The sequence below is a fragment of the Natator depressus genome, chromosome 1 (assembly GCF_965152275.1).
Source record: "Natator depressus isolate rNatDep1 chromosome 1, rNatDep2.hap1, whole genome shotgun sequence".
NCBI lineage: Eukaryota > Metazoa > Chordata > Testudines > Cheloniidae > Natator > Natator depressus.
In genome coordinates this window covers 310311991-310600348 of record NC_134234.1, presented here as the reverse complement: position 1 = coordinate 310600348, position 288358 = coordinate 310311991, and the positions used below count along the sequence as shown (strand labels likewise).

Below are 288358 nucleotides of genomic sequence, written 5' to 3'. Positions count from 1 at the left end.
GCAGGAACATGCCTATGGACAGAACTCTTGAGGTTTTTCCATGCCATGTGATGGACAGCTTGTCTTTGGAACAAAGAAAGAAAGACCACATGGCAAGAGAATATAAAAAGCTGCTGCAGCTCCTCCATCCTCCTCCTCTTCCTCCTTCAATCCTGCTTCATACCTCTGGAGGAACTTTGCTACACTGAAGCTTTGAACCAAGGACTGAAAGACCCATCCCAAGTTGGATGTACTTCAGAGACTTGATTTGAACCTGCAGTTTATTCTATCACTGCTACAAGCCTGAACCAAGAACTTTGCCATCACTGTGTGTAATTGATTCCATTTAACCAATTCTAGCTCTCATCTATATCATTTTCCTTTTATGAAAAAATAAACCTTTAGATTTTCGATTTTAAAGGATTGGCAACACTGTGATTTGTGGGTAAGATCTGATTTGTATGTTGAGCTGGGTCTGGGGCTTGGTCATTTGGGATCAAGAGAATTTCCTCCCCCCCCCTTTTACCAAGGTATTGGTTTTCATAACCATCTGTCCCCAGAATGAGTGGCACTGGTGGTGATACTGGAAAACTGGAGTGTCTAAGGGAATTGCTTGTGTGACTTGTGGTTAGCCAGTTGGGTAAAACTAAAGTCTTCTCTGGCTGGTTTGGTTTGCCTTGGTGTTCACAGAAACCCCATCCTCGGGCTGTAACTGCCCTGCTTTCAGGAATTTGTCCTGAATTGGCACTCAGTTGGGTCCCATTAGAACCAGCATTGTTACATAAGTCAAAACATATCTTTGTAGTTAACAAATCTGTTTATTCTATCTGAAGCAGTGCATTTGGTTTGAAGCATGTCAGACTCCTCTTGGGATAACAAGCCTGGTACATATCAGTTTCTTTGTTAAATTGACAAACTCATGAGTTTGCAGCATCCAGCGGGCATAACTGGACACTGCAAGACGGAGGTTCCTAGGGTTGCGTCTGGGACTGGAGATATTGGCTAGTGTCATTCAGTTGCACAATCCAAGGAGCAGTTTACATGCCAGAGGCGGTGTGTGAACAGCCCAGCGGGGGCGGGGCAGTCTCACAGCAGAGCAAGGTAAGACTGGCTCCCAGAGTCAAGGACTGGAGTAAGGTTGCAGATCACTGTTTCAGAAAACACCAGAGGATAAAGTCACAGGCTGCTATGTCAGAGTGAAAAAAATCTCCTGTGGGTGAACAGGTTTGTCTTTTATCATCATTTTCCTGTGGTCTTATTCAAGAGCACAGTGATTGTCTGATTCGCCCACATTGTAGCTGCTGGTGCATTTAGTGCACTGGATGAGTTACACCACATATGATAGGCATGTGTAAGACCCATGGATGTGTTGTAGGAGGTGTTGATCATTGTAGCAGTGGGGAGATTGCTTCTGATGAGTTTGGAGAGGTTAGGGAGTTGTTTGAAGGCCAGAAGTAGTTCAGGAAAGATCTTTCAGGGTATGGGTTGTAGTTTGATGACACCCTATATGGGCTCCAGTGTGAGGTAGTAGGTGACAACTAGAGGTGTGCATTCAGAGGGGGGAGGGTTATTTCTGTATTGAAGCAGGTTCTCTTAGGGTATGGGGGGGCGGGGTGTTAATGTTGCAGAGCATTTGTGGAGGAAGTTGGTTGTTTCCTAGAGCAAGCTGGCCCTTTGAGAGGTGAGTGGTTTGAGGATGGTTTCTATGAATCCTGATTGGCCAAGGCACTCTTACTGAAGGACTGATAATGGGCCTGCATAGGTTCCCATTTCTGTGAATCTTGGGAAGCATGTAGAAGGTCCCTGGAGTCGATTCACTGGGAATGAGTTTGTAGTTTCTCTAGGAGTTGTTTCGGGAAGGATCTGATAACCTTAAATTCCTGCATAAGTTGGTGTGGCTTCTTTGATTTCTTTATAGTAGGGGGTGTTGGAGAGTTGTTGATTGGCCTCATTAACATAGTCCTCAATTGTTAGGATCAAAACCAGCAAACAAAGGGGGCACCACCATAATCATATCTGGTGGTTAGATTTCAGGGATTGTATAGCTGTCCTCAGCAGTGGAGAGAGAGTGGTGGATGTGATGTTTGTTAAGGATTTCAGTGTCTACTTTTTTCCCCTGCAGCAATCAATGTAACAATCAAGAGTGCATTTTCATTTACTCTATGCTGTCCAGTCAGATTATTCTTTTTTCTTATGATTGTTGATAGCGACAGTCATTTTAAATGGTGTCATCATGTTGTGAAAGAATTATTTGAGATGGAGTTGTCAAAAGAATTCTTCTAGTTCTCTACATGTTAGTATTGTATCAGGTTCTGTAGAGAAGCAGAAGTTCAATCCCTGAGAGTATGAGTACAGATTATTCATTTCCAGTTAGGGATAGTCTTCATAAATTGCAGATATTCAGGTGTTGTATAGTGTTCATGTGGTGGGTACTGGTGCCATGGTTTCTCCTGAAGGTGGTGTTCTGTGGGTTGTGGAGTAGTTGTAGTTGGTTCCACTTTTCCTTTTTGCATTGAATGGCTGTCATCGGGGGGGGGAGGGGCGTTAACTATAGTTTTAGATTTCTTGCATGTTTTACAGATACTTTTCCTGATTTTTTCCCCAGTGTGTGGGAGCATGTGGTGATTTATTGTTTGAGGTGGTCCGTTCTGGAGTATCTGAGGTGCAATAAGTGGTTCCTCAATTTTTTCTGAAGTCCATCTGCAGAGCTAGTTAGCATATTTGAGTTGTATGCAGTGGTACAACAAAGGCACACCAATCTGTCTGGATTCTTAGGGGCTACTACAATAGAATGATATTTCATAAACTTCCCATGGCAGGATTGTGGGTGAGCAAGCCCCTGATGTGAAGGGAGAACAGGAAGAGCAGGTGAGGGAATTTGAAGGCATGTCCTAGGTTTCAGAGTACTGTGGTTTACACTTAAAGAAAACACCAGCTCACAGGGATCAGGCTGTGGGGCCGTTTCATTGCTGTGTGTTGACTTCTAGAGCCCAGGCTCCAGCCTGCACCCAGGACCCTTTGGGATGAAAGGGTCCCAGAGCTCAGGCTCCAGCCTGAGCCCAGAAGTCTACACAAAAATAAAACAGGCCTGCAGTCTGAGCCCCACAAGCCCAAGTTGGCTGGTATGGGCCAGACGTGGGTCTTTGTTTGCTGTGTAGACATACCCATACCGATTAGCAGTTGAGCAGACACACATGTTCCACTCAGCATCACAGAAAGAGGCAAAGCCATAGGACAGTGGTTCCAAAACTTGTTCTGCCGCTTGTGCAGGGAAAGCCCTGGCAGTCAAGGCTGTTTACCTGCCGCGTCTGCAGGTTCAGCCAATCGCAGCTCCCACTGGCCGCGGTTCGCTGCTCCAGGCCAATCGGAGCTGCTGGAAGCAGCGCGGGCTGAGGGACGTACTGGCCGCTACTTCCAGGAGCTCCCATTGGCCTGGAGCAGTGAACCGTGGCCAGTGGGAGCCGCGATCGGCCGAACCTGCAGACGCGGCAGGTAAACAAACCGGCCCGGCCCGCCAGTGGCTTTCCCTGCACAAGCGGCGGAACAGGTTTGGGAACCACTGCCCATGACCTTGGTTTAGGGCACACCTTAATCAAACTGGCTCTAGGATAGTATGATTAAAAGGGAGTTCTGGCAGAATCCTTTTATGCACAAGGTAAGGAAGACATAGAATATGAAGCCACACAGGGCTAGCACAACAAAATTAGAGACTTCTAGCCTTTAATGGAAATAGAATGAAAATTTCTGACAAAGCAGACAAAGATAAACATAAGGGGATTTTTCCCCTTTTCCTGCAAATTTTTAATTACCTTGGCCACTGAGGATAATTATAGAACTACATAGGATTTAATAAACCTGACTTTTAAGATTAGGGCCATACTTATGCACAAATTGCTTGTTCACCTTAAAGTACTAATTTTCTTTGGTCTTCAGTTTATTACTAAGCACTTTCACAGAAAGGAACTGTAGATAGACATATTTCCATTATTCCATCATGTTTAAGGATCAATTCTTTGTATGTACATTTCATGAAAATAGATATTTTTCTAAATGTTTTGGACAATAGTTATATTTTTATTACAAAATTACCTTCTTAATAAGAACACAAGAGATTCCATCTATTCAGTACAAGAACATTCTATGAAGAACTGACCACTACATCTTAGGATCACAATGACAGTCCAAGAATTATTCTTAATAAGACACCAGAATGGTCTTAATATCAAAATGTATTGTCATGGACAATACACTGAAGAGCCATTGCTTTAATAGTCATTACACTTTACTGTTTCTCCAAGCACACTTGAGTTACGTAATGAATTGCCTGTATTTTTTTAAATATCACTTCAATAGAGGATGTGATCCATGGTAGAAATAAGATTCATAATATCGTAGGATGAATACATGATTAATAGTAGTCTTTTGATGTGCAAATTGTTAAGAATTTACAACTGTTGTCTATGTAGTGCAATTATTAAAATTACACTAACCTTGTTTAAGGTGAAAAGATTGCAAGAGAAATGTATTCAAAGACCAAATTAGGAATAGGCTGTACTGCACTGAAAAAAAAGTGCTATTTAGTATTTATACAGTGCAATTGATATGCATGATGCTTTACAGGGTGTTAAAAATGTACCTTTCATATATAAGGGTCTGATCCACTCCCCCTAAAAAAATCAATGGGAATCTTTCTGTTAAATTTGATACAAGTTTGATATATTATATAAAATTGGACATAGCACAGAAAAGGATAACGAAGTTTGGAAGTTTATTTAAATACGTGTGTCATTGCAATGCCAAAAAAAAAAACAGTTTTAATTTTAAAAAAATCCCCAGCTCTGATGCCTTAGCAAGTTCTTCTTCCTGGCTCCAGCCCCTCTTCCTAGTTCCCTCCCGCCTCCCCACATATCCTTATCTATGGAGCTACTAATGGTCCTGCCATAATAATTCAATTTAGCGTATGTGTCCCCATTAGAAGGCAGCAAATGACAGCAGGTGCAGAGAAGTAGAGATCACATTTCTAAAGGTTTTTTAGTATTGACAGTCCTAGTGACTGATTCTTAACAGAACCTGCACAGCCTGGTCAGTGGCTGTGCTTCCTTCTCTGCCAATGTGCTTCAGCCATGGCATAAGACTATCTAGTAAGAAGGGATTTTATTTTTCAGGCACACCAGGGTTGCCAAACAATTTAACACGATGGTTTTATGAGGTGGACTTTTTTGCTCCAGATAGGACTGAGAACAACAATTTGTTTCACATAATCCACTGAACAGCTCTTGGATAGCAATAGCTTCCAGTAATTACCAGCTAGAGCTAAATTTGAATTAATAATCCCAAAGTGAAAAACATCTATATCACACTAACAAAATAAATAGTGAGGCATCCAGTTCTCTGTATTAACATATATAAGATTTTCTCTTATGGGTAAGACAGACATCATTAACTCCCTCAACAGAAAATACCTTGGTTGGTAACTGTAGACTACAGCAGTTCCGTTCTATGTGGACTGAGTATTTACATATAGTGTTTTGATTCAATCAAAATAGGCTTTAGCATCAAATCAGTTAAGGATTTAAGTATGCTTGTTTGATTTATATACTAATAACTTACATATTAACATGTTCTGAGTTTCTTGTATGAAAGTAGGAGGTGGATTTTTAACTTAGCTATAGTAATTCACTGCTCTACATATGTTCATTTGTTTGTATGTTTACTTTTTCTTCAATTGGTTAAACATTAATTAGGATATGAAACTACAGAAATTGGTTACCTGGACCTTTAATCAGTTTTAAGATATGAATATTGGCTCTGTGGAGATGGCAGCCTCAGTGGAATTTCTGTAAATCACACACTGGTGAACAAAATCAGTTCATTAATCCTTCCTGACAGGTTAATTTCATTCTATTTCTAAGTTGTCATGTTAGAACATGGAGCAAATAATCAAAAACCTTTAAATCAAATACACCAAATCAAGACTAATTGAATAGGCTTCATGTATGTCAATAACTAGATCCATTTTTCAAAACTTAATAGGAAAACTTGTTAAACTATAAAAAATATGCCTTCATAGGTCTTTGAGGGCAAGAAAAAGGTTGACACTGCAATTTTACTTTGGTAAAACATATTCCTGAAAAGAGACAATGTTCATAATATAGACATGTACACAGTCTAATATACACATTCTTATTATATAAATGCAGCGATACAGCCATTTATATACATTATATGAAACAATGGGATTTTTGCACTGATATTGTCATTCCATAAATTAAGAGCTTCTGAATGTACACATTCTATTTAATTAACTTGTATCGTGAAATTGGGTGTGGGAGGGGAGACATACATCTAGGTGAAATTATGGTTAGGGGATTAATGTATGTTGATTGTCTAAGCAAATGTGGCCAAATATTAAGTTACACTGAAGATCAACGACTATTAGTAAATTGAATGGAGCATAAATTTACAAATTGTTAATCCTCACCCTTGGATCTGATGTAATAATTCTTCTGGTACTGAATCACTGGTGGCAAATGAAAGTAAAAATCATATTCTAAGAGGCTGGCTATACAGGGACATTCTAAAACATCCCCACCCTTGTGCTGCTGACTTTGTTTGACTCCAGTACAGCAAGCCCAATCTTTAAAAGTCAATGCTGAATTGGAATTTACCAAGTAATTGCTAATATTAGAGTGACTTATTTCAGCTCACAGCAACCCAATCAAAGTAGTCAGTTATATCTCTATTCCTCTAAAAAGTTTTAAATCAGAACAAGGCTTCCCAATACAAATGGGCTTTTTGTTTAAAGAAATATTTTTGCTCTCATAAATCTTAAGTCAAGCAACTTTGTTATTTCACATTCCTCCTTCACTTTGCACATTTGACTTTAAGGAATGGAGACCCTATTGGAACAGTTTACCAGCAACACCAATTTTAGCTGAATATAACTATATATTTTACACTGGTTTATGGTTTGTAATATAACCTTTGTGTTCTTTAATTGACAAATGGAGTGTTTGCAAAGTTCTGGATCTCACATTTCACTTTGTTGTGCACTTCACTCATATATCAAATTGCATTTACATTATGAAGTAATTTAAGGCAGTGTTGAAACTGAATGGACAAAAGATGCAATAATGTCAGTTTGTAATTTAGTGGCATTATTATTCATTATTATTATTATAAATAATAAGCACTTCTATACTGACTTTTGAGGATCGCAGTGGGTTTCACAAATATGAATGAATGAAGCCTGATAACAGCCCCTTTAGGTAGAAATTATCCCTGAAAACTGAGACAGAGTCATAATTCAATAAGAAGTCTGACACAGCCATGATTAGAACCTACATTGCTTTGGTCTCAGTGTAGTACCCTAACTACAGGAATGTCTTTCCTCACAAATTCAGCTCTACAAAACAATGAAAAAAATCCCATGTACAGTATGCAGGTTGATTTATTTAAAGCATATTCTACAGATGTAAATGTGTAAAACTTATTCTAAATTTCAGACAATGCAAACCATAGATATGGGGGAAATCTCCCCAGGCAAAAAAAAAAAAAAAAAATCTCCATAGGCTAAGTTCTCACTTTTTTCAAGTCTTACTTCAATAAAAGTCTCAAGGAATGTATGAAATTAAGCAACTGCACAGATGTACCCAGATCAGAGTCCCTGTAACAGTCAGACACAACACATCTGCCTGAAGCGATTCAAATTATTGCATGGAACAGCAACTTGAATAAAAGTTATTTCAATTTAAAATAAAAAGATACCGAGATCCTTTGAATAAGTATCTTTTACACCTATTACATCATAATCTCAGAAGCATTAAAATAATAATTCAGACAGGAACTTGGCCAGCCAGCCATCTACAAAAAACCCACCACCTTTCCTTTCAACATTTTGCCATATCAATGTCTACCATGTCCCATCACAGGAAAGCCTGCAGCTTCAACTTCTGTTTAATGGTCCTTCTGCATTCAGATAGAATCCACTGTCAAATAAATATAGCATCTCTTACTAGCTTTTAATTCTGATTGCCCCTTTAAATAAAAAAAAAATTATAATGATTGACCCTTCCTGTGTGGAAGGACTTAGAGGTCATAACTGAAAATTAGGTCCCTAATTGTATAGGCTCAGTTTTGTACCAGCAAATAATTGGCAATGCTGTTTGTAGCTCTTGTATATCTAACTAGCTAATTTTTGTGCACAGTTAGGAAGATCTGTGCTACATGTTTGTGGGGGTGAAAAAGTGTGCTGGCAAACGCAGGCCCCCCATTAACTTTAACAGTACTAACTCACATGCTTAACTTAATGTATGTGCAGAATCAGGGACCAAGAGGACTGGCTGAGGCTCAACTCAAAAAAAAAAAAATGAGGCTCATGTCAATTATACAGATACAGTGCAAGAGAGCCAGTAGTTAACGTCTTCTTTAAAAGAGAAGTTAGATTATGAGTAGAAACCTAGAAGTCTTGTCAATTATCCTTATCTAAAACCAGCAGAATCTGTTAAAATCATTTTGAATTTCCATCTTCCAGGAGTGCATTATATACTTGTATAGTGCTAGTAGATTTAGTTCCAAATAGATTACTCAATGGTTTTAAGATATTGAGCGATCCAATTGCACTGTAGGTATATCAAATATGGGCGTGTATTTTCAAGGACATGAGTAAACCATTCATCCCCATAGCCACAGTATATCAAGTTTCAGAGTAGCAGCCGTGTTAGTCTGTATTCGCAAAAAGAAAAGGAGTACTAGTGGCACCTTAGAGACTAACCAATTTATTTGAGCATAAGCTTTCGTGAGCTACAGCTCACTTCATCGGATGCATTCAGTGGAAAATACAGTGAGGAGATTTATATACACATAGAACATGAAAAAATGGGTGTTATCATACACACTGTAAGGAGAGTGATCACTTAAGATGAGCAATTACCAGCAGGAGAGCGGGGGGGAAAGGGGGAAAGAAAACCTTTTGTAGTGATAATCAAGGTGGGCCATTTCCAGCAGTTAACAGGAACATCTGAGGAACAGTGGGCGGGGGAGGGGGATGAACATGGGGAAATAGTTTACGTTGTGTAATGACCCATCCACTCCCAGTCTCTATTCAAGCCTAAGTTAATTGTATCCAGTTTGCAAATTAATTCCAATTCAGCAGTCTCTCATTGGAGTCTGTTTTTGAAGTCTTTTTGTTGTAATATTGCAACCTTTAGGTCTGTAATCGAGTGACCAGAGAGACTGAAGTGTTCTCCAACTGGTTTATGAATGTTATAATTCTTGACATCTGATTTGTGTCCATTTATTCTTTTACGTAGAGACTGTCCAGTTTGACCAATGTACATGGCAGGGGGGCATTGCTGGCACATGATGGCATATATCACATTGGTAGATGTGCAGGTGAACGAGCCTCTGATAGTGTGGCTGATGTGATTAGGCCCTATGATGGTGTCCCCTGAATAGATATGTGGACACAGTTGGCAACGGGCTTTGTTGCAAGGATAGGTTCCTGGGTTAGTGGTTCTGTTGTGTGGTGTGTGGTTGCTGGTGAGTATTTGTTTCAGGTTGGGGGGCTGTCTGTGTATCAAGTTTCAAGGCAGTCAGAATAATCACTGGACAAGCAAAGGGCCTGATCCAGACAAAAATTACCTACAGCCTCCTCAACAATTCACCCTATAGTGACACCAAGATAATCTTAACAAATTTCATTTACTGTAAGATTACAAACACTATTACATAATCATAATTGTAGGTTTATTGCATGGTGTTATGCTGGGTAGAGTTAAGGTTGTTTGGGTATCTTAAATATATTTCCAGATCTTAATGTGTTTGGATTTCTTTTAAGTTTCACCTTAACTCTGAATTTCCTGCATTTCTGATGCTTGTTTTGCAAGGTAATTACAACATCCAGGTAATGCTTCTAATCTTAAAGTACTGATATATACTCTCAATTTAAATCCAGTTTTAACACATTATCAGAGATTATTATATAGACACACCCCTGTGCATACACTCAAACACTGATATAGAGATGTATATGAGCATACATGTGTAATATCCAAAATTATGTTTTCTTCAGTTAGATAAAATTGTCTTTAAAACTGAACAGATTTGGGGTTAATGGCATTTCATTTTCATGGTTTCTCTCCAGAGTATCAGCTATATTATAGTACAGCCCTGAAATAGTGTTCTTTTCAACTTGTTGCAATTTACGCATCCTAGTACAGCTTTTGATTGGGCATCACATGAAAGCACTCAGGCAAACAATGTGCCAAGTCAAATACTAAAATAGCATATTGTCTCCCAAAAGGAACAAAGGCAGATTATCAGAGATCTGCTATACTTGCATCCCCAAACCGCATTGAGTGCACATTATTGTAAAATTAAACATACGTTTCCAGATTTAATTCAGTCCAAATCTACTCATATTAATGATAATCCTGACAAAATTCAAAGGCTAACAGAAACTCAAAAGCTTTTTAATTAGAAGTTAAGAGTAAAAAAATTTTGAATGAAGTAATATTTATCTGGAAGTTATATAAAAACATTTTTTCCCCTGAATAAAACTCCCATAATCTCTTAAGATCTTAAAGCTAAATGGAGGTCACATTGCATGTGTCACAATGGAAAGTTAAAACTATACAATAGAGTCTAATTAACTGATGTGTTCTCAGTACGATCAGGTTGCCTTTGTATTTCTCAAGTTCTTGTCGCTACTCTTACTGCTTCCTTGATCTGAAAAATGGTAGAGCAAACTGCATGTGCAAAAAACAAAAGCCATTTTAAATATTTGAAAACCTTTAGGTTAGTTGGTCTCCCTATGAAAAGGGGGATGGATGAACCCCAAAAATTCAGAGTTCAGATTTGGGTTCGAGTTCAAGTTTGGTCAGGATAAGCAGCCATAAATATAGATATGCACAATAGCACAGCAATATGTGGTTTAGAGTGAATCTGACATGCAGGAGGTAGGCAGAGTAAGCTTGCAATTGTTACTAAGTCTGACTAAGCTTCTGGCAACAGTTCTTTGGACCAGCTTTGCTAGTTGGGTTCAGAAGGGAAGAAGGTGGAAGTGTGGCAGGTAACCTATCATTTAAATCAGCTTCTGTACCAGATGACTAGAGTCCAGTCTACTGACACAGATTTCCTAATCTCCTAATACTAGCTATTACTAGGAACAGGAAATAAATGGGAGGAACAGATTTAACCCAAGCATGTGTCTAGTGGGAAGAAATAGAACCACAGCCCTAGAGCTGGCCAAGAATTGGACAGAATACAGTGGGAACATTTTGGTGCTTCTGAAATGAAAAATGTTCTCCAGGCTTCTGGGCTCCTGGTCATCAGCTGTCTGCCTGGCATGCTGCCAAGTATGTGTGGAGCTTGGGTGTTTAGGAACCTGGAAGCCCTTGTTCCCATGCTCCCTGCCAGACAGGCTGCTGAACAGCTGGGGAGCCCAGGGTGCTAGAGAGGAGATTGTGTGGGCAGGAAACCAGGCAGGTTTGTCAGAAACCTGCTGGCTTCCATTGGAAGTTCACTTAAATCAATATGTTCCCATGGAACACTTAGATTTTAACAAATGAGCATTTTCCAAAGAGGAACTCCCCCCCCCCCACCCCACACACACACACTCACTTGGAAAATTTGACCAGCTCTACTCTCCCTCCTAGAGCTGGTTGTGAATTTTCTGTCAGAATGAGTTTCCCATGGGAAACTCTCCACAAAATTAAAGTTTTCCATAGGAAAACTCAAATTTTCTGTTGTAGACTCATTCCCAGCTCTATGACTCTCCTGCATCTTAGAAGTCCACTAGGCAGTCTCCTGGCAGTTTTTCCCCTGAAACAGGGCAGCAAGTACAGGGGAAAGTCCTGCTCTCACCAGTTGTCTCCTAGGTCATGTAGGATTTTAAATTGCCAACTGTACTATTATTCAGAGTACTGAAGGCTGTCCAGGGCACAGTACTGTTTTATTCAGCATCTTTCCACAGTACCTCCAGAGCATATGCTATGTGAACAGTCAAAGGGTTAATAGTGTGTCCCCCCCCTCAGGAAACTAAACACTGAATATAAAAATAAGGACATTTAAAGATAAAATAGTAGGAAAAAACTTAGTATCTCTTGTACAAAAATCTCAGGGACAACCATCATCTATACCAACCAGGAAATGGCTATAATTTTAGATACTGTTTGACAGCTCTCATTTATTCCTAGAGAATTCTACTTCATTCTCGCCAATTAACATAACAGATCCATAAGTGACCCCAAGCATACCACATCTATTCACAAGGGATTATTCAAAAATCATTTATTCAACATAATGTATGCCTACAGTGGCTGTATTTTCCACAAGATTACTACCCCTCAACATTACACTAAAAGCTGGAAAACCCAGCTTTAATATTTGGTAACTATTTTCTCCAACTGTCAAAAGGAGATCATTTATTTAGCAAATGTGTCTTTCAGAGATTGAGTATATTTTATAGTAGCAGCCATGTTAGTCTGTACTTGCAAAAAGAAAAGGAGTACTTGTGGCACCTTAGAGACTAACAATTTTATTTGAGCATAAGCTTTCGTGAGCATCCGATGAAGTGAGCTGTAGCTCACGAAAGCTTATGCTCAAATAAATTTGTTAGTCTCTAAGGTGCCACAAGTACTCCTTTTCTTTTTGAGTATATTTTATGTAAACCAAGCAGAGTAGGATACATTTTAGGGGGTAAATACACACTTCACTCTACTGAAACACCAGTCTACAGCCTGGCAGCTCTATGAAACCGTGCACAGGGGTACGACAAACCATTTACAAGACTGAAAGTGGCAAAGGATATTGTAAAAACAATGAGGAGTCCTTGTGGCACCTTTAGAGACTAACATATTTTTTTGGGCATAAGCTTTTGTGGGCAGCCCACAAAAGCTTATGCCCAAACAAATTTGTTAGTCTCTAAAGGTTCCACAAGGACTCCTCATTGTTTTTGCTGATAAAGACTAACATGGCTACCCCTCTGAAAGGATACTGTATCCACTTAAAAGTTCCAGGGAAATTAGGTAAGAGGATTTTATTTAGCAAAGCTGGAATTTAGCTGGGACACTGGAGCTAATTCTTGTAAGAGTAAAATGCCATCACATACTCAGTGCCCACAGAATTTTACTTTTCTTATTTCCCAAAAGAAACACTTTCAATGGTCGAGTGCCTCCTGGCACCTCAGTACTGACTCACTGCACAGAGTGATCATCAGTATTACAGATCTAGAGGATGATGATGATCTCCTCTTGATCAGCATTACAGTCTGCTGTCCATGCTGGTTCTTATATATTTATTTAGTAGCCTTTGATACCATTATCCATAAAGGTTTTGTGGGGATCTCAAGGGTCTGTTCTTCACATATTATAGATATAGGAGAGTGAGTTGTCTGACGATCTAGTCAGACGGCTGGGTCATGATGCCATCAAGATACACATGACAGGCAACTTATGAGTCCCTTTTTGATTCAATTCAGACAATGTGGTGTTTTTTAGTGCCTGGCCAAGATAGAAACTGGATCATAGTCTGTGGGATGAAGCGGTATCCCAATCGGAGAGAAGTGTTGCTGGCAAATACAGAGAAGCACTTTGAAGCCTTATATATATATATATATACACTATATATATATATATATAGTGTCCTTATCTGATCCTGACCTTTTTAGTTTATAATAGAGAGATGACCATTATGCATGCAGAAATGGATTTTCAGGAGATCTGTAAAAAAAATAAAATAATAAAAAAAAAACCACACGCAACATGTTGCACATTTCCCCCCACCTCCAAGGGTGTTAAAATTTTGGTTCAGTTGCTATCAGCCAAATAAATTCAACACAACATCCTCAGATGTACAGTGTCTTGCCTTTAAAAAAAAGACTGGGATAGAATGGCCATCACTTGAAAAATACAGAGCATTTCTGTAGATCTCTCTGGTCTTGTAAAGTCTGTAAATTCAATCTGGGAAGACACTGTTTTGTCCTGGAAATTTCCAGCAGGAGCAAGCAGACCCTGACAGAATGGGGCTGCGCCTTTTAGTGCTAGCTACTGGAAGTACTGGATTTATTTTCAAAAGCAATTTCCTTAGCAGGACGTAATAGCTTAGGGGATTGTTAATGGAATATAAATCCTGCGTATGTCTAGGTCACTGACTCATCTCCAGCCCACATTTGATGCAAGTGACTGTAGAACAATACTATCTGACAGCTGTTAAGTGGCCTGTGTGAAATGAGTTCTCATTTCAGTTGTTAGTGGCAGGTGACTGTACCACTGTACCACTGTACTACTTGCTGTGAGGCCAATGATTAGTAGGGATGGAGACAGACCTACTATCTCACCTCAGTTGGTACCTTCTCCATTTCATGTTTCCAACACTTCCGGTTGATGGCATGGAAGAGCATGCATTGCAGTGCTCTTTACTCCCACTTGTGACTCCCTCACCCCCATCCCTGCAGTACCTCCCCTTTTATTCAGCTTATCACCCTTATTTGCCTTCAAATTCTCCTTAAATCTCACCTCTCCTAGTTTTCTTCTCTGATAGTTTTACCCAGATATAACCCACATGTCCCATGTAATTAGACTGTGAAAAACACATACATGTAAACAGAGAATTAACAGAAAACCAGGGGGGAAAGAGATCTGTGTCTTCACTAGCTACCCACCCCACTATCTGTAGATTATTGGCACGACTTCAGGCACGAACCTCCACCCCTGAAGTCAATGCAAATTTTGTCATTGATTTCAATGGGAGCATGTTTGGTGACTTAGGGACTGATTCTGGTACATGGTGCTGCCCACTCCCATTGCTATCAGTGAGCTAAAGCACTCAGTACCCTGCAAATTCAGGTGCTTAGATTCTAAACTCCTTTGAGCAGAAGCCAGGAGTGAAATCCAGGTCCCATGGAAGTTAATGACAGTTTCACCATTGACTTCAATGAGACCAGGAATTCACCCCAAGCTTTTGTTTGACTATAAAGCCAGATGTGCCATATAAAAAAAATGGCATGAAGGTAGATCATGACTAACAACTTCTTAATTTTAATTCTCGATACAGATCAATACTACTAGTGAAGGAAGAACTTGTTTTAGATGGACACCTTATTACAGAAAAATCACCAAACACCATATTGAACAGAACTGAGCACACTCATTTTAAAACATGAACTTTTATGATCAGTGCATTAATGTTTGGATGACAGATTAATATGATAAACTATTGGAGAGCTAGACAAGTTGTACTGTATTTACCAACATAACAAAGCACTTCAGGATCAAGCCAGCTGCCAGATGTTCCAGCAATATCTATCTGAAAAACCTCTAACTTGCCTTAGAACATCATTGACATTCAAGAACACTGGGATCACCTTAAATACCATTCACAGTGCATGTGCTGAAACTATAGCATATTCCACTCATCGGCACCGGGACTGGTTTGACAAAAAACTAGGAAATCCTAGCATTAATTCAACAGAAAAGAACTGCATTCTGTAACTGGCAAAATGATTCCTCTAACCAATGAAAACATGAAGCTTATCACCTGCTGAAAGCCGAAGTCCAAAGGAGGCTACAGAACATCAAAAATCAGTGGTGGCATGAGAAGACCTCTGAGATGCAGGGTTTCATAGATGAGGCTGACATAAGAAACTTCTTCCAAGCAACAAAAGCTATATATGGGCCACGCTCCAAAGGCCCAAACCCCTTTACGTTTCCAAGATGACTCCACCCTCCTCTAGGACAATGCAGCCATTAAAGAACACCGGAAGGAGCACTTTGAGAGCCTACGAAACTGTGAATCCATGGTCTCTGAATACACCATTGAGTCTATTCCACAGTGCTCAGCAATGGAACACCTTGCTGATCCCCCATCTGAGGAAGTCTTGCGTGCCATCACCCAGACAAAAAAAAAGGTCACAAGGCACCAGGCTCAGACAGCATCCCAGCTGAGGTTTTTAAAGCTTGTTGAACAATGCTCCAGCAAAAACTTTCTTCAAAGGTCCAGATTTTGTCAGAGTCGGCAAATTTCACCTGACTTTAAGAACGCCAACTTTGTTACAATATTCAAGAAAGGGGATAAATCTTTGTGTGGGAACTACAGAGGTATTGCCATTCTCTCCATTGCAGGGAAGATCCTTGCCCAGATCCTACTAAACCACTTTCTACCTCTTGCTGAGGAACTCCGCAAGAGGTAGAAAGCCTCCCCAAATCACAGTGTGGCTTCAGGTCATCCAAAGGCACAACTGATATGATTTTCATGGCATAACAGATTCAGGAGAAGTGCAGAGAGCAATACTAGGAACTGTTCATGGCATTCATTGATCTAACCAAGGCCTTTGACTATCAGTCAGGATGCCAGAGACCAAGCACAGACATGCAGATCCCTATCATTGAAGACTCTTGAGTAGTCTTCCAAAGGATGCTGACACAGCAGATCCTGTATTCAATTTGTGTCAGTGCTGGTTGTTTGGGAGAGGTGGCTGCCAAGGTATGGAAAATTATCCACATTTTCCAGCAGTTCTCTGCAGATGGTCGTTTGTGGAGTACGAAGAGCAGTTTGTGCAGGTGAGGGCAAGTACTCAGAGAAGAAGGGCTTGCGGAGGGCAGTGGAAGCACTTCAAAGACATACTGAAAGTAAACCTTAAAAAGGGAGGCATCAACCCAATGAACTGGGAGAACTCAGCGCAGAACAGAACACAGTGGCACCACGCCAGAGACCAAGCCACAGCTCACTTTGAAGAGCACAGACATGCTCATGAGACAGAAGTGACAAAGGAGGAAAGAAAGCTGGACTGTTGTGCCCTAACAACTATATCTCCAAGATTACACCTGTCACTTCTGTGGGAAAATCTGTAGGGCACAAATTGGGCTTCTCAGCCACTTAAAAAATCCACCAATGAACCCCCTTGGCAGACATCATCCTCGCATTGAGGGATAGCCAAAAAGAGCTGTTAAATGCTTTCTGAGGTAAAAAACCACGATCTATTTGTGGTAGTGCAAGTCATTTATAACCTAATGAACTGATTCAGGATAGATCTAAAAAACATTTTAATCTTCCTTTTGTTATAAGGTATGTTCTCAAAAGGATCCATGCTGAAGAGTATGCTTGTGTTCATTTAAAAGAAAATGTGATTTAGAAGGTACGTATGCATAAAGAAGCATGCTGTGGCTCACCACCCTAGGAACATTCTAGAAAAGGCCAAGGGGAGGGGGTGAGCTCAACAGGTGGAGTGGAGAAGTATAAGCATGTGATGAACAAGTCCATATATGGAAAGATTAAATATGATTGACTAGAGGTTTGTGTTATCTAACTGCCATGTGCTATAAAATATCAACAGGAGGGGCTCCTTGCTGATTTTTGTACCAGAGGCTCTTGCTTTGTGCACATTGAATAAAGTCTTGTTGAATTTAATTGAATAAAGTATCGAAGACCCTTGATTCTGCCCAGCATCTCACTCATTTGGTTATTATTGGGAACCACAAAATCCCAACAATGCATTTGACCTTTTAAACAATAAATATTGCCACATGTATGTCACTGTATTATGCAGGTGATTACTACTGTAATAATTACTGAGGGAAAAAATAACTGGCCATGATTTAATGTCACTTGTAATCTGTATTCTCTTAGTGAACCATGCATAAATTGGACTCCTAAACGTCATGCGTCTCTTGTCCATTTGCTCCATCCACCACCATAAAACAATTTTAAAAAATAAAGTATTGATCACAAAAGTTCAATTTTTTGTCCATGTTTTCTTATTACAGCTAGTATTCACTTGTACAATTCCTGTTACAGTCAATATGAGCTTGTTAATCCAGGCTTGGTCTATTTAAAAATGCCTCCAATAACTAGTATCAACTGTCTTTCTGCATGTGTTTCTATGGATCATCATTTTGTTCAGGTTTTACAGTACAGAGATAAAAGCATTAGGCATAATTCATTTCCTATACTGTCATCTACATATTAATACAGCTAAAAATTGCAGAGAAGTAACTTGACAAAAATTTATTACCATTAGTACAATTTCAATGTGATGTACTGTATATTACACAAAATTTGGGGCTCTTAACTAAGGGCTCCAACCAGAATATATAGAGTTGGCAACAGTATGCCCCTGTTACTCCTAAAAAAGGTCTAGGTAGATAGTGACATGTAATCGCAAAAGTGAAACTGACATAAAGATGAGCCCAGAGTCTGCATAAAATGGCAGCTAAAGAACCATGCACCCTAAGAAAGCATTGCCAATTCTGGATGCAATTTCTAAGGATGCAAAAAATGGAGAAGATTTAATAAATTTACCTCATTTTCATTAAAAGTAGATACATATCCTTTTATAGTTCACATCAAATTAATAAAATTATTCCTTTAATATGTACAGTGCATTTATGATAATGGAAACAATAAAAGCTTTGCAGTCTTACAAGTGTAATAGACAGCATGGGCCTCTGCATATTAAATGCAGAGAGATAAAACCATTTACTGACAATTATTTTCAAAACATGAGGCTAGAGCTGGTCAGAAGACAATTTTAAACCCACAGGAGACTGATATTTCCATGTTTGTTTTCATCCTGAATTGGGATGAAAAGTTGAAATATCAAATTGATAGAATGGAAAAAAGTTTGAAATTTGTGATCAAACTGAAATATTTCAAGCAGATATTTCATCTTTAAAATGACATTTTAAATTGAAATGTCAATTTGAAATGAAATGTTTGGGTTCAAAACACCAAATTATACCTCTTGGTATTCCTGTGAGGTAGATAAATTTCTCCATTTTACAGATAGGGAAAATCAAGGTAAAGAGGTTACAGGACAGATTCTGATACCCTTATTAATCTTGAGGAGACCCTTTTTTCTAAGGAGCACCATAGGAGTCAATCTGGCTCTTAAGAACGTGCCCAACACCACAAAGGCGAAGAACATAAAAACATAAAAAGCAACCATTTTGGGTCAGAAAAAAGAAAAGGAGTACTTGTGGCACCTTAGAGACTAACCAGTGAAATGAGCTGTAGCTCACGAAAGCTTATGCTCAAATAAATTGGTTAGTCTCTAAGGTGCCACAAATACTCCTTTTCTTTTTGCGAATACAGACTAACACGGCTGTTACTCTGAAATGGGTCAGAAAAATGGCCCATGTAACCCAGAATCCTGTCTTCTTACAGTGGCCAGTGTCAGCTGCTTTAGAGAAAATATCCATCCTGTTGTCCAGTCCTAGCTCCTGGCAGTCACAGGTTTAGGGACACCCAAAGCATGGAGTTGTGTCCCTGACTGTCTTGGCTAATAGCCATTGATGGACCTATCCTCCAGGAACTTATCTAATTCTTTTTTTTTTTAGCCCAGTTATACTTTTGGCCTTCATAACATCCCATGGCAATGAGTTCCACAGGTTGACTGTGTGGTGTATGAAGAAGTAATTCCTTATGTATATTTTAAACTTGCTGCCTATATATTTCATTGGGTAACGCCTGGTTCATGTGTTATGTGAAGAGGTAAATAACACTTCCTTATTCACATTCTCCACATCATTCATGATTTTATAGATCTGGATCATGCCCCCCGCCCCCGTCATCTCGTTTCTAAGCTGAACTGCTCCAGTCTTTTTAATCTTTCCTTATATGGAAGCTTTTACTTATTCCTAACCATTTTTGTTGCCCTTCTCTGTACCTTTTCCAATTCTACTATATCTTTTTTTTTAAATGGGGCAACCAGAACTGCACGTAATATTCAAGGTGTGGGTGTACCATGGATTTATATGTATAGTTGGAGTTATGTTTTCCAATGTGAATTACTTTGCATTTATCAACACTGAATTTCATCTGCCATTTTGTTGCCCAGTCACCCAATTTTGTGAAATTCCTTTGTAACTCATCGCAGTCAGTTTTGGACTTAACTATCTTGAGTAACTTTGTATCATCTACAAACTTTGCCCCCTCACTGTTTACCCCTTTTTCCAGATCATTTATGAATATGTTGGACAGTGCTCATCCCACTACAGATCCTTGGGGGACCCTGCTGTCTACCTCTCTCCACTGTGAAAACTGACCATTTATTCCTACCCTTTATTTCCTGTCTTTTAATCAGTTACTGATACATGTGAGGACTTCTCTCTTAACCCATGACTATCTACTTTGCTTAAGAGCCTTTGATGAGGGACCTTGTCAAAGGCTTTCTGAAAGTCCAAGTACCCTGGATCACCCTTGTTTACACCCTCAGAGAATTCTAATAGATTAGTGAGGCACAATTTCCCCTTACAAAAGCCTTGTTGACTCTTCCCCAACAAACCATTTTCATCTATGTGGCTGATAATTCTACTAAATTCTAAATTCTAATTCTAAAGTCACCTACTACAGGACAGGCCCAACAAATATAATAACAGAATGCCACTAGCCATCACCTTCAGCCCCCAACTAAAACCTCTCCAATGCATCATCAAGGATCTACAGCCTATCCTGAAGGACGACCTATCACTCTCACAAATCTTGGGAGACAGGCGAGTCCTTGCCTACAGACAGCCCCCCAACCTGAAGCAAATACTCACCAGCAACCACACACCACACAACAGAACCCTAACCCAGGAACCTATCCTTGCAACAAAGCCCGTTGCCAACTGTGTCCACATATCTATTCAGGGGACACCATCATAGGGCCTAATCACATCAGCTACACTATCAGAGGCTCGTTCACCTGCACATCTACCAATGTGATATATGCCATCATGTGCCAGCAATGCCCCTCTGCCATGTACATTGGTCAAACAGGACAGTCTCTACGTAAAAGAATAAATGGACGCAAATCAGATCTCAAGAATTATAACATTCATAAACCAGTCAGAGAACACTTCAATCTCTCTGGTCACTCGATTTCAGACCTAAAGGTCGCAATATTACAACAAAAAGACTTCAAAAACAGACTCCAATGAGAGTTGAATTGGAATTAATTTGCAAACTGGATACAGTTAACTTAGGCTTGAATAGAGCCTGGGAGTGGATGGGTCATTACACAAAGTAAAACTATTTCCCCATGTTTATTTCCCCCTTCCCCACCCCCCCACTGTTCCTCATAAGTTCCTGTTAACTGCTGGAAATGGGCCACCTTGATTATCACTACAAAAGGTTTTCTCTCCCCCCCGCCCCCGCTCTCCTGCTGGTAATAGCTCATCTTAAGTGATCACTCTCCTTACAGTGTGTATGATAACACCCATTTTTTCATGTTCTGTGTGTATATAAATCTCCTCAGTGTATTTTCCACTGAATGCATCCGATGAAGTGAGCTGTAGCTCACGAAAGCTTATACTCAAATAAATTGGTTAGTCTCTAAGGTGCCACTAGTACTCCTTTTCTTTTTGCGAATACAGACTAACACGGCTGCTACTCTGAAATCTGATAATTCTGTTCTTCACTACTGTTCCAACCAATTTGCCTGGTACTGACATTAGGCTTACCAGCTGTAATTGCCAGGAACACCTCTGGAGCTATTTTTGTTTAAAATCAGCATTACGTTAGCTATCTGCCAATCATCTGGTACAGAGATTGATTTAAGCAATACATTATATATCGCAGTTAGTAGTTCTGCAATTTCAAATTTGAGTTACTTCAGAACTCTTGGGTGACTACCATCTGGTCCTGTTCTGCTGTTAACACAGGAATTCCGGGCTCATAGACCTTTAATCTAAAACAACATTACTGTTCATCTCCCCACTTTGATGTGATTTCATGTAATGTCTACAGAAGGTATAACACTGAAGTCCTACAATATAATAACCTGATGGTTGGATCATCCATAGTGACTATGCGGCACTGGAATTAAATTCCAGGTTTGAGTAAATCTAGTGCTGTCTTGGAATCCAAGCAAAGCTGGACAATGCACTGTTCTGTTTATTTCCATATATAATAGCCCCATACAGTCTACTCATTTGTATGGAAGGATCATTTGAGTCCTCTTATCAAGTCTTCTGGATGCTTGTTCTGATGAATTCAAGCAGCATTGAGTTATTACATGAAAAACATCCTATTCCAACAGTACAAAGCATCAATCTTTTGCCAGCCTACCCTGCTGGTGCATTTACTTTCCCTGCACAAAGTTTTTCTGCAGATATTTTTCAACTTCATCAAATGATAGGGAAAAGAGTTTACTGCAAGTTTCAGCACATGCTTAGAGCTGACTGACAATTGGCATATATGTGTGTGTGTGTAATTTTTATACGCATAAGTGACAGCAGAAGCTCCAGCTATCATATTATAAACTTGAGTGCCCAATTAGTCAGTAATTTTGAGAAGTTTTGTTCCACTTTCTATATGTTGCTACTATCTTACCTTTCTGAAGGTGCCCGTGCTAAGCAAAAATGTCACAGCATTTGAAGAGTCTGGGCAAGTTGCCCCACGTGGCAATGTGAAGATCAACGTTGCGGTCACAGCAGCTCCCTGAGCCAGCTGGAGCTGGAAGAAATCTATACAATCCCAACACACAGCCCTTTCTTCTTTCTCCCATCACTCTTTTCCTTAGTGCTCTGTCTCCCAAACCTTCCTTCTTCCTTTGAAGTTGGGAAAGTCAAAGGTTACTAGTAAACACATCACACCACAGACTGAGCACCAGTGTTCTACAGCAGTGTTTCTCAACCTATTTATCATTGTGCGGCCCACAAAGTGTTACCCTATACATGTGAGGACCTTCCCTCTTATCCCAAGACTATCTACTTTGCTTAAGAGCCTTTGATGAAGGATCTTGTCAAAGGCTTTCTGAAAGTCCAAGTACCCTTGGTCACCCTTGTCCATGTGTTTGTTTGCACTCTCAAGGAATCTTAATAGATTAGTGAGGCACAATTTCCCCTTACAAAAGCCTTGTTGACTCTTCCCCAACAAACCATTTTCATCTGTGTGCCTGATAATTCTGTTCTTCACTACAGTTCCAACCAATTTGCCTGGTACTAACGTTAGGCTTACTAGCTGTAATTGCCAGGATCACCTCTGGAGCTATTTTTGTTTAAAATCAGCATTACATTAGCTATCTGCCAATCATCTGGTACCGAGACTGATTTAAGCAATACATTATATATCACAGTTAGTAGTTCTGCAATTTCAAATTTGAGTTACTTCAGAACTGTATACTGCCGCAGGTTGAGAACCACAGTGCCCTCCCCACCAATAACCCTCTCCACAAGCCCCTTTGCCCAGCGCCCTCCACCCAGAGACCCCTCCACAGCGTGGGGCCAGGAGCAGAGAGCTGGGCACGGGGTAGGGGGCAGGAACCCTGCAGTGCAGGGCCAGAAGGCAGCCAGGACCCTGACCCCGGACCCCACCGCAACTGTGGACCCTATGTCGCGGGGCCGAGCAGCAGCCAGAAACCCATAACCTGTTGTGTGGTGCCGGGCAGCAGCCGGCCACCAGGACCGTGGACCCTGCCGTGCGAAGCCGTGTGGCAGCTGGCAGCCCGGAGCCCAAGCCCACTGTGCAGGGCTGGGCAGCAGCCAGCAGCCTGAAGCCCACCACCCATTGGCAGCCCAGAGCCCGCTACCCACTGGCAGCCCGGAGCCCGCTGTGCGAAGCCCGCAGCAGCCAGCAGCCTGCAGCCCAGACCCCAGAGCTTGCCATGTCGCAGGGCAGCCAGGAGCCCGCGGCTTTTAGCACACAGCTGAGCTGGCCGACAGATGTGTGCTAATTGGGCGACATGCGGGCTGCGGTTTGATTAAGCAAGAGTTCTCCCTGAGTTTTCCAGGCACTTGCTATAAAACCCTATCTTGTTGACAACCATAAATGTCTTGTCAACTTCTCTCTACTGTTCTCTTTTTTACAAATATTGGCACTCAACTGGGACTCAGGAAACCTGTACTCTATTCCCAGCTCAGCCACTGGCTTGCTTGGTGATCTTGGGCCCATTTCACCTCCCTGAGTCTCAGTTTTTCCAACTGTACAATAGAGAAATGATGCTTACATTATTTTTAAAGCACTGAGATCTACTGATGAAAAGTGCTGTATTAAGAGCTAGGTATCCTAAATAGATAATACTATACATAATAGATATAAGTAAGTGCAGGATAGATACAATAGTTAGTACTGTCCTAAAAGAGGGACTTCTTGCAAAGTAAGTGTCATGTAGTGCTTTGCAGATTTCCTGTCTCTTCTAGACCTAGGTTTATTTGGCATTTATGCAATAAATATCAGAGGAACATGCTTCTGTACCTTGAGGCAGTGTCAATGGCAGAACATTCAGCCAGGAAAGCCTAAACAACTGTCTATTTTAAGAGTAGCAGCCGTGCTAGTGTGTATTCGCAAAAAGAAAAGGAGTACTTGTGGCACCTTAGAGACTAACATATTTATTTAAGCATATATGCTCTAAGGTGCCACAAGTATTCCTTTTCTTTTTGTCTATTTTAAGTTACTGCACCCATTGTTAAGAAACTGATCCTTCCCCCAAAAATAAACAAAAGCCTTCACAGACTGGTAAGAAATGATTAGGTAGACTAATATACTGAGTCAGAAAGGGGGTATTCTAAAGGAATCACAACCCCTTTTCTGCTTCCATAAAATGGAAGTTTAAAATAATTTAAAATATTTTATCTTAATATTTTCTTTGCTACACTGTATTATTTTTCAGTTCGCATGACTGATGCTGACTTGCCCTCAAAATGATTTCTATGCCAGTTGTTCGTGGAAACTGTCCAGTGAAAAGTGGAATTGTGTGAAGACATTCTTATTTTCTAAAATTTACATCCTAGCGTCTTTTGCTCCTTCTCCATATCTCCTTTCATATAGCTAAAATTAGGCATTAGCTTTATCTTCAGTAGCCTAGTAAATCTGCAATTTATTTTATAATTAGAATGGCTTTTTCAGTAACGCAATTGTTTTTATGGTGTAAACATCAAAATACCAATCAAAAAGTAAAATGACTTGTAACTGCAAACTTCTTTCAAACTGCATAGTTTGAAGAGTTCACTCACATTCAACAATGGGCATGGTTGTTGGTTTGAGTTCCTGTCCCAAAGCAGTGCTATGTGCTCTACAGATATGAAGACACTGGATTGCTTGCAGTCTAAGTTATAGGTAGAGACATTAGAGCCCAAATGGCATATGTTAATCCTTAGGTAACAGTTTGAGGTACTTCCCTTTACTATATTTTCACAGGTTGGCACAGAACCTAGCCACACAGATTACACTAAAGTCACTGATTTCAGAGTAGCAGCCGTGTTAGTCTGTATTTGCAAAAAGAAAAGGAGTACTTATGGCACCTTAGAGACTAACCAATTTATTTGAGCATAAGCTTTCGTGAGCTACAGCTTTCGTGAGCTACAGATTAAGTGAGCTGTAGCTCACGAAAGCTTATGCTCAAATAAATTGGTTAGTCTCTAAGGTGCCACAAGTACTCCTTTTCTTTTTACTAAAGTCACTGACTTGCTTTGAACATGAAAGGGTACCTAATATGTGCACACTCTAAAAGGTTGAGTTATATAAAATAATACATATTAAGCAACAAATTTTTCACACTAATGATTTGTCAAGAGAACCCTAATGGACTGAACACTAGGTCATGAGCCAGGCATTCCACAATACTAATCCTTCCTCTACCACTGATTCACTCTGTGGCTTTAGAAAAGTCACAGCGTCCCTAGACCAAGTTTCCCTACAATCTACACTGGTGCAGATACCTTAGCAGAGGGCCATTGATGGTTTAAATGCCACAGGAGAAGATTGCAGCAATGCAATGTCCACTTCGGTATGGGGGAGAGAGGCATGTGAATAGGAGGGAAAAAGGGAAAATCCACAGGCAGGCAACACATCTCCCACTTTGGGCAGCATAGGCCTGGAAAGGGGCAGGACCAGGGACTCCTCCCATTGTCTCTTCATGCACAGCTTTTATGAATTCCTGATGAAAGAAGGCTGTTGTCCCCTCACAGAGCAACCATGGGAGGGTGATGGTGAAAGTACTGCCTGCCCTTCTTTAAAGGGGTGACTATTCCAGGATGTAAAGGGCTAGACTCATGTAAGAAGTTGCAGGTTGTGCCTCCTTATGCCAGAGAGGATGAACTGGGCCCCCTGTCTTCTCAGTGTCCCCATCTGTGAAATGGGGATAATAGTAATGATTTATTTCATGGGGATGTTCTAAGGGTTAACTAACAGGCCTCAAACAGGAAATTGCTACAGATGTGCTAAGTGCTATCTTCATTATCATGAACACTGTCAAGTATCTTCTTAGTAGCCAGAGGATCATCCCGCCTCATGCTGCAATGGCTACTCCCACACTTTTTCTTTTTTTTTCTTTTTTTTTTCTTTTTTGAGGAGACAAAACAGAGAATCCACTGGTCTCAGTCTCGTCTTTCAGAGCCATGTGGAACAAATTCTTCTAAAGGCAACTCCCTTGCTTTCCCATCCTTTTCCTTTAGCAGTTTTCAGCATAATCAGCAATGACCCACACACTCATGTTCCACCCAAAGATGTGCTGAGTGTCTCTTAAGCAGGGCCCAGATCATTTGTCTATGTGAAAAAAAAATCCAGCAGGGAACAGGAAATTCCCTGACATTCTTCCTATGGGGTTTCCACCTGACTCCCCCATTGGTGGGTGGGGCCTGGCCCTCTACCAAATAAACAGGACGTCCAGCAGATACGCTGCAATCCCCAGGTTGTTGGAACTGAAGACTAAAGTTCTTCAGAGAACGTTTCCCCTGAAACCATCCCACCCACCTAAATGCACATTCCACAGCTCAAACTGCACTAACATTCTGGTCGATTCCCTCTTTGTTTCTCAGATGAGGTTAATGCACCCCGCACTCAACCCTCTCACTCACAGCCTAACCCATCCCCAGGTGGGGCTTTCCAGAATCTGGGCAGAGGGGGAAAGAGAAGTGAGATGCCACCATGACAGCTGAATCCCTTCAGTGACTTCTTGCTGGCTGCCCACTGGTTTGGGGGCCTTCTGCCAGCTGTCAGGGAGGGGATAGTTTGGCCACAGACTGCTCCAGTGCTTCACTCCGTTACTCTGTGGGGTGTCCTCCAAAGTTTGCACTCCTCCACATCAGCTTCATCTCCTATTCCAAGTGGTATCACTTGCAAGGCATCCAGTATAACAGCGGACAAGCAAAACAACTCCAACTTCAGATGCTGCCGTTCAACTCTGCTCCAAAAACAAGGAGCAAACTGTGATGGATCTCAAGCCAAAACGAAATATAAAATATACATGTTTCATGTTTAAAATGAAAAATATTTAATCAAGCAGCAAGAAAATGCTGGCAGCGCAGTGTCTCACATTCATTTAGTACAGAAGAAATTAAATAAAACCACACCAAGATCTCTCGGGGGGGGGCCGAGGGGACATTTTAATTTTGACTTGTACCAGCCTGCTATGCTGAGCAGAATGCATAGGTAAGGAAGAGTCATACTACTGGAGGTTTTGTTTTTTAGGGACTTTTTCCCCCCTCTCTTTTCGTTTTGGTGATAAAATTCAAAAGCTAATAAAATCAGACAGATTATAGCAGCATTGATGAATGGCCACGTCTGGATTTCCTGTCTGGAGACCAGAGCAGAGAAAGAGATGAGGCAGCCAGTCAGAGAAAGAAAAGGAACATCCAGCAGATGGATTATGTCTGGCTGCTCCCTTTATTAATACTGATCTGTATCAGAGCAGTGATGAATACAGGGAAGCACTCAGAAATACTAATGGTTTCACCCTTTAAGTACTAATTTCTAGCCTTCTATCCCATTTAAGATTAAAAGTGCTCTCTGATCTTGTCATTGATGGAAATAGCTATAATGAAGAGGCAGGGCTCTTGGGAAGAAAGAATATACTAGATTTAATGAAAAATATTAAAATCAGCTTTAGATACAGAAAAGTTGTGCACTAGAATCATAGAACATTGGCGCAAGCTATGTTACCCCAAAGCAATTTATATTATTTTTAGTGCAGTTTCAAAAATCCTTAAAATCTAACCATTTTTTAAAATCTTGACACTTAGGAACTTAACAAAATTGCTGTTTTGATTAAACACATGGATACATTTAAAACATAAAAGATGAGCTGTGTTAGGATTCAAATATACAGAAGCACAATTAATTAAACTAGCACATGTGCTTCACTGAAGCTAAGGTTATTTCAGCATTATCTTGGTAAATTTCTATCAAAATTTTACTTAGGAGTTAACATGCATTACAGTCTGGCATATCTGCAGATACTCAATAGGAGACACTTTGCAGAAAATCTCTGCTGGTTAAATATATTCTAAAACATAAATACATTGTCATGTTTTTAAACCAATAACATGTATTAGTTATAAAAATAGACAAGCATTTAAACCAAAAGCATTACCACAAATAGAACTAAAGTCCGTTCTGACTGGAGTATTTCCCAGTTGTTTGATTTGAAATTGCTCATTCAATTTTACTTTTTCACACACAAACGTTGTGGGTTTGTTTGTTTTTGGGGGGCGGGTTGCATGCACTATTTAGGCACACAGATGTTTACATTTAGATCTTCTGCATAAGTATTCAATCACCAGAGCTGGCTTTTGAGAGCTGCAAAACACACTGCAAAAGGAACGGAGGTCTGGTTTGATGGCGAGATGTGGGCCTGATTTGTTGTGCACTCCTGATTTTAATTTAGGATTGTGGAGTTAGCAGTTGTCAGAGATTGAACTGTCTTATCGGGAAGAGGGTATGAAAGAAGAAATAGCCCCCATGTCCTCATATAAAATTGGTGAAAAAACATTCTCGCTTAACTGACTAATCTAGTTTCTTTGACTACGTCAAAACAGCGAAAATGCAAGGTTCCTCCTCAATTACTCAGACAGACAGATCAACAACTAAACATCATCCAGAATTTTTCCCATCTGCACTTTTCTACTTTGATACCTTCCAAACTGAAAGGTGGCTGCAAACCCATGCTATTTTCCCCAGCTATCAGGACAACCTCATATCCTAGTCTGGACCTGGAAAGCCCAACTGGGTGGGTTTCAGGTCTGTCTTTACTGAGCCACAAAAAAAAGCAAGTGAGCATGTAAAAGTGAGAATATAATTCCTCTCTCTGTGGCTCAGTCTGAGTGTGCAGGCACTACAGGCCACATTCTTATGTGGTCTAAATCAGCATAGATCTACTGTCTGCTGTGTAGTGACACCAGTGCACCCCAGCTGAGAATCTGGCCCTGGGTTCCAAACTGCAGGACAACAAATAAAATACCCCACAGAAGAAAGCATACGGGACTCAAAGCTGATCCAGGAGACGGGGGCCTGAGGGAGAAGGAGAGTGGAAAGGTCTCTCCCTTTTGCTTCCATGAAGAGCATTTCCTTCAGAGAAGGAGGGAGGGCAATGACATAAGCACCTTGTAGCCAAAACCTGCATCTGCTGACCCCTGAACATAATAGAGCATTGTTCTAAGGGGGAGTTGCTGGGCTCTGAGAATGTCTGAAAATCTGGGCCTCAGCTAGTAGTGCCAGTGCTGTAAAGTCATGAAGGGAGAAAACAAGGATGACATTGTAAAGTTTGTGCGCTAACGTCTTTCCTCCTCCCAGCCAGTAGATAGCCAGGGCTCTGCTGGAGTGGGCTTTAATTCTCAATATTCAGGAACATCTGCAGCCTTGTAAGCCTCCATCCTGGATACAGAACCTGACTATTTGGTTCAAAGCATCTCTAAAGGGCAAATCTGCTCCCATTCCTATGTCTGCAAATAGTCCTGACTATTGGAGAACTGGTATAATGCAACTGTGGAGGGAAGAGAATGGGTAAATATTGCTGTTTGCAACCATGCATACTGTAGAATTCAGTTCTACGGGGTTTCTCTTTGCACAGGCCCATGGCAGGAGGATCCACTACTACAAATGTCTGAATGGCAGCGTGAGTGGAAGCTCAATAGCTCTGTGAACTTCTGAGGAGAATTCCTTCACTTCCTGTGCCAGCCATGACTATTGAAACTTAGCAGGAGAATTTGCCCCTTAGAATGTAAGTCACATGTTGGATTCACATAATTTTGGAAAGCTCACTCAAACTTACTGCGTAGTTTTTCTTCAGTATATTTAATTAACCAAGCTTAGTGCTGCATCGGCCAGCAGCACACTTAGCGCACCATACCTTCACTGGGTGAGTCACCTTATTACTCTATTCCAGCCTAAACATTAGGTTTACCTTCTGATCTTAACATTTAAATGGCATTTTCCACAGTAACTGTAATCTCTGTGCTGACTGACTGACTTCAAAGTCACAGCAGAAGAAATACGGTCTAGTAATTAAAAGCTCAGGTCTAGAATCCAAGACATCCCAGTTATCTTCTTGGCTCTGATGCAGGATTTCTGGTATGGTTTTGAGAAAATCACTTTCTCTCTCTCTAACTCAGTTTCTCCTTCTGCAAAATGGGGGATTAATAATAGAGCTAGTCAAAGATTTTCTGATGAAATCGTTTAATCAAAAAGTGCTGATTTGTCAAACCCCAAGTGTTTTGTGTAAACATCTCAGGTTTGATTAATCAAAAACAGGTTTCCATGAGAAACCTAACAGTTTACCAGGCTGCTAGGGAGCCCAGGTTTCCAAGATCCACAGCTCCAATGAAGCCCCACCGTGAGGGTTGCCCCAGGGCTGGAAAGCCGGGTCTCCCTGAATCCACACCTCTGGGGCAGGCAGCCATGCCAGGGGTTCCACAATATCTGCTGTGAACCCAGAAGCCTGAAACCAGAAATTAGCTCCTGAGCTTGCAACAAGTAACCTGGAATCCCTGAGAACTCCAACTTGAGCCAGAGTTCTCAAGGCCACTATACTCCCTGCCGCAGAGCCAGGAACCTGGAAGCCCTGGGACAGGCTCCCAGGGTCTGCGTCCCTGGCGTAGTCACACTACCTGAAATGCCCCAGCCAAAGAACCCAGAGATTCCACACATTGGGACTAGCTGCCTCCCAACATAATGGTGACAGAATCTGGCCAAATGAGGCCACTAGAGTAAGAACTATTTTTTTGTAACCCTTCCTTTACAATTTGTCACTGAACACCCTTAAAATTAACTTTGTTCATTTAAAGATGCACACCAGTAAATACCAAGATAATCAACCATAATACTTATTTTCCCTCTGTGCCTCACTCTTTTTAGAAATTCTCTGTCAACACAAAGTGCAAGATCAGCCTGAACATTGATATTTTCGGCTAATGTCACAATATCATTGTATACAAAGGAAGTTTTTACCTTTTTCAGTATTCTATTCTGATTTTAAAGAATATTTCATATGTCAATACATTTAAATCTATCACAGAAGAGAATGGGGGATGGGGTAGAGGTTTAAGTATGGAATTAAGTAAGCTTGATGCATAGAAACAATTGGGAAGGAAGAACATCTTTTTAAAACATTGCACAAACATTAGCTGACCTAAGTATTTTAAAAACAGGTCTACTGATGTGGACAGAATTTGTTAATAACCTTGAAAAGTCCATGATTTATTATCTCTGTCCAAGGATCTCATGCATTTTTACAGATCCTACTGGTATCAATATTTTTCTAATTCCATAATGCAATATGGAAACTAACTGTCTGGATTTCCCCCTTCTGGATTTCCATTTTCATTCCAACACTTTCATTTAGGAACACTAAGTTCCATATGACAGGTTTCAGAGCAGCAGCCATGTTAGTCTGTAGCCACAAAAAGAACAGGATTACTTGTGGCACCTTAGAGACTAACAGATTTATTTGAGCATAAGCTTTCATGGGCTACAGCCCACTTCATCGGATGCATGCAGTGGAAAATACAGTAGGACGATTTTATATACACAGAGAACATGAAACAATGGGTATTACCATACACACTGTAACGAGAGTGATCAGGTAAGCTGAGCTATTACCAGCAGGAGAGAAAAAAACCCTTTTGTAGTGATAATCAAGATGGGCCACTTCCAGCAGTTGACAAGAACATGTGAGGAACGGTGTCGGGGGGGGGGAATAAATATGGGGAAATAGTTTTACTTTGTGTAATGACACATCCACTCCTAGTCTTTATTCAAGCCTAATTTAATGGTGTCCAGTTTTCAAATTAATTCCAATTCATCAGTCTCTCGTTGGAGTCTGTTTTTGAAGTTTTTTTCTTGTAATATTGTGACTGTTAGGTCTGTAATCGAGTGACCAAAGAGATTGAAGTGTTCTTCGACTGGTTTTTGAATGTTATAATTCTTGACATCTGATTTGTGTCCATTTATTCTTTTATGTAGAGACTGTCCGAATAAATGGACACAAATCAGACGTCAAGAATTATAATATTAATGGCATACATACCTGGAATAACTGTTTAGGGAATAACTTTATTCTCAAGATCTTATGGTACCCCATATTAAAATAGAACACAGCTGGAGGAAATCCATACAAACACATCCTGTTTTGCTGCTGACTTTACAAGGGGAGACATATGGAACTTAAAAAGAACAGGAGGACTTGTGGAACCTTAGAGACTAACAAATTTATTTGAGCATAAGCTTTCATGGGCTACAGCCCACTTCATCGGATGCATGCAGTGGAAAATACAGTATAGCTATACTAAATATGCAATAAACTCAAAGGAATACTGCCTGGGATAAGTAATCCTCGGAAGGGGTTTTAAGTTAGGTGCTCAGTATCTAAAACTTATCCCAGCATGTGAACCTCTATAATCTGCAAAAATGGGCTGCAGATCTCAAAAGAACAAGAGTTCCTTGGGAGATTTCTTGCACTAGTAGTTCTGGTTGAAGCTGAAAACCAGGGGTGAAATTCTGCCCCCATTGAAATCAATGGCAGAATCCCCATTGACTTCTATGGAGCCAGGATTTTATCCCAAAAGCGTAAAAACCTCTTATTCAACATTTCAGAAAGGTCTGGTACTTTAACAAACAGCTGTAGGTTTGGGGAATTGATGTTTGAGCAAAACCGGTACACCCATTTCTAATTAACAGGAAAGAAACATGATCTAGCAAGGACATATGTGGAGGCGTTTTGCTGAACTCACAACCAACTTGTTCTTTGGTGGGTGGGAAGAGCCCAGTTATTTGTCCCTTGCTTTTTTATAATTCAGTTTCTGCAATTCTGAAAATTTCTTAAGGGTTGTATAATCATCTTTCCTTTTACTCCTTGATCCCATGGAAGGGCTGAGTGGTACTTTGTTTTTAATTGTTCCAGGAATATCCTGTCTCTCTGTTCTGTGTGGTTCACATTTCCTTGAGTTATAAGTCATCTTCCCAAAAGTCGTTTTTGTTATTGATCTTTAACTATTCATGGTAAATAGGCCCAATGGCCTGTGATGGGATGCTAGATGGGGTGGGATCTGAGTTACTACAGAGAATTCTTTCCTGGGTATCTGGCTGGTGAATCTTGCCCATATGCTCAGGGTTTAGCTGATCGCCATATTTGGGGTCGGGAAGGAATTTTCCTCCAGGGCAGATTGGAAGAGGCCCTGGAGGTTTTTCGCCTTCCTCTGTAGCATGGGGCACGGGTCACTTGCTGGAGGATTCTCTGCTCCTTGAAGTCTTTAAACCACGATTTGAGGACTTCAATAGCTCAGTCATAGGTGAGAGGTTTTTTGCAGGAGTGGGTGGGTGAGATTCTGTGGCCTGCCTTGTGCAGGAGGTCAGACTGGATGATCATAATGGTCCCTTCTGACCTTAATATCTATGAATCTATAAGACACTGCCGTTTGCCGCCTTTTTCTTGCTACCTAAATGATCTCTAAGACTGTATAGAATGATCGCAACACACTCCCCAATCAGCCATCCACACATCCGCAAAATATTGGAGGGAACAAGCCCACACTGAAGACAAGTGAATAAACCAAACCATTTTTTAAGAAAACAACACTCCACAAAAGGTTAGGAAACTTTACAAAAATGGTATACTGCTAATTTTTAGATCTCTCATCATACAGGAATGCTTTGTCCGTTTCTCTCAAACTTTCCTATTATATTCTCCTCTGGAAGAAGACTACCCAGAAGAAATTTCACAGAGAATGGTTTTCTTTTCTCAGAATTAGAGGAGGTAGGAGTCCAAAACAGGCTTATTCTGTTTAAAGTTTCAATTGCTTTCTACAGTGTCACTACAGTGGTTTCATAATAATGAGGCAGAATTCAGACACTGTTCAAGCTGCCTTCTACAAAGAATGCAATTAGTAAAGAAAGACCACCCCAGTAAGATGGCACTTGCCACACAACACTGACTAAACACAATAGTATTGGAGGACGACGCTGATGCTACCACCACAGAAGATGAAAAATCCAATTATATCCTTCTATGAAGATTTCTTTAGCACTTAGAAAAATGGGAACAATTGCGGTGTTTCAACACATTTTTACAGAGTTCAGAGTGCAGTGTATGCCTAGTTTATTGCTCTGGATAATTTGGCCCCTTTGTGGTTACAATAATGATGTGCATAGTTCTTTTTCCTTGTGACCCTCTTTGCTGTGGTTGGCATAAAAAAGCCCACTTCAATTTCTTTTTTCTTCTTTCCCACTAGAGACCTCTTCCTTCCTTGCAACTACACTGATCACCTGGTTTCTAAATGAGCCCAGCCTCATTCCCACCAATTTTTTTGTTATGTGTCTCAAAGTACAACACAAGCATTCCTTTGTAAATAACTACATTAATTGGGTTGAGAGCAATAATCGGAAAAACAACATAACAAAAATAAATCAAGCTAGTACAGTGAGTGGGGCGTTATTTACGAGTGACATCCAGCACCATTGTCTTCTTGGGTTTGGTCACTAACTCAGCCACACTGTCACTGACAAATCATTAGAACTCTGAATGTTCCAGACCTAAAAGGTGCAGTGGCCAGTTGCAGACACCACACTTCTTAAAGCTCCAAATGCTGTAACTTCCAGGGGTTATTTTATATGCAAATCCAGACCCTTTGTCACTGATATTTAGCAGTTTCTGGATTATATTAATGTAACATTTCAGGCTACCCTTTAAGTGACCAAAAGTCAGGATATACTAACTTTAGGTTGAACGTAATAGCTCATGAGGGAAGTCAAGAAAGGCAAGCAGACAGGTAACAAGGCAGTGTGGGTCCAATGTGCAGCTTTGGTCACTAAAAAAATAATCCTGCAAGAATGGAAAAGTTGTAGGAGCAGGATTTTATAATTGTACTATAAGAATAGAGGTACTAATGTATATCTTGATTTCATTTTACCAGCCATCCTTTTTGAATAGCAGAAAGGAATGACCCTCTGGGACATTGGTAGGAATGCATCTGACAAACTGCCAATGTCTGTACTGATGTTAAGGCAGGGACAGACCAGAACAATCCTTATGACTGATTATGGTCAACCTTTTGTTTTAGGATAAGTTATAATGTCTACTATGGTTTCCTATATGTATTACAAATTAGGTACTCTAGTTAAATATACATTTCTCTGTTATAAAGTTCAGTTAGTAAAATACAGGATTTTGTGTTGTGTCTATGATAAATAGATTACAGAAATGTTGAGGGCCTGAAGGCCCAATGTGAATTGTTTTAGTTATAAGATTTAGCAAGACTTAATTTACAATGTATTCTGTATACCTTTGAAGGTTTCTGTGAGAGACTGTTTGTGTGAATGAGGAATGCATGCATCAGAAAAAGATAAGGTGTGAAAGCCATCACAAATGTCCAGATGGTCAAAAAAAAGTGAGAGACTTGGAAACACCAGGAGACAATCAGAAAATATCCATTGTATCTGAGCTAAACATGTTAGCAGCATTGACGACCTCAGAGGTGAGGCAGGCACCCCCGAAGGCAAGACAACAAATAGGAGATAACGATGGGAAGCCCGACAATAACCATCAAATGATAACAGCGGAAAACCCCAAGATTACCACCACTTAAGGACTAATGATTACAGGATGACATTGCAAAATGCATGGACTCAAATGGGAATTTATAAGTATAAAGCTGGGGTGTTTTGCCATGAAACTCTGGGTTCAGTCCTGCAAAGCCTCAGAGCATCGGATCGCGACCGACAGAGCCCTGCTCCTCACTCGAGCTCAGTCTAACTTAGATTAGAGTGACTTGAGCTACAACAGACTGGTAACTATAAAGACCATCTGCAGGACTTGTGTGTGTGTGTGTGTGTGTGTGTGTGTGTGTGTGTGTGACTGAAAAGCATATGCTAACTATTGTATTTACAATAAACGTGGCATTTTACCTTATCCCTCTTATAAGATCCTATTGGTATTATTTTATTAGTGTAACAAAGTCAGTCCCCACCAAATAATGATGCCTGGCTTAGTGATATGGCTGACCTCCCAGCTAACGAATGACTGGTGTTCCACAGAAAGGAAATGCCCAAAAAATTCAAAGCAATGTGGGCTGACTTTTCAGAAGTCTATGAGTGATGTAGACCCTGAAGATAGATATGTCCTTCCCCCTCCCTTCCCTTTAACCTAACCTTCTCTAATTACTTTGTGTATTATAATGAATCTGGAATTTTGATATAGTTGTTGTATTTGGAAACGTTAATGAAAATAATAAATATAAGAATTAAAGAAAGGCAAGCAGAGAGCATAAAGAGGGAGAGGCCTGCAAAAAAAAAAAAAACCCTAGGATTTTTATTGCCTCAGGATAAAAATAATGAGCTGGGTCAAATGGCAAATTCCACATCCATAAAATTCTAGCATTCATGGAGCAATGAATGTGGTACAAGACAGTATGTCGATTTATTAAGGGTGCAATTCAATTAGCAGCAGGGGTACCAGCTACTGAAGCCCTCTGCCTCCCACCGCCCCATAGAGAAGACATAGTGGGGTTCAAGGCCTATAGCCTTCTACCTCCTGCCTCCCCGCCACCAGGGGGAAGAGCCACTCACCCAGCATTTCTTGGGGAATGACTTATAAATGTAGTGCACATCAATATGGGCCAGGGGCCAGCCTTGAGAGCCTCCCTCTCCACTCCCCACTCGAGCAGATAGGAACAATGAGGAGGATCTGAGTCTTAGCACTGTCTACCTCTGACTGCCCCCCTGGTCTCTTGAGGAGTAGCCTATGAAAGACTCCTGCTCTCCCTGGACAGCAGAGCAGAAATGGGGAAAGCAGCGGAGGTGAAGACCTTTACTATCTCTGGCACACTTAATTAACTTTAATTGTTTTGTTAAAGTGGACATAAGCGTTTGGGGAGAAGGGGGGGGCAGAAGCGGTGACTGTACCAGTTAAAGAATGGTCAGGGAGAACAATGGGAATGATTTTAAAGATTAGTAAATTGGAGATGGTTATAAATATGTACGAACGAAAAACCAGAACACAGGCAGTTTTGGAAATGGATCAGAGCTTAAAAAAAAAAAAGAAGAGTTTAAAGTTTTAAGTTACTGGATTTTGAAACAGGCAATGGGAAGGAAGGCGAAAAACAGCTGTAACTCCTTAAGGAAAGGATACATCATAAAAGCTAAACAAGTGTAATATTTTCCACACAGAGCCTTGCTTTTCCTTTTGAGCATTGTACACCTCAGAGAGTACATAGTACGCACACATACAGATGTGCGTACAGGTTGTTATTTTGCCTTTGTGCTGTCTCTGTTCACTTGCTTAGCACACAGAGTTAGACAGTTTCTTCTACTGGATTTCCACAGCCAATATAAATTTCAAGTCTTGCCTCTACTGTAAGTCCTGCCTTGAAAGCACACTCCACTTTAACAGGATTTTGTAGGAAGGAACAGCTGAGTCGATAAGGTGAACTCGAATTATTCTGGTCTTTGCACATTCATTTCTGGATAAATAACAAGAACATGGCAAAGCCTTTTTGTATGCCAACCCCTTTTATCTTCAAGCAGAACCACAAATGGATTATTTATAGATGTGAAGGCAGCCCTCTAAGTAAAGCATAAAGGGCAGAGATTACAGAAGATTGATTTCCACAGCTTGTTACATCCATAAACCTATAACCCAAGCAGGTGCACAGGGGAGAATTCCCTTCTTGAGGTCAGCTGTTTATTTCTGGCATGCGCTTACAAACCCCGAGAGAGCAATAGAAGTGCATCAATATGCTACAGTTAGAAAAAGCTGGTACAGAATCATTTTTATACCCCCCCACAACTCAGTGTTATGAATCATAATGGATAATTTAGAGGAAAGCTCTATTTCCCACCTACAGCTAAGACAAAGAATATATGTGAAAATATTTTAATGGAGTAGGTTATATGTTCTCAGTGTCCTCTATAAATAATTTGTGAATGTTACAAAAATCAGCAGAAAAACCAGTAAGAAGTGTTACAAACATCAGCACATGGATCTCAGGTTCTTACCTACTCCATTTGGAGGATGAAAGGTAGACTTTTAGAGCTTTTTCACCTGCTTCCATGAAGTCAAGTTGTGCATTTCCCCCTTTTTTCTTTACAGACTTATTAATAGAAATGACACACTGTCAAAACCCCACTAAAATAGATACAACTTTTATATGTGACGAATATCAGCTTTTTCAGTTTGAACAATATAGTCCTTTCAGTTGTCTGATTCAGAGATTTTAGGTACATAAAGGGTGAGGATGGAGAGAGGTACAGTAGGTAGGGCTGGGAGTTAGGAATCCTGGGTTCTATTCCAACATCTGCCACTGACTCACTTTAGGCATGGATAAACCATGTAACCTCCAAATCAAACTTACTGCTATCTGTGTTGCAACAGTTAACTTTGTAAAGCAAGTTTAAAATCCTTTATTAGTTTATCTATTCCACTAATATCGAGCTGAGGGTGCACAACATCGAACAAAGAGTTTTTTCAGCATTTCACAAGATATAGTTGTACAAGATCAAAATTAATACATGTAAGTTCTTAACCAGTTCTTTCTTATAGTAGGATTTTCAACAAAGTTCTTGGCAAAGTACTGTGTGTTCTTACCTTTCTTTTGATTGTCTCCAGTTGATTATTTTTGTTTATTGCACTCAAATTATTTGAAGGGTACTATACACTCGCTTTTACGGGCTGGCAAATCATTTCTTAACTGGCATAAAGTGTTTCCTCTTAGCACTCGATTGCACAGCAGTGGAGGTTCTGTTATGGAACACCTGGAACACTGCCCCAATCAGCAAAATGAGTAAATAAAATAATCTTAAATAGATTTTCCTTCATCCCTATTCTGTGCACACATCACAGCTGTTAATTTAACAGACTAGGTTCTGCAGACAAAGGATCCGTACAACAGCAGCTGCTTCGGTGCCCCAGACTTTGTAGTTCAAATTCCAATAGAGAGCTTCAAGTTAGTAGCAGCAGGACTACACTAAAAACGTCTGTGCAGCGCCAACGCTTACTGTTAATTATTGAGCATATGCAGAACTAAAGTAAAAGTTACAATGCACACTAAAAATAATGGCCTAGATTCATGTTAGTTAGGGCCCACATCTAGGGACTGGGAGGGGGGAAATCATGGTGAAGGTCCTACTGTATTATAATACTTCTGTTTTCCTCAATTAAAAAAGTATGTGAAGGGAAGATTCTGCAGGTGAGCATGTGGACTGTTTCTGACCACATATACGTGTCTTGAATTGCCTTTTTATCATAATTAGGCCACAAGTCAGTAGGTTCAGAAAGCCAGGGATTTAGGATTCCAGAAATCTTGTGCTGTCCTCTTGTTGATCATGCCAGCGGCAGGTGGAGTGTTCCCAGGGTTGGGAGAAGGGTCCCAGGTCCCAGCTATGCACCTCTGCACAAACACCAATCCTCCTTCCTAGGAGGTCAGAGTTAACACCTAAAACAAGCACCACACTTAATCATAGAACAACACTTTTATTTAGTGAGCTGTAGCTCACGAAAGCTTATCCTCAAATAAATTGGTTAGTCTCTAAGGTGCCACAAGTACTCCTTTTCTTTTTGCGAATACAGACTAACAAGGCTGCTATTCTGAAACTTTTATTTAACCAAGGCAAAGCCAGAAGTAGATCCAGGTCAGATCTCCAGCAGGGGTTACACAGACTCCTTTGCCCCTGGCAAAGCATACAGCAAAACAGCTTGCCCCCACACGCCTGACTAGATACATGCAGGCTCTCTGCTCTATGCCAATGCAATCCTCCCCACCACACACACACCTTTGGGTCAGTCTAACCTGTCCGTGCATTTGACACTGGCATAGAGTGTGAGCTCAGAATGGTGGGTCCTGTTGCATGGTCTCAACTGTTCTGTGACCTTCAGGCGAGGCCTTTATAACAGACCCCTTTTGCTAGCCACTGGGTCTCCTTCATGCAGCTCCCCCTCTGCCGCAGCTCAGGGCTCCTGCTTCCTATGCCTGGTTCTTCCTGTGTTTCCTATCCAAATTTTCCTGGGCTCACCCCTTATCTCACCTCTCAACTGCTCATTCACTCAAATCCTCCCAGCAGTTGGAGTAAATTTTGTGTTTTGGTTTTGGAGTGGCACTCCCCCCAGCCAATCAGGTTTGTGCAGAGCAGTGGGAGGGGACCAAGGGAGGTGTGGGGAGAAGAAAGGAAGGGGATGGAGGGAAGGAGCTTTCTGCCTAGCCCCACACTAGTATCTCAATTATTGACTGTCAACACAATTTAGACTAATTTGTAGTTTTGTGTACTGTGCTTTAAGAGCAAATTTTAATTTTTTAGTAACAAAAAAAAAATTTCCATGCAAACCTACTTTACTGTGATAGGATAGTGAAAAGCATATCATATCCCATGCAGAAAAGGTATTTAAAGTAAGTGCCTCTTTATAGTAGCAAAATGAGGCATTTCTTATTACATTGTTATAAACTCACTAAAGAGGGTGTCCACTGATGTCAGTGGAAGTCTTTCCACAACTTCAGTGGGTGCTGTATCAGACCATAGGCCTCAAACCTCCAAGCAGCTCCAGATGCCTAGAGGAGTCCGCCCATGTTGAGCTCACAACAGAACTGGGGCCTCAATAAGTAACACAGCACTATGAACATAAATGACCGAAGGGGATATGAATACAAGTACAAGAAAAATGAAAAAGGAACAGAACTCTGCCCCAAGCCCAAACTTAGTTCTATTTTGGGTCCTGAAATCAAACTTGTTTTCTCTCCAGGAAAATTCTTCATAAGGGACTACATACTGTGTGGCAAACATGCTCAGTGAGGACCAGATTGTGATGCCTTTATTCACTTTGAGTAGAACCTTACTCCTCAAATAGCACTGTTCAAATTAATGAGACTACTTGGAGTAAGGTACTAGTTCTCAATGTGAATAAAAGCCTCAGTCTAGTCCTGCATGGCCATGTCTACACTAGGAAAAAGGTGTACTTATCATACATTAGCTGGTCAAGGTAAATCTGAAACTCTCCCCAAAATTTACCTCAGGCAGTTACCACATTAAAATTAGATCTTGCCTTGTCTGCACTAAGATGTTAATATGTTAGTCAACCCACCCTTTTTTTTTTTTTCCGTTTAGGCCAATAAGCAAAAGAAATAAAAAAGACAAAACCCATACAAGGAATTCTCCAGTCTGCACTCATTGGAGTAGGCGGGTGGTTCTTTCCTACCTGATGGTCAATTCTGAAAATTTGAAAAGTTACAGTGGGATAGAGCCCTCAATTTCTAACAAAATTGGAAACATCTTACATGAAACATTCCCAGTGGGGCATTTTTTTTCAGGACTCCATCCAGTAATTTTCCAGTCTGACAACATTTAAATGATAGCATTTTTAAATAATGTTCATATTTTTAAGAATTCATTTAACGCTGAAGCTTGTCTGGAAGAAAATACTAGAATTCATTACTACTGCCGCACTTGGCACTTAAAGGCAAAACTATTTATTGTTAATTCTGAATGTTGACAACTGTCTAATGAAAACCCTTCCAAGATTACTGTATGCATAAAAATGTGGTAAGTCATATTACTCATGTAATTTCTCTGTGTTAGACTTCCTAAATAAACTCTTAGACAAAGATGTAATGAATTTTAATTGCATACAGAATATGACTGAGTTCTAAGTACAGGTATAACATACTGTGACAGCTCCTTTAGACCAGGTTTCTTATTCCTTACATTTCATTTTGATCACCCTGTTAAGTATAAGCTCATACGCACAAAGGGAATCATTTTTCTTTTAAATTATTAATTAAAAGATTAATGCACACCTTTAGGTCTCCCATAAGAGCAATGTTCCAATATCTGTGCTGCTTTTAATGAGGTGTGCAAGAGCGATCCAAAACTTATTATTTTCTACAGTAATATTTCCAGTGTTATTAAGAAAATCTTTAACATCCAATGAAGCACAAACCTCATACATGAGTTCCAAAGGGTACACGGACTCATGCTGAATTTGAAATGGAACAAATCAATAAAAGAAATGCAAAGAAATGCCCAAAAAGAAAAACCAACCCTGCTTGGGTGCCCACAGGTTTCCTTAAATAGCCTCCTTAATGACAGGTGTTCAGGAAGCAAGAGGTACTGCCTTACTGACACATTGCACTGGTAGTGTATTTCTGGAGGGAAAAGTTAGCAATTACACACCATTTTTAATATAGATCTGATATGCAAAATGTGCCTATTGGTGTGGAGGGGCTGTTCTTTCTCTGTAGCAAACATAAGCTACTTGTGTTCATGTTCCACGCCCTTTACAGTCAATCCCCACCCTACTTATCTCTCATTTGCTACTGAATTGTCAATGCTCACCTCCTGTTGACCCATGACGCCAACTTTCATTGCCCAATTTTTAAATTTTCAAACAAGCACCCTTCTGCTTTCTCCCATGCAGCCCCTCAGCCTTGGGAGGCATTCCCTAGAAACATCTGCAGAGCTGTCTCGTTATCCACCTTCAAATCCCTTCTCAAAAATCTTCTTTGCCCTGATGCCTACAAAAAACTTGAAAACAGTTGAGTTGTTGGTGTGCAGAGACCATAATTTTACATGCTGATCCATATTGTCTCGTTATTTGCTTGTACTCCCCCCCATCTGTCTGTATCCATCTGTTGTCTCGTCTTATCCTTAGACTGTAAGCTCTTGGGGCAAATTTTCACTCTGCTTTTGTACAGCCCCTTGTACCATAGAGTCCATGACTGGGGTTCCTAGGCTCTAAGGCAGGGGTTCCCAAACTTGGTTCGCGGCTTGTTCGGGGTAAGCCCCTGGTGCGCCGCGAGATGCTTTCTTTACCTGAGTGTCCTCAGGTACGGCCGCTCACAGCTCCCAGTGGCCACGGTTCGCCGTTCCTGGCCAATGGGAGCTGTGGGAAGCGGCGCGGGCCAGACCACCGCTTCCTGCAGCTCTCATTGGCCAGGAATGGCGAACTGCAGCCACTGGGAGTTGTGAGCGGCTGTACCTGCGGACGTTCAGGTAAAGAAAGCATCTCGCGGCCCACCAGGGGCTTACTCTGAACAAGCTGCGAACCAAGTTTGGGAACCGCTGCTGCAAGGTAATACTACTGCAGCTATAACCAATAACAGCAGCACGACATACTGCTCACCACTTTATATTCCTGAGGAGCACACTTTCCCACGCTCACTGTGCTAATTCGTAGGCCCTTGTTAAATTTGTGTGGATTTCGCATATTTACTGTCTTTATTATCTCTTGGGATAAATACTCATCTGTTTAGCTATCTAATGCCATTTACTGCCAAGTTACCTACTTAAACACACACACACCCATAGCACTTACCTGACTTGGTCTCAGGAAGGCTAGCCCTAAGGGATAGTGATGGACTGGGAGAAGTAACTAAGTGGATGTTAGCCAATAGGGATGAATGAATGACTCGTATAATAAATAATACTACATCAGTTAAAAATAGCAAAATATACTAGAACCTAAAATCCTCTGTTTCAGCAAATATTTCTGCTATCTAACTTATTCTTTGGAATACTAGCAGAAAGCAAAGAGAAGGGTTGCATGAACTGACACAGGGATCCACCACTGAAGTCTTGGTTGCGTCCCTGAAACAGTCCTGTTTCTATACATGTATTTTATAATATTAATTGAAAGACATTACATGCTCTTATACGGACTTTTGACCAGGCCCTAGTGCACCTTTGTCCATACTGGAAAACCACCAGTTTGCCAAGACTAAACGTTGCTGTTGAAAAATAAGTCATACTTGGAAAGCAGCTGAACCATGGAACTATATGATGAAAAACTGCTTTGCTGTAGCCAACACTTAGTCTTGGCTCTCATGACAAATTTCTTCACTCCTCCCTTCCAGCGACCCTACCAATTTTGTTTTCTCAAATAAAAATGTAAAACTGCAGTAAAAAGTCAGGGGCTATTAAACACTCACTTTTTCTTAAAAAGAACAGGAGTACTTGTGGCACCTTAGAGACTAACAAATTTAGGAGACCATAGGTTTCATGGGCTACAGCCCACTTCATCGGATGCATAGAATGGAACATATAGTAAGAAGATATATATATCCATACAAATAAGTTGGAAGTTGCCATACAAACTGTGAGAGGCTAATTCGTTAAGATCAGCTATTATCAGCAGGAGAAAAAAAAACTTTTGTAGTGATAATCAAGATGGCCCATTTAGACAGTTGACAGGAAGGTGTGAGGATACTTAACTTAGGGAAATAGATTCAATATGTGTAATGACCCATTTAGTCTGTATCCGTAAAAAGAAAAGGAGTACTTGTGGCACCTTAGAGACTAACAAAGCTTTAGAGCATAAGCTTTCATGAGCTACAGCCACTCCCAGTCTCTATTCAAACCTAAGTTAATGGTATCTATATTGCATATTAATTCAAGCTCAGCAGTTTCTCATTGGAGTCTGTTTTTGAAGCTTTTCTGTTGCAAAATTGCCACCCTTAAATCTTTTACTGAGAGGCCAGAGAGGTTGAAGTGTTCTCCTACTGGTTTTTGAATGTTATGATTCCTGATGTCAGATTTGTGTCCATTTATTCTTTTGCGTAGAGACTGCCCGGTTTGGCCAATGTACATGGCAGAGGGGCACTGCTGGCACATGGTGGCATATATCACATTGGTAGATGTTCAGGTGAACGAGCCCCTGATGGCATGGCTAATGTGATTAGGTCCTATGATGGTGTCACTTGAATAAATATGTGGACAGAGTTGGCATCGGGCTTTGTTGCAAAGATAGGTTCCTGAGTTAGCGTTTTTGTATTGTGGTGTGTGGTTGCTGGAGAGTATTTGCTCATTCACCTGCACATCTACCAATGTGATATGTGCCATCATGTGCCAGCAATGCCCCTCTGACATGTACATTGGCCAAACCGGACAGTCTCTACACAAAAGAATAAATGGACACAAATCTGATATCAGGAATCATAACATTCAAAAACCAGTAGGAGAACACTTCAACCTCTCTTCGCCACCTCCCTTGGGTGGCTCACTGGCCGGTCAGCCACTGCTTGGCTGCCTCCAGCTGCGTTTGCCCTCCCCCTAGGGGGCAGTCTTTCCATAGGTGGCCCAGCTCCTGACAAAGCCAACAGGCTCCCTGCCTCCATGTTGCCCAGGCCTCCTGCTTCTTCCTGTTGTCCCTCACTGGGCCAGCCCTTCCTGGGTTGCCCTGGGTGGTGTTCCTTGGGACAGGGCACTCTCGCCAAAGGTGCCTCCGCCACCCGCAGGCCCAACACGCCCACAGCCACCTGGGTTCCCTCACCCAGCACACTGCCTGAGGGACTTGCCACCATCCCTTTTTGGGGTGAGGCACCCTACCCCCAGGCACGTAGGGACAGTCCTATCTTATGTGCCCGCTCCTGGCACAGGCGTAACAAATCCTTGGTTCTGCGCTGGGCCTCCTGGCCCTAGCGCTGGGCTCCTTCCTCTGCGGTTCCTCTTGAACTGGAACCAGAGGAGCTTCTGCAAGGCCCGCTGTTCATCCACCAGCCGGGCCATATGTCCTTGGAGGACCCACTGCGCCTCCCATAATCCATCCTGGGTCTCCCGGTCCCTCTTCAGGCCGTCAGCCCCCTTCCACTGGGCCACTGACACCGGGCCCCAACCAGGACAACACCCGGGGACGCCCCGTAGAAGACCCCGGTGTACTGGGATCCATCATCCCTGCTTCTCCACCTTCAAGTTCTCCTTTCTGATTTGGGCAATCATCCCACAGTCCATACCCTTACCCTTTGTATTAGGGGCGGACTGCTCATGCCCGCGTTCTCCACTACTCTGTAACCAGGCTCAGACTCACCAGCAGCACCTCCTGCTGGTCGTCTCAGGGAATTAGCATTCCAGCCTCCAGAGCGCCCTCTGTTGGCCGGTGTCTCGCCTTGCTGCTGGCTCCCATATCCGTCCCAGGACCCCACTGCCTCTTTAACTGGGTGCTGCTCCCTGACAGTACCCCACAGTTCTGGGTCTCCCCCTCCCAGGGGAACCCCCACCCACTATCCCTACCACGCATCAGTTTTAGGCTCCTGCCAGTCACCAGCTAGCCCCCGCGCCCTGGGGCAGACTGCAGTATGAGCCACTCATCACAGGCAAGGTTGGGTTTGGATCTGCTGCCTCTGGCTACCCATGGGCTGCCCCCTGCAACCCCAGCATCTAATAGGCCTTACCAGGCCTGCAGCCTGGTACTTTCCTAGGCCGGTGCTCCCCGCCTCCCTTGGTCTGTCCCCAGCCCTGCGCCCCTCCAGATACTTAGTTAAGCCCCTGCAGGCAGACCCTTCTCTCTCTCAAGGCAGAGAGAGGGAGTTCCTCTGCTCCTGGCTTCCCTGGCTTTTATAAGGCCCACTGGGTCTGCTTGCAGCATGGCCCCCAGCTGTGGCTGCTCTGCCAATCAGCCCAGCTTTTTCCCTGCCCCAGCCCTCTCCCAGGGCTGTTTTAGGCCCTTCCAGGCAGGAGTGGGTGGCCACCCCGCTACAGCATCCGATGAAGTGGGCTGTAGCCCATGAAAGCTTATGCTCAAAGAAATTTGTTAGTCTCTAAGGTGCCACAAGTACTCATGTTCTTTTTGCGGATACAGACTAACACAGCTGCCATTCTGAAACCTCACTTTTTCTTATGCATTTCAGTTACAGGAAAAAATATTATTTGGCTTGGGGTCAATGTACCATGAAAATCCACCCAGTATTAAATAGCTTTACTTTTAATGTACAGCATTTTATAATTAGTAAGCAATGGACTAGAACAAGGAATCATTTTATTCATTCTAATGTGTTTTCCTTAGCTGTTTTACCGCTAGTTGTAGAATCTCTACAATTGACAGAGTATGTTAGAAATTACATAAAACAACATACAGTTTAATTCACCACTGGAAAGAAGGACAAGAAGAAAGAAACATGATAACAAGATGATTTAAAACAGCATGAGCTCTTGATTTTAATCTAAACATCTATCTTAAATTACTGCCTTCGTGCACAGAGGGAATGGAATTTTGTGCAAGACAATTTATTTTAGTGAGTTCTACTGACATTTAGCATGGATATACTAGGCCTTACTTGTGTGCTTCTTCCGATTTTTTCCCCCCTCCTCTTCTGTATAGAAATTGAGGGGTATTAATCAATTACTGAAAAATTATTAGTTGTTTGACAGTGGACATGGCCACTTGCAAAGGGCTGTAGTCATAAAATACAATGCGTCATGTCATTCTTTGACATTGTTTTTAAATTGACGTGAGATGCTGTTCTTATGTTTAATCCATAACAGAGGAGCAAAAAGCCATGTCAGCATGTGGGAAGCTAGGATTTTAGCTAAACATGGATTTTTGCCGAGTTTAAGCCAGACCCTCCCCTTTTTTATATTGTATCATATTCAGATTCTGTCATCAAAGCAGTCTACCATATTACAAACTATGGATATTAGCCTTAAGTGTCTCCTAAACTATATGTGTTCAGTCAGCACCCACTCTGCATTGACCTTAGAGCTGTGATACAAATGGAAGAAGCATTCAGACTGCCTCCCTGAAAAGAACCAAGCACTAGTATCACCAGGTGAGATAAAGGAAGAACTCATGTTCCATTGCTTGAGTGTTTGAGGGATTCCACTCCCAACCCCTACAATTCTTAATTTCCAGATACTTATTTTACTCACTTGAATACTATTTTGCATGAGATTGAAAAAGGGAAATTACTAACAATTTATAACATAGTACTGCATTCTGCTTCATGGCACCGTTCCTTCAAGAGCAGCAGTTGTGAATGATTTGTTTTGAACTAACTCCTTAGAGAACATTTTGTAAAACAACAGGTGTAAATTAAGCACAATTAAATTTTACATTGGGTCCTTCTGGTCTTTTATGGCCTGACACTATATCACAGCTTCTATTACAGCTCCCTGTGGAGCCTCTTTTTGTAATCAAAATGACAGTTTACATCACCAACAGCAAACATTACTTGAAATGTAATGTAATCTAATACTCCTTAAAAAAAAACCACAGCCCCTCTGAAATCTAGGGCCTGATCCAAAGTCTACAGAAATCAATGGATAGATGCATCAACTTCAGTGAGCTTTGAATCAGGGCAAGTGTCAGTTTAAGTGGGGGAAGGGGGGAAAGTTTAATGTAGAATTTTTACACCTACATGGAAGTCCCTCCACCATTTGCTCTGGATTTGCAATCACAGTTGCCTGTCTTTTAAAAGAGGGGAAGAAAAATAAAAAGATGTTCTTCTCTCACTTCGCCTGGTCAGAGACCCATATAAACAGGGGAACCCAACTGTATATGTGCTGTCAAGTGTACAAACTCAGCAACCTCAAAAGAATTTCTCTTATCTCTCAATTATGCTAAGCACAGTTAAAGGGTCTTAAAGAGTTATTTTCAGTTGCTTACTTTCTAGATATTTAACTTTTCAGGCTGAAATTTGGCCTGTTTGTTTTCAACCTGGAAGCAGTTTTTTTTAGTTACCATCCTCAAGCCTATGGCACTGGTGCGTTCTGATGGCATGCTTCGTAGACCAGCTAGCATCCACAAGTATAGTACTGTAATGAATCTTTGTTCTGAGACTATTCTTGGGTGCATCCTGATGCTGAGCACAGCTTCCCCTGTTTTGGCATTAAAGTCATAGGGCAAGTACCAAATAAAACTGCTAATTTTAAGGTTTCATCATGTCAATGCCTTGGAGTCAGGAGCCATTGTGCTACAAGGCACATGCTGTGAGGATAAGTCTTACCAAACCTATGCATCATGGTTCAGCTCTGTACTGATGCCACATCTTCCAGGGCTCCAAAGTATCAACATTTGTGTTTTAAGGGGTGACAACTTATATCCCTAAGCAGTTTGGCAATGAAAGCATTCAGTATGGGACTATGTGGCATCATCATTGAAGACTTTGGAGCATCCGTACACTTGCTTCATGGAGAACAACTGCACTAGTACCAGATGGTGTTAAAACACTACCTGGACATCCTTGAATCTTTAGAAAGCTACTTGCACCGCCTTGAGGTGCCCTTGTGTCAAAGCTTCTTACTCTAGTCTACAGTATTGTGACATTCTATACCTTGGGGGAGCGTACTGTAACCCTCATATTCCTCATTTTCATATAATTGTGATCTTACATATAAAGCATGCCTAGTAAGGTATCGGGGAAAGGTTATGATCTGCTGAAAGTCATTTCTCTATCCATATATGTGTATCATTAATGCATATGAAGTTATGAGGATTGTGTTGTATGGTGGTCACTAAAACATGCTGTAAGTTGGGGAATCAGCCAGATATTAGCTCCCCAGAGGCAACAGCAAGGAAAGTAACCGACGCCCGGGTGGGGTGTCAAACAACCCATCAACAGCCATTGTCCAGCAAGGGAGCTACAATGCAATGACTCACCTGCAGGAGACCACACCAAGGGAATTGCTCAACCGTGCTTGGAGACACTCAGCAATGCCCCCCAGACATGCCTGGACTTCCCAAGCACATGGACTGAAGGTACAAAACAGACAGAGTGGACACATACTGGGCCCTTCTCCTGCCCCCGCCTTTGCTGCAAGCAACTAAGACACTGAGAAGAAGACAAGATTCCAACAGAGGAGATTGGCCCAGGTTTAAGGAACAAACCTATATATTATGGACTGCAGTATCCACTGGGGTGAGAAAAACTGCTTAATCTAGATATTGCCCAGTCTAATAGGGTTGAGAGTTAAGATTGTGTGCTTATAGTTTCTTTTCATTTGGTAACCGCTCTGACTTTTTGCCTATCACTTAATATCACTTAAAATCTATCTTTGTAGTTAATAAATGTGTTTGTTTATTCTACCTGAAGCAGTGTGTTTGGTTTGAAGCATGTCAGAGACTCCCCTTGGGATAACAAGCCTGGTACATATCAATTTCTTTGTTAAATTGACAAACTCATATAAGCTTGCAGCGTCCAGCCGGCATAACTGGACACTGCAAGATGGAGGTTCCTAGCGTTGTGTCTGTGACCAGAGATATTGGCTAGTGTCATTCAGTTGCACAATCCAAGGAGCAGCTTACATGCCAGAGGCCAGGAGTGGGGGTTCTCACAGCAGAGCAGGGTAAGGCTGGCTCCCAGAGTCAAGGACTGAAGTGACCTAACAGATCACCGGTCCGGAGAACACCAGGGGAATGTCACAAGTATCAATTACTATGTTTTTCAGGATGGCTTTATAATGTTATGCAAACACACAGCAGACAGGCCCACCGACAGGGGGTGGGGGAGGCAAAGGGGGCAATTGCCCAGAGGCCCAGGTGCTTTAAAAGGGCCTGGGGGCCCCCAGCCACCGCCACTGCTGCAAGGGCCGGGAGCCCGGGGCCCTTTTAAATCGCCCAGACTGGCTGCAGGACTCCTAGGTGTACACAAGTGCTCCAGGCCCCAGACTTTGGGGGTGGAAGTGACAGATGCTTCACTTCCACCCTGGGCCCCGTCCCCCAAAGGAACGGCCCTGGGTCTTGGAATTTCTGTCTGCGGGCCTTACAGCAGGCTACTGTTACATCCTGACATAGCATGGCTGTGTATCATAGCCCTCTCTTCAAGGCTCTGAACCATCAAGGGGGCTGCTTTGGAAGACAGTTGTGCACAGATATCACATTGCAAAAGGTCAATGATGTTTAAGGTCAGGGAATAAAGGGTGCAATTCTCCTTTTGCTTATATTGGTTTTACATTACCATAACTCCCTTACTAGCTATTCTGGATTTATAAGAGTGTTACAGACAAGAATTAGGCCCACAGGAACTAGGTTTTAAATGGGCTTTTTAATTGATGCTAGGAATGAAACTACAGTATATCATCCAAGTATGCCAACAAAGAGTAATAAGTTTTGGCATCCCTTAATGTACCTTATTAGATGCTGAAAAGACCTTTTGGCATTACAAAGCCCAATAGCAATCTATTAATTAAGCTGTCTCAGGAGGATACATCAAAAGTGCTTTTGTGTCTGCCCCACTTTTATATATATTTTCTTGATCATACAGGCACTTGATCATGATCACCCCAATAGTACTGTATTTAATTTGGGTTTGAAATCTCTTTATGGCTGTGTACATTACTAAATATATAGGCAATGAAAGACCAAAACACTATTGCTTCCTCCCCAATTAATTGGAGGAAAACATAGCTTTTCTTAGTTCCATGGTTCTGTAATCAATAGAAGTGAGCATGTCCTTGTTTGTTTCTACTTTTAAATACCAGTGTTGGGGAGTTTATCCAGGGATTCTCTCAATTCCTGGAATTTAATGCTTGACCTCTGCTATTCAAGACCATCCATGTTCTTTACAAAGGAACTTCTATATAAAGATAGCAACTCACCCTTAAGGATGAGGATTTCATTTATTTGGAGTTGGAGAATATATCCTGCTTACATTCCTTTTTTAGAATTTATTATAGTGATACAAGTTACTAAAAAACCAGTATTACTATACAATGCATAAAAAACCCTAAGAGTTTTCTGACATTTTCTTTAAGGATTACAAATAATTTATACTAATCCTGTTGCTTACATCTCCACATTATCTGGAATTGTGAGCTGGACATATCAGAGGTCAGATGTGTAAGCAAGGGCAGAGTTTGGGAGGATGCAGGGAGGATGCATTGCTCCCCCCTCCCCCAAACAGAAGCGAGGTGTGTGGGGGTCATGTGCCACTCCTCAGCCCCCCCCCCCCCCCCGCCTTCTGCGAGTGCCGAGCTGCCCTGCAGAGCGTGCTTTGCTCAGCCTGCTGGGGCTGGGGGAAGGGGAGCTCTGTCCTGCCATGCTGCGCCTCCCCCCAGCACGTTTCGAGTTTCGGTTTGCGCAGGGGCAGGACAGAGCAACTATTCTCCGGATCTCTGCCTCGGCACCTAGATGCCGCCTCCTGGGTCCCAGTGCCCACCCCTTTCCTGTACAACAGGGAGTGCCTGTTGGGGGGCAGGGCAATGGGGGGCGGGAGGGAAGAGACAGCAGGGAAGGGGGTGGGATGGGGCAGGGAGAAGAGAAGGGGAGGGGGATGAGGCACAAGACAGAGTGGGGGGAGGAAGGGGAGAGGATGGGGAAGAGAAGGGGATATGGGAATGGGCCGGGGGGGAGCAGGAGGCCGTAGCGTCCCCTGGGCAGCAGCACCAGAGCGGGGACATCGCTGCAGCAACCAGTGCCAGAGTGGCCGCCAGGCACCAGCAGTAGCTAGGGCTTCCATGTTAAAGTGGCCCGTCTCCTGCAGCCCAGGTACCACTCCAGGCAGGGGGACAGAGCCCGTGAAACTGGCTTCAGTGTGTGTGCGTGTGCTTGGCCCCCTCGCTCCCAATTATAGCCGTCAAACTATGCCTATGCTTGAAAGTACTCAAACATGTAAAAGATTGGATGCCATTTGGGCTACACTGCTTTAAACTAGGTTTCAGAGTAGCAGCCATGTTACTCTGTATTCGCAAAAAGAAAAGGAGGACTTGTGGCACCTTAGAGACTAACAAATTTATTTGAGCATAAACTTTCGTAAGTGAGCTGTAGCTCACGAAAGCTCATGCTCAAATAAATTGGTTAGTCTCTAAGGTGCCACAAGTCCTCCTTTTCTTTTTGCGAATACAGACTAACACGGCTGTTACTCTGAAACCTGTCATTTCACATCACAGTACCTGAATGGCATCCAGTCTTTCTATCAGCTGATGCCCAGAAGGATGAGAATGAATATTCTCTCAGTGTTTGTCTTAGCTATTTTAAATGAAGTATTCTTATTTGTACAAGGGAGACAAGGTGGGTGAGGTAATATCTTTTATTGGACCAACTTCTTTTGGTGAAAGGGACCTGGCTCTCTAGAGACCTGAAGAAGAGCTCTGTATAAGCTCAAAAGCTTGTCTTGTTCACCCTACTTTGTCCTTAGATTGCAAGGGAGAGCATATTCAGACCCTGCTTAGGTGTGGTTTAAAAAAAAATCCCACAGTATCAAGTTACGAATATTCACCTTGCCTGAAATGCCAAAAGCCTTAGAGGGGCCCACACCTGCAACATATATAACAGAGTCATCATCTGTCATATTGATCTCCAAGGTGAGCATAAATGTATGATCTACTCCTGTATTCCTGCAAAGGATGTGGGATTTGTTTGCTGATTTGATTATTTTTGGTAGCATCTGCTGTAATACTCCATGATCAAGTACAGGAATGTCAAAAGGAGGCAGGGTAGCCCAGTGACACTTTGAGGAACCAAGCAGCAGGGTGATGGATGTCAGAGTTACAAACACAATTCTGGGAAAATTTAGAGGGCTCTTGCTTATGAAGAGCCATGGTTGTGAGCAAGGAGCATCCCATGATGAAATGGAAAAAAATAGTCTTCTCTGGCCTATATATTCAGAACTTGTTAGCGATTTTTCTGTCTCCATTTTTGGAACCCAAACTTGAGACAGCTTGAAGGAGCCAATTTTCAAAAAAAGTGCTGAGCCCTTGCCCTCTGAAAACCAAGCCGTTTTAAAAATGCCTCAAGCTGGACACCCAAAAAGGGGAACCTAAAATCACTAGTTGCTTTTTAAAAAGTTAAACCTACAATTCGTGTCCTGGAAAATGAACGGGTTTTCACATTCTGAGAAACATTTCACTTGACAGGTTTTACTTGGTGATAGTATTGAAGCAGCTCTCCTGCAACGAAACACCTAGCACTCTCACAAGTCCTATTTGTCCATTTGTGATCGTAATTTCAACAAAATCCCCATAAATAAGATTTTAAATTTTTTTTTTAAAAAGTCACCTCCTGCAATGAAATTCTTCCAGAAGAGTCTTTTTGTTCATTCTACAAACGACATTTACTGCAATTCTTTATAGATGATTGATAATTTGATTCTCTGCGTCTGGAATCACAAAGTATATGCACAACCTGTCAGCAGGTTATGCGTATCCTATCAATCTACATCGAATAGATTTTTCACTTTTCAGCTGTGTATTTCAAAACTGTGTGTAGTCTGCCAGATTTACTAAAAAGCTAGCTACAGAATCACACTTCCAAAACGTTCATCCCATCAAAGCCACAGCTCAAAATATCTGATTTATTACGAATCTTTGAGAAGTATGTGATAGTGTTGGCATTCATCCTGAAAACAATGAATATATCAACAGAGAGAGGTCGGGGGGGGGGGGGGGTGAGGAAAGAGGAATCCTAAATATAATTTGTTTAAATCTGAAGAAACTACAGTTCTCTATGCAAGTGTGATTCGATTTCTAATGAATTCCTCCAGGATTTCAGTATGTTAATATATAATTCCATACAAAACAGTGTTTTGTATAATCATACGCATTATTTCTCCAGTAATAGTATCATAGGTTTATTCAAAACTATTTGATTATTCACCCACTCCCATCCTCTTTAAATCTCTATTATTCTACTCCTGTTTCTCTTTCCAGGAGCAAGCCAGCATGGTGCACAATTCAGTGGAAACAAGATGTAAGGGCAGATCAATAAGTGACATCAACTCGTGTTACGAGAGCTAAGTGAATTTAGCATCTGTCCCATCAAGGCTTCAGCACACTGATATTTCCCAGTGTCAAATGACATCTAAGGAAAATTTATATCAACTTGATGAAGATGCAAATGGAAGCTCATTTGGCACTCTGTAAAGCATGTGGAATTGTATCTTCTAAAGAAGGATTTTCGAGTAGACAGTGTATGATACATACCAGTATATCACTATTCTGTATTGTATTTAAATAAAAATTTAAAAGGACAACGGGTATGTGCTGAAAGGTGCCCAGACACTTCATTCTCACATGGGGAGCAACATACCAGCCTTATCTATCCTGAAGCAGATTAGGTTAGTACAATACATAGCATGGAGTAGCTTCTCAGCAGCTACTCCATGGAGCTCTATCAGCTCATGTAAACATGTCCGTTGACTTATGGAAGTGACCTGAAAGGCCTATTCCCCATTTCAACCTCTCTGCAGGGAAGGTTAAGGAAAACTGAGGGGCCCAATTCCCTCTTCCCAACACAGTTTCTTTAAGGAACAATCTGCAAGTTTCACTCCAGTTGCCTACTAGTTCTGCCCAATGGGTCATCTGATCTTCTCTGGAGTCTTCAAGGGGTTTACTTCAGACATGCTTCCTCTCCAGTCCTCTTAGAGAGAAGCTTTTAGTGACAACTGGATGGCCTCCTCTGCTGCAGCATAAATATCAGACTGGAAATAAGGTGTACATTTTTAACAGTGAGGGTAATTAACCATCAGAACAGGGTTGTGATAGATTATCACTGGCCATTTTTAAATCAAGATTGGATTTTGTTTCCTAAAAGATACCCAAAATAATTCCTAAAGTGTAAGTTCTGTGGTCTGTGTTATATAGCAAGTCAGACTAGATGCTCACAATAGCCTTCTCACCTTGGAATCAATTAAGCTAGGGCAGTACTAGAGGCAGAATCCCTCCCATAGGATCCATACCCACAGCTTTTGCAAAACTGAACTACCTTTCTTCCAAGTGTAAATATAGAGCAAAAAGATGAAAAGCACCAGCTTTACAAGATTTACAGTTTAGTCTTCCCTTCTCTGTGGCACATACTCGAAAGAGCAGCCTCGTCAACCCAATCCACATCTTGCTTCCACATTTATACATTCAGTTGTGCTGTGATTTTACGTGGCAGCTATAATTCCTGAATTGATTGCAAAATATGAATTCCTACTTCTGAATGTATCGATTTCATTTTATAATACATGCCATGCTCTAGATTGTTTTCCTTGCAAATGGTACTGATGCCAAAACATTACATTAATTATAACTAAGAATCCAATGCTGGGAAGTGTTGAGCACCAAGTGGGTGGTATTGAATGCCATCAGCTTTTGTTGACTTCAATGAGAGTTCAGGGCATTCAGTAAATTGTAGAACTGGGCCCCAGTAGCAGGTAGGGTGACCAGATGTCCCGATTTTATAGGGACAGTCCTGATATTTGGGGCTTTTTCTGATATATGCTCTTATTACCCCCAACCCCATCCTGATTTTTCACACTTACTATGTGGTCACCTTAGTAGCAGGAATGGTAGAGACCACCACAGTCAAGGTTACACAACAGTTCTCATTCTAACCCTTCTTTCAATTGCCTATGACTTCATGCAACTTTCACATAAGGGGCTATAATTTTCCATGCCTTCCTTTTGTCTCAGACTCTTTTTTGGAAAGTTTGACCACAAACAGATACGCTGGTTTTGAGTAGGAAAGTGAAAAAAAAAAGCATACTTTACTCCATTATTTAAAAAAAATAAATTATCTTTCTCTGCACATTCCTAGAGCCAAACTGCTGAGGGTTGGAAGGTGAGAATTTTGACATGGAAACATCCCAAACTAAAGGAGTGATCTGGAGTGGAGTTACTTCCATTTACACCAGCTCAGGATCTGGCCCAAGTGAAGTAACTTGTTCCAAAGAAAGCTGGTTTTGGATTTCACGAACTTCTGAGCCCCTGAAAAAGAGCAGTAGATTCTGCCCTCCCGCCTTCCCAGTCCCAATACTTATGAAGTGCACAGCTAAGGATTCTCTGTGAAAGTACATGTGGCGGTCTCAGTTGCGCAGCTAACAGTGCCGTAGAATACAGTGCTGCAACTCAATACAGACGTCTCAGGCTGAGTAAAGGGATCCTCATTCACGTTGTAAGAAGATCTGCATGGATATAGAAGATGATTTGGCTCTTTGTATGAGAGTCTTAGAAGCTCTGCAAGTGGCAGACTCACTGTGGCAAACACTGGCAGTAGAGCAAACAGGACCTAGTCACAAATGTCAAGATTGGCCAGGTTGCCCTACAAAGCCAAGCCCCAAGGACAAGGTGGTGGTGCAGACTCAGGCTCAAGTGGAGGTGAGGGTGTAAGAGTGTCTGGGGTGGATCTGAAAAATGAATCAACTCACTTGGGCCCAGATGGGCTTGTGCTCAGATACGGCTTTAAAATTAGACCCAAGCAGACCTCTAATCAAAAGTGTTTGTTAATTAATATTGATCTGGATTCCATGCTGACAGTAAATTTGTCTTCAAATGTTACACTAATAATACCAATAGGACCTTATTAAAGGGATAAGGCAAAATGCTGTGTTTATTGTAAATACAACAGAAAATCAGCAAATGCAATCACTGTCACACCACTATTCACTCATACAAACATTCACACAAGTTCTGCAAAGTTGTTATAGTTACCAGCCTAAAGGTTGCTCGTGTCAAGTCGCTGGCCAGGTGGCCTGGACACGAGGGCGGAGCCGAGTTGTTCTCAGATGTGCATCCGACGCTCCTGGAGGGTGATCGCAGAACCAGACTCAAAGAACCCAGTCCCTTGGTTCTGTTTTTATAGGTCTTTGGCCCAATACAAGTCTATGGAGGTTGCTTCATCATGCTGATGTTGCATTCGAGATTACCATTAATCAGTACAATCAGCAGATGGTACATTCATGACGGCTCCATGACGGCTGGGTGTTATCTTCAGTTCTTCTAACCTTCCTTGATGTGCTCGGGTGGATTCCGGTTTGCCCTCCGGGGGTCATCCGGTTATCTCCACTCTGCATTCTCTTCGGCCCATCGATACTGGAGTTATAATTCTTAGGCTGGCAACAAACCAGGGTTGGCTCTAGGATTTTTGCTGCCCCAAACAAAAAAAATTTTGGCTGCCCCCGATTTTTTTTCGTGCCCCCCCCCTGGCTCCACCCCAACTCTGCCCCTTTCCAACCCCTTCCCCAAATCCCTGGCCCCGCCTCCTCCCCCAGGCATGCCAGATTTCCCCCCCCCCCCCAATTGCTTCCTGCGGCAGTATGTTCAGGGGAGCAGGCGGAGCGGAGGTGAGCGGGGGGGACCTCAGGGAGTAACGGGGGTCGGGGGTAGAGGAACTGCTCCCCGCCCCAGCTCACCTCCGCCCCACCACCACCACCACCTGCCCCGAGCGCGCCACCGCTCAGCTTCTCCTCTCTCCCTCCCAGGCTTGCCGCGCAAAACAGCTGTTCCGCACGCAGCAAACCTGGGACAGAGGGGGAGAAGCAGAGCGGTGGTGGCGCGCTCAGGGGAGCAGGCGAAGGCGGAGCGGAGGTGAGCTGGGGTGGCGGGGGCACATTTCTAGGGGTGGCGTGGCCGGCACCAGAATGCCACCCCTAGAAATCTACCGCCCCAAGCACCTGCTTGTTTTGCTGATGCCTAGAGCCGGCCCTGCCATCAACTAACCAATCAATTACCTGTTTCATACACTCATCATTCTTTCATTTCAAATGCAATTTCATGACTTTCAGGGTGTAACAAATTCAATCCAATTCCCTTACCCTCTCTTGTTATATAAAAATCTACATAAACATGATACAGCACCCAAAGGGTGAGAGCATCAGTGTGTTGCTTCAGAGAACAGCATTGTTTTCTCAAAGTTCTTATCACTCCTTGGTACAGACTCTGTCTTGTAACGGCCATTCTTATCACTTTCTAACACAAACTTTAACTCAGTCCCTGTAACAGCCTAAAATAATTAGCGCTTTGGCCTTACGATTCTTACAGGGGCAAGCTCAAAACGAGAATACAGTTTGTGCAGGGAGAGAAGAAGAAAGAAAGAAAGTTCTTATAATATATATTAAATTAAGTCCTACGACTACTTCTTATTTATAAATCCAACATAATTCCTTACCAAAAGCAAACACAAAAAGCGACGAGCAGTCACATTTACTTGATAATTTTAACACATTGGTGGAAAATAAGTTGCAGAATTTGCTCGGTTCTAATGGAAATCGCACTTCCAAATTTTTAAACTACATTTTAGGATGTGTTTTAAAAGCATCATTTAATTGCAGGTAGGAGACAGGAAAAAAGCATATGAAAATCATACCAGGAATCTCCAATAACCTCCATTTTAGCCACTGCAAAAAGGTTTTCCAAGAACTCGTCTGTAACTATAAATTTTTTCCAGTGGAGAGCATGTTTCCTAAATACATATTTACACTATCAACCACAACAGCTCTAAAGAGCCATTTACATTTCACAGAGTGATAGTGTCTAAGTGTGGGCACGTACTTATCTAAGAGAACAAAATGCCTACTTAAAAAGCCGTTCCAGCTGACTGGTTACGTATGCACATACTATGAAATTCCCTGACTACTCTAACATGTTTAGAATCTGTTCCAGTCTGCTGGGTAAACCACTATTAGGATCTGTTAGGTGCATAAATGCAGATCAATCAACTAAATATATATTTACCCAGTAAGACAGGAAAATTCCTCCCAAGTTGATTCAGTCTCTCAAGTCTAGGAATATAGAATGTGCTGTATTATATCAGACTTACGCTCCATCTAGTCCTGTATCCTAAGTTAGACAGTGACCAACCTCAGTTGCTTCAGTGGAAGTAACCCTACGGTAGACAGTTATGGGACAATGTGCCCCCTGGGGAAAATTTCCTCCTAACTGGAAACTAGGTACTAGGTTTTACATGAGGGTATAGATCCTTTCCAAAGCTCTTAATGCTACTGTTCAACTCTGCAGATTAGGAGTGATCTAAAGAGTTATTTACTCAGTTCCATGGAACACTCTGCATAGAACCTTAAAAAAAAAAAACCAAAAAAAAAAAAACACCACACCACTGAGTCCACTGATTGCACCAAGCCGTGAAGCCTTTTGGGAACATAATGTCATTATTATTCAATGGACCTCAAAGTCATTTTGAAAATTTTTGTATGTTTGGGGGGTTCATTTTACTTAGCTGAGAGAGTAATGGTGTTCAGAACAGATATCGTTTCCCCCCCTCTTCCAAATGATTGAAAATTGAGACAGGTCTTAGTCATATTCCAGTTCTATTCCCAGTTCACATGCATGAGCATCAACTGACTCTGGAAATCTATGTTCACTCTTTACCTTGTGCTCCTTAAACATACAGTATTTAATAGAGGGGAAAGAATGGTTACTAACCTGTCCTGTCACTGCTGTTCAATACATGTTGCACATGTCCATTCCACTTCAGGTCCGTGCATGCCCAGTGCACTGCTGTTGGAGATTTTTCCCTTAATGGTACCCACTGGGACGGTGCACATGCTCTGCTGCCTCATGCTGCTGTGTGATGGTATAAGGGTAGAGCCTATCCCAGCTCCCCTTAATTCCTTCTGATCAGACAAATTTTGACAGAGGGAAAAGAGCGTGGATCATGGAGTGTACATGTGCAACACATCTGGAAGAAGAACAATTACAGAACAGGTTAATAAACTGTTTTTTCTTCTTTTAGTGATAACACATGTGGTGCTGTTGTAGCTTTGTTGGTTCCAGGATTTTAGAGAGACAAGATGAGTGCAGTAATATCTTTGCTTGGACCAACTTCTGCTGGTGAGAGAGACAAGCTTTTGAGTTTACACAGAGCTCTTCTTCAGGTCTGGGAAAGGTACTCAGAGCATCGCAACTAAATACAAGCTGGAATAGATTGTTTAGTATAAGTAATTAACAACATATTTCAAGGGACCATTCAAGGTGAAATTGCATGTTAACACCTCTCCAGTCATAGTGGGGAATTTTCATCCTTTGAACAGACAACCTAAACTGCCTCAGATTTCCACCACAACTTCAACAATCACCACCGGATACTAGACATTTTTTGGCTGCTCTATTTTGTGTGAGGAATACAGCATTAAAAAGCGCTGCCCAGCCACCATTAGCTATAGCAGGGGAAGACTAAAATTTGGGCCTAATCAAACAAGCAGAATAGAGTGGTGATAGTGAATCATAATGTTAAGACCCACATAAGAGCACAGGTTTCAGAGTAGCAGCCGTGTTAGTCTGTATTCGCAAAAAGAAAAGGAGGACTAGTGGCACCTTAGACACTAACCAATTTATTTGAGCATAAGCTTTCGTGAGCTACAGCTCACTTCATCGGATGCATTTGCTTTACAGTTATAAGGATTTAATAGTTAATAAAGATGGTTTATTTATTGACCCAAGACAACAGTACTCCTCTTTAAAAGTCATCTGACAGTAGAAAGAGTGATAGTAATACAAAATTAACAGTTTGCATAATGTACCTCATCTGAATACTTTGCAATGCCCAGTATGTAACTAAGCTAAGGGGAGCCTACCAAAGAAAAGGAAAAGAAAGCTGAATTTTATATATAAATATAAATCACCACTACTGATTGTGTTATTTGTGTTCATATATTTATTTTTGTCAGCAGATTCCATTTTTAAAATTGCCATGAATCTGCCACAGAATTTTTAAATCTGCCACACCAGACTGCCAAAGAAACTAAAGGGCCATGCCGCAGAATTTGCATCCAGCTCACCAGAATGCACAGTTCTCGTATCTTGTCTTAAACTAGATAATGAGCAATTTAGGACAAGGTCTTTTCTCTTATTACTTCAGAATTGCCAACCCCCCCAAAAAAGCACAAAACTCATGAGTTCCACTCCTAAAAATCATGATTGAAAAGAAAAATGTTTGACCTGTCTGATTTCTCAACTCCTCCACCCGATTAGCATTGCCAATTTATAGTGAGAACAATGATTTTGGTGACTGCAACCCTACATCAATCACAAGTGGTGTATCTGCACTGCTACAAGAAGTACTTTATACCCAGCATCCTTCATTGACATAGGCCTGGAGAGAGGACAGCGCCAAGGGAGTTCGCCTCTCCCCATTCTCAGGGTGGATGGTATAGGGAAAGAAAAGAGGAGACGAGAAGGGGAAAAGAGAGAAGCCAATTTTTTTTTTTTGCAAGAGAGGAGGGAGGAAGAGGGTGCAGAGCTATCCTGATCTCCAAACCCCCCCCCCCATGACAATGGTATTAGCTGCTCCCTCTATCCCTTCTCTTAGCCAAAAACTTCTCTCTGCTCCCCAGGGGTTGGTAGAGCCCTGGCTGCCTCCTACAGCAGCAGCTCTTCCACAGGAGACAGGGAAGTAGGGAGAGCAACCAATCAGATGGGGTTTTCCCCTGGGCAGTCCAAAATCTCATGAAAAGCTGGAGTTTCTCAGGTCAACACAAGACTGGATCAAGTGAGCCAGAATTTGTTACTTTTAAAAAAGTGCTACCACAGTGGGTCTTAGATTTGGATTGGGGCCTCTGGGCCAATCATAATAGGTTACTACCTTGGTGTAGCGAGGCGAGACTCACCAGTGAAGCACCTCCTGCTGGCTGTCTTGGGAATTAGCTCTTCCAGCCCAGAGCACCCTCTGCAGGCCAGTGTCTTGCCTGCCTCTAGGCCCTGTGTCCCTCCCAGACACTGGTGCCCCTTTACCTTGGGGTGCTGCCCCCTGGCAGTGCCCCCACACTCTGGGTCTCCCCTCCCAGGAGAACCCCCAACCCTCTATCCCCTCCTTGTCTCAGTGGCTACTGCCAGTCACCATCTAGCCCCTGCTCACTGGGGCCAACTGCAGTCTGTAAACCACCCATCACAGATAACAGGGTTTGGACCAGCTGCCTCTGCCTAACCCCAGGCTATACCTTTTTAGCCCCAGTATCTCTGTAGGCCTTGCACAAGGCCTCCAGCCTGGGGAGTTACCAGGCTGGAGCTCCCCAGTTCCTCTTGCCTTTCCCCAGCACTACTCTACTCAGGTAACCTGCTCAGCTCCCAGACAGCCAAGTCCTTCTCTCTCTACAGCTAGAGAGAGACTGACTGAGCTTGTGGCTCACAGCCCTTTTATCGGCCCGGGTGTGGCCCCAGCTGTGGCTGCTGCCCCAATCAGCCTAGCCTTTTCTCTCAGCCGCAGCCCTCTCTAAGGGCTGGCTTTTAACCCCTTCTGAGCTGGAGCGGGGTGATTGCCCCGCTACACTTGGGCTCAAATATTTCACCAGTGAAAACTGCACAGATACATAAGTAAGTAACTGCACTTTCAATATAAACATGGCCTTTGCTACTTTATGCCCAGTTCAGACTAACATCGGCCATCAAAAGCTCCTTTTGGGAAATGTTTTCCAGCTACAAAATACTTAGTGATCATTCACAAACATTTACTGAACCTCGTAAGAGTACAGCCTTGAACCTTCAGAATGAGAAGCCCAGATTTTGGATGGTGATATATTCTGTAAGATGAGCATTCTCGCCATATCAGCACACTCACTGTTGTAAAGTGCTGAAGAGAATTGACTACAATTAATCTTTTCTAATATTCTGGGATCCCTGATGTGATGGAAGACAGACAGTGTTTCCTCAGCAAAGACACACATGGTATGAGGACTCATAGCTCTGAATCTTAGGCATCTGTCCTTGATGACCCCCCTCTGATGACAGCTAGGAAAATTGAACTCTGCCATCAACAGGCATTTTAATAGACAGAAGCATGTGCCCTTGGAAATAATTTTAAAAAAGGCCTACTGGCACCTATAGGTAAAGCACAAGTATCAATTTGTTTAGTTAGAAAAATGAAAATGAGCTCAAGTTGTCTATCTAAAATGCCTAGTCTCATGTTAAATAAAAATTGAACGTTTTTCGGGAAAGGGATAGGGGATGGATGAGCTAAATTTAGAAATACTTCTCTGCTACCTGCTACGTGATCTTAGATAAATCAAATACCATTATCCATAATTTTACAGTTTGCAAAATAATAAAGTGCATTCTAATTTAAATAAGAAACAATAAGGAGAGGAAAAAGTGAGTAGCATTTACAACATATCTCTGTAATTCATGGTTATATAAAAACATGCAAATCCATTTCAAAGAATGAATATTAAATCAATATTAGTGTTAGGCTCAGACTGCAAAAATGAATGCAGACTCTGAATACTCAGGCTTTGAAGAAGAGGAGGGTGTTTGAATCTACCAATCAAAAAGTTGAGGGCCAAGAGTTAGATTAGGATTGTGATTCCAAACCTCCCGCTCAGAACTGGAGTTTTGGTTCAGCCCCATTTCTACCTGTTACACATGCCATAACCAGCTAGGGATACCATAGATCCTAAAATCAGAGACCAGATCCCTCAAATCTTTTGGTTTTCCTTTTGAAGAGATTGTAATTCTCTCCCAGCTAGCAAAGTCTCGGATAAACGAGTGATATCAGCAGTAAGTTCAGCGTACTACCTATTTCCAATTTCTTACTGTAACCCTTATGCCAGTCCGAGTTGATAGCAGCAAGGGCCGGGTTCAGTACACAGGGGTTCCCTCTCAACAAAGTAAATGCAAAACTGACTTGAGCCCCCACCCAGTGACATGGGAAAATCTTACAAACACCCCTGGGCGCCTCAAAGAGGCAATACTTCCCCTCTCGCAAGCACAGAGTCTCGGTGTAGCAGAAAATCTTTAATAACATGAGGTAAACAACATCAGCATTAAACTGGGAAAACACCACAACTAGGGTTCATCAACCAAACCATGAGCAAAGACCCACCCCAGCAGATTGGGCCATGTCCTTTCCCTCTGGTTCTTGAGTCCAGCAACCCAACGATCACCCAAAGTCCAACAACCCAAAAGCCCAGCCCCAGAGTTCAAAAGTTCATCTGCAGAGTGTTACTCCCCAGTCTGGGTGAGAGAGAGAGTGTCTGTGTAAGAGGTAAGGGGCACCTTACATGATCCAAAGCGGACTGCCCCGCTGCTCCAGAGGGCTTCACTCTGAGCCACTCCACTCTGTCAGCCGTCCCACGAGCCGCTCTGCTCTGCCCCACTCCACCAGCCGTCCCGCGAGCCACTCCCGCCATCCCATGAACAGCTCCGCTCCACTCCACTCGCCGTCCCGCAAGCAGCTCCCACTGTCCCATGAACTGCTCTACCAGCCGGTCCATGGGCAGCTCCAGCCATCCCACAAACTGCTCCGCTCCGCACCCAGCAATATATCTTCAGGCTCCCCACTACTTAACACGGTGCTCAGTAATTTTAGCTCTTTAGTGATTTTAGCTTGTAGTCGTGGGAGCCTCAGTGCTGGTACACCATAAGCCCAAAGCGAATTCAGCTCAGCACCCGTAGCTAGACTCTTAAGGGACCCAAAATTAGCTCTGATATTCCACAGTGGAGAGAGAAGGTGGTGCAACTGATGTTTCAGGCCCACACCACCAGATATTAATACCTATCCCCAGCCTCTCTCTCAGTTTACTGAGTTTTGGAACCCATGTCCCTTGCCTCACAAGTGCTACTTAGTTGATGGCGAGTCCCTCCATCATAACAGAAGGCCAAGTACAGTTCCACTGTCCTTGATTCACATAATCAGGATAACAACAATTTATTCTTCCTGCCCCAACAACAGAGAAACTGGGGATCCCACAGCAGCCAAAGTGACCATTTGGGCAGCTATGGGCTCATGCTAGGCAGGGTGGGTGTGCCTATGCAAATGAGATCAGCCCCTGAAGTTCTTTTCCACAACTTGCCACAACTCACCACTAGATGTCAGGGTGGAGCTCATCCTGACTCTGCTTACATTACTATAGATCTCAGTGCAGGAGTTCTCAGTAAGAACCTCTTAGATTATTCAGGCCCTTCATGAGATTAGAGTCATGCAGTCCAAAGAAGGGATATCCTAGTATCATATTATTCTCCTTCCAACTTTTTAATATGACAACAAAGACCTACCAACTCAAACCAAGGCCCAACTGTAGCAAGTCTTTGGCCATCTAGGGTATGCGTATACTGCAATAAAAACCCATGGCTGGTCTGTGCCAGCTGACTCAGCCTCATGGGGCTTGGGCTAAGGAGCTGTTTAATTATAGTGTAGATGTTCAGGTTCGGACTAGAGCCCGGGCAGTTCTGATTCTACTGACTAAAGGGCAGAGGTAGACAAAACATTTTAGCCAGTTTGGTATAAGCTCTAGCCTGAAAAGTACCAGCTAGTCACCAGAATAGTTTCTTATCTAAGCTCCATTTATTCCAGTGACATTGTACCTGTTTACACCAGAAATGAATTTGTCCCGGTCTCCAAACTGCCAGGTCATCTCTTGCTGAAAAGATAGCTACTGAAAGAAACTATTGCAAACTGCTCAGATACCTCAGAGTACAGGACAGGTATTTTGGTTTTTTGTCTGCCCGAAAAGGACATCCTATACATTCTAATACATTAGCAAGTTTCATTTATTTTAAACATTCCTGTAGGTCCAATAAATGTGAACAAATATAATCCTGAATTCCTCTAGGACCAAAGGATTGACTTCATAAAATGTCATCAATTTAAAACATATGGAACAAAGTAGAACGCATACATCAGTTTTAGATTAGAGAAGGGAAAACTACACTTTCAAACCTTTCTGCTTTATCCACCAGCCATTGAGCCGCTAAGTGAATGGAGCTGCTGCTTTGAGGACTTTATTCCTATTTTAAGAATAGGACAGATTCATCATTATTATTGGCAAGATTGCAGATTGGCATAATGACAACGTTCAATGGATATAAATGTATGTTTCTGTAGAGGGTACCCACTAAAAACCCATGCAAGCAAAACAGTATAACCTAGCTGTAAGCAGATATAAAAGTTTTACAGTCAATTTTATTTCAACCTCTGGAATGTGTGTGTTGATCATGCCTTGGTTCAGTGGGTATCAAACCAAAGAGTTAAGCCTATGACATTTACCGAATTTTTATGTGCGTGCACACAAATCAACAGAGCATGGAAGCTTGGGAATGTAGCACCTTCAGATCTGTTTGTTTTTTTAATCCTTTTCAGAAGAAAGTTGGCAAAACTGAGTTGAATAAAGTCCAAACAATCCAAAGCTAATTTATGTATTTGAAGGATCAATGTATCAAATACAATCTTTTTAAATTATTGATATCTTGAATGTTTAAGACAATCCTGCTGTTGTATTACAAAAATAACCCCTACATAGAGTCTGCTTTACAACTACTGCTGCAGGCAAACTAGCACTTCAGGAAAGAAAACCAGTATCACCACCTACTGCTTACTCTGGGAATTGTTTAAAATTTGGGGTTTGAAAATACAGCCGAACTTCAATGGGAACCACAGGTGCTCTGCAACCCTAAAAATCAGCCCTCTTATATATAGTGATGTAAATATGGATTTTAGGACCCAAATTTAGGCAGACAGGCCTAGTGTTCTTAACGTCAGCCTTTATATTTATAGTTTTTTAAATTAATTTCATCCTTTAATTTCAATTCCAGTCAGAGACTGAGCCCCTTTTTGTTAAGTACCATAGATTCACACAAAATAGAAAGCATATGACAGACTACCTCAATTTGAAATAAGCATGGTTTTACTAGCAACAGAGACAAGGCAAGGCTAAAGGGGAGTATACAAGAGTTTGAAAACTAGTTATTTGAAAAGGAGTAAGAGGAGGGTTGGTGGAGCTAAAATAACAGAACAGAGCCTAAACACTCAGGTAAATAAACAGCTATCATTAAATAAGCACCTACAGAATTTCTGCTGAGAAAAAAAGATTTTCAACAATGGAATAAATATTTTAATTATTCTCAAAGAGATCTGCACATAAGGAGCAATTTCTATTTAAAGAAGCATCCTCTCTGCTGTGATGAGAGAAGCCACTGTATCCCTCTCTATTTATTAATACTTTTTGTAGCAAGTTTCTCAGATGACCAGTGATACTCAATTTACAGTAGGAAGTAGTGCTGCAGGAGCCTCTGTGTAATGTAATATTGTTGTGAAAAAGTAAAATTATGTACAGTAAGTTATACATAAAGAAGGCTATAGCAAGACTCTGCATTTAGAATCATCTTTTTACCCTGGCTTACTCCCTTGACATTTCAATTCAGAGGAAGATGTAGACATTTGTTCTGGCTTCTTGACTAATGAAACATTTTAAGGACAGGAAATTTGTGCTGAAAGTGAAGCTCTGTTCAGTAGATGTGTGTTGGTTAGATAATTCATAGCAAATCGAATAGATTCCATTAGAGGAGTCACTATGGACAGAATAGGTCATCTGTAAAACCCTCAATGGATGTCAAGGCAGGAGGGGAGCAGGCTGGGGGAAGGGTTGCAGGAAGAATTCTGATTTCCCCTAGCCAAGGCTTTTAATTTGGGGGATGAGGAGGCAGAGTGTACTATCAATAAGCTGAAAGTCTGCAGTTAGATGTCTTAAAGCATCATGAGAAATAATTTAGTTCTTTAGATGATCTTGGCATTAACAGGTGAATTAGTCTGTTTAAAAAACACAAATAATATTGTAAATGAATAACTACCCCAAAGTTTTTCTTATGTGGTGATGCCAGAGTGCTTCTCAACCAGCTGAATTCAGGCTTGCTGCAGAGGACAACATGCCTGCCATAAGCACAGTGCCTCCAGGAGTTCCCACTGAGATGGCAAGATACCAGACACTGCAGTCTGTGGTTTTAAGCCAGTATCTAACCCTAAACATTTTGACGAATATCACAGAGTAGACTGTGGACTTGCTGTACTCAAAACAAGTGGTGATAGGTTATTTACTGAGATACTGTGAAATTACTAAAACTCTATAGGGTAACATCTACTTGGATTCCAGTGCAAACAATGGGCATGCCTGTAATGACTAAAATATAAAAATAAGGTACTGCCAGGATAGTCACTACTGGTGGCAGAAACACTGACTAGGGCATACCCTTCAGAGTACAGCACAGATGACTCTGTGGAACAGGTGATGGAGTCTATCAACAGGCTACCATAACTTCACATCTCTGATGGGAGTTTCCAGGCAATCCAACACAACACTGAACAGATTGGGGTGCTACAGACAGAAAAACAATTCCAGGGTTAGCCAGATCGAAAAGAGCAAGTGCCGCAGGAGACTACCCCCCCACCCCCACCAGTAGGTGAGGGATGAGCTGTGGGCACACACAAATTGGGATTTTGTTTCAACAGGACAAAGCAATATTTGCAGCAGATTTAAGGGCTGACATCACGAGACAGATAGATGCTTCATATCTGGGGACAAAAGCAAGCCAGGGGTTGTATCTCTAGCCAGATATGAATGCCCAACTGAGAGCTTACACGGAACAGTGCAAGGTATACAAAGAGTATGGCGATCAACAACAGAAGGAATCTGTACTGCCTCATGAAATTCCAGTCCTACCCACTTTTAATGACAAGAACTACATGACCCAGTGGATTAGTGCTCCAGTTTCTGGGAGGTGAACTATCTGAGATACACTCAGGAAAGATCTGTGTTCAGGAAACTGAAGTCATATGTTGCATGTTATAGCATACACTATCATACTATACTCAGACAATGGGCTGCAGTACAGTGCAGCGAAATCCAAATGATTCTGCACCAAATGGGAATTTGAGCACAAGGTATCTTCCCATGGGTACCCATAAAACAATGGTAAAGCAGAGTTGGCAGTAAAGAAAGCCAAGAGACTGATGGCAAAAAGGCAAAACAGGAAGGGCTCCACTATCTATCAAAGTTGGACCACTGCAATACACCCTCCCTGGGACTAGTCCAGCACATCAGCAGGAGAACCAAGACTCTGCTTCAGCCCAGCAGAGTAGTCTGCTGCAGACCAGCAAGGGAACAACATATAGGACATAGAAGCAGTTATGAGAAAGCCAAGAGAAACAGGCAGCCCACTATAAACAGAGGAGACAAGTACCTGAGGCCACTATGCACAGATGAGAAAGTCTTGGTCTGACCATCAAATAGTCATTGCTAAGGATCCGATTCTGTCACTTCAATGGACCCCCATGACAACTTTGGCTTCAGCCCACCAGAGCAGCAGCCACCACCCCAGGAGCAGCGGCTGAGGCAGGGTCAGCCCCCAGGGCCAGAGCAGCAGCCACTGTGACTGGAACAGGAACATCGGTTGGGCCCACAGGAGAGGCCTGGGGCTGCAGCACGGGAGCAGCAGCTGCCAGGGCCGGGTGAGCCCCCACGGCCATGGCCACAGGGGCCAAAGCAGGGGCCACCCAGGCCAAAACAGGAGCAGCAGCTGCTAGGGCCAGCGGTCAGCTCCCACGACAGGAGCAGCAGCCAGGCTGGGTCAACGCCATAGGAGGAGCAGTGGGGCTGGAGCAGCAGCCAGTCAGCCAGCCTCTGGGGTTATTTCCCCCTCTTCCCCAGCGTATTTTTTGGAAACATTAAGGACAGGTCGCAGGCTTCCGTGAATTTTTGGATATTGCCCGTGACCTGTCCGTGACTTTTACTTAAAATACCCATGACAAAATCTTAACCTTAGTCACTGCCAATAGCAATGGCAAAAAGCAACAGGTTGCATGAGGTAGCTACACACTTAGGGCAGTGGTGGAGACAAGATCACCAAAGACAGCTGAGAAGTAGCAGCGGACAGGTGGCACACCCAGACATACAGGGTCAAAGTGAAGTGTAGAAGGACATAGAAAGAGCCTCAGCCATCAGCTAGTCTAATGTAGGAAAATCAAAGGAAACAACATGTATGAGCAACATAGAGGATCAAAAGGATGCCATCCAACTGAAAGAAGGCAGCAACGGGTGAAAAAAATCCCTCACCAACAGTGATAACACAAACAAAAAGTGAGAGACTGATTCGAAGACCAGCATATTTGAAGGACTATGAGGTGGTAAAGGGATGGCTACAGACTAGTAACCTCTAGCCTCATCAAGTCAGCAAACACTTACACAGAAGACCCAACAAAAATTGTTAAAAGGAAAGATGTAGCGATCTGCATGGAATTTATGGTGTTTAATTGCTGTGTAGACATATCCCTCGAGGAAGAAGCACAGGTTGCAGGAGGGAAGAGTTTGGAAGTGGCACCAGGAAGCCAGTCTGTGCACACAGGGTTGGAAAACTAGCTGCACCTCTGTAAATAGTTCTCTGAATAAAGAACCAATTTAATTTTAGAAACATGGACTTCTCATATTATCACCCAGAATGCAGTACATGAAACAATTTATGTACTGTACTAGACAAACTATGACTTTCACACAGTTTAAATTAATTTTAAAGAGGCAGAATTGTTAATTGGTTTGTTGCGATAGGAACTGGAAAGTTGTGTCACTCCCACAAGACTCTGTCCTCTCCTGGTCTCCCTAGTGATATTAATCCACATATCTTAGGTGATGCTATTAGGAAGAGGGATACACTTTGAAGAACTTGTCTCCTCTGTAACATCTTGCATAAAGGAAGGCAACTGCCATCTGATAATTTTGTCTTCAGCCTTAAGATCCTTTTGGACTCCTCTCTATCACTGGTTGCCAGATAGCCATGGCAGCCAAACAGGCCTATTTCCATCTATGAATGACCACAGTGGCACCCCCTGTCTGGCTCAAACCTGACCACAGTGACTAACTTTGAAGACTGCAGAGTCCAACACGCTGTTTTTCATTTAAGGACTAATACTCCCTAGGAACGGATCAAGGTTAGCATATCTTGAGTGGAAATCCTTGTGACCGGGTGCCTGGAATGGGTTACACTGAGAATGCCACACTCAGGGCAGACTGCAAGAATCAGAGCAGACAGTCCCCCAAAACTGGTGGTTTACTCTATAATTAGATTCACCAAAGAAGTAACAAAAGAGCTTCTGCAGTACCACACTGGTTACCCAGAAGCGAAACACTGTTTCCTTTAGGCATTCCTGCCCTTGGCTACCATCCAGGCAACCCAATCTAATATAGTGAGAGGTTATTGAAAAACCCATTTCACCATATGTGAGGATCTTCCTAATCCCAAAGGATCAGACATATATCCCCAGGTCAATTTGAATCTCAGATCTTACCCAAATATCACATTGTCAGGCAATCCTTAGTAAACTAGCTAAAGATTTAATAAGAAAAGAAAGAAAAGAAAAGAAGAGAGTTATAAATGGTTAATAGATCCTATGCATACAAATGATTGCAAAGTCCTTATAGCAGGTTTGTAGCAGTGAGGGAATATACTGTTGGCTTGTAAAGTCTCTGGTAACTTCCAAAAGATTGGAAGATCCTCAGTCCATAGTTCAAGATGCTACTTTTAGGTGTAAATCCTCAGTCCAGAGAATTTGAGCAGGAAAGAGGCAACATGAAGATGTCTCAGGTGTCTTTTTTATATTCTCTGCCATGTGCATGGAAAATTACTGTCCCAAACAAATCCCACTGCTTCTGTGTGTGGAAAGTTATTGTCCCAAGATGGAGTCCAGGGTCATATGAGTATATCACATGTCCTTGCATTGCTTGCTGAATCTCAGGGAGTGGCCATTGGCTCTTTGCTGTCTGAGACATCCTCAGAAAGAGCTATCTGGACAGGATGAGTTTCTTACAGCTGTCTAGCCCTAATGTAAGTTCTATCTGGGAGGTATCACCCAGGAATACAACACAGGTTTAAGATACAAATACATAACCAATATTCATAACTTCAGATACAAAGATGATACATGGATTTAACCAGGATAATCATAATTGATCGATTGTAACTTTTCCATTGACATCTTACATGATATACTTTGTACAGGAATATAAAAACATAAGAACGGCCATACTGGGTCAGACCAAAGATCCATCTAGCCCAGTATCCGGTCTTCTGACAGTGGCCAGTGCCAGGTGCCCCAGAGGGAATGAATAGATAGAACAGGTAATCATCAAGTGATCCATCCCCTGTCACCCATTCCCAGCTTTTGGCAAACAGAGGCTAGGGACACCATCCCTGCCCATCCTGGCTAATAACCATTGATGGACCTATCTACCATTAGTTTATCTGTCTTTTTTTAACCTTGTTTTAGTTTTGGCCTTCACAACATCCTCTGGCAAGGAGTTCCACAGGTTGACTTTGGATTTATAGTAATTGTATAGAAGTAGTAATATCAATAATATACATGGTCCTCTTTAATCATACAGCATCACAGTCCTACTGAATGCAGTAGTACATCTGTCTCCTCAAATGAGAGTACAAGCAGTTAAGTTTTTCACTTTAGCTTAGAATACCACATGCTTCTATGAATGTGATTCTGAAAAGAATGAAGCAACTGTGATAATCTGAAGTGAAAAGTTTGAATAAGTTAATTATAGCCTCTCTTTTGCTGAGAGATATTTGACAGTACTTGGGCTGATTTTTGAAATGCTTATGCTTTTCCAAATTTATGAGATTCATATTTGCTCATGCTGAGCATTAGAGCTCAGTTAGAAAAACAGACACAAGAAAATGTATATTGGAGTGAATTTACAATGTGGACATGTTGTTCCAAAACCTATAAATAGAACAAAGAATTTACTATGAGATGAAACTCACTACCCTAATCAGCAAGCCACTTCAAACTCAATTTCAGAATAAAATGCACTGTCAATCTTTTGATGTTCAGCTGATATAAAACACATTTTTTTAATCTTTTTATTTCCTGAATTTCTAATCCACAACTGAGTTTTAAATATTTAAACAATAGCTAAATGACACTGATATGAGCTGATGGGGGATGAATATTAGCTTTTGGGAATTGGCATCTTTGTTAATCAATGATGGCTTCCGCATTGAATCACCAGTCTTCCAAGACATAAAACTTTAATCAACTTCAAAGCAGTTTACTGCACACTAACATACATTCTAAGCAGCAGCAGCAAGCCACAGTCCCACTTCAGGAATATACAATTACTGAATTATCACTGCATGCAAACCATCTGTGGATAATCCAAATTACCATTGTTTAGTGACAGGGTGATCTGCTAAAGTCCACTTACATCTGTATCATGGCCATTTCTTTTCATCACATTCTCATTCCATCAGGCTGACTTTATGACATAAGAAACATAACATGATTATCTGGCATAGCCAGACAGCTCTCTCGGGTTCTCAAATAAAAGGCTGTGTCAGAGCACATTTGTCAGTACCGTTTGCTTACATATCAATGTTAAGCTCTTACTTTGTAAAGCACCTTGAGATTCCTTGAGTAAGATGTTCGTGCTATTGAAAACCAGAGTCTATCCTGCAAGAGGTCATAAGGGTAAAAATGAAAGTTTCTTCTCTTGAATACTGTTAGCTATTGCCACAGTGAACAAGGACAGTGCTTGATCTGAATTTGCTTGAAATCACACACTGAGAAATACATGGCTGCAAGTATGCAGTGTTGTTGTAGCCACATCGGTTCCAGGATATTAGAGAGACAAGGTGGGAGAGGTCATATCTTTTATTGGACCAACTTTGGTTGGTCAGAGAAGTTAGCCCAATAAAAGATATGACCTTTCCTACTTTGTCTCTTTAATAGCTGCAAGTAGCATTCATGGGCAAGAGTCTGTATAAGCATTTGTACTTTTATACCTTACTCCTGCATTCCCTCATTCTTTTAAAATATAATTACTTGTAATTCAAAGCAGTACACATCCCTGCCAATTTCATCGCATCTTTCAGCAGCAGCATCTTTGATAATGGAGGTGCTGTTGATGTGCTTATGGGTCCTGCTAAGCCTGGATGGGATCACTTTACAGTAGGTTGTTCACTCCTTTTGGGGAAAGTCCAGAAGGTTGTTATGGCCAGTTGCTTATTCTCCCAAAAGGCTCTCCTAAGTGGGGTCTTGCTCTATTCTAGTCACACCTTCTGTTCAATATGTATGTGAAGCCGCAAGAAACTCATTGTGAGACACTGGGGCTGCAGTCCATTAGCATGCGTGTTAAATTCAGCTCTACATTTTCTTCTTATTGAGCCAGGATTCTGCAGTCTACTTGCTTCCACGGTGTCTAGCTGAGATAGAATCTTAGATGAAAGACAGATGATTTATATTTAATCCAAAGAAAATTATGGTAGTGGACAGGGGAAGGAATCTTTTGAAACAGACAGATATGATGATCATTCCTGATACTGATGATGGGTGGGAGGTCGGAGATCTCAGCAATTCATAATATTGTCATTTTATAAGATAGATGATTTTCCTAAATTCCCACATACTCCAGTGGTCACAATGCCTATCTTTTGCTGGCTAAGTGATTGTGATTCTTCTCTGATGAGGGTATCATGGCAGTTGTCCACACTGGTTGTTACAAGACTAGATTACTGTTATGCACATTACATATGAAGATACCTGGAAGCGTTAGAGAAGAGGCAGGCAATGCATTCCGCAATAGCCTATCCTTTGTGGTTTACATGGGCTCAAAAATATATATCTGTTTAAGAGAGCAGTGAAAGTTGGCTAGATTGTCAGGCTCAACAGGTAGTGATCAATGGCTCCATGTCTAGTTGGCAGCCGGTATCAAGTGGAGTGCCCCAAGGGTCGGTCCTCGGGCCGGTTTTGTTCAATATCTTCATAAATGATCTGGAGGATGGTGTGGATTGCACCCTCAGCAAATTTGCAGATGACACAAAACTGGGAGGAGAGGTAGATACGCTGGAGGGTAGAGATAGGATACAGAGGAACCTAGACAAATTAGAGGAGTGGGCCAAAAGAAATCTGATGAGGTTCAACAAGGACAAGTGCAGAGTCCTGCACTTAGGTCAGAAGAATCCCATGCACCGCTACAGACTAGGGACCAAATGGCTCGGTAGCAGTTCTGCAGAAAAGGACCTAGGGGTGACAGTGGACGAGAAGCTGGGTATGAGTCAACAGTGTGCCCTTGTTGCCAAGAAGGCCAATGGCATTTTGGGATGTATATGTAGGGGCATTGCCAGCAGAACGAGGGACGTGATCGTTCCCCTCTATTCGACATTGGTGAGGCCTCATCTGGAGTACTGTGTCCAGTTTTGGGCCCCACACTACAAGAAGGATGTGGATAAATTGGAGAGAGTCCAGCGGAGGGCAACAAAAATTATTAGGGGACTGGAACACATGACTTATGAGGAGAGGCTGAGGGAACTGGGAGTGTTTAGTCTGCGGAAGGGAAGAAGGAGGGGGGATTTGATAGCTGCTTTCAATACCTGAAGGGGGCTTCCAAAGAGGATGGATCTAGACTGTTCTCAGTGGTAGCTGATGACAGAACAAGGAGTAATGGTCTCAAGTTGCAGTGGGGGAGGTTTAGGTTGGATATTAGGAAAAACTTTTTCACTAGGAGGGTGGTGAAACACTGGAATGCGTTACCTAGGGAGGTGGTGGAAACTCCTTCCTTAGATATTTTTAAGGTGAGGCTTGACAAAGCCCTGGCTGGGATGATTTAGTTGGGGATTGGTCCTGCTTTGAGCAGGGGGTTGGACTAGATGACCTCCTGAGGTCCCTTCCAACCCTGATATTCTATGATTCTATTAAAGGTGCTGGTTGACACAGCCTGGGTCCTGTCCATTTTGGAAATTAAACTTGTAGCTCTTTAAATGGCACTCTTAACATCGCCATCCAAATTCTGCTCTTGTGAATTACAGAATTAAGGGATACTGTCATTTTCTATACAACATAATTTACATGGGTTGTAAGTTGTGATCAAGTCTCATTGTGATAAGGTTCATTATTATTTATGCAATAAAATATATAATATAAGAATGTCAAATGTGAGAAAGGATTGGATGCTTACACACTTTTGGAAGAGACCACACAAAATTAGAGCTCTTTACAAGGATTCTTAATAAAATGCAGACTATGTATGTGGAGGATTCTTGGGCTCAATGGGATTAATATAAAATGGCAAATGCTATATCCCAAGGATGTCCCTATATATCCACTGAATAATGTACTTAAAAATAAGGGGCCAGATCATCAGCTGGGATAAACTGGTGTAATTCCATTGGCTTCAATGAAGCTGATTACATACAACAGATTACATAACAGGCACACTCCTTTATTTTCCCTGTAGCAATTTGACTTTTACTCCTAGCATTGTTTCCTTCTGGAGAGGAGGATTAAAGACGACTTTGAATAAAAGTCATTTTAAATACATGAAGTTATTAAACAGATTTTTTTTTATTTAGAGAACAAGGATTGTATGTCTTATCTGTTAAGCAAATAGCAACAATGTATTATTCTCGGATTCATTTTGGTAGTTTCAGTGGTGCCCCTATATATAGTGTTTACCTGAATGGATTTAAGGCTTGAAGGTACTCTTGGCATCTATTATGATTCTCGGTCAAGAGTAGATGCATCTTTAAGGAAATCATACAGGAAACAATTAAAGGCAGATACAGGGACTTCCAAACAAAGTGATGCTTGTATGGGGTATAAGCTCTTCCTCTTCCATCCACCATTATAAGTTGTAAGTTAACATTGCAAACTGTTATGCTTTGACAATATGTCTTGTTTGTTTGCATATACTCTTTTGTTTGTGTAGCTTGTAGGCAGCAGCTCTACCTAAACAGAAATTAAGAAAAGGTTTGCCTTCACTAGAAAGTTAGGTTCTGTTAGTTAAAAAACAACTCAAGGTTGTATTCTAACACAACGTTAAACACAACTTCAGTCAGCACAAGTGTCACAGGCACAAGTCATGTTTAATATGTCAGTAGCTGGTCAAAGCTTTGTTTCCAGTATAGTTCCAGACTGTAAAGTTCTGTTTATCATTGTGTTAGTTAACAGCTCCTCAAGCTTGTGTTCTAACACCACCAAATTGTACAGTGAAGACAAGCCCATAAATACCTCATGCAGAAAAAGATTCACACAGAGAACCAACTTTAAGCGAATCACAGCTGACAAGCAGTTCTCCAAGACTGAACTCCTATATGTTTAGAAAACAAAAGCAGCAAGAAGCATTGCAATTGATCTTTCTGGTATTGCCATTAATTGTAGATGGGGCTGGTAGCTCCACCTGTTAAAGTTGCCCAGCACTTCAAATTTTAAGACACTGTTTTCAGTTGTTTATAACTTTGCTAAATGTTAACCGGACAATGGGCTGGACTTTTCCATGAGGGGTGTCTGCCTTAGGCTGATTTTCAAAAAAAAAAAAAGTCGGTCAAAACAGTTCAACTTTTTCCAAGAACGAGGCTATGTGAAAATACATTGTTTTGCCCATGTTAAAACATCCTGGTGATTTTTTTAAAGCTCTAGAACTCCCTCCTCCACCTGTGGCCACTTTGGATCAGGGACTGGTAATTTGGCCAGGAGTGACCTTTTTGTCAAGGATGTGCTTGTGGTCCTCCCAGTGAAAATTTGCCCAAATTATAAGCCTATGAAATATTGCCAATCACACATGCTCAGTACAGACTTTTAATAGCTAAAGTCTCTGAAGATTTCATCCTGACTGAGCATGCTTCAGCCTCACAGCTCCTAGCACTGACCAATCTGTGCATTCAGCATCCCACAGAGCTATTGAGCATTTTCCAGCCCATGGCTATAGGGGTGCTCTATACTTATTTCTTTAAATAATTTCTGCTCCAAGTCAAAGTTGGGCTGGGCACGCACTGGAACTGAGATCAGGGAGCTGTTGTATCCTGTGCTCTCAGTCAGCCTCCATCTTCCACTGTTTGTGCCCAGGCAGTGTGGAAGAGGAAACCATCTAATTAGAACGTAGAGAGGACAAAAGCCTGACCAGGAGGGTGGGAAAGGAGTAGATTGGGACAAGGAGTCTGGTAAGACTGGGGTTGTGCGGAGAAACTGTGACTGGAAGCTAGTGGGGAGAGGAGGCTGACACTGGCTGGACAAGAAGGCTGCGACTCTGACCTAGGAGTAGGGAGACTGGTAGCCAGTGGGAGGAGGGACAGATTGGACAATAAGTTGAAGTGTGGCAGAGAAAACTGGAATTGGCTGTGCCTGTGCAACCTATATTCAACCCCCTTGTGTGTACGCATTATGACAGTCTTTAATTATATGATCATAGACAGTACTATTTTTTCCTCCTCATCATAATGCATATGCACAAATGGGCCGAATTTAAGTTGCACAGGCAACCCTAATTCAGGTATTTCCTAATCTTTCAATGCTCGACTTCACAATCTTAAAACACAGACAAATGACAAAACAACACAGACGACAAAACACAGACAAAAAAACAATATTACTTTAAGGGAAAGATTGCTGTTAGTTTTGCACCCCTTTTTTCTTCTATACAGAGCCTGTCACGGGATTCACTCACTGCTAGTGGCACCTCCTACTGGCCATCCTGGGAATTAGCTCTACTAGGCTTGTGCTGTCCCTCCTGTGATGTCTTCCCCGTCCTGTCTCACTCTGTGGCCTCACTTGCTCTTAAATCTGCAGCCTCCTCTTTGTGGCTTGGCCCTCCAGTCAGGTCACTAAGGTCCTCCCTTTCCAGGGAATTCAAAGTCCTTCCAGACCTACAGTCCGGCTGTCATCTCCAACACCCTGCACCACTTCCCAGTGGCTGGTAGGGGACTTAGGTCCACCCTCTACACTTGGTTCCAGACCACGGACCCAATAACAAACAGCCACAGTTCCTGTAAAGTCCAACTCCTTGCTGCTGCTTCCCTGGGCTGCTTCCTACACATCTGGCTTCCCCTCTCTGGGCTTGCTAGCCTCCCAACTCCCTCCACTCAGGGAGTAACTGCAGCCAACTTCCCTGCCTTCCCGCAGGCAGTTTGTTAGTTCCCTCCCTCCCACCTCCATCATCTGTAGCCAGCTTCCTAGCTTTACAGGCCCCACCTGTTCCTGCAAAGGTGGGCCTGTGCGCAATCAATTAGTTTCCTGCTCCATGGCTCCAGGTGCAGCCTGCCTGAGGAGTTAATTAGCCAACCTGGCCATCTTAACCCCTTCCAATCCCGTGTAGGGTGGACACAGGGCCAGATGTATTTTGCATCCTTTGCGCTCTTGAGTGCACTAGCTTCTCCAAAATCTATTTCTCCCTCTCCCGCTGCACTAGCCAGCAAACTAAGTTGAAAGGAGGTAGTCACTAGAATGAGTCATAATTGCATTAAGATGACAGAAGCTGGTCTAGCCTAGATCTGTGACTCCCACATTTTATTTCCTTGTCTCTATCACTGCAAAAAAAAAACCAAGCTAATGTCATTAGATTTAATATTACTTAACTCGAATATTATATAATCATTTGTGTGTGTGTATATATATACACACACACACACACACAACACACACACACTCTTTATAACTGCTATGAGAATAATAGAACCAGATTAATGTAACTAGGTTAAACCACCATGCCATTATTCATCTTTGGTATAACTTCATTAACATCATTGGAAAATACACCAGGGATAAATTTGGCCCCCTGACACACAACTTCCAGTAAATATGAATAAGTTTGTAACTAGAGATCTTTGATGTATGAATGGAAAAGCAGGGCAGAAACAACAAGGCAAATGCAATGCAAGAATAAAGAGTGGAGTCAGCTCTATCCGTCACTCAACTAAACAGAGAACAACCTGGGATCAAAATAACCTAATGTACATAAGGAATATGATTAATATGAGATGAAAGGACAAATATGTAGAAAATGGGATGACTAAAATGGAAAACAAAGTTTTCCCTGAAGTTCAGTAACATGGACAAGGCCTTGACTTCTCTAAAGAACCTAATTCATGAGTAGCCAGCTAGGTTTCTATTCTCAACGAACACCCTTCATGCAAATTATTATTATGTGCTACTATGATTTTTCTAGCACCTTAGGCATACATGATACTTTCAAGAGACAGGTTCCCAACCTGGGAAATTTATCACCTTGAAGGAGTGCCCTCCTTTATTCTTAGTGCAAGGGGTTGGCACACCCATCTCCAATTGACTTCAATGGGAGACAAGGGTGTCAGCCTGTCCTAGAAGGCACACACACCTTACAGAGCTGGGCCCTAAATTAGAAAAGAAGTGTGGTGGGAAGGGTGGGTGAGGTCAAAGCTTACAGTAAATTTTATTATATATAAATCCATCTTGATGGCACCCTTTTTCTAAAGTTTATAAAGGATTAGGGACTGGAATGCCTGAAAGCTCTCTAAGCACTAATATGTGACTTCTGCAAATTAAATTATTCAATATATATAAAAATAGTGGAGAATGTAGAGTAGCAGAGAATGGTAGTAAAATATTTAATACAGTTACCTTTTTTTTTTAAGTTAGAGATTTCAATAAAATACCCATAAGATCTTTAACAGTGTATTTTGGAAGTGAGAGAGGTAGACTTAGGTTCCTGACCCTTCCTTCTGTTCCCAAGAAATAGAAACCATAAAAGCAAAGGAACATACAAAAATAAATCCATATATTTATAAAGGAACACACAGAAATAAATCCAGTTATTTATAAAGCCTTCATCATCACGGTGACTATGTAAATTGTGGGCTAAAAAATTTATTTAAAAAATAGCTAACAAGGAATTTAGCTTTCCAGATTAACTTTCCTTAACATAAATTAGAGAAGTAACTAAATCCAGAAGAGATAAAAACAATCATAACAATATTGGATCCTTAACTGGAGATCTGACACTGAAAATTCTTACTTGTACGATTAGTCCAAATTCTTAACTTGTACAAATCAGCATAGCTCCGTTGACTTCACTGGAGTATTGGTTTCCAGAGCAGGGCCTTGCTATCCTATATTAAGAAAGTCTTTAAAAGTTTCAACTACTTCTGTAATCTACCAGGAGGGACATACTTGTGAACTGGTTCTTAGATCAGATATCCACGCCCAAGCAATCCATCCAAACCTTGCCAAATTCCAGTGGCCTTACTAGTTCAGAATAATGCCAACTAAAAAGCAAATTTTAAAAAGCAACTAAAAAGCAAAAGCCTACATCACTGGTAGTTATTATGCCACATGGCCAACTAGATATCCTATGTCACCTTCTGGAATTAATCTCACAACTACTAATGTTAATAATAAATAATGAATTTTTAATTTAAGTACTAATGGCTTAAAGATGTCTAGGCAGCAAATGAAAGACAATTATTACTGTCTGGTGTGGTGGTACTCTGTGAGTCGCCTCCTATAAGTCCATATGGTGCAAGTAGGGGGATTGCCTTGTAGGGCAAAGTATGGTGGTGAGCTCTGCTATCCAAGCTGCTATGCTATCCATGAAGGACTACAGGGTTTTACTCCAGAATACCCTGGCTAATGGGATTCTGGCCAGGCAGACTACATTCGTTATTCTGAGCAAATGGTCTAAGAGAAGGTCAATCCAAAAATAAACCTGCAGCCAGCAAGTCTTTCAGTTGTCTCAGTTTGCCTCTTGTTGTGCAAAAGAGAGAATGAGAGTTGCTGAGCAACTGCTCATCCACTTCAAACAAAATCCTCACACATTCTCACAGATTTGACAATCCAACAAGCCCCACAGCAATGGCAGAAACGGTGAAGGTAATAGGCAATGGACATTGCTGGGAATCATAGTCACGAACCTGCATGCGGGCAGGTCAAGACTTTGCTCACTCTGCATTGACCTGGGGAGACATCGCAGTCTGGCAGCATTTTGCTTGACTCAGTTGCTCTATTCAAGTACAGCACAAATGACCTCAATCTGAGAAAAGAGCTAGAAAAGGTGCCCTAAACATCCTGAACAGCCCGGACCATGGCTAGAGGGTGTCCCATCATGCAGTCAAAATTCAAACAAGCCTTGAAAATCTTACTTTTGTCTCAGTGTTGTGACATGAAATGTTCGTACACTCCTGGATCATCCAAAGGAAACTGATTGTCCTGAAAGGCGAAGTGCTCCAGTTGCTCCAGAGCTGGGAAGATATCATATTGACACTGTGGCAACGAGTGAGATTTGACTTGCTGAAGAGAGTCAACTGACTGGGGAAAGCGTTGGGTATCCTTTCTTCTGGAAGGGACACCCACAAACATGGGTGGTGGGTATAATAGGCCAGGGGAGACTAAGCCTCCCCAAACAGTCAGGCTTTGGCCCCGCCCATGCTCTGCCCCGAGGCTCCTCTTCCCGCCCTTGCTCTGCCTCTCCCTCAAAGCAAGTGAGGGTTTGGATGGGTCAGCCGGCGGCCTGGGACTCAGGCCAGCTGGGGTGGGCAGGCCAGGGCTTGAGACAGCCAGCAGGCCAGGGCTCGAGACAGCCAGCGGGCCTTGGCTCATGGTGGCTCTGGCCATCCAGGGCCCGGTGTGGGGCTTTGGCTGGCCAGTGGCCTGGGACTCAGGGCAGCTGCGGGTGGGTGGGCCGGGGCTCAGGCTGGCTGGTGGGCCAGGGTTCAGGGCTCAGGGTGGCTGGGGCGGGCGGGCAGGCTGGGGCAGCTGGGGCCAGCTTGCAGTCCAGGACTGCAGGCAGGTGGGATGGGTAGGCAGGCCAGGGCTTGGGTGCAAGGGGCGAGGCAGGGGGCTAGCCTCCCTAAATGGGAGGTTAACGTAACGCTCATGCCTACAAAACAAGCCAAGTGGCACAGGAGTCAGCTTTGCAATCAGAAAATTCTTTTCTCTTGTTTGAAGAGCCTATCCAGTGGTGTAGATCAGTGGTTCTCAAAGCTGGTCCGTCGCTTGTTCAGGGTAAGCCCCCTGGCGGGCCGGGCCGGTTTGTTTACCTGCCACGTCCACAGGTTAGGCCAATCGTGGCTCCCACTGGCTGAGGTTCACCGCTCCAGGCCAATGGGGGCTGCAGGAAGTGGCATAGGCCGAGGGATTTGCTGGCCGCCCTTCCCGCAGCCCACATTGGCCTGGAGCCGTGAACCGTGGCCAGTGGGAGCCGCGACTGGCCGAACCTGCGGATGTGGCAGGTAAACAAACCAGTGGTCCCGGCTTTGAGAAACACTAGTGTAAATGACACACTGATAAAGCTCTGACTGCCCCTTAGAGATGGACATTATGCTTCACTGATCAGTGCTTATGTACCAACAGTGACTAACCTGATGATGGTAAGGAGCAATTTTATTCTGAACTAAATGATCTGATTCTATTGTCTCCCTGTGAAGACAAGTTCATTATTTTAGATGACTAACACTCATGTTGGCCGTAACAATCCATATAAAATCATGAATGATGTGGAGAAAGTGAAGAAGGAAGTGTTATTTACCACTTCACATAACACAAGAACCAGGGGTCACCCAATGAAATTATTAGGCAGCAGGTTTAAAACAAACATAAGGAAGAACTTCACAAAATGCAGTCAGCCTGTGGAACTTGTTGCAAGGGGATGTTGTGAAGGCCAAAAATATAACTGGGTTCAAAACATAATTACATAAGTTCATGGAGGATAGATCCATCAATGGCTATAAGCCAAGATGGTTTGGGATGCAACCCCATGCTCTGGGTGTCCCTAAATCTCTTCCAGAAGCTGGGACTGGACAACAGCGGATGCATCATTTGACTATTGCCCTCTGAAGCATCTGGCCTGGGTCAATGTTGAAAGACAGGATACTGGGCTAGATGGTCCAGTTATCTGACTCAGTATGGACATTCTTATGTTCTTATTCTGTGTGGCATGGCATACTTGTCACACATGATGTCAGCCAGATGAACAGTAACAGCCTACTTCTGCTGAGCACCAGCCATTTATTACAAACACTGTCTTCCAACTCCCTCAATCACATCACTGGCATCTGATCGACTATGTGTTGGTCCGACAATGCAGTCTACAAGATATGCATACAACTCAGATATTACACACAGCTTATTGTTGGACTGACCACTGATCAAATTTTTCACTCTCTATTCAACCAAAAAATGCACGAAGACCAAGCAGGTAAGTGTGTAAATATTGCCCAGCTGAAAGATCTGTCAATTGCTGAACAATCTTCAATACAGCTAACTACTGTTTTAGAAACTCTTCCAACAATCAGTGGTAACTTATCTGCTGACTGTTACCCAGGGTTCTTTCAACCCAAAGCTCTTGGTAACTTTTACTCTGTGCGAGGTGGTGTCAGGAAATAAATCAGGGGAGACACGACTGTCCGACCGATAGATGGCTGGCAAAAACAGGACAACACAAGAGTGCTTTCACTTAAAGCTAAACTTTACTTAGTCTCAAGCACTTACACAAGTCCACAACAGGTTAGTAAAACACCCCCAACCCTTGATAATTACCAAAGCTGAGTGTGGCTCTCGAGTGACACAGCAGCAGGTTTCCAGTGGCCAAATCTTCCGTCTGCTGGTGGGGACTGCAAGATGTATCCAAAGGGAGAGTCCAAAAAGAGTCCAACTACCTCAAACTTTTTCCCCTTATTTATACATTAGTAATAGAATGACATGTCCCTTAAAGAAAACTTGTTAAGTAAGCAGTTTCAGTGGTCAAGCAAGAGGTTCCTTCTAATTATTGATTAACCACGTGTGGGTTTTTCCAGAGTTTGCAGCCTTGAGGCCCCCAATAGACATTCCTGGGGCACATCCTGCTGTTCTAAAATGCATGTATCAGCAACTTCAACACAGTTCTTATCAGGAAGGACGTGGGGTCAAGCTGCCCTTTGCCATCCACCAACAGTGGCATAAACACTGCTTAATCATTTATCTACTGTTTCTGATATGTTGCTGGATAATGTCCACAAATTGGTCACATCTAATGCACCTCCAGTCCACCCACATGAAGGTGTTGAAGGCTGCCCTAGTAATGAAAAATGACAAATCTCCTGGTCCTGATGCCATTGCAGCTGAAGTTTTCAAACATGGAGGAAATCTTATCCTTGAATGGCCTTTTGAATTTTTCTTACACGTCTTGCTTCAAGAAATCATACCACAAAAACTGCAAGATGACAACATCGTAACTATCTACAACTGTAAAGGCTCAAAGAGCAACCATGGTAATTACTGTTGTATCTCTTTGCTCTCCATGACCGGCAAGATTCGTGCATGGATCTTCCTGACCCAAATCATCTACAACATCCTATCTGAGTCACAATGCAGCTTTCATGCTCAGCGGAGCACTATTGACATGATTACAAGGAAAATTACAGCACCAACCTTCGTTCTTTGTGTTTCTTGATCTAACCAAGGCACTCAACACTGTCAATCGCACTGGTGTCTGGAAATTACTCACTAAATTTGGATGTCCAGAAAAATTCCATGAAGCAATTCCATGAAGGCATGGCTGGAAGAGTTAGCCTTGATGGTGATTTAACAGACCCATTTCCAATCATGAAAGGGGTGAAGCATGGATGTGTCCTCATTCCTAGCCTTTGTTATCTATTTGCTCTGACACTAGAGGAAGCCCTTCATGGCTCTTCAAATGGCATCTTTATATGCTTCCACATCGGTAAGCTCTTTAGTCATTCCTATCTAAGTGCAAACACCAAAGTGAGAAAAGCACTGACCCAGGAACTGCTCTACATGGATGATTGTGCCTTGATGCTGCACACTGAATCACCGCTTACAAGATCTTACAAACTGCTTTACTTTAGTGACTCATAACTTTGGCCTCACCATCAATTGAACAAAAACCAAAGTTAGGTACCAGCCAGCTCCTCAGCAACTTTACCATGACACTTCAATAAGGTTGGAAGGTATTATGCTCCAAGCTGTGAAACAGTTTACATATCTTGGCAGCATGTTGAACAAAAAGCTACAATCAACTACAAAGTGGATGCGAGAATTAAGAAAGCCAGTGCTGCATATTGTCTCCTCCAACATTGAACTTTGAAGTAATGTGGAATCTATCTGGAGACAAAAATCCAAGTGTATAACACTGTTATCCTCATGACATTACTCTGTGGATGTGAAACATGGTGTTTTTGATAATAGGACATTGAAAAGCTTGATGGTTTCCACTTGGCCCCACCTACGACGATTGCTGGGCATGAAATGGCAGGACCAGATTTCCAACACGGAAGTCCTGGTGAAAGCTGGTTTGGTCAGCATCAAGGCTCATTTGATCTGTGCCCAAATGAGACAGACTGGACATGTAATTCATATGCCTGAGACCCATTTTTCAAAATGGGTCTTATATTCTGAATTAAGATCCTCATAAGCATGGAGGTCAGATGAAACACTTCAAAGACATCCTAAAACAAACTGCAAAACAAATATTTCTGACTCAACTTTTGAGCAACTGCCACAGAAACAACATGCAGCTCAATCAACACAACTAGATAAATGATTCTGTGGCCAGTGCAATAAACTTTTTTCTTCCCAACTTGGTCTATGGAGTCACACAAAGACCCATTAGTATAAACTATGATTGTCAATGTTGTCCTTGAAATCGAGGTGACTAGCATCATCGTTACTCTGAGAGTCGCTGTGATGGCTCCTTGGAAGCCTCAAGAAGTTACATAGTCACTGTCTACATTTTACCATGATGGTTTGGCAAAAAACATATTACATCTGTGCTCCACGCACCATACTGCCTGCCAGGCAGGTTTCTGGTCAAATTCAAGATGCTATTTATATACAGAGCCCTTCAGTGGTCTGGCCCAGCTTCTACAGAGACTGCCTTCCCCTCTGACCCGCCACATGAAGTGTATTCACTCAAAATGCTTAGGATAATTCTCCTAAGAGGGGGGGACACAGGTGGAAGAGGCAAGCAGGTTGCTTTTGCCTTGACAGTTAGCTCCTACTGGAAATTCAGCTAAGCTACTGCATGGTCATATTCAGGAAAGTTTGTAAGAGGACCCTCTTTTCTCCATGCTTTCCACTAACCATCAGCTCTAGAAACCCTAACATCCAGCCTACCAGTAGGTTGGTTCTTATTTGTGTTCTTTAAAGTTGCAGTATCAGAGGGCAATCATGGACCATTTGCTCACTATACCTGGGAAATGTTTACTAGGGAACAAGTAAGGGGCTCAAAGCTATTAACATCAATTCTCCTGTTTATCCTATTCAGGGAAAGTTAATATAGGGACTTTGACACTTATAGTCCTAACTTATTTCAATGCATTGCAATATAAGACTGAAATTCTAGTTGCTGTTGAACTGCTTAGAGTTAAATTTCATGACTCCAAATACAGCCCTTATATTGTAGAATTGATCATGTACTACTGTAATATACCTATTTATATTTGTACTTTGGTTTTCTGTATTGCAATGAGCTATCCATCTGTGATGTCTCTTTGTACTTTGTAAAGAATTTAAGAAACTGCACTAAAAGGTCCAAGTTTAAAGAGCAAAGTTTGTCCCATAAGTTATTACCAGCCGATCAGTTTCTTATTTTCTCTCTTTTCAAACACTAATAAAAAAGTACTATTATCCTGAACTGTCAGCCCAAAATATTTCATCTTCTCACTGGAAAAAATTCATATCTTAGCTCTGCTTATTTGCCCCTGGTGTTAGATTTTACAAAGACGGATACATGCAAAATGAATATAAAAGAAAAAGATTTAGTAAGAACCATTTCCTCAAAATAAAAATGAATTATTTCTTTGTGGTAATCACCATGAAGTATATTACATTACACAAAAAATTGGTGTTTCTTTGTACATGATAAACAACAACCATCTGTTCAGGAATGACAGATGTTCCGTAGTGTAATTCCTCTTGTAAAGTAATACAAAAGTTTATGCAGCCCACTTTATGTGTACAAGATGGGAAATAGCACCCTCAATGCATCACAAGTACATCAACTAGCAACCCTGACCCAAAGTGGTAGATAGCATCATACACACCAAGTTTTTCACTTCTGTGACATAAACCAATTGTTATGAAAATAACCTGATTTTGAAATCTACCTTCAGGTCCCATTGTGTCAATATGAATTTTACACAAATATGAACAGACCTCAAGAGAAGAGAATTTAAGAAACATCTCTCCTTCATACATTTAAAAATTATATAATACAGAATAATCCCCACGTGTAGGAGTTGGTGAACAAGGGTTTGGGTGAATTGATGGGATTAAGGGAGGGGAGAGGCAGAAGGGAGAAATAGTAGGACAAAAGCTAGATTGGGGGGGGGCGAGGGAATAGAAGAAAAGAATAAGAGGGACTAAAGGGATAATACAGGTTTTCCCCATCATGACCCTTTCCTGTAAGGTGTCATAGTTTCTCGTTCTGAAAGGAAGAAGGGATGGGAAGAGTGCTTCTCCCATCTCTGTAACAGCCCTGACTATTAGATGCAGTTTTCATTTTAAAAAACATGATCATCCTGCAGGGTGTAAAAAGGGGACAAGAAGTATGGGAAAGTTTCTTCCTTAAGTCCCACTGGTTATTTTGGATACTATCCACCACTGATATGGGACAGGCATTGTATAAAAAACCTATGCAGACATCTGAGTTCATCAGGAATGCTGGAGCTACCACTCTCTTCTGAGGGCCATAGCTATGGGCGCCTCTTCCACCAGTGGTCAGAATGAGCATGGGTTTAATTTTCAGAACTGCATGAGACCACCTAGAGCAGTGGTCCCCAAACTGTGGGGCGTGTTCCCTTGGGGGGGGTGCAGAGGAAATTCCAGGGGGTGCAGCAGTAGGCCTGGGCCAGCCCCCCGGGGGGCAGAGAGGGAGCGCCATCCAGCCTCACTCTGCCCCCAGTTCCCCTCTGGACACAGCCACCTGGACACTAAATGTCTGGTTATCCACAGTAACTGGCCTCCGCCCCTGGGAGGGCGGAAAGAGCAGCAGCTGCTGCTGGAGCCTGGAGGAGCACTCAGGGATAGCTCCAGCAAGAGAGGTACCAACGGTCCCCTATCCTGCCCTGAGAGCAGCTCCCCCTCCCCTGCCCTGTCCCAATCATCCCTCCGCCCCCGACGCCTGGCTCCACCTCTCTCGTCCTGCCCCACTCATCCTAACCCCCACCCTGGCTCCCAGGGGGGACACAGACTGGGTAAGGGGGAAGGGCGATTGAAAAAGTTTGGGAACCAGTGACCTAGAGTGTCAATTGTTCACAGTAAGAGCCATCTGTGTTATGTCTTTGCACCATCCCTAGCACAACTAGGTCCTGGCCTCTAGCCTACCACGATATAAAAACCCACTTCACCACAACACAAATACCCTCTTCACATGATAAATATCACACAAAAATATATTGAGATGATCTGCAAGAACATTTTGCTTGCATGACAATAACTCTTTTAGTGACCTGTCCAACTTTTTCTCCCCTACTGAATACCTGTGGTTTGCATTATTTTCCCCCCAGATGAGTTAATCATTTTTCTAAGATGAAGACACATGTTTGTGATCAGAGAAAATGGGGGATGTGGTTTGATTTTTAACTTTAGATAGAAAAAAAATCAATCAATTTGGTCATTACCACTTATTCAAGTACGGAAATACTCCCTTCTGTTTTAGGTAAGTTTTAACATTAACATATTCAAGAAGTTGGTTCAGGTGCCTATAGCTTTGTTTTAAACTTGACAGGCCAGAAGCTCAGCTGGTGTAAATCAGCATAGCTCCCCTGCTGCTTCTACATGCATTCTCTCTTTTTGTTGTTGTTGCCAGTTGGGATTCACGGTCTTCACACACAGACAGACAACCAGCCTCTCCGCTTATGAGAAATAGTTTGCCTCTACCCTGTCTCACTTCCCTTTCCTCAGCCCCAGTACTCTCAGACTGCTTCACTGGTGTCTTTTGCTCACTGAGAGGTTTTATCCTCCTGAAGAAATGGCTTCGCAAGTCTGAAGAACGATTGCTCATGTCTTCATTTCCTGGACTGTGCTACCCAGTCCCTTTTACATCACTAGAATCCTGCAGGCTAGGACCTTCTCTTTATGGATTGACCAGGAGATAGAGGGGGAAAGCTGCCTTTTCTCCTGCTGTAATCAGTAGGGTGATGCTGAGGCAATATTGTGTGTAACTCTATTGTACCACCCTTCTTCCCACACCTCAGCTTAATTTGTTGCTGAAGCACAGGCCAGAGGTCTGTCTTTTCAAAAAGCATTACACAGAGTTAAACCTCAGGGCTATGATATGTAGAATCCTAATACACAGGTGTTAATAGTTCCCAATCAGCTTCAAAGAGAGCATACCATGCAGTTTTAGTAAAGAAACATTTACTGCACACGGAAGACACTGTATATAGTATCAGGAATTACTATGAACAACTATTAAACAAAAGTTGCTAGGCAGTAGTCTACTGATGTTCCTCATACAGACACCCCCCTTCCCCTACCCATTGCTGTTATGTATTTAAATTCAAAGGTGAGGTTTCAACATAACATTCACACAGCTATACTTTAGCACACACATAAAACCCATTCCCCTCTGATCTTCTTTTCGAGATGATTTCTCACTCTTTGTAGTGTGACAATAATATGTAACATGTGCTACCTGGACTCTTCAGAGCTTGAGAAGAATGGGAGCATCTCAGCTCCTTTCCAAACACTTCAGAACCCTACCAGCAAACAGAGAGTCTGGGATTCTCTACAGCCAGCAGCATTCCAGCTCTTGGGTTAACAGAGGAGTGGCAGTCAGGTGGTGGTGAAATAAATCTGTAGCCTGTACTCCTAAGTGGCACAGGTATTGGGACCCAGCCCACATCCCTTGATCCTGTATGAATCAGCTGCTGAGTCTAAAGGGCTGTCTGTAACTTCTAGGGTGACCAGATAGCAACTGTGAAAAAACAGGACAGGGGATGGGGGGTAATAGGTGCCTATATAAGAAAAAGTCCCAAAAAACGGGACTGTCCCTATAAAAACGGGACATCTGGTCACCCTAGTAACACCTCTCTTTGTAACCTTCCCCTCCTCCACACCCAAGTTCCAACTGTCTCAGCTCTAAGAGGGTGACTGAGTGTGGATTGTTAGAGCCCTGTGTGGGTACAAAATGTATATCCATGGATGCGGATGTCCACGGATATAAAGGGGATATCCATGGAGCTGCAGGGCTTTACCAGGAACTGCAGCAGCGAAAGCAGCTGCATGTTAGGCTGCTACACACAGGAGTCAGCGCCCAGCCCTGGCAGTTCCTCCGGCGTGGCTGTACTGCCCCCAGCCCTGCGCACTGGGGCGGGTACCAGGCTCACTGGCAGCTGTCCCTGCTCATGTTCGTGTGTGCAAGTGGCTTGCACGTTCCCGGACAGGAGTCCCTTCCACGCAGCAGTGTGCATTCTCTCCTGGAGTGTGTGAGCCACTTGCACACACTAGTGTGACCAGGGACAGCTACCAGTGAGCCTGGTGCCCGCCCCAGTGGGCAGGGCTGGGCACTGGCTCCTGTGAGTGTCGGCCCGACATGCTGCTGCTTTCACCGCTGCAGTTCCTGGTGGAGCCCTGCAGCCCCGTGGATATCTGCTTTATATCCGTGGATATCCACATCTGCAGATATACATTTTGTATCCGCTCCAGGCTCTATGGATTGTCCACAATGAAACTTCCTTTACAGGTATTAAGCATGGCCAGTAACTGCCATACCCTACTCTGGACATTTCTGGGGCTGTCTTCTAGCTGAATTGCCCTACCCTGCCCTGCACATGTGTGCAGAGAGCGTATCCAAGTAAAATCCATGTCTCCTCCCCACTGCTTCTCTCCCTTTCTTTGAGCCAAACAAAGTCAAATGCTGCCATATAAACATGTGGGTTACACTTTTTTTCCAGGTATATTATTTTCTCTACTTTGAAACTGCTATTCTTAGGGAGTCTCAATATTTCAGGATAATTGATGGCTTAGCTTTCTCTTTGGTCTTACAGTGCTGCCATCCTCCGGCTCAAGGTTCTTTTCAGTTTCTTGTTCACGGGACCTCTCATTATATTGCTAGAGTTCTATGTCAAGATACACCTGCTAGATAATACTGTGTGTAATGGCACATCTGCTTTGGGAAATCACAGATACACAGCAATCAGGGACCAATGGAATGGCCAGTGTACGTAGTACACTGGGTTTTCCAAGGATCATCCCTTTTTGGGGGGTGACTGTTCTGGGAAATCTGTAAGGGTGCTCAGTACACACTGCCCGCTGTCCAGTTTTATGGGCTCAGGTTAATTTCAGATGCCCTGTTTTTTTGTATCTCAGAGTGGCAATTATAGTATGTAGAATTTATTCTCTGCTAGCTATATGCTCACAGCACCTTTCTCCAAAAGATGAGTACATGAGGCAGGTTATTAAAGTGCTGTATGACTTCCTAATTAGCCTTCATCTTAACGAACAGCCTTTGTTTTCAACCCAGATCTAACCCCATGCAACAAAAAGGTTGTCTCCCGGTTGTAAATAATTTACATGAAAAGTGCTAAAACACGAAGAGGGAGCTATAGGAGATGTTACTTTCTTGTATGCTTTTTAGCTTATTCTGCCAACTTTTAAGGTTCTGTCTGTATTAGTTAAACTGCAGAAATTTAGTGTCATTATCCCATGAGTTTTGTTGACAGGGTGAGATGCACTGTATGGATTGGTAGCCTTTTGAATAGCTAACAAGATTTCAACTCCAACCCCATTTGCTCTATCATCTGGACTACTGTGTGCAGCATTGATTACCCCCAACTTAAATGAAGGATACTGCAGAGTTGGAGAGGGGTCAGGAGAATGATTAGGGACATGGAAATAAACTCATGACAAGACTGTGATCATTTACCTTAGAAAGGAGACATGATGAAAGCATAGAATATAATGAATGGTACAGAAAAGGTAAGGAGGGATAACAAAAGCTCAGAGTCTCAACACAAAAACAAGAGGACATTCAATCAAATTAAAATGATGACAAATTCAAGATAAGGAGAAGACACTTTTTCACACAACACTGAGTTAGACTTTAGAATTCCTTGACATAGGACATCATTGTGGCCAAGAACACAAGCAAGATGCAAAAAAGGACTGGACATTTATGTGGATAAGAATAACCAGAGTTATAGTAATTAATATAATAAATTTTGGAAGGGAGATTAAACTGCATGCATCAGGGTTAAAGCCAGTCTCTCACTACGAGGAATTAGGTGGTTCTCCTGAAAGATCTGGTGATGGCCACAGTCAGACACATGGTACTAAATGAGGTGGTCTGTTCCAGTAGCAATTCCTACTTTCTATCCACTTAAAGAGTAGGAATTTGAAGCTATTAGGCTTAAGCATGGACCATCTGACCTTTGCCTTCTTAGGTACAGAACCAGTCAAACTAGAAAAGGATTCACTGTTTCAACACATTCTTATCTCTACTACCCTACCATCAGTAGAGTCAGGAATTGCATTTTTCCACTTAAATTACTATATCATTTCAATCATAAAGAAATGCAATAGTGACAAACTTAAATAATTCAAGTCAAAAATAGATTTAGCATGCTGAAAAAGATGCATAGCTTCACCTGCTGAAACTAAACCAATTTTTCTCTCATTCTGTAATTAAGTCAGAGTTGTAATACTGTACTTTCATTAGGAATCTGAGAATATGTATGGGAGTTAAAAGGGGTCATAAATGCAGTGTTCTTAAAATGAGATCTGGTTGGTCTGAGCAAATCAACCATTTGTTATCCATATTAAGAGCTGGAGGGACATCTAGTGGACTCAAAAAGAAAAGGAGTACTAGTGGCACCCTAGAGACTAATCAATTTATTTGAGCATAAGCTTTCGTGAGCTACAGCTCAGGCTGGCCCTTTGCTTTCATTTTAATGCACTATTTCATATCAGTTAATTTTGTTAATGTTAGTCTTTCTACTCAATGATGAGCATATAGGGTGACCAGACAGCAAGTGTGAAAAATCAGGACAGGGGGTGGGAAGTAATAGGAGCCTATATAAGAAAAAGACCCCAAAATCGGGACTGTCCCCATAACATCGGGACATCTGGTCACCCTATGAGCATATAAGGTGCTGGGTGTGATCGAATGCACCCCTGTATTCTGACCCTACATGCTATTGTAATAATCTTTGTACAAAATATGCCTGTGAGCTATCATTTGAAAAATAATAACTCACTCGTCAATATCATGGTGAAATGTGTGTAGTAACATTATATGTAAAGTTTTGGCCATAAACACACTTCAGTCATGACTTCAGCTTATCAGCAACTCTGAGGAGTGGGTAAACCTGTTTCTCAAAAGACAAAATACAAACTGATGCCTCTAGTTAGGTGTCAAAGCTGATAAGGAATCACCTATAAAGTGGCCATTCCTGGGCAAGGAAGGGGGGCAGGCACAAACAGATCTGCATCTTAGCAAACAACAGCAAGCTATAAGCAAACCCTTTCACCACTGACTCCTTGACTCTGTTCTCACTGTGGGAATGAACTTTATCTAGGGATAACCCTCCAGAAAATGCATTTCAAAAGGTGATTGAACCATAAAAAGTGAGGAGCAAAAGCACGAGAAATTCTCGCTTCCTATCCATCTCTCTCTCTCTTTCATCTAAGAAGACAAAAAAAAAAATAACCTTTGGGAGCAGATCCTGGCCTCCGATTTTGGTCGCCAGTGTTACTGGAAACATGTGATAAGGGACTTCATTTTGAACCAAGTCTAGTTTGTTAAGTTTTAGTATTAGGAAGGGTTTTATCTTTATTTCTCTTGTAACCATTTCTGACTTTAGTACCTTATGCGTGTATTCACTTAAACCTGTCTCCTTGTAATAATATAAACTTGTTTTATTGTTTAATTAAAACTAATCCAGTGTTGTAAATTGTTTGGGTGACTCCATCTGAGGTAGCAGACTGTTGTACATAGATTCCCTAAGAGGAGCAAAGAACCTCATATATATGGAATGCCTAGGGTTGCCAGGTGTCCAGTTTTCTATCGGAACGCCTGGTTGAAAAGGGACCCTGGCGGTTCTGGTCGGCACTACCGACCAGGCCATTAAAAGTCCAGTCAGCAGCGCAGCAGGATCCTGGGGCTAAGGCAGACTCCCTGCATGCCCTAGCTCTGCACGGCTCCCAGAAGCAGCCACTAGGTCCCTGCGGCCCCTAGGAGCATGGGCGGCCAGGGAGGCTCGGAACGCTGCCTGCTCCCCAAGTACCAGATAAGCAGCTCCCATTGGCCAGGAACTGCAACCAATGGGAGCTGCAGGGGTGGCGGATGCAGGCACGAGCGCAGTGTGCGGAGCCTCCCTGGCTGCCGATGTGTCTAGGGGCCACAGGGACCCCGCACCCAGCCCTGAGCCCCCTCCTTTACCCCAGACTCCTCACCCCCAGCTCCACCCCGGAGCCCACACCCCCAGCCGGAGTCCTCACCCCCTCACACCTCAACCCCTGCCCCAGCCCTGAGCCCCCTCCTGTGCCACAAACCCCTCATGCCTACACACTCACCAACTAGACCATGACAACCATACAAAGCTGTAACAGCGGCTTATCTGGTCTGGCATCAGGATGCATCCTCTGCCTCAATTCCCGTCCCTGCTCTCAGACAGCTGGGTGATTGTAACACTTGGCTGCAGAGCCAAAGCACTAAATCACAACAAAGCAAGAGCCATCCTCTTCCAGGTTCAATCAAAATCCAAAACAGATCTAGCATATCCTTAGTCCTCCAGGAGCTGGAACCTTCACCTCTCAACACACAGGTCCACAAACTGACAGTGTTGCTCCCCAGGTTAGTTAAATATTCCTTTCACCACAGTACAGGGCTCTCCAAGCATTTCACTCTCAGTCACAGGGGTTTTTGCACCACCTCTCCTTGTGGCACTGTTGGGGGATCCGTACCTTCCCTGAACCATAAGGTCCCAGGGTTCAGACCATAACCAGAAAAGGGGCTGTCTGCCCTCCACAGCTTCCCCATTTCCCAGGGCCACTTCCTATGTTACTTGTCTCCCATCCCACCCCCACACCTTCCCAGACTGCTTTAGTGCAGCTCTCCTGGACTCCTTCCTGGAGTTCTCATCACCTAGGCCACTTCTCTGGGCTCAAAACAAACCCCTCCCAGGCCTTTTGCCCAGAGCAATCTCTGACACTTGCCACTACAACTCCCTCCCCAGTTCTCTTAATGGAGAGCTGCACACCAACTGTTGACTCAACTCGAATCTCCCAGACTGAGCACAGAGTTGCCTTATATTGTCCTGCCATCGTTTCCCATCAGAGCTTTCTTTCAGCTTGCTGTTGCACTATCTTTCAGGGGAACTACAAGTCCCAGAATGCATAAGCTTAAAGGGCCAGAACTTGGATCAGGGATGGGCTGGCCACAGATCTGCCCCTAAAGGGACAGCCTATTCTGTGACAAAGACAAAACATGGAGAAGACAGGAGGGGACTTTTATCAGAATAAACCTAATTTTACTTCAAGGTAGTAAAAAATGCATTTCAGATCACTATTAGAATAATTCTCTATCCCACACCCAATCCCCGTTCTTAACAGTGCCTCTGAAATAAATGCCTAGAGAAAAAAAGCATGGGATTACAGAGATTTCTTTTTTAGGATTATTAAGCATAGCTTCTAGGTGATAACTAAGTAAAAACCATCCTGATTAAAAGTCAAAAGTGAGCATATAAGGTTCTCATTTGAAAATTTTAGAATATCTTCAGTTATTTCATACCAAATACAGCTGTGGCACAATTACATGGGCATACAGTGAGAATACAAATCTTGTATGTATTATTCATAGGAGAAAAAAAATCCAATGTCAAAAGAGATACCTGCCTTAAAGAAAATACCAGCTTCAGATTGTATCTGGAGTACCTGGAGAAAAATGCTCACTTCATTTTAGTCTGCCATGCGTGAATAATAGACGTCCATAACCCAAATGCAGTCTACTGCTCATCCTCCCATAACCACTCCCTTCAGCAGATCCAGTGTAACAGAATGTTAAACTGTATTATACTGTTCAGCCACTGGGTGGCGCAGCGTGTAACATATTTTATGTAAGCTGGAAAAGCCATTCCAAAGAGAACCTATTTTTTTAAAACAATCACTAAAATCAAAATGCATCTGTCCCAAAGTCCTCCAAATACTTAAAACATACAAACTAAAATGAACTTTTAAAAGGTGTCATGAACAAAAAATAAAGAGCATTTACTCAAGTGGTCATGAGCTATCAGCGATTTGGACCAACCTAAAGGAGACAAAAAGAAAAGGAAAGCTTAGGCTCAAATAAATGGGTTAGTCTCTAAGGTGCCACAAGTCCTCCTTTTCCTTTTGCGGATACAGACGAACACGGCTGCTCCTCTGACACCTAAAGGAGACAATGACCAAGCCAACTTCCAATATCACTGTAGAAGGAGCAAGATTAATTAGCACCAGAACACAACACAGTTCACATCAGTTTTAATCTTCTAACAAGAATAACCCTTGCAGGGCTTGTGTTCAGTCTATCTGGCTGATAAATGAAAGCATCACAACCCTGAGCGACATTGACCAGGAATTTCTCAGATGCATACTCAAGTCAAATCAATAACAAACAAAGGTAAGCAAAACTCATATTTGTTCAGCCTTTAGCAGTCAGCCAGGGAAACCTTTTCCCCAGCCACACTCTTTTCTTTCTTTTCCTTTTTAGAGGAGGCCAAGCTCTTGGTTTAACTCCTCCTTTCCCAGGCTGAGTTCTGGTAAATGCCAGCTATTTCCCATTATCCCATCATTAGAGCAGAGGAAGGAAGCTAGCAATCCCCAGCTAGAGGCTTTTGTTTTCTGATACCCTATGTGAGTTTGGTTATTTTGGTTTGAGAAATGGGGGCTGGGTGTTATTGGCCAATAATAGTTTTTATTGTGCCTTCAATATTGTGCACAATAAATAGTTTTTATTGTGCCTTCAACTACCTGCCTTCAACTACCTGAAAGGGGGTTCCAAAGAGGATGGATCTAGGCTGTTCTCAGTGGTAGCAGATGACAGAACAAGGAGTAATGATCTCAAGTTGCAGTGGGGGAGGTTTAGGTTGGATATTAGGAAAAACTTTTTCACTACGAGGGTGGTGAAGCATATGAATAGGTTACCTAGGGAGGTGGTGGAATCTCCTTCCTTAGAGGTTTTTAAGGTGAGGCTTGATAAAGCCCTGGCTGGGATGATTTAGTTGGGGTTGGTCCTGTTTTGAGCAGGGGGTTGGATTCTATGATTCATTCTATGATCTAAAGCTTCATGTCCTAGACCATCTTATCAGGGATTTTAGCTTTAATAATCACTGACCAGAAACAAGGACTCTGAGTGTAGATAACCATTTTTTTATGTTAGAAGAGAAGGATAAAATAGCTTCTAGGACCTTTTAAACAAATCTACACCCCCCTCTAACTTTCCCTTGGATCTGGCATCATTTCCCCTGCTTAGTGAGTGAGGTTATAGATTCAGTAAGGTTACAGATTCAGTGCCCCTCCCTTGACTAGGGTATATTAAGTACAGTTCTGATGATCTTTGGTCATACAATAAGAATAACATTATTTCATTTCCCCTTCTTCCAAGACATAAGTGAATTTTAACCTGAAACAGCCAAACTTGATTACTTTGGCAAAGCAAATATGTCTGCTGATCACCTAGGCAAAGTAGGTTTGTCTCTGCAAATACAGTGTGCTCATAAGGTCTTTTCCTCAAGTTCATCAGTAGATGGCAGGGGAGAGACCACTGGCTTACACAAGTAAGTCTACATAGTGATTACTAAATACATATCATCAATGTGACATTCAGAACTGAGGATCCATGCTTCCAAGCATGACCTCTTACAGAAATGTCCTACCGTACGGAGTACCGATGTCATTCTATAGCAAAGTTAGAGTCTGGTGGTTAGCGAGTTAACCTGGGCTATAGAAAACCTAAGTTCAATTCCCTGGGCTACCACAAACTTCCTGTGTGGCCTTGGACAAATCTCTCTCGGTGGGATCTACGTAGGGGCTTAGGTGTTGCAATACTGAGGGCTAGTCTGCACTTACCAGGGGATCAACACACGGTGATAGATGCATCGGCGGTCGAGTTAGCTGGTCTAGTGAAGACCCCTGATCGCTCTCCCGTCAACTCCTGTACTCCACCTGAACAAGAAGCGCAAGCGGAGTCGACAAGAGAGTGTCTCCAGTTGACATAGCATAGTGTGGACCCCGTGGTAAGTAGATCTAAGTACATCAACTTCAGCTTCATTATTCACATAGCAGAAGTTGTGTAACTTAGATCGATCTCCCCCTGTAGTGTAGACAAGGCCTGGGTGTCACCAGACCTAGACAATCAGAGGAGCAACAGAGCAGACCATAAAGCTGAATGTGATGCTTAGGCTTCCTATACAATTAATGGGGAGAGAATGCAATCCACAAAAGCCAGCAGGCTCGGCAGGGAGCTACCTAAGCTAGCCAATGGGAGATGCTGATAGGAGGGTTTGTCTAAGCCCTACCCTCTCACAGAGATAGGTGCCTAAATCCGGGCTGCATGGAGATGCACCGTGTGATCCACAACAAGAACCCACTGACTGGAGTTACACACCTAAGCTTGTGCTCGCGGGAATGAAGTAGGCACCTGCCTCACTCCACACAAAATAGGAGGAAGGGGAGGTGCCTACCTTATAACCCTTCATCCAGTGCTAAGATGACTTGCCTGTGATATAGGAGAGCCAGGTTCAATTCCCACCTCTCTGCCAGAGGGGGAGAAATGGTTTGAACCACGTCTCAGTACTCTAATCACTGAGCTAAGGGGTAGTCTGATATGGGACTCTCTCAGTCTCTCCTGTTGAAGCTGTGCTGGTATGGCTAAATTATGAAAGAGTGATTGGAGCAAGAGAACTAGACCTAGGGTCTCCCACCTCCCAGGTTGGTGCCCTGACCGCTGGACTACCGAATCATTCTCTCTCTCTCTCTCAGGCTCAATGACTAGTTAAGTCCTTCTCCTCCACCACCAGGCAGACTTTGGATGGGTCCTGATCTGGTAGGCATGCTCAGAGGCCACCTATGCAACTTAAGCAGCCAGATGCCTGACTTCCCTGGGTTGATGAATCACTCTGGGCCTTCGACACTGGAGAGGTGTGTGGATGCCTAGAGTAGGGCAGCAGTGCACATGTGCCAAAGTCTAAAACTTAGGTGGCTAGGGAACGTTTATAGCAGAAAGTCAGGCACAGAGTGAATTTAGGCACCTGTTGGGTTAGGCCGGAGCCAGGGAGAGTTTTCATGGACCACAGTGGTGCCATGCATAGGGACATAGGTACCTAACGCTGGAGTTTAGGTGTCTAGATTGCTTTGTGGATTGCACCCTTGGTGCTTCAGTTTTGCATCTGTAAAATGGGATAACAATGCTTCCCTATCTCACAGGGATGTTTGTGAAGATAAATACATTTAAGATTGTGAGGTGCTTAGATACTGCAGTAATGGGGGCCATATAGTCCATAGATAGGATAAACCAGTAATTCTCTATTAAATGATGTAGGTGGTTCAAAAATCTATAGGAAAGGTATGATATTCCTGCTAAGAATTCTGTTGGATGGTCTATAACAGGAGTTCTCAAACTTTTTTTTGCTGAGTCCCCTTTGAAAGTATTTCAGGCTGTGATGACCCCCACAAAAAAGTGACGACCCCTCCATACCAGGCCACCCTTACTTAGATGATGCTGCTGCCAGTGTCACTGCCTTCAGAGCTGGACACCTGGCCAGCAGCCACCACTCTCCGGTCATCCAGCTCTGAAGGCAGTGAAGGAATAGGGGTGGCAATACCACGACCCCCTCTACAATAGCCTTTTGGGTCAGGATCCCCAGTTTGAGAAACACCAGTCTATAATATAATCTATCAAAGATAAAATGCTCTACTAAATTCTGTAGGATTTTATTCATAGAGAACACTATTGGTTAAATTCCTGTTAAATTCCATGGGACTTTTCCCACAAAGGAAGCTGCAAGATCAGAAATTCCCCAGTACAGGGCAGCTGCTTTGTACCACACCCCTGGCAGAACTGTGCAGTAAATCAAATGGAACCAGCCCAGGCAGGATCATCCCAGTGCAAAGATAATCCTCCAGCGGCGTACCTCTGACAAAGCAATTCTTACACCACTCCTGCCACTTGCATAGCATTGAATGGAGGCATGGCCAGAGATTACCCTTACAGCATACCAGGTCCTGGCTGCAGTTTCGGCCCCTTATTTGCAGCTGACATAAAATCAAGCAGCCCTCATGGTTGGGTTCACTAGTTCTTTGTAACTGGAAGTGGGACTCATGGCCATTTTGGAAAATACCATGTGACTTACCTTTTGTGACTTTTCCCTGCAAAGATAATTCAAAGTCAAGATTCACCAATGGGCAGCAGCCTCACAATACTGGTGAATGTTCAAATAGAGGGCGGAGGAAAAAAAATCACACAGACATCTCAACAAGTAGCTCATGATCATGAAGAAAGTTGTAACAAATTCCTGCTAGTTTGCAGCTCAGATGCAAAATAAGGCTGATTTTTTAAACAATTTTGTGGTCCGAGTGAAACATTTCACACCATTATACCTGAGATTTTTTCCTATTTCTTCATACGCTGAGTCCCATTGTTGTACAACCGATGGGTATGAATTGCTATATGCATGTGCTAGGTGGAATTAGCCAGTTTGCTGGAAGCCATTCTGAGGGGGTTGGGTTGGCTGATTCTGCTGTCTTCCAGAGGTTGCTGTAGTTAAATCATTTTCATTACTAAAGTAACTTATTACTTAAATTCTATACACTTAGAACTGCTAGTCACAACCAGGTATAATGAGGCTTGATCCTGACTAAAGCTTCTATATGCCAGTCTAAGATAAACATTAATAATATTTATTAATTAAATAATTAATTATTATAATATTCTGAATAGCTTTGAAGGCATTCTTCTGTCTAACCACTAGATGGCAGGGCAGGGTTATTATAATGCATATCCCTGAGCAAATTGACAAAATTTCACGCAAAGGATGAGGTGCTGTGATTTTGAAAACTTGGCTTATAATTTCCTTACAACATATGGAAACAGACTTTCATTAACTTTAATAGGCTTTAGATCAGGCTTTGAGAGATAAATATTTATACTAAGGATTGTTTAATTTTACCAGATTAGCATATGTAACATTTCATACCATTACACTGGTTATTTTAACTGCCGACATGTCATTCATCATTCTTCAAGTATTTGAACATGTTAATAATAAGGAGGGACTGTTTGGTTTATTTAAAGAGGTCTATGGAGGGTAAGGAACAGCAGGACAATGATGGTGCTGAATATCATCATTGGCCCATTCAATCTGGCATTCAGTCCCTATACCAAGCTGCCTCTCAGGGCTTTTTATTTCACTGAACAGTTTCCCAGTGGCACTAAAGATAACAGGAGTAGCATTTTTAGCATGTGAAGCAGTAGTATATGTCAAGCTGCTAAGCTTCACTTGAGAATATAGGCCCACTCATCTGAGGTGCTGAGTCCCTCCTTGGAAATGTTAAGAACCATCAAATACCACTGGGAATTGAAAAGCTGAGTGCCTCCAAGGAGACAATCATCATGTCTCATGGCCAGAATTAGATGGTCTGCAGAATTTTCAAATATAAGCCTGATAACAGTTAACTAAATATGTTAGTCTCTAAGGTGCCACAAGTACTCCTGTTCTTTTTAGTTATCTCTTTTGTGATTTTCCCTTTAAATTATGTTCAATGGAACTATGTTTTGGGGGTGAGACTGCAGCAAGAAAGTGCAAGCTGGTCTCCATATTGGAAGAGAAGATTGAAGGTCTGGAGCAACAGATAATGACCCTGCGTTGTATACGAGAAACTGAGGATTTTCTGGACAAAACTCAGGATAGGCTTCTAGGGGCACAAAGCTCTAAAGATATAGAGCAGGTTGCACAGAGGAGCCAAGAGGCCAGTGAAGAAGCTTGGCAACATGTGACCTCCAGAAGAGGTAAGCGGAATGTCCGGGTTCCAGTAACACAGACACAGGTAACCAACCGCTTTCATGTTCTCTCCACAGGTACCATTGCGGAGAGTGGACCAGATGATATGTCTGGGGGGAGAAAGCAGAAGGAGACTCCGCTGGTTGGAAGGCATGAGATGCTATGTCCTGAGGTTGGGGGTTCCACGACCACCACTCCCAAGAGGAGAAGGCGGGTGGTGGTGGTCGGGGACTCTCTCCTCCAGGGGACTGAGTCATCTATCTGCCGCCCTGACCGGGAAAACCGAGAAGTCTGCTGCTTGCCAGGGGCTAAGATTCGCGATGTGACGGAGAGACTGCCGAGACTCATCAAGCCCTCGGATCGCTACCCCTTCCTGCTTCTCCACGTGGGCACCAATGATACTGCCAAGAATGACCTTGAGCGGATCACTGCGGACTACGTGGCTAAAGGAGTTGGAGGCGCAAGTGGTGTTCTCGTCCATCCTCCCCGTGGAAGGAAAAGGCCTGGGTAGGGACCGTCGAATCGTGGAAGTCAACGAATGGCTATGCAGGTGGTGTCGGAGAGAAGGCTTTAGATTCTTTGACCATGGGATGGTGTTCCATGAAGGAGGAGTGCTGGGCAGAGACGGGCTCCATCTTACGAAGAGAGGGAAGAGCATCTTTGCCAGCAGGCTGGCTAACCTAGTGAGGAGGGCTTTAAACTAGGTTCACCGGGGGAAGGAGACCAAAGCCCTGAGGTAAGTGGGAAAGCGGGATACCGGGAGGAAGCACAGGCAGGAATGTCTGTGAGGGGAGGGCTCCTGCCTCATACTGGGAATGAGGGGCGATCAACAGGTTATCTCAAGTGCTTATATACAAATGCACAAAGCCTTGGAAACAAGCAGGGAGAACTGGAGGTCCTGGTGATGTCAAGGAACTATGATGTGATTGGAATAACAGAGACTTGGTGGGATAACTCACATGACTGGAGTACAGTCATGGATGGTTATAAAATGTTCAGGAAGGACAGGCAGGGCAGAAAAGGTGGGGGAGTAGCACTGTATGTAAGGGAGCAGTATGACTGCTCAGAGCTCCGGTACGAAACTGTGGAAAAACCTGAGTGTCTCTGGATTAAGTTTAGAAGTGTGAGCAACAAGAGTGATGTAGTGGTGGGAGTCTGCTATAGACCACCGGACCAGGGGGATGAGGTGGACGAGGCTTTCTTCCGGCAACTCACGGAAGCTACTAGATCGCATGCCCTGATTCTCATGGGTGACTTTAATTTTCCTGATATCTGCTGGGAGAGCAATACAGCGGTGCATAGACAATCCAGGAAGTTTTTGGAAAGCGTAGGGGACAATTTCCTGGCGCAAGTGCTAGGGGAGCCAACTAGGGGGGGCGCTTTTCTTGACCTGCTGCTCACAAACCGGGTAGAATTAGTGGGGGAAGCAAAAGTGGATGGGAATCTGGGAGGCAGTGACCATGAGTTGGTTGAGTTCAGGATCCTGACGCAGGGAAGAAAGATAAGCAGCAGGATACGGACCCTGGACTTCAGGAAAGCAGACTTTGACTCCCTCAGGGAACACATGGCCAGGATCCCCTGGGGGACTAACATGAAGGGGAAGGGAGTCCAGGAGAGCTGGCTGTATTTCAAGGATTCCCTGTTGAGGTTACAGGGACAAACCATCCCGATGAGTCGAAAGAATAGTAAATATGGCAGGCGACCAGCTTGGCTTAATGGTGAAATCCTAGCGGATCTTAAACATAAAAAAGAAGCTTACAAGAAGTGGAAGATTGGACATATGACCAGGGAAGAGTATAAAAATATTGCTCGGGCATGTAGGAAAGATATCAGGAGGGCCAAATCGCACCTGGAGCTGCAGCTAGCAAGAGATGTCAAGAGTAACAAGAAGGGTTTCTTCAGGTATGTTGGCAACAAGAAGAAAGCCAAGGAAAGTGTGGGCCCCTTACTGAATGAGGGAGGCAACCTAGTGACAGAGGATGTGGAAAAAGCTAATGTACTGAATGCTTTTTTTGCCTCTGTTTTCACTAACAAGGTCAGCTCCCAGACTGCTGCGCTGGGCATCACAGAATGGGGAAGAGATGGCCAGCCCTCTGTGGAGATAGAGGTGATTAGGGACTATTTAGAAAAGCTGGACGTGCACAAGTCCATGGGGCCGGACGAGTTGCATCCGAGAGTGCTGAAGGAATTGGCGGCTGTGATTGCAGAGCCCTTGGCCATTATCTTTGAAAACTCGTGGCGAACAGGGGAAGTCCCGGATGACTGGAAAAAGGCTAATGTAGTGCCAATCTTTAAAAAAGGGAAGGAGGAGGATCCTGGGAACTACAGGCCAGTCAGCCTCACCTCAGTCCCTGGAAAAATCATGGAGCAGGTCCTCAAAGAATCAATCCTGAAGCACTTACATGAGAGGAAAGTGATCAGGAACAGTCAGCATGGATTCACCAAGGGAAGGTCATGCCTGACTAATCTAATCGCCTTTTATGATGAGATTACTGGTTCTGTGGATGAAGGGAAAGCAGTGGATGTATTGTTTCTTGACTTTAGCAAAGCTTTTGACACGGTCTCCCACAGTATTCTTGTCAGCAAGTTAAGGAAGTATGGGCTGGATGAATGCACTATAAGGTGGGTAGAAAGCTGGCTAGATTGTCGGGCTCAACGGGTAGTGATCAATGGCTCCATGTCTAGTTGGCAGCCGGTGTCAAGTGGAGTGCCCCAGGGGTCGGTCCTGGGGCCGGTTTTGTTCAATATCCTCATAAATGATCTGGAGGATGGTGTGGATTGCACTCTCAGCAAATTTGCGGATGATACTAAACTGGGAGGAGTGGTAGATACGCTGGAGGGGAGGGATAGGATACAGAAGGACCTAGACAAATTGGAGGATTGGGCCAAAAGAAATCTGATGAGGTTCAATAAGGATAAGTGCAGGGTCCTGCACTTAGGATGGAAGAATCCAATGCACCGCTACAGACTAGGGACCGAATGGCTAGGCAGCAGTTCTGCAGAAAAGATCTAGGGGTGACAGTGGACGAGAAGCTGGATATGAGTCAACAGTGTGCCCTTGTTGCCAAGAAGGCCAATGGCATTTTGGGATGTATAAGTAGGGGCATAGCGAGCAGATCGAGGGACGTGATCGTTCCCCTCTATTCGACACTGGTGAGGCCTCATCTGGAGTACTGTGTCCAGTTTTGGGCCCCACACTACAAGAAGGATGTGGATAAATTGGAGAGAGTCCAGCGAAGGGCAACAAAAATGATTAGGGGTCTAGAGCACATGACTTATGAAGAGAGGCTGAGGGAGCTGGGATTGTTTAGTCTGCAGAAGAGAAGAATGAGGGGGGATTTGATAGCTGCTTTCAACTACCTGAAAGGGGGTTCCAAAGAGGATGGCTCTAGACTGTTCTCAATGGTAGCAGATGACAGAACGAGGAGTAATGGTCTCAAGTTGCAATGGGGGAGGTTTAGATTGGATATTAGGAAAAACTTTTTCACTAAGAGGGTGGTGAAACACTGGAATGCGTTACCTAGGGAGGTGGTAGAATCTCCTTCCTTAGAGGTTTTTAAGGTCAGGCTTGACAAAGCCCTGGCTGGGATGATTTAACTGGGAATTGGTCCTGCTTCGAGCAGGGGGTTGGACTAGATGACCTTCTGGGGTCCCTTCCAACCCTGATATTCTATGATTCTATGATGATTCTAAGTCTTACCAGAGATAGAAGACAGAAATGTGTGACAAGGTTTGTTCTAATAGTACATGAAACCCTGGAATAAAACCCATTTGCAAATTCCCCTGGACGAGGTCAGAGCAATCCCATTTGAGACACACCCTGAATCAGAAGAAGCCTTCTAAGATTTGAAGGAGAGGCTCTAGGGAATAGGAAGTCTGCTGCTAGTGGGTCAAGTTGTGAAGTGGAGTTAATTCAAGGAAATGGTGAGAGCAGGGTTCAACATATCAGGCTTGCGAGGATGTTGATTCAGAAACGATTTTATATAATTTCTCTAAGGCAGTGGAATTAGCTGCCTTTGTGGTGGCCCACTTCAGAGTAATAGCTCTCTCTTCTCAAAAAGAGAGTATCTAAAAGGAGAATAGAAACTAGAGAAGTTAGCTGGCTTCCTAATCTCTGGTATTGATTCTTTCTGTTCAGTCTTACTGGCAAGAGCAGACGAAATCCTAGAAGGTGTATGCTATTTCACGCTGCTGCCAAATGGTACTGAGCAAATCAAAATGTGGTAATGAGTCATGACAGATGAGGATTATCTTTAAGGTAAAATTCTGAAAAGGTTTGTAGGTTTCGGTAAACAGCATATTTGATTATTTTTCCCCACAGACTATTCATAGTAAGGGTATGTCTATACTACCCACCGGATTGGCGGGCAGTGATCGATCCAGCAGGGGTCGATTGATCGCGTCTAGTCTAGACGTAATAAATCAACCCACGAGTGCTCTCCCATCAACTCCTGTACTCCAGCACCGCAAGATGCTCAGGCAGAGTCGACGGGGGAGCGGCAGCAGTCGACTCACCGTAGTGAAGAGATTTATAGAAGATTCATAGAATCTTCATAGAATGCCCTTCCAATTCCAGATGGAGGCCACATGCTCAGCAGGTAGAAAACCCATCTTCTTACTTGCAAACTGTGTGAGCTGGATTTGAAAATCAGTGAGAAACAAACACAGGAGCTTGCACTGCCATTGTTAAAGTCAGTCCTTCACCTTAGCCTTGCACATGTAGCCTTAATCTTTGCATTTCCTAACCTTGGGGAGCTTAACTTTGCATCTTTAGCATTGCAGCAACAGTTGGCGGGGGGGAGGGTTCTACATAAAACTATAATTTTAAACTGCATAGGAAAGATGCCAAAAGAAACAGGTTAACTAAAAATACTAGAAGTTATTAAGAGCTCTCTTGTAACCTCTGCCCTTCTGCTTGTCACAGGTAACTCCCAATGACAAACTTCTCTGAAAATGTGTCCTTCCCCTCACTACTTCCTTTTTACGGGAATTACACTGCATTGTTTTGATCAATAACTGTCACATTAGCATGTGTTTAAGCTTTCCTATCTTCTGCAGAGGGCACAATAAACATCCACTTGCTATTTCATTATGATTGTGTCAAGGTATCGCGTGTTTGATTAAACATCCCTTCTGTTGCAGTTATATAATTTCTGTCATAGCATAGACATTGACAAAGAAATACTCCAGGCTAGTTCTTCCATTTTCTTCATTAGGTTAGCTGAACTATCAGACACATCTTCTTCAATATTTTCCCATTAACTCCCATTTGGAATAGACAAAAATATCCTGCCTGAGAAAGGCTTTGGAGAGTCGGGGGGAATTAGCTTTAGTCCACTCTAATTATTACTATTTAGCAGACCAGTTAATGGCTGTTCATACTGTGAAAGTGAAATCCTTGTCATTTATTCCCAAACTCTGAATAAGGGGCTTTCACTCAGATTTATGCTATTTGTGCTAATATACTCAGAATTTTAAAGGAAATTGAAAGCCCTTCCCTTCCATTACTGAGAACCAAGCAAAAACCATTATGCCTACACTGGTCAGATGGCGTAACAACATTTGGAAACGTTTAGCCATGGAAAAATGACTAGCCTAAATGATCATACATATGACAAGTTCTACCCACTTAGCTACACTTCATCACTTGTACTGGAAGAAGAAGTTGGATCAGGAAGCCAGCTTATCGGTCAAACTTCTCTTTTTCTTAAACTATATTGCTTTAGTATTATTATTCTGATTCATTTTTCCCCTTTTTGTATAAAAATGATTAAAATGTTCTTGGTTTAACCCATGTGACTTACTCTGTATCTTGGTACCTAAAGTACTTTTAAATGAGAAGGATTTCTATCACTCACTTGTGACCAGCTTAGGGGAAAAACATTCTGATCATTTCTCCATGAACATTTAAAACTTCATGGTTAGCTTTCCATCAAGACGACATGTTTCCGTTAATTCTGGGGCCATGGCCTCATTCTTTCAGATAAATCAACCTTAAATATGATGGCTCCTGTGATTAGCTAAAGCCTTCCTCTGCATTCTGCTTCTTCTGGTTTGGACTCTTGTGCCAGTGTTCCTTATGTTTACTATAGTGTAACTCTCCCTTCATCTTAGTTGTTTAGTTTTTCTTCTTTTAATATAAATTAAAATGCTACTGTCACCACCAGTCTGAGGCTGCAAGTCGGAAGTGAGATGACAGTCATTTCTTTCAAATCCAAGGAGAAAAATCTCATCAATAAATGACATGCATTAGGTCTAACTGGTTTGAAATCCAGAATAGCACTATGCTAGTCCTCTGCTAGCACTGCTTGTTGTTGCAGTTGAGCCCTCACTGTGACTATCCACAAATACGCTTTTTCCCAGGTCCTCCTTTGAACCACTACGCAATAGGCTGGAAAGCAGCTACATTTGGCCATTTACTTATCTCTGCATCATTTACGTATCTCTGCCTGCTTTGCTGCATATGCATCTGTGGTCTTGTTTGGTTTAAGTTTAGTGTGGAAAACCCCTGTTCTACCACTACAGTGCTGCAGGACGAGAACAATAGCCTGTATGCTCCAGGTGGGCCGATCTGTTCTTGGTGCAAGCCCAGATAGAGAGACAAAGGCAACACTATGCCACCTTTACAGCTTCTCAATCTTGGGCTGGCAGGCACCGGCACCAACCCCTGGCACAAAAAAAGAGCAGCCTAAAGGCTTCTCTTTCTTATACTGGCTACCATTCCTGCATCCAGGGCCATTCCTGCATCCAAGGAACAGTTTCTCCTGACAACGCCTTGGGCTTGGAACAGTGTAAGAACTGCTATGCTGCCTCTACATCACCAGAATATTCCCCACTTTGGGAGACTCCCCAATTAGCCCTTTAAGCCAGGTTTAAATCTGTTTGGCTGTACAAAGCCAATGGAACAGGACCAAGGATCTGGCGCAGTATTTCCACCATTAGGAATATATCCCAAAAGGCAGGTGGCCTGGTGGTTAAAAGTTCTGTGAAACATGCATGTGCAGTGTCATTTGTGGACTTGATGGTATTTCAGGGGCAACCACTAATGTACGGCATTCTCCCCTTCCTCCTCACCGAATAGCTGTGCTTTTCTCAGCCCCTCCTTCTTCCACCTCTTCCCTCTGAATGGCAGCTCACTGCTTTTGGTCTGCTCAACTCCTTCACCACCACCACACAGAGGCAGCTCAGTTCCCACTCATCCCCTACTGCCAACCAGCTGGGTAAAGCCGCTACACCTGATGACACTCCGCCTACTCCCAGCTTCCCCTAGTGTCTTCTTCTGGCAGCTAATACAGCTGACACTTTGACTTGCTCAGATAGCATTTCTGCTTGCTCCAGGATTCTGGGCAATAGGATATTCCCAACCAGTATGTCACCCTAATTAAAATATTCTGAAATGTTTTGTATGTGTGTAAATGTTTTGACATTTCCAAATAGAATTTTTTTGGAATTTGGATTCTGTGAAAAATTTCAACATTTCTACTTTTTGACCAAAGAGTAAATGTTGAAATTTCCCATGGGACTGAAATTCAGAATTTCAGTCAGCTTTGCTGATAATACAGTGATTTCAGTTAACCAGGTCTCAAAACTATGCACCAAGGAATCCCAAAAGAGGCATCTACTGTATTCAAATGACTTTGTAGCTTTTTCATTGTGTAACTGGCACTAAAGAGTCATGGCATTAACTGCAGCAAAAGACTCCTTGTGCTAATCGAAACAGATTCGGGGATTCCCCAAAGTTTGGAGGTTCAGCTCAAATGGACCCTTCATCCATGCCACAGTTGGCTTTAATTTTATGAAACCAAACCTTACAAATGAAGATTTGCAAAGCCAAAACAAAGCCTCTTTGGCTCACCTCTTTTTATTACCACCAATTTAAGGTGACTCTGAACATACAATTTTATGCAAAAACTGGTAACTTAAAACCTTCAGTGCTGCATCAGAAGCCATTCAATTTTGCCTAAGTTTACGGCTTTAATCTTTGAAACAACACTGTTGCAGGGTAAGAGGAAACATTTGCAGATGAAATGAGACCATCATCTGTTTTACAGTGATCTGACTATTACAACAGTGCCTCGTAAAGAGCCACTATAATAAAGGATTTATTAGTGTCTGTTCTCAAAACTCCTTATCTTGACCATAAAATTAATTCTCAGGCCCAAGCTTCAAAACAGCAGTGCCACCCAGAAGCATGATTTTATATTTTTGGCAGGAGTGAATGGAGTATATTTAAATTAATATTGATTTAACATGTTTGGGTTAGTCATTTTTAAGTTGAGAGTTTCCACATGCAATATAGAAGGTTTATAGATTTAGATTTTAAAAAAAGAGTATTCAGAAAAGTCAGTATGTCAAAAAGTGTTTTTCCCAATGAAAGTTTTCTGGATCAGCAATGTGTGATATGGACCAGTGCCTCATGTCCAAATAGAAAGCATGTCATTTCCATTTTTCAGCAGCATTGTAACCATCATCCTTACTGTAACCATCACCCTTTTGAGAAGCCCAGGGCACAACTGCTACAGGATTAGCAGCAGCAGCATTAGCCAATTACACCAATTATCGAGTGGGAAACACCCTGGCGGCAGATGGTAGCCCACACAGCCAGACTGAGAGAGAGACATATAAAAGGCTGTGTGGGCTACCATCTGCAGAGAAACATACTGGACAGAGAGAAGTGATAAACTAATTCATTGTGTGTGCCTGATGATTCATAGACTGCCTGATGAAATAGCTAATATAATGGCTGCAGAGATTAAAGTTGTTGCAGAGGCATTGGGATCACGTATGAACAATAACTAGTTTGGCAGAGCTAATGCTCAGTTATTAAAATAAAGGCTAAGGAGGCCAGTTTCTAGGAAGGAATCATATTCCAAAGATATTGGAATACAAGTCATCGAAATGGGTTTGGAGGGTGGTCACTGCCCTACTCAAGAGCTATTTGAAACTGGACTTGAAAAGCCAGCCAGTAGGAAAGCAAAGGGAGTAACTCACATGAACTGTCTCTCACAGGGAGATAGACAAAACAGGAGCTGAGTGAGACCAAAAAGGAGGGATCTGGCTGACCACAGGATGCAAGTTTTTCAAGTTGTATTGGTAATCCCCCTCTGCCTTCCCACCGCCCATACACACGCAGAAAGCCTTTCCACCACAGACTCCTATTGTGATATCTTCTGGATGAACCTTTGTGATTTACTTTTATTATCACTGACTCCCTCTATTTTCCATTGTTATTATTTAAGCTAAATCATAGTTATTGACTAGAGCTGGTTTAGTTTTTCTCCAATTTCTCTCCAATTTCAAAGTTTTCAATATGGAAATAGGGTTTCTTTTTGTTTTTCAAAATTTGTCATGGTTTCCGAAAAACAAAAATTGTTGGTTTTTGGACTGGAAAGAAAGTGAAAATAGCATGTCAGCCATCGTGCCTGAACCCCAGTAGTGAAGAATGGAAGGATCTCAGGGAGAGGAGAAAAAGGAGGACAAAATAACCATGGGAGAGGAGAAAGGGGAAGATTTTCCCATACATACTGCATGCATACACAGCCTCTTCACCAAATAGTCATTCATGAGCAATTGCCAGCTGCAGTATAGTTCCTCACTATTACCAGCTCCAGATAGAGACAGGAAAATAGGAATGTAGCAATTGTTTACCTGAGGCCAACCCACAAAATGAGACGCACGGTTATGGGAAGCAGAAGGAAGTGTTCCTCAGGAATGATAGCCACATGCGATGACTGGGTGCCTCAGACATGCATCTATAATTGCCATTTACAGAGTTTCTCTCCAGACATTTCTCTTTCACTTTACAATTTCTTTACTGATGACTTTTCTGGAATAGGTATATCTTTCCTGGTTACATGTAGGCACAAGCACAATTAATTGTACAAATGCACACTCTTATTACTACTTAACTCTTTAAATGCTAGGTAAATAATTTAGATATTAGCTCTTTCCTCTTGTTTTCTTAGTAATAGGCTCAGTGAAGCTGAACCTGGTCTCTCCAGAGTTCAGTGGTCCAATTTCTTTATGAACTAGTAGTTTCTCATATTTAATTTTTTCTACATAACCCTGGTTATCAAACACTTACATAGACTATGTGCTTACATTGGTCATAGAATATGAATATATGTTTTTCTCTTAATTTTATTTTTCCTTTTTAATGTCTTTCACATTTGTTAAGCCTTTATTAAAAATGGGGGAAGGGGGAGAATCAGGAAAGGTCAATGAGAAAAAGAAGAAATTCTCACCTCTTTCACAACAGCATAAACAAAAGTTTCCAATTACCAGACTAGATCAGAGCCAAATTCCATCTAAGCCACTGTCCTGTGTCTGACAGTGGCCAGGATCAGACACTTCAGAGGAAAGTGTAAGAACCCCATAGTAGGCAGGTGTGGCATAATCCCCCTCAAAAATCTCATCCTAATTCCTCATAGTTAGAGATTGCCATTAACCTGAAGCATGAGATTTTTATATCACTTCCAAAACTATACATTTGGTATTCACTATTATATCTAAATAAATGGCTCTCTTTGAATCTTGAATCTTTGAATTTTGCTAAATTATTGATATCAATATTATCTTGTGGCAATGAGTTCCACTGTCTAATTGCATGTTGAATGGGGGGGAGGGGGAATCACATTTTATCACGTCAAGATTTGTCCCCTTGTTCTTGTGTTATTAGACTGAAAACAGAAGCTCACAACCTTCTCTAGGCCATTCATTTTTATATACTTTTATCATGTTCCCTCATTTGTCTCTTTTCCAAGGAAAACAATCTCAGTCTGTTCAATCTCTTCATATTAGTGATTTTCCAAGGTCTCTAATCATTCTCCTCACCTTTCTCTGAACTCCCTTTAATTTTGCAACATCCGTTTTGAGATAGGGTGACCAGCACTGCACACAGTATTTCAGGTAAGACTGCGCCATTGGTTTGTACAACAGCACTGTAATATTCCCATAATATTCTCCATCCTCTTCCTTATGTATCATTATGTTTTCTTTTTTTTCCCTCAGCTGGACATTGAGTAGAGGTTTTGATTGAGCTGTCCTTACTGATGCTTCATTCCTTTTTCCTGTGTGGATAGTTACTTTAGAACCCTGTCAGGTATATTAGTAGTTTATATTTCATTCCAAAGTTACTTAGCAATACAATGGCAGATAAAGTTCAGTGCAGGTCAATGCAATTTCACCTAGCCAAATTACTTCCATTTGAAGTTCTTTGCAGTCTTTGCTGGATTAGACTCACCTAAATTATGTCATCTGAAAATTGTCACCCTATTGCCAACCCCTTCTTCAGATGATGAATTATTAAATACCAGACCTTATAGAGAACCTCAAGGTATTCCAGTGTTCACCTTTTGCCACAATGAAAGTCCTGCACTTTGTTTCCTGTTTCTTGGCCCACTTTTTAGCCATGACAATACACTGCCTATCACTCCATGACTACTTAGTTTCTTTAGTAGCTTCTTGGGAGGGACTTGGTCAAAGACCTTTTGAATGGCTAAATAAGTTACGGCAACTGGCTATCCTCCATCCACTATATTACTGACACATTAAAAATTCTAACATTTCAGAGATGTGATTATCCTTTCAAGATACCATGACAGTTAGATTTTATCAGATCATAATCTCCCAGGTGTTTTACTATTCTATTCTTAACAATCATTTCCACCAGTTCTACAAGTTCAGATGTAAGATTTACAGGTCTGTATTTCCCTGGATCACCCTTAGAGCCTTTTAAAAATATAGGAACAACATTTGCTACCCTGCCTCCTCAAGTACAGTACATGAGCAAGGAATGTGTCTTGCAGGTGTGTGACAGGTGAAGTAGCCACCTGAAAAGAGTTAAAGGATCCCTGACTATCACTACATAGGGCAGGATATCCAAAGGAAGAGGAAGGTCTAGGGGATAGAGTATGTTCTCTTTCCACTGGCTGGTGGAGGCAAGGGAAATGTCTCCAGGGACTGCAACCTGCATTTGTCAGTTCAGCTGTTTTATTCAGGTCTTGTTTTCAAAGAAGACATTGTACCCTGAGGCAAGGGCCTTACCAGGACTTGGGTGTGGTGTTTGCTTCCCTTCTCTGGTATGGTGAAACAGCTCACCAGTTTACACAGTGCATGTAATAACTTATTTCTCTTCCCTTCTTTACTCACACTCATCCTTCCTCCTAACAGTTTGTCTTTTTTTTTTTTTTGGTAATTTCAAAAAATCATTGACTAATAAGACATTTTTCCTTAGGGTTTGTAAATACTCCATTTTGGCTCTTGTACTTGCAGTAAACAGGCACCCATGTGCTAAAATTGCCGTGTGAAGGAAAAGAAAAAGAAGTGATGCATCAGTTCAACAGCCAGGCTCTTACAAAAGGAAAACAGCAGCAACAACATTGAAACCTACATTTAAAAATTCGAGTGAGAGAAAGACAGAGCCACAGCAAAGCCTGTGGTGCACACACAGCCAGTCGGCCAAAATGCAATGTTTGTTATTTCAGGTGTGAAAATAGAAGGCAGACAAGGGATGAGATGGCCCCTCTCCTCTCTTTGTCTGTGGTCACCCACTGGAAAAAAAAATATCAGACATTTGATTTGGTCTCCGTGATGCACAACCTGTATTCCAGAGTAGTCAATGAGGTTAGTTACTTGGAATGCTGGGTTTGGTACAGGCAGCAGTGTATGGAGGAAACGGGTGAATAAATTCACCCACCAGAGCTGAAATATCCCCTCCATGCATCCTTGCTCTCCTTTACCCATGGGCTGCGGTTCAACAGGAAAGCAGCTAGCAACCACATGCTCTGGTGTAGTGTCTTGCCTGGGCAACAGGTATCCATTCATCTTTATGAATGAAAGTCTCTCCACACACCTGGTAGAACAGCAAGTGCACCTGTCACTATTGCACGTGCTGTGCTGAACAGGTGTTCTGAGTTGACACAGCCAGCTGGCACAGAGCTAGCCAGGTATCCCTCTTCAGCTGACAATACAGGAGAGAGTAGAATTGTATACACCACATGAGATTATGGCAGCACACCTCCACTATACTCTGTGCTTTCACAGCAGCAGATTGCTCATGATGCAAGTCCATAGTCATCCAGGCTGCCCTGCAAAGATTCTTGCTGTCTAGGTCAGTGCAAAAGATGTCTTGTCTCTATAGCAGAGCGAGACTCACCAGCGCAGCACCTCCTGCTGGTCATCCAGGGAATTAGCTCAACTCCAGCTTCAGAGCACCCTCTGCTGGCCAGTGTCTCACCTGCCTTAGGCCCCCCATGTCCTTTCTGGACCCTGGCACCCCTTTACCTTAGGGTTCTACCCCCAGCATTAACCCACAGTCTGGGTCTCCCCTCCCAGGGGAACCCCCAACCCTTTATCCCCACCTTGCGTCAGTGGCTACTGCCAGTCATCATCTAGCCCCCACTCACTGGGGCAGACTGTAGTGTAATGGCCACTCATCATTGGCAAGGGGTTAGGACGAGCTGCCTCTGCCTATTCCCAGGCTGCACCTCTGTAGCCCCAGTACCTCTTCATAGGCCTTCACCAAGGCCTGCAACCTGGGGGTTTACCAGGCTGGAGCTCCCCAGCTCCCTTTACCCCAGCACTGCTCTACACCCGGTACCCTGCTCCCAGGCAGCCAGGTCCTTCTCTCTCCACAGCTAGAGAGAGTCACCCAGCTCCTCCCCAAGCCCTTATAACAGGGCCAGGTGTGGCCTGATTGGGGTGTGGCCCCAGCTGTGGCTGCTTCCCCGATCAGCCTAGCCTGGCTGCTTTTAACCCCTGTTATCCAGGAGTGGGGCAGCTGCCCCACTACAGTCCCAAGTGCTGCTGAACTGGCATGGCTTGTGCTTCCGCACACCATGCAGACTGACAAAATTCCATGGCACCTAATTCTATGTAAAAATTCACCCCCCATGCAGCAGGCCAGCACAAACCCTACTGGCTGAAACAGGTCTGGAGCAATGGGCAGACCTTGTGCTGGCTATTTGCACAGAGGTAACTTTTGCGGTTAGCATTTATTGTTGTCAAGATTTTTCAAATGAACTTGACGTTTTTCAGGTGATCCCACATCAACATCACTACTAGAGTTGGTCAAAAAATGCACACAAACAAGGAAAATTTAACTCGGGGGAAAACATTTTTGCATATTTTCCTCCAAAATTTGAATTTTTGATGAAATTTGTATGCTATTTTCATTAGCTTTATAGTGGTTCAAAATACAGAAAAAATGTCCAAAACTTCACCAATGTTTTTCATCTAAATTTAGAATTTTGTCAAAAACTTGACTTTTAGAAAATTTAGGACATGTTTAACAAGTCCTGTAGACCCTACTGATAATTATTTTTTGCAAAAGACATCAGACAAGAAAGTAGTTGACTCAATTAGTGGATACTCTTTTAATCCCTAGGATTATAAAATCTGTTCAGTGAATATGTGAAAGCTGAAATGCTCACTGGAAAGAGGAAGTTATATTTCTTATCACCTTTGCTTTGCTCGTGCTAATCATGCTTCCGTATTAACATAGAGTTTGTGTTAAGTATTTTCATAACTCAAGTCAGCATGTCATCACTTAGTAACCTGACACAAACTAGACTGCTGGGGAGTATTAAACTAACCACTAAAACATATAGAGCATAGCCATTCTGTAGTGGATAAAATGAGCATGAAGTTCTCTCCTTTTAAAGGGCATAGGTACAGAGCAAGTTACTGCATGGCAAGTCAGGGTATGAATCTACAGCGCAGCAGTTTGCCACACAGTATCTGGCCATGTGGACCTGCTACAGCACAGTGAAAGTCCTAATGTGGCTTTGCATACTATGTTTTTAAGATCATGTTAGTGCTCTCTCTTTCTCTCCTTGTTTTTTTACTATGTCTCATTAAAAACAAAAAGGGCCAGTTCATCCCCACCACCCTCACATGCAGTAGATATGAAAAGCCGTGAGGCGTAGAATGGGTGCAGGGTGACTGCTAGCTCTGTGGCCTCATCCCAGCTCTCCAGCACTCCCATAGAAGCTTCTCTGGAGCTCTGTGATAGCAGAGTGTTATGGCACTTTGGGGGTAGGATGTAGGCTCAGTGACTCCCTGTGCCCTTGGATATCCATTTGGAACTCCAAGTAGGCAGCAATGATGGGCTGGTTCCCTGATAGGACTGCTATTGCACAGCCCTGGGGGAAGTCTGCCAATTTTTGTATGGCTCCTGCAGAAGGCAGGCTGCTGGAGGGAGCAGACCCCAGCAACTAGAGACTATACTAGGATAAAGTTGAAGTCTGTTTCCCCAGAAATCCAGGGATCCATGGAGTTGGGTTTGCTTTACCTCTGCTGCAGGTAACATGAAGGAAATTCTGCAAAGTAAATCTTGCAGTTTGCAGTACTCCATGGGCCTTTCTGTGGATGTATCCACGGGAGGAGATGGTGTGACTGTGTTCTTACAATGTAAAGTAATTATTTAAGAGGCTGAGAGCAGTATACTTATGACCATGAGCAGCAACGTGACAGGTTTGCCTATTTAATACAACCTCTAGTACTATAGGGTTCTTCCATAACTATATGACTTTTAAATTATAAAACAGATTGGTTGAAAACATTCAGGTGTGCTGTTTTAACCTCTGACACCCAAGAATAATGAAAACTCCCTCGGCAAGCGTGGAATTATACTACAATTTGTTCAATATTATCTGCAGAGGCTCCAAGGGGCTTTCTCAGAATCATTCTCATGTGTCCCAGAAAACCCACGACCTGCTTGGAAGAGGAAGTTGCACTTCCTCACACACCCACATGGAAAATGACTGACATCAATGGCATTTGTCGTATTGTTTGTGCTTTTCTCTTAGTGACATTACGTTGCTCTGTGGTTCTGTCAGGTGTTCCCAGAATTGGCTGGCCAGCTTTTATGATTCATATATTATGGGAAGCACTTTCTGATGGGGGATAGGTTAATTTACAGTGCCCTTTAGAGGAAACATTGTTACCTTTATTGGTCTGACATTCATAATTACTTGTTAAATGGCGTTTCTTAACTTTGAACCAATCATCCAGACTATATTCTACTTCACGGCAAATGAAGGCGTAGCAGGTTTCTATTAAGCTTTCTGAAAGAGAACTGGAAATTGGTTGTGCTTTTGTCATCACATTATTAGCGGTTTTACTTTATATGAGCCATCATCTTCTGCAATGAAGCAGTGGCATAGCTAGGAGTGGAAATTTGGGTGGGCCCCAACTTTCAGCTGGACAGGCAAGGACAGACTGTGCTAGCTCAGCTTCTCCCCCAATGCCACAGCCTCTTCCTAGCCCTGGTGCCCCCAGACACAGGGCTTCACCTGCCGAGCTGGGTACGCCCAAGCCTCACCTTGGGCAATCACTACCAGCAGCTCCTTCTCCACCAGGCCAGCTCACCTCTCCTGGTGGGTGCCATGGCGCCTCCTCCTCCCCCCCATGCTCGCAGACGTGGTGCTGCGTGTTGTTGAACCCGGCAGGGACCCGACGCAGCACCCCCGTGTACCGTGACCCCCCTCCCATCAGAGCAGCTGCCGATGGGGGCCCAACCATTCCCCCTCCAGGGGCAGGGGGTAGACATGGCAGCCACCCCTCATGGGTTTAATTTCCCAGCACAAACAGCCCACGCTGTGTTTTGCATGGGGGAGGTCCCAGGCCTCGCATTCTGTGCATAGGGTGGTGGTTCCCGTCACCTCCTTTTCAATCCTCCTGCTTCCCCACCACCACATATCCCCAATGGTATGGCCGGGAGGAGGGGGGGCAGGGCAGCAGAACAGCTGGGGCACTAATATGTCTCTTCGGCGCTGTCCTTCACCACTTCATTGTGCGTGGCTGCTGCATACCCTGCTCAGATATGGGTGGGCCTGGCTGCTAAGTGGGTGGGCTCCAGCCCACCCAGGCCCACCTGTGGCTACACCCCTGAAATGAAGTAGAATACAAGTCAAAACTTAATGCCAATGCGAGGGTCAAGTATAATCAACCTTGAAACTGTATGCATAACAAACCCCTATATAGGTTAGCAGCAATGTTTTTGACCTCAGTACCTGCAGCTCCATGACACAGATGCCTACCACTTGAGCTAAGGAAGTAACTCCATTAGTTGTTAGCAGTAGTATGCTATTATCCTTTAGTAGATCAGCCATAGCAGGGAACATGACAGACATTGCTTGTATCAATTACATAGAAAGTATTTGACACAACTCTCTTGCCCCAAATAAACTATTTTGGAAGAGAGTTTGAAACCTAACAGACCATACCAAGCATCCTCCTTATACATTTAACTATTTGACTTGGATGTCAAGACTTTCCATAGCTAAAAACAAAATCTCAGTCTAAGCTACAATTAATATAAAAGATAATTTGTGAGTCTTAGATTTTAAAGTAGTCTATGAACTTAGCCTGAAGCTAACACAGTTACAGATGCTAATTACAACTTTATGGGGAGTTTTTTGGATTGTGATGTTTGTGTTGAAAAGCAAAGATATAAAATAAGTAAAAAAAAAATAATATAAAAAAGAACTGAAACAACTTTTAGGATTCCAGAAAATTTTAAAAGTGCAGGATTAAGGGAAAGAAAATACAACTGATCAGGAATTTTTCAACAAAATGGGTTCTCATTAGAAACTTTTCACAAGAACATGGCAGTTTCAACAAAACTTTCAGTGGCAAATGGTCCAGGTCCAAGATGGAATTCCTGGTCAAAATGAGATAGACAGATGCCCTACCCAAGAAACTGGTGATTAGGGCGCTCAGTTGGGAAGTGTTAAATCCATGTTCAACCTGTTCTGGAATAAGGACTTGAGATGGGTTTCCTACATTCCAGGTGAGTGCCATAACCAACAGGCTATTAGTTACCCTGGGATAGAGGGCATCCTCTGTTGTTTTTTTTCATTGGAAGGTCTCGGTTTCATCTCAGTGAGGAATAGGAATATTTTTTAAAATCTCAAAAATTTTCATGGCACTGGAAACCATTTTCCTCCCAGCTCTAAAAGTGCAACAAAGTTGTGCTGGTAGCAGGTTCTGCAACTTGGTTTACATTTTCATATTCCTCTCTGATTACAAAAGAGTCTTGCAAGATGACTTCGGATGAAATGAAATCCACATTAAAGTCAACTATTGAAATCAAAATGCCCCTTAGATACACAGTGTCATATTATATTGACCAAGTTTCAGAAAAATGGAATACGGAGGGCGGGGGAAGTGGCTAAAACTAAAATTTGATGATTTTTAAGAAAATAATGCAATAGCTACTTAATAAATCTTTATATGGTGCCATTACTTTGGTGCTCTACAGAGAGTTCTTTAACAGCCAGTTTCCACCCCAAAGTGTATATAATGTAAATCTTGAAAACTCTCAGACAAAAGAAGTGAGGAAAAGGGACAAGAGATAGAACAAACAATAATAGAGAGCAATCCAATGTAATAATTTCTCATATGTCCATACAGAGTGAGACAGGAGAAAAGGGGAAGAATAGACAGCAAAGGACTGAAGTCAGTAGTATTAAACGAGGTAGATTTTGAGCAGATTGAAGGTGCTTGCCATAGAGTGGGGATGATATAATTCCACCTGTAGGGAGCAGCTTTACTAACAGTAACTCATACAATCCCCATTTTGCAGATGAAGAAACTGAGGCAGTAAAGTCAAGTGACTCTCAGAGCCAGGACTGAAATTCACACATTTCTGACTCCTTGGACCACACCAACATTCTTTGGGCCTTAGCAGAGAATGGCTTTCAAGCAGCTATCTATATCCTGTACACAACCTCACATGAAAAGCTAAATTATAATGATAATGTTTAAAAGCCTAGATTCCTCTGGTACCAGATTTGCCCGTTACTTTGGGGTATGCTCATTTGTTAGGGTTACTCTTCTGGCGAGGAGGGGAGCGTGTTCTGTAATTCTATCAATGTACTGCTTGTGTCACTTGTGTTCTCATATGGAGCTCTACTTCTCCCTTCTCCAAGTTCCCTCCCAACAGAGCTATGCTGCAGGACCTAGGATCCCCAGGGCTGGGTTCCTCCAGCCCCAGAATCAAACCAACACACACACACACACTCATTAACAGAGCATGTCTGAGAGGACCGGGTTAATCAGCACTCCCTAGCAGACTGGCTCAAGTAGCACTTCCAAGCTGCCACACTCATATGTCCCAGGTTCATCACATCCCTATCCCCACTTTCCCGTTACAATTGTTATGATAGTAACCCACTTGATGAGCAAACCCCACAGGATTTTGGGGCACTCCATGAAGCTTGACTTGATCGGGGGTCCCAGATGGTGGTGGTAGCTGAGGGTCCGGAGTGCTGGAGTCAGGTAGAGCCCCCAGCATGATCAGTCAGGAGAAGATGAAGTCCCAATGGAACTGCTGCAGATTTTGGATCGAGGCATCAGAACACTTACTTGAACATGGGTAGGGGTTTTTGTAGGGAAACAACAATGGCTCAAGGGAGAACACTAGATTTGTTTATGGATAAACTGATGGCTCAAGAGAGTATACCAAAGTTGTTTTGTTCAGGCTAGGCAACAGGAACTGATCATTCCTGGCTATTGGCAGTGTTCCTTGGAGGCAGCTCACAATGCAATTCGGGAGCGTCACTATTTTGGATACCAATAAAGGATTTATTACTAGAATTGGTCTGATAACTACTGACGTGGGTGTGTGCGGGTCTGGGTTCATTAACATCTGGAGCAGAGATCCCCCATCATTCAGTGCTTCCCTGCTTTTCGGGTCCCAGAGTTTCGTGCGGTTCTTGCCTTGGAATCTTTGTTCTCCATTCTGTATGCTAGTGGAGATGCCTCCTTTTCCCATATTCAATGCAAATGAGGCTAGGGGAGTTTCCTTAATCCTGTCACCCTTGTGCCAGGGATTTAGGTGTGTCTCCCACTGCCTTTTCATTGCTTTTTGTAAGTCTTTCTTCTGATCGGTTTTGGTTCAAGCAGAGGCTGGGGTTGGAAGGTCTTTTGTGAGTCTGGCCACTGTGCCCTGGTTCCCCAAGAACACAGAGCTGATAGGCAACACCTCCTCTATATCAGCTAGAGACTATGTGCACCAAATTAAGCATAGGCTGCACCTTCCTCCTCTTTCCTTATTCTCTCTCTTATCCCTTGTTTTAGTTTACATTCTTTAGTCTCCACCTGAAACTAGGTAGAATTGTGATTTCATAGCAAGATGGCTAGTAAATATGCATGCGCTATCTCAGTCTCCTCTCTCTGAAGTGGATGGATTTACCTTGCAATCTATGTTCCCTGTCACTGCATTAAAAACAAACATAGGTTCATAAGTAAACTACAAGTTAACCCTAACCCTAAATTAAAAGTTAATTACAAATTAAACAGGTTAGTGACTGAAGCACATAGTAACACTAGAGATTTTTAAAAAATCCCCTATTAGTCAAGTCATAAATCCACGTCCTTGGAAAGATGCACTACCATGAGCTTATTTCCTCTCTAGAATCTAAAGCTGGAGTAACTCTACTGACATCAGAAGACCTGCACTAGTGTAAGAGTAGAATCAGGCCCCACAGCTACTATAGACAAAACCACCTCTGCCTTTTGTGAAGACATTAATTAATTATGGGTAATGCATCTATCGTGAATGCCTGCTAGCTTTAGTTAATCAGCTGCTAGTTCCACTTATCAAACTCTCATCTGGGAGTAAGAGGAACCCAGGTGAAGTGCCCCACCTTGGTCTTCTCCTGGAAATGCTTATATTAATTGGTGTTGCATGAATGCATTGTTATTTCATTTGGTGCATGTTGCAACAAGAAGGTAAGGCCCTTCATTTATACCACCACCCGGCCTTCTCCCACACACAGCAGAATTATTTAGAAACATGCTCCTGGAACACCTGGGGTTTTCTCAGGAGCATGCCCCAGATTACCCCATGGCTAGATTTTAATGACACACAGCATGTGGTAAGAATCTTCCTCTCCTCACCTGGTTTGTCATTCACTCACCTGTAGATACTATTCTGTCTTAACAAATATGACTACACAGTCAACTGCTCAGCTTCCTGCTGAGAGTGGACTTCTCTCCTCTGTGCCTGCTGGTGCCATGCAAACCACAGGCTTTTCAGTTCAGAATGGTGCTTGTGAACTGAACCCTGCAGACCCATTTGCAGGGGGTTAGCCACAGTCTACTCCCCTTCAGACTGGCTTTGAGCCTCAAGGTATTCAGGTCTCCAAAGGGAATTCACATTACCACTGGCCACTCCTCATCAAATCCTAAGACTCCTTGTTTACATTTGCCAGGAAATTGGAGACCTCCTTCCCTCTCCTACTCTCTGGTGGGCCCTGGCAGTGCTGTGGAGGGGTGCGCTAATCTACACTTGGGGAGGGAGCATTAGACAAGGTCATTTTTTCCCCTACAAGAAAGTGTTGTTAGAAAGCATCTCGTAGGTCAGGAGAAGAGGAAATCCCTCCTTCTCTCATTATGTTTGGGGCTATGCCTCAGGATGCAGCTATGGCCTAATACTATAGCTTGGGAACTAACTGCATGCTTCCAATAATGGGACTTCACTTTCTATCATAGAAGCTTCTAGAAAAACTCCACCACTCAAGACCTTACAATATACAACCAACCCCTAAGACTCAGTTCATAACTTCCAAGGCCAGAAGGGACCATTGTGATCATCTAGTCTGCCCTCCTGTTACAGCAGGAGAGAGAGGGTTTCCCTGACCCATCCTCTCCCACCGCCCTGTCAAGGAAAGGGTGAGTCAGGCTGCTTATGAGAGCCTCCACAAGGGCCTTAAGATTATGGAGGACAGTAGCCACCCAATAGGGATGTCTGAGTGGCCTGTCAGTGCCTCATGAAGACTCAGCAGGCAGTGGGGAGGTGGTGGGCTATAGGACAGTCCAGAAGATGGAATAAATAAATAAGGGGTGTCAGGTCTTGGCCAGAGAAGCTGGCTGTGCAACTCTGGGAAAAATCTTTGAATGGGAAAGCAAATTTCATCACAGGGTGAAATTCCTCCTCTCAGGCACCTGAAATGCAGCAAACCTTGAACCCAGACTCAGTGTGTTTTTTGTTGGCTACTTTCCAAACATCTCCCACAGCTCTAGCTGGGTTTGGTTGCTGTGTTAAATGTTTCATGTTTAATCAAATAAATGTTCAGCTCCCGCAGCTGCCAGAAAACACCTGATAGAAACTGCAACTGAAAAGATGAAGGGGGATGATTCATCCAAAGCAAACAGTACTTTGCATAATTTAAGGAAATAATTATCAAGTGACATGTTAAAGAATAAATGTTACTGAACACTTCCCTTTGGAGCACATTATGGAATGAATGACTGGTTGAATTCAGTGACATATTCTAGCCCTTAGCTTTATTTAATGTCACCAGTTGTATTATTCAGCAATACATAGGGAGACAAGAATAATTACAGGTACAGTAAGTTGTGGACAGGAAGGGGACATGCAGTCCAAGAAAATCACAATTTTGGTTAAATGTTATAAAAATAGGTACATTGCATTGATAAAGGGCTAGATTGTGTCATTGTGGAACAGCCTTGTGTGGGGAGATATGGGGTGTGGAAGAGCTCTGTTAGTAGTAGGGAGGTACCAGCGGAATTCTGCCCTCTGTACCTGGCAACCTCCTGTGGACAATGCGGGGGAGTGGGGGCCACGAAGGCTATGACTCAACCCCTTTCAGATGGCTAGCACTTCCCGGGAAGACAGCAGAGAGCCCATAGGCTTATAAAGCCTTATCTAAATTCTAGCATGTGTCTTGCCTTTACAAGGGGAGGATCCTTGAGTCCTCTCGCTTTTTTGCACACCCATAAAGGCAGTAGCAAACCTAGCTAAAACCTGATCGGTTGACAAGCTGGTCCTTATGTTGCGTAGCCAAGGGACTACACGGCATTATAATTACCTGGAAATGAGTACTGAATTTCCCAGGAATTTGTCCTTTCAGGAAATAATTTGTGGTACCGCACACATTGTCAAGTAAATTAGCATAAAAACACATTTAATTCCAATTATTGTGAACTACCAATTACTACTAATGAATTGCTGAATAGATATATTCTTTTCCTGAGCCTAATGAGGTCTGGCCTTCTTCATGACATAATTTAGGGGGTAGTGGAATATTCTCTCTAGGAGGTACATGGGCTGTTGGTCACAAGCTGCAGCTGAAGGGGCAATGTCTATAAGACAGAATGTGTTTTGCTGAAATTTTTCTTTCACTCACGCAGACATGACCCAGACCTCGCTCCCCCTCCTATAAAAGACTGGGGTGTGACGTTATCTGATAAAATATGACCATGTAAATCATTGTTGCTAACACTGTTATATAATTGCAACAAATCTTGTACAAAGTATGTTGAGTAAAGTGTCTAGGGAAAGGTTATGATTTGCTGAATATGATTATGCTATTTGTATGCATGTATCATTTTTGTATTTGAAGTTATGAGTATTGGCTCTATACCTGTACTTCAAATATGTTTGCTCCTGTGGTAATGCCCACAAGGTATTTAGCTTGCACATCTTGAAGGGACTATTCAAGTTAAATGACACATTAAGGAACACTTAACTCACAATGGGCCATGGAAGATGCCTATCTACACTTAATAGACTTTCCTGCGATGACCTCTGCTAATACTAAGCGAAATCATGCGTGGACATATGACTCCAAGCACCATCTTGTTACCTGTAATTTTCCACAGTGAGACAGTGGTTTCCCTTCACTTGGCAGAAGCTATAAAAGGCTCTGGAAACAGCTCCATTTTGCCTTTTCCCTGCTCAAACCTCTGAACTATGAACTTATACTAATGGGAGCATTCTAACCAAGGGACTCAGGATATTCCAATGATTCGGAAGCCAGCAGTTTATTCCATGTAGAGGGGTGATCACCCTGCTCCTGCCCTGAAGGGGTTAAAGCAGTCCTGGAGAGGGCTGTGGCTGGGTAAAAGGGATTAAGAACAGCTGGGGAAGCTGAGTGAGTAGCTGCCCACAGCTGTGGCCAGCTCAATCAGGGCCCAGCTGGCCCTTATAAGAGGGCTGTGGGCCAGAAGTAGAGGAGTCTCACTCTAGCCCTAAAGGGAGAAAGGCTGCCTGCCTAGGAGCTGAAGGTTCCTGAGTGGAGTAGGGCTGGGGAGCTCCAGCCTGGTAAACTCCCAGGCTGCAGGCCTTGGTAAAGGCCCAGATAGGTACTGGGGCTGTAGAGGGGCAGCTTGGGAATAGGCAGAGGCAGCTGGTCCTAACCCCTTGCCAATGATGAGTGGCTATTACACTGCAGTCTGCACCAGTGAAAAAGGGCTGGATGGTGACTGGCATTAGCCACTGAGGCAAGGTGGGGATAAAGGGTTGTGGGTTCCCCTGGATGGGGAGACCCAGAGTGGGGGTACTGCTGGGGCAGACCCCCAAGGTAAAGGGGCACTGGGGTCCAGGAGGGATATGGGGGCCAGCAGCAGGCGAGACATTGGCCTGCAGTGGGTGCTCTGGGCTGGAAAGACCTAATTCCCAAGATGACCAGTGGGAGTGCCAGTGAGTCTTTGCTCCTCTACATTCCATCACTCCCATAAGCTTGAACCAAGAACTTTGCAATTAGTGTATATATTTGATTCCTTTAACCAATTTTAACACTCACCTTTCTTTCTATAAATAAACTGTCAGATTTTTAGATACTAAAGGATTGGCAACAGCATGATTATTGGGTAAGATCCGAGTTGCATATTGACCTGGGTATGTGGCTGGCCCTTGGGGATCAGAAGAATCTTTTAGTTTGATCAAATTGGTTTTAAAAAACCACTCATCTTTAAATCTAGTGACAACAGGACTGAAATGCCTAAGGAGATTGCTTTTCTGGCTTCTTGTTAGCTAGTGTGGTGAAACAGAAATTTACTTTTCTTGCTGGTTTGGTATATCTTATGGAAGAATAATCACCAGTTTTGGGGTGTGTCCGTCCTATTTCTCAGCAGTTTGTCCTGAATTTGGTATTCTCAGTTGTGACCCACAAAGGCACGGTGACATGAGGATAGGAGAGAAATTCTGTGCGCAACATTTTAGGCTCGCTCCAATTTTTGCTGTGTTTTTCTAAAAGCCATCAATTCTAAATTTTCATTTTAAAAAATCTCTCTGCAGCTATTACAATGAACGCTGCTGCCTTTTTAACCCAGCCTTCCAGAACTCTGTCTCAGGGAAAGCACAGCACCAACAATGGGAACTGTTACAGACCCATCAGCCCATCATTTGCCTTTCTGAGCTGGGAGGTAACAGAAGAGTGTGGGTGGGTTTTGTGAAGGATCAGCAGGGCCACCTCCCATATGCTCTTGAGGATCCCAGCCATCAACTGAGAAGAGTTAAGCAGCCAGAAATGCAGGCGCTGATTCAGTTTAACCAAAGCATAAGTCCCGCAAGTGGTTGGCCCTCTCCTACTGCAGTTACTATATCTCCTCTGCAGAGTGCACTGACTGCTGCTGAGCATGGCTGGTGCTTTAGGGTCACTCTAATAGCTGGCCACCCCTCTGGTAGCAGCATGATAGCAGCTCTTCTGGTGCAATCATTTCCCACCAGGCATTGTGAGCTTGTCTACATGGCCTACAGTGCAGACTGCAGGCGGCAGGGGAGGGGAAATGAACTGCAGTGCACACGGAGTGTAGAGCTGTAGCTGCCCCATGTAGACCCTCCTACCACAAATGAAAAAGTGCCTAGTTTGCATGAACATAGCCCCATTTACAGTTGGTTCTAGCAGGGTCTATGTGGGGCAGTTACAGCTCAACACTTCAGTGGGCATTGCAGCTCACACCCCTGTAGTGCACACTGCAGGGCCAGGTAGACAAGCCCTATGTCTCTAGCAAGCATCCAGGATCAGCTGATAACAGGCTACTCACAAAGTAAAATGCCAAACATTTACTAACCAAGGAAAATAATGAAACAGCCAAGAACTTCATATTTCCCCCATGGCTTGAGAGCAGATATAATATGGACTTCCAAACTAATCTTCTCTGAATTGTCCCAGTCTCAGTTCTAGTTTCCTGATCCAGTTTTTATAGCAACTGGAACACATTATCTAAGCATCTTGGGAGCACTTGCCTCTCCACAGGATTCCTTAGCTCTAGCTGGTCCTAATTGAAAATGCGGCCTCTTCAGGTCTCGGAATACAGAAAAGAGGGTCTAGATGAACCCGAATGAAACAAAGACAAAAGAAAAGGGAAGCTTCTGAATGTGTGCTGGGGTGAACAGGTGACAGAGAGGAAAGGAGAGACATTCATTCCTACTTCATTCATAGCAGAACAGATTCCCAAAGCAGACAAGGGGCCCATCCCCAGGCTACTGAAAAAAGAAAGGACTAGAATCATAGAATATCAGGGTTGGAAGGGACCCCAGAAGGTCATCTAGTCCAACCCCCTGCTCGAAGCAGGACCAATTCCCAGTTAAATCATCCCAGCCAGGGCTTTGTCAAGCCTGACCTTAAAAACCTCTAAGGAAGGAGATTCTACCACCTCCCTAGGTAACGCATTCCAGTGTTTCACCACCCTCTTAGTGAAAAAGTTTTTCCTAATATCCAATCTAAACCTCCCCCATTGCAACTTGAGACCATTACTCCTCCTTCTGTCATCTGCTACCATTGAGAACAGTCTAGAGCCATCCTCTTTGGAACCCCCTTTCAGGTAGTTGAAAGCAGCTATCAAATCCCCCCTCATTCTTCTCTTCTGCAGACTAAACAATCCCAGCTCCCTCAGCCTCTCTTCATAAGTCATGTGCTCTAGACCCCTAATCATTTTTGTTGCCCTTCGCTGGACTCTCTCCAATTTATCCACATCCTTCTTGTAGTGTGGGGCCCAAAACTGGACACAGTACTCCAGATGAGGCCTCACCAGTGTCAAATAGAGGGGAACGATCACATCCCTCGATCTGCTCGCTATGCCCCTACTTATACATCCCAAAATGCCATTGGCCTTCTTGGCAACAAGGGCACACTGTTGACTCATATCCAGCTTCTCGTCCACTGTCACCCCTAGGTCCTTTTCCGCAGAACTGCTGCCTAGCCATTCGGTCCCTAGTCTGTAGCGGTGCATTGGATTCTTCCATCCTAAGTGCAGGACCCTGCACTTATCCTTATTGAACCTCATCAGATTTCTTTTGGCCCAATCCTCCAATTTGTCTAGGTCCTTCTGTATCCTATCCCTCCCCTCCAGCGTATCTACCATTCCTCCCAGTTTAGTATCATCTGCAAATATCTGCAATATCACTAGACTCTTGTCCTTCCCCTCCAGGACCACTACTTTCAGTGTAGTCAAGGAAGGGTGGTCTACTGGTTGGGAATGACCATGGGGTTTGGGTAACACAGGTTCAGGCCCCTGCTTTGCCTGAGACTTCATGCATGATGTTGGACAAATCATCTAGGGCCAGATTTTCAAGGGTATTTAGGTATCGAAAGAAGCAGACAGGCACCTCGTGTGGTTTTTCAAATGTGCGTAGAATTCATACTTCAGTTAAATGCAACCTGAATAGTCCATCACTTTAGGCTGAACTCTCTGTCACGCAGTGGTGGAAGCAAAGCCTTTGTAGAAGGGGAGCCACAACTATTCTTCAGGAGAGAGATGTTCAGGAAAAGGCTGAAGGCTCTTCCCCAGAAGTAGCAGAATCAGCTACTGTAGATTTTTCCTAAATCTAGGACTTCTTTGGGGCAGGCCCTTGAGATGAACCCTCAACAGCATGATGTGCCTCTGGGAATCCCCAGACTGCAAGAAGTCTTTCCTTTCTCGCTGAAACTGCTAATCGCACATGGACAAAAATCTCATATGCTTTAGGCACATCACCGCAATTGGTACTGTGGGGCCCAACTCACTAGGGAAACCCCAAAGTGACCTCTAAGTGCAAAGAAGCAATAATGGGTTTAGCAGACAGACTGCTGGATTCCACTGGGAGATCTTCAAAGGTGGTTGAGAGAGGCTGTTAGGGTTCCTTCCCCACTCTGAACTCTAGGGTACAGATGTGGAGACTCGCATGAAAGACCCCCTAAGCTTATTCTTACCAGCTTCGGTTAAAAACTTCCCCAAGGTACAAACTTTGCCTTGTCCTTAACAGTATGCTGCCACCACCAAGCGTTTAAAACAAAGAACAGGGAAAGAGACCACTTGGAGATGTCTTTCCCCCAAAATATCCCCCCAAGCCCTACACACACCCTTTCCTGGGGAGGCTTGAGAATAATATCCTAACCAATTTCTTACAAAAATCATCAAAGACCCAAACCCCTGGATCTTGGAACAATGGAAAAATCAGTCAGGTTCTTAAAAGGATTTTATTTAAAAAAAGAAAGGTAAAAATCACCTCTGTAAAATCAGGGTGGAAAATACTTTATAGGGTATTCAGATTCAAAACACAGAGAATCCCCCTCTGGGCAAAACCTTAAAGTTACAGAAAACAGGAATAAACCTCCCTCTTAACACAGACCCAGGAAGATGGAAGCTGTGTGAGCTTTGTGTCCTGAAGACAGGCTGGTCACAGGAAGGCGACTGCCCCAGAGTCCTGACTGGCTTCATGGGGAGCAGTTCCAGAGCAACGCCCAGGGACTCTGTAACAACTGGTGGCAGCGGTGGGATGTACTGCACCCCATGGATGGCACTTCCTGCAGTAAGTGTCTGGGGAGCAGTAAAACGAAGGGGGATTGACGAGGACCAGGCGTGCTGAAGGCTCAGAGAGGAGCGGTTTCGGGGGGCAGTTAACCCCTGGGAGCGTGTGACCAGCGAGAAGGACTGTGCAGTAATGGGGTCCCCCTGGGGACTGCAGTAAACAGTCTCGGGGCAGAGGAGCCTGCGGCTTGGCCCTGGAAGAGAGAAGGACTTTTGCAGTAACAGGGTTCCCCTGGGGATTGCAGTGAGTGGTTCCAGGGGCAGAGGAGTCTGCAGCTCGACCCTGGCAAAGAGGTGGTGACCTCAAGAAGGGCTGGCGCACTAGGGGTTCTCCCTGGAAACCGTGGGGAGCTGAGAGCACAGGCCTGTGAGTCCACAGCAACTTGTGAAGGGCGGAGTGATGGCCTGTAATCATCTCCTTAAGAAGGACATTGTAACCCTGCGCAGAAAGAGAGGGTTGAGCAGTGGAAAGTTCACCAAAGCACAGTTAATCGTGCAGCTGGAGGAGGATGATCACTCTAAGGAGCAGATTCCTGACCCCAAATGGGGCTATAGCAGGATCTGGGAGCAGCTGGAGCAGTAGCCAGGCACTGCCAGGACTCCTGTCCCTGACCAGAATTAGTTCCAGAAAAGGGTGTAGTTTTGATCCAGTTCTTATTTTGCTTTAGCCATTATTAGCCAGTAAGGAGCTGTGTAGTGTCATCTGGTTAAGTCTCCTAAACCAGCTGTAACTGGCAGCATTAGTAAACTGTTATCCTTTATGTGGACCAGTTATTAAAAGGGTGTGGGGACATAGCATTCCTCTGCTTCCAGGAAATAGCTGTGAAAAATACTGGAAAACTGAGACTGAGGACTCCTGAGTCCCATTCTAGGTTCTGGAGGAGAGTGTTCTATAGTGGTTATAGACCCTTCCGCCCCTGCGGCCTCAGCCTGCCTCTGTCCCCTTCTATTCCTATCCCACCCCTCCAGCTCCTGCCCGAATCCCTCTCTGCTCCTGTTCAATGCTCCCACTCCCTCTCCTCCTTTGCTGCTATCCCCTTTCTCTTCTGCTCCTCCCCATCCTCTGGCTTTTGCAACCTCTTCCCCCAAGCCCACATTTCTCACTACTCTGCATTCCTACATGGCTAATTCCACTTTCTCCTTCTCCTCCCTGCTCTCACTTCCAGTACTTGCTGCCACAGCAGCCCCTGGCTGCTGGGAGAAGCAATTGCAGGGGAAGTACGGCTTAGCTTCTTCAAAGAATTTAGCTGCTAAACTCTAACATCTCTAGTGAGCATGTACCAAGTGGAATTTTCCAAAGGCTCATAGCTTGGCCATGTTGTGCAGCTTTTCATAGGGATAGCAAAAGGCACATCCCTGACAGTAGGGATGGTTAAAGTTTGAAAAAGTTATAGGCAAATGAAAACAGGGTCATAAATTGGGAAGTGTCAGGCAACCTTAACTATAGGCATAGCCATCAACTCTCCCTCTCAGAAACTAGTAATTGGAGGCTACATTTTCTGTAGTTACACCCATGTAAATCCATCTTAATTCCATTAAGTTCAGTGCAGTTTTGCACAAGCCCGGGGCCAGATTCCACCACATTTACTCATAGTGAGAAACCCCAATTCAATTTCAGTTTGAACAAGGGTGACAGGGTCAGATTGTAGGCTAAGATGTTATTGCAACAAAGCACATTGGACCCAGTCCTTCCTTCCTAGTGAACAGGTTTTGGCTTTAGGTAGGGGTTCTCTGCTGGGGACAGATGAAGAGAATACTAACCCATATACCCAGATTGTGACACACCACTGAGAAGTGGGAGGAGCCAGGATTTGGTCCAATATGAGCAAAGAACTGTAAAATATCAGGAGGGTATTTATCTCCACTGTCCTGCATTGATTCTGATAGAAGTGTGTATACCGTTATAGGGGAAAAGAGATATGTAAATTAACCAGTGCTTCAATTATAAATCCATTTCATAGTGCAAAGCTCCACACTTTCAGCTAACTGGAGGGTTTACAGAGGCTATCTGTGCCCCCCTGCTCCTTGAGCTCCAGTCCTGCATAAGGCAGGCCTTCCCCAACCCCAATCCTCCCTACCATCTCAGTAAAATGCACATTTGGTGTAATAGGCTTTAACATCAAAGAAGCCAAGATTTTTTTTTCCTCCCTCAGGCTCCTAGCGAACCATATGTTTCAGTTCGGCAAACATGTCTTCAACTGACACACTTTTTTCTTTTCTTTTTTAAATTGCCCCTGGAGGATCCTAAAACAAAAAGGCATGCAGATGGAAAATATATTTTATTGATCAAACACTTGTTCCACTCCCTCCTTCCCTCCCCTGCTCCCAACCTCCCATAATCAATCCCACATGGGTTTCAGGCATCAACATTGTTCATGTCTCTGTTAATGTCACTTCCTTATTACACAAAAGGAATTAAGAATGTTTGATAGGAGTTTGGAGAGTTTTAAAAGAAATAAATGACAAACACTAAACATTTTGTATTGTATGTGGTATTATTTTCAGTTGCAAGTATAAATAGTAGCATTATAATACAAGACAAACACTTCAGTTCATTATTTTGACAAAATACTTTTCTTAAGAACTATATTTCATGTAAAAGTTTTAAACAACCAAGAAACCAGAAGCCTGATCTGCTTCTCTTTGAAGTCAATGGGGGTTTTCCCATTAACTTAATGGGAGGAGGATCTAGTTCCCTAGAGAGGAAATGTCTTTTTAATTTGGAATTATTTAACAAAGCTGTAAAGTTGTTTCCAGAAAAGAAAACAGGAAAAATGCCTTTGACTCAAAGAAATACAATACATAAAATACTGAATGCAGTTATGAGATAGACCTGAGAAGAATTTCAGGGATACAGGTCTGTCTATGGCAAGATTTGCCACAGTGCTCTAAAGTTATCAGAAAGGCTCTAGAAAATAAAGAAAGCTACGGTTCAGTTCACTAGAGGGAAGTAAATGTATTAACATTGATAAGAAATCTCTTCCATTCCATAACTTAGTAATTTAGGTTTATGGTTTTAAAAGGAAGATTAGAAATGTGTAATTCTTGAAGTACCCATAATCGGCAACTACAGTGCAAAACCTGCCCATTTCTGGCATCTTAAATAAACCATTCATTTCACAGGAAAATGTGGGACAGATTCTCTACCCACATGATCTAACCAACGTTTTCTGTTCTTGAGATATAGGCAAACAGACTGATACTCCCTCATCTGAAGATGTAAAATGTTACACTCTGCACTTGTAAAGCCTTTTACACTTGTGAATAGTCCTACCAAAGTCGGTTTGCATGAGAGTGGACTATTCATGTGAGCAAGTAACATGTAAAGTCAACCTGATATTGAGAAGGACGCTGAGGATCTTGAAAGAGTTCTGCTAAATTCACCAGCCACCATCATCAATGCAAGGAAGAGGTACTCTTCGCTCTAGTGGAGAAACTAAACAGGACAGGAGATTGGCATTTCCCCTCATTTGGAACAGTCTATTGCAACAGTATAGCATTAGGATTTATACAGTTCTAAGCCCTTCTCAGCAACTCAGGGACTTGGCTGCTTGAGTGCACAGGTGTCCAAAAGAAAGAAATTATTACACTTCATACTAAGTGGCATAGTTTTCCTTCTGGAAAGGCAGCGATTGGCGTGGTGTGAGAATGGGAGCACCCTCTCAGCTGAGTAATGATCCCTCCACATCAAGCTTAAAGTATATTTTTTCCTCTTCCCTGGCTGTTTCCCTCTCTCCCCCTGCCCTCCTTTGCCTCCCTCTTTGGGCTGGGCCTTTTCAGTTTGAGAGCTTGAGGTGCTCTCTATCTCTGTTCATCTCACCTCTTCTGGGGGAGGGTCCAGAGCTTCCTTCTACTCTTATTATGGAGAAGTCTACTTTTCCCTCTTTCTCTTCCTTTATTCATTTATTCTTTCCTTTCCCAGCAATGGTACCCAGTCAGTTCTGACACCATGAGGTGCAGGCAGGAATCCAAAGAGAAACACGTGCTTCCAGCAGGGGCAAGAGTTTTATCAATAACAGAGAAATATCAGGACCACTTCTAGGTATAATGGGATCTACAATACTAACTCCAGTACAGATATTATAAAGCCATTGCCTCTGCTTTGTGGACAGAGGGTTTTACCAAGGCTTCTTCAGGGCTGTCAATCCCACATCTCTCACGAACATTAAAAAACTGACATGCTGTACACTGAAGAGAATTGCTGACTACCTCTGCCTTATGATCTGTGCTGGACTTCTGCCTTCATGTTTCTTTCTGTGAAAAACTGAGAAATAAATCATAATGTAAGATGCCATTTTATTTTCACTTTAATTCATACATTTATTTTTGCAGTAGCTGATTGGAAATATTCATATCCCTTAAATTGCAGGGGGGAAAGCAAACAGCGGTCAAATGGAAAAGAATGTATAAATTAGAGAAGCCTTGTGTCTTAGCCAATGCTTTTAAAAATGAGGGTCTGACTACCCAGTTCCTTAAGCTCTGTTGCTTCAGAGGGAAAGTCATGCTGAATACAAATTTCAATGTCTGATGAAAAAAATATAATGTATTAAATATGCCAGTTGGACACCTTGCCTTGAATTTGGAAATAGATTAACCTTCATGAGCATGAACTAATTTTACCTCTGATATAAGGGTTTTGTAATTATTGGATGCTGAATTTCTGGCAGAAAAATAGAGTGGAAACATTAAAACCATTTTGAGAGGACTGCTGCTGGATGATGCTTTTACAGATGTACATGATAATTTCATTGTAAAGACACGCAATATATCGGGCATAAAACTATAAAGATGATCTTTTCTTCTCAATCCCATGCCACAGCAAACAATGAAAAATCATTTACAAATATTTGCACAGTGATCTGATTGGGAAAGGGTCTGATAGTCATTCTAGCACCATGAGTCACAACTGAAAAATAGCACAGCCGCTGACTGTTACCAGCTGGACAAGCGCAGTGTTAATGGGGGAGTTTGAAGTATCTACTTTGACTAAAGTTTTTTATCTCTTTGTATGGTTTTGCACCCCCTACATAGCTCCAACAGTACTTATACTGATCATTACAACAGCCACCCTCTGTATGAAAACCCCGGTTACAATGTAGGACAAATCCTACTCTTACCCAGTAAAAAAAACGTGAGATGAAGTATGAATGCTGAGGGCCAGATTTTGATTACCTAAACTCATGCTCAGAGTATTTTCTACAGTTTTTACTCCACTTTCTCTGCCCTGTATTGACTGGCTGTTTTCTCCAACCCCGTCCTGCTCTCTCCCAGTCTCCTCACCTCTGCCTCATTCCTCCCCTTCCCCTCACACCCTTCTCTCTCTCCTCATGGTCTTTACTGCCCTGTCCCCCTCAGTCACCTCTTCTCTTCACTGTCCCCTCTCCCTTCCCTTGTTGTGCTGTTTGGCTAATCCCCTCCAACTAAGCCCCCACCCATGAGAGAGAGAGAGAGAGAGATTATGGAATTAACAGGATATTTGCAGGCCATCATACTGATTACTCTGTGTATGCTATTTCCCTTTCCCCCACTCTTCGCCTGTCTTATCTAGTTAGGCCATGTCTACCCAAGCACTTATGTAGGTAAAACTTTGTCACTCAGGGGTGTGGAAAACACACACACACACCCCTGAGCGACATGTTTTGCCGGCATAAGTGCTCACGTGCACAGCGTTATGTTGGCAGGAGACACTCTCCCACCACTCATTAAGCTGGTTTTATTATGTCAACGGGAGAGCTCTCTGCACGAGCACTCTTAGGCCACATCTACACTACCCGCCGGATCAGCGTGTAGTGATCGATCTATCGGGGATCGATTTATCGCATCTACATCGATCCCCGAACGCTCTGCCGTCGACTCCAGAACTCCACCAGGGCGAGAGGTGGAAGCGGAGTTGATGGGGGAGGGGCAGCCATTGATCCCACGCCGCGAGGATGCAAAGTAAGTGATTCTAAGTCGATCTAAGATTCAGCTATGCTATTCTCGTAGCTGAAGTTGCGTATCTTAGATCGATCCCCCCCCCCCCCCCCCCCCAGTGTAGACCAAGCCTTACAGCAGCACAGCTGTATCGGTATAGCTGTGCCACTAAGTTTTTAAGCATAGACATTGCCTTAGTTCTTTAGGGAAGGGATTGTCTATTACACCATATTTGTACTGTGCCTAGCACAATGGGGCCTAATCTTGGTTGATCCCTAGGCACTACCATAATAAATAATAAAATGCTGATTAGCACCTTGCTTCACAAATAGTACCATTGAAATCAATGGGTCAACTCTTGGAGTAAGGCACTATTCAAGGTGATTAATCTGGCTGGGAGTAAATGAAGTCTAATAGTCCTGATGTTTTGCATACATATACTTCTTGGTACATACTTGGGAGCAAGTTTTGTTTAAGCTAGCTGCTTGAGAGACTGCCTCACTCTCTGTGCAATACCCTGGCACTCATGACCATCACAGAGACTTCAGCAAGCAGTCCCCTTGTTTAAGAAGAAAGGGGTTAGCAAGAGGACATTGTCAGTTGCAGGCGCTGACCTTTGGCATTAACTTCCTCTCCCTTAGTTCACCAGAGCCCAGATCTAGAGACCCTCAGCAGATGCTGCAAAACATGCCTCTTCTCCCAGGGTTTTATCTGGGGCAGGAGTCCAGGGTACTGTGTGAATGATCAGGTGGGGCATCTGGGCATGGATAATGAGGAAAGTTTCATTCTGGAGGCTAGGGAAGGATTTTTAACTATCTTTCCACTATATACCATTAATGTCCATTCGTTTTTAAATCTATATTCCAGATTGTCAAGAAAATATGGACTGATTCTCCAATTAACATTCCCTTGATTATGTACCTGTTAAAATTTTATGTCCAAGGAGAGCCATCATTGTCACCAGGATTAAAATTATTGCTGTCAGCGACATGATCCTTATGGAGTTTTCATCATCTTCTTGACTCTCGGAAGATAATGCTGGGAAAAATGTATTTGTTGTTATGGAAAATGCACATCTGAGAATAAATAATTTCTAAATAGTGACTCTATTCACTAAAAACATAACACTTGCTGCAGACCACAAAGTGCATTTCTTTTAGCCTCCAAACAAATAGCTGGAACTAGGCACCCATACTGGATCACAGTGAGGTCCATCAAGTCCAGTATCTTGCCTCTGAAGTAGCCAGTTTCAGTTGCTTCAGAGGAAGGTATGTGAACATTGCAGCAGGCAAATGTGGGATAATCTGCATGACACATTAGATCTTATCTTGATCTCTAATAGTTAGAGATTGGCTTAGCCTTAAAACCTAAAGCATGAGGTTTTGTAGTCCCTCTACAAAATTTTAATTAGCTTTAATTATAACTGGAAATTCTCAATATTCATATATGTGTCCAATGCCTTTTTTTAATCTTGTTGAGTCCTTTGCCCAAAAAACTTCCTATGGCAAGGAGTTCCACAGTTTAGTCACATTATGGGGGAGAATATTTCCTTTTATCAGTTTTTAATTTCCCACCTTTCAATTTAATTAAATGTCTCTTTGTTCTTATATTATAAAAGACAGAGCAGAATCTCCCAGTCCACCTTTTCTAACCTTTCATTATTTTATATGCTTTTATCATGTCCTGGAAAGTTATATCCTGATAACCTCAACTGTAGTGGTGAATGTGTTTAAGTATTTGACTTCATGCGGTATTGTATTTTTCAAAGAAAATGAGTTACCAAGTTCCATACAAGCACTCCCTCAGAGCTCTGCCGCCAGGATACAATTACAGGCCCCAACGTTTTTAGAGCCAGGCTTCTTAAAGTGAGCTGTGAAGAGCTTTTATGGTATAGTCAAAATGTGTACTAGGAATTATATCTCTAAAGCTATGTTTTTCAAAGGGTCTTATGAGCCGGTGATTTTCGCATCTGCTTTTAACACTCCATAGACCATGTATGGTCTCAACCCTCACTCCCTTCCTGTGATTTGATTTGATTTATTACAGCAACTGAACAATAAAATGACCAAGTGTAATTGGAGTCTTCTTCCCAGCTTGACTGCACCTAGAGTTCTCAGTTCAGCGCTTCTCCTATTGTGCCTTAGATCCAAAATCCCTGTCTCAGGGCTATCCCTGCTGTGAGCCCTGATCTGACCTCACTATTGCTTATTGCTAGGACTTAAACTTAAACACAGTTGAACCCATCATTGTATCTGAGAACTTTTCAAACCATTAATTAATTTATCCTTGCAATATCTCCATGAGGTAGGGAAGTGCTATTATCCCCTTTGTACAAATGGAGAACTGAGTCACAGAGGGATTAATTGACTTGCCCAGAGTCACACAGAAAGTCTGTGGCAGTGCTGGGAATTTACCCTTGAAGGTTTACTGAGTTCCAGTTCCGTGTCTTAGTCACAATGTCACCCTTCCTCCTTTACTTACGGAGTAAAGAGATCAGGATTTGACTCTGAAATCTGCAGCCCAGAAGGATGGGGATTGTTGTGTCAGTCCCAGGAGACCCTGATTCTGCTGTCAAACCCATCTCATCTTCTATTTCAATCTTTCATGTGACACATTATTAGTACTTACTGCATTGGATATCGCAGATCTGTAGTGGAACAGAATAATCTACATCTGTCCTCCCCACCTTTTACAAAAGAAAGAAAAAAATGGTTATTTCCCTCTCAACAATATTGTTTATGATCATTTGTTTTGGCAAAATAAACATTGACTTGTTAGTTTACTGAAATGAATGCAGATTTTTTTAAAAAAAACCATCTGTTTAATGGTTTAGCTTATACTTGTGTCACTCTTAGTCATTTTCAGGGTTACAGAAGATGTAGCTACGAGGGAATTTTCTGTTGGAATGATTTTCTGATGGAAAATAAGGGTTCCCTGGCTGCCTTTCTAGATGGCCCTTGTCACTTTAGTCAGAAAGTGAAAGACAGAAAGTGACAACAGCCTTCCAGGCCAGCTGCCGGAAGAAGAGCACCAGAAGAACTTTCTACCTCCCCATGCCTCCAAGCCCATCTGACTCTGGACGTTTATTTTTAAAAAAGGTGATTTTTGTTTTCCAGTGTGCCGAGCATACTTTTGGGTGCTATACAATAATAAAAATAGTTCTAAGTTTCTGGTGAAAATATTCATAAAAAACAAATGTAACACTCACTTTCCAGGTGGAATCAGACCTTTGAGTTTTAAATTCATTTTCTATGAACATATCTGTTAGTAAAACTCAGTTCTACAGATATGTGCTGGCATTTTTGCATATTATTTGCCCAGCTCTGTTTCAATAATAGTCATTTAAATGTGTATCAGTGCACTTAGTACGCTGCATGTCTCCTTGTTTACTATTGTACACATATGCCTGAATGCACTAAAGTCCTTAGACTTGTTTTTTAGAAAATGTTAATACATTTGTTACTTCCCTCTGCCCTTCTGACTCCAATCTTTTCATCAAAAGAGGTTTTATAGATGGAGGGGTTAATTTAATAGCCCTTAATATTCCACTGTTGCCATCTACAAAAATAAGAGATCAAGAATGGACCTTAAATAATTAATACAAGCTCAGCAAGGGACAATAGCAGCACATTCAAACTATTGATAATGCTCTTTGCAACCTACAAGTGGGTCATGGTCAGATTTGGCTGGGAGGAGGCAGCTGCGACACTGCCCACAATTTCTTATTTCCACGCCAGCTTGTTTATTTAGTGCAGAGTATATCTACAAATCAGCAGACCTACCTGAATGCAAACTTCTGAGCCACATATTTCACCTGAAATATTGACAGATGTGGGCTGAGAGTCACCCTGATGAAAACAAAGTGGAAAGCTGTTAACTTCAGAGCTTGTGGGCAACCAAAATGCATAGTCTCCCTCCAGCTCTTTGGCTCTTTTGTCAGTAATGTTATGTATTTAACTACCTTAAAATATGTGGCAGATTGTTTTCATTATTGAAGGTTCTTTTCCTTTTAAGGACTTCCCTCCCCCAGGGGTACGGAATGCCGTGAGCACAGTGCAGCCAGTTTGGTTCTCCTGCGCAGGAGGTGCAGGATTTGAGGAACCCATGAAGAGGGCCCATATCCCAGCATATTATGGAGCACAGCACTGTGTCAAAGTACATAAGGTGGATTTGGGGGTGGACCAGGAAGGGAGACTGGGTAATGATCCACTTTCCATTTCCCCCACACTCCCAGAAGGGGAGGATGCCAGTCGTGGAGGTTGCTAAAGATGGGAGGCTATGGCAGAAGCCATCGAAGGCTTCTACTTGCACTCCATGGCCTACCTGGGCCAGAGGGGAGAGCCCTGTGTGCTGCAGATCTCCCCATCCCACAGCCAGCTACTCAGGCTGTGCTCTGAGAAAGGATTACCCTGATAGTGAATTTCAGAGTAGCAGCCGTGTTAGTCTGTATTCGCAAAAACAAAAGGAGGGACTTGTGGCACCTTAGAGACTAACAAATTTATTTGAGCATAAGCTTTCATGAGCTACAGCTCACTTCATCATGAAAGCCTATTTGAGCTTATGCTCAAATAAATTGGTTAGTCTCTAAGGTGCCACAAGTACACCTTTTCTTTTTGCGAATACAGACTAACACGGCTGCTACTCTGAAACCTGTCATTGTGCAAGGCACTGAATTTAGCTGTATGGAGTGGAAATCTATCAACTTCATGAAAAAACTTGCACCTGATGGTAAAATTACCCTAAAAAAATTGTTCTGCTGCTTAAAATAGTTATTTGTGGCTTGTGTGCAAAAAAGAAAATGACTATTTCTCTGGAACTATGGGCCCTGTACTGCTTTTCCTTCCTCAACAAAGCTCCTGAAGACGACAGGGATAAATTAGGTAAATATGGCCTTAACCCAAAACTATTGTGAATACATTAATATTGAGGCTATGAACAATTGTTTATGAGAACAATGGCTCAGTGTTAAGTCATCATGAGACCCTGGTGGAAATTGCTCATGGTCTTGGGGCAGGGAACCATGTGTAATCTACACGAGTTCCCATTGTATCGTTACTAAAGAGACCAGATCAATCTGTACCACAGGACGATGGAAACAATGGACATTTCTGAACAGACTGGCACTCTGTTTGATATGTCCAGTTTCACAATAATATCTGGCTGGGATCCAATCCTATTTAGCCCTGGTCTACACTATGAATTTAGGTCAAATTTAGCAGCATTAGATCAATTTAACCCTGCACCCATCCACACAACAAAGCCATTTTTGTCAACTTAATGGGCTCCTAAAATCGACTAAAATCCGAGGAGGAGATTAGCGCTGAAATAGACATCGCCAGGTTGAATTTGGGTTAGTGTGGACGTAATTAGACTGTATTGGACTCCAGGAGCTATCCAACAGTGGTCCATTGTGACCGCTCTGGACAGCACTCTGAACTTGGATGCACTGGCCAGGAAGACAGGAAAAGCCCTGCGAACTTTTGAATTTCATTTCCTGTTTGGCCAGTGTGGCAAGCTGATCAGCACAGATGACCGTGCAGATATCAGCAACGGTGACCATGGAGTCCCAGAATTGCAAAAGAGCTCCAGCATGGACCGAATGGGAAGTACTGGATCTGGTCGCTGTACGGGGAGACGAATCCGTGCTATCAGAACTCCGTTCCAAGAGACAAAATGCCAAAATATTTGAAAAAAAAAAAAATCTCCAAGGACATGAAGGACAGAGGCTATCACAGGGACCCACAGCAGTGCCACATGAAACTTAAGGAGCTTAGGCAAGCCTACCAAAAAATCCAAGAGGCAAAGGCCTGCTTGGGGTCAGAGCCCCAGACATGCTGCTTCTAGGATGAGCTGCATGCAATTCTAGGGGGTGCCCCTACCACTGCCCCACCCCTGTACATGGACTCCTGCAAGGGTGGGGAGTCTCACGCAACAGGGATGAGGATTTTGGGGATGAGGAAGATGAGGGGAAGGTTGAAGATCGCTTGCCTGGTGTGCGCTGAGAAGCCATTCTCCCTGACAGCCAGGAGCTGTTTATCACCTGAGATCCAATACCCCTCCCAACCCGGGCTCCCAGACCTTGAAGGCAGAGAAGGCAGCTCTGGTGAGTGTACCTTTATAAATATAATACACGGTTTAAAAGCAAGCGTGTTTAATGATTACTTTGCCCTGAAGACTTGGGATGCATTCGTGGCCAGCACAGCTACTGGAAAAGTCTGTTAATGTGTCTGGGGTTGGGGCGGAAATCTTCCAGGGACATCTCAATGAAGCTGTCCTGGAGGTACTCCCAAAGCCTTTTCAAAAGGTTTCTGGGGAGGACAGCCTTATTGCGTCCTCCATGGTAGGACACTTTACCACACCAGGCCAGTAGCATGTAGTCTGGAATCATTGCATAAGAAAGCATGGCAGCGTGTGGTCCCGGTGTTTGCTGGCATTCAAGCAACATCTGTTCTTTATCTCTCTGTGTTATCCTCAGGAGAGTGATATCATTCATGGTCACCTAGTTGAAATAGGGGAGTTTTATTCAGGGGACATTCAGAGGTGGCCACTCCTGTTTGGCTGTTTGCCTGTGGCTGAAAAGAAATCATCCCTGCTGTTAGCCACGGGGTCAGGGGAGGGGTGAAGCGATCATCTCAGAGAATTGGGGCGGGGGGGTAGTTGTGTTTGTGCTGCACATTAACCCGAAAACATCAGCCCTTCCTTTTAAATGGCCAGTGTGTCTTTTTCAATTTTAATCTCCCTTTTTTCCTCCCACAGCTGCAAATGTTTCAACGCTGGGACTAGCATCTCTGTCCCAGAGGCTAGCACAGATAAGAAGGTGAAAAAAAACACACTTGCGATGAAGTGTTCTGAGCTCATGCAGTCCACCCAAACTGAAAGAGCCCAGCAGAATGAGTGGAGGCAGACAATGGCAGAGGCCAGGAAAGCACAAAATGAATGAGCACAGGAGGGATGCACGAGAGGATAGATGGCTGGAGCAACAGGAGAGGTGGCAGCAGCATGATGAGAGGAGGCAGGATGCAATGCTGAGGCTACTGGAGGATCAAACTGATATGCTCTGGCGTATGGTTGAGGTGCAGGAAAGGCACAGACCGCCACTGCAGCCCCTGTGTAATCAACCGCCCTCCTCCCCAAGTTCCATAGCCTCCTCACCCAAGAACATGGGTGGGGGGGGCCCTCTGGGCACCCAACCACTCCACCCCATAGGACTGCCCAAGCAACAGAAGGCTGGCATTCAATAAGTTTTGAAGTGCAGTGTGACCTTGTCCTTCCCTCCTCCCCTACCCCACCTGGTGCTTCCCTCCTCCCTCACCCCTCCCAGGCTACCTTGGCAGTTATCCCCTATTTGTGTGACAAATTAAGAATGTTTCAAATTCATGCAATGACTTTATTGCCTCTGGAAGCGGTGATTGAAGTAGGGAGGGGAGGGTGGTTGGCTTACAGAGAAGTAGATGGAACCCAGAGGGTGGGTTTTCCTCAAGGAGAAACAAACAGAACTGTCATACCGTAGCCTGGTCAGCCATGAAACTGGTTTTCAAAGCTTCTCTGATGCGCAGCGTGCCCTGCTGTGCTCTTCTAAATGCCCTGGTGTCTGGCTGCGTATAATCAGCAGCCAGGTGATTTACTTCAACTTCCCACCCCGCCATAAATGTCTCCCCCCTTACTCTCAGATATTGTGGAGCACACAGCAAGCAGTAATAACAGTGGGAATATTGGTTTCACTGAGGTCTAACCGAGTCAGTAAACTGTGCCAGTGCTCTTTTAAACATCCAAACGCACATTCTACCACCATTCTGCACTTGCTCAGCCTGTAGTTGAACAGCTCCTGACTACTGTCCAGGCTGCCTGTGTATGGCTTCATGAGCCATAGCATTAAGAGGTAGGCTGGGTCCCCAAGGATAACATCCCCAACAGTTATTTTCTGGTCTGGAAAGTAAATCCCTTGCTGCAGCTGTTCATACAGACCAGAGTTCCTGAAGATGAGAGCATCATTTACCTTCCCAGCCATCCCACGTTGATGTTGGTGAAAGGTCCCTTGTGATTCACCAGTGCTTGCCAAAGTACCCCTTTCGGTTTATGTACTGGCTGCCTTGGTAGTCCGGTCCCAAGACAGGGATGTGTGTTCCGTCTATGGCCCCATCACAGTTAGGGAATCCCATTGCAGCAAAGCCATCCACTATAACCCACACATTTCCCAGAGTCACTACCCTTGATAGCAGCAGCTCAGTGATTGCGTTGGCAACTTGGATCACAGCAGCCCCCACAGTAAATTTGCCCACTCCAAATTGATTCCCGACTGACCGGTAGCTGTCTGGCGTTGCAAGCTTCCAGAGGGCTATCACCACTCGCTTGTGAGCTGTGAGGGCTGCTCTCATCTTAGTATTCTTGAGCTTCAGGGCAGGGGAAAGCAAGTCAAAGTTCCATGAAAGTGCCCTTACACATGCGAAAGTTTTGCAGCCACTGGGAATCATCCCAGACCTGCACCACTATGCGGTCCCACCAGTCTGTGCTTGTTTCACAGGGCCCACAATCTGCATTCCACGGCATGAGCCTGCCCCATTGCCACCAGGATGGCCAAATTGCCTGGGCCTGTGCTTTGAGAGAAGTCTGTGTCCATGTCCTCATCACTCTCGTCACCGCGCTGCCATCACCTCCTCGTCTGTTTTTGCAGGCTCTGGTTCTGCATATACTGCATGATAATGCGTGAGGTGTTTACAATGCTCATAACTGCCGCAGCGATCTGAGCGGGCTCCATGCTTGCCGTGGTATGGCGTCTGCAGGACAGCAGAGTAGCAGCGGAAGCGGTCGTTCAGTGACGATGCTTGCAGACCTACTGCACCGTCTGCTGCCAGGACACCACAGCTGAGCGGGCTGCACGCTTGCCGTTTTATGGCGAGACAAGAGCAGCCGAGCAGAGTTGCAGCGGAAGCGGCCCTGCGAGACCACCAGGAGAGCCAGAGAGCAGAGTGGAAGTGGAAGCAGTGGCTGATGACCTGCGAGATGGATTCAGGAGAGCAGAGTTGCAGCAGAAGTGGGAGCCCATGAGACACAACATGGAGAAATTTGCTATCGAGACAAGAGCAGGAAAGCAGAGTGGCAGCGGAAGTGGTAGTTCGATGACAGTTAGCAGTCCTACTGCACTGTCTGCTGAAAGATCAGCAAGGATTTCACTGTTAAGCCAAGCTGGTCGCCTGCCATATTTACTAGTCTTTCTACACATCAGGATGGTTTGTCCCTGTAACCTCAATAAGGATTCTTTAAAATACAGCCAGCTCTCCTGGACTCCTTTCCCCCTCATGTTATTCTCCCAGGGGATCCTGCCCATCAGTTCCCTGAGGGAGTCAAAGTCTGCTTTTCTGAAGTCCAGGGTCCGTATTCTGCTGCTCTCCTTTCTTCTCCTGGGCCCAGGTGCTGGATTCAGGGAACCCAGCCTCACTTTCTTCTTCTCTCTCCTCCATCCTCCTGAGGAGTTGGGGGTGCTCAAGCCCAATGTGGGTTGCCCGAGGGGCAAAGATAGGCCTCTGGGTCCCAGGGAAGTCCAGCCTGATTCCTGCCCCGTGTGGCGCCCCCAGACCAGACCAGCTCTCTCCTCTCCCCCACCCAAAACATCTGCTCTATGAGCTCCCAGGACAGTGTCTGCTGCTGATGCTGTGCTGGTAGCAACATGAGGCCAGCCATAGAACGTTTGTGTATAATTATTATTTTGATATGCTGCCAAAACTTCCTGAGGAATGTAAGGGAGAGGAGAGGAGAAACGGCAATTTTTAATCTCAGCAAAAGCTGATCAGAATGCCATGGGACAGGAAGAGGCACTTTGCTAGCCAAGGGCATTCTCCCTGCAGAACAACAAAGGCCTGCTAGAAAGGAAGAGCGTCTCAAAAAAATGGTTGCAAGAATCCTTTACAATGGAAATTTAAATATACAGTTTCCCCATAGCAATGCAGAAATGAATACATATATGGCCAAGTGCATCCAGGATCAATGCTTAGCTACCAAGATAAGTGCCTTAGTAATAATAATAAAATAATGGACTTTCGATAACAGAAAATTCACTGATAAAGAGAATATTTTCCTATATGAATATAGCCAGATACGAATGTGAAACTAGGCATTCCACACAGAGCAGGTTTAGAAACACGCATTGAGTGCTCTAGCCTGGTAGGAATATGAGTAAACTACATGGAGTGCCTGTCAGAAGACTGCAAGCATTTTCCCCTAGTCTGCTGATGAATTAACCACAAGCTATTATTTCCATAACAATAAACAATGGCTTGCAGCCACAATAACTGAGTGTAACATGTTAACAAGTATAGGTAGTCAGGAATTTTCCAACAAAAATGGTTTTTCCATTGGAAAATGCCGATTCATCAAAAACTGAATGTTGTTTCTAAATGAAACTGTTCAGAATTTCCTTCCTGCAAGAAATTTCAAAACGTCTCATTTCCATTCCAAATCGGAACAAAAGCATTTTTCAAAATGTCAGAATTTCCCACAGAACAGAAATTCTGAGTTACAACCAGCTCTATAAAAATACTGTTGGCTTGAGGATATTCCCACAATTCTCTCTCATTGTACTTGTATAACATGCAGTGCATGGTTCTCAGTGACACTAGGCATCTTTACACCAAACTGGCAAAGAAAGGGGCCTTAACTAGGGTATGGGGGGGCATAATATATGTCCATTTTAACGTTCCTTTACACTGGTGTAAAGGTGTCTTAGTGTAAGTGAGAATGAGGCCCACAGTGCTTGCTAATTCTTCAAGAAAATAAGGATCAAAAATAGCCAACTGTGTCCATGGAGTTCAAGGATAGGCTGTACAGTGGTACTGCATCCACAAGGCAGTCTATTCCCTCAGGTGTCCTATGAAAAGCCCAGCAGAGCATAAAGCTGCCCTCCCTATCAGAAACCTCAAAGGAGGTCAGACGTGGGATCCACTGTATGGCCCTGTCTTGTGTGAACTGCCTGCAGCACAGCAAATCAAGCTGGCACAGGGAGGTATAGCTCTGGAACATCCCTGCACCAGTGGTAATGAATTGGGCCTATGAAGTGCACATATTTATAAATAGTACAACAAAACATTAAAAGAACATTACAGTTACAAAATCAAGCACTCAAAAGTCACTTCCACTGGTGTGACTCACTTAATTTCAGTGGTTACTCCTGTCTTACATCAGGGTGAGATCAGAACTAGGACTAAATGCTTTAACTATGGATATTGTTCCAAAGTGCATGTGCCTGGCTTTTGCTAGTTTTGTCCAGGCATCAGAGTTATGGATGGCAATAATTTCAAATTAAACATGTTGAAGCTGCCTTATTGATAGCAACTTCTGATAAATAACGCATACCAACCGCTGAGACTGAGTGGCGTATCCCAACAGAGTCACATGAAGACAGCTGTGCCTTGTTACACACCAGCACTGAAAATTTTGCCTTGGTTTGTGACATGAAGGAGACTTGTATCTGTTCTGCCCGGGCAGCAATTCTCATTTTCCAAGCTTTGAAATTGGGGAGAAAGGCTGTTATTTTTAAATGTAATCACTCACACAATGAATGACGTATGAGATACTATAACAGTAGATACCATGCTGTGCTAAAATAAAACCATTATCAGCTTGAATACCGTCAACTGTTATATCAATAGCTATCTTGATTTTGAACAGGTTATTATTTATCTTTACAAATACTTGATTAACTGTGGGAGTTTACAAATGGAAAACCTGCACTGTTAAATATTATTGATGCAATTCAGAGGGTATAGCAAGACCAATAAGCTTTACTCGATGAGAGAGGTTGTAGTCTAGTGGTTAATTTAATTTAATATAATTATTAATGTGTCATTTTAATTTAATAAAATAAAGTTATTTACCTGGGAAATTCCCATGAGCAAATGGGCATCGAACCCAAGAGCCTTGCTTGGTTGTAAACTGAAAATAAAGAAAGCTGTTAGAAGAACAGAATTTTGAAGTTTGAACTTGTGGCTATAGATCCAGCTGAAGCCAGTCACTGAATTCCAGAAAGCAGCAAAAGAATTATTCACAGCTTACCTCCCATGTTATGCTCCAAGCTCTGATACTCACTAAGGGCCAAATTCTGCAAACATTTATGCAAGTGTTTAACTTTACATTCCTATGCAGTCCCACTGACTTAAAAAATCCGTTGCTTAAAAGCATTTTAAAAACAACAACAATAGGGAGCCCTATACTGACTTCATTGGCTATTTTGCCTGAACAGCAGCAGCATGATTTGGTCCAGGGATGCATAGCACAAATATTCAAAGAATTCACCATTACTCAAGTACATAAAGTTAAACACATGCTTGAGTGCTTGCAGCATGAGGGCATAAAACGTTCTATTCTGCTTTTTTGTATTGTCAGCTTAAAGCTGTGCTGTAACCATTGCTATCTCTTAGGGAACAGTAACTGTCCTGATTTCTTCCCCTTAATGAATATTGTTTTGTTTTTATCTTGAGTCATATTTCTTTTATTGGCTGTTAGTTTTATTATTCTATTTTATGGCCTTGATACTATCAATCATTAAAGCTGCATATGGTAAATGTTCATGATGATACCGGAAACATGTCCAATCGCACCTCATTTTGTATTTCACTGCAAACTCAAAAGTCAGACCAGGTCCACTATTAGGACTGGAAACTTTTCCAGTGTGGATATAGAATCCAACAAAGCCACACTTGGGTGTGGACTCAGGTGAACACTAGGCAAATATTCATATGATTTAATATAATTTGGTTCAGCTTTACCTATGAAATTCTTATGAGGGTTGGAGAGACACTGAGTCTGAAGTTTTGGTATTTTTCAGTGTCTCAAGCGCTATTTCTCTCATCTGCAGTTGAACACTTGGAATACTGGCTTTGAGGACCTGATTCTGACCTCCCTTCCATTACTTTGATATTGGTGTATTTCCACTGATTCCCATAGGGTTACTGCCAATTTGCACCAGCATGAATGAGAGGAGTCTTGAATTCTGTGTGCTTGATTTTCCATGGCTTTCTACCTTGCCTAGCGATTTACATCTGTGTAAAGTCTGTGTAAAATACTACCCAAACAGAAGCACAGAGCTGCACACCCACTTTGCCTAGGTGTCCATAACTACACACTGCAATGGAGAATCAGGCCCTGAATTTTAATTTCAGTTTTGGTGGCAGGAATAGGTACTAAAGTCCTTCTTTGTAACAGCAGGGAAAACAGAACAAATGAATGGCAATATACAGTGCTTTTTATCTACATCTTCTCATTCTTAAATTTGCCATATTGTAAAAGCACATTTCTATTAGCCATGTTATGCCATCAGCTTTAAAGCCCATTAAAATAAAAAAATTGATGCCAGAATATGGTCCCATATGAGCCATTTTTCATATCTGACATTTTATTGACTTCCTTAACACATCCTCCTATTCTAATATTTTATATTAAATATTTCTAAATATTTCTAATATTCTAATATTTCTTATTCCTATTTTCTTTTCATGGGTTATATGGTAAGGAGTATTCTTCCAAAAGATTAGTGATGCATCTTTTGTAGCTGATACCTGCAAAATGAGGAGGGATGGTGTAAATGGTTAATCTACAAAAAAAGCAGTTTACCTTCATGCAAAGTCTTGGATGAGTGTCTACACGGGAATATTTTACCTGCTTGAAAAGAGAGTGCACAGAATTAGTCAGCTTTACAAACCAGTATCAACAGAAAGAACAAACCACTGAGCTGCAAACACTTGTACAACTGATGTATTAGAAAGGGAACTGAAGGTGTTCTCTTTTTTTTAAATGTGTCAATCAGTTAATCACATAAAGCAATTTAATTATAATGGACCAATCACTACCTTCAGTGGAAGTTTTCACTGAATAAAAAGGTACCAGGATTTAATCTGGTAATACCTAGCATGTGTATAGCATGTCTCATTTTCAAATCACATTACAAACAACTAATTAATTTTGAAGTGAAATGTAGTTAATTTTTTTACAGTATGTTTTATACAATGGGTCATACTCTACCCTCATAATTAAATAGGAATTCCTATGATGTCAATGGGAGATTTGTGCAAACAGGAGAATATGACCCATTAATCTAAACATAATTGATTTGGTCATGACTTGCTTTCTTTAATTCAATAACAAACCGATTACACAGCTCTTGTTGTTTCAAGCATGTCCTGAAGTCCCGCTGACTTCAATTAGGACTTCACACATGCTTAAAGTTCAGCATGCGCTTAAGTACCCTTCCAGAAAAGGTTGTTTTTCGGAATCGAGGCCTCAGTTTTTTTTAAAAAAGGGCCACATCCTTCAAAGACTCATTCAAGTGAGTGATCCTTACTCATGTAAGTAATCCTATTGAAACGAGTGGAAGTGCTCATGTAGTAAGGGCTTTGTGCCCAAGGAACAGCTTGCAGTGTCATGACCTAAGTTTGGTTTCTATGCCGTAGACAGTTTGAGGACAATGTGAAGATACACTTCTATACCCAGACCATATCCACAACTCAGCTCAAATCCCTTTATAAAGAAAAGAGAAAGGGGAAAAAAGAAAGGGGGGGGGGGAAATGCACCCTGCGTTTGAACACTAAAATTAGCCCAATAGCAACAATGGGGAAAGCGTTAAGTGAAAATACAAAATTCACAAGGGCATTTTTATTTTAATATTTATCTTCTGGTGGCAAATCCATTGTCCGTTTGAATGCTGGGTAATTTTACATGACAGTTGCCAAGCATAGCAAACTTAGGCCTTTATTCTGCAAAGACTTGTACTGTAAGCACACAAGAAGTCCCACTGGGACCACTGACATGTGTGACATTAAGCATGCATGTGTTTGTGGATCAGGGCTTTATTAAAAGCTAGACATCAGGACAATTGTAAAGGCTGAATAATCACTAACCACCTGGCCAGGATATCATACGATTGGCTTAACAATTATGAGACTTAAAAATTAAGAATTTGTGGTTCTTTTTATTTGCCTTCTGGTGTTACAGTCTTTAGGTGTCACATTTTCAATCTTTTCTCCACAACCATCAGAGATAGAACCTTACTTTTTTTAAAAAAAATGAAAGCTGAGATTCTTGTCTAACCATATGAATCCAGAATCTGGGGCTTTAGGAAAAGCACTCAGTATCACAAATGATTAAAGTATCACATGATTAAATCACAAGAGTTGGCAACACTGCTGAGTTATAAATTCTCTTAGTTCTGAAAATAACTTTTCAGAAAGGATCAAGCCACCCACAATTTCAAGGAGACTGATTCTTATTTACACTAAGGCTCTTTACACCAGTCTGGGAGTGCAACGGGACCTTAAAGTGGGTACAGATGTAATTGTGCTAATGCTAAGGTGCCATTACACTGCCAGTGTGGTGTAAAGGGGCTTTGCTGTACAAGAAAGTCAAGCCACAGTTATTTTAGGAAACAAAAAAAATTGTTTTCAGCAAAAATTTCTAGATTCACAAGAATTTCTATCATGAACCATTTTATCAATAGCATGTATTCAGTTCTCTGAATAATTCATGCTGTTATTATACAATAACAAACTGAGTGCTGTATAAGAACCTGTGTAGATAGGCTAGAACAGAAACAAGTATTTGCAACTGCCCTTATTCCATATCCCAGCTACTTATGTTATGCATTGGATTTAGGATATCACCCTTAGTCTTACAATCCTAATGACACTAAATAATGCTTACTTTCTCTGGAGCTGTAGTTGATGAGTTTTGTAGATCTACACATTGGTCATTCGACTGTGTTAACCTGCATAGGTTAACAGTGACGTGCACGGGACAGGCTGGTTTCCAGGCCAGTGTTTGTGTGGCTGAATTATATACAATGTTATCCCACAGTGCCTTTGTATCTATGCACAAACAGTAGAAGCATTTTTTTAGATTAATTAAATGAATCTAAATGATATTGAAACAAAAAAAATTCATGCATCAGCACTTAAAATAAAACCTAAGGACCAGCTTCTCCTTTCCCTGGCCCCTTGGGTAATCATTTCCACCCATGCAACCTTGGCTCAATCAGAATGGAAGCCTTTTTCACTCACTTTAACTGTAAATGACTATGCAAGAGGGCATGGTAGTGGTAAATTAGACTCACTCTATAGAGAGCAAATAAACTCAGAGGTGGAGTTCTAGGGCTCTGATTAATGATTAGAGATAAGTGAATAATTCACACAAGTAAACTGATCTGCATAATTAGCTTCTTTTTCTCTTCCCTGAAGATCACAAGCAGACTGCAATTTCACAGATTTATTCAACTTATTTTCAGGGGAGGGGGAAGGTGTGTGTACTTTCTGGTTTGCAAACAGTGTACTGAATACACACTGTTGAAAACTGGAGCTGTCTTAATTATTTGCGATTGGTTTAGTTCCCTGATTGGATGAATGTGGAAGAATTTCCAGCATGCAAATTTAAAATTGTAATTCTGCAAATACTCATGCAAGCAACTTGGAAATTTGGATTTGCCTAATACCTAATAAGAGGAAAATATATTTCTGCAAGTAGGTACATCAGTAAAACTAGGTCCTTTGAATGTTCACAAAAAAGTGAACACAAGGATGACCAGCATCATGGGAGATGTAATCTAGTTGAGAAGCCCAGCCTATAGGGGACAACGGGGGGCATGAGGTACCTGAACTACAACTTCCCATGAATCATAGAATATCAGGGTTGGAAGGGACCTCAGGAGGTCATCTAGTCCAACCCCCTGCTCAAAGCAGAGCCAATCCCCAATTTTACCCCAGATCCCTAAATGACCCCCTCAAGGACTGAACTCACAATCCTTGGTTTAGCAGGCCAATGCTCCAACCACTGAGCTATCCCTCCCCCCAGCAGTGGCTGAGGAGTACACAGTTTAATGCAGAATTGACTCAGAACAAAAAAATTTTGATATTTCCTAATCAAAACCTTTCAGAACTGTTTGTTCTGCCAAGAGTTTTGGTATTCTGACTTTTTGTCCTGGTTTGAGATAAAAGCATATGTTGAAGTATGAGAATTTCCTGCAGGACAGAAACCCTTCACCACACAAAACAATAAAAACCTATTTCATTTGCAGTTGTTACCACTCCCTCAAGCCAGATTGTGACTTCAGTGGAACTACCTGTGTGAGTAACTGCTCACCCAAGGAAGAGGTTTGCAATCAGGCTCACAGTCTGCAAATAATTTTACATTTATTATCGGCTTCCTATTTATTAATGCACCAGATTCAAGCTCTACATGCTTTAAACCGCTACACGTTTTCCTTCACATCATCTCCTACTCCCACTCAGGTTTCCTCTGCTCCTCCCTATTAAATACTCCCACACTCAGTTCTTCCTCTTCCTTTATCCACCCTTTACATTTGCAACAGCCTCCTCCTTCTTGTCTGCCAGACCCCTGCCTTCAAATACTTCCTTAAAGCCAACTTTCTTCATGAACCCTTCCCAAAGCTGAGCTTCAAGCTGTTTCATTCTGGCCTCCTCGTGCTTGAATTAAGAAACAAAAATTATATTCGCAAAAAGAAAAAGAGTACTTGTGGCACCTTAGAGACTAACCAATTTATTTGAGCATAAGCTTTCGTGAGCTACAGCTCACTTCATCGGATGCATACTGTGGAAACTGCAGAAGACATTATATACACAGAGACCATGAAACAATGCCTCCTCCCACCCCACTCTCCTGCTGGTAATAGCTTATCTAAAGTGATCACTCTCCTTACAATGTGTATGATAATCAAGTTGGGCCATTTCCAGCACAAATCCAGGTTTTCTCACCCTCTGCCCCCCCCACACACAAACTCACTCTCCTGCTGGTAATAGCCCATCCAAAGTGACCACTCTCTTTACAATGTGTATGATAATCAAGTTGGGCTTGTGTGTGTGTGTGGGGGGGGGGTGGTTGAGAAAACCTGGATTTGTGCTGGAAATGGCCCACCTTGATTATCATGCACATTGTAGGGAGAGTGGTCACTTTGGATAAGCTATTACCAGCAGGAGAGTGAGTTTGTGTGTGTGTGTTTTGGGGGTGGGGGGGAGAGAAAACCTGGATTTGTGCTGGAAATGGCCCACCTTGATTTTCATACACATTGTAAGGAGAGTGGTCACTCTGGATAAGCTATTACCAGCAGGAGAGTGAGTTTGTGTGTGTGGTTTTTGGAAAAAAAGGGGGGGGGGGGTGAGAAAACCTGGATTTGTGCTGGAAATGGCCCAACTTGATTATCATACACATTCTAAGGAGAGTGATCACTTTAGATAAGCTATTACCAGCAGGAGAGTGGGGTAGGAGGAGGTATTGTTTCATGGTCTCTGTGTATATAATGTCTTCTGCAGTTTCCACAGTATGCATCCGATGAAGTGAGCTGTAGCTCACGAAAGCTTATGCTCAAATAAATTGGTTAGTCTCTAAGGTGCCACAAGTACTCCTTTTCTTTTTGTGACTACAGACTAACACGGCTGTTACTCTGAAACCTGTCAAAAATTATATTAATAGAGCCAAAATCTGCTCCCATTTACACAATTTGATATCAATAGAGTTACTTAGCATTTATGTTGGTGTGAACTGAGAGCACAATTTGGCCTATTAGAAAAAAATAGGACGAAAAATATACATAGTAATACCTCATTTTAAAAATTATTTTCTATATTACAAATAAAAACTGTCACTGCTTAAAATGGAGCAATCCAAGCAGTGTCATTTTATATACAAGCACATTTAAGGAGATGGTACATGTCAGGAACTGACTAATAATACTCTGCCATGCAATAATTACAATCTACTTGCCATTTTTAAAAGGGCAAAGTTGTGTCCTCCTTGCATCTGGGATCGCCGACCAACCCTGCAACCCAAAGAATTGCCATTAGCTAGTCAATTATATTCTCAAATCTGCTATTTTTGAGGCAGTTCAACCCACATATTCAAAGTCAGAACACATCAAAACATCCCAGCCAAAGAGATGTGTCACAATAGCTGTTGGATTATTCTGGTTTTCTTTCATATTTTCCATAATTGAATGTCTATGTTTGGATTTTCATTTAATTTACTTGACATTCCAATTTAAGTTTTATTAGTAGCAAACTCTTTTAAATTCCTGAAGTGACACAATATCATTTCTAATATGTAACACTGTTGATTTATAAATTTTGGGTCCCAAGCCTACTCACGTTTAAGTCAATGGGTGTTTTGCCATTGATTTCAATGAGTTTAGGACAGACCCTAGACCTTTTTACTAGTAACCAATTGAACATTTATATCCTGATCCTGCAAACACATATGCATGTGCGCATATGTCCCACTGGCTTCATTATTTAAGCATGTGCGCAAGCTGAAACTATGCAATTGTAGACTGGAAATAAGGCATACATTTTTAACATGAGGATAATTAACCACTGGCCAATTTACCAAGGGTAGTGATGGATTCTTCAGCACTTACAATTATTAAATCAAGATTGGATGTTTCTTCTAAAAGATCTGCTATAGGAGTTATTTGGGGAAAGTTCTATGGCCTGTGTTATACAGGAGGTCAGATGAGATGATCTCAGTGGTCCTTTCTGGCCTTGGAATCTATGAATATAAGTGTCTGCAGGCTCACGGACATAGAATCCAATCGCCGCAGTTTCTAAGCACCCACAACTCTCACTGATTTGCTAAGCCTGGCTCAGAATCTGGCCATTCATACTACAGAATTTGCTGTAAAGAGATTGGCAGGAATAATGCACTTTTGGTGATCTCCTTTATTTAAGGCTGAGATAGATGCTGAAGGTTATCAAAATATTTTACCTCAATGCAGAGACAAGGCAGTAACTGGGAATATTGCAAGGAAGTTGACTTCAAAGACTCCTTCCTTTTTATCTGAAATTAAATAGAATTACTGGACTCACCATCTTCTATGCAGTAGCTGGCTTTCAATGAAACTACATATAAAAAGCTTAGGCCAGATTGTACAAACACATACACATGAGCAACATTACTCATTACTCAGAGTAGTCCCACTAAATTCAAACAAGAAAATACTCCCAGCCTGTAATAAATTCTTACTCACCAAAGCAAATGACCCCACGTCTTCACAGGTAAACCATTTGTGACATAAACGAACATAATAGTCTTGGTCTTGAAGAAAGTCTGATACATTCACAGATATGGTTTTCCTCGCCCTGTCCACATTATAATCCAACTTCCCAGCTGAGATAAGAACAAAATAAACACATTAAATTATTATACATAGGTTCCTAGTTACGTTGTCAATCACTGATTTTTTGTGTGTTTATTCCCCCTCATATTGAAACATTTGATTTCATTCAATGTATATTTAAGTCCACACAAATATCCTCTTCTTTTATGCTACTTAATGATTTTCATGAGATTGAAGTTCAGAGCCATCCAGTGTTAGTTAAAAAAAAATTAAACTAACAGTTATCAGGCCAAGATAGCTGTTACTATCCCTTAACAGCGTTTCCATCTGTAAATTCTAGAACTTGAAGAATCTAGTCATGGGTTATTCCCCCTGCCTGTCTCTTCCGAAACCTATTATGGCTAGAAAATATGAAATTTAAAAAAGATGTGCAGCTTTCTCTTAGACCAAAAGCATGTTTGACCTTCTGAACAAAATCTTTTATTGCCAAGCCTCCACGGGCCAGGATAGCTGGCTGTTGGGTAAGTTAATTTCAGTCTAGCTGTGGGGTCCTCTATGGTGGTCTAACTAGGAATCTTCCCAGCCCTTGCAACTATGGTCCAAGATGCACAGAAGTCTGGGTTTTTTTTAATATATATTTGCAAATATTAGCATATGAATGGGAGCATAGTGAGCAGAGTGGTGGCACAAGTAACTTTTTCCTGATACTCAGTCTAAAAATGTCTTTGAATAACAACTTCTATGTATACTTCTTGTGGTCTTTGTCAAAGCTGCACATATCATTGAGAAAAGAAATATTTCTTGTAGCAGCATCAATCTGCTACATGGCTTGAGGGATGAGGATTTTGCACAATGGCTCAGTTCTGGCACTAGAATGTGTCTGTCTGGTTTCTTGGATGATAGTACAATCTATCAGCTGAAATAGGGCTTAGATTCCTCTGTAGAACCGTTGCAGCCTGTAGTTGGCACTAGAGCTAGGCAACAGAAAAATAATGCAGTTTTCACAAAATCCAAATTTTCCCATGAGAAAATTACTACAAAAAATTGTCAGGAAAATATAAATGAAATATTTTGATTTGGGTCAGTTGGACCCAAATCAGAATATTTTGTTTTGTTGAACTGATCTGAAACATTTAGTTTCAAATCAGTTCAACAAAACATTGAACTACATTTTCGTATCAGCACACTGCCTTATGAGAGTTATATTTCAGATCGCCATCTCTCTTATGGGCTGGGCTTCCCAGAAGAATTCATCTCCCATAATGCAATGCAGATTTCTCTCTGACTGAGCTGCCTGGTACATCAGAGGAGTCACAGGACTCTAGGTGCATCATGGGAGGGATAGCCAGGGAGCCTCGCCCAGAGGAAAGAATGAGGCATCAGGCTCCCAAACAACGACTGCCATGAGGCAATGCGCCACTATGTGCTTCTTCAGTTCAATAAACTAACACAAAACATTTCAATTTTGGGAATGCAAATAATGTTTTCTTTTGATCAAAAATGTCAAAATGAAACAGTTTTGATACTTTCAGATCAGTTTTTCAGAATTTCTGTTCTGCAAACAAAATTTATTTGTTCACAAGGACAAAAACAAATGTTGAAATGTCAGGCTTTCTGGCTGGACAGACATTCCAAATTTTGCTTAGCTATAGTCGGGGCATAGGGACTTTGTCGGTTGCATCAGGAACCAGGTATATTAGAATTTAACAAGGACATCCTACCTGCTGCTTTTAATTATTCATTGTGTTACATTGTTCAGCGTAAAGTTGGAGCTTTGGTCTTCCAATCATTTGTGTCCATTCATTCATTTGAAGAATGTTATTGATAAACTCCACATTGTCCACTACATATTCTACAAGAAGCTGACCACCTAGTGAAAATACTGCATGTCTCTAAGGGGAACATAAAACTTTTTGGTGGTGATGGAGGGCTATGGAGGTGGAAATTAATAGACACATGTCAAAGGATAAAAATTTAAAAAACAGGTCTATCCCCAATAGGGTTGTTTTTTAAGGCTATCAGCCTTGACACTGCCCCTTGAAGCCCTCTCTCTTTAAAATTACACTTTGAAGCAAATGGGTATTGTTGGCACATGTGATTTTCATTAAACTTTATTCACTGTGCACACATGATTAACTTTCCGTTGCCCTTTAAGGAGCAAGCATATGCTAAACTCTTGCCCCCCTTTTTGTTGGTAATGGCATTATATGGTAAGTTCTTTGTTTACATGATCATATAGCACTTGACACAGGGTTATGCCATGTGGGAAATTGTTCTATACTTTCAGCATGGTTAATGCATGTTTATAAAATAACTATTTAATATACTAACTGTAGTAGATAAATATGCAAGAGATCCCTTGTCGTGTGGATCTACCATAAGACTTTACGGGGAGTTGCGGGTGCTCATTTTTTAATATGTGTTTCTTTCCCCTGTTGCTGTGTGAAAGACCCACACCAACAACAGGAGAAACTGACTGATTGACAATGTAGAGGAAATTGTGAACCTAGCTGTATACAAAGTTCTGTCAAATGTTCAAACCGCAAAATCACAGAAAATGCTGGGTCTTCCTCTAATCTCTTCCAGTTATAACCATCCTAAATGTTACTTGTAACAATAGTAGGTAGAAAAATATTCACCATGATTTTATAAATTGGCCGTATCCCTTTAAGTAGAAAGGGACCTTTCCTGTAGTCTGTACACTCCAGCAATAGTCACTATAAATTTAACTGATGTCAGTAGGAATACTCCCATGCTGGTTAAAGTCTACAGCAGAGGTCCCTGAGTGTATACCTGGAGGCCAGACCTGTGTGTGTAAGATTTAATATTAAACAAAGTGTTAACCCCACTTTATCTACAGTTTCCAAGTCAATGTGCCCAAACCCTTCCATTTGGCAGAATACCCCATGCTCTACCAATTGTATAATTTTTGTTGATAACAGTTGGAAATGCAGAAAAATATTATAGCTATACAGGTATAGACATAACAGGGAATGGTCCATTGGAATATTTGGCAGCTGTAAAATATTTATCCATCTTGATTGCTTGACTGTATGCAACTGTACAAGCACAATGACAATGCGATGCATGTGTTTTATGTCCAGTGATGCTCAACTCACCAAAACAGACTGGAATATGTTTTCCCACATCATTGTTCCTGCAATCTGCAAAATACAGAACAAGAGTTTTCAGCAGTGTTGAGATAACTATATACCTACAAGAAGTCTATCTGGGTATTTATGTGGCTTTCATCACCATAGTCCTGAGCACCTCCTAAAAGGAAATTGCTCTAATGCACTTGAGGACCATCCCCCTGTTCTGTTTGTTTGTTTGTTTTTGAAGGCAGAACATGTATGTCCAGTACAAAAAGTCATAGAAGATAATGGCACATAGAAAGTGCTTCCTTCCTTCTCACGCACTGATCACTTCACACTAGTATTAAGGAAGTTCTTGCCAGTTTGGGCTCTCTCTCTCTCACTACAAATGTTCATGAGAACCTTAAACAAATTTGCAATCTGGGCTGTTACACCACATTTCTTTATCCATTGTTACCTGCAATTAATTTAAGACATTCTTCCCTAGTTTCCCAACATAATTTATCTTATACAAATGTTTGTGAACATTTTTCATGCTGATTTCTGTTACAAGAAATGAAACTTCCTAGGAAGTTTGCCCAACATAAAGGTCAATTTAGACCCTGAGCCACGTGCAGCTCTTCAGAAGTTAATGTGCGGCTCCTTGTATAGGCACCGACTCCGGGACTGGAGCTACAGGCGCCAACTTTCCAGTGTGCCGGGGGGTGCTCACTGCTCAACCCCTGGCTCTGCCACAGGACCTGCCCCCTCTCCACCCCTTCCTGCCCCCTCCCCTGAGCCTACCATGCCATTGCTCCTCCCACCCCCCAGAGCCTCCTGCATGCCACAAAAGAACTGATCAGGAGGTGTGGGGAGGGATGGGGAGGCACTGATCAGCGGGGCTGCCAGTGGGCGGGAGGTGCTGGGAGCTGATGGGGGCAGGGGGATGCTGACATATTACTGTGGCTTTTCATCAATGTACATTAGTAATTCTGGCTCCTTCTCAGGCTGAGGTTGGCCACCCCTGATTTAGACCCTGGCAGATAGGACTAATTTCTGACAGCATGTTAAGGATTGATTTAAACATGCACTTAACTAACTCTATACATCTCCAAGGTTGCTTCCTAGACTTAACTTTTTTGGCTAAATCAATACTGGAGCAGGCTTTTGCTTTCTTTTTCCCCATACAATGCCAGGAGCAATTTTCCAGTGTATATCTTTGTTCCTTCTTCCATGTAATGTGGTATAAATGAAAAGCAGGTTTTTAGAAAGCCCAGTTTGATGTTACACACTATATTTCTCATGCAATAAAAAGTGAGGTAATGTAACATGAAATTGAAATGTTTGCTAAACATCAAGGTTTTATATTTATGGTAGGGCTGTCAAGCGATTAAAAAAATTGTGATTAATTGCACGATTAATTGCACTGATAGCTCATAACAGAATACCATTTATTTAAATATTTTTGGACGTTTTCTACATTTTGAAATATATTTATTTCAATACAGAATACAAAGCGTACAATGCTCACTTTATATTTTTTATTACAAATTTGTGCTGTAAAAAACAAGACATACTATTTTTCAATTCACCTCACGCACATACTGTAGTGCAATCTCTATTGTGAAAGTTGAACTTACAAATGTAGAATTATGTACAAAAAATAACTGCATTCAAAAACAAAAAGTAAAACTTTAGAGCCTACAAGTCCACTCAGTCCTACTTCTTGTCCAGCCAATCACTCAGACAAACAAGTTTGTCTACATTTGCAGGAGACAATGCTGCCCACTTCTTGTTTACAATGTCACCTGAAAGTGAGAACAGATGTTTGCATGGCACTGTTGTAGCAGGCGTTGCAAGATATTTACATGCCAGATGCGCTAAAGACAGGGCTGGCCTTACCATGAGGCAGCCGCCTCAGGTGCCAGACTGTGGAGGGCACCACTAGGACCCAGAGTATAGAAAATTGTGTCTGCTGCTGGTGCCTATGTATTCTCTCTGCTCTAGATGCACAGAGATGGTGGTGTGCTGTGCTGGAGGAAGGAGGAGGGCACAAGAGACATAACAGGCAGGCAGGAGAAAAGAAGAGAGAGAATAACAAAGCAGCAGGAGCTGCAAGGAGAGAGAGGAGGAGGAGCCTCTTATGTACCTCTCTAGCACCCCCAGGAGCCTGGACTGATTAACACCAGCTTCTCAGGGAGTTCCTGTTTCCTGCTGCTTCCCTGAACCCACTTGAGGAGAACAGGCAGTCAACTGAAGTAGTAGGAGCCAGTTAGGTCCTTAAGATGCTGATATCTTCCCTCACTCAGGCCCTGCTACCAGCCTGCTTACTTGTCCCCTTCAACTGAGTGTTGAGAGCCACTATAGCTGGCACAGAACAGCAGTCATGAGTGAAAGAAGAAAATGCCCCTCTGGGGCAGCATTCAGAAAAAGAAAAAGCAAAGGAAACTTTTCTATCTAAGCAGGAAGGAGTTCTCCTGAGAGACATAGACACAAATGTTCACAGTGAGCCTTACATCCTCACTGGGGCTGGGAGTGGTGAGGAGATGACTGATCTTCCAGATAGTCAGAGTACAGGTGACCTGGCAGCTACTGCAGCATCCATATCTCCATCTCAAAAGGATGTAACCATGTACATTCCTGAAGAAAAGTGTAGATCAGAGAAGAGAGTGTGGTGGAGGTGCAAGAAACAGCTGCTGCTGCGTTTAGTTCCTTAAGTCTAGATGATCCAGGATTGTGGACCCACTTGAGCAGTAACCTGACGGACTTCCTTGTACAGAATGGGCCACAGCAAGTGAAAAACTTCATGTTCCCCAAAGACAATAAAATAGAAGTTTCCATCCAACACATTACTGGCGTGAAATCCCCAATGGTGACAAAGTGGAGAGGCCGTGGCTTATGTACTCAAAAAACCCAGAATGCTGCATACTGTTTTTGTTGCAAACTCTTCCAGTCTAATGTTCCAGCCACATTGGGTTCTACAGGAACAAGGGACTGGAAAAAATCTGGCTAGAAATCTGGCATGCCATGGGAAGGCAGCAAAATCACTAGAGAGCATTCCATAGGTGGAAAGAGCTTGAGATGAGACTAATGTTAAAGGCCACCATAGATGATCAGCATCAAGAGAAGATTGCATCAGAGTTTCTTTACTGGCAAAATGTTTTGAAAAGGCTCATTGCCATTGTGAGAATGCTTGCTACCCAAAACCTAGCACTGTATGGCACTTCAGATCAGCTGTATGTGCCAAACAATGGAAACTTCCTTAAAATTGTGGAGCTGATGGCTGAGTTTGATGCTGTACTCCAGAAGCATCTAAGAAGAGTCACCACCCAAGAAATGTACAGACACACCACTACACTGGAAAAACAATTCAAAATGAGATCATACAGTTACTGGCAACAAAAGTCAAAATGAAGATTGTGGCAGATCTGAAGTCAGCAAGATATTACTCTGTTATTCTGGACTGCACACCTGACATCAACCATACGGAACAAATTACTTTAATGGTTCATTTTGTAACAGAACCTAGTGAAAATGGCCTTGCAATGGTGACTGTCAGAGAGCATTTTCTAGAATTTATTGACATTGACGATACTACAGGAGCTGGTATGACAAATGTGCTTCTTAAAAAGCTGGAAGATACGGGAATTGCGATGGCTAACATGAGAGGTCAGGGCTACGATAACGGTGCCAAAATGAAAGGAAAGAACAGAGGAGTGCAGACACGGATCCGAGAGTTAAACCCTCGACTTTTTTTTTGTCCCATGCAGTTCTCCTTCATTTAACTTGGTGGTCAGTGATGCAGCATCAGCTTCTAGTGAGGCTGCTGAATTTTTTAATGTAATTCAAAGCATCTATGTATTCTTCTCTGCATCAACTCATCGATGGCAAATTTTGAAGCAACAACATCTGGGAACATCCTCTCTGACACTGAAACCACTGAGTGCCACACGATGGGAAAGTTGAGTGGAGGCGATAAAGCCTAACACACACCAAATTGGGAAGATAGATGATGCCATACTTGCCATTATGGAAGATAATGCTATGACAGGAACTGTTCGTGGGAGAACAGTGGCAGAGGGAAATGAAATCACCAGAAACATACGTAACTTCAAATTTCTATGTGGCTTAGTGTTGTGGCATGACATACTGTTTGAAATAAGTGTTGTAAGCAACAGACTCCAAGGTGTTGACCTTGATATATCTGGAGCAATGGAACAACTGGACAAAGCAAAGTCATACCTACAGGCTTACCGGTCAGATGAGGGATTTCAAAACATTCTGAAGAGTGCACAGAAGCTATTTTCCCACCTATTCAAGAATACAAGAGGCACCAAAGAAGAAGACATTTTGATTACGAGGCACAGGATAATCCCATAAGAGACCCCAAACAACAATTCAAAGTTGAATTCTTTAACCAGGTGCTAGATTGTGCAATACAGTCAGCTGAAGGACGTTTCATGCAGCTCGAGGAACACAGCAGTATATTTGGGATGTTGTATGATATTCCAAAACTCCTCACTATACCTGAAGAAGACCTACACCAGCAATGCAGGGCACTAGGAGACAGTGTTGACACATGATGACATGTGTGATATTGATGCGAGTGATTTAGGTGACGAACTGAAAGCCCTTTCGAGATACATTTCAACAGGATCAACTCCAAAGGCTGTTCTGGAATATATGTGCACAAATAAGATGACCATCCTCTTTCCAAATGTTTTTGTTGCGCTGTGCATACTTCTAATACTTCCTGTAACAGTTGCCAGTGGAGAACGCAGCTTCTCCAAGCTGAAGTTAATAAAAACACATCTACGCTCCACAATGACACAGGAGAGGCTGGTTGGCCTTGCAACCATCTCAATAGGCATGAGCTGGCCCAAACTGTGGACCTTCAGGAAGCAGTTCAAATCTTTGCAACCAAGAAGGCACAGAAAGCACCACTTTGATTATTAAAACAGATAAAAATGCCAGTGTGTACTATGCAGACAAGAAAAGTTACATTTGCTGTTCAGGCGTTTGAAAGTTAAGTGTTACTTAAAAGTTTTGAACAAGGCATTTTAAGTTGTTAGTTCTCCTTTATTGGGGTAGGTAGCAGAGCAGTACCATTGTTGGATCATATTAAAGAAGTTCTGTATTAAAATCACAAATGAGTTTGATTCCCCAGAGTTTAAATTCCAGGGTATTACTAATTAAGAGGTCTCTTGGTTTTTGGTACTGTTTCTCTCCCTCTATGTGTGAAACTTGCAAGCTGCTGATTGCGTTAGTACATTCTAGGACAGAGTCTGTTCTCAAAGCAATTCACACAGAGAGAGACTCAAAGCAATACTCTGTAACAACAGAAACAGCACCCAGAGACTCCCCGCCCTTTTGTTGTATTAACAATTGTGATTAAAATAGAGATAGAGGATGTATGTGGATGGATGCTTGGTGTGGATAATAACTGAATGATCAGGGAGGTGCCAGCCTAAGAATCCAGTGTCCATCGGCTGAAGAAGGCGTCAAGTGGAAATAACCAGAGGACCCCCGAAGGGCAGACTGGAATCAACCCAACAGCCTCAAGAATGGGAGAACCAAAGAACAAGATAACATCTAGCAGCACGGAGCCGTCAGGAATGTGCTATCTGCTGATTGATTCAGCAACAGCATGATCAAGCAATTCCCACAGACTGGCCTAGGAATAAATTCCTGTAAAAACAGACTCTAGAAAGTGAGAACTTTGGGGGGTCTGATTTTGCAAACCAACTTCCAGGAGCATCAGATGAGCATCTGACAAGGCCCTGCTCCCTCCTCATGTCCAGGCCACCTGGCCAGTGGCTTGGCATGAGCAACTCTAAGGCTGGTAACTATGATAACAACCTTGCAGAAACTGTGTGTGTGTGTGTGAATGAATGTGTGAATAAATATGAAATTGAATGGAATGTTATAGCTATAACTAACTGCTTACTATGATTCTTTCTGTATTCACAATAAATGTGATATTTTGCCTTTTCCCCTTTAATAAGATCCTGCTGGTTTTTAATTTATTGGTATAACACCATAAGAGGAGTAGAACAGGAAGAAGGCAGAACTGAGACCTTTCAAAGTTTTGGCCCAAGCAAGGAGTCATGGGGGCATCATTTGAGCTCCCTGCCTAAGGTGCCAAAAATGTTGTGGGCTGGCCCTGACTAAAGATTCAGATGTCCCTTCGTCATTCCAGAGGACATGCATCCATGCTGATGATGGGTTCTGCTTGATAATAATCCAAAGCAGTGCAGACCGACACATGTTCACTTTCATCATCTGAGTCAGATGCCACCAGCAAAAGGTTGATTTTCTTTTTTGATGGTTCGGGTTCTGTAGTTTCCGCATGAGAATGTTGCTCTTTTAAGACTTCTGATAGCATGCGCCACACCTAGTCCCTCTCAAATTTCGGAAGGCACTTCAGATTCTTAAACCTTGGGTCAAATGCTGCAGCTATCTTTAGAAATCGCACATTGGTACCTTCTTTGCGTTTTGTCAAATCTGCAGTGAAAGTGTTCTTAAACCAATCAGCATGTGCTCGGTCATCATCCGAGACTGCTCTAATAAGAATGGCAGAATGCGGGTAAAACACAGAGCAGGAGACATACTATTCTCCCCCAAGGAGTTCAGTCAAAATTTAATTAACGCATTTTTTTTTAACGAGCGTCATTAATGTGGAAGCATGTCCCCTGGAATGGTAGCCAAAGCTTGAAGAGGTATACGAATGTTTAGCATACCTGGCACGTAAATACCTTGCACTGCTGGCTACAAAAGTGCCATGTGAACGCCTGTTCTCACTTTCAGGTGGCATTATAAATAAGAAGCCGGCAGCATTATCTCCTGTGTCAATGTAAACAAACTTGTTTGTCTTAGCAATTGGCAGAATAACAGGATTTGTAGGCTCTAAAGTTTTGTATTGTTTTGTTTTTGAGTGCCGTTATGTAACAAAAAAAAAAATCTACATTTGTAAATTGCACTTTCACAATAAAGAGATTGCATTATGGTACTTGTATGAGGTGGCATGAAAAATACTATTTCTTTTGTTTATCATTTTTACAGTGCAAATATTTGAAATGAAAATATAAAGTGAGCACTGTACACTTTGTATTCTGTGTTGTAATTTAAATCAATATATTTGAGAATGTAGAAAAACTTCCAAAAATAGTTAATAAATTTCAATTGGTATTCTATAGTTTAAGAGTGCGATTAAAACTGCGATTAATCGAGATTAGGTTTTTTTTAATTGCGATTAATTTTTTTTAAGTCAATTGCATGAGTTAACTGCAATTAATCAACAGCACTAATTTATGGCAACACGTAACAGGATATAATAAAAATCTGTGAAATGTCATTTGACAGTTTTATAGACAAGTGGCATGCACTGTGCTTTAAATAGTTTAGAACTGTTATCATCAACCCGTATACAAAGAGACAAGTAGTAGAGCAGAACATTAATTGAAAACAAAAAGCTTCCCTAGAAAGTCCTGTGCATTTCTTCTGAATTTCTACATACAATCTCCCAAAAGGGCTTATTCTAATCTTTGAATTTATTTGTTCGAAACTGTTTACATCTAATGTAAAAAATTACTCTTTGAGCCAAACTTTCAAAAGGTACCAGAGTCCCAGGTCAAGGTGCAGAGCAGTTGTGTAACAGCCCCCTCAGGACTGAACCTGAAATAGGGTAACTGCAAATTCAAAAAAAAAAAAAAAAAACAAGGAGTCCAGTGGCACCCTAAAGACTAATAGATTTACTTGGGCATAAGCTTTCATGGGTAAAAACCACTTCTTCAGCATCTGTTGTGGCCACAGACTAACACGGCTACCCCCTGACACTTGCACATTCAAAGACAATTTAACTAGCACAATTGCATTTCTTGCAGATACATTTGTGGTTGCAGTTTCGCAAACACGCTTGTGTGTGAACCTTGAGACTCCATTTTGCGCACACCTAACAAAATCATTAAAATATACGGCCGAACAGATCCTCAGCTTTTGTAAATCATCCCAGGCACACTGACTCAGATGAGACTAGGCTGACTTATACCAGCAGAAGTTCTGGCCTTAGTCATTGTTATTTTTCTGAAACATCACTTTAAAGATAATTTCCTACCTTCAACATAGTACTGCTGACTCAACTTGACTTCACAGTAATTTGGTATTGTTTTCATGGTCACATAGATGTGTTGTGCTACATTGACTTCAAAGCAATTAAACTGCACATGCACCTGTTTAAAACATGTATTTAAAATCAAGTTTTTCCATAACTTCCAGAACATAAGGTACATGACATCACAGGTCTAAGCAATGAGTCACTTTTGCTCAAACGGGCTTCTGTTTACAACACCACTATACATTCTTAGAGATCATATGATTGAGAAGAATGTAAAAAAAAAAAAAAACCAAACACATTTTCAGAAGGGATTTCCAAGAGTTTCTGAATTTCTGATCCAAACTCAGCTAGATTTTGACATTGGATACATAGATCTGGTACAAGTCATTGCTGGCAGAACAAATTCCAATGTGAAATCTGACCTTTTCCCAAAGGATTCCCAAAGATGAGGTCTCTAAAAGGTCATCAGTTGTTTCTCAGATTTCAGAGTCTCTTACATGTGTATTAGAGGTAATAATTTACAATAATTACATTAATTTCATCCAGGAATTATTCATTTTCAGTCTGCGGCATGGAATTGAGGGAAGTAAGGATCAACTGAGGTCACCAGTTCTGTTTACTGGATGTAAGCCAAGACAAGCTGCTGGGAAGTGCACATGAAATTTACCTCAATTTCAATGTTACAGGCAGTTCACAGCCAACTGAATGCTGCACTAGGGTACGTTTGATCACAGGATAATATTACAGTGATAGAGGCAAAACACTATCCTGATCAAAGAGACCTCATTTCACCTATCATGAGGCAATATGGTCCTTTCATAACATATACACAAGCACAAAAAACAACATGCTTGTGATATTAATAAAAAGCTATAATCTACCAGTCATTAAAATAAAAAAAACCATCTTGTTTTCCACATACTAGGTCAGATTTTTCAAAGACACTAATTCTGGATTTAGTCTGGCCCTGCGATATATTTTGCAGTTAAAATTTTGCAGTTAAATTGCAGTTAAAACCACCACCTGATCACCTAAGGTAAGTAATGAATACACACATACTTAGCTGTCTAAATGACGTGGTCCATAAGCAAGTGTAGGTTCAAAACAGCACACACAGGCACAAAATGAAAGGTTATGTTGAGGCTGGTTTGAAAACTAGGCTCTATAAAGCATACTAGCTCTTGCAAAATGATAAATGAAGCAAGTATTAAAGGTGGTAAAGAAGGGAGTCTGTAATGGGGCGAGACTCACCCCTGTGGCACCTCCTCTCGGTCATCCTGGGAATTAGCTCTTTTGACCTGGAGCACCCTCTGCAGGCTGGTGCCTCGCTGCCGCTGGCCCCCTTGTGTCCCTCCTGGACCCGGTGCCCCTTGTCCTTGGGCCCTGCCCCCGGTAGTACACCCGCTCTCTGGGTCTCCCCACCCACCCACTATCCCCACCTCACCTCAGTGGCTACTGCCAGTCACCATCTAACCCCCTTTCACTGGGGCCAACTGCAGTCTGTATAAGCCAATCATCCCAGGCAAGGGGGGTTTGGACCGGCTGCCTCTGCCTACCCTGGGCTGTACCCTTGCACCTTTCTGGCCTTTGACAAGGCCGCAGCCTGCTGCTTTTCCGGGCAGGGCTCCCCAGCCCTATTCCCCAGCCCTGCTCCCCTCAGGTACTCTGTTCAGCTTCCCAGCAGCCAGGCCCTTCTCCCTCTAGAGACAGAGAGAGACTGTCTGCTCCTGGCCCACTGCCCTCTTCTAAGGACCAGCTGGGCCCTGATTGGGGCATGGCCACAGCTGAGGCTGCTTCTCCATTCAGCCTTCCCCAGCCACAGTCCTCCCTCAGGGCTGCTTTTAAGCCCTCCGGGCAGAAGCAGAGTGACCACCCCACTACAGAGTCTATATGTCATAAAGAAGTGATGCAATTTGAGTTATATTCTCCTATCAGCAGGTTTTCAGGTAACATAATAGAAGTATAATCATCACGTACACAGTTTGGCAAAGTCAGTGGTGGGATGAAGAAAAGAGGCATTAAATGTATTCTTGTTTTTTTTCCTCCAAAGGCTCACAATATTTTTATGCTAAGCAAATCAAAAAGAGGGAACCTACCTTCCTTCCACCAAGCTTGTTGCTTGTTTTTCTAGAAAATCTCACATTCACACACTGAGACTGCTGCGTGTCCACTGACAGAGAACAGATTTCGAGACCACGAATATTTTCTGAAATTAATTTTTAAATATGTTTTAAAAGGATGATCCTCCAACATCTTAACAAAACATAAACTAAACTACAAAACTTGCAGTGCATTCATAGGGTTTCCTTCTATGTGCAAGATACAGAGATTTTTCTGAATGTCAAAATAAGGTCATACATATATATGTTCTTATTTTCATAGGGTATAACTATTGCTAGAGATTAAAGCACTGATCCTGCAAACCCTTATGCACATGCTTAACTTTAAGCAGATGAGTAGTCCCATTAACTTTGTTAATCACAAGATTTTGCAGGAGTGGTACCTAAATAAATGCATTAATAAAAGAGGAGGGAAATTAGACTAACAATACCTCAAAAATAGCTATGATACTGAACTCCTTTTTTATACATGCTTCACTAAGAAAAATAAAGAAAATACATCTCAGCAACTAGGACCTGTGGAAAAACTTATATTTATGAATCTGCCAGACTTGACAATATACAACCTGGAATATTAAGAGAATTAGCATATTAATATGTCATTGACAATTATTTTGTCATAAAATAGGGCAGTATTGTCTTGGAGGACTAGAGAAAGTAAATTTACTTCAAAAAAGTAAAGAAGAGTGATCCTGGCAATTACTATCCCATAAGTTTAACTCCCATCCCTAGCACAAAAAGACCTAGAACACAGAATTCAAATCCAAGGTCTTGACTCTGGAAAGTCACAGAGGTGCTTAAATTTACGCACTTGACTTTAATCAGGCTACTCACAGTTTGCAAAGTTAAGCATGTGAATAAGCCTTTGTTAGGTCAGGTTTCATATTTGGATCTGAATGCACACCACTCCAAAGGTCAGAGGGCTTGGACCCAATGTTCTGGTTGGAATGCATCTTTATCCATGGGGAAATAAAGGAGCAAGTCATGAAAGAAAAAAAAATAATGAAACAACTAGAAGGTCAGAGAATTGTCCACATAAAGAAGCAAGGTCTTACAAAGAATAGCTCATGCCAAAAAGCTTGATTACTCTTATTTTATTTTTAGACAGAATTACAACTTTAGGCCCCAATACTATAGCTGCTTTTGTGTGGGTGGACTGTTGGGCCATCATGAAGTCAATAGAGTGTCAGACAGGCACAAAGATATACCTATAGAAAGGCAGCCATAGGCTCAAGACTTTAGTGGAAGAATCATAGACTATCAGGGTTGGAAGGGACCTCAGGAGGTCATCTAGTCCAACCCCCTGCTCAAAGCTGGACCAATCCCCAATTTTTGCCCCAAATCCCTAAATGGCCCCTTCAAGGATTGAACTCACAACCCTGGGTTTAGCAGGCCAATCAATATTGTAATATACTTGGGGTGCAATCCTTGTTCCACTGAAGTCAATGGCAAAATTCCCATTGACTTCCATAGGGCCAGGATTTCACTTTTGGATTTTAGTAAAGCAGTAGATACGCTGTTCCATAAAATCTTACTGATATAGTTAATTCAACTCATCTTGGATATGAACACTGCAATACGGAACAAAATCTGGCTGAAGGACCATAAACAAACAGCAAAACAACCCCCAAAATGGCTTAGTAACAAATCTGCTGGCCTACCATCAAGAGTCAGTGTCCCTTTGATGCTTAAGTGAAGAGAGCATTGGCTTCCCTGTACACACTTCATCACAGTTGAGAGCTTCATGCTTTTCAATACAGTAGAAGATAAAGAGGCAGGAGCATCACGGCAGAAACTGTTAAAAATACCAGCTGTGAATGTCAAAAATACATATAGATATATATAAATCCAACTGGCCATATGGCATTTTAAAGAAGATCACAAACATGGCCAAAAAAATCCAAAGGTGAAATCCTGGGCCTACTGAAGTCAATGGGAAATTCTGCAGTGACTTCAATGGAGCCTGGATTTCACTCCAATGTTTCTATGAGAAGAATCATGAGTAAAACAGAAGATAAAAGGCCTGAATAGCAAAACATTTTAATTGGTTGTATATTTGGGTGGTGTCGCAGCTTCAGAAGGAAATATCCACCAGTCACAGTTCAGTGACAAATTGCCCAACTCAAGAGAAGAAAAGGAGTTCCTACCCACAGTTGCAGTCGCCGAACATGACTGCACGGTCAGTGCTTTTAGGCTTTCTCACAACAATTAAGTGCATTGTTTTGTGATCAGAGGCACTCTTGGATTTAGTATTTCATTCCATGGGGGCTAGTGGACTGTCTGGGCGGCTAATAAATGTCATTTTTACACAGGGGGGCACCGTTGCTTCCCTATTCATGGGCAAACATTTCATACCTATAGGATTTTCTTTGCCCTTCGGCCCACGAAGCTCACAATCAGTGATAAGTGTGGGGCATATTTATCATGGCTGAGGTTTTGTTCATGATGTAGATAGTATATTGACTATTTCTTCCTTTATTTTCCTTCTCAGAGTTGTGCATCTCCTACACGTCACTGCTTGGGTCTCCATGCCAATCCTATGTGAGACTACTGTGGAAAGCAAAGAGGGGTTGAGTGGTGGTCGTGTGGCCCCAAAATCCAATGCAACTTGCTGGGCTTCAGCAGCTCTTTGCCACCTCTTCAACTCCCCTAGCCCCCACCATATAGAGCATGATTATTCAGGATTTGTGCAGGCAGAGTTGGTTTCACCCCTCATGTATTTGTTATGCTTTTCTGTCTAAAAGATGTTGTCTTGCAATCATGGGTGAAGAATATCTGATTAATCGGGCTTTGGTATAGATCTGTAATTACATGGGTAGTGTTCTGAAGTGAGGAATTTTAACACATACCCGCCTAGAGGTTGTTTGAATGAGTTGCTGGGCTGTATTTGCTGAAATCTCCATTGCAATACATTGGCTTTGCCACATACACTACAGCACCACTTCATTTTAGCTGTGTTAGTACATAACAATGCAATGATTACTAATATTAATCATTTCTGCAGAACTACAGGAGTGCATGGCACTGGCCATACAAATAAAAGACAAGGTGCCTGCCCCAAACAGTTTACAATCTAAGGGCTAAAATGTGCCCTTTGGGTATGTGGCCAAGAATAGCTTCCACACATGGATGTCTATTTGCTCACATGGAAGGTGAATGAGCCATATCCACAACACTAACCCTACAGAGGGAGGTGAGGGGTGAAGGGAGAAAGACATGGGCACATCATCTTCCCACCAGTGATGCAGAGAATCACTGATATATTAATACTCAGAGGCATTATTATCTCCTGAGCACAGTCCCCACTAATCTGTGGGGTTCTCACTTTAAGAGGGAGTTTCAGCAGCTGCTGTTGGCAGGTGAACCCCATCATCATGGATCTACAAGAGGCCAAACTGACACCTGATGCAAATGTGTGCATCTCTGTTGATTTCAGTGGAGTAGTACCCACTTACATTGAGTCTGAATTTGACCCCAAACAGAAGAGAGCTATATATCAAATGCAACCACAATACATAAACATTATGGCCCTGATTCTCCACTCCTTTACTCTGATTTTATGCACCTGGAACTCCACTGAACTCAATGGAGATACACTAACATAAAACCAGTGGAAAAGAGTGGAAAATCAGGTTTACCCTAGTTCATATAATTTCAGAGCTACCTAGTGTTTAACAATATGAATCCTAGATGGCATTCAGCTTTAGTTGCAGCTCTTCAATTAGAAAAAATTGCTGCAAAATCCCGAGATCTTTTCTTGAACAGCATTGTCTGACATGTGATGGTTCATATTCTGTCACGGCAGCCCAGAGTAACCAGGCTGCACTGTTTTCATATGAGCAAATTATTAAACAATGAATCAAATAATTAATTTATAGGCACGTGGAGGATAATAGGGTTATAAGTAAGGCTACAGTATTATCATGGAGGTCGCGGAAGTCATGGAGTCCATGACTTCCAAAGACCCCTGTCACTTCAGCCCTGGTGGCTGGGAGCTACAGGGTCCCGCTGCCTCCTGCAGCAGCAGGGAGCTGTGAGGTACCCCCGCTGCTTGATGCAACAGGCCCCCAAGCTCTCAGACACCATGGGCAGTGGGGGTACCCTGCAGCTTCGAGCAGCTGCAGGCAGGGAGGGTACCCCGCAGCTCCTAGCTGCTGCCAGAGAAAAGGGGATCCCTGCAGGTCCCCACCAGTAGCGGTGGCAGGAGGACCCACACAGCTTCCAGGCCACCGCCACGGGGCAGGAGGACACTGGAAGCTCCCCACCACTGCCGCAGGGCAGGGGGCCCCTGCCACTCCCCACAGCACCCCACTGCTATGGTGGGGCAGGGGGATCCCCGCAGCTCCCCAGACACCGCCATGGGGCAGGGGGATCCTGGCAGCTCCCCGCAGCTGTGGCAGGACAGGGTGACCTCCACAGCTCTCCACTGCCATAGCAGGGCTGAGGGACCCCGCAGCTCCCACCATGGTGACAGGAGGGGGACACTGGCAGCTCCTCGCTGCTGCCGTGGGGTAGGGAGACCCTCACAGCTCCCTGCTGCCATGGCAAGGCAAGGGGAGTCCTGCAGGTCTCCGCTGCTGCAGTGGGGCAGGGGGAAACCCACAGCTCCCTGCTGCCATGGTAGGGCATGGGGAACCCCCCACGACCTGTCCGTGGCTTTTACTAAAAATATCCAAGACGAAATCTTAGCCTTAGTTATAAGGAATAGTCACCATGGATTTGTCAAGAACAAATCATGCCAAACCAACTTCATTTCCTTCTTTGATACGATTACTGACCTAGTGTATAGGGGGAAAGCAGTAGATGTGATATTCCTTGATTTTAGTAAGGCTTTTGACATGGTTCTGCAAGACATTCTCATAAGCAAACTAGGGAAACGTTCTCTAGATTAATTTATTAAAAGGTGGATGCACAACTGATTGAAAGACCATACTCAAAGAGTAGTTTTCAGTGGTTTGCTGTCAAATTGGGAGGGCATATCTAGTGGGGTTCCGCAGGGGTCAGTCCTGAGTTCAGTACTATTCAATATTTTCATTAATGACTTGAAAAAAGAAAAAAGAAAAGGAGTACTTGTGGCACCTTAGAGACTAACCAGTTTATTTGAGCATGAGCTTTCGTGAGCTACAGCTCACTTCATCGGATGCATCCGATGAAGTGAGCTGTAGCTCATGAAAGCTCATGCTCAAATAAACTGGTTAGTCTCTAAGGTGCCACAAGTACTCCTTTTCTTTTTTCTTTTTACGAATACAGACTAACACGGCTGTTACTCTGAAACCTGTCATTAATGACTTGGATAATGGAGTAGAGTGTTTGCTTACAAAATCTGCAGATGACACCAAGCTGGGAGGGATTGCAAGCATTCAAATTGATCTTGATAAATTGTAGAATTAGTTTGAATTCAACAAGAAGAAATTCAATAAAGACAAGTGCAAATTACTTCACTGAGGAAGGAAAAATCAAATGCACAACTACAAAATGGGGAATAACTGTCTAGGTGGTAGTACTGCTGAAAAGGATTTGGGGGTTATAGTGGGCCACAAACAATGAGTCCTCAATGTGATGCAGCTGCAAAAAAGGCTAATATGATTCCGGGGCATATTAACAGGAGTATTCTATGTAAGACACAGAAGGCTATTGTCCCACTCTAAGTGGCACTGGTGAGGCCCCAGCTGGAGTATTGTGTCCAGTTCTGGGCACCACAGTTTAGGAAAGATGTGGACAAATTGGAAAGAGCCCAGAGGAGAGCAACAAAAATTATAAAAGGTTTAGAAAACCTCAGCTATGAGGAAATGTTGAAAAAAACTGGACATATTTAGTCTTGAGAAAAGAAGACTGAGGGAAAACCTGAAAGTCTCCCAATATGTTAAAGGCTTTTATAAAAAGAGGATGGTGATCAATTGTTCTCCATATCCACTGAAAGTAGGACAAGAAGTAAAGGGAGATTTAGGTTAGATATTAGGAAAAACTTTCTAACTATAAGGGTAGTTAAGCTCTGGAACAGGCTTCCAAGGGAGGTCGTGGAGTCCCCGTCTTTGGAAGTGTTTAAAAAACAAGTTGGACAAACACTTATCAAGGATGGACTAGGTTTACTTGGTCCTGCAACAGAGCAGCAGACTGGACTTGATGACATCTCAAAGACCCTTCCATCCCTACATTTCTATGATTCTATGAATATAAATGGCAACCAGAAGCAATAACATCTGCATTAAGTCTCCAGGAAATGCTACATGCTTGTTGTACAATATTGCTTTTTCTCATATTTGATTATAGTTAATTTTAGGGAAGATCTATGCATAGTCTATTAAATGGAACAAACACAGAAGAATCTTTATCTTGAAAATTTATATATCTTACAAATATTCCGTTTGGGTGGATTCAACAATATCTCCTTCTGAGTTTCAGTTGGCATTGTTATCACCTTAATTTAATTTGGCCTTTTGCTATATCATCTTAGGGTTTGATATGATTGGATCCCAGAATTTAGATCCCGGGGTTAAAGGCCTATTCCGCAGCTGCATGGGAGAATTTCAGGCAATGCATAGCTGATATGCATTCTTCCCTTTGGCTCAGCATTTGACAATTGCCCAAGAGTGGTTCTAGGGATCAATATTGCGGAAGATGTTCCTTCAGATCAGATCTAAAACTAAGATCTTGACCATTAGTAGTCATTAAAGAGTCATATTTTATGGCTGTAAGGGTGATAACTGTAGTGTAGAGGCCAAAATCCAACTTTATTTTACTCTCAGATCCCACTCCATCACAGCTGTCCCTAATAATGGCTATTACATTCAACCCAAGAAGTGGTAGGAAAAGCAAAGTGCTGCGTAAAAGTGAAGTAATCCCTTCACATTAGTTTTTTTCAGTTCTATAAAACTGTTTGTAAACAAATAAATAATCATTTTAAATACCTCATAGCATGGATTTTGCATGACTACATATATTTTGTTTCAGAACAAATGGTCAGTACAGGGAAGAGATGACAGAAGAAAAGAAGAATTCCCTCCTGTAAATGTTCTCAGACACTCCTGAAATCAGAACTATGAGACTGACAGTATCTGCCCTATTTATTTCTGACTAATTCTTCAACATCATAAGTGCTATCTTTATCACCTTTGTTATTTTTCCCCCTCATTAGACAGTTACCTTTAGAGAGTACACACACTTCTTTACATTCCTGATTAGTAATTGGACCTACACTAAAGGACAGCTGTAAGATACACTTTTCTCCACAGTGCAGGTGCAAACTACATTTGGCCTGAACATGAAATATAACTACAATTATGGTTATAATCCCTCTATCCTAGTGTTTTGTTAATAGAAATATTGCTAATTATGGACACTCGTAATTTGGTGGTCTGTCAGACATCTGCAAGGGCTTGCTTTTCAGCATGAACACAATTTCCATGTGGTTTTGCCACCAGTCCAGCCACAGCTGATTCTTTGTTATATGATGCTGCAAGCAAACAAGAAATGTATGATATCTGGTAGCTTGGAACAACTCAACCCTTTCCAAGTTGGACTGAAGAAACTATGGTTGTGAGGTGAATAAGGAATGGACATATATTATTTCAATCATTTGAAGCCTGGGGCAAGAAGCTCAAATTAGACAATAACCTTAATCAGAGGACATACAAGGTAAATGAATCACAGATACAATATGACATCCTAGCATAGTTCTAATTATTTTTAACCTGAAATTTCACCCTTATAAGTGTTTTAAAGTATTTAGTATACTTGCAGTATATCTCCAAATATATTTAAAGGTATACTAAAACTGCTTCACAGGGATATGAACCCATAAAGCCATTTTGCATAGCACTTGTAAATTTACCCCAACATCTTCTGGATCAATTTATTATGATGATTCAACACACTTCCAAATCAACTTGTTATACTCCCACATGAAGACAATTGAAGTTCAACTTGTGGTTAATGAATAGCAAAACATACTTGCTACATACATCAGTTCTGAAGTTAACTAGATTTTCAAGTTGACAATGTCCGTTTAAAATAGATATCACCATGTAGTAAATTCTGAAAAGTCTTGCACTCATGTTTTCATGGATTCATAGATTCCAAGGTTAGAAGGGACCATTGTGATCATCTAATCTGGCCTCCTGTATAACACATGCCTTAGAACTTCCCCAAAATAATACTTAGAACATAGCTTTTAGAAAAACTTCCAATCTTGATGTCAAAATTGTCAGTGATGGAGAATGCTCCACGACCTTTGGCAAACTGTTCCAATGGTAATTAACCTCACTGTTAAAAAATTATGCCTTGTTTCCAGTCTGAATGTGTCCAGCTGTTGGATCGTGTTATACTTTTGTCTTCTATGTTGAAGAGCCCATTATCAAATATTTGTTTCCCATATAAGTACTTATAGACTATGATCAAGTCCCCCCTTAACTGTTTCTTTATTAAGGTAAACAGGTTGAGCTCATAAGAACTTAAGAATGGCCATACTGGGTCAGACCAAAGGTCCATCTAGCCCTGTATCCTGTCTGCCGACAATGGCCAATGCCAGGTGCACCAGAGGGAGTGAACCTAACAGGTAATGATCAAGTGATCGCTCTCCTGCCATCCATCTCCACCATCTGACAAACAGAGGCTTGGGACACCATTCCTTACCCATCCCGGCTAATAGCCATTAATGGGCTTAACTTCCATGAATTTATCTAGTTCTCTTTTAAACCCTGTTATAGTCCTAGCCTTCACAACCTCCTCAGGCAAGGAGTTCCACAGGTTGACTGTGTGCTGAATGAAGAACTTCCTTTTATTTGTTTTAAACCTGCTACCCATTAATTTCATTTGGTGGCCCCTAGTTCTTATATTATGGGAACAAGTAAATAACTTTTCCTTATTCACTTTCTCCACACCACTCATGATTTTATATACCTCTATCATATCCCCCCTTAGTCTCCTCTTTTCCAAGCTGAAAAGTCCTAGTCTCTTTAATCTCTCCTCATATGGAACCCGTTCCAAACCCCTAATAATTTTAGTTACCCTTCTCTGAACCTTTTCCAATGCCAGTATATCTTTTTTGAGATGAGGAGACCACATCTGTATGCAGTATTCAAGATGTGGGTGTACCATGGATTTATATAAGGGCAATAAGATATTCTCCGTCTTATTCTCTATCCCTTTTTTAATGATTCCTAACATCCCGTTTGCTTTTTTGAACGCCGCTGCACACTGCGTGGATGTCTTCAGAGAACTATCCACGATGACTCCAAGATCTCTTTCCTGATTAGTTGTAGCTAAATTAGCCCCTATCATATTGTATGTATAGTTGGGGTTATTTTTTCCAATGTGCATTACTTCACATTTATCCATATTAAATTTCATTTGCCAGTTTGTTGCCCAATCACTTAGTTTTGTGAGATCTTTTTGAAGTTCTTCACAGTCTGCTTTGGTCTTAACTATCTTGAGCAGTTTAGTATCGTCTGCAAACTTTGCCACCTCATTGTTTACCCCTTTCTCCAGATCATTTATGAGTAAGTTGAATAGGATTGGTCCCAGGACTGACCCTTGGGGAACACCACTAGTTACCCCTCTCCATTCTGAAAATTTACCATTTATTCCTACCCTTTGTTCCCTGTCTTTTAACCAGTTCTCAATCCATGAAAGGATCTTCCCTCTTATCCCATGACAACTTAATTTATGTAAGAGCCTTTGGTGAGGGACCTTGTCAAAGGCTTTCTGGAAATCTAAATACACTATATCCACTGGATCCCCCTTGTCCACATGTTTGTTGACCCCTTCAAGACCGCTTCAAGCTCCTTAAGTGTATCACTACAAGGCACGTTTCCTAATCTTTTAATCATTTTTGTGGCTCTCCTTTGAACCCTCTCCAATTTATCAGCACCCTTTCTGAGTTGTGGACACCAGAATTGGACACAGTATTTCAGCTGCAGAGTGCCAAATACAGACATAAAATAACCTCTCTCTCCTCCTTGAGATTTTCCTGTTTATGGGTCAAGCATAGCATTAGCCTTTTGGCCACAGTGTTGCACTGGGAGTTCATATTCAGCTGGTCAGCCACCATTACTCCCAAATCTTTGTCTCACTGCTTCCCAGGACAGAGTCTCTCATCCAGTAGGTATGGCCTACATTCTTTGTTCCTAGATGCATACATTCAAATTTTGCCAAAAAATGCATATTGGTTGCTTGTGCCCAGCATACAAAGAGATCCAGATTGCTCACTCTACATGACTTGTCCTCTTCATTATTTATCTCACCTCCAATGTTCATGTCATCTGCAAACTTTATCAGTGATTGTTTTATGTTTTCTTCCAAGTCAACGAAAAAAATGGTAAATGGCATAGGACCAAGATATCACACCATTTTAAACTTTCCAGAATATGGGATTACATAGCGATGCACAGATGCCAAACCCTTTTTCTGACAAAAATCTGATTTTATAGACATTGTTATTGAATGGACACCATCAAGTTGAAATCTAATCAGTTTTTTAAAAAATGAATTAAAAGTAATTTCATCTATTACACTTGTTCCTAAATCCTCTTGAGCCCCAATTTTTATGGGGATTTTACTATCACATTTTCTTATTTATAAACTGTATTTTCTCTCTCCAGTTGCTGACAAAAGACGCACATAAAAAAAAGGGGAAACGAAGACCTCAATCCAGAGAACATTTACACATCTGCTTAATTTTACTCACGTGAGAAGTCCCACTGAAGACAATAGGATGTCTCATGCAGTTACAATTAAGTGCATAGTTGATTTTTTGCAAAATTGATGCTCAAGATTGCAACCTCTGTGAGACAGGGCCCATCTTTTGGCTATGTATGAGTACAGTGTATTGTACCTTAGGGCTCCAATACCTGATTGGGGCCATTTTAAGTGTTTTTACAATATAAATAATATATAATAATAATAAATGACTGACTAGACGGGGGAACAGTAGAAATGACAGTACACAAAATGCTGTCAGGTGCACAAATGAAACACAATGAGGACAAAGAGAAAAGTTATTTTCTAATCTCTTTCACTTCTAGCCACCCTTGCGTGTCTTATAATAACGATAGTGGGTACAAATTTTCAGACAAAAGTGCTACTGGCTCTGCTTGGCTGGACCCTCACCTCCAAACGGAATTCCTTGCAGAACTGGGCCTTCAGTTCAGTGACAGTATCTACCTGTGTTTATACAGTATCTAGCACAATCCGGACCCAATTCTAATTCTGGGAACAAACAAACTAAATAAATGTTACAAGTGACCTTCCCTTTAAGGCCAAAACATCATGCTAAAGGGCTTCCTCAGCCTGCCCCAAGAAAGGATAATATGGCTTGCTTAAGCCAAGGCAGAGTACAGGGTCAAAGCCCCCGCTTCTTCTATCTGGTCCTGCGCTTCCTTCTGTGAGGGCTACAGAATTCAGTCTTCAGGGAATCGATACCTAATCCCATAGGTGCTAGAACTAGGGTTGATGGGCGTGCTACTGCACTCCCTGGCTTGAAGTGGATTCCATCATATGGTTTAGAGTTTGGTTCAATAGTTCTCAGCACCCCAACTATGCAAATTGTTCCAACACCCCTGCCTTATCCTAAGTGAGACTCACTGGTACCTGCCACAAGAACCTGACAGTCCATTCATGCTGGTCAGCAACATGCTGCAAGAATGTTTGGCTGTTTGAGAAGGCAGATGTTTTAACCCCATCCCTTTCAAAGCTTTGCAGATACTCTTCACTCTATCCTAGAAATCATAGAATATCAGGGTTGGAAGGGACCTCAGGAGGTCATCTAGTCCAACCCCTTGCTCAAAGCAGGACCAATCCCCAATATTTGCCCCAGATCCCTAAATGGCCCCCTCAAGGATTGAACTCACAACTCTGAGTTTAGCAGGGCAATGCTCAAACCACTGAGCTATCCCTCCCCCCAATCTATCTATCACATAGTAGTAGTAGTTGTTGTTGCTATAGATTATTATTATTATTTTACAGCTAATAATAATAATAATAATGATTGTAGGTCATTAAAACCACATTTGGGTGGGGTGGCTGAAGAAATCTTATCAATGATTATACTTGGTAAGGAAAATTACAAAGCAATAAAGCACAAAATTCAAGAACATAAGAACGGCCATACTGGGTTAGACCAAATGTCCATCTAGACCAGTATCCTGTTTTCCAACAGTGGCCAATAAGAACTATTATCCTAACATTTATTGTAACCCATCAGTTTTTAAAATGTTTTACTTTAGGGAAAGATTCTGTGAAACTGGTTTTAAATACCATGTCAAATGATTACGCTGCCCTGATGTGGCCTTGGAGGGGATTTATTACTTGTAGAGATCTTTTTTTTGTCCATAATTTAAGAATAACACAAAATGGAATGGCTTATACTTACTGGAAGGTTTGCTTTTACAATGAAAGCCCTGCAAATAAAAATAAGGATAATTAAAAATACTGTTTTGAGGAAAAAAGATGCTTCAGAGTTAGTGTACACGTAAATATAGTTTAACAAATAGTCCCCATATTCGCTCATTCGATAAATCATTTTTAAAACTGAAGCATGACTTACCTTCAACAACACAACAATAGAAACATGCACAATGCTAAGACATAAGGGCCTGAGTCAACCCCCGCAGAGTTAATGAAGCCAATTTGATCAATTTACAATCTGTGTATTAAAGTTCTTTACAAGAACTACATTATAACAATTCCACCAAACCATATCCCTTCACATAACACAAGAACTCCAGGTCACCCAATAAATTAATAGGCAGCAGATTTAATAACAAAGAAAACAAAGTACTTCTTCATGCAATACATAGTTAACCTGCGGATGCTGGAAGGCCAAAAGTATAACTGGGTTCAAAAAAGAATTAGATACGTTCATGGAGGGTAGGTCCATTGTAATGTGCCTCATACCAGCACAGAAGGAGTTAACTCACCTTGTTGGGCTCTGCTAACCCCACCCCTTCCCCCTCACAGAAAGGGGGGGGGCAGGAAGTATAAGAACAGAGCTCTGCAGCTCAGTTGGAGCCAGATATCTTTCCTAGAAAGCCAAATTGCCCATGGAGCCCACAACCAGCTTGGCGGGTGACGACTTCCTGAGCCAGCCTGGAGACAAGGCCAGCCACTGCCCCAGGAGACTGAGGAACCCAAAGAGGAAGCAGAGAATGAGCCACACATCAGGGTCACTGGGTACCAGGCCACAGTGGCCACAGAGCAACCTAACCTGATACCAATAGGAAGCAGCCCAGGGGAATGAGACAGTTGGTCCTGTTGTGTTGCCGGGAGGCAAGGCAGCAATCTAACGTTTCCAAGCCAACCTAGTGACAGAATCACCCATCCCTTCAAGGTACCTGGGCTAGGACATGGTGGAGCAGGGTAGGCCCAGGTCCCCCTATACTGGGCCCCACACTCATGGCTGGACGAGCGCTAACCCCCACATCCAAGAGGCCTGAGCTATTGCTCATTTGGTTGCCCCGCCACAAGCCATGATGCTCACAGATCTGGTGTGGTTGCTGAGTACCCAGCACTGCCAAAGGAGGTGCCCTGACCCTGAGACGCAGGAATCTTACATCCACCAATGGCTATTAGCCAAGATGGTCAGGGACACAACGCATGCTCCGGGTGTCCCTAAATCTCCAACTGCCAAAAGCTAGAACTGTACGACAAGGGATGGATCACTCAAAATTGCCCTGTTCTGTTCATTCCCTCTGAAGCACCTGGCACTGGCCATTGTCAGAAGACAGGATACTGGGCTAGATGGACCCTTGATCTGACCACTATGGTCATTCTTATGTTCTTATACAACTATGATTTAATAAATTGGCAATGATATTTACTGTGTCAAAGGGTATATTAGACTGTCTGCATTTCCAATACAAGCTGATTGTGCAGGGATCTTGTCCTATTTGTGCTACCCTCCATACACTTTTGGAGCTATATATATAATAATTGATAATATTAACATTAGTCAAATAATTTTTAAAGAGGACTTATGTATATGACAAGTCAAACATTCAAATCAATCACCTCCAAATCAATAAGACTTGCTTTTTTATTTAAGAGTATTCAGGCCCCAATCCCACAAATGGGATTAATCAAGTGGGTAAGTGTTTACAAGGATTTGGGTATAAAACAGTAGGGAGAGGGGGCCTGATTTTCCACTGCCTTCCTCCAGGTATAGTCATCTACCTCAGGGAGAACCCAGTACAAAGAAGGTGTTAAATGCTACCGCTGGCCTGAACAGAGAATTCAGATCTGATAGAATTTTACACCCACTTCACAGAAAAAAGAAAAATCTTAAACTAAATACATGCAAAAGTGGGAGGAAGTGATACCAGAATTGCAGGATGAGATTTCTGAACTCTGCTTGTAAATTAATTTAATTTTTTTTAAAAATACATGGCAAAGATAGTGAACAAATCTATGGCGCCTGTCCTGCAAATCTATATGCATGCTTAACTTTATGCAGATATCTGAGTAGTAGCCATGTTAGTCTGTATCCGCAAAAAAAAAAAAAGGAGTACTTGTGGCACCTTAGAGACTAACAAATTTATTTGAGCATAAGCTTTCGTGAGCTACAGCTCACTTCATCGGATGCATGCAGTGGAAAATACAGTGGGGAGATTTTATTTACACAGAGAACATGAAACAATGGGTGTTACCATACACATTGTAACGAGAGTGATCAGGTAAGGTGAGCTATTACCAGTAGGAGAGAAAAAAAACCTTTTGTCATTATAATCAAGGTGGGCCATTTCCAGCAGTGGACAAGAACTTGTGTGGAACAGTAAGGGGGGCGGGAAATAAACATGGGGAAATAGTTTTACTTTGTGTAATGACACATTCACTCCCAGTCTTTATTCAAGTTGAGTGGGAGTGGATGTGTCATTACTCAAAGACTGGGAGTGGATGTGTCATTACACAAAGTAAAACTATTTCCCCATGTTTACTTCTGCCCCCCCCTACTGTTCCTCCCACGTTCTTGTCAACTGCTGGAAGTGGCCCACCTTGATTATCACTACAAAAGGTTTTTTTTTCTCTCCTGCAGGTAATAGCTCATCTTACCTGATCATTCTCATTACAGTCTGTATGGTAACACCCATTGTTGCATGTTCTCTGTGTCTATAAAATCTCGCCACTGTATTGTCCCCTGCATGCATCCGATGAAGTGAGCTGTAGCTCACGAAAGCTTATGCTCAAATAAATTTGTTAGTCTCTAATGTGCCACAAGTACTCCTGTTCTTTTTATGCAGATAGTAGTCCATTGACGACACTCCTGTATCTAATGTTAAGCTCATGAATAAAAGTGTTTGCAGGACCGAGACTAAGAAAATAGCAAGTTTAATGCTCTAAAACAAAACCATTTTTAGTTATCTGAGCACCGAGGAGCATCTGAGAAACCTCTTTACAAGAGAAAACTGATACCCCAAAACAGCTTAAAAGATTTGTATGAAATTTAAAAGAAATCTTTTGAGGAAGTTATAAGCACCTAAAAATAGAAGATTTGAATGGCAAATAATGCATTGAGCAGGGCAGAACCACTGAGCGAATGGGGGAATAGAAGGGGGAGGGAGGTGAGCTGAGCCCTGGGGGGAGGGAGGGAGGCTCCAGGCTGGGGAAGGGCATCCCAGTAATTCCTACTGCCGCTTCTATGGCAGTTACTCAGTGGGTAGAGCCCAGTGTCCCCACCTGACCAAGTGCTGGCGCCCTATCCCATCCCTTCCTACACCCCATCTGGGCAGCTGGCACACGAGCTCCTGCCCCTCCTTGGGCCAGGTGTCTCCGCTGGGACCCACAGTGACTGTAGGGTGGGACTGGGCTAGGCTGGGGAGTCCCACCTCCTCTCTGATGGTAGGATTGCCAACGTTGCATTTCAAACATAAGGGACTGTTTTCTTAGCACCCCTGCCTCCTGCCTCCTCCCAATATTATCATTATTATTAATAATTAATTAATAATAAGCAGTATTCACCTACATTTGCCAGTTGTATTTCTTGCTGCTTTTTGCAGCACTCAGCAACTCCTGATCTTGTTGTACAAAGATGAAGAAATCTTTTCAGGATACTGGAAGTTTATGCAAATTTGGAGTTCGCTTTTAATTAAATCTACAATGTATCTGTTTCGTACGCCAAACTATTTATTCCTCATTAATGAAAAAATCCTCTCTATAAATGCATTTGATTCTGGCACACTAAGTACAAACGACACAATTGGGAACAAGTTTCTCAAGTTTTCTTTTCCACACTTCTGAAACACGTACACCCATTTTTCACTGATCGATTTGGAAATGTCATTTCTTGATGTTTCGATCACATCTCGACTAGTGCAGAATTCCTCATAGAGCTGGTCCATGTTTACAATTTCCCTCATTTTGATTGCGCCTGTTACATTCTCAAGATCTGAGAAACTAAATTTCTCAGAGAGACTAATGAGTTTCAGCTTCATCACTGCATTGTCAGTAGAGAAATCAAACCATTTATCACTGTACAAAAACACAGAGTCATAAAACTTAATGAAGTCTTCTTTAACTTTACATTTTGTTGTGGAAGTAGCTTTTCCATCAGTTGTTTGGCTTGGAATCCAAAAAAAAAACGCAATCCTCTTTCTGACTTAGTACCTTTATCTTAAATTGGCACATCTCTGTGTACATGTCAGTAACGCATAACTTTGATTCCTCCAACTTTCTTACAAATACATCAAAGATACAAGCCACGTTGTGGGAAAAACACATGTAGGTTTCCATAATACAGGCATACTCGCCATCTTCTGCAAAAATATTCTTTAATGCTACTGGACAAGCCTCCCCTTGTGACTTGAAGTAGGCTGTAATTGCTGGCCAGTTTCTCAAAAATCGATCGACTGCTGAGTTAAGGGATAGTCATCTTGTATTCACATGTTGCAGTACTTCTTTCTATTCAATGTCAACAAACTCAAAAAAACTTCAGAGTTCTTTTCTGTGTATTGCAGACATAGAAAAACAGTTGTAAATTTTCAACACAATTGTTTCTATGTCAACCGACAGCTGATCACTCGCATGTTTGCAAGTATTGTGGACTATGTGTGCAGGTTTCAGAGTAGCAGCCGTGTTAGTCTGTATCCGCAAAAAGAAAAGGAGGACTTGTGGCACCTTAGAGACTAACAAATTTATTTGAGCATGTGTGCAGGGCATTTCACCTTCAAAATGCAGTCATTTTCATAACATCATAACTGATACACCGAACTGTGTTTCCCATAGTTCACATTTGCATTATCAGCAGAGTATGCAGCAAGACAATTAACATGAAGATGGTGTTTCTCTAGGCAGTTTGTTACAGCATGATGAATGCCTTTTGCAGATTCATCACTGTCTTCATAAAAATCAAGCAGCTTGCACTGAATGCCGTCTGATATGGTGAAATATTGTAGGCACATTGGAAGCATCTTCCTATTCCCCTTATTTGAAGCATCGGTCACGACAGAGAAATACACGTGCTGTTCTAGTGGCGATGGTAATAAATCCCATAAACAATCCCCCACAGACTTTGGGGCTAAAATATGGGTCACTAATAGCTCTGCTCTGGTGCTTCCATAACACAACTGGTTTGCAATATTTGAATCACAAAACTTGATTTGAATCACTGGCAAGCTTATTATCACAGTCCTTGCTGTTGTAACGTAGGCTGTGTTTAACTGTGTGGTAAACTGTTGCAATTTCCCAGGCTGCAATACTGTGACTTTCAGTGTTTGAAGAGACAAAGAATTTGCTAATATTTGTCATACCTTTGGCCTGAGTGTTTTTCTTACATTCATTGGCTACTGCGTGCTGCTTCAGGTCAGTTTCACCTCCATGCCCCAGAGGGAATTCACACCAGCACAAAGTACAAAAGGCCCAGTTGTATTTTTTCTTCCTACTGACTTTTATATCTACACAGTCTCCTCGTTTTTGTCTCTTTAAGTCTAAGAGACCTGTCTGGTGTTCCCATTACTTCACTCATATGATTAGCCACTAATAATATGATTTACAAATATTAGTTCCGCTATAGCCGGAGGTTCCCAAACTATGGGTTGTAGCCCCCAAGGAGGGCACGATAAGGTTATCAGGGAGGCACAAAGACCTGGGGCCATGCTCAAAGACAGGAGGGGGCTCTGTCCAGCAGGGGAAGCGGACAGGTCTCTGCAGAGATAGTCTCTGCTGCCAGGACCAGGCTCCCTGCCCACCTCATTCCCCCCACTGCTGCAGCTGCAGCAGCCAGCCACCAACCAGCAGTTATGATCCTCTGCTGGGGATGTTGGCAGAGACTCTGCAAGTGAGGAGGTTACAGCCCAGAAGTACTGACCCCTGCCAGACAGAGCCCCTTTCTGACCCTGGCCCTTCAGCACAGCTCCAAGGCACACAGCCCTGTCCACTTGCCCTGCCTGCAGAGCCTGCACAGGGAAAGCAGACAGCCCGCACTCTGGGGCTGGAGTCAGCAGGGGGCCCTGTCCAGCAGGGGTCAGTACTTAAACGTGCATCTTTCCACTTCCCACCTGACCCTGGCCCCAGAGCACGACCCTGTCTACTTTCACTGCTCAGCATTAAAGGGCCAGAGTCCGGAGGAGAGTGGAAAGATGCACCCCTGAGTGCTGGCCCCCTGCTGTTGAAATACGCGATAAAAGGCATCCTGTATAGTATGGGACAGGCAATTTTCTGTTTAAATAAGGGATATCCCTTGTAATATGGGACTGTTGGCAACCCTACGTTGTGGCCATCCCTATCTCATGCACCACCGTGGCCACTCCAGCCCCTCCTCTGGGTCCCACTCTTGTCTTTGCCCCTTATCCCCGCAACGCACATGTGCATAACATAGCTGGGGCCCACTCTTGCCTCCACAAGATATTGCTGGGGCAGAATCCATTGGGGAGGCAGAAAATAGACCCATCCTCCCAATATTTCCATTGGAGGGGCACACCGTGTTGCAGTGCCATTCGGGTTTGGCCCAGCCACCCCTCTGTCATGAGTGGATTTGCAACATAGCACATGGGGTCACAGCACCACTTGATCCTGTGCAGTATGTCACAATGCCCCAAGCGGGGAGTTGGGCCCAGCCCCACAGGACAGGAGCCACCACTACTGGATGAGTCTGGAGCAAGCTCACTCTCAAGACCTGTATGAAAAGGTGCCACACATACACCTAAAGGCCACTGGGGGAGGGGAGGGGGGGAGGCAGCTTCCCTATTAGCTCCGCTACTGGCTTGAGGTAGACCATCACCTTTGCCATGGGAGTAAGTCAAAAGTGAACCATAACCAGACATGCCCGAATGGTGGTGTTTCAAATACACTTTCATCAATAATAAAAAGAAACAGGTGGCCACAAATTTTCATGGGCTAAAAATTTAATCAAAATTTCTCACAGACTGACACTTCTCACAAATTTCTGTTGGCTAGCCGGGGCCTATGCAGTGTAAGTTACGTGCAAAGGCAGGTACCACCTTTATATAATACGTCAATGTCACCTAATAAAGAACACCTACGGAAAACCACTCTTACTTTACACAATTGCTACACGATTGGAATATATCTAAGTCAAAATATTTCAAGTGACTGACATCACTGGGATTTGTGGCTGCCCTGGACCTTTGAAACCCAGATCATGGGAGAATGAAATGAATGCACATATTGGAACATGTGAGATCTTATGTACAAAACCATGTCTGCTGCCAATAAAATCAGTAAAATCATTTCTACTTAGAGAGCATTTTTGCATAACGAAAATTCTTAAACAATATCATCCAATTTCCTTATTTGTATTTCTCAGCACAGTATAGTCAGTAGAAAGAAAAACTATTACTTTCTCCGAAAAAATGCAATGCAATAGTAAACTTTAAAAAAGCAGAAATGGAACAAGTCATCCAATATAAAGTTCACTCTCTAATTTTAGCTGCTGTTACATATATCTATTTTTAATCCATTTCTTTACTGGACTCTGCAGCTCTATGCAGAAGGACAAGTTTCACTAATTGAAGTTCTGGATGTACTTGAAGAATTGCAACTGACTACCTGCAAAATTGACTCAAGCCCCTGATAGGTGTAAAAATTAAGTGGGTGAATTGGGATGTTGGCTTCCTTGGTCAGAGTTCTCAGCAAGATGTTTAAGGCAACTGTTGTTCAAGGGCCAAGCAACTGATCACTGGGGAAGCAATCTCTATTGCTGCTGACAATCTTGCAAATTACCACCCTGTTTCTAACCTCCCATTTTAGGGTCAGGCTATTGACAAGGCTGTGGTTAAGCAGCTCTGGAGACTTCCCTGACATCTGTCAATATTGCCCAAGAGACCATCACTAGAATAGTGAACTATTATTCACTATCTATGCTTCCTTTTTGTTTGTTGTGGGGGAAGAGGGGTTAAAATTATTGAGAAGCTTATACTGCAAAATCTCCCTGGTGAAATCCTGGCTCCACTGAAGTCGATAGCAAAAATCCCATTGACTTCAGTGGAGCCAGATTTTCATCCTCAGAGTGATTAGATGCCTCAGATCTCCTATTAAGGTTACCTAGATCACACAAACGATACCGTGATGAGCATGTTATGGCCTTGAACCTATGATGAGAACCTTGCAGGCAGATCCTTGCACCTGTACAGGGAACCATTCACTTCAGTAGGGTTCCCTGCAGATGCAGAGCTCCTCAGACATGGAGCTCTTGCAGAAAATCCTTAGCTAATCAGACAGATTTTCACAAATACCAGACAGTTACAGTGAGCACTTGGTTGCAATTTCTTGTTTTCGTACATGATTTTTTCCCCCATTATATGGGAGCTGGGTTTTTTCCCCTTCATACACATTTTGCCAAAGAGTCATAGAGACCATTTGCCAAAGAAGAACTCACATACATTAAAGAAGTTCATCTTCCACTTTCTATGTCTTTGTTTCAGGAAATATCTAAACTGAAGCCAATGAAAAAACCCACACATTAATCCAGGAATCTGAATTCTTCTTCCTCTTTCAAAAACACTTTCTGAAAAAGGAAGTACCTGTGCATTACAGTGTTCTTATACCTATAAAATCTCTGATTCATATCTGTCTTGGCAAAAAGCCTAAGCAAAATATACTTACGCAATACAGAAACAGTTAGGGGGTTTCCTGTTTCTCTAGGGTTTCCCCCATTCATGCAATTGCCCTATTGTAGATAGAGGTTATCTAAACAGATACAGCCAAATCCAGACTTCTGAATAGAGGGTGCAGGGCAAATAGACTCCTTTTTAGCTAGCACAGCAGGTTCTCAGAGAACTGAGGCTATGTTGACAAGTTTACTTTTTTTGTGGTAGGGAGGGAGTGCAGAAGGCAAAGCGGGATCAGGAGGAGAATGCTTACATTTTTGGGTGGTTTATTTTTTGAATGAAACTGGCAGAGAAAAGAAGAGGCAGAAATGTTCCCCATTCTGCCGAATGCCCAGAGGAATTGGGGGCAAGAGAAGAAGAGGTGAGGCAGTAGAATGTGCCTTCTGACATGTGACAATGGCAAAGAGTCAAAGTAAGACTCAGGCTCAGATCCTCAAAGGTATTTAGGCTCCTATCTTCTATTGAAATCAATGGAAGTCAGGAGCCTAAACACCGCTGAGGAGCTGGCCCTCAGTTTCATGTAACTTTGACCAGCTTTCTTTTGCAGGGGGTGTATCCAGCTCACAGGTGAAGGTGGCATACTAGAATTCTTAGCAACTTCAGGTCAGAGGGATAGTTGTGTGCGTGTCAGAGGCAGACTTTGAAACTTGCTAAAAAATAATGATTTTTAAAAGATCATGGGCTTGATCCTGGGCCATTCTCTGGTCACTTTACATTGATCCGTTAGTGTGGCGGCTTTCAACCTGTGGTCCACGGACCCTTGGGGCTCCACAGACTATATATAAGGGGTCCACGAAAGGTTGCCATTACCATAGAACAATGGTTTTCAGCCTGCGATCTGCAGACCTCTGGGAGTCAGCAAACTATGTCTAAGATTTCCAAAGGGGTCTGCACCTCCATTTGAAATTTTTTAGGGGTCTGCAAATGAAAAAAGGTTGAAAACCACTGCATTGGTGCAAACAGCCCTAAAGTCAAGTGGTCTGGAAATAGAAGTTCTTTCCTATATTGGCAGATCTTTGGGTGGAATAGAGCCACCATAGCAGTTATCACACTACTACCCCGCAATGCAGACTGTCAATGTAGAAGGTGTGGCCAGAAAAAAAGGCTTCCCTCCATTCTGGCAATTGCAAATTCCTATGACTGCCCTTTGGGGCAGCTTTACAGCAACCTTTGGGCTATTCTAAATCTGCACACTGGCCAAATGCAGTGACCCCAGAATGTGGGGTGCATAAAGGACACCTTTAAGTTTTCCCTTTCTCCCCAGAGCTGCACCAAAAGCTTCTTGGCTACAATTTGATCTTGTTCTTTATATTGTAACTAAGTCTGTCGTTTAATCGCAGTTAACTCACATGATTAACTCAAAAAAATTAATTGCAATTAAATAAATTAATCGCGATTAATTGTAGTTTTAATTGCCCGGTTAAAAAACAGAATACCAATTGAAATTTATTAAATATTTTTGGATGTTTTTCTATATTCTCAAATATATTGATTTAAATTAATATAACAGAACACAAAGTGTAGAGTGCTCACTTTATATTTACTTTTGATTACAAATATGTGCACTGTAAAAATGATAAACTAAAGAAATAGTATTTTTTCAATTCACCTCATACAAGTACCATAATGCAATCTCTTTATCATAAAAGTTCAACTTACAAAGGTAGATTTTTTTGGTTACATAACTGCACTGAAAAACAAAACAATGTAAAATTTTAGAGCCTACAAGTTCACTCAGTCCTATTTCTTATCCTGCCAATTGCTAAGACAAACAAGTTTGTTTACATTGACGGGAGATAATGCTGCTGGCTTCTTATTTACAATGTCACCTGAAAGTGAGAACAGGCGTTCACATGGCACTTTTGTAGCAGGCAGTGCAAAGTATTTATGTGCCAGATATGTTAAACATTCGTATGCCCCTTCAGGCTTCGGCTACCATTCCAGGGAACATGTTTCCATGCTGATGATGCTTGTTAAAAAAATAATGCATTAATTAAATTTTGACTGAACTCCTTGAGGGAGAACAGTATGTCTCCTGCTCTGTTTTACCCATATTCTGCCATGTATTTTATATTCTAGCAGTCTTGGATGATGACCCAGCACACGTTGATCATTTTAAGAACACATTCACTGCAGATTTGACAAAACGCAAAGAAGGTACCAATGTGAGAATTCTAAAAATAGCTACAGCACTCAGCCCAAGGTTTACGAATCTGAAGCGCCTTCCAAAATCTGAGAGGGACGAGGTGTGGAGCATGCTTTCAGAAGTCTTAAAAGAGCAACACTCTGATGCGGAAACTACAGAAACTGAACCATCAAAAAAGAAAATCAACCTTCTGCTGGTGGCATCTGACTCAGATGATGAAAGTGAACATGCGTCGGTCTGCTCTGCTTTGGATCGTTATCGAGCAGAACCCATCATCAGCATGGATGCATGTCCTTTCAAATAGTGGTTGAAAATGAAGGCACATATGAATCTTTAGTGCATCTGACACATAAATATTTTGCAATGCCGGCTACAACAGTGACATGCAAACATCTGTTCTCACTTTCAGGTGACATTGTAAACAAGAAGCGGGCAGCATTATTTCCTGCAAATGTAAACAAACTTGTTTGTCTGAGTGACTGGCTGAACAAGAAGTAGGACTGAGTGGACCTGTAGGCTCTAAAGTTTTACATTGTTTTATTTTTGAATGTAGTTTTTTTTTACATAATTCTACATTTGTAAGTTCAACTTTCATGATAAAGAGATTGCACTACAGTACTTGTATGAGGTGACTTGAAAAATACTATTTTTTTTTACAGCACAAATATTTGTAATCAAAAATAAATATAAAGTGAGCATTATACACTCTGTAGTCTGTGCTGTGATTGAAATCAATATATTTGAAAATGTAGAAAATATCCAAAAATATTTAAATAAATGGTATTCTATTATTATTTAACAGTGCGATTAATCCTACAATTAATTGTGATGAATTTTTTTAAATCTCGCAATTTATTGTGATTAAATTTTTTAATCGCTTGACAGCCCTAACTGTAACCAAAAATGAGAAACACCACCACATAAATCGCTCCTGGGGCTGAGAATGATGATCCTGAGCCTGCTGATTTCCATGATCTCCACTACATATGCTCCCACAGTACTGCTGTACTGTGTGTAGTGTAATACTTTCTTCTACATACTGCTGCAGCTGCGTGCATTCTAAGAGGAAGAGTGCTTGTGAAAGAGTGTAAAAGTACAGTAATTATACCTCTGGCATTTCTTTGCTGTGTTGCATATTTGTCACACAAATGAAACACTAGTCAAAGCAATTTTGCGTTCAGGCATCACACCCAGGAGGGATATTTTTCCCCTTGCGTTTTTTCAAATGCACTGAAATATATGTTGTGATGATAATATTGTGATACAAACACAAAAAAGGGCACTGATAGACACTGTGTCTTAAATTCAGACAGAGTGATGCTGATTTGGAGTGAGGATCTGGCCCGTTGTAGTGTGCCCATAGCTGCTGATGGGACAGAGGTTTGGAGACAGAGGTTTGTCTGCAGTGACAACATGTCTCTTTTTCTAAGCATTTGAGTTGATATTTTAGGAAACATGACACCAGTAATGACAGACAAAACAGAATCATATTCTATGCACAAAATGCAGTCAAAATGCTCTTCATTGGCCAGATACTCAGCTGGTATAAATCAGTGTCACGCCATATCTGGAATGTCAAAAAATTTTACCAGCTCACCTATTTGAAAGGCACAGCTAGTCTCTCTCTAAGCAACATTTTCATCAGCATTGCTTGTATACTGATGAGACCAGTGCACTTTAATACAGCATTACTAGCTATTTCAGTTTGCCACTTTCCACTATGAATGACTGAAATTGTCTCATATGGAAGGTATCTAGTACTCTGATGTTACAGCGGCCTCTGTACCACACAAATGGGCGCTAAGCGCTACTATACAGTACAGTTTGGCCTTCGTAAAAACCAAACACCATGTTGTTTTCACTCATGCTTCTATAGCTGATTAAGTGTTGAATCCAAAGACCACTGATATCCGTGGAATTCTTTCTTTGGATTAGGCCCTGAATGCAGAACTAGCTTTTTGCCTCTGTGAATTTAACTGACCTGTGAGAACACTGTTACTAATGGCATGAACAAGGCAAATTCTGTAGGTGCATTTAGTATTGCACCAGCAGTGGCTGGTAGATTGTGACACGTTAATCGTAAAACCAAAGTTTGCAATCAGTTGTAAACTGAGATTAAATCAGCTCCAGGTTTTAGACTATAACCCGGAATGGAAAGCAAACTTTAATACTTTCCCTATATTTTTGTTAACCAAAGAACCTAAAACCTGTATTAAGACAAATTATTATTAAGTCAATTAAACAGTGGGTGACTTCAGAGAGAAGAAGATGGTAAATTCAGGAAGTTAGAGATTGTGAAATGGATCAGTGCTTTAGGCATTTATGTTTGGAGACCTAACTTCAAGTTCTCTTTTCATCAAGAAAACTGAATTTGCTGGGCTCATCCCAACTCTTCTGGTGCTTATCACAAAACCACACCTAAATCTGACACTGCAAAGCGCAGCTGGCAATTTCTCAACATAAATACCAGGGATGCTGCATGTCAGGGCTGAGATACATTGGCAGAGCTGTGCAGGGGAATTTTCACAGCACATGCATACGCTATTCATGGTTCAATAATTATAGGTCTTCTGCACCCTCAAACAGGGAAAAATATCACCTAACTTATATAGCCTTTGAACCATCACTTACTACTACAATTCCTTCAACTCAGAACTGCACAAAAGTATTTGTTTTTCCCCTAAAGTGCTTTTACAAACTGAACGCTATTCAGATTATTAAGGACAAGATTGCAACTTCCTTTTAAGTTGCTGCACAGGGAAATAGAAAGGGGTTTTAAGCACATGGCTTGCCAGGAGCGCTGATCCAGAAGTGGAGTTACACAGTAGGCTGAGCAGGACTGCTACTCCCCACCATGTGCAAATGGACAGAGAAGGTCGTGGAGCCAGCATGGTGGGGGAAGTAATCTACATTCTGTGAAGACCTACAGTAAATTACTTCCACCCAGCAACAAGGACGGAGGTGCAACTTTTTGAAGCACAGCTCCTTCCCAGGGCTGTTCCTGGGGTGTCATAACAAAAAGTTGTCCCTTACACAACACAAGAAGTAAAATCTCAGACTTACCCTAAGAGCAAGATTCTGCCTCTCTTACTCACCTTGAGTGGTAATTTACTCTGCAGTTAATCCCATTGGCTCTACTTGTGGCTGCACTTTCAATCTGTTGGGAAGCTAATGCTTGTGCAGAAGGTGGCAGCCAGCTTGATAAGCAAATGTCCTGCTAATAGCTTATTCAAACAGTGCTTCCTGCTCTGAACTGGCTGCCTGTGGGTTTCCAGGTGGAGTACGATTTTGATCTCTAAAAATGATCTACAGGGGCAATTTCAGATAGACCCATCTCAGTCTGACAGGGTTTCTGAAGAATATTCTCCATATTGGTCTCTTTTGTTAGGAATGTACTCTCTCCTTGATCCACAACAGCCTGCATTTGTTGACCTTCATGGCACACAGCAAAGCAGACTCTCTCCAAGAAGGCTCTTAAAGAAGTGAATATCACTTAAGGGACAGGCAGAGGGAAAGTGGGGAATTTGTCTTACATTTGTTTCATGGTTACTTGTTGATTAGCATTTTGTTTGTGGGGCTGCTGGTTATTTTTCTTTTTGACACATTCGTCTTTTGTATTTTAATTCAGTGTCATAGGTGCCTTGAGCATTAAGATTGGTGCCTCATTGTTATTTTAAACAGCCAGATAAATACACAACAGGCAACTGGCTCAACATAAGGGAGGCCCTAAATATCAAGGTTGGGTGAATGCCCCACTATTCAGTTTTACTGTATATGTGGAGCCACTGGCTCTACCCAATGGATGACATTAAGGACTACTGGAAGGACCTGTTGTGAAAATAATTGAGCTAAAAGCTGAAGAGACATAAGTCACATGAATTGGAGTCTAAATCTACCTATTGATTAGCTGGAATGTTTTAGTGAGAATTTAAAACTTTCCTCTGTCTCCTACCTCTGAACACAAAGCTTGTTCTTTTGTATGTGCACATTTTCCAAGTTACTATTCAGAAATATTTTACACAATACAGGGCACCTACTGCTTGAGTAAAACAAGGAAGCAATGAATGCACAGTAGGATATAATGAGAAATACTAAAACAAAGGCTATAAAATGCATAAAAGAGTTTCAAAACAGAGATATGACAATTAAAAACTGTTGCAAATAATGAGTCTGTAGAAAGACGTAACTGCAATAACAGGAGGGAGAACAGCAGATCAGGGAGGGGAAGAAGCTGGAAGAAAAACAAGGAAGTTTGCATGTTTAGGGATAAAAGGGGAAAACAAATTGAAGAGAGTATAAAGTATTTAGTGAAATAAATTCTACTTCCTCAATGTTTTTCCAAGAGAAGACAATGAATGTACAGAAAGTGCTGTGAAATATTGCCCCGGTGATTCATACTTTCTGGAAAAGGGAAGGCAAGTAGGGGCAACTTCAAATAATCACAGGTTTCAGAGTAGCAGCCGTGTTAGTCTGTATCCGCAAAAAGAAAAGGAGGACTTGTGGCACCTTAGAGACTAACAAATTTATTTGAGCATAAGCTTTCGTGAGCTACAGCTCACTTCATTGGATGCGCATCTGATGAAGTGAGCTGTAGCTCATGAAAGCTTATGCTCAAATAAATTTGTTAGTCTCTAAGGTGCTACAAGTACTCCTTTTCTTTTTCCAGATAATCAGTTTTCCAAAACTAGTTGAAGGTTATCATAGAGAGTTCAAGGCAACTAGACAGAAACCTTTTCCTTCAAGTTAGACAATTGTAGATCATTTGCAGAGTATGAATTAAACTCTAGATGATTAAGGGGACTGAGAGGATTTTTTGTTGTTTCTACCCATGCCTATCTTGAGTGGGTGTATGTCTCCTACACAGCTCAAAGGGTGAGTACTATGGCCTATGCTGAAAGGTCAGAATATAGTCAGCCAGATACTCAGCCTTCTTATGTCTGCCTTGAAATGCTCCAGCAGCATGAAGCAGACTTAAATATGGCTTGAATGACCGTCTCATCATTCTACTCTAAGGATATGCCCAGATGATCCGTGAAGATGACTCCAATCCCTTTTAAATCCCTCTTCAGAGATGACTAGAGAATTTGGTCCAATGGATTCACGCTGGTGTAAATCCAAGGTCAGAACCATAATCTCATAATCTAAGTGGAGTGGTTAAATGGAATGTTCCAACACATATTATTGTATCAGTTCAGTGATCGGCTTTAGCCACAAAGTTCCAATCCAGTTTGGAACTTCCTCAGCATTTCAGGGGATATGTTTTAGCCATAACTTTATGTAAGTGCAGTGTACTCGATTATGGAGAGACTACAGTTTTTTTTCGTATTTAAAGCCTTGATTCTAATTAGATACACACAAGCAGACAGCTGAGTCCACCCAGAGCATCACTGAAGTTTCCATCACCAAAGAGGATCAAGGGCAAAAACATACAAATTTTCGAACAAAACTATTTTCCAACAGAAAATGACACACACACACACACACACACAAATCATATTCATAAAAAAATTGGGGTTTCGTCAACAATCAAAACTCTAAAACATTTTCAATTTTTTTGACAAAAGCTGGGTAAACGCTGAGGGAAAAAAAAATGTTTCATGAGAAAAACAATAATTTTCCATCCAGTTCTAATACTAAAAGATATTATCTTTCTCAAAGCTGATGTATAAAATTGTGTGCAAGCTCTTTGGACATGAACAGCTCTATGTGTGATTGCGTACCTTAAAGACAGGTACCTGGTCATGCACAGCCTGGACCCTAGTAGCATGGCATCCTGGGACTTGTAGTTCCCAGAGATCAAGTGACTTTCAAGGAAGACACATACCCCCTTTGACTTCCCTATTGATATCAGGGATTCAGTTTTGTCTTAATCCACTGAGGACTGCCAGCCTCAAAATTTAAAATTCATGAGTCAGACTTCACAAAATCTTGAGATTGGTCCCAAAACCAAGAGAGGTTTTTTTTAAAAAAAAGATTAAATTGTGTTTTTTTGGCCTGTCTTCTGATTTTTGAAACCCACTTCCCACCTCCAATGTACATATATGAAAGCATTACAGTTACTAATGCTTACAAATGTATAAAATCAAGCTATTCTGACCCCCGTTGCAGCAACTCCAGCTAAGCGACACAACTGAGATCAGATTACACCAATGTGTGTAATGCTCAGCATTGTAAACATCACGAGATCAAAAACCATGAGTCAGAACCCTGAAAATTATGAGATTGGCCCAAAAAACCATGAACTTTTTTTTAAAAAAAGCTCTATTGTGAGGGTTTTTTGGTCTGTCTTTAGATTTTTGAACTCCCCCGCCCGTCTCCAGTGTGTGTGTGCAACAGTTAGTGTCACCCACTATCCCAAAAGCATTAGGTAAGGCGATTTTTGCCCCTTCTGCAGGAGCTCTCACCCCCACATCTGCCCATTCCCTACCCAGCAATTAATCCTGTCCCCCAAGTCCCCCTCAATTCTGTCCACACCCAGCCTCCTCATCAGTTCAGCCTCTCCTTCCCCCATCATCCCCACCCCCATCAGTCCAGCCCCCACCAGGAGCGCTACTCACAAGCCCCCATCCCCATCAGCTCAGCCCCCACCAGGCCCCACCATCAGTTCAGCCCCCCCCGCACTTCCTCAATTCAGCCCCCACTTCAGTTCACCTCCGCACTATGGTCGGCAACATTGTATTTCAAAAATACTGGACAAGCCTCAGATGTCCCCAGTCTTGACTTGAGCCTTTGGGGGCAAGTGCCTTCTTCTCCCCACTTCTCCTAGGGGTTCTTTCTCCCCAGGTTCAGGTGCTGTGCCTGGCAGCCGCTGCAGCTCCTCTTTATGTTCCGTGCAGATGCTGGGAACTGAGTCAGAACCTCTGGCATGACGGAGGGGAACCTGAGTCAAATTTGAATGGCATCGCAACCCTGTGCACCAGGTCACAACGCCACTCACATTTAGTCTGGCTACCCCTCCACCAGCAACGCAACTCACATTTTGTCCAGATGCCTCTCCACCTGGCATGGAGGGGTGCCTAGGCCAAATTTGAGTGGTGTTGCGACCCTGTGCACCAGGTTGAAATACAGGAGAAAAGGCACCCCATACTGATTTAGCAAGGGACAGGCACTTTTTTATTTAAATAAGGGACATCCCTTATATCAAGGGACTGTTGGCAAACTTCCCTCCCACCTCCATCAACTTCCAGCACACTCACCACTGCTCCTGATGGAGTTCTCCATCCTCCTCTCCCAGGCCTGGGGGTGCTGTAGCACAGTCACCTTTTCCCCTTTCCCAAGCTGGGGAGAGAAGCTCCAGGAGCTCTTCACCACGCTCTGGCCAGGGCGGGATTTAGGGACAGGTGACCCAGGTGACTACCTGGGGTGCTGGGCTTGGGGGGCACCGGGCTCAGGGTGCTGTTTTTGTTGATAGAAACACTTTTCCTAAAGTGCGGGTAGCTTTGAGGATCCCGCTCGTGCTGCTGGTCACAATCGCGAGTGGCGAGTGCAGCTTTTCAAAGCTCAGCCTCATTAAAACGTATCTTCAGTCAATGATGGCCGACGACAGACTGACATCGCTTGCTATTTTATCGCTTGAAAATGCCATTGGCCAGTCTTTGGATCTCTCTGATGCTGGGCTTCAGCTCGCGAGGGCAAAGGCGAGAAAAGCGACCTTTTGAACTACAGGACTAGGCTTAACATTCTAAGGCTGTCACCTACGGTCACACTATTTAATACTGGTCCACCTGATGGTGGTGCACAGTTCAATTTCTTGATGTTAGTACATTTCAGTTATTCTTAAAATTAAAAAGTTTCTGTAAGCTTAGAGGAAACATTTATTTTATTTGCTTATATATAGCATAAATACAGATTTACAGATCCTCGTGTGCAAATTTATCATCTTATATGACAGGGATGAATCATGCATGCAAATCGTGCATAAAAGTCATGAAATGGGCTACAAATGCAATAAAAAATAAGGTATTCAAAAGTTTAACAAATGGAGGGGGAGCGCCAAAGATGATCCTCACCTGGGGCACCATTTGGCCTGGGGCTGGCCCTGACTCCGTCTGTTCCCAAGCTGGATGCTGCAGGGGAGTAGGCACTGTCTAATCCAGGTTTCTCACAGGAGGGGAGGGGGAAGGAGAGAGCAGAGCTGTCGTGAGCTGCTGGGTTCTTTGCTCACCCTCCTCCTACTCCTTCCGTGAGAACAGCAAGCAGAAGAGAGAGATTTTGTTGACTTCCAGCAGGGCTGAACTTCACTAGGAGGCTGAAGCTTCTTGTGTCATCACGAGATGGGCTGCAGAACCCTCTGAAATCCCACCACTCCCGAAAACACCATGAGAGTTGGCAATGCTGCATGCCACCTGATGGGAGACAACTTCCAGCTTCGCCCAAAACCGACAAACAATTAATTCTACCCCAACCCCGAGATGCCCAGCCCCACATCAGTTAATTTGTATGCCCAGCCCCCAGTCCCACATGAACTCTGCACACCCACCCCCAGACATACATCAATTCTGTGTCCAGCCCCACATCTCCCCCTTTCCCCCAGTGCACTGCTGCACCTCCTGCAGCTGTTGAGATGCGTTACCTCCAAGGTCTTCCCAGCTTCCAGGAACAGCTTGGGGGACCGCTCTTCTCCTCCTCCTCCTCTGGTCGGAGAGGTTGCAAGATAAAGGGCGGGCAGGGGGAGAAGCAGGGAGCAGCTGACTCATATTTCACAAGAGAGGCAAGAGCAACTGAGCAGCCCTCAGCTTCTGGGCTCTTTCTGCTCCTTCCTCTACCCTACTGCAAAAATGGTATCAGCTGCTCCGTGTCCCTCTCCCTGCCCAAACACCTCTCTCAATTCCTGGGGAGGAGGGGAGAGCTCTGCCTGCCTTCTGCAGCAGCTGTGATTGACTGTTTTTCCCCAGGCAGCAGGGAAATGGGGAAGACAAAAAAGCAGCGCTGCTGAGAAAGGCTGGAAATGTTGTGAAGGTTAGAGCTTCTCGTGCTGTCATCCCCAGACTGGCTGCAGCAGAGCCCAAACTGCTGCTACTCGTGATGAAATTGTGAGAGGTTGACAACAGCGCCTGTGCGAGAAGCAGGGATGTGGCTAGCCAAGCATGTGGCCAGAACTCAGAATTGGGCCTTCTGTCTGCTCACTGGGTTTTCTTGCACTCTGGTGGCTGGACCAGCCAGTTCATTACATTGGAGCCCCACTACCTGGACGGAGCAGAGGCCCAGGTCAGTGTACAATGAGGCTGGAAGCATAATATTGATCTATGTGGCTCAGTGAGGACAAAGATTGTTTCACTGGACTGTCTTGGACCCTGGAAGGGGTGGATTTTATGACATGGCCGGAGAACCAAGTCACCTAAACCCACTAAACTTCAAAACACCGAGCTGCCAGACAGAAATGGTGTCACCACAAGAAAGGAAACCGAGGAAACTAACACAAACCACTGAGGTAAGGTTTCACCAGAGAAAGTATTTTAAGTGAAATGACTCCTCCAAATATCAGACTTTACACACAAAAAAGTATGCACTGAATAGTCCCCATGTTCCTTTCATTCCATGCTGCCGTAAGTCTCCCCACATAAGTCTCTGATCCCTGGCCTACATTTTTAATGTCTAAGATTGATTTTCAGAAGTGTAGCTTTTTGTTAGAGAACAGCTAAACTGTTAGGGAATGTAATTCGTTATGTATGTTACCCTCGCTTCTCATTTCCATTCCTTTTAATGGTTAGGGGTTTAAAGGCTTTTTTTTAAAAATGTTGATTACTTACTATAGCAAACAATGGAGTTATGCCCACTTATACCATCTGAAGATCTGGCTCGAGGGCTGTATTATGGTATTTGTACAACACTGATTTGATTAGAGGGGCTGACCCACGGTGTTCCAGGAAGGCGCACAGTGTCACTAAAGTAAACTTTGCATGAGGTTAATAGCAGTATCAGATAAGTAAAGAACTCATTCCTGATTCATTGGCTATCACTTAACCTTTATCATTGCAGGGAAATCCCAAAGTGGAATTTAAAGCTTCCTCCTTTATTCCTTCTCCCTGTGAACTTTTGGACACATCACTGCAACTCACTTACGACAACACAAACATGATTTCGAATTTTTCAGTTTTTAGTATCTTTTTAATGTAACGCTCCTGATTCTTACCAGCTGTGGAGCAGAATTTGGCAAAAGTCTAATTCTCTGTGTGCAGTTTTCAGACACTGTCCATTGCAAGATTACTGAGGCGTGGACACAATTACAATCACAGTCTGGGATTCCCCTATGACTTTCACAGTTGAAGCATATTAGATAACAATATGAGCTATTATCATACACATGCAGGGCAGGGCCATTGTGTTTATCCTTCAAGTGCCAGAAAGTCATGTGAACTGAGAAGCCAAACTATTTTACACAAGGGAGGAAAGAGCATTCATAATACACCACAAAAACCTACTTGTTCCTTTATCTAGCACGAAGCCCACAGCTGAGCATTTTCATTATGTTTTTTAAGAGTTCATGTAACTATAATTACTCTGCACCCCAAACCTAGGATGCCAGGAGTGTGCCAGGTTTACTGTGTCTCGGAGGCAAGCACTGTAGGTGCTACAGCGGCTAGGCCTTGTAGGCGCTAGCCCTGGTGGGTCCCAATAACCACTCAGACACATAGCTAAGGGAAAGGGCTGGCCGGAAAGGGGAAAGGCATAGGTGTTGGAACTACGAGCATGGGGAGTGCTGGAGCACCCCCTGGCTTGAAGTGGTTTCCATTATATGCAATGTTTACAGTTTGGTTCAATGGCTCTCAGCACCCCCACTATAAAAATTGTTCCAGCAACCCTGGGGAAAGGTTGCAAATACTCCAGGAACATGAGCTTTAACAGTTACAATTCAAAGTGAGCAATGACAATTCCTGTTTGGGTTCCTAGGGCAGTCCAATGGAGAGCCAGGGCTCTTCTGGCCTACCACCTTTGGCACTCTCTCCTGTCCAGTCTCTATTCAAGCAAATAGTATTTGTGGCAAGTCAGGCTTAGTTAGTGTTTCTCTTTGGGGCCTCTTTGCACTGGGTCCCTGCCCAGCCACTGCTGTTCCCCCATAAGTCCCACATAGACCTGCACCCAGCTGTGATGTCCGGCACTCACAGCCTGTTCCACATGCAGCTCTGTCCACAGTTCCTGGGACTTCTCTGCAGCTCCCTGCTGTCATATGGCTCCCACTCCCAAACACAACGTAGCCACTTCCTGAACAGGGACCTTTCCCCTTACCACCAGGGAAAAGGGATGTGCTGTGATAAAGGGGCTGATGGGAAACGTGGTCCCTGCTTAGCCCAGAGTAAGGGGCTGTGCCATGGGAAGGAGGGTACTGGGAGTTATAATCCCCTGCTAAGCAGATCTATCACCTCACATTTGAAAAATATGCAATGTCCTTTTACATTTATATTTCTGGGATCCAGATGGCATACAGCATTTTTAATATGACACAATAATTATGAAACATGGAATATATCCAACAATGGGTGGTGCCTTATATCTATTGTAAAAGGATAGTGATTAAATAAATGGTAATAAAATCAAAATCCAAAACTGCCATTACAGTGTATTTTCAGCATCACTTACCTCAAAACAGATAATTGTCATATCCCTCTTAATAAGTAAAAACAATACTTTGCTCTTTTGCCATATCTCCCAAAGGATCTCAGAACAGCTTAGAAATATTTCAGAGACATAGTCACACTGAAATCTAATCAACTACCAAAACTACTGAAAAGTAGTTTCAGGTTCCTGAATCCCCCTGCCAATTTTTGTGGTTTTGCAATTGCATTTTCGTATTTTTTTAAAATGCTTTTCACTTCCCTGTTGCTTGTGAAAGATTCACACAAACATCAGGGGAAGAAACTATCCATACCGAGGAAACAGTGAAACTAATCATAATAAATGGTGTCAAATGCACATAGAGAAAAAACAATATTTTTCTGTAATCTTAGTGCTCGTCATCTTGGCGAATTGGTAGGTATTCAACAGGATGAACTTCAGTAAAGACAAGTGCGAAGTACTTCACTTAGGAAGGAAAAATCAAATGCCCATCTACAAAATGGGGAATAGCTGGTTAGGTAATTGGACTGCTGAAAAAGATCTGGGTGTTATAGTGGATCACAAATTGAATATGATGCAGCTGCAAAAAAAGCTAATATCATTTTGAGGTGTATTAATAGGAGTTTGGGATGTGACACACCAGAAGAAATTGTTCTGCTCTCTGTGGCACTGGTGAGGTCTCAGCTGGCGTACTGCTTCCAGTCATGGGCACCACACTTTAGGAAATGTGGACAAATAGGAGAAAGTCCAGAGAGCAGAAAAAATGACAAAAGGTTTAGAAAGCCTGATCTATGAGGAAAGATTAAACAAACTGGGCAGGTTTAGTCTTGAAAAAAAAAAAAACTGAAGGGAGATCTGATAACAATCTTCAGATATGTTAAGGGCTCTTATAAAGAAGGATGGTGATCAATTGTTCTCCATGTCCACTGAAGGTAGGACAAGAAGTAATGGGCTTAATCTGCAGCAAGGGAGAATTAGGTTAGATATGAGAAAAAACTTTCTGACTATAAGGGTAGATAAGCTCTGGAGTAGACTTCCAAGGGATGTTATGGAATCCCCATCTTTGAAGGTTTTTAAGAACAGGTTGGACAAACACCTACCAGGGATATTCTAGGTTTACTGGATCCAGCCTCAGCCCCCGGGGCTGGACTTAATGACTTCTCAAAGTCCCTTCCAGCCCTGCATTTCCATGATTCTATGGATGCTACTTCTAACAATAGCAGGTTAAAAAAATGTACAGACCGAAATGTGGATTTTTAATCGATGGTGTCTGATTAAGGGCCTGATCCTGCAAATTGCTAGCCTCAAAGGCCAAGTTCCACATGGCCTTTTTTAAATTCACTAGTTTGTGGCATAATTAACAGCATGGGTGGTGGGTATAATAAACCAGGGAAGGCCTTGCCTTCCCTGGAGCTGCCGCCGACCTGCTGCTGGACACCTGGGCTGCAGTGGCCCCGGCCCTTCTCTGAGACCCCCACCGCCTTCTCCACTCCACACGTCCACCCCGTCCCTGCTGATCACCACGTCCCTCCTCCTTGGGACAGGGGAGTGAGGAGGGATGTGGAGAGCCAGCGGCTGGTGGACTGAGCAGGCTTGGCCGGACGCTGGGGCCGGTGGCTTGGCAAGGGGGCAGGGCCTTCAGGGGCAAGAGGAGCTGGCACTAGGGGGATGGCGGTTCAACTTGGCCCGACTCTGGCGGGAGGGCCAGCGGCTCAGCCCTGCCCGGCACTAGGGGAGGCCAACGGCTCAGCCTTGCCTGGCGCTGGGCGGAGGGAGGCTGTCAGGGGAGGGGAGGTCGGTGGCTCAGCCTAGCACTCCGGGGGGAGGCGGTGGGTTGGGGAGCAGCGGCAGCAACTTGGCCTGATATGGGTGGGGCGGGCGGGGCAGGCGGGCCGGGGCTCCTTCGGTCGTTGGGGGGGCCCTCAGAGTCAGGATTTCTCCTTTTACATGGTGGGAAGGGGGTTCTGTCCTGTGGGCGGGGGGGCAGGGCCTTGGGTGGAAGGGGCAGGGCTGGCGAGCTTGCGTCCCCAAAGTGGGGATTCACCCTCTACCCATGATTAGCAGCCATGGAGGGAGGTGCTGTGCTGAACCTTGGACCTGCTCATAGATTCAAGGGTGTATGTTATCCCCTCGTAAGTGTCCCATGTAAAGCCAGTTTACTCAAGTTTCCACAGGAGGGAACTTGCTCCCATTTAAGGCAATGCCAGTGGAAGTGTGTTTGTGGCAGAAAAAATATTCAACTGAAAAGAGTAAGAGGATTTGGTCTAACAAGATGCTCAGGAAACTTTCCAACATCAGTGTGCATCCTGCAGCAAAAACTCCTTGCAGCAGATTGAAAATGCTACATAAGCTTTACACTGGAGGAGAAAGTCTGGGCCAATTGGTCCTACTGGGATAATTATCTTTCACAGAAAGAAAACATCTTTCTGTTGAAATTAATTGATGAATTCAGGATTCTACTACATACAGCAGAACATGTACACAGTCATATTTTTAAGCATTTCAAGTTACTTTACAGTTGGTACTGTTATATCAGAGTAAACTATTTTAGTATGCATAATTAACAAAAGTATACTCTATATTTTAAAAATTATCCTAGCCTTCAGAACTAGAAAACGTTTGGATAATATTTTGAAGACGAAGTGCTATTATTATTATACATACCATGGATCTGATTCTCATTTATACTCGGGCAGGGTAAAAGTCTTAAAGTTAGTGCAAAATACCAGTGTAATTTACACCCACTTTAAGGTATCTTTACTCCGCCAGAGATATGTAAACGAGCCTTAGTGTAAAGGAAAATCAGGTCTCCCATATGATTTTTAAAATATTTTGATAGGCTTTAAATATATAAAACTTCATGAACGCATGGACAAAATATAGCAAGGGTTCTTCTCTTTCCAGAACAATAAAACACAGCGGTAAAATAATATTTAAGCATATCGGAATCACATATGATCTGAATTCATGAACACAAACACATGAAAATGTAAATATACCTTTTTATTATTTTACTCTTAACAAAATATTTAATCTTCCAGGCATTTCTATGTTGCTCATATCTTTAGTATTGATATAGTATACTATATAGTCAGCCTATCAAAATTTAAAACAAACTACTGTGGCATACATTTAATATATATAAGCAGTGGTGAGCGAGACCTGGTTCGCACCGGTTCACTGGAACCGGTTGTTAAATTTAGAAGCCCTTTTAGAACCTACTGTTCTACGAGGGACAACCAGTTCTAAAAGGGCTTCTAAATTTAACAACCGGCCAAAAGTGGCGCCTTAGGCGCCGACTCCATGGGTGCTCCAGGGCTGGAGCACCCAAGGTGAAAATTTGGTGGGTGCAGAGCACCCACCAGCAGCTCCCTGGCCCACCCCGAACAGCTGATTCGCGGGAAGCGGCGGGGGCGCGGAGAAGCAGAGCGGGGCAGTGCGTTCAGGGGCGGAGGCAGAGCGGAGGTGAGGTGAGCCGGGGCCGGGCGCGGAGCTGCCGGTGGGTGCTCTGCACCCACCAAATTTTCCCCATGGGTGCTCCAGCCCCAGAGCATCCACAGAGTTGGCGCCTGAGGCACCACTTTTGATGTGATCAGTGGGGGGAGCGGCCGCTCCGCCTGCTCCCCCCCTATCTACGCTCCCCCGCCCCTAGGAGCCAGAGGGACCTGCCGGATGCTTCCTGGGAACCGCCCCAGGTAAGCACCGCCAGGACTCCCCACCTCACCCCCCGGCAGGTCCCTCTGGCTCTTAGGGGCAGGGTGGGCACCCACTACAGTGACCCACGAGACCCTCCCGCCCAGTTCTGGGGGCAGTCAGGGGACAGGGGAGGGGGGTGGATGGGACAGGGGTCCTGGGGGAGGGGAACGTCAAGAAACGTGGGGGGGTTGGATGGGGCAGGAGTCCCGGGGGGGTGGGGGCGGGCCATGACCCCTTCGGGGGGTGAGGAGGGAACTGGTTGTTCAGATTTTGGCAGCTCATCATGGTACACAAGCCCATGCTTTTGTAATATCTGTACAGTTCAGCCACATCGAAGCAGCTTTTTAGGATATGTCTCAATCCAGCCCCTAAGGACTTCACAATCCCATGACATTCTCAAGCAGAACTCTGTACATGTAGCCAAACTATTGTTTCATACCATCACTTCCACTTCTTAATAGCAGCTAAATATTTCACGTCAAGACTGACTTCTATTAAGATAGCAAAATCACAGCATCCTTATTTTTGAATTTTTTTTAGTTTAAACTTTAGATAAGTTATTCAGTGATTTGTTTTATTATTTCTGTTATTAGTTGTCAGGAATTATTATAAACTAGAACATCTCTATACTGCCCCCATGTGGGAATATATGAAAACAATACAAATTTCAATTCCCTTTAAGAAATGACGTGGTTCATTCTCTCTTCTGTGCACACATGTAACTCATGAAAATTAGGAGTTACATTTGCACCTCCTAGCAAACAGGTTTTACTCTTCATCTTCAAACTTTCCAATTCATTACAAGTCAATGGGATTTGTGCTCCTAAGATATTTAGACACTTGAAAATCGCACCACCCTCAGTTCTTGTAAAACTTGCAGTTATAGTAAGAATTTAATCCCCAAAATAATGGCCACAAATAAAATACTTTTTATTTCTGACCTCCAAATACATAAAATAAAGTTTCTTTCTGATGTATCCCTATATACTGTCATCTTTGTCATATCGTATTGTTTTACTCATTCCAAAATTACAGAAATATAAAAGTGATGTCTAAGGAAGGCTTGAACATTTTAATTCCTGTTTTGATACTATGAATACTCAAAGACAAACCACACAAATAAATACAAATGTCATTTATAAATATTGTAGTGGCATATAACTATTACATTCATAGATAACAGCTACAAATTGTAGTTTACCTGAGAACATGAGAGTCGACATTCTTCAATCCTGGGGATTAACTGGCAATCAGAAGTCCCCAAAATTATTACAAGAAGAATCTGAATATCAACTGCTAGCATCTTAAATTAAAAAAAAAAAACACCCCCACTCTTCGATTTATCCCTTAGAAATAGACCTTCTACTCTGACAACTCTCTCTCATGCCAAAACTTAAATACTGTGATATGAATTAGTCCCACCCACAGTACCTCTGAGCTAAGATCCTCCTCCTCCTGCAAATCAACATTTCAAAGTGTTTCTAATGTAGTGAAATGTGCTGGTTGTCTATGAAGTAAGCTTTACTCACAATTAGAAACTTATGTTCTTTAGTGAAAGCTAGTGAAATACACTTTCAGATCTGGATAATCACAGCAAACACCTTCCTTCTGGATTTCAGTATCTTACATTTGAATGAGTCTTGGAAAATTTGTTCCTTGTAGAATGTGTGTGTAAGTAAATATGATACTCATGAAAATTAAGGACTAACATCAGCTACTGATAGACAGAATGTGGGATGTCACTGTGCAAGGTCACTGTTAATACAATGCCATCCTGACCTGCAACGCTCTTTCCTATTCTATTCTTGAGTTTGCCATGAGCAGAGACTTCCAATGTGTAGAAATCAGAGAAACAGGGTAGTTAGACAATCCCTCCGATAGTCTGATTCCTCAAGTGACATAGCACAATGGAACAATAGCATCGCAAGACTGACTCTTGCTTCCCTTCACTGGGAAAGACAGACCTTTTTTCACCAAAGAAATGTGAGCTTTGAATTTAGTCTAAGTACTATTTGCCCTTAGTAGAAACGTTTTATTCTACCCTCTGTGTTCAACATTTCAGGTTTTACACAAAATTAGGAGGTGCACTCACTTCCCCAACTCTGAAAGCAGATCTTAGGTGAGTCATGATGCCTAAATAGTGCTTCAGTTTAACAAAGGGCGCAGGAACACCTTTCTAGGCACTGCTGTGCAGTGAGGGCAAGCTGAATGGAAGCAGGGTCATCAGGATGACAGTGGCACTGTTTGGAAAACTTTTCTGATGTTAAGTGTACCTTCACTGCAGGGGAGCAGCAGGACAGCGACACCGCATGCAAAAGATCAAGTTTCCCTACAAAGCTGGCTAAAATGGCAGATTTAAAGTTAATACCTGCCCATGTATCTACAAGGACAACAGCAGAGATGCCCCTGGATAAGGAAGCCTGTTCAATAGGGTTGCCAAGTCCTTGCATTCTGTTTTGGGCCACTGGTTAAGGTGCATAACACCTCAGTGGCCCTTTTAAAATGTAATTGAGAACAATAAAGCCTCCCTTAATTTCCTACCATGTGCCCCAATAGGAGAGCTTAGTGGGTGAGGCCGCTGACATCCACCAACACTCAGGCTAAGCTTTAGAGCTGGGATTAATTTTGTCAGAAGGTTTACTAGAGCTCAGCTACAGCCATTCATGCTGTATACACTACCCGGCCTTCATACCCAAAGAGGAGGTTTAGTTTTGAGAGAAAAAGCCTCTGTTCTAGTAAGATACCTATCCCAGTTCAAAAATATAGGGCATGACCAGCACTGGGTGTGGGATGGCCTTTGGTGCAAGTAATAAATAGTGAGGGCTGCTTCCTCAGAGGAAGGATGGTCCAGTGGCACTAGCCTGGGAATTGGGAGACCTGGATTCAATTCCCCGCTCTGCCACAGACTTCCTGTGTGACCTTGGGCAAATTAATTAGTCTCTCTGTGCCTCAGTTCCCTATTCGTTTAAAACAAAAAATTGGACTAATAGCACTACCCTACCTGACAGGGCTGTTGTGAGGATATGGACATTAAAGATTGAGAATGCTCAGATACTATGGTGATGAGTGCCATATAAGTATTTAAGATAGACAGATGTTGTTACTTGCAGGTCTGGTAGGCTGCAGGACTCTAGGTTTGACCAAGAAAAGCTCAAGGACATTCCCTACACTGGGAAACCTCTTTGAGCAATAGAGGCCTCTCTAAAGAAGGCAATGGAGACAGAGGTCACTTTGTGTTCTCACAGCTTTAGTGTAGACCAGCCCTGAAAGTCAACCTAAGTTACGCTACTTCAGTTACATAGGTTATAACTGTTATGTAACTGAAGTTGACGTAACTTGGGTCGACTTACAGCAGGGTCTACACCGTGCTATGTCGATGGGCGACGCTCTCTTACCTACTTACCTTATGTTTCTGGGGAGGTGGAGTACAGAAGTCAACAGGAGAGTGCTCTGCCATGAACTTAGCTTGTCTTCACCAGACCCACTAAAATCGACACAGCTGCAGCAGTACCAATTTAGCTATAAGTATAGACAAGCCCTCAGTTTCCTTCCATAAGTGAAGAAAGGGGAAACTTCTGCTTCAACAGCCAGGTTTCTCAATGATGGCTGGCTTCAAGAGAGCTCAGTACCTCCCCTGCATAGGGCACTTGCCCTCCACATCAACAGAAGCTGTGGAGTTCTATGGGCCCATTCAACAAGCTCCAAAAACTGAGCCATTCCAATGCATATAGTCAGCTAACCACTTTCTGTAGCTTGCCCAAGGCAAGATTTAATTTTCCCCTCTGTACATAGGAGCAGTCATGTATTGGTGCCAGTGCGGACTCGTGGCTCTTCCAGGAATGAGGTGCATGTCACAGATCTGGTCAGGCACCCCCTGCTGGCCACCCATCAGACTACTGCTGTGAGGTGAATACAAGCCTCGGTATCCCTAGACCCCCCCCCCCAAGGTGTTTTCGCCTTTGGAGCCTGAACGAAGTCCAGCCACTGCCCTATTGTTGGGGTCTTGAGATGCAGACCTGCCATCTAACACTGCTTTCTGAGAGCTAGAGTCCATAGTGCTGCTGCCAAGCCCCTGGGTGCAATCGTTTCCTGCAGATTTGCTCACATTCAAACAGACCTCTCCCAGAGCTCCACCCTAAGGTGTAAGCTTTGTGGTTTACTGTTTAGCTCTCTCGGAGGGCTGTGATAATTCTGAAGCATATAAAACACTCACACACACTTCAAACAGATTCTAAGAACCTAATTCTCCTTTACTTAATCAAATGAAGCATGAGAGAGTACAGATAATTTAGAAAACAAACATTTTTGATGCAGTGCCCCTCACTACCTTATTCTTCCCTTGGGAGACCATGTGGATTGAGGAAAGCAGGTAAGGTCCCCTGCCTCATGAAGCTGCTACATGCTGGATTGCTGCTTCATCATGGAGACTTCTTACCCATCCTCTGTGACCGTCCTCTCACCTGCCCAATGTGGCTCTCCTTATTTATACACCCTCACTTCCAACACCTGGACCTTTGGTTCTGTCTTTTGGTAACTTCCCACCACTCTCCTCTCCTCTCCCCTCACCCCCCCCTTCAGACAGATCAGTGTCTTCAGATTTTCTCTTCAGATCAGTGGTTCTTACTCATAACCATTGTGGTCAAAGCAAAATCATCAAATATTAAGTCCCTTCTCATTGTCCTCAGTCTGGAGTGTACTTGCTGCACATCCTCTCAGCAATGGTGGATCTACACATATACAGGCTTTTCATAACACAGTAATTTTATGTTGGCAATTAATTGATCTTTGACTATTAGCGGTAGATATGCCCAATGGCCTGTGATGGGATGTTAGATGGGGTGGGATCTGAGTTACTACAGAGAATTCTTTCCTGGGTGTCTGGCTGGTGAGTCTTGCCCACATGCTCAGGGTTTAGCTGATCACCATATTTGGGGTCGGGAAGGAATTTTCCTCCAGGGCAGATTGGCAGAGGACATGGGGGTTTTTCGCCTTCCTCTGCAGCGTGGGACATGGGTCACTTGCTGGAGGATTCTCTGCACCCTGAAGTCTTTAAACCATGATTTGAGGACATCAGTAGCTCAGACATAAGTTAGGGGTTTGTTACAGGAGTTGGTGGGTGAGATTCTGTGGCCTGCGTTGTGCAGGAGGTCAGACTAGATGATCTTAATGGTCCCTTCAGACCTTAAAATCTATGATTCTAGGATATCATTCAGAATTCATAAGTTGTATAGAGCCCCCAACTTGTCACAGGCCACAATAAATGCAAATTAGGACTTACATGTGATATACATAATGCTCTACTGGTATAATACTGGCAATGTGCGTTTACTGGAATCCTTATGATCTGGGCAGTGGATTTTCATTACTGAGTGTGGGGAAACTGTCAGAGAGATCTGTTTCTGAACCAATCTTTTGGATATGATCTTTCTTCCCTTTGTCTTGCTAATAGACTTATACTTTTGCATTTCCAAGTGTTCATATTTCAAATTAGACAACAGCATGTCCATCAATAAAAACACCATCGCAGAGCTGACAGTACACCCAAAATATTCTGGGTGCAATGTAGGACTTGCAGCCCAGAGGCAGGGGGAGCTAAGCTGGTTTGCAGTCACCTTTGTGCCCTCCCAATCCTGGACTGTTTGGTGGGATGGAGAGCTCCCTCCCCCAGCATAACTTAAATAGTCCTACGAGCTTGTCTAAATTACAGCAGCACCTCAGGGGTGTCCTATGATCCACTGCACTGCCTAGAACCTTTGCAGCACCATGTGCTGTGGCCCCTAAGCAAGGGTTTGCAAGTCAGAAGGCAGCCTTACACAGAGCTTGTGCAGGGGGAATCCTCCCTAGCTGGATATGTGACTTTTAGGACCCCCTTATGCCACTCCAGCCCTTTTACGTGGTGTAAAAGGGGCCTGAGTGGGAGGTGATCATCTAACCCCAAATAAAAACACTGCAGGTGGTTTTGGTGCACATTTCAATCCTAGTCAGCTAGGTCATTTTGTACCATTCTGGTCGATCATTTACATATTACAGTATAGCGAGGCACACGCTGGGCCCCTCTGATTTTGGCCCCTGTTGCCCTCTCTAATCAGTCAGGAAAGCCTCAGCTTGATGCAACACCAGTGTTCTTTATTTACAGTTGTTTTCCCACCACCACTTTCCACCTATGTACAGGTTTTGCAGCCAACTTTGCCAAATGTAGGCCTGGCCAGTAACAGATCAGAAGGCTCCTGGCTCCCACCTCTCTCTGTGCCTGGCCTTTCTCTTCCCCACTTCCTGTGGCTTCCTCCCAACCTGTATAGCCCTGGCTAATGAGGCTGACAGGCGCTGCCTGTTACCAGGCAGACACAGGGCTATCCAACCAGCCCCAATCCATTCCCCTTGATTGGGGCTGGAGTGGCAGGGGCTGATTAAGTGCTTCTCACTCAGCACCTTGTCACATACAGGATACTCTCTTTACAGGGTTTCAAGATTACCATTCTCATATTTATTAATGCAATCTGTTTGCATGTCTCTTCTGATATCAGGTGACCTTAAAGGATGTCTGTTCTTGGTAAATTGGGATCATTCACATCGGCTCAAATTATGGTTCCCAGATGATTTGCTTGGTCTTGGACATTTCTATGGCATGTCTTATACATAGGCTCTCTTTTCCCTGCAGTCCCACCCAGTATCTGCTGCTTTTATTGCAAATACAAGTTGTTTTTATTAAAGAATAGCATTTATCATCTTCTATTCACCCCTGCTTGCTTTTTTGCATGAAAAGGGTGAATCTGGCACCTTCAATAGTTTGGGTAGGCAAAAAAAAAAGTCTCTAGAGGAGGTCAGTATTTCACAACCTGGAATGTGTAAACACAAATCAGATTGCCAGCATTTTTCAAGGGCCTTGTGAGCCTCCCCCCCACACATTCTCTGTCTCAGACAGTTAACTGAAATAGATTTATTCAGCCATTTGCAACTTGATCCTAACTGTATGAGCAGCCACTAGAGTCAGAACATACTGACCCTGCTGGGTGATAGGAATAAAACCTCCTGTAACGCTGGGCTATGTCATGACTGACAGTTAATAAAGATCAGTCACAGTCAAGTGTGATGTACCCTTGTCACTCAAACAAGGTGCCAGAACTATCACAAAAACCACTGGACCTATTCTTGTGGGTAGTGGTGGAACCAACCCCTCCTGACTTTTAAAATAGATTGAACAAAACACTAGAAAATGTACTGAAATAACAAACCCTGCAGTAGCAGCAAGATGAATTGATTGGTATAACAGGCAGTTACTATCCCGTACGTTTTACATTTTGATTATATGAAATTCTTTGTTCCTCCTGAGCTTTGGAGATGTAGAGGCTAATTCTGATTTTAAGCCCCTGGTTCTGGAATACCTTATTAGGAATTCTGCACTGGCTATTCCCAACAAAGTGGGAACTGGATTCTGACAGGTATTGTAGAGAAACTCCCTGAGGAATCCCCAAGACGCTCTACATGTAGGGTGGATTCTTTCCTGACTGACAAATGGAACAGGCGTCTGTCAGCTAGACATCTTTAAAGGGTCCACAGCCCACCATTGGAAGATAGGCTATTCCATGGATCACAGATGAGGTCCATTCCTTGGTCAGTTCAGGAAGAAAAGCTAAGAATATAGAATCATTTTGCCACTAATTGTCCTCACATTAATGGCGGGGAGGTAAATGGCAGGTTTAACTGGTTCACCTTGGCTGACTTATCAGACATGTGGCCCATGGAAGAGCACTAAAGCACCATAGCCCAAAGTATGGGCGGGGGGGGATATCCTGAGAATATATTTTGTAACAAGGTACTGACCATAAGCAATCCTCCTTCCTTCCCCACATGTCTCTCCAAGAAAATGATATCACGATGAGATTTTTTTACATTACATTATGTGACAGTGGATAGGTTGGCAAGCCCTTCCACTCCCATTCACTGATACACGAGAGTTTTTACAGTTGATGAAACTCTTGTTGACAAGATGGCCATCATACAGGGGATTGCAGATGCAAAAATGGAGGGAGTACTCCATGACATAAAAAGAGAGCTCACTGTATTTCTATGAACTTTCCGCACAGTTGGGACCAGCATATTGGCCACAGAGCTTTGTAAACTTTGTTAATTGGCTTCAGTATAATCAGTTAGTCTCCTATGCAGCCATGGTTTACAAAAATCTCCACCTCTTGCAGCCCAGAGCCTTTAAATATTATCTTTGAGTTACTCATGGCAAATAATTTTTCTTCAACATCTGCTTATGCAAGGCTTGTACAGTTCTATTTTTGTTCAAAAAACGCTTTTAAAAGACTGGAGTACTCAGAATGGACTCATATGTTTTTAGGGAAGACATTGCTATGAACAGTTATCTTGTTGCTGGTCACCTTCTTTTCAGGGATAGAACAATCATTCATAGGTAAATATGAACTTCCTTGCAGTACTGTTGCACAAAAGGAGCTGCAGCATTTACAGGTTTTCTCCAACTGGAAAGTGTCTCCACAAACTAAGCATGGAATTTTCTTGTTGCTGTTCTGCAAACCTTTAAAAAAAGAGGGCAGTCATTAATTAACCCACATTTCAACTGAAGTCCATATTTTAAAAGTCCTTGTTATGCAAAATCATAATAAACTCTTCAAAAACTGCATTCAGTTATACTATATAGTACTTTTTCAATAGTAAAACAGGGCTACATGGAAACTGTGTGCCTCAGGTATTAATACAAAACCTGTTAATACATTAAAAGGACTCTGTATATACCACAACCACTTATAGACCATTCTATAAGTGATGGATGTGTGTGTAAGCCTTTAGGCAAGAGATTTCAGGTGACAGTGAAATATGCCCATTCGTTCCAACTCTTGGCAAACTGAACACCATATACCACATCCTTAAGTTATGTTTTTAAAAACACACTTGGCAGTATCAGTAGGAAGAGGATCCCTTGTGGGAAATCCCCCAAAAATGATGATGGTGGTGATGATGATACTTAGCAGATATGTAACACACAACATCTGCAGCATACTCTACAAACAATGGAAATTTTTCTTTAACTTTTTAGTGAATTTAATACTTATGAAATGTTAGGGCTTACAGGCCTTTAAACTGAAATCCTCTTCTTATCCACAGAACAAGTACAGACGACAGCAGCTGCAGCACCCATTGCCCTGATGACGTTTCAAAATTGACCTGGAGAACTATCGAAGTTCAGTATCCATGTTTGCTTAATCTTTGACCTCTCTGCCAATTAGGTTCCAGTTTGTGCTAAAAGATGGTGCTTTTGTAATGAGAATAACAGTCCACTGGAACTGGTCCGTAGTCCCCATATAGCCAGCAGACACAAATTATGGTCACTTCTGACCTGGATTACATGTGAACTAGTGATACAGAGGTGAAAGTGTCTGTACTCCAGTGCCAATCTCTTGAGCCATCCAGAGACAATAGGAAGTTGAAAGAGAATAGCCAGCTATCACTAGCAGAAATAATAAGGATTTGTGACCTCTACACAGAAGAAAAAGGAGTTGGGCATTAATGTGGATAGCTTAATAAAAACTTGTGCTCAATAGGCAGCGGCAATCCAAAAAGCAAACAAGATGTATGCTGTATAAAAAATGCAATCGAAAATAATCTTCAAAATATGGTATGCCATTATATTATATATACAAATGGTATGCCCTCACCCAGAATACCATATCCTAAAAACAATATAACAGAAATACAGGGGATTCAGAGGCAAGCAGCAAAACTTATTAGAGACATGGAGAGACTTCCAAAGGAAAAGGCTGAAAAGTTTGGGACTATTTATATTAGAAAGACAAATAACATGGAATATAATACTAGTAGACAAATAACTAGCTAAGCAATCCAAAAACTTATACTGTATACCTAACTTCTACTTTCTCTCTAAAATGTATTTTTATGTAATTTATAGTGAAATAATGCTAAACAACAGATATTACCTGATATTTTGGAAGGCTGAAGTAAAGGCCAGTCCAAGGGATTCATATTTTGAAAGGTAGGGGCTGTCTGATTTACTCTGTGAAAGCTTGAATCTGTTATTCCTTTTGCCTTGTTTATATACTGCACATGTTTCATCTCTGTGATGCTTTCTGTAGGTTTTAAAACTAAGCTGGGGAAATCTATGTGCCCAGTGGATTTCATGTGTGCATCCCTTACTTTACAACTTTTCCCTGGTGGCTTCTTGAGAGGCTTAGGTAAAGTGCAAAAAATAGCTTTTTCAATTTTCATTTTGATGTTTTGCTTGTTATTTACAGTTCCTATTGATTCTCCTTGTTTTTCATGATTGGGTGAGGTGCACTGAGTTGTCTGTGGTATTCTTGCTAATGTGTCAAGAAAATTAAAATTAGCGATGGGAGCAGCTTTCTGCCTTGATCTCTTAATACCAACTCCTTCCACAAAAAGGTCCGTAACATGGAACGGCGGCAGTTCCAAAAGAGGCTTGAGAGACACAAAAAAGAAATTAAATTTTTCAACAGACTCATGCACTACTAAATTATAAATGAAGACACTACTGTTCCATGGGTTACATCTATTCATAAAATGGGCTCACACAGCACTTTGTGTGACGAAGGATTCCATACCACTGGGACAAAAACTGCATAATTTAGAACTTACTAAGGCTACTAATTTCTACATGCTGTTTATTTTTCCACTTTATACAATGGGCCTAACACAGTGACCAAGGAAGATGAACAAAATAATAATGACAGGTTTCAGAGTAGCAGTCGTGTTAGTCTGTATTCGCAAAAAGAAAAGGAGTACTTGTGGCACCTTAGAGACTAACCAATTTATTTGAGCATAAGCTTTCGTGAGCTACAGCTTACAAGGAGAGTGATCACTTTAGATAAGCTATTACCAGCAGGAGAGTGGGGTGGGGGGGGAGAAAACCTTTTGAAGTGATAAACACCCATTTTTTCATGGTCTGTGTGTATAAAAACATCCTCACTGCATTTTCCACTTTTATGCATTAGATGAAGTGAGCTGTAGCTCACGAAAGCTTATGCTCAAATAAATTGGTTAGTCTCTAAAATAATAATGGAAAACTACTGAGACTTCTGCTTTTATACTAAACTCTGATTTATGGTTACTTCAGTCTATCAAACCCGTCACTCCTCTTTGTCTATATCATCCAGCTGTTGTACCCTGTCTGACACCTAAATTGTAAACTCGCTGGGCGAGAGTCCCTCTTCTTTGATACTTGTCTCTGTGGTGCCTAGCACAACAGAGCCCTGACCCTTGATTGGGGCTCCTTGGTGCTACGGTATTGTAAATAATAAATTACAATAACAATTATGATCAATGAGGTGAAAGAAACTTTTCAACACAATTAAAATCCTCCCCATTCAACTGAAAAAACTGGGGTAAAAACATAAGCCTTACAGCATGCCTTGTGGGTTGAAATTAAGAATAACAGACTATGTCCAGGACCGGCCCCTGAGAATGCCTGCTCCAAACACAGTATCCAACTCTAGGGATTGTCAGCTTGAACATCCCAGCTGATCTCTACTTTCAGGGTAAAATACAGTCTCTAAGAAACACAAGACTTACAAAAGCCACAAAGGGAGCTTAACAGCTCAAAATCAACATCCTGAACTGTACCCAGAAACAAAGCCAGCACAGGTGTAATATGCTTCCACAGGAAAATAATGCTAAGAAAGTAGGTATTTATTAGAGCTGGTCAAAAATTTAAAAATAAAAATATAAGGGGAAAGTCAGCATATTTAAAAGGGTTTTAATTGCATTGCTTTTGTAACAGTCCTTTTTTTGTTTTCTGAATTCTCCCAGAATGTTTCTTTTAAACTCAATTTTTGGTGATGAAATCAGAATTTTTCTAAACTTAGTTTTTTTCTATTTCATAAAACATCATCCTATGACTAAACTGACCAATCAAAATTGGCAATACCAAAAACTGGATTTGTGTGTGGTGGACAAAGCACAGCCTGAGAAGCCAGTCGATTAACTGATTCTGCACGTCTGCTGCAGCCTCCACTGCAACCACCATAGATCAAAACAATCCTCCAAACACTTACGCACATGATTAATTTTATACACATGGGATTACTCATATGCATAAGTGTTTGCAGGATCAGAGCCTGAAGTCATACCTGACCGGTTCAAGGCTCAGAGACAGCAGACAGTAAAACTGCCATCTGCTCTCCGTCAAGTACGTTCCCCTCTGGGGCACAGCAGGCCTGAACTTGCATCATATTCGCTCCTGGGGCTGCAAACATCTTATTTAAATTTGTTTTAACTGAATAACTAATTTATTGTGCTCTGTTTTTCTTCACTTCAGATATATCAATCAGCATAAAAAAGAGAACACTAAAATAATTTACTAATTAATATGAAGATTAACATTGGCTTCAGTCAGTTGCAATATGACTCTAGAATACAGCATCCTGTTCCTTCCACTGTAAGAACTGTGAACCAAATTAGCACACTGTATAGTTACCAACTGACCGATCAGTATGAAGCAATAAAGTTATAGCCATTACTGATTAAAGGTGGCTAACATTGGGAAAGGAAGTGTTTTGTTTAAATGACCTCAAACACACACAGGCCAAAATTCAATGGTGAGATAAATGAGCCCTGAAAATATCCAACACTGAAACATAACTTAAGAATGCTATTGACGTAGCTTGCACTCTTGTAGAATGAGCTCATGCCCATAGAGGGGGCATAGGCCACTTCATATGCAGTCTTGATGCAGGAAGTTATCCACTTATAGATCATCTGTGAGGAGACTGCCTGTCCTTTCATATGGTCTGCATATGACACAAACAAACAAGAGGAAGCCCGAAAGGATTTAGTCCTGCCCAGCTATCGTCTGACATCCAATGTGTGAAGATGATGCTCCTCTGGCAATGAATGCAGCTTACGAAAAAACACAGGCAAATATGCCGCCTGGTTTAAATGAAACTGAAAGACCACTTTCGACAAAAATTTCAAGTGCAGCTGCAATGTCACTTTGTCTTTGGAGAATTGTGTGTAAGAAAGCTCTGCCGTCAAAGCCTGCAACTCAAACACTCTCCTCACAGATGTTATCACCATGAGGCATGCAGTTTTTTGACATGAGAGGAAAGGAGCAGGATGCCAGAGGCTAGAACGGAGGTCTCATGAGAGCCACTCAGACTGTGTTAAGGTGTCACAAAGAAGCTAGTTCATCACGGGCAGATGGAGACAAAAGATTTCTTTCAAGAATCTCGCCATCATGGCACTGGAAAACACCGATCTTCTAAGAATGGGAGAATGAAAAGCTGAGATTGCCACCAGGTGCACCCTCAACGAGCTAAGCATTAAGATACGATGATTGAAGATGCAGCAAATACTCTAAGATGTCTTGGATACTAGCCAGCGTTGGCTGAACTCCACAGGCCAATGATCACATTGAAAAACTCTTCCACTTTGCCAAATAGGCCATTCTGGCAGAGGATTTTCTACTACTGAGCAGGACATGATGAACAGCCGCTGAGCATTGCTCTTCCTTCTCATTCAACCATGCAGCAGTCATGCCATGAGATGCAGAGAACTGATTGCAGGATGCAGAGTGCAACTGTGATTCTGTGTGAGCAGGTCAGGAAGGAGAGGAAGGGATATGGGAGGCTGAATCAACACTGTGAGAAGGTCAGAAAACCAGCACTGCCTTAGCCATGCCAGGGTGATGAGGATGAGCTTTGCCTAATCTGCTTTCAACTTGAGGATGACCTGTGGAATAGTTGGGATTGGAGGAAAAGCATACAGGAGAGCCGACTTCCAGTTGAGGTGGAGGGAGTTGGGCAGGGAGCCTAGACTGAGGCCCCCTTGAGAGTTGAACAGTCGGCATTTCCTGTTGTCCCTTGTAGCAAACAGGCTGATTGTCAGGATGCCCCATATTGCAAAGATAACTTGCAGAACACTGGACTTCAGCGACCACTCATGGTTCAAGGAAAAATTCCTGCTGAGATGGTCCACAAGATGATTCTGGACCCCAGGCAAGTAAACGGATAACAGAGTGATAGTCTTGTTGAACCAGAACAGCCACACTTGATTGCCTTTTGGGAGAGCACCTTGGAGTGTGCTCCCCCTTGCCTGTTCCCATAATACATCACGTTGGCAAGTATGGGAACTACTGAACCCTTGATGCGGTCTAGGAAACAGAGATAGACATTGTAGATGGCCCAAAGCTCCTAGACATTGATATGCAGTGGAACTTCTTGCTCGGACCCCAGGCCCTGAACCTTCAGCAACCCCAGATGCGCTCCCCAACCTACCAAGGAGGTGTCCGTGACAACAGTCCTGGTTGGTAAGCGCCAGATGAAGGGAATGCCTTGACATCATTCCCCTGAACCGTCTACCACTGCAAGGAGTCCAGGATTGACGGAGGTAGGAAGTCTAACCTGTCCAGGGGTGAAGGGTTGGACGGAAAACAGTCCTGAGCCACATTTGCAGAGGGTATTGGCACAACCTTGTGACTTGAGCCACAGGTATGCATGCAGACATGTGGCCTAAGAGCCTCAGGCACATGTGAACTGTCATGGAAGGCTGGGACTGCAGACTGAGAGAAAGGCTACAAATGGTCTAGAAATGGTTAATTGGCAGGAATGCTCCTTGAACTCGTAGAGTCTATTAGGGCCCCAATTAAATCGTTTTTCTGAGTGGGGACCAATGTTGACTTTCCTGTGTTTAGGATGAAACCCAGGCAGTCAAGTAAGTGCAGTGTGATGCATGCATGAGAAAGAACTTCTTCCCTTGACCTGCCCCAGAGCAGCTTGTCATCCATACAGGAAGACATGGATTCCCTTCTTCTTGATGTACGTGGTTACCATAACCATACATTTGGTAAAAATCCTAGGGGTGGATGACAGCCCAAAGGGAAGGACTGTGTACTGAAAATGGTGGTTCACCACAACAAACCAGAGAAATCTGTGGCTCAGGAGAATCGCCATATGGATGTAAGCATCCTGAAGGTCCAGAGCAGCAAGCCAGTTGTTCTGAGTCAATGTGGGGAAGATAGTTAATAGGGTGACCATATGGAACCTCACGTATCTGATATATATGTTGAGGTTGCGGAGCTCGAGAATAGGTTTTACTCCTCCCTTGGATTTGGGAACCAGGAGGTACCAGGAGTAGAAGCTCTGACCCTGGTGTTCCAGAGGAACTTCCAGCACCACTCCCATGGCCAGTAAAGAGAAGCCTGCTTGAAGAGCAGTATCTCATAAGAGGGGGCCCTGAAGAGGGATGGGAAGGGCAGATGGGGGCGGGGAAAGAGTGGAGAGGAACTGGATAGTTTAGCTCAATTTGATGATGCTAGGACCCAGCTTGTACTCTAGCCCCAAACATCATAAAAGCGAGCTAGCCTGTCCCCAAACAGAGGCAGAGTAAAGGGAGTGATGACTGGACCACTGCTCTGGTCCAAGGAGTCAAAATGGGCGTTTGGGGAGTGCCAGGGGAGGGCGTGTTGACTGGCTGAAACCCGAACCCAACTGCTTCCACCTCTGGGATCTATGCCCCTTTCTGGGATAATCCAGCTGTTTTGAGAGAAAGAAGGCTGCCAAAAGGTGCATTGTGGACAGTATTGTTGCTGACTGCACTGATGGTGTATACATCCCCAAGGAACACAGGGTGGGCCCTATAATCCGTGAAGGAGTGCAGGGTCTTGTCCATCTTGTCTGAAAACCAAACACCCAGCACCGAAGGGCAAATCCTCTATAGCCTGCTGCACATCAGGAGCAATGCCCAAATTCTGCAGCCAGGACGCCCTTCTCATGGTCACCACAAAGGACAAAACTCTGGCCAAAGTATCCACGATGTTCAATACAGAATGCAAACGACATCTTGGCCACTAAACAGCCTTCACTGACAAACTCCCAAAATTGCTCTCTGGAGGTTTCAGGCAGCTGGCCCACTAACTTAGACATATCTGTCCAATTTACAAAGTCATACCTGGACAATGTCTGCTCGTTCGTGATCTGCATTTGCAGGGTGGAGATCCTCCTGCCCCTTAAATCCATCCTTTTAGAGTCCTTATCCTTAAGAGTAGATTTAAACCTGCCCTGTTGGGCTCTGTCATTCACTCCAGCTACGACTAGGGAGTTTGAGGCCACATGGGAGTAAAAACCCTCAAATCCCTGCACTGGGATGAAACAGCATTTCACCGAGCACTTTGCAGTACGCAGTACTGAAGCCAGTGTGCTCCGGAGGACTTTTGTAGGCTCTAGGAATGCATCATTAGTAGGGAGGGCTACTCTCCCAGGAGCAGATGGCTGCAGGATATCCACTAACTTATGGGAGTTCTCCTGCAGGAACCCTGCCTGAATGCCAGGGAAGTGACCATGCACAGCAAAATGTCCTGACAGGCCTTGAAATCCTCTGGTATTGGAGGAGAGGAAGAACCAGGCACTGATGAATCATCTGCGGACGAAGAAGAGGTGGTTAACTGCATCAAGGCTGGCTCCCATTCCTGGACTCGCAGAGCTGGAAAGGACAGCTCAATGGGCTCTGCACAGGGAAGGCTCACTGGTGACTGAACCTGCTGTGGGTCCACAGATCCTGCCACTGATCTGCCTGGCAACCTTGCCTTAGAGCAAGCTGAGGAGTGCACCCTCTGCGACTGAGGAGCATGCCATGCATTCCATGGAAGCTACTGATAAGGGTATGGCATTAGTGGCCAGTAGGCGCTCCATACCAACCGCAAGAAGAGTGCCAATCTTGGTGCCCATAATGCTCCATGAATGGTCCCCGATGTGGGTTGGGTGAGGGAAAGCGGGAGGAGGAAGATCCTGACCTCAATGCCGAGGAGCCTTGGGTTTCCAGGGATAAAGGTGGAGCCAGTCCTGACGGAGCAAGTAATTGGTCTGACTCCTCCGTTGCCCAAAATAAGGCCGGGACCAGCGTGAATGATGGAAGACGTACCACCAGCAGCGAGTACGCTGATGCCAGAAGTGGTGTTGACCCCAAAGTCAGCAGCAGTACAAACCAGCTGACAGTGCCAAAGTGAGGGGCAGTGAAAGTAGCCACAGTAACATCCACGGTGCCAACTGCAATGGAGTTTCCTGGTGTTGAGGTCCCAGGTACCAAGCCCAGTATTGGCTCTGCTTCCAAAGAGTGAGAAAGGGATGCAGTGCCAACAGACCCAAGGGTTCAGCAGTCCCTCCAATCAACGGGGCTATTAATGACACAGCCCTGACCAAGTCCTGGGCCAAAGGAGAGGTCACGATGGAAAGTTGGAAAGATGGAAAGCATACCACCTGGTATGCTGCCGATGTCAAAAGAGTTGGTGCTGGTGTCACCCTCATCGGTACCAGACTCAATGAACGCCCTGGGGCAAGAAATGGAGTCGATGGTACAGGGTCTATAGCCCCCATGCTCGGTACTGGGGAATGGTTAGAGGCACCCGCGTCATCCTGCGCACCAGCACTAACCCCATGCCGGTCCATGCTCTTCCTGGAGAGACGGGAGAGTCCCCATGAGACCTGGAGCAGTCTCAATTGGTCTTATACAACCTTTTCCTCAGCACGCTACATGGGGAACAGCTCCTCAGTCTCTTTGGAGAGATGCCTGCTCCAGAGTTCAAGGCAGAAGGACTCTTGGAACCTGAGGGCAACCCCTGATCCAATGAGGGCCTCGGTGCTGAAACAGGCCACATGGCCTGTTCAAGCAGGGGCTGTTTTAGGCAACGGTTGTTTGCAACTTGAGTCAATTTAATGACCATCTACTCACTGAATACCATTCCTTGCCTCACCCAAGCACAGCTAGCACCACATGTGGGAATTGCTGTTAGGGATTGTTCCCCAACACAACGGACAATGTTTAAACAATGGTGAGGGCATCACAGGGGAATACTTCACTAAACATAAGTAGCATTAAGGGTATTACAAAGCATACACAGCTAGAAAAAACACTGAACTAGTGACAGAATGTGAATTTAAGACCACACAGAGCTCCGACTCCCACCACAGGTAGTAAGAAGGAACTGAGGAGGTTCAGGGCAGTGCTGCCTCATATAGTTAAGGGAGGGGCTATGGACACAAAGTGCAAGTGCTACTTTTCTACAGGTACTGCTAGGGAAAATTCTCCAGCTAATTCTCCACACACCTAAGTGGAATACACAGCTGCACCCACTCAAAGAACGTTAATTAGATTTTAAAACAATCGCCAAACTAAATTCCATCTGATTAGTGAATGATGCAGAATTATTCATACCTGCCTCCAGAGAAGTTCGAATTTTCCAGTGTCCCAATTTTTGTCACGTTTCTTCTCAGTAACTACCTTAATCGTGTCTTCTTGTACCTGCGCACACAGCTCTGCTGTGACCGGTGTAGAAGGGAACATTGTTGGGCTAGTATTGATTTCAATCAACCATGGTTTAAAGTCCTCTCCAAGAATAAAGTCTGCCCCATACAGCTCAAAACTGCTCTTCCGGGCTTCAACGCTCTCTTGAGCCATCCTCATGGTGTAGGTAATGGCTTTTTTCATGGATGGATAGATAACATTTCGCCACATATTGCCTCGACCTCTCTTTTGTAAGTACTCCTGAAATTTGGTGCTTGTCCACATATTGTGCCATGGCAATAGAGGATTCCGGTCTGCAGCATTTTTGTATTGTTTCTGGATAGAATTATTGCAAAGATGAATGGAGCTGTGGAGAGAGGACACCACAACTATAGCAGGCAGCAAGCTACACATAATTGTACAATGCTACTCAACTGAAAAAATGCAAGAAACATATTACATTAGAACAAATTATCTTCCTATTAAAATCTCAGGGTTTTGATTCTTAAACCTATTTTCAGTTTCCTTCATTAATTCCCCTCTAATGTAAGACAAAGGATGGTCGTATGGTTAAAACACTGGCCTGGGCTCAGGAAAACTGGGTTCAGGTCTCAGCTCTGTCACACTCGCATTTTGTGCCCTGGGGCAAGTCACTTAAGTTCTCCATGTCCCAGTTCCCTGTCTATAAAATGGAGATAATAATGCTTCCCTATCTCAAAGGAGTGTTGTGAAGATACATTTGTTAATGGTCATGAGGCATTGTGATGGGTACCATGTAAGTGCTGATGCTGATAGAGCATCTACAATGGGTTAATTTACCAGATATCCTGCCACTCCCAATCTTTGGTATGGCCCTTGCTAAAAATATGTTCCCATGGAGATATTTAACATTGTTAAAATTGTTTTAACATTGTTCAATTTTAATAAGTTGTCCAGAATTTTCTCAAAAAACTCCCACAGTTCGCCTAATGCTTTTCTTGAATATTTGATAAACAGACTACAGCATACATAAAAGAACAAACATCCCCTAATGTTCTAAAATGCTCTAAAATTACATTTTCTATAATATTCATATGGATGAGGGCACAGTTAGAATCACTATTTTAAGTTATGACAACTGCTGACACTAAGAGTCTAATTAAAGCACACCACCACGACCCCTGTTCACACACTGTAACTAAATGCAACTTCAGAAATCATCAGAAAGTCAAAGCATTAGCATAGACTGGTTCATGAAATTTTAACACTACCATAATTCCACGATCAAAATTCAGGGACCTGACATACTGTAGAATTTTTCAGCCTGTTCATTCACTGTTCTGTATAGCTACATTTTTGTTTATACTTCCTTGGTTACCTGTCTAGATTGTCTAAGGAGAAACGTTGTGTAGAAAATCTCAGATAGCTTTCTTTATAGAACCATATAGTCAGAGGGTTCCAGTCAGTGACAAGAAACCACTGTCTAATATCAAATTTAGTATCATAAATTAGCAATGGGGTCTCAATGTACTTCTGTACCACCCACTTGTGGTCCTTTACTGGAAATTGATCTGTTGCTTCTACTAACTTCAGAATATCATCCAGTCTATTTTTGCACACTATTTCTGGAAGAGAAAAAAATTAAAATAATATGCATGTTAGTGTCTAATAATAATGTATGCAGGTGACAGTGTACGAAAATGAGAGATTATACACGAATGAGAATTTCCATTTATCCTACTTATGCATGCAGGAACAATAGTGGAATATTGACAGATCACCAGAAAGACACCTGTTATGGTAGAATTAAACAAAAACAAACAAATAACCCCCTCCCAGGTTGCTCGCATTAATTATGTTTTTTAAACCTTCATCATTCAGACAAACAAAGACATATATTTTACCTGACCCCTGAAAGGCTTACCTGCAACCTAGCGATTATGGGCCCAATCCAGCAAAGCATTTAAGCATGTTCTCAACTTTAAGCATGTGAGTAGTTCCACTGACATTAACCGAAAGGACTTTCATTGAAAACAATAAGACTACTCACATGCATGTACTTCAGCACATATTTAAAGTTCTTTGCTGGATTTGACAAGTTTTCCTTCTGCTATTCCTTCCCCAAGATACACAAAGTAACAGAGGTAAGATGTTGAAAACTGTGTAAAAATGACTCTTGCATAGAAAATGGGAAAGGTTCTGATTGGAAATGTTTATGCAGTTATGAATGGCCTGGTGGGACAAACAGCTGATGTACACAGTACATTTACAAGTTGCCTCTCCAGATGATACCCTACAACTTTGGGTAATAATAAACACTTTAAATTAAAAAACAAAGGAAGCTCTTACCTCTGCCACGAGATTTTGCTCCTGGTTTAATAATCCAGATATTACGGTTACCATCTATGTCTCGCTGTGGGCTTGTAGACATGATTTTGCTTAGAATCTTTTGACATTGTGTAATGTAATTATGTGCACAACAAATGACAGCACCTTCACTACAAAAAAACAAAATTTTAAAAAGGTAATACTTTATGCATAACTATTTTAGAAGAAGCATTTTATGAACTTAGTTTATACAGCTGTCAATATTGCTTTTTTCCCCCTAAAGTACCGTATGAAGTGTTTCTTGCTATAGTGATAGAAATTATTAGATTATGGATTTACAGAAATAAGTCTCACAGGTTACTGAGCTCATTTATTTTGGGTATTGTGTCAGGAAAGTTCTGTTATTAAGGAAATAATCTGCTTATAAAAACTTGCAATAATGGGGTAACGTGAATTATGAAAAGCACAGGAGTGAGGTTAATCGCAGGCTGAAAGAAGGGGGATTTTTTTCTTTAAACAACAAATACAGGGGTTAGATCCAACATGTAGACAGCCCTGGGCAGGCAGGGCAGCATAAGAATTGGCACCCAGTATCTGAACACTAGGAAAGTCAAGGCTAGTCTCACCTTTCTTTTCTAGACCTCTTAATTGCATAGACAGCATAAAACATAAAGGAATATATGTCTTCACAAACTGTCTCTCGTCAAAATCATAGAATATGAACTCTTCAAGGTAGGGACTGTGTCTTTGTTGTGTGTGTGAATGGTACCCAGCATACTTTTGGATGGTTAATGAATAAATAGTAATACTGTTATTTATTATCTATATTGTGGTAGTGCTTTGGGACACCAATCATAAACCAAGAACCCTCTGTGCTAGGTACAAAGACAGAACAAAAAGAATACTTGAGAATGTAATCTATGTAATCCTTGGCCCGTGTGCATGTGCATTGAGTTATCTGAGCTCCTTCTCTCTGTAAAGACTTCTGGTCCTGTATGCTCTCCCGATCCTGCAAGGTGCTAAGTGCGTACCGAATGGTGCTCACTCCACTCAACTCATGCTTAAATAAAATGCGAGTTGAGGGAGGGTGGATGCTTCTCGAGAGGTCTCAGCATCTTGCAGGATCAGAATCTATATTTGTTAATTGCTTAGTTATCAAGGTGATGGCTAGGGTAAGATCATAGCTGCTGTATACAAACATTTAAAAACATCAAATCTTACAAATATAGATAAGTTGTGGTTTCAGCCATTTGAGAATATTAGCCTTCACATTCTGGGGGAGAGGAGGAAAAGAAGGTAAATAATCTTTATGTCTGGCAACCGGCTTTGTGCCACTCTGTGCTGTGAACCTGTCATACCTTATCTACCTCAGCAGTGTCAGGCTCAATCAATACTTAGATGGTAGGCCTTCAGACACCTTGATACTCTTGGAAGAAGAGGTTGTACAGATACCCCTCCAAACCAGTACTAAAACAATGCACCCAGTATGGTTTAGGAAGCTCTGTGTTGCTGGACGTATCATCTAATAGATGAGATTTAAAACCAAGATGTCAGTCTCCTGAACACTAACAATCACATCATTATGGCAGTGGTCAGAGACCTTCTATTGTTCAGGCAACAAGAAAGACCAATTATCCTGATCCGACCATGATCACTTACAGATTCCAATGAATTTCAAAGTCTGCTAAAAGACCCAACCCACAGAACAAGGAGTCAAGGACCTGGTGAATCATTACCATTCTATACTGTCTGCAGCCATTAACACGCTGCCCCCAAAACAGTCCCTTTCTCCCCATCAACACACAGTTCTCCTTGGTTTTCTGATACCCTGTGCTGGATGAAGAGAAGAGTGGAAAACTGAGTGACAGTGGAAGAAAACAAAGGCTGATTCAGACAGGGTGACACATAATGAATTCCTCAAAGCCTATGCTGAGCTGTATTACAGACCAGGAGAACCTTCCTATCAGCCTCCACTGAGGCTGCCAAATCCCACCCCAAGGAGCTATCCAGGGTGATAAACTGCCACATCAATCCTGAATGCCTGCAACCTTTATCAGAGCCAAGTACCAAGCATTCTTAAGAACTACCATCCTACTTAACTGAAAATATCACACCCATTCGAGAAGTCTTCTCAAACAGGATGGATATGCTCTACTTCCACCAACCAAGAGCTCACTTGCATTCCCAGTGTTCAGGACATTCACTCAGCAGGAAGTTATGGACACCCTAAAGGAGTCTTGACTCAAGAGTTGTGAATCTGACCCATGCCCTTCATGGCTTGTGAAAGAGTGTCATGAACAACTGGTACCACTCCAACTGAATGAACCAATGCCTCATTCAGAGAAGGAATCTTTCCTTCCTCCTTCAAACATGGAATAGTCCAACCTACACTGAAGAAACCCACCTTGCATAGTTTAGTCCTAGCCAACTACGACTCATCGTCAATCCTCCTATTCCTGAGCAGTTCATAGAGAAGCTACCAAAAGGCCAAAAATGAGCTCCTCCGATTGAGGGTAACATTCTAGCCCTGGATGAATCTGGATTCAGGCCAGGACACGGAACTGAACCCATTTTCGTGGATGATCTGTCAAAGGATAGAGGACAGACATCTATTCTCATTCTCCTGGGCCTCTGTGCAGCATTCAACACTGCTGATGCTGAGACAGGTGGCAGGGATCCAGGGTAATATGCTAAAATGGTTTAAGTCCTTTCTGAAAGGATGATCCCAACAAGTAGTGAGTGATGGGAAACTGCACCTCCACAACTAGACCCCTGACTTGTGGGGTTCCACAAGGATCAATTCGCTCTCTGATCTTTTTCAGGTTTCAGAGTAACAGCCGTGTTAGTCTGTATTCGCAAAAAGAAAAGGAGTACTTGTGGCACCTTAGAGACTAACCAATTTATTTGAGCATAAGCTTGATCTTTTTCAAAATCTATATGCAACCACTAGATGAACTGGTCAGATGACATGGACTCATGTGCCGGCAATATGTAGATGATACACAGGTCTTCCGATCAGTCCCCACATATAACCGCAACGCTACCACCAGAGCTTGGTTGAGTTCAGCTCTTGGATGAAGCTGAACGTAAGACAGACAAAGGTGATGCTGGTGGGCAGAGGAAAGCATTTTAGAACATAAAACGAACATAAGAACAGCCATACTGAGTCAGACCAAAGTTCCATCTAGCCCAGTATCCTGTCTTCCGACAGCGGCCAATGCCAGGTGCCCCAGAGAGAACAAACAGAACAGGTAATCATCAAGTGATCCATCCCGTCACTCATTCCCAGCTTCTGGCAAACAGAGGCTAGGGACTTCATCCCTGCCCATCCTGGCTAATAGCCATTGATGGACCTATCTTCCATGAATTTATCTGTCTTTTTTTTAACCCTTTTATAGTCTTGGCCTCCACAACGTCCTCTGGCAAAGAGTTCCACAGGTTGACTGTGCATTGTGTGAAGAAATACTTCCTTTTGTTTGTTTTAAACCGGGTGCCTATTAATCTCATTTAGTGATCCCTAGTTCTTGTGTCATGAGGAGGAGTAAATAACACTGCCTTATTTACTTTTTCCATACCAGTCATGATTTTATAGACCTCTATCATATCCCCCCCTTAGTTGTCTCTTTTCCAAGATGAAAAGTCCCAGTCTTATTAACCTTTCCTCATATGGAAGCTGTTCCATGCCCCTAATCATTTTTGTTGCCCTTTTCTGAACCTTTTCCAATTCTAATATATCTTTTTTGAGATAGGGCGACCACATCTGCATGCGGTATTCAAGATGTGGGCATACCATGGATTTATATAGAGGCAAGATGATATTTTCTGTCTTATTAGCTATCCCTTTCTTAATGATTCCCTACATTCTGTTATCTTTGAAGATCTTACAGCCACAGTGCAGTCCACATGTGGGTGTGTATCTTCAACCAAATTGGTCAATTCAGCGTATACTCTTGGATTCCTTGCTGACACGGAGCTCTCACATAGCATTATCCACTAGTAACACTTTCTACCATCTTTTGCTTGGCTAAGAAACACTGTCCCATCCTGGCAGACAAAGACCTAGCCTCAGTTATTCAGCCTGCATCATCTCTTGGATGGATTACAGCAGTGCAATGTATCTGGGCACAAAGCCATCAGTATTTAGGAAACTTCAACTAGTACAGAATGCTACAGCATTTCTTCTCAGCAACACAGGCTACTGGGAACATATCAAACCTGTCCTCCAATCCCAATACTGGCTTCCCATAGAATAATGAATCAGGTTCAAGGTCCTGGACCTTATTCTATGCCCAGGATATCTAAAAGACCATTAAAACTCCAGGACGAAGACTGTGATCCACAACTATGCTCCTCTGGAACAATGGAATTCTCAACAGTAAAACTTGTCTGTGTGGGAGACAGAACTTTCCCTTGGGACTGTCCAAGAATGTGGTATGAACTCCCCCAGGCACTAAGGACTATCATAAATCTTTCCACTTTCTGCTCTATGTCAAAGGCACAGTTCATTGACCTTGACTTCTCTAATATGAACACATAGCAACAGGCATATTTATTTATTTTTTTAAAAGGACACACACAATCAAAACAAGGTACTCTGCTGTGCACACTTTTCCCTCTGGGAGTAGATGAGAGAACAAACATCACATGAAAGATGTATAATCATATAGTTTACTGGAAGGCACTCAGACACTATGGTATAAGTGGCCCCATAAAAACTTGAACAGAATAATCCCATTGCACTTTTTGACAGGTTTCAGAGTAGCAGCCGGGTTAGTCTGTATTCGCAAAAAGAAAAGGAGTACTTGTGGCACCTTAGAGACTAACCAATTTATTTGAGCATAAGCTTTCATGAGCTACAGCTCACTTCATCGGATGCATTCAGTGGAAAATACAGTGAGGAGATTTAAATACACACAGAACATGAAAAAATGGGTGTTTGTCATGCACACTGTAAGGAGAGTGATCACTTAAGATGAGCTATTACCAGCAGGAGAGTGGGGGTGGGAGGGGAGAAAACCCTTTGTAGTGATAATCAAGGTGGGCCATTTCCAGCAGTTAACAAGAACGTCTGAGGAACGGGGGGGGGGGGGGGGGGTCGGAGGGAGCTGGGGGGAATAAACAAGGGGAAATAGTTTTACTTAGTGTAATGACTCAGCCACTCCCAGTCTCTATTCAAGCCTATGTTAATTGTATCCAATTTGCAAATTAATTCCAATTCAGCAGTCTCTCGTTAGAGTCTGTTTCTGAAGTCTTTTTGTTGAAGAATTGCCACTTTTAGGTCAGAAATCGAGTGACCAGAGAGATTGAAGTGTTCTCCGACTGGTTTATGAATGTTATAAATTCTTGACATCTGATTTGTTTCCATTTAGTCTTTTACATAGAGACTGTCCAGTTTGACCAATGTACATGGCAGAGGGGCATTGCTGGCACAGGATGGCATATATCACATTGGTAGATGTGCAGGTGAACGAGCCTCTGATAGTGTGGCTGATGTGATTAGGCTCTATGATGGTGTCCCCTGAATAGATATGTCGACACAGTTGGCAACGGGCTTTGTTGCAAGGAGAGGTTCCTGGGTTAGTGGTTCTGTTGTGTGGTGTGTGGTTGCTGGTGAGTATTTGCTTCAGGGTGGGGGGCTGTCTGTAGGCAAGGACTGGCCTGTCTCCCAAGATTTGTGAGAGCGATGGGTCGTCCTTCAGGATAGGTTGTAGATCCTTGATGATGCGTTGGAGAGGTTTCAGTTGGGGGCTGAAGGTGATGGCTAGTGGCGTTCTGTTATTTTCTTTGTTGGGCCTGTCTTGTAGTAGGTGACTTCTGGGTACTCTTCTAGCTCTGTCAATCTGTTTCTTCACTTCAGCAGGTGGGTACTGTAGTTGTAAGAATGCTTGAGAGAGATCTTGTAGGCGTTTGTCTCTGTCTGAGGGGTTGGAGCAAATGCGGTTGTATCGTAGAGCTTGGCTGTAGACAATGGATCGTGTGGTGTGGTCTGGGAGAAAGCAGGAGGCATGTAGGTAGGAATAGCGGTCAGTAGGTTTCTGGTATAGGGTGGTATTTATGTGACCATCGCTTATTAGCACCGTAGTGTCCAGGAAGTGGATCTCTTGTGTGGACTGGTCCAGGCTGAGGTTGATGGTGGGATGGAAATTGTTGAAATCATGGTGGAATTCCTCAAGGGCTTCTTTTCCATGGGTCCAGATGATGAAGATGTCATCAATATAGCGCAAGCAGAGGAGGGGCATTAGGGGACGAGAGCTGAGGAAGCATTGTTCTAAGTCAGCCATAAAAATGTTGGCATACTGTGGGGCCATGCGGGTACCCATAGCAGTGCCGCTGATTTGAAGGTATACATTGTCCCCAAATGTGAAATAGTTATGGGTGAGGACAAAGTCACAAAGTTCAGCCACCAGGTTTGCCGTGACATTATTGGGGATACTGTTCCTGACGGCTTGTAGTCCATCTTTGTGTGGAATGTTGGTGTAGAGGGCTTCTACATCCATAGTGGCCAGGATGGTGTTTTCAGGAAGATCACCGATGGATTGTGGTTTCCTCAGGAAGTCAGTGGTGTCTCGAAGATAGCTCGGAGTGCTGGTAGCATAGGGCCTGAGGAGGGAGTCTACATAACCAGACAATCCTGCTGTCAGGGTGCCAATGCCTGAGATGATGGGGCGCCCAGGATTTCCATGTTTATGGATCTTGGGTAGCAGATAGAATACTCCAGGTCGAGGTTCCAGGGGTGTGTCTGTGCGGATTTGTTCTTGTGCTTTTTCAGGGAGTTTCTTGAGCAAATGCTGTAGTTTCTTTTGGTAACCCTCAGTGGGATCAGAGGATAATGGCTTGTAGAAAGTGGTGTTGGAGAGCTGCCGAGCAGCCTCTTGTTCATATTCCGACTTATTCATGATGACAACACACCTCCTTTGTCAGCCTTTTTGATTATGATGTCAGAGTTGTTTCTGAGGCTGTGGATGGCTTTGTGTTCTGCACGGCTGAGGTTATGGGGCAAGTGATGCTGCTTTTCCACAATTTCAGCCCGTGTACATCGACGGAAGCACTCTATGTAGAAGTCCAGTCTGTTGTTTCGACCTTCAGGAGTCCACCCAGAATCCTTCTTTTTGTAATGTTGGTAGGGAGGTCTCTGTGGATTAGTATGTTGTTCAGAGGTGTGTTGGAAATATTCCTTGAGTCGGAGACGTCGAAAATAGGATTCTAGGTCACCACAGAACTGTATCATGTTCGTGGGGGTGGAAGGGCAGAAGGAGAGGCCCCGAGATAGGACAGATTCTTCTGCTGGGCTAAGAGTATAGTTGGATAGATTAACAATATTGCTGGGTGGGTTAAGGGAACCATTGCTGTGGCCTCTTATGTCATGCAATGGTTTAGATAGTTTAGTGTCCTTTTTCTTTTGTAGAGAAGCAAAGTGCGTGTTGTAAATGGCTTGTCTAGTTTTAGTAAAGTCCAGCCATGAGGAAGTTTGTGTGGAAGGTTGTTTTTTTATGAGAGTATCCTGTTTTGAGAGCTCATTCTTAATCTTTCCCTGTTTGCTGTAGAGGATGTTGATCAGGTGGTTCCGCAGTTTCTTTGCGAGCGTGTGGCACAAGCTGCCAGCATAGTCTGTGTGGTATGTAGATTGTAATGGATTTTTTACCTTCAGTCCTTTTGGTATGATGTCCATCTGTTTGCATTTGGAAAGGAAGATGATGTCTGTCTGTATCTGTACAAGTTTTTTCATGAAGTTGATAGATTTCCACTCCATATGGCTAAATGCAGTGCCTTGCATAATGACAGGTTTCAGAGTAGCAGCCGTGTTAGTCTGTATTCGCAAAAAGAAAAGGAGTACTTGTGGCATCTTAGAGACTAACCAATTTATTTGAGCATAAGCTTTCGTGAGCTACAGCTCACTTCATCGGATGCATTCAGTGGAAAATACAGTGAGGAGATTTATATACACACAGTTATCATGCACACTGTAAGGAGAGTGATCACTTAAGATGAGCTATTACCAGCAGGAGAGTGGGGGGGGGGAGAAGAAAACCCTTTGTAGTGATAATCAAGGTGGGCCATTTCCAGCAGTTAACAAGAATGTCTGAGGAACAGTGCGGGGGGGGGGGGGGGGGGGAATAAACAAGGGGATATAGTTTTACTTAGTGTAATGACTCAACCACTCCCAGACTCTATTCAAGCCTAAGTTAATTGTAACCAATTTGCAAATTAATTCCAATTCAGCAGTCTCTTGTTGGAGTCTGTTTCTGAAGTCTTTTTGTTGAAGAATTGCCACTTTTAGGTCAGAAATCGAGTGACCAGAGAGATTGAAGTGTTCTCCGACTGGTTTATGAATGTTATAATTCTTGACACCTGATTTGTGTCCATTTAGTCTTTTACATAGAGACTGTCCAGTTTGACCAATGTACATGGCAGAGGGGCATTGCTGGCACATGATGGCATATATCACATTACTAGATGTGCAGGTGAACGAGCCTCTGATAGTGTGGCTGATGTGATTAGGCCCTATGATGGTGTCCCCTGAATAGATATGTGGACACAGTTGGCAACGGGCTTTGTTGCAAGGATAGTGTGCATGATAAACACCCATTTTTTCATGTTCTGTGTGTATATAAATCTCCTCACTGTATTTTCCACTGAATGCATCCGATGAAGTGACCTGTAGCTCACGAAAGCTTATGCTCAAATAAATTGGTTAGTCTCTAAGGTGCCAAAAGTACTCTTTCTTTTTGCACTTTTTGTAAGAATACGCATGTTAAAACCCAGCTGTCCTGGCCAGAGTGTACCTCAGATAATTCCATGTTGCCTACAAAAGTTCTCTCTATAGTTTCAAATGTAAAGAGTGTCCTGTCCTTCCATCCTGAACTGTTGTGTAGTACAGCTGTGCACTGCTAAGCCGTGTGCTATGTAGACCTTCCATGTGGTAAGTTTAGTAACTTCACTAAAATCAGTATACACTGATTTACACCAGCTGAGGATCTGACCCTATATATTTGTATAGTGCTTTGAGTTCCTTTGATGAATAGAGCTATAGATCAGAGGGGTAGCTGTGTTAGTCTGTATCCACAAAAACAACAAGGAGTCCGGTGGCATCTTAAAGACTAACAGATTTCATGATGACTACAGCACCTCCTTTGTCAGGCCCTTTAATTATAATGTCAGAGTTGTTTCTGAGGCTGTGGATGGCATTAAGTTCTGTACGGCTGAGGTTATGGGGCAAGTGATGCTGTTTGTATACAATTTCAGCCTGTGCACGTCTGCGGAAGCACTCTATGTAGAAGTCCAGTCTGTCATTTCGACCATCAGGAGGAGTCCACGCAGAATTATTCTTCTCGTAATGTTGGTAGGATCAGTGCGCTGTTCAGTGGTGTGTTGAATATATTCCTTGAGTCAGAGATGGCGAGAGTAGGCTTCTAGAGCTATAGATGTGCAACATATTACAAAAACAACGAGGAGTCCAGTGGCACCTTAAAGACTAACAGATTTATTTGGGCATAAGCTTTCATGGGTAAAAACCCACTTCTTCAGATGCATGGAGTGAAAATTACAAATACAGGCATAAATATACTAGCACATGAAGAGTTACCTTCAAGTGGAGAACCAGTGATAACAAGGCCAATTCAGTCAGGGTGGATGTGGTCCACTCCCAATAATTGATGAGGAGGTGTCAATACCAAATTGGAAAATTGCTTTTGTAGTGAGCCAGCCACTCATCTCAGGCATTGGCACTCTTACAGCAGGATCCACCCAGAAGTCACCTATTATAGGACAGACCCAACAAGGAAAATAACAGAACACCACTGGCCATCACGTACAGCCCCCAGCTAAAACCTTTCCAGCACATCATCAATGATCTACAACCTATCCTGGGAAATGATCCCTCACTCTCACAGACCTTGGGAGGCAGGCCAGTCCTCGCTTACAGACAGCCTCCCAACCTGAAGCAAATACTCACCAGCAACTACACACCACACCAGAGAAACACTAACCCAGGAATCAATCTCTGTAACAAACCCTGTTGCCTACTCTATCCCCAAATCTACTCTAGCGACACCATCATAGGACCCAACCACATCAGCCACACCATCAGGGGCTCATTCACCTGCACATCTACTAACATGATATATGCCATCATGTGCCAGCAATGCCCCTCTGCCGTGTACACTGGCCAAACCGGACAGTCTCTATGTAAAAGAATAAATGGACACAAATCAGACATCAGGAATAGTAACATATAAAAGCCAAGAGGAGAGCACTTCAATCTCCCTGGACATTCAATAACAGATTTAAAAGCAGCCATACTTCAACAAAAAAACTTCAAAAACAGACTTCAAAGAGAAACTGCAGAGCTACAATTCATTTGCAAACTTCACACCATTCATGTGGGCTTGAATAGGGAGTGGGAGTGGCTGGCTCACTACAAAAGCAATTTTCCAATTTGGTATTGACACCTCCTCATCAGTTCTTGGAAGGGGACCACATCCACCCTGACTGAATTGGCCTTGTCAGCACTGGTTCTCCGCTTGTAAGGTAACTCCCTTCTCTTCATGTGCCAGTATATTTATGCCTGTATCTGTACTTTTCACTCCTTGCATCTGAAGAAGTGGGTTTTTTACCCACAAAAGCTTATGCCCAAATAAAACTGTTAGTTTTTAAGATGCCACCGGACTCCTCGTTGTTTTTGTGGATACAGACTAACACGGCTACCCCTCTGATACTTGACAACATATTGGGGGTTGGACTGGATGACCTCCTGAGATCTCCTCCATCCTGGATGACCTCCTCTCCTCATCTTCTATGGTTCTACGATTACAGTATTTCTTATTGGAATTAAGGGTTTATTTCTAATCTGAATTTACATTTAGGGCCAAAATGTGATACATTTACTCACAATGAAGATTATCTTACACCCTTTACAATAGGGCTATTTGTGGGGTAAAGTACTATTCATTGTGAGTAAGGGAATTATAACCTAACCTTTAATCAGGACTTTAATTCAAAACAGTTAATTGGAGTTGTGAAATCTTACTGAATGAGACAGTAGTACTGTTCAATTAAGTCTTTCCATTCCTCCTCACTAAGAACTGCAGAAGCGTCCATTGCTGTGTCAATGTCCTCGTGTTCCATCTGCCCAAGGTAGGTTTCACACACCTGGCAAGCCATGTCTATTAGTTTTCCAGGAAGTTGCTTGATTTCCTTTTCATCAGAATCTACAGGAGCTAAAAAAAGCAGATGATTTAGGACATGTCAGTGAGGTAAGTACATTTCTGGAACATACGTACAATTAGAGAAGCAAGTCTTCCCCAAAGTATGGGGAACCTCTCACATTCGATGGCTTTCTTCTGGCTGCAATAGATTTCTTTTTTCAGTTTGAGAGTTTTTATTGTTTTGTACAACAGAAATAAAATGAGAAAGGAAAAATGAATACATTCAGAATGTGTTTGCAATGACTCCCTAGTTGAAGTTATATTGGGACTGCCACTTAAAGCAGGACTAAAAGCCCAGTGTGAGGGTGACAGGACCCCTGCCAAGAAGAGACAGTGGTGCTCTAGTCTAGTCCATCATGGTTACTCCTGAGGGCATTCTGCGCCAAAAAAATTGAAAATTTTGTGCATAGTATTTTAAAATTCTGCAACTTTTATTTGTCAATAAATAAATGCAGAGGCTCTAACATGGCAGTGGGGAGCACAGGCCACTGGCTGCACGAAGGTGGGAGATCACCCTGCAGCCTCCCCACCCTGGGGACACAGACTCAGTGGTCAGGCTGCACCCGACCCTGACATAGCACAAGGCCTGGGCCTGCCCCATAAACACCCTGAGGCCCTGCCCCTCTGCGTGAGGCACACCTGGTGTGGGACAGGCAGGCTCAACCAGGCAGGATCCAAGTGTGGAGGGGCTTACTGTGGGGGGATCCAGGTGTGGGATGAGAGGATTCTGTGTGGGACAATCTGGGTGCAGGCAGCTCAGTCTAGGTGTGGGGGATCTGGATGCACAGAGGCTCATTGGGGGAGGGGGGTCCAGGTGCAGAGGCAATGGGACTCTGCAGGGGCTGCTAGGTGAAAGTGGTTGGGGTTCAGTGGCGGGGGGGTCTGGGCACTGGGGTAAGGAGGCTTGGTGGGGTGGGAGTCTGGGTGCAGCTAATTGGGGGTCAGTGGCGTGGGCGTCTGAATGTAGGGGCTCAGGGTGGTGCAAGGGGTGGGGTTCGTCAGGGTGGGGGTTTGAGTGCAGGGAGCTCAGCAGGAGGTTGGTCTGAGTTCAGGGGTGAGGATCCAGAGGCAGGGCATCTGTGTGCAGGGGGCTCCAGATTCAGGGGTTGAGGTTCAATTGGGTAGGGTTCGGTATGGAGGGCGAGGGAGGTTCTGGGTGTACAGGGTGAGACTTGGCGGGGGTGTCTGGGTATGGGAGGTCCGGATGCATGGGGGTTGGGCGGATGGGGGAGCAGCTCCCGTACAGTGACCCCTCCCTCCACAGCTGAGGAGCGATGGGGATAGGAAGAAGGGGAGGATGCTGAGCTTCCTGCAGCTGGGGGAGGTTTCTGGGGGTGGGTCTGACACAGCCTCAGCCACTCCTTGCAGGAGAAGAGGAAGTCCCATCTTCTCCTGCCTCCAGTCCAGCCAGGACTAGCAGCTGATCCTCGCTCAGGGTACGAGCCACTGCTGAGGTATCCCCAGCCCAACCTCTCAGTCAGCTGCTCCGGGTGCCTGAAACGATGTACCAGCGCAGTTATGGAATGGTGCATGACTTCTCTTGAAGCTTCTCTTTACTTCTGACTTTGTCAGAAAGTCATTTTTCTGCAGGGAAGCAAAGAAATCTGTGGGGGACATGAATTCTGCGCACACGCAGTGGCACAGAATTCCCCCAGGAGAAATCATGCAAGAAGGCTACCCATGAGATAGGGCAACTTGATATCACTCTTATGAGCTACATGTGCATGGGGATGTACCTTACTGCACTGTTATATTGCTAGCAACTTACAAATGTACCTCTCCCATCTGCTACTCCTGATGCCCCCACACTGGCTCAATGACTATTAGTGGAGTGTATCAGATGTGAAACTTACTGTGTATTCATATTTTCAACTCCACAGGTGGAAGACACAGCATTTACAGCTGTCAATCCTCTTTTCCATTTCCAGTGTAAGGCAGAAGCCTTGCAATATGAACAGGATGACATGGATGTTTAGCCCCATGACTAGGACCCACGCATTCTGTTTATGTGTATTTAATGTGACAGGGCTGGGATTGTGTCTGGTTTTCTCATATTTTTCTTCTGTCTGTACTTCCTCCTTACGCTTTTATTAGATAAACAGCACTTTAGCTTTCCACACCTTTATCTGCTTTCCAATAGATTAACATTCTTTCTTCCTTCAGTCTGTATTTTTTGCAGTTCCACGAACTTAGCCTCTGCGGCACTGACCAGCACTAAGGAGCAACCCAGGCCAGTGTCTACCCACTCATACCTGGGATGGCCTGACTTTTCAGCTCCAGCCCCACCATTGTGGAAATCTTTGTATGGCATTTAATTCCTGCCCTTTCCCAAAATGCTCCCAAATGTTTAACTTCCCCCAAAGCGCACAGCCACCTTGCAGCAGGCTCAGCTGCCTTTATGAAAGTTCCATGGGCACATCTATTAACCATGCACATCTGGTTAGATGCATAACTCCATAGTTACATGTCTATTCAACCCTGAAAGCCCAGCCACCACACCTGAGCTAACTCACTCAAGTCAATGACAAAAACCTCCCACTGACATCAGATGGAGCAGGATCGAGCCCCAGAACTACCCGCACAAAACCTTGTTAATAACTTTGCTTAATTACAACCTATTTTCAGTGCATAAGCTTTGGAGGAGATTTAGATATTTGTAAAAATTGAAGGGGAATTTACAAGCTACTTTTGAGGGACACACAGAAGCATTAGACAAAAATAAAATTTTCCTGCACTCTCAGATGCATAAAGTTTTAATGTATGGCTTGATTCCAGTAGAGAACAAGGCCTTTTAAAACTGTCGTTTAACAGATCCTATCCATCGCAGATCTACAGGTGTCAGAAATAAATATGGTCTCAGATACCTGTTGATAAATATTGACTTTTTAAATGGTGACCACTGTAGTTATTGAAGTAAAATGCTAATATTTGTCCTCTAAAAATATACAGATTAATTACAGATGAACAAGATATTCCTCAGCCCTTTTTCCACACCAATAATTTTGTAATATTAACACCGATATTTAAGAAATACCTTTCTTTTGGCCTACATCTTCTTTATTAACTTTTCCTTTAGACTTCTGTGTTTTTTTATCACAGGCATTAAGACTGATGACCCATTTGAGTATGCTACATGCTGCTGTATTCCTGAAGTCCTCTAAAACAAATAACATATTATTTTAGATTCTGATCCACTAAACAGAATGCCCACAAAGGGATAAATCTGTTAAAGGAATGTGGTTTTCATAAGCAAAAATACTATTTTCCACTCCACACATCAGTCTTTTATAAAAAGTAGAAAACCTAGTACAGTAACTCCTCACTTAACGTTGTAGTTATGTTCCTGAAAAATGCTATTTTAAGTGAAATGATGTTAAGTGAATCCAATTTCCCCATAAGAATTAATGTAAATAGGCAGGGTTAGGTTCCAGGGAAATTTTTTTTGCCAGATAAAATACTATATTCTATATATGCATACACACACACACAGTATAAGTTTTAAACAAACAATTTAATACTGTACACAGCAATGATGATTCTGAAGCTTGGTTCTGAAGTCAGAGGGTGGAATATTTCCCAGGGAATGACTTACTGCTAAATGATGAACTAGCAATGGGCTGAGCCCTCAAGGGTTAACACGTTGTTAATGTAGCCTCACGCTCTACAAGGCAGCATGAATGGAGGGAGGGGAGACAGCATGGCAGAGAGAGACAGAGACACACACCATAGAATCATAGAATATCAGGGTTGGAAGGGACCTCAGGAGGTCATCTAGTCCAACCCCCTGCTCAAAGCAGGACCAATCCCCAATCAAATCATCCCAGCCAAGGCTTTGTCAAGCCTGACCTTAAAAACTTCCAAGGAAGGAGATTCTACCACCTCCCTAGGTACACCGTGTGTGTAAGAGAGAAAGAGAGACACACACACATTGCCCCTTTAAGTACGCTGACCCCACTCTAAGTACACTGCCTTTTTAAGTAGATCAGCACGTTGAGACAGCAGCTGCTGCCAGCAAGCTCCCTCAGTCCTGAGCCCTGTCGTGTCCTCCCCCTGCTCTGTGGAGATGGGGTAACGGAGCTGGGGGAGGGGGACACCCTGACATTAGCACCCTTCTTTCCCCCCTCCCTGCACAGCAAGCAGGAGGCTCCCGAGCATCTCCAAGGCAGAGGGCAGGAGCAGCACACGGCAGTGGGGGGAGGGACAACTGAACTGCCTGGCAATTGATAGCCTGCTGGGCGACTGCCGCAGAGGGAACTTAAAGGAGTGGATGGGGGGCTGCCGGCCCACCCTGGTTCCAAGCCCCCACCAGCTACTCCAACGGGCTGCTCTTTCTGCAAGCAGTGGACAAAGCAGGCGGCTGCCATACAGCGCTATAAGGGAGCATTGCACAACTTTAAATGAGCATGTTCTCTAATTGATCAGCAATGTAACAACGAAACAACATTAATCAGGACGATGTTAAGTGAGGAGAAAAACTGTTCTCGTTTACCTCTGAGGATAGGAGAAAAAGCAATGGATTTAAATAGCAACAAAGGCAGTTTAGGTTGGACATTAGGAAAAGCTTCCTGTCAGGGTGGTTAAGCACTGGAATAAATTGCCTAGGGAGGTTGTGGAATCTCCATCACTGGAGATTTTTAAGAGCAGGTTAGACAAACACCTGTCAAGGATGGTTTAGATAAGACGTAGTCTTGCCATGAGTGCAGAGGACTGGGCTAGATGACCTCTTGAGGTCACTTCCAGTCCTACAATTCTGTGATTCCAGCACATTTATCTGTGGCTTTCTGAGATACGGATGTTGTGAAAGAATATTGATGCTGGTGCGACACTTCACCCCATATTCTTCATAACGATATTATTTTGATATGATTATAGCATAAATATGATGTATTTTATGCAAGAAAAGTCATGTGAGGTGTCATTGGAAAAATTATGATTTGCTTAATATGATTATCCTATTTATGTACATGTATCATTTTTGTATCTAAAGTTATAAATACTGACTATGTATCTGTACTTCAAAGGTAGTTACACCTGGGTAACACCCACTAGAAAAGATGCTTTTAGTCTAGATAGCTGGTTGGGAAGGGCCTATTCAGGACAATAAGCCATTAGGAAAAACAACAGGCCTTAGGAGAAGCTTATCCCCCACCTGGTGAGCCTTCCTGAGGACGCTACAGACAGGCTGTAAGTAATGGCTGCTAGGACTCTACAAGGACATATGACCAGGTCACATGATTCTGGACTCCATCTTGGGATGTCAGTATTTCTCCACAAACCCGTCTGGGAACCAAGTTTTGAGACAAAGGATTCCCGCCATATGCTAAAGCTATATAAGGCAGGGAGTGACATCATCTGTAGTGCTTCACTCCCAACACAAGAAGACTCCTGGAAACACCTGAGGAACAAAGACTGAACTGTGGGAAGTGCTGGACCCAGGCTAAAGGGATTTCAAGTCTATGTATGAAGGCCTGAGAAATCCAAGCTGTACAGCTAATGCAGCTTGTGCCTAAAGAGCTACAAGTCTGCCTGTACCATCAGTTTGGGTGAAAATCTGCTATTCATATCCAGTCTGTCTAGTATATCAAGCTTAGGTTGCGTTTTTGTTTATTTGCTAGATAATCTGCTTCGATTGTTTGCTATCACTTAAAATCTATCTTTTGTAATGAATACATTTATTTTACGTTTTAATCTAAATCAGTGATCTTTGACTGGAGTGGCTGGAGAAAATCTCTGCTTGGTTACCATAAGTGGGCATTGTTCTCCTCACATTGAGGGAGAGGCACTGGGATTTAAATGCATATACTGGCCAGATTTGACCAGGGCAGGACAGTACTGCTCTGGGGTCCTAGGCTGGGAAGCTAGTAGTTTGAGAGCCTCTGTGTAACTTCAGCTGGGTGTGTCCCTACCTGTGTGAATGCTAGTGAAAGTGCAGGCTGGAGGGCTTTGCAGGTTGTCACAACAGTACAGTGTGAGAGGGAGCCCAGGCTTGTGGGTCAGAAGCCTCAGTGGTACCCAGTTCCATGTGGCACCCCGGGGGGAACCCATCATAGCTGCATCCACAGCATACAATGTGCTATTTAGAAATCCTCATTCTGTCATTTATTGGACTATAAAGTGTCCCCCTCACCCAGCACTATAGAGTTGAAAGGGACAGCAGCATGTGACCAGCAAAATATTTCTGGGTACTACTTAAAGAAAAATAGGATGGGTTTTGTCAAGCTGCCAGCCCACAGAAGATTGTCAGCACCAGGAATTTGAGGGGGTAGCAAGTCACGTGGTCAGCCCTCAAACAGAGGATCCAGCGGGACATCTGACTGACCCCAATGAAATCCCAGGGAACAACGAAATAGCTGCATTGTCCCAGAATACCCCATAGGGGTGAAAGAACCAAGTTGCAGTCCCTTCAAAGAGAAATAATGAGACTGGCTAATCCCCTTAATAAACCTGAAAGTAGTCTACTGCCTGTTTGCCATGTAAAGAGAAGACGGAGTAGAAGACTGTCAGACCTCTTCTACAAAGACAACCTATAATGAGGCAAAAGAAAGCCAGGACCAGTAGTGGTCAGGAGGCTGTGTGTGTACTGAAGAATGTGGTTTGTGTGGGCAGGGCTTGGAAAGTTCAGATAAACTTACACTAACACCTAGATTTTGTGGATTTTATCTGAACTGAACCTAACCACACATCAAAATCTTATGAAGTTTGCCCATCACAGTATCAACCACCTTTCATCCATCTGAAATAGCTCATTAAAAGATGGTAGAATATTACCATCAAATTTTAAAATGCATCCTGAAAGTCTGAAAACTCACTATAAAAATGTTCTTGATAATTTGTGGTTTTACACATTTGCATATACAAAATATATGCTCAAATACATACATTTACTGTTCTTTCTATGTTGTATTGTATAATGTCATCTATTTTAAGAGGCTTGGCATTAAAAATTAACAGAGCAGGAACTTTGCCTTTGAAGTAATACATTCAATGAAATGACTCATTACTCCACACCAAAATTATTTTCTGTAAAAAGAACAGGTCATATGTAGTGGTGAGCTGGAGCCGGTTCGCGCGAACTGGTTGTTAAATTTTGAAGCCGGCTTAGAACTGGTTGTTAAAGGGGTGGGCAAACTCCGGCCCGCGGGCCACATCTGGCCCGCAAGAGCATCCTGTCCGGCCTGCCTGAGCTCCCGGCTGGGGAGGCTCCCCTGGCTGAAAATCCCTTTTTAATTACTGGTGGCGCTCCGGGTCTTCGGTGGCGGGTCCTTCACTCGCTCCAGGTCTTTGGCGGTGGGTCCTTCAGTGCCACCGAAAACCCGGAGCGAGTGAAGGAACCGGTTCTTCAGATTTTGGCAGCTCATCACTGGTCATATGAACATCCTAACTCAGATTCTTCCATGCACTGTGACCACTTTATACTGCACCACCAATGCAAAGCCGATTTCAATCCAAAATATCTGCCCTTAGATCACCCCAGTTTTCAGGAATCCTATGGTGGTATATAGTTGTGGTTGGCTATGGCCAAGGATTTCATGAACACCAACTGTTTTACCAGTCGCTTTGGGCAATTGGTAGCAAATATAATAAAGCAGCCTTCAGGCCAGGCCCTGGAAGTGGGGAGCACAAGAGTCACCTTTAAATCCTTCCACCTCCTCCCAGCTGCCCTGTACATTCCATAGTCATAGTCAAGTATTGAGATCCCTTTTAGATCACTCTGTAATATACCACCACTTTAAATTTACTTCATAGCATTAAACGAAAATACAGTTTTTGTTATATCACTTATTTATAATGCTTGAAATATTTGGCTCTCAAGAGCAGTTTATAACGACTGCAGGGTGTTTCTGATGCCTTGAAAATTTGTAGACACTTTGTTTTCAATTTGTATTGTAGTCATGCAACATAAAATTTTCAGTGGAGTGAAGAAAGAATGATGAACCTTCACAAAACAGTAGATATTTTCCTGTTTTCAAACAAACAGCTCATAAACTTGACCTGACACTAACCCACACATCTCTAAAAGACTTTAAAAAAAATTCTAGCAGTATTAGATTTAGGTGATAAATTAGTTTGAATTTCATTAACAGAAGCTCAATTTAAAAAGCAACAAAGAAATTATTTCATTAATCCTCTTCTTTCATGCAGCAGGAAGGTTTAAAAATTGCTTTTGGGCAGAACTCCTCAGCTATGAAAATTATGTCTTAATTGCGAAAACCTGACAGAAGAATGATTAATTGATCTACTTCAGGTTTCTGAAAGATTCAGGGAATAAATTGGTTTCAGAGTAACAGCCGTGTTAGTCTGTATTCGCAAAAAGAAAAGGAGGACTTGTGGCACTTAGGGTAAAAATCCTTGCGTTCCTCCTATTATCGAATAGTGCGGCTATACTGCATTTATATCAGTGTAACTGGGAGCAGAGTAGTTTTAGTTCATACATATTTTCAAACTAAAGGCTTGTCTATACTGTGCTTTAGTTTGCACTCCAAGGGTGTAAATTCTAGTGCGCAATAGGGTGCTGTACACTAACTCGCCTGTGTGGACACTGCTGAAGTGCACTAAAAGTTCCCTAGTCTGCATTTAGAGTGGTCCTTTCTCTAACAGTACCACCATTAATATACACTAAGGAACGTGCCAGCAGGGTCCACATGGGCCAGTTAGTGCATGACACTAGCCCTTAATTTGAAAATATGTATGAACTAAAACTACTCAGCAAGGATGTTTCGCTCAGACAAGCTGTGAGGCTCTTTGGGACCTGAGTGGGAGTAATCTGCAGGCAGAATTTGGCTCTGTTTGGACTCAGTACTGCCAGGTACTGAATACTCTAGCTCTGATCCAGCAAAACACAAGCACAAGTTTCAACTTGAAGCATGTGAGTTGTCCTATCGACTTCAGTTGGACTCCTGACATGTTTAAAGTACTGTAGCGTGTACTTAAGTGGTTTGCTGGATCCAGGCCACACTGCTTAGACATTTGCTTTCAAGATCAAGTTATCAGTATAGAGAAATGCTTGAGACTGAACATGGAAGCTACTCAAATGACTTACCTATAAAATCATGTTTCTCATCATCCATGCAAATACCATAGCAGCGGGGGAAAAAGGTATTTGGATTTGCTGGAACATACCATGGCAAATTTCTCAGATTCAAACAAAGTCCAATCTTAAAGAAAATAAGGAAGAGATCAGATGATGGTTTGGCATTCTCTCTGATACACTGATAGAGAGGACAGATAGCACCGTCTTGGCCTCTATTGAAAATTGTGTATTTATTCCTTCTGTTTATAAAGGGAGGTAATTCCATTAACAGGTGCTCATCCTGCATTGCAGTTAACATTTGCAACCACACATCATCCTTCAACATAACAAATAATAGGTTGCTCACTCCATTACAGATACATAGCTATCCCCACCATGCCCTCCTGATCCTAATAATAAATACTCTTCTCCCTCAAATGAACCCCACCTTGAGGCCCAGCAAACCATTCCAATCAGGAAAGCACTTAAGCGCTTGGGTAATGTTAAACAAGTACTTATGTCCAATACTTTAATGGTATTTAAGCATCTGCTTAAAATTTAAGCACATACTTAACTGCTTTCCTTAACGGAGGTGGACTTAAGCATGCGTTTAAGTATCTTGCTGAACTGGAGCCTAAATGCCTGGACGGAAAAGCAAGCTTTCCTGCCTGACAGGAAGGTCAACAGATCTGAGCTCTGATAAATTAAGGAGGCAAGTTTGAGAGCTGAGGGTCCTTTATGGAGAACATCTGGCCCCCCACCTACCCTTAAAGAAAAAGGGAGCTCAAAGCTCTAGCACCTTTGCTGGTTGTAAGTGTAGCAGTATGGCACAGGGTGGGAAGCTGTTTCTCAAGTAACCAAGTCCCAAGCCAGTTAGAACTTTAAAAACTATAGCTAACCCCTCAAAATCTACCTCTCCCTATCTAGCCTCCTCTTTCGTCCCCTACTATTGCCACATGAACAGCTCTTTGCTGGGTAGTGCAACTGTGACCCAAGAGAACGAGTGGGAAGGCGTACAGTAGGTGGTCTGCCCACAAGAGCAGGAAGGCAACGGAGAGGGAGCCCATGCTGTGCCTGTGCAGCAAACAGAACTGATGGTATTTCCTGTTCTGTCTGGTGGCGAACAGGTCCCTCTGGGGAGGCCCCCACCTCTGGAAGATGACACTGACGACCTCCGGGTGAAGAGACCACTTGTGGCGAGAGGAAAAGGATCTGCTGAGGCAATCCGCCAGTGTGTTTCAGGCTCCCAGGAGATGTGACACCTCAAGGTGAATGGCGTGTTTCATGCAGAAGTCCCACAGCTGGAGGGCCTCTTGGCACAGGGCTGAAGATTGAGCCCCTCCCTCCTTGTTGATGTAAAACGTTGATGCAGTGTTGTCCATCAGGACCTGCACCACTTTGCTTAAGATCTGGGGAAGGAACACCTGGCAAGCCAAGCGTACTGCCCTGAGTTCCCTGACATTTATATGCAGGGAGAGTTCTTCCTGGGACCAGAGGTCCTGAGATTGCTGTGGTGGGCTCCCCACCCCAGGTCTGATGCATCTGAGACTAGGCTTATCAATGGTTCAGGGTCAGCAAAGGGTATCCCTTCAATTACAGATCCTGGGTCTCTCCACCAGGTCAGCCAAGTGAGGACCAGAGGCAGAATCGCGAGTATTGAGTCCAGATGGTGTCTGCTTGGGAAGGAGACGGACGCCAGCCACATCTGGAGGGGTTTGAGGTGTAGCCTTGCGAACTGCACCACGTAGGTACATGCCACCATGTGTCACAATTAGTTTGAGGCAGACCCAAGCAGTCATTACTGGGTGGATCATGACGTTGGAAATCAGGTCCAACATAGCTCGGAATCGGGCTTCTGGTAGGGAGGCTTTGGCCTGGGTCAATTCAAGCACTCCCCTGATAAATTCTATTCTCTGAACCAGAACAAGGGTTGACTTCTGCTTGTTTATCAACAGACCCAGCACCTGGAAGGTGGCTCAGACTGTACTGATGCTGGGTTGCACCTAAGCCTGCAACTGACCTTTGATCAGCCAGTTGTCGAAGTATGGGTAGACTTGTATGCTTTGATGCCTGAGGAAGGCCGCTACCACCACCATGCACTTTGTGAAGACCCGTGAGGCAGCCAACAGGCCGAAGGGAAGAGTGGTGAATTGGTAGAAGCGTTGACCCACTACAAACCTGAGAAATCTTCTGTTCCCATGGAAGACAGAGATTTGGAAATAAGCATTCTTTAAGTCGAGGGCGGCATACCAGTCTCCTGGACCTCAGGAGGAAATGATGGAGGCCAGGGAGGGCAGGTGGAACCTCAGTTTCTTGAGATATTTGTTGAGACGACGCAGGTCCAGGATGGGCCGTAGACCACCCTTGGCCTTCAGGATTAAGAAATATCGTGAATAAAACCCCTTCCCTCTCAAGTCTCAAAGAACTTCCTCTATGGCCCCACACGTAGGAGGGCTTGCACCTCCTGGACAAGAAACTGCTCATGAGAAGGGTCCCTGAAGAGGGACAGGGGTGGAGGGTTGGAGGGAGGGGTGAATGAAAATTGGAGGGTGTAAGCAATTGTTACTGTACTCAGTACCCAATGGTCCGATGTTATATATAACTACGCTGGGCTGAAGGGCGACAGGCGGTCCAAAAACAAAGGGGAGGGATGGATCTGGTGTCGAGACTGGTATATTGCCCTTGGACAGACCTTCAAAAGCCTGCCAGGCCCTTCCAGGATATCTATGAGAGCCTGACTGGGAAGCTGAGGTAGGAGGCGGGGGTTGGCGTTGCTTAAAACCCTTCTCTTTTCTTTTGTAGGGCTCCTGCCTGGAAGACACCAGGAACCTGGGGGCGGGAAGGGGGGTGGCTGCTGAGGCCTAAAGTGCTTCCTGAAAGCTGGAACCGTGTAAAGGCCCAAGAAACAAAGAGTGGCCCTTGAGTCCCTGAAGCTTCGAGTTCATCTGTTCCGAGAACAGGGAGGTGCCCTCCAAGGGGGAGTCCTGGATGGATTGCTGAACTTCGTGATGGAGGCCAGAGGAATGGAGCCACGAACAGCACCTCATGGTGGCTGCCAATGCCATAGTCCTGGCTGCTGAGTCGGCTGCATCCAGAGTCAGCTGGAGGGAGGTCCTGGCCACAGTCTTACCCTCCTCTAAGATGGCCAGGAACTCCTGTCTTGACTACTGCGGCAGGGAATTCTTAAATTTGGACAACGAGTCCCACAGATTAAAATCGTATCTCCCCAGCAGAACCTGCTAGTTGGAGATACGTAACTGGAGACTGCCCATCAAATAAACCTTATGTCCAAACAAGTCCTGTCTCTTGGCCTTTTTATTTTTGGGATAGCATTCGACTGTCCCTTTCTGTCCCACTCATTCGTCGCCAACACTACCAGGGACCCCAGCAATAGGAGTGTGAGTAAAACTACTCAAACCCACTGGCTGGGACATAGTATTTCTTCTCTGCCCTTTTTTATGTGTGGGGGGGCAGAGAAGGAGTCTACTACAGTGTTCTGATGAGGCCCATCACCACTTCGTTAACAGGCAAGGCCACTCTGAAGGGAGGAGCTGCAGCCAGGATGTCGATTAGGCTGCAGCTGTGTGCTGACTCCTTAAGCTCCTCAACTTCCAAGCCCAAGTTCGCAGTTCACCTTTTCAGAAGCTCTTGGTGGGCCCTGAAGTCATCCTGAGGGAGCAGGTTACTAGGGCCTGCAACCGCCTTGTCCGGGATGATGAGGAGGAGGCCTGAGCCAGAGGTGGCGCTCCCTCGTCCTCTACTTCCACCACGTCCTTTGGGGCCATTTCTTGGACATCGGCACTGAGGTCAGTACCAGAATTAGGGTCTGGTGCTGGATGGGAAGAGACGATAGCTCACCTTTCTGACATCACTGAGTATGAACAATGGTAAGGGGGGGGCCAGGTGACAGGGGAAACCCCCAAGGACTCCAGTACTGCCACACATCGGCCAGTGGCCTGGTGGCCAGGCACTGGCAGAAGGGCTGGTACAGTAGTCTGGTGTGTAGGCTGGGTACCGGTAGGTTTTGGGTGGAGCAAAGGATTCCACTTCTGACTCTGAAGAGGAATCTTCCCCTGAAGATCATGGCAGTGCAGTACCTGCTTCTGCGATACCAGGGAACTGGGGACCGCTGCATCGGGACCATGGAGGGCTTGCCCCTGGATGGCGCTGCAGTGGTCAGTGCCATGGTGGAGCTCACCGCACCTTGCTCCCTGTTGCCTTGGCTGATGAGGGGAGTTGAGAGATCGGTGGGATCGGAAGGGACAGAAGGCCCTTTGCCACCTGGAAAGCCTCCTGGGTTCAAAGGGGCCAGCAGACACCTGACCCCATGGCTGCTCTGGGGAAGTCAGTGGTGGATCCTGTATCGGACTCAGCTATCTAGGCAGAGTCAGCGGCGCAGTCAGAGGCTCAGGGAGGATGAGTGGCCCAATATGGGTCTCACTACGCTAGGCACTCCCCGCTTGTCCCTCTTCTGTACTGGAGAATGCCCTCTCGGTGCATTGTTTTTATGCCTCTTCTTCGGCACCGAGAATGGAGAGCAGTGCTGGGAAGAACACGGTGCCAGGGAAGCACTCTACATGGATGTCAAGGTGCTTGGCACTGATTTAGCATGGCTGAACTCTGAGGCTGGCCTCAGGGCCTCCTCCATAAGAATGGCCTTCAGCCAAATATCCCTATCCTTTCTCGTGTGAGGTCTGAAGACCCTGCAGATCTGGCGCTTCTCTTTAACAGCAGACTTGCCCAGACACATTAGATAGCTAGAGTGCCGGTCTCTCACTGGCATCGGCTTGCCTCATGGGGCGCACGGCTTGAAGCCCAGGGACTGGGGCATGCCAAGCCCATGGGGCAAAAAGTCCCTCAATGACAGAGTCAACTACTAACACCATTCTAACTCCATCTAAGAACTATATATACTAACTACAATAACTATACAAAATATGAACAGAGAAAGTCCAAACCACAGGGAAAGAAGCCTTGCTACAGCAAGAAGGGTCATTCCAGCAACTGTCACAGAAGGAACTGAGAGGGCACAGGGCCAGCGGCACCCCTTATACTGATGCATGTGTGTAACACCAGAGGGCGCTAGAGCCGGCCCAATGGATACCACCAAAGGGAAAATCTCCAGCAACTGTGCGTGTGGCGCACACACACCTAGCATGGAATGGACATGAGGAAGCACTCGAAAAAGAACAGCAAAGCCTTTCATTGGGGTTTAATTCACTAATTTAAACAGATTGGGAATTATATTAATTATAGCACAACAATCTATTTAGATGCTAAAAATATTAATATAACAAAACGGTACCACACCTATCTTAAAAGCCCTAGGTGCTTTTGACATAAGATCACAAAAACAAATAATACATAGTAGCTAATAACTAGCTTTCCCTCAACCCTTCCCCACCACCACCTACAAAAATCAATCAGCAATCGAAAATCTCACTATCATTCAATATACTTAGCAAGCACACAAACCATACAGCTCACTCGGGCTCTACAGTAGGATCCACACAGACAGAGTCTCGTATGCCACATAGAACACCAATGAAATCAACAGGGCTTCACATGGGTGCAAGGGTCTACACATGTGGATCTGATTGCCAAGTTGGGGACTCTCACATTTAGAGCTGAGAACATGGATATTGTTCCTTTAGAATTTCAAAAAAAATCCACCATGCCCCTCTGGTTACATATCAATAGAAAAACAAATTCATCCTCCTGAATAACCTGGGATGAATTTGCTCCCATATATGTAAAGTCTTTAGCTTTGACTTCTTATATCAGTTACTGTTGGTCACATTAATATGGAAATAAATTTAAAAAACCCACTAACACACTAACCCTTCACCTTGTATAATCTGTTCATGAAACCTAATACCAATAATGTTCCCCATGTGCACTGTGGGAACAGCACCAAAGGCCAAGTGATTTTAACTATCTACTTACTTTAGTTGTAAAGGAGCCAGTTTTTGCATAATGATTCAGCATCTGATCACAATGTAGGTTATGGTAATTAATTGCATCCTTTTTTATAGTCCAAAAAAAGGATGTCTCTTCATTTCTTACCATCCTAGACTGGCACAAAAAAGACCCTGTATTATGATTCCACAGATTTAAGATCAAGGAAAGTTTTATTAATATATCCAATACCAACTGCTCATTTTCTGCAGTATATCAAAGTTATACCCACGACTTCACTTTGTGGGCACAGGAAGCTGTGCATTGGCATAGCTGTGATAACTTAGTTGGGAGAACATGTACAGTCACAGAGCCTTTTAATTCTATCTGCTCCTTAGAGCATTTCCAAAGTGAATTCCTCTGAATAACAAATAAGGGCTTCTTGATGTGTGTATGCACGTATGCTCTTCTGCCTGCAGGACCAGTGGAATGTTAAGGCTCCAGGACATATGTATATATTTTTGAGAAACTCCCAGTCCCAAAGAAAATAGTAAAAATGACAGTTGCTTTGGAGGCTCTCGTGTCATCTGCTCAAGCCCCATTTTTTTAATCAGGTGACTGACTGGCTCATGGTGTGATTTTCTAGACTGCTCATTTGTTCACAGGGTAGCATCACTAATATCTTGAGCATCCATTCACACAGAGACATATGTGAGCTGCTGTAGAGACAGTCATCCTTGTCTTCCAGAACTATATGATCAGTGAAAGTGCAACACAATAGATGGCCAAAATAACTTGGTAAAGCTTTGTATGAGGAGGTAGTAATGGCCACATAACCTATCAAATATGTGCTCTCTTCTGGACTAGGATAAACTTAATGAAATGTTGGTTGTACAGTATCAGTGAGTTACAAGTGACTAAACTAGATGGCAAATAATACCCTGACAAGTATAAGATTCTTTCGTAAGCCCCATGGGGCCATCTTCCTACTTCAGTCAAAGGAACAACTGCCAGTGGCTTCACTCGGTATGCTACTGGATTAAGTACATGCAATAAGTTGTTGGTATGTGTGGTGTGTAAATGCAAATGATTAACTAAATGATTAACTAATAAATCAGTCAAGCAACTTCCCTGAATGGCAAGACCACAGATTTGGTAATCCATTAATAGACTGGCCAGTGCACAGTTAATTTGATGTACAATAAAATATAAATTACTTCAGTAGGGGCTGCATATACATTTGATGGGCACTGCATACCAATCTGCTAGACCAAAAATACATCCCATGCTGTTACTGGGCCAAATTCTTCCTACTGTAGATGCACTTTAGCTGGCATTTCCTTCCGCTATCCAGCGGGCAAATTTTTGCCTTGCGTAACTCCATTGAATCCAGGCAGAAATTGGCCCACTGTGGCTGGACAGTAAAAGGAAGTGAATTAAATGAGACAAAAAAATAAAAAAAAACTTATCTTACACATATTTTTTAAAATATACTTCAAGAAAAACAATAAGTACATATGTAATCCTACCATTACATCATGAATGTCATCTGAACTGTCAAGGCCAGAAACTTCTTCACACAAGACACTTCTTTTGCCTTTAAAAAAATCATGTAACAATAATACAACATAGATAAATATATTGTTTTAAAGCCCACAGAAGTTCTGAGCAATAGGGAGTTACATCTACAGAGTGCTAGCGGTAGACAAGAGCCCCCAGTCCCAGACAGATTTTGTGAGAGGAGCTATGTGCCCTATAAAAGACGCTCTACATTTATTTGATCTCCCACGACCTGTAGGCTGAGAACATTAGCAACCATAAATTAATTTTTTCTTCAATAAATATGAATATTACACACAAAACCATGTAAAAAGAACATTAAGTTTGCAAAATCAAACACTAAAAAGTTAGGAAATGCCAGCATTAAGGCTGCCCATGCAACCCTAATTCTGCCCATTGTGCATATGCATTACGATGCAGTCTTTAATTACATGATAACATACTATTTTTTCCAGAGAACCAGGTTAGATGGTGCTCACAAACTGAGCAGCTATACAATATTTTGTTTTATCCTCATTGTTAAGTGACTCCATGCTATCTGTACTGCATGCTACTCAAATCCTGCTCTGAAGCCAGAATTATCTATTTCCTTGTGGGCTTTTCTACAGTACTCATCGCTATAGCATCTGACTGCCTCACAAACATTACTTTATTTTCACAACACTCCAGTGAGATGAGCGGATATTCCTAGAGGATTGCACTTGCACACTTTCTAACTTTTGTGGGTGGAATTTATTACATGCTGGGGCTCTTGCATTCCTCTATTCCACCCCACAAGCTCCCTGTGTACCACCCTTCTATCTCCCTCTATGTCAGGGACTCCCTGCCTCTCCCTGCAATCTCCTCCCTGATATGGGTTCTGAGTGTTCCACATTGTCCCCTCCACCCATACCAGCGTCCCCCCTCCAGATACACTGGAAGACTTTAATGGGAGCCATCAACCAGTTATTCGATCTCCAGACAACTGCAGAGCTGCCTGAAGCTGTGGTTGTGCTAACCAGATAGCAGGGTCTCCAGGTATCCCCCATTTTCCCTCTTTCCATTTTCTAACTTTCCTCAAAATCAATAGGTTTCTGTCCACTGATGCCTAGAACACTCCCTGCAATTTTGGGATTGGAAGTGGCATTCACAAATTATCACATTTCAGACAGACAGACACAAAAATGCCATCAAGTTGAGTGTAAGGCCTTCACAAGCGTGGCCATTTATTCCAATTTTAGCAATAGAGAACTGAGGCACAGAGAAATTAATTAAAGTCACAAGTATCCACTAACTTTGGGTGCCTAATTTCAGACACCTAAGACCTGATTTTTCAGAGTGTTTAGCATTATATAGCACAGCTCCCGCTGACTTCAGCCACAGCCGAGTGCTCAGCACTTCTTTGCAAGTTCGACACCAGTGTATCAAGTTGGGCACTCAGAAATGAGGAACACACAATTAGTGACCATCTGTGAAAAGTTGGGTGGAGGTGACTTGCTCAGCATCACATGGGAACTCTCTGGTTGAGACAAGAATAGAATCCAGTTCTCCAGTGCACCCTCAAATTGACTTTACCATGAGACCATCCTATTTCTTCCTGCAGTTTCCTGCCTCATTTATTAGACAGCTTCCAACTTCTACAAAAAATGAGGTAGGAGCCCTACAGACAACAGACTCATTCACTACACAACCCACTGGCTCCCAGTGCCAATTTTCCTCCCTGGGTTCTTCATACAATCTCAGTCTCCACCTTCCTGTGGCTCCTTGTTCAAGCTTCTTTGCCCAGCCAGTTCCAATTCTCCCCATTCACAACAGCTCCCTATCGGATCTGTCTACCCTACCCCCGCCACTGTTCCTCGCAGATCTCAGTCTCCTTGACCAACTACTCCCAGTCTCCCCATCATCTCTAAGAAGTCTCTCCTGAGCATGTCAGAACTGCAATTTTTCAAAGGGTTGGAACTTGGCCAGATATGGGCAGATTTTCATAGGGACAGCACAAGGCACATCCCTGATACAAAGGCCACCACCTTGCCAAATTTCAAGTCTCTGTCCCAAACCATAGGGATGCTAGACCTTCTCAAAGAAAAGGTCACCAGAATGTTTTTAAGATGGGCAAAACCATTGTTTCCCCTAACCTTGTTCTCAGAAATGGCCTAATCATTTTAGCTGAAACTCTCCTTCAAAAATGCAGCCTGAGGCAGACACCTGGCATGGAAAATTTCAGCCCAAACAATTAAAGTTTTGAAAAGTTACAAACTGAAAACAGGGCCTTATAATGGAAAGTGAAGGGCAACCTTAATTATTGGTGCTATTACTGGTGCCACTTATAATATTCTGTGCCAGGAATCATGCCTCTTCACTGGTTGTTTGCGATTGGCCTACTTGAGATATTAATGTAGAGAAAGTACTGTCTGTTGGCCAGAGCAAAAGACAGATTCCTGGGTTCTGTTCCTGGCTCTATCACTGACTTGCTATGTTACTATTTACCATTACTAACTGCTTGGGTTTATAATATGAACTTCCCCCCTAGACATATTATAACCTAACTGTCCATTAGGAAGTATTTTATACCTACCTCTGAAGCAGCTGATACGAAAACTGTTACAGACAGCATAACTTGCTAAATGGACCTCTGCCCTGATCTAGTCTGATAATTTCTATGTTCCTATCATCTTGTGAAGTCACTTAACTGCTATGTGACTCAGTTTCCCCAACTGTATAATGGGAATAATTATGCTCACCTGCCTCCAGCAGTGAGGAGGCTTAGTATATTATTATTTGTAAATAGCTTTATGTTTGTTGGAAGAAAGGTGCTACAAATGCAGGGGGTTGGACTAGATGATCTCCTGAGGTCCCTTCCAACCCTGATATTCTATGATAATATGATTAATGATGTCAGGTCAGGCTATGCCTGCTACAGTAATGAGAGTAGATGGTACTACCTGTGGCTCATCAAACCCACTGACTTGTAGGAGGGCATAAGGCTAAGGAAGCAACCCCTGACAGAAAAGCCCTACTGCCTTGTGGGTGAATTCAGGAGAATGTAAGGCTAGGAGAGCAAACTCAGACAGAAAATCAGGAGTGGAGGCCCTAAACTGTCAGGTACTAATATTTTAGTATCTTTCCGGCAACTCCTGCAGTGGATCGGGTACAAGATGTATTGGTTCTGCCTCTCCTCTGGATTTTACCAGTGACGCCGAGAGGGGGGTCCTGATGCATGGGCAACTCAGGGCCTCCATATCATCTGCCCAGGCTTGCACCTTGGAGAAATATTCCAGCTTCACCTCAAGTGTCGACACAACATGGGAGGCAGTAGTCACCGGTTCTAAGCTCTTACTTGACTGGCGTAGAGTTGAGCGCCAGGGGCTGTCTCCGCTGGTGGGAGAGATCATTGTATTTCACTGGATAACAACCGCCCACCATAAAAACTGGGCAGCACCCAGACAACAACTGTGGTGTTGTCCTGCCACAGTCTGCCTTCAATGGGTGCTGGGAGCTTAGACTTTTATAACTTGACAAGTGGACTGTAACCAACGCATCAGGCAAATCAAGAAAAAGAAAGAAAACATCCTTAAAGATAGGGTGCTAGAATGTTTGCACCATGACAACTGGATTATCTGAGGACCTTCAACAAATCAACGATGCATGTAAAACTGCTGCGATCAATGACAAGCTGAAACGACAATGTGGATATCGCATCCCTCCAAGAAACATGGCTCCCATCAAGCTGATCTCTAAGGGGAAAAAAGACTACACATTTTTCTGGCAGGGGAAAAACGCTGAAGAAACGCAAGAGCATGGAGTGGGATTTGCCATCAAGAACTCACTTCTATGGATGATTTGTTATACCAATAAATTAAAAACCAGCAGGATCTTATTAAAGGGAAAAAGGCAAAATACCACATTTATTGTGAATACAGAAAGAATCATAGTAAGCAGTTAGTTACAGCTATAACATTCCATTCAATCTCATATTTATTCACACATTCATACACACACAGGTTCTGCAAGGTTGTTATCATAGTTACCAGCCTTAGAGTTGCTCATGCCAAGCCACTGGCCAGGTGGCCTGGACATGAGGAGGGAGCAGGGCCTTGTCAGATGCTCATCTGATGCTCCTGGAAGTTGGTTTGCAGAATCAGACCCCAAAGTTCTCACTTTTTAGAGTCTATTTTTATAGGAATTTCTTCCTAGGCCAGTCTATGGGAATTGCTTCATCATGCTGTTGCTGAATCAATCAGCAGATGGCACATTCCTGACGGCTCCATGCTGCCAGATGTTATCTTGTTCTTTGGTTCTCCCATTCTTGAGGCTGTTGGGTTGATTCCAGTCTGCCCTTCGGGGGTCCTCTGGTTATTTCCACTTGACGCCTTCTTCAGCCGATGGACACTGGATTCTTAGGCTGGCACCTCCCTGATCATTCAGTTATTATCCACACCAAGCATCCATCCACATACATCCTCTATCTCTATTTTAATCACAATTGTTAATACAACAAAAGGGCAGGGAATCTCTGGGTGCTGTTTCTGTTGTTAGAGTATTGCTTTGAGTCTCTCTCTCTGTGAATTGCTTTGAGAACAGACTCTGTCTTAGAATGTACTAACACAATTAGCAGCTTGCAAGTTTCACACATAGAGGGAGAGAAACAGTACTAAAAACCAAGAGACCTCTTAATTAGTAATACCCTGGAATTTAAACTATGGGGAAATCAAACTCATTTGTGATTTTAATACAGAACTTCTTTAATATGATCCAACAGATTGAGCCACGTACAAATGGGTCAGAAAGAATTTTGGCATCACGCTTGTTCACATCTGAGGGCCCAGTCAACCTTGTGAGTGTGTATGCCCCAACACTCTCCTCATCATTGGACATCAAGGACCAATTCTATGACCAGTTGAACAGCACCATCAGCAGGATTCCAAAACATGAATATGTTCTCCTGCTAGGTGGTTTCAACGCAAGGGGAGGAGCTGATCATGAAAATGGACCAACTGTCTTGGTCAACACAGAACTGATAAGATAAATGGAAATGGTCAGAGAGTGCTAGAATTTTGTTCCTACTACGACCTTCATTCTTCCACTCAAAGCCGCAACACAAAGTATCTTGGAAACATCCCTGATCTGGCCACTGACACCAACTGGATCTTATCACCACAAGGCATGCCAACCTTATGTAATCCTTTGCCAGGTGGAGCCAGTAGCAACCAGGGCCGGGTTCAATACCTTTTCAACAATACAACACAGAACCAGCTCAAGCCCCCACCCAGTAACCTGGGAAAATTACACACCATCCCTGGGTACCTGAGAGGCAATACTTCCCCACTCACAAGCACAGAGTCTGAGTGTAGAAAAGAAACTTTTAATGAAAGGAGGGAAGTCACCTGACATTAATTAGGGAAAATGCCACAAGCAGGATTCATAATCATAAAACTGTGAGCAGGACACCCACCCCAGAGTGCATGGGGCAGTGTCTTCTGCCTCGTGTTCTTGAGTCCTACAACCAAAAGTTCCTTTTCTGTGCCCCTCTCTGCTCCCTCGCCATACCCCACTCACAGTGGTTGTCTTTGGTCAGTGAGGACGAAGGGTTAAGAGGTGCATCTGTGGGAGTTCACCTCCCACTCAGGGAAAAAGGCACCTTGCTTGCTCGACCATCTGAGAACTCGCCAGCCGCAGTTCCTCTCCACTGGCCACCCTGCCAGCCATCATTCCTCTCTGCTGGCCGCCCTGCCAGCCCGCTGGCAACATCAGAAACATGTATGATGGGCTCAAAAAAGCTTTGGGTCCAATTTCAAAGAAGACAGCCCGAGTCATCCTGAACAGACTTCAGACCCTTGCAGCAGCGTCTATCCTGAATCACAGTACAGCTTCAGAACAGAACTGAAAGATCTACTACTATCAGCGTGACCTTTTGCTGAGAAAACTACAAGAGAAATGCAGAGAACAAAAAAAGCCCATTTACATAGGCTTCATCGATCTAACAAAGGCTTCTGACCTTGTCAGTAGAAGTGGACTATCTGCACTTCTAGAAAAGATTAGATGTCCCCCACAAGCTCTTAAGCATGACTCGGTTCTTCCATGAAAACATGTGTGGGACAGTCCAATATGACAGCTCAGTCTCCGAGGCTTTCCAGATTCATAGCCGGGTCAAGCAAGGCTGTGTACTTGCCCCAACTCTGTTTGGGATCATCTTCTCCTTGCTACTGGAACCAGCTTTTGGTTCCTCAACTGAGGGAATCTACTTGTAGACAAGATGAAAAGCTTCCTGATGGAAACCTGTTCTATCTTGCAAGACTTAGATCTAAAACCAAGACACGGGGGACCCTCAATCAGCACCTCCTCTTTGCTGATGATGCAGCCGTGACAACTCACACAGAAGCCCATCTCCAAAACCTCACAGACAGTTTTTCCAAAAGCCTGCCAAGACTTCAGGCTTACGAGAAGCCTAAAAAAGATGAACATAATGTGCCAAGGAGTTGAAGAAGCACGCTTCATCAAAATCAACCACTATGAACTCAAAACGGTGAACAAGTTCATATATCTGAAGGCCTCTATCGCAGCCAACCTCTCACATGAAACAGTTGTTTCTGAGGCTGTGGATGGCATTGTGTTCTGCATGGCTGAGGTTATGGGGCAAGTGACTCATAAAACTCTCATAAAAAAGCAACCTTCCACACAAACTTCCTCGTGGCTCGACTTTACAAAAACTAGACAAGCCATTTACAACACACACTTTGCTTCTCTACAGAAGAAAAACGACATTAAACTATCTAAACTGCTACATGCCACAAGGGGCCATAACAGTGGTTTCCTTAACTCACCCAACAATATTGTTAATCTATCCAGCTATACTCTTAGCCTGGCAGAAGAGTCTGTCCTATCTCGGGGCCTCTCCTTCTCTCCCATCACGTCCACAGACACAACACAGTTCTGCAGTGACCTAGAATCCTATTTTCGATGTCTCCGACTCAAGGAATATTTCCAACACACCACTGAATAGCACACTAACCCACAGAAAGCTTCCTACCAACACTACAAAAAGAAGGATTCTGGGTGGACTCCTCCTGAAGGTTGAAACAACAGACTGGACTTCTACATAGAGTGCTTCCGCCGACATGCACAGGCTGAAATTGTGGAAAAGCAGCATCACTTGCCCCACAACCTCAGCCATGCAGAACACAACGCCATCCACAGCCTCAGAAACAACTCTGACATCATAATCAAAAAGGCTGACAAAGGAGGTGCTGTCGTCATCATGAATAGGTCAGAATATGAACAAGAGGCTGCTAGGCAGGTCTCCAACACCACATCTACAAGTCATTATCCTCTGATCCCACTGAGGGTTACCAAAAGAAACTACACCATCTGCTCAAGAAACTCTCTGAAGAAGCACAGGAACAAATCTACACTGACACACCCCTAGAATCACAGCCCAAAATCCATAAACCTGGGAATCCTGGATGCCCCATCATCTCAGGCATTGGCACCCTAACAGCAGGATTGTCTGGCTATGTAGGCTCTCTCCTCAGGCCCTACGCTACCAGCACTCACAGCTGTCTTCAAAACACAACTGACTTCCTGAGGAAACTACAAACCTTTGGTGATCTTCCAGAAAACACCATCCTAGCCACTATGGATGTAGAAGCCCTCTACACCAACATTCCACACAAAGATGGACTACAACAGTCAGGAACAGTATCCCCGATAATGTGACAGCAAACCTGGTGGCTGAACTTTGTGACTTTGTCCTCACCCATAACTATTTCACATTTGGGGACAATTTATACCTTCAAATCAGCGGGACAGCTGTGGGTACCCGCATGGCCCCACAGTATGCCAACATTTTTATGGCTGACTTAGAACAACGCTTCCTTAGCTCTCGTCCCGTAACGCCCCTCCTCTGCTTGTGCTACATTGATGACATCTTCATCATCTGGACCCATGGGAAGGAGGCCCTTGAGGAATTCCACCAGGATTTCAACAGTTTCCACCCCACCATCCACCTCAGCCTGGACCAGTCCACACAAGAGATCCACTTCCTAGACACTACAGTACTAATAAGCGATGGTCACATAATCACCACCCTATACCGGAAACCTACTGGCCGCTATACTTACCTACATGCCTCCAGCTTTCATCCAGACCACATCACATGATCCATTGTCTACAGCCAAGCTCTAAAATACAACTGCATTTGCTCCAGTCCTTCAGACAGAGACAAACACCTACAGGATCTCTATCAAGCGTTCTTACAACTACAATACCCACCTGCTGAAGTGAAAAAACAGATTGACAGAGCCAGAAGGGTACCCAGAGGTCACCTACTACAAGACGAGCCCAACAAAAAAGTAACAGAATGCCACTAGCCGTGACCTACAGCCCCCAACTAAAACCTTTCCAGCGCATCAAGGATCTACAACCTATCCTGAAGGACGATCCCTTACTCTCACAGACCTTGGGAGACAGGCCAGTCCTCGCTTACAGAGAGCCCCCCAATCTGAAGCAAATACACACTAGCAATTACACACCACACAACAAAAACACTAACCCAGGAATCAAATCCTGCAATAAACCCTGATGCCAACTCTGTCCGCTTATCTGTTCAAGGGACACCATCATAGAACCTAACCACATCAGCCACACCATCAGGCGCTCGTTCACCTGCACATCTACCAATGTGATATGTGCCATCATGTGCTAGCAATGCCCCTCTGTCATGTACATTGGCCAAACTGGACATCTCTATGTAAAAGAATAAATGGACACAAACCTGACATCAGGAATTATAACATTCAAAAACCAGTAGGAGAACACTTCAATCTCCCTGGTCACTCAATAACAGACTTAAAAGTGGCAATTCTTCAACAACAACAAAAAAAACTTCAAAACCAGACTCCAACGTGAAACTGCAGAACTGGAATTAATTTGCAAACTGGATACCATCAAATTAGGCCTGAATAAAGACTGGGAGTGGATGGGTCATTACAAAAACTAATTTCTCCATACTAATTTCCCCCTACTGTTACTCACACCTTCTTGTCAACTGTTTGAAATGGGCCACCCTCATTATCACCACAAAAGTGATTTTTCCTCCCTTGATATTCTACTGTTAATTGAATTGTCTCATTTGACTGACCCCCCACTTGGTAAGGCAACTCCCACCTTCTCATGTACTATACACACACACACACCAGCTACTGTATTTTCCACTCCATGCATCTGATGAAGTGGGTTCTAGCCCACGAAAGCTTATGCCCAAATACATTTGTTAGTCTCTAAGGTGCCACAAGGACTCCTTGTTGTTTTTGCTGATACAGACTAACACGGCTACCATTCTGAAACCTGTCATCAGGAAAAGAGGCTCAACAGCTTTCATATGCGTTGCCTTCGTTGAATCTTTGGAATCTCTGGGAGGGACAGAGTCACCAACACTGAGGTGCTCAAGCAGGCCAGCATACCCAGCATGCAAACACTCCTCAGAGATGCCACTGCTGGCTTGGGCATGTGTGCCGAATGAATGATGGGCGCATCTCAAAGGACATCCTCTACGGCAAATTGACATCTAGAAAAAGAGCCAAAGGGTGCCTAAAATTGCGTTTCAATGATGTGTGCAAGCGAGACCTCAAAGAAATGGATAGGGATGTGGATAACTGGGAAGGTCACACTCAGGACCACAGCCTTTGGAAAGAAGAGCTCAATAAAGGTCTCTGGAGTCACGAGCGGTTCAGCTTAGCAGAGCTAAGAGCTCACAGAAGGCAGAGCCCAAAAGGGACGAAACATCATCTTTAAATGTGATAGATATGGCAGAGATTGTCTCTCTCGAGTGGGTCTCTTCAGCCACAGCCACGGCTGCCATAAAACCAATTAAGTAAATTCTTTACCTCTCAGGAGCGCATACCTATGGTCTTTAGAGACTGAAGGATGCCTAATACTACTATATGAATGCTTTTATAATAACTTTCTTGTATTAAATTAATCCTCTACTTACCAGTTATTTAACTACATAGGCATCTTTAAGTGTTACTAAATGCTCTTAACAACTAGGGATTGGGGATCAGAATGAGTACAAGCACAATTGTTGTGATTATCCATACAATGGCTTCATTGAAACAAATGAGGAGAGGAGTTCATCGGTAATACAAATTGGAGTGTGCAGGAAGGGATGCTCTTTACATTACAGCAAATGTTCCTGAAGCTGAAAGAATGGGACCCCTCATTTTGCTTGTGCTGGGGTTAGAATCACTAGCAAGGAAGTAGCACTTCCCTCCCTTTAGGTCAAACACAGATCCATGTCATAGAAGAGTCCAGTCTCAGCTTTTCTGCTTTACTCTCTGGATTTCTTTCTGTATGATCAAAAACTGGCATAGTAGGCTCGCATGTTTGTTGTCCTTCAGAGACTCTAGATAACATGTTCAGGTTACAGGAAAAAGAAGATTTATTTCCTAACAGCCAGACCTGCAAACTTAACCTACTTACCAGCAAGAGGCTCATCTGGCCCTCAGTATTACAGCCCCTGTAAACCCCTTTTCTTCTTTTCTCAAAATCAGAGACTGAAAGTGAAAATCTGCATGACTAGTTCTGATCATTTTGTGTTGATTATTGTTATGAGAACTACAAACATTTAAAACATGATAGGACATTTGACATAAAAGCAGAAAGCTATTTAGGTACTTTACCATTCTTCCCACCATCTTCACAATCAGCATCACACTCGTCATCTTTATTGTCCTGTAAGTCATTTCTTATGGAAAGCTTTCTCTCCACCCATCATTTTTACCATCTGTGGACCCTACCCAGTAATTCGTAGAAGTTTAAGGAAAAAAGGTTCTTTTCCTAAGATTGCAAGCAGATACTTTTAAATGAAAAACACAGACACTGCAAAAATATTATGGTTTATCTTTTACAAGTAAGGTCTACATCAACACTAGTGCAATGCCTTTGAAGTTGCGAGCACTACATTTTGAAAACAAGAGGGGAAACACTGAAGATGTATTCATTAGATTTCAGTGGCACCTACAACATGTTAGGAGCTGTCCACACACACAGGAACACAGTCTTTGTCCTGAAAGCAATCCCGCTGATTATTCCACAATAGTATTAAGCAATTTCCCTCCAGTAACAAATGGCTCGTTAGCACAGTGGGAATACATATCACCCAGTCACTTTGGGACAGCCAAATTAATGAAGGTGAACTGCAATGTTACAAATGAAATTTTGCCATATAGACAGACAGACATACATGTTTTACAGCATGAAATCACCATCTTATCTAGGTCAAATGGATTTATGTCTATATCTATTCTCTGTCGCAGGGTTTGTTCCCCTCAGCCTGTAAACCCCCGCAGAACTCAGCAATAACAAATTCCAGTAAGAGAAGAGCAAATGTATTGTAGTTCAGTGTGAGAACGATGTGTACTGACAAAGCTCTGGCGCGGGGGCAGTCTTTGTACAGTGCTATCTGCACTATAGCCCTGTCTAAACAAGAGGGAGGCTTTTTTTAAGAAATACCAACACAGTTTTAAAAACCATTTAGAAAACAGGGTTTAACAACTTAAAAAAAACTATTAGCTCATTGTGATCAACTTCCAGCTGGCCCCCAGGAAAAATATCATTGTTAGAAAACAGTATCGTAAATGGAAAAACAAACCACTAAAATCTATTGTCAACACACATACCCTGATTGCCTTGTCAGCTAAAAATCTTGCCAGCTTATATTTGTCCAGTTTGGGGGAGAGAGGCAACTCTTCTGCAATTCTCTGGTTTAGCTCTAAAAAAGGAAATAAAGAAAATAAAGCTATCATGCAACAGGAACTGTAACCAAAGGAGCAATTAATACATAGAAATAGAGGCCCATCTTTTGCAGTGCTCACTCATTTCTAATAGTGCCCGCAATGTGCCTAGGCACTGTATAAACATATCAGTATGTACCTAAAAGCTTACAAACTAAAGCCCCTTATCCTGCAAGTTGATCCATATTGCCACCTGAAGTCAGTGGAACATCATATGCACATAGGGACTTATCTAAGCTACTTATCTGGCCCCCCATCACCAGAGCATCTTATAATCTTTAATATATTTACACTCATAACACCCCTGTGAGGTAGGCCAGTGCTATTATCCCCATTTTACAGATGGGAACAGAGAGGCAAAGTGACTTGCCCAAGGTGTCATACGAAGTCTGTGGTGGAGCAGGGAATTGAATCTGGACCTCTCAAATCATAGACAAGTACCCTAACCACTGCATCACCCTTCCTCTTTTCCTGCCCACGTGGATCAGTGTGCAGGATCAGATCCTGAAAGGACTGTGGGATTGGGCCCCAGAGCTCCCCCAGTGTACCATATAAGGAAAAATCATTGGGATTTCTCATGACTACATCTTGGAGTGCTGAGAACACTAACATGCATGGTATGTAAGATGCTCATGGACCTCAACCTCATTTACTAGTAAACGTATTAAATTGTTCTGCATTTCATTTTCAAAGAAGTGGCATCCTTGTTGGATTATTTATCATAGGGCCATATCCTGTTCATCACATGGGTGATCACACTGATCTCAGTAGGACTACCCATGAAAGTAAAATAATTAACATTATGGCTCACTTTTACTGTCCTGGTAATTTGTTAGGGGAGCATGACATCTATAGAAAGGATACAGATATGAACATTGGCCCAGATCTACACCCTGAAATACTCAGCACCACGATGCCTAACCTCTAGAAAATCCCTCAAACAATAACGTGATCCACAAAGCTTGAGTTAGGCTCCCCATACAATGCAGGGGAGAGATAGCACCTAAGAACGTGATCTGCAAACGTCAGCATGCTAAGCAGTGAGCCACCTAAGCTAGCCAATGGGAGATGCAGAAGAAAGGGTGTGTGCTAAGCCCCACCCCCTCATGAAATTCAGCACCTAAATCTGGGCTGCAGAAAGGGGACACTATCTGCTAGCGAATCACAGCTGGGAACGCCTCTCCTAGAGACAAGTGGCTTAGGTGCTGTCATAAATAGAAAGGGAAGGGTAAACCCCTTTAAAATCCCTCCTGGCCAGAGGAAATCTCCTCTCACCTGTAAAGGGTTAAGAAGCTAAAGGTAACCTCGCTGGCACCTGACCAAAATGACCAATGAGGAGACAAGATACTTTCAAAAGCTGGGAGGAGGGAGAGAAACAAAGGGTTTGTGTGTCTGTCTACATTTTGTCTTTGCCGGAGATAGACCAGGAATGAAGCCTTAGAACTTTTAGTAAGTAATCTAGCTAGGTATGTGTTAGATTATGATTTCTTTAAATGGCTGAGAAAAGAATTGTGCTGAATAGAATAACTATTTCTGTCTGTGTATCTTTTTTGTAACTTAAGGTTTTTGCCTAGAGGGGTTCTCTATGTTTTGAATCTAATTACCCTGTAAGGTATTTACCATCCTGATTTTACAGGGGGGATTTCTTATTTCTAATTACTTCTATTTTTATTAAAAGTCTTCTTGTAAGAAAACTGAATGCTTTTTCATTGTTCTCAGATCCAGGGGTTTGGGTCTGTGGTCACCTATGCAAATTGGTGAGGCTTTTTATCCAACATTTCCCAGGAAAGGGAGGGTGCAAGTGTTGGGAGGATTGTTCATTGTTCTTAAGATCCAAGGGTCTGGGTCTGTAGTCACCTAGGCAAATTGGTGAGGCTTTTTACCAAACCTTGTCCAGGAAGTGGGGTGCAAGGTTTTGGGAAGTATTTTGGGGGGAAAGACGTGTCCAAACAGCTCTTCCCCAGTAACCAGTATTTGTTTGGTGGTGGTAGCGGCCAATCCAAGGACAAAAGGGTGGAATATTTTGTACCTTGGGGAAGTTTTGACCTAAGCTGGTAAAGATAAGCTTAGGAGGTTTTTCATGCAGGTCCCCACATCTGTACCCTAGAGTTCAGAGTGGGGGAGGAACCTTGACATGGTGGCATAGTGGTGGGATTAACCTGAAATCATTTTGAGATCCAGTTGAGATTTTTTTGAACTAGAAATACAGATTTTAAAAAAAAAGGAAGTCCAGAAGCTGCTGAAACTGAAAGCAGCTTGTTTTTCTCTGCTTTGTGGCCAAGCAGAGACAAAAGGGGATTATCTTTGTGAATTGCAGGTTTTCTTTGCCTGGAGGCAGGGTACTTAACTCCTGCAGGGAAATTCACAGTCTTCCAACCCAGAGTTTTTTGTTTCCCTAAAAGTAAATAGAAGGAGGGGTGTTCTACCCATTTGCCTGGAGACAAAAGTGGCAGGGGTTTTTTTTTGGATTTTGATTTTTTACAAGGAGCACAAGTTTAAAAAGGAAACTTGTTTTTTCTTTGGGCTGGGTAAACAGGTTTCAAAGTAGTTGGAAGTTTTTGCTTTGATTTGGGCCCAGAGCAGAGACAAGGGAATTGTCTTTTTCTGTAGGCTGACAATCACTATCAGAGAATAGGTATTCTATTCCAGCACAGCAAAATTTTACAGCCAAGTTTTGTTTGTTTATTTCTAAGCCTCGGGTGTAAAGTTAGTTAAAAACAGAGAGGTTAGGATGACAGAATCCACAGCACAACAAAAGATGGAATTAGCCAGATTTCAGGCTGAGGAAAAACAAAAGGAACATGAAAGACAGATAGAACTCATGCAGCTGGAAAAGGAGGTACAGGAGGCTGCCCACAGGAGGGAAATGGAGGCAAGGAAGCATGTGGAGGAGGAGAAGGAAAAAGAGAGGAAGCATGTGGAGGAGGAGAAGGAAAAAGAGAGGAAGCATGTGGAGGAGGAGAAGGAAAAAGAGAGGAAGCATGCACTGGAGATGGAGAAGGTAAAGGCTCAGCAGAATATACCAACAAACCCTAGCAATCCTTCTCCAGGTACCACTCCCCATCCCAGAAAGTTCCCCACCTACAAGGCAGGTGATGATACTGAGGCCTTCTTAGAAAACTTCGAAAGGGCCTGCCTTGGGTACAACATCTCTACTGACCAATACATGGTAGAGCTGAGGCCGCAGCTCAGTGGACCCTTAGCTGAGGTGGCAGCTGAAATGCCTAAAGAACACATGAACAAGTATGAACTGTTTAAATCCAAGGCGAGAGTCAGAATGGGGATAACACCCGAGCAGTCTCGTCGGAGGTTCAGAGCCCTAAGGTGGAAACCAGACGTGTCATTTACCCGACATGCCTACCACATTGTGAAACATTGGGATGCCTGGATATCCGGAGCAAGTGTTGAATCTCCAGTAAATTTGCCCTTCCTAATGCAAATGGAACAATTCTTAGAGGGTGTTCCTGAAGAAATAGAAAGGTACATCCTAGATGGGAAGCCCAAAACTGTAATCGAGGCAGGAGAGATTGGAGCCAGATGGGTGGAGGTGGCAGAGAAGAAAAAAACTGGTCGCAGTTGGAGCGGAGACCAGAAGGGACAACCCCAGGCCACACCCTATTACCGGGGGCCGCCCAAAGCCCCACCTACCTCCCAAAGAACCCTCCAGACCCCTTATCGTCCCACCACCCCGTTCTCCAGCAACCCTCCTCGCCCCAGTGACCCGTCAGCTGGACGATGTTTTAAATGTAACGAGCTGGGGCATGTAAAGGCCAACTGCCCCAAGAACCCCAACAGATTACAGTTCATTGCACCGGAATCGCACCAGAGGTCCACAGGCCCAGATACCTCCCAGATACCCTTGGAGCGGAGGGAAACTGTGAGTGTGGGCGGGAAGAAGGTCACCGCGTGGAGGGACACCGGAGCACAAGTGTCAGCTATCCATGCTTCCTTAGTGGACCCCAAGTTAATCAACCCAGAGATCCAAGTGACGATTCAACCCTTCAAGTCCAACTCTTTCGATTTGCCTACAGCCAAGTTGCCTGTCCAGTACAAGGGCTGGTCAGGAATGTGGACTTTTGCAGTCTATGATGATTATCCCATCCCCATGCTGTTGGGGGAAGACTTGGCCAATCATGTGAAGCAGGCCAAGAGGGTGGGAACGGTCACCCGCAGCCAGGCTAAACAAGCCGTGAGGCCTAGCTCTGTTCCGGAAACTTCTATCAGGACCCGGTCAGAGGTGATGGACCCGGACCCCAGGCCAATGTCTGCAACAGCAGTAGTGGATCCAGTCCCAGAGACCCAGATGGAACCAGTCCCAGAACCGGAACCAGCCGAACAACCAACACCAGACCCATTGTCAGCACTGAATCCAGTACTTGCAACCTCAACACCAGAGGGCCCCACCGAACCTGAACTGGCAGCAGCCGATAACCCGACACAAGAGGCTCAGCCGGAGCCTGAATCCCAACATAGTGCACCAGCGGAGAGCGGTTCACAGTCAACAGAAACAGCTCCATCCCCTATATCGCTTCCAGAGGGACCAAGCCTAGGTCCACAATCCAATGAGGAACTGATGTCTCCAGCATCGAGGGAACAGTTCCAGACCGAACAGGAAGCAGATGAAAGCCTCCAGAGAGCTTGGACGGCGGCACGGAGCAACCCACCGCCTCTCAGCTCTTCTAATCGATCCAGGTTTGTTGTAGAAAGAGGACTTTTATACAAGGAAACTCTTTCTGGTGGACACCAGGAAGACTGGCATCCTCAGAGACAGTTGGTAGTTCCAACTAAATACCGGGCCAAGCTCTTGAGCTTAGCCCATGACCACCCTAGTGGTCATGCTGGGGTGAACCGGACCAAAGACCGTTTGGGGGGGTCATTCCACTGGGAGGGAATGGGCAAGGATGTTTCTACCTATGTCCAGTCTTGTGAGGTGTGCCAAAGAGTGGGAAAGCCCCAAGACCAGGTCAAAGCCCCTCTCCAGCCACTCCCCATCATTGAAGTTCCATTTCAGCGAGTAGCTGTGGATATTCTGGGTCCTTTTCCGAAAAAGACACCCAGAGGAAAGCGGTACATACTGACTTTCATGGATTTTGCCACCCGATGGCCGGAAGCAGTAGCTCTAAGCAACACCAGGGCTAACAGTGTGTGCCAGGCACTAGCAGACATTTTTGCCAGGGTAGGTTGGCCCTCCGACATCCTCACAGATGCAGGGACTAATTTCCTGGCAGGAACTATGAAAAACCTTTGGGAAGCTCATGGGGTAAATCACTTGGTTGCCACTCCTTACCACCATCAAACAAATGGCATGGTGGAGAAGTTTAATGGAACTTTGGGGGCCATGATACGTAAATTCGTAAATGAGCACTCCAATGATTGGGACCTAGTGTTGCAGCAGTTGCTCTTTGCCTACAGAGCTGTACCACACCCCAGTTTAGGGTTTTCCCCATTTGAACTTGTATATGGCCGTGAGGTTAAGGGGCCATTGCAGTTGGTGAAGCAGCAATGGGAGGGATTTACACCTTCTCCAGGAACTAACATTCTGGACTTTGTAACCAACCTACAAAACACCCTCCGAACCTCTTTAGCCCTTGCTAAAGAAAACTTACAGGATGCTCAAAAAGAGCAAAAAGCCTGGTATGATAAACATGCCAGAGAGCGTTCCTTCAAAGTAGGGGACCAGGTCATGGTCTTAAAGGCGCTCCAGGCCCATAAAATGGAAGCATCGTGGGAAGGGCCATTCACGGTCCAGGAGCGCCTGGGAGCTGTTAATTATCTCATAGCATTCCCCACCTTCAACCGAAAGCCTAAGGTGTACCATATTAATTCTCTAAAGCCCTTTTATTCCAGAGAATTAAAGGTTTGTCAGTTTACAGCCCAGGGAGGAGACGACGCTGAGTGGCCTGAAGGTGTCTACTACGAAGGGAAATGTGCTGGTGGTGTGGAAGAGGTGAACCTCTCCATGACCCTTGGGCGTATGCAGCGACAGCAGATCCAGGAGCTGTGCACTAGCTACGCGCCAACGTTCTCAGCCACCCCAGGACTGACTGAACGGGCATACCACTCCATTGACACAGGTAATGCTCGCCCAATTAGAGTCCAACCTTACCGAGTGTCTCCTCAAGCTAAAACTGCTATAGAACGGGAGATCCAGGATATGTTACAGATGGGTGTAATCCGCCCCTCTGAAAGTGCATGGGCATCTCCAGTGGTTCTAGTTCCCAAACCAGATGGGGAAATACGTTTTTGCGTGGACTACCGTAAGCTAAATGCTGTAACTCGCCCAGACAACTATCCAATGCCACGCACAGATGAACTATTAGAGAAACTGGGACGGGCCCAGTTCATCTCTACCTTGGACTTAACCAAGGGGTACTGGCAGGTACCGCTAGATGAATCTGCCAAGGAAAGGTCAGCCTTCACCACACATCTCGGGCTGTATGAATTTAATGTACTCCCTTTCGGGCTGCGAAATGCACCCGCCACCTTCCAAAGACTTGTAGATGGTCTCCTAGCGGGATTAGGAGAATATGCAGTCGCCTACCTTGATGATGTGGCCATATTTTCGGATTCCTGGGCAGACCACCTGGAACATCTACAAAAAGTCCTTGAGCGCATAAGGGAGGCAGGACTAACTGTTAAGGCTAAGAAGTGTCAAATAGGCCTAAACAAAGTGACTTACCTTGGACACCAGGTGGGTCAAGGAACTATCAGCCCCCTACAGGCCAAAGTGGATGCTATCCAAAAGTGGCCTGTCCCAAAGTCAAAGAAACAGGTTCAATCCTTTTTAGGCTTGGCCGGTTATTACAGACGATTTGTACCGCACTACAGCCAAATCGCCGCCCCACTGACAGACCTAACCGAAAAGAAACAGCCAAATGCTGTGCAGTGGACCGAAAAGTGTCAGAAGGCCTTTAACAAGCTTAAAGCGACACTCATGTCTGACCCTGTACTAAGGGCCCCAGACTTTGACAAACCGTTCCTAGTAACCACAGATGCGTCCGAGCGTGGTGTGGGAGCAGTTTTAATGCAGAAAGGACCTGATCAAGAATTCCACCCTGTAGTGTTTCTCAGCAAAAAACTGTCTGAGAGGGAAAGCAACTGGTCAATCACTGAAAAAGAATGTTACGCCATTGTCTACGCTCTGGAAAAGCTACGCCCATATGTTTGGGGACGGCGTTTCCACCTGCAAACCGACCATGCTGCACTGAAGTGGCTTCACACCGTCAAAGAAAATAACAAAAAACTTCTTCGGTGGAGTTTAGCTCTCCAAGATTTTGATTTCGACATCCAACACATCTCAGGAGCTTCTAACAAAGTGGCTGATGCACTCTCACGTGAAAGTTTCCCAGACTCAACTGGTTAAAATCGTCCTTGAGATGTGGAAAATATTGTTAGTCTTTATGTACTTGGTAGCATATTTAGAGATGCATGTGTCTTATTAACTCTGTTTTCCTAGAGCTCCAGGAAGAAATCCCAGCCAGTGTTTCACCCTAGCTGAGATTTGGGGGGCGTGTCATAAATAGAAAGGGAAGGGTAAACCCCTTTAAAATCCCTCCTGGCCAGAGGAAATCTCCTCTCACCTGTAAAGGGTTAAGAAGCTAAAGGTAACCTCGCTGGCACCTGACCAAAATGACCAATGAGGAGACAAGATACTTTCAAAAGCTGGGAGGAGGGAGAGAAACAAAGGGTTTGTGTGTCTGTCTACATTTTGTCTTTGCCGGAGATAGACCAGGAATGAAGCCTTAGAACTTTTAGTAAGTAATCTAGCTAGGTATGTGTTAGATTATGATTTCTTTAAATGGCTGAGAAAAGAATTGTGCTGAATAGAATAACTATTTCTGTCTGTGTATCTTTTTTGTAACTTAAGGTTTTTGCCTAGAGGGGTTCTCTATGTTTTGAATCTAATTACCCTGTAAGGTATTTACCATCCTGATTTTACAGGGGGGATTTCTTATTTCTAATTACTTCTATTTTTATTAAAAGTCTTCTTGTAAGAAAACTGAATGCTTTTTCATTGTTCTCAGATCCAGGGGTTTGGGTCTGTGGTCACCTATGCAAATTGGTGAGGCTTTTTATCCAACATTTCCCAGGAAAGGGAGGGTGCAAGTGTTGGGAGGATTGTTCATTGTTCTTAAGATCCAAGGGTCTGGGTCTGTAGTCACCTAGGCAAATTGGTGAGGCTTTTTACCAAACCTTGTCCAGGAAGTGGGGTGCAAGGTTTTGGGAAGTATTTTGGGGGGAAAGACGTGTCCAAACAGCTCTTCCCCAGTAACCAGTATTTGTTTGGTGGTGGTAGCGGCCAATCCAAGGACAAAAGGGTGGAATATTTTGTACCTTGGGGAAGTTTTGACCTAAGCTGGTAAAGATAAGCTTAGGAGGTTTTTCATGCAGGTCCCCACATCTGTACCCTAGAGTTCAGAGTGGGGGAGGAACCTTGACAGGTGCCTAAGCTGTTTATTGTGAGAATGAGTTATGCTCCCACCTTACCCCACACAAAATGAGCAGAGGTAGGGGTCAGAGTCAGTGGACCAGAGAGACTCTAGCCTGGTGCTTATGGCACCCACCTGAGAAGTGGGAGACCCAGGGTCCAGTCCCCCTGCTCCAATAATGATTTAAGTATTTACCCAAAATGAAACAGCTTCAACAGGACAGAGTGAGAGAGCTCCACATCAGAATATCCCATGGCTTAGTAGTTAGAGCACTGTCCTAAAAGGTGGGAGACCCTCTCTTCAAATCCTTTGTCCCCCTCAGGCAGAGTGTGGAATTGAACCCCCATCTCCCACACACCAGGTTAATGGTCTAACCACTAGGCTAAAAGCTATAAAGGGATGGGGGCACCTCCACCATTGGCCAGATCTTGAGTGGCATGTGAGCACTCCTACCAGATCAGACCCTGCAGGCAAGATAAGTGCTTTTTCCCTGGTTCATGGATCGCTCTAGGGCTTAGGCAGAACAGGTTTCTGGGCACCTAGAGTGAGGTAGCAGCAGGCATGTCCATAGGCAGAAACTTAGGTGCCTAGGAAACTTTTACCCTGAAAGCTTAGGCACTGCGTGAGTTTGGGTGCCTATGGGGTTAAATGGCAGCCAACTCTGGGTTTTGTGGATCACAGCAGAGTCTAAAAATGGGACTTGGGCACCTAAGCCCCAGAATTAGGCACCTAACTACCTTTGTAGATCTGATCCCTTATCAAACATTTGCCGGTGGTAGACAGACACTAATCCTTACCTAGTTCCTAAATAAAGGCCCAATCCAGCAAACACTTAGGGTATGTCCTCACTACCCGCCGGATCGGCAGGCAGCGATCGATCCAGCGGGGATCAACTGATTGCGTCTAGACTAGACGCAATCAATCGATCCCTGAGAGCTCTCCCGTCGACTCCTGTACTCCAGCACCGCGAGAGGCGCAGGCAGAGTTGACGGGGGAGTGGCACCAGTCGACTCACTGTGGTGGAGACACCATGGTAAGTCGATCTAAGTACGTCGACTTCAGCTACGTTATTCAAGTAGCTGAAGTTGCGTAACTCAGATCAATCCCCCATTAGTGTAGACCAGGGCTTAAGCACATGTGTAACTTTAGTCATCTCAGTAAAGTTACACATGTACTTAAGTGTACACAGGAATAAGGCTATTTATAATAGTTAGAAAACAAAGGTTAAAGTACCAACGATCTCCATTTGCCCCTCAACCTAGCCATCATTCATTGGCTGATTAGCTGTGTAAAAAAAAAAAAAAAAAAAAATATTGTGGCAGAAGTGAGACTTAAGGAGAGATCTGAAGAAGGAGTGGGTAGTGGCCTTATGGATCAATTCAGGAAAGGATTTCCACATCTAAAGGGCTGCATAGAAGAAGGTGTACAGACACTGTGCAAGAAGCTGTCAGGTGGACAAAGCTGGCATTGCTGGCAGAATGGAAGGGGGAGTGGGGGGGGGGGGGCAATGCAATCCAAAAAAGAGTGGACAAGTATGGAGGAAACAAGCTGCAAAGGGAACCTGAATTTGATACAATGAAATGGGGAAATCAATGAAGCTATTAAAAGGGGAGGAGGATATAGTCAAAGAGATGGGCAAGAAAGGTGGCCTTAGCAGCAGTATTTTGAATGGAGTGGCAGTGGTAATGGGAGCATTAGGGAGGCCAGAGAGGAGGTGGTTATAATTGTTAGGGTGGTAGATGATGAGGGCCTGAATGAGACTTTTAGCTTTCTGGACAGAAAGAAAAGGATGGGGTTTAGAAATATTTTGCAGGAAGAAGCTTCAAGAGAAGCTGCTGTGGACAGGACATTCCTTTGCACAGAAAAATATTATTATGGAAAAAGTAAAGACTAATGAGCTTTCTGATTAGTCCGATGATTACACCTCAGCAAAGCTTCCTTTTTCCACCAGTTCCTGCAGGAAGAGTAACTTCCTGTGAAAGCTACTTTTCCACATGAAGTCTACGAAGAAAGAAAGTAAATTGAATATGAAATGACAAAACAGACCCCCCACACCCTTGTCAAGTATAATGGAAAGTATGGTTATTCAAGGTCTGATCATGCAACCAGAACTGCATCAATTGCACCATTCTCCCCATACGGAGCCCTTTTGGCTTCAGTAGGATTCTGCATGGTCCACCCACATACATGCAATCACCGGATTGACTCCAAATGGAAAGTTACCTCTGTTGAAATGTTGCCAAGGTAGACTACCTCAAACTAAACAAGTTTCCACTGGATAGGATTCCATGCTATCAGCAGCTAGGGAATTTAGGAAATGCCTTGGCCTTTTTAAATAGCTTTAAAAGTCTGGACCTTAAGTCCAGATCCCAAACCCAATAATCTCTATGGGAGTCTTTCAACTGATTTCTGTGAGATTTGGATCAGGCTTTTAATTAGAAGAAAGTACTGCATTTTTATATATACCCATTTGTTTTAATGATCTTGTGCAAGTACTCAGTCATAATATTACTTTCAGAAATCTTTAATGCTGTTTTGTAGTTATTTTTGCTAAAAATTCTAGCATTTTCATTAATAAAACATAGTATAGTGTGAATTTAGTCAGCTGAGAATCAGCTTGCTGTACATAGGTAAATGATTATCCATACCAAATGTGTGTGAAAATGTTTAAATTAGGAAATACCAACATTAAAGTACTGACCAGCCAGAGACTTACCAGGAAGCAATCCCAGGTGGCAGCAAGCTGTGGGAAAACATTTGCTCACACCAACTTTTGGAATTTTCTGGGGAGGGAGGTTGGTTCTTATCATTCCTATCAAAGAGAAGAGACAGTTTCCAAAATACAGAACTAGAGAAGTTATCTGAAGTTGATAAGACTAGATGTTATAAGTGAGTTAATAACAAAAATAGCCATAGAGTCAAGGAAGAAATAGTTAAAAGCGCAAATTATGATACAAGCTTTCTAATGAAAATGAAATGAAGCTGATACTAGAAACCATTGGTGGAACCAATTTCTTCTATGATTCCAATTACCCATTTCCATCAATGGCAGGAACTGGTCAATTAATATATGTGAGTTTATTTCATGGTGGGAAAAAATAATTTTCTCTATAGATTAATAAACTCTTTTAATTTAGGTATATAAATTACATCCATAAGTCATCACTCAAAGGAGATGTATTAAAGACAGTTAGTTCTCAAGGACCTGATTCTGAAAAGTACTGAGAGCCAAATGCAGTTAATGCAGAATTAAGGGTATTTATATTCTACTAGAAATGAGCAAAAAAGCATGTGAGTTAAGGAAGGAAGGAAAACTGGCTCACCAGCAAGTTCCCTTTTCTCCTAACCCTGCAGCAGTCTCTCCCTTGGGAATCCACATTAGCAGAGAGGGTTGGGTTGAAGGTAGACATAGGATGACTGGTGGCTCTCCACCAGATTTTCCACACAAAAATCCCACAGGCTAGATTTAGTAGATTATTCCTTTGCACTATGGAATTCCTCACCTCGGTGGTATATTTCTGGACAGACATAGTTGGAGGAGACTGTAACAACACATCCCCTGCAGGAACCTAAATATGCTTTCCAGGGACTGCAACAAACCAGAAGTGCAAGGTGGCAGTGCGTAGCCAAGGTGTGGATGGCTCTTGTGCCTAATGGATCCCTGAGCTCTGCATATGTCTTGGGAGATCCGGGAGTTTAAGGGTAAAACCTCCAGTCTCTTCCACGAAGGGAAAAACTCTGCCACATCTCCACTGCTCTAACACCTCCCCCTCCGCCTCCTCCTCAACCCCAAACTGGAAGAATTCCATGGACTCTCCAACAGTTGAAGATTTCAGAGTTTCCACCTCCCTAATCACAAATAACCAGAGCAGGGAAGAATGGGACCCTAAATGTATCATGTGACTGAAATCTCACTGTGTCTGTTGCTCTGGGCTACTGCTGGTTTGAAATCTCTATATAAAGATGTCTTTGCATTAGGAATGATGTCATATATAATTTTGTAGATTTTAAAAACTCAGTAGACTTCCCAACATACCGCAATGATCCAGTGAAACAAATTTGTAGTTTTAATTAGGCATTGAAATTAAATCATTAACAAATTCCAGCTATACATTTTTCTCTCCTAAAAGCTATAGTATAGAAACATTACATCCTGATCTTTAGAGACCACATCATCACAACTTTCAACTTATCTTTTTTAAAGAACATAAGTTGTCCCATAAGTAGAAAGTCTAGATAGGCAATGGACATTGAAAAGACACTGTGCAGGGTAATTCATCTCTGAACGAATGCTAGCTAGGGACATGTCCTATTCTCAGACTAAGGGATCTTTTGTTAGAGAGAGAGAGTCTGAAAAAGATGATTAAGTTATATATTGATATTTAATAGCTCTCATGTGACTTTAGCAAAAGTTTGATTAAAAAATCATTTGCAAATACAAACTGTTTTCTTCTTCTTTTCTTTCTTCATCACTTAAACCCAATGGGAGTGGTCTTCTTTCTGCATGAATCCGATTCATCATGCTCTATTAAGCTAGGTCATCGTTGCTTCACTCTTTGGCTATTTGCCCTGCAAACTGAGAGAGAGAAGATAATTCAATTTGTCATATGCTTCCATGCTACATTTTCTCTATCTCTTATTATTTTTCAATATTAAAGGGACAAAAACCAAACTTTAAAACATACACTTCTTTTTGAGGATGCTTTCCCTACCATAGTATTGTTCACTGTAGGTAAGTGATGGGAAATGGCTATAGAAATTATGCCAAACCAAAAGTATGCAATCGATATGCAGTCCTCCTAACTGGCATGGAAGAAAGATACTTTGGGTGTATAAAGAGGTCAGAGTTTCTGTAACAATGCAGGCAGTTTCAGCGATGGTCTCCCAAAATACACTTGTGCCCCTCCACGACTAGACCTATATGGCCTGTCTCTGAACTGCACTGTCTCCCTGTGAAGACTAGGAGCTACTAGGGGCAGGGTACAGTGTTTTCCCCAGGAATTGAAATGGGGGAGAGGGGTCAGGGCCAATGGGGGGTGAGACCAGGAGAGTGAAGGTGGGCTGTATGGCACCATAGTAAAAACTGAAAAAATGTTTCATGACTATTTTCTTAGATCTAACTCGTTTTAAAATCATCACACAAATTAAAGTTGGCTACTCAAGCCTTCTATGAAGCACTACATCTATATCCTTCTTGGTTTCTTGTTATAATTTTGCACAACTCTTAATGAACTTCTTGAATGCAATGTGTTCATCTTCGGTGGCTTCTCGTGTGTCCAGTGCTTCCATTCCTTCAATTGATATGCTCATTACTTCATTCACATGATCAGGCAGAAGGTGACTTCTTTCAGAACACAATATTCCATTCAATGATGAAAAAGAAACCTCAACTGTATCTGTCGTGACTGGGAATAGCAAGAGATGCATTCCTACTTCTTTCATCCCAGGAAACATAGCACAAAAATCTATTTGAGCCACTAGTGATGATAAAAAAAGAAGTTGAAGTCAAATCTTCATTCATTCGTCATATAATATTTCACTGTGTTCAAATTCTCTATTTTGTCCTGAGCACAAGGCAGCCCCATTGCTGGTAGAGCCTCATTCCGCTCAACTGTCGGTGTTTTATAGGACAGGGATCTGTAAAAGCTATGTAGAGGTTGAGTAGAATCTAGAAGTCGCTGTTGTAGATATTTAAGAATCAAGTCTGTGTACTTTTTCAGTTGTCTTAACAAACACTACTTGTCCTCTTCACTTAAGGATTCAGTACAAATGCCTTCATTAGTCAACTTCTGGACTGAAGTCTTTTGCTTCGTCCAGTACTTTTTCAATGGATAGCTCTCCGATTGATCCAAAATGTAGCTTCTCTTGCTGGACAAAGATCTACTACTGTTGTAGCAGATGCCTGGATGGCATTGTTTAATGACCCAAGTGGTTTCAACAGTAGACTTACAAGAGAGAACAGCAATAGTCTTCTCTGAATGTAGTAGCAAAAGTAATCCACCAGCCTCACTACTTAGATCCATCCCATCTTGGTAAATACTTTCCAAAGCCAGTAATAATGGCTGGAGTAATTTTAAGACAACAGCCAAGGATTGCTCATGAGAAAGCCAGAGGGTTTTCCCAGGTTGGATTAATTTGAACTTCAGTCCCAGTCTATCTTCTGTATTTTCCAAGATATTCAGTCTTTTTGGACTCTTGCTGAAAAAAGAATATAACGAAGACATTAAATTTATAGATTTTTTTAATGTCTTTTGAAGAGTCTGCAGCTCATACTAACGCTAGTTGGAATAGATGGCCCCTGCGATGAGTATAGGAGAGATTAGGGTTACACTTTTCTCTGAGCAAAACTTTTACCCCACCATGTCTTCCAGAGCAGCTTGCAGCTCCATCAAATGCACAAGCAGCCATCTGTTTGGGGTCCAATTGACAAGCATTTAACTTTTCTAAGATGTGGGTTGTCACAGCTGCAGCCGATGTGTCTTCTATAACTTGAACATCTAGAAATACATCTACTGGCCTACCACTGACATCAAGATAACGTACACAATGACTTAACATTTGCATGGGTGCATTCATCAGCCATGTATGCAATTTTTTTTAATGTGGTGAGAGAGTTCTTCACTTATTCAACAGTTGAGTCTTTCACTGTTGCACCACATGCTTCTAGCCAGTTAGTTGAGTTTCTTGCAGAAAGATAGTGAGCATTTGCTGGTCTTGTTCGGAACCAGTGTTCAACTTCAGGATGAACAAATGACAATGAACTTAACATTGGCCTCCAGTTTGTAGTATCTCTTGCTTAAATAGAAAGTATGATGCCACAGCCATGTTTGTTCGCATGAACTGTGTTGTGTCTCCAGCATCTTTAACAGCCTCATTAACACTTACCGGTGTTGTCCTTAGTCAGTGGAGACTCAGAGTTCAAAGGTGCTTCCATATGAGTTTATCTCCCGGGGGGGGGGGGGGGGGGCAAGAAGGCACCTTGCTCATTCCTCCAGCTGCTCACTGTTCACTCTGGCCACTATTGTTCGTTGTACCACCGTTCACTCCATCGCTCTGTTGCCAATAGCCCTGCGCCGTCACCTTCTGCTGCCACCTGCCACTATAACCTCTGTGAGTTGGTTTCTTGAGGTTTCACCCAGCTCTCAGTGATTTCAGCTGAGCTCTCAGTGGGGGAACCTTGCTGCTAGTGCAGTCTGGGCCATCTCATCCACAGAAACACTGTCCCACAGCAGGTCTAAGCACTTAGACCTGATTATCAGTGATTTCAGCTGCAGTGGTCACTTAACAAAACAAAAGACTATCTATGGAGACTAATCAGCTCTGTCTTTAAACAGTGGAGAGAGGCAGATCAAATAGTACTTGTGACTCAGGCAGACCACCATGCAAAACACCTGTCTCCACCCTCTCTCCTGATGCCCTCAATCAGCACAGGCTAAATAGTTCTACTGCCCTTTACTCATACAGTAAGAATAACATTTCATTACCCCACCCCCCCATTCAAGTGATTTGTAACCCAACCCCAGTCAAAATCTATCACTGGGGCAACACAGCTCTGTTTGCTGGATACCTAGGTAGATTAGGTGTGAATGTAAATACAATCTGGTCCTGAAGCCTTTCCCCCCCAACCCACAGCTCATCACTAGCTGTCAGGGAGAGCTCATTTACACTTTGCTTACCAATCATAATTTGAAATTATTAGGTTGGCCAACATCACCAAAATGAATGCACTGACACTGTCATAAAAGACAACAGCTGTATAAGGAAGCTAGTCTATGTTCATACCTTTCAAATCTATTATACTTTTTCAGATACACATATTTTATCATACACTTTATATGCTTTTAAAGTGTGTATTAATATTTCAATTTCAATTCAAATGTCCAAACAATCATTAAATTGGCAACGCTGCATGTAACTAGTTCACAAAACTGGGGGGGGGCGTGTTGTGGAAATTCAGGAAGGGTGTAGGGAAATCCCGCAGGGACTTGACCTTTAGCTGATCCTAGATATGAAGAGCATCAGTGAGGGCAAGACACCCCTTATGGAGGGGGCAGAGGGAGTTTCTAGGCCAGGCTGCGCACACTAGGTAGCCTGTTTAACCAGCCTTTGGGGTTGTCTCTGGCAGAGAGAGCGGGACCGACTCAGGCGGTTCTAAGGAGCAAGCTGGAGACAGGAGTAACTTCCGTGGCCCCTAGGAACTAGTGAGCGGGGCCTGGGGAGCACACCCACCTTACCCTCTGGGAGCAGCTTCTTTCCCCGGGGCTGCAGGCCCTTCCCTCCCCTGGCTGCCAGCGCGGCACGCTCCGCGCGCGCCCATTGTGACCTTCGCGGGCAGCCCGGGCGCTGTGAGTCACTCTGGATAAGGGCGGCGGTGGGAAGCCGCGGCCCCAGCGCCCCGGGGGAGGGCCACAAAGGGTCGCTCCCCAGCTCAACCAGCTGCTTGGCTGTTACTGAGCATGCGTCAGCTGCCTGGGCTTGCCCCCAGGAACATGGGCTGTCGCTGGTGCCCTGCGGCCTCTCGGGTGGCTGCTGCTCTGACTCGCGGTTGCAGAGCGAGCCCTGCGGCGAACCGGGCTGCGCGGGGGAGGGCTGGGCCGAGTGTGTTGCAAACTGACTGCACGGAAGGACCACACACGTGGAGGCAGGGGACGGAGGGAGGCAGATCAGCAAAATCAGGAGTGACCCCCTCCGTCCCCAGTCCCTCACGCTTTGTTACCCCATAACCAGTCACCAGAGGCGGGGAGAGGTGGCAAGGCAGCAAGAGAGAATACTTGCTGCTGGCAGCGAAGCGTGCAGGGAGCGGTTTGGTAGCGCCATGCTGCTCACAGTGCCACCGCCGCAGCAAACCAGCTCCTGCTCCACTGGGCTGGAAACTCACTCCGCCCACAGGGGTCTTGGAGCTGCGGCTTGGGATCGCTAGCACCGGGAGCAGCCAGAGGTGTTAGTGGGAAGGGGACCGGGACTCAGCCTGGCAAGGAAGGATGAACAGTGACGCTGGGGATAGAAGGGGCTTTTAGATTTACAAGAGTATATTCCCACCAGAGTCGGGTTTGTAGTAAAGGCAATCTGGGTGAGGCTCAGCTGCCTGGCCACGATTTCCGTATTAAAATAGCCTGATCGCTTAGCTCGATATTCTGAACTTCTTTGATGAAATTGAACAAACTTCCAGAGCTGCAGCATTAATTGCCTCAATGTTGCTGGATTTTCCAGGCGTGTGGGGGTAAATGCAGGCAAACTGCTTGCCCCGGCGCCCCTTTGAAGTTGAATGGCAAATCAGTACATCAAAGGAACACTGCTGCCTTCTCCGACTCCACAGGGGTTGAGAGGAAGGCAGGCAGGAAAGGAGGTAAACACCTTGGCTGAGTAGAACTGAGTCCTAAAGACTGGTGGCTCCTTTCTGCTTTATTCTTTACTTGCTCCTGTTCCTCCCATCAAAGCGCGATCATCAATTTAAAGCAGTGGTTCTCAAACCCATTGCCCAGTCAGGACACAGCTGCAGCCCATGTGACATCAAGCCCATGTGACAGGTAGTATATATATTGTAAAAAGAAAAAAGAAAAGGAGTACTTGTGGCACCTTAGAGACTAACCAGTTTATTTGAGCATGAGCTTTCGTGAGCTACAGCTCACTTCATCGGATGCATAGCATATCGTGGAAACTGCTGCAGTTTCCACGATATGCTATGCATCCGATGAAGTGAGCTGTAGCTCACGAAAGCTCATGCTCAAATAAACTGGTTAGTCTCTAAGGTGCCACAAGTACTCCTTTTCTTTTTTCTTTTTACGAATACAGACTAACACGGCTGTTACTCTGAAACCTATATATATTGTGTGGATTCAGCCTGCCATAACACATGGAGAGCTGCTACTGCATATGTGGCCCACAATGGTAACTAGGTTGGGAACCACTGATCTAAACTTGATGGAGAAATTTTAAACTGGATTTGTTGACATTTTAAAACGTCTCCCACTGTCACCTCAGTGTCTTAATCCAAATTCTAACTCAGATCATTTTACTTGTCTTACTGAAATTCTCCCTGCCTTTCAGATGAATGCAGTATTTTTTCACTTCTTGTTGAAACTTTTCTTTAAGTTTGTAGTATGCTGTTAACCAGCTGACAATTCTACCTTTAAGGCAGTTAAACTTCAGTGATGGGTGAAGTGACCAGTGTTTTAAATCCTTGAGGTCCCCTGGTGAAACACATGACATTATGCCATTGTCATATCGTTGGCTTGTCCCCTACTATTCCTGAACATCAAAAGTTAACTTGCCTGCTGCAAAGGAAAGGTCTAAATCAATGGATTCTCTACAGGGCTATACTGTTTGTTGCAGAATACCTCAATTTTTCAAATTAATGCTGATGTCAGTGGAAGTTGAGGGCTCTCAGCATCTTATTGGTTTGGGCTATATAAGAGAATTAAGCCCTCAAGAGGACATGATGGTCCCTTTTTTATTTCTTTTCCCTCTTCAAGCCCAGTGATAAAATTATAGTCTGTTTCTTTGTGTCTCATGTGTTGAAAGGCCTTGGTCAATCGTAAATTTGAGGAGAGGCAACTTCTT

The 288358-nt window shown here is 43.1% G+C and overlaps 2 protein-coding genes across 2 annotated transcripts; both read right to left on the bottom strand.

The window, feature by feature from the left end:
• Positions 1-134180: 134180 nt before the first annotated feature.
• Positions 134181-211869, bottom strand: IL17REL (interleukin 17 receptor E like). Its single transcript, XM_074952366.1, has 18 exons — positions 210557-211869; positions 183275-183302; positions 172569-172718; positions 170884-170993; positions 168788-168902; positions 160720-160764; positions 157511-157650; positions 157249-157320; positions 156253-156307; positions 153184-153347; positions 151102-151149; positions 149367-149424; positions 148850-148995; positions 141282-141347; positions 140128-140185; positions 138421-138537; positions 135796-135850; positions 134181-135022 (listed from the first exon to the last, which is right to left on the bottom strand). The coding sequence occupies exons 1-18, from the start codon at positions 210656-210658 to the stop codon at positions 134983-134985; spliced, it is 1569 nt and encodes a 522-aa protein (XP_074808467.1). The 5' UTR covers positions 210659-211869; the 3' UTR covers positions 134181-134982.
• Positions 211870-217758: 5889 nt separating this feature from the next.
• On the bottom strand, positions 217759-268347 carry TTLL8 (tubulin tyrosine ligase like 8; the record flags this gene model as incomplete). Its single annotated transcript, XM_074942382.1, has 12 exons — positions 217759-217894; positions 218447-218851; positions 219312-219810; positions 227554-227989; positions 228980-229226; positions 229951-230099; positions 240956-241145; positions 244168-244290; positions 250174-250288; positions 256090-256218; positions 257571-257638; positions 268257-268347. Coding segments are annotated over 11 exons (2169 nt in total), but the record flags the coding sequence as incomplete, so codon positions are not given.
• Between the last annotated feature and the right edge of the window lie 20011 nt (positions 268348-288358).

What these genes read in the sequence shown, in the direction of transcription:
- IL17REL (XM_074952366.1), bottom strand. Translation starts at nt 210,658, where the DNA reads ATGCTAGCAGTTGATATTCAGATTCTTCTTGTAATAATTTTGGGGACT. An exon ending in ACAAGCTTGGTGGAAGGAAG is followed by an intron (nt 168,903 to 170,883) that starts GTAGGTTCCCTC and finishes TGTTTTAAACAG; the next exon opens with GTGCATGTGCAGTTTAATTG. An exon ending in ACTTTGCCCTTTTAAAAATG is followed by an intron (nt 153,348 to 156,252) that starts GCAAGTAGATTG and finishes GTTTGTGCATAG; the next exon opens with ATACAAAGGCACTGTGGGAT.